General features: G+C 45.8%; 1 protein-coding gene and 1 long non-coding RNA gene across 24 annotated transcripts; one reads left to right on the top strand and one right to left on the bottom strand.

The window, feature by feature from the left end:
* Positions 1 to 64,765: 64,765 nt before the first annotated feature.
* LOC146771979 (uncharacterized) lies at positions 64,766 to 214,686 on the bottom strand. Of its 23 annotated transcripts, XR_014975132.1 has the most exons (9): positions 214,475 to 214,618; positions 214,279 to 214,355; positions 214,116 to 214,189; positions 207,013 to 207,050; positions 200,774 to 200,859; positions 110,471 to 110,543; positions 110,224 to 110,291; positions 94,199 to 94,469; positions 64,766 to 65,255 (listed from the first exon to the last, which is right to left on the bottom strand). XR_014975132.1 is itself a non-coding variant. In XM_085640269.1 (8 exons), the coding sequence occupies exons 6-8, from the start codon at positions 104,154 to 104,156 to the stop codon at positions 65,248 to 65,250; spliced, it is 330 nt and encodes a 109-aa protein (XP_085496395.1). In that variant the 5' UTR covers positions 104,157 to 104,231; positions 200,774 to 200,859; positions 207,013 to 207,050; positions 214,116 to 214,189; positions 214,279 to 214,355; positions 214,475 to 214,618; the 3' UTR covers positions 64,766 to 65,247. The 23 variants fall into 23 exon arrangements, 6 of the variants coding, with proteins under 6 accessions (XP_085496395.1, XP_085496397.1, XP_085496396.1 ...); XM_085640269.1 differs by lacking the exons at positions 110,224 to 110,291; positions 110,471 to 110,543 and adding an exon at positions 104,106 to 104,231; XR_014975131.1 differs by lacking the exons at positions 64,766 to 65,255; positions 94,199 to 94,469 and adding an exon at positions 103,190 to 103,397 and having other exon boundaries at positions 214,475 to 214,617.
* Positions 214,687 to 216,711: 2,025 nt separating this feature from the next.
* On the top strand, positions 216,712 to 217,926 carry LOC146771978 (uncharacterized). Its single transcript, XR_014975144.1, has 4 exons — positions 216,712 to 216,769; positions 216,889 to 216,965; positions 217,055 to 217,128; positions 217,553 to 217,926. It is a non-coding gene; the product is annotated as an uncharacterized LOC146771978 (long non-coding RNA).
* Positions 217,927 to 243,087: the final 25,161 nt, after the last annotated feature.

The raw sequence follows: 243,087 nt of genomic DNA, 5'->3' as shown, positions 1-243,087 counted from the left end.
GTTTGGTGGTGGCGTTCCGGATGTTGTGGAGTTTGCGGGTCAGGTTCTTGTTGATCCCGGTGTAGAGTGCATTGCTGTAGTCTAGTCTGCTGCTGATGAGGGCACGGGTGATGGTTTTCCTGTGTTCGAGGGGAATCCAGTTGATGGGCTTGCGGAGGGTGTGGTATCAGGTAGAGGTGACAGCTTTGATCTGGCGGTCCACTTTGAGTTCGGAGTCCAGGATGATTCTGAGGTTGTGTGCGTGGTCTTTGGGGGATGGAAGCCTCCCGAGGGCAGGGGGCCACTAGGTGTAGTTCAAGGCGTTCGGGTGTGGGCCCATGAGTACTTCGTTTTTTCTGTGTTGAGTTGAGTGTCCTTCATCCACCTGGCGACTGCTTCCATTCCTTCCTGAAATTTGTGTTTGGAGATGTTGGGTCGTTGGATAGGGAGAGGATGAGTTGGGTGTTGTCTGCGTATCATACAATTTAGAGTCTGTGATCTGACGATGGATGCGAGCGGGGTCATGTAGACGTTGAACAGGGTGGGGCTGATGGAGGATCCTTAGGGGACTCTGCAGGTGGTTAGTGTGGGTTCCGAGAGGAAAGGTGGGAGTCTGACCCGCTGCATTCTGCCAGACAGGAAAGAGCAGATCCAGTCGAGGGCTTTGTTCTGGATTCCTGCGTCGTGGAGTCTGCGGACTAGGGTGCGGTGTGAGACTGTGTCAAAGACTGTGGAGAGATCCAGGAGGATGAGGGCCACGGTCTCTCCTCTGTCGAGGGCAGAGAGGATGTCGTCTTTCGTGGCGAGGAGGGCAGTTTCGGTGCTGTGATTTCTCCCGAAGCCTGATTGGGAGGAGTAGAGGATGTTGTTTTTTTCTATGAAGGAGGCAAGTTGACTGTTGACTGCTATTTCAATGACTTTCGCTGGAGATCGGTCTGAAATTCTTGAGGTGGGTGGGGTCCGCCGAGCGTTTCTTCAGGAGGGGGTTGATTTTGGTGTGTTTCCAGTCATCTGGGAAGGAGCGGTTAATGATTCGTCGAAGCTCGGGGGTGATGATGTCTGTGGCTCTGTGGTAGATGTGGTGGGGGCGGGGGTCCATGAGGGCCCCAGAGTGGGTTGACTTCATAGTCTTCATGGTGTCTTCAATGCTGAGGGTGGTCTAGCTGTCAAGTGTGGGCTGCGTGGTGTGGGGAAAGGTGGGTGAGGGTTCCATGTGTAGGGTGTTGTCGTAGATGGTTTTGATTTTCCTTGATGCTTGCTCAGCAACAAAGCCCTCGAGGGCATCAATAATCATTTGTAGGTCAAGCCTGGGCAGTGCATGCACTGCTCTGCAAGGCATGCTGTATTTGAGAATGGACTTGAAGCCCCGCCCACACTCTGCCCATTTTTGTCATTGGCTTATGTCATTGTCATTCATTATGTTTCGGACTGTAGGCACCTAGTATCTGATTGTGAGTGGGTATTGTTGCACCCTGCTATCACACTTGGAATCATGTACGAGCAATATGATTGAGAGTATTCAAATCCTGACATCATGGTAGGGATGAATGTGCAAAATCAATGAGTTTTAAATGATTGTCCACCTATAGGGTCCTGCTGTGCTTTGGCCTTGAAATACTTATTATAAACGACACATTTTCTCATTCTGACCGTCAGGATAATAAGGATATGTATTACCTAGAGCTTTTCATGTATGGGCATTGTCAATTTATATAAACATTCCCGAAATACCAATTGCGTATTGCCACTACTCTAAGATGGCACCCATGACTAGCCATCCTTATTCTAGTAGTCACTTCAAGATGGCCCCCCCAGACTAGACCGGCCTCGTTTATGCAGTGTACGTGCTGTCGAAAAACTCTTCGTGGATTGAAGGTCATGCCCGCAGACTCCTTCCGGGTCGGGAGACGCTGGCATGTGTCTTAATGAACCCGATTCCTGTGCGATCATTGACTGCGTCCTAAACGCGAGTGCCTGGCAGGGCGTTGATCCTACAACAGAAAATGTTAGCAGACCAGAGATAGGGTCTTCAAACTTGTTTTTTAATTATTAGATTATAACAAGCGAGGCTTATTGATTTCACCCTTAACGCTAGTACCGAGCCAGGCGGTGAATTGAGTTTACAATTACAGATGTATGAAGGTTGAAAACTTGATCACATTGATTTTGGGGGATTATAACGGGCATGGGTCTTTTCTTTCTACAGTACCTTGGGATTTGGAAAAAGGGAAGATTTATTCTTTTGATGGTAACGTGCACATATTTACTTTCAGGTGTGCTTTTTTGGTTGCGTTGGTATGTGGGGGGCCATCACCCTCCAGGTCCACTTCAGGTGAGTTGCTGATAGGAGTCCACCTGGCAACCACCTTGTAGCCCGTGCCCTGATAAAATTGCCACAAATGTTTCGGGCAATGAAACATGTCGGCCGTTCAGGTTAAAATGGTCCAACCATGCCATTATTTTTTAACTGAGTGCGAACACCATTTAAAATGAAAGGATATGGGTGATAGGTGTCTGCAACTCAATTTCAACTCAAGGGGAGTGTAGTTTACCTCCTTTACACTACGGGGCTTAGATGGTAGATAGATATCACTTGCATTGATAGTCCTCGCTCTTTTATTGTTCTTCACATATTAATTGGAGTTAGCTCACATTCTTGTCAGGAAAGTGCAGATGATAAACTGAGCCAACTGGTGGTTACCAACCAGTAGCTACATGGATCTTGCTTATGTGAGGCACTTTCAAACCCACCTCACTTTTTTTATAAAACATTTCTTTATATCTTGTAATCCCGTCCTGAGACTATAGGCTGGTGGCCTCTCGACTTGACGCGGGGGGTTGATGATTTTTTATTAATCTGAGTAACACACATTGGTGGGCATGACTAGTTTGTCAGCGTTGCCTTGCCAAAGCAGTACGATGTGATGCTGATTCAAACATTCTTTCAAATGTATATGTTTGCTTATAACGAGGCCTTTTTAAAAAAAAAATATGAGTGGAGGGCGTCCTGGTTGTATTTCCCTCTTTTGCTCCGAATTTGAGTGTTCATGTGTTGTTACACGATATGTCTTATTTAGTTTGTAAGCACTATTGTCTTTGAGTTTCTCCTACTGCAGGCATGACATGCTTTCCTGCACCATTCAGCGCTCCACGCCTGCTCTCACTTTCCAAGCTGCCCGTGACGATGGCAGCTGCTTCTTTGTAGTGAAACAGGTCTCGCATTCACAAGAGTTTGAGCTATTGGCATTGTAAATGACAATGCCTTTTATTTATGTGTTTATTATCAAAAGAGATAATGCATTTTATTTGTCATTTACAATGCCAATAGCTTAAACTCCCACAAATGTGAGACCTATTGCATTGCAAATGCTTGTTTGGGATTTGGAAGAATCATGAAAGGGTCTCCTCTTTCTGTAAGCGATGAACATCTTAGAAGAACAAATACATGAAGACCTGACTAAGTACATAGAATTGATTATCATAACCAGCTTGGAGAAAAGACTTCCATACATGAATAGGATGCCACTTGATGGAGGAAAGGATGGACACTGGTGGTTAGAGATACGACTAGGCAATCTTGGTAAGGAAACCATTGGTCGAAAAAACAATATAAAAAGCCGAGCCTGGAATAAGGTGGAGGAAGATTCTCTTAATAAGATGCTATCCTCCTCAGCAGCCTGTATGTCAGATGAAGTGGAGAGCGCTTGTCAAAATTATACGGGCTGGCTGCAGCAGGCCTGTGACAGACTGGCTCCGATTAAAGTACTAAGGCCAAAGAGAGCACAGCCCTCCGCCCCATGGTACTCGCAGGAGCTCAGGACCCAAAAGCTCAACTGTAAGCAGCTTGAACGCGCTTGGAGGAGCAATTATAAAGAAGCCGAGAAAAAAACGTATAAAATTGGCCTGCAGACCTATAAACAAGAAATCGCGTCAGCCAAACAAAGATACTTTGCCGCTCAAATTTTAGAGTCTAAAAACGCAGCAAAAGAACTGTTCAAGATGGTGGCGATGTTGGCATCGCCAAAGCATAGGCCGGTTCAACCGAGCCAACAACTATGTGAAGACCTGGCCGAATTTTTTCTGGCCAAGGCGGAAGTTATTTTCGGGGTTTTTTAGTGAGGGAAGTACTGGCTCTATGGACGTGAGCAGGGAAGGCCCGAGGTCAGAGCATGTTTCCGGCCCAACCTTTGACAAATTCCGGACAATCTCTACACTGGATATACAAAAAGGCCTGATGGAAATTAACTCAGGCTCCCCTTTTGACCCCTGCCACAGCAGGGTGGCTAAACTGGCTTCGGGTCTGATTGCAAAGAGGCTTACAAGCATATTTAATCTTATGTTTGAAACTGGTCTCTTTCCAAGGCAGTGGAAACTAGCATCGATTTTACCATTACTAAAAAAATCCAACCTTCCAACCAATGATCCTAATAGCTTTCGCCCGATCGCCAGACTTCCCCTACCGGCCAAGCTGGTCGAAAAATTCTTGAACAGACAACTCAGTCTCTTCTTGGTAGATACACAGGCGCTTGACCCTACTCAATATGGCTTCAGGCCAGGTCACAGTACGGAGTCCGCTTTGGTTGAAGCCACGGAAGAGATTAGGGCGGCAGTGGATCAGGGAGGTAAGGCGGCACTGATCCTGCTCGATCTGTCCGCAGCGTTTGATACGGTCCACCACTCTATACTTCTTAATCCCTTAAAAACGTGTGGTATTGGTGGTAAAGCTTGGGACCTTATCAGATCCTTTCTTACAGATAGAAAACAAGTGGTAACTCTGGGGGAGTTCCAGTCTAAACCTTTTTCCACACCTTGTGGTGTCCCTCAGGGGTCATCACTTAGCCCCACCCTTTTTAACATTTATGTGAGCGAACTGGCACCTGTTATTGGCGCATATGGATTTGGTATCACCTCCTACGCAGATGATACTCAAATTGTCGTATCTCTAACTCCAGGGGGGGAGGTTGATACGGAAGGACGTCTCCGGGAGTGCATGCTGGCAGTAGGGAGCTGGATGGCTAAGAACTGCCTCAAATTGAATTCAGAGAAAACTGAGGTTATTCTGTTCGGAAACACCTCCAATTTCTGGACCCCGGCCTGCTGGCCCGATTCTATGGGTACGCTCCCAGTTCCGGTTGCAAAAGCCAAAAACCTCGGCATAATACTCGATGATAGACTGACGCTAGAGCATCATATTAAGGAGGTGACATCCAAAACTATGTACACCATCAGGATGCTGAGGAAAGTGCTACCCCTGTTGCCACAGGATAGCAGACACATGGTGGTCAGGGGGCTGGTTTTGGCAAGACTGGATTACTGCAATGGACTTTATTTAAACGCGCAACACAGAGCATTGAGTAAACTACAGATTCTGCAGAATGCTGCAGTCCGTCTACTTACGGGCTCCTCAAGATTTGCTTCGGCTTCCTTGGGAAGAAAAACCTTGCACTGGCTCCCTGTCAAAAGCCGAATTCGGTTCAAGGCACTGACCATGACCTTCAAGGCATTGCATGGCCTAGGCCCAGAATTCCTAAAGGACCGACTACACTGGTATGTGCCGGGTAGAAGCCTGCGGTCAAAAGAAGCTAATCTGGCCCATGTTCCGCGCATTAGGAAAGCTCGCTGGGGTGGTAGGAGTTTCATCTATGGGGCCGCGAAGGCTTGGAACGACCTTCCTCTCTATCTCAGGACCATGACAGATCTTCTGCCATTTAGAAAGCAACTCAAGACCTGGCTGTTCCTTAATGAATAACCCCGGTCATCCATCTATTAGCTCCCCCGGTTTCAGGACTCTCAGGGTATTCTAGACAGCGCCAGGACACCTCCGGGTAATTGCCGCGCTCTACAAATTTCAATAACATAACATAACATAACTTTACTTGTAAAGTTACACAAAACATGAGAATAATTGAGTGAGTTTAAAACGGTTTTCACAACCAATTCTTTATCTGTTACACCTCTTTAAAAATGTTCTCTCTCCACCCACCTCTTTGTTGTAAACACATCCCACATACAAAACCCAGCTTTCCATCATAGGCAATGACGTGCAGATGAATGACTCAGTGATTGCTGGTGAAATGCTGATGTATGCCAGATGTTCAGGATAACCACTGACATTGTAAAGGGTTTCTATTTAGATTGATTTCAGATAAATGTATCTAGTGGATATCGATAAAATCTAACATGGCCACATGAGATCCATCCTGTATTGTATGTAATGATGGTGTGTAAACTGTCAATGGAATCTGTACCAACTATCAGCAGTAAGTGGTTCGTTTCTATGTCTATTGATATTTCCATTGTGGACTATTCCAAATATGATGGAAAGTGAAATAGCTGAGAACCATCAGTTATTTGGAGACTATTGGCTACTTTATACCGGACAGTCGCTCCTATTCTGAAGTTTCTCATACAGATAATATATTTGCCCTGAAGAAGTCCTAGCAGAGTAGGAGAAAACACGTTGGCTGAAGGATTGTTTTGAAAATAAAAGAAATTATAAATCATAGTTTGGATCAAGTGACCTCTCTTGCATTAATTTAACCAAATGGGACTGATATGGACATTTAAGAATTTTTGCATATTTGCCTAGAAGGGTGGTGCGGTTCTGATCTAGTTTTGTAACAATGAAAATGTTGTAAAAATGGTTTTGAACGATTTTGCAAAGGTGAGCATGAGGCAGTGTACATACAAGTTAGTTGCATCAAGAGCATGCTGATCCCAGGGGTGGCGATGCTATGTGCTGCAACACCATTGCAGCAGTAGTTGGCCATGAGAGGTGGCTGCTTGTGTGCCTTGAGATATGCCCTCTCCATTGACTTAGTATTTAAAAGTATCAGGATACCACTTATGGTCCGCTATTGATGAGGAAGAATAGCAAAACCCCTGCAAGTAATTGATTTTTGTTCTTGCAGGGAACCCAGAATGCTCCCCTCAAAAATACTAAAAAGGAAAGAATTGACAAAGGTGATTCCCTGGTATGAAACATGGTACAGATAAATAGGGTTTGCTACAAATAGACCCCCAGAGTGTTCAGTCTCTGGCTCCTTGTTCATTTAGTGAACAGAAGGACCAAGGGCCTGTCCCAGAACTTGCTCTTCTGTAAATCCTTTTGGATACCCTCCTGACTCAAGCCCCTCAACAAGCTGCTCTGATCCAGTTGAAGCAGAAGGAGTTATTGGCATCAACAAGGAAGACCTGGAAAGAGAATCATTAATATTGAGATCCTGGATCACAACAAAGTTGATCCGTAAAGTCGAATACACTGGAGAGATCGATCACAACCAAGTAGAGTAGCGGATTGTTTTGTTTTTTTTTAATCCATTTTTGTCTGGTTATTCTGCATTGGAGTGCGCGTAGGCCCTACAAGGATCTGTGTGAAAAGAAGGATAATATTTGCATCCGTAACCATTTTTATACTGACGAACAATACCCGCCAAACATGCAGGTGAAACAATAATACAACCATTATGCAGACAGTTGTTAATCTCAATAATGCAGCACAAGATTCGTCCAATTCTAATAATACAACATGACAGTGCAATAATACGACCAAATGACATAATATTGTGTGATACATGTCAGGGATATGAGGAAGACACTCATGGATCCTCTTCAGGCAGGGGGGGCAGGTCAATACCTCGATAGGTCGCCCATCATGTCCAGATCTTGCGATGTTTCCTAGGGCAGCCCCGGGCCTCAAACACAGCAATCTCGGCCCACATGCAAATATCCAATTCAGTTTTCCATTAGCCTATATTCGGGGGAGACTACGCCTTCCACCCCTGTGCAATATCCCTTTTGGCAATAGTAAAGGCAAGGAATAGTAGATGCTGTTTATAGCGGTTCCCCCCCCTATGTCATCGGTGGAATGCAATAAAAACAGTTGGGGTTGAGTGGGAGCACCCACGCCAACACCTCACCAAGGCATGATCTAACCCTGTTCCAGAAGGGCTGCAGAGCTGTGCAGCTCCATACCGTGTGTATGAAGGACCCATCCTCTATGCCACTCCGTAGACACGTTGGGGACTGAATAACCCCCATTCGCCACAGTCGTACCCTAGTGTAATATATCCTATGTAAATATTTGAACTGGATGAGCCGGTATCGTGTGGAGACCGCCACGCCCCTCGGGCTGGCAATCGCCTCAGCCCAGTCGTCATCTGTGAGTTCCGGAATATCTGCCTGGCAGGCCAGTCTGGTGTTGTTGAGGGTAGTGGGTGTGTGCGTCGTCAGCGTTTGGTATATTTGCCTAATTTTGTGTAAACCAAGGTCACCCATCAGCAGGCGACCCTCCAAGGGCTGGAACTCGGGGAGAGCCTCTAAATTTCGGATCTGGGGGGTGAGTGCATGACGGAGTTGCAAGAATTTATAAAACTGTGACTTATGGAGCCCGAAGTCCATCTGTTCTGTAATTGTTGAAATGATTTAAGGGTAGTACCCCGTATTATATCCCCTAGGGTCGAGATCCCCACTAGGTCCCATCCCCGGAACCCGCCCAAGGAGGTCGCCGATCGAAGGTGTGTGCCATGCCACAAGGGGAATTGTTGAGTGAGTTTTGCCCTCCACCCCATTTGTCTAGTCTTGGCCCTCTATAGCTGTATGACTACTCTGCCAGCCGGCGGTAGGTGGTCTAAGCGTGTGTGCCTGTACAGTAAGTGGAGAAGAGGGACTTGTTCCATTGCGGCATGTTCGATAGTGTATGCCGGGTCAGTAGGGGAATTGTACCACCATTCGTTGATTACGAGGAGGTGAGACGCAACGTAATAGGAATAAATATCTGCTGGCGCTATCCCCCCCTGTGGACTGTATACACGTACGGAGTGCCACGCGAACAGTCCCACCACCCCAGAGGAAATTATTTTGTAAAGCATTTACCTGCGCAAACCAAGTGCGTGGAAGAGGATAAGGAAAATTTTGGAGGCGGTACAGGATCTGAGGTAAGGAAACCATCTCAAAGATGGCTGAGCGCCCATAGAGGGAGAGGGGGAGAGCGGAGCATATTGTTGTTTCATTCCTAAGGCTAGTTAACAATGGGGTAATATTATGCACCCAGGAGATCTTGGGGCAAGGGGAGACATAAATCCCTAAATATTTGAATCCATCTGTAGCCCGAGCGAACTGTGCGGCCCATGACTCGCGACCCTGGTGTCCGCATACTGGAAACAAGACGGACTTGGCATGATTGGCGTGAAGGCCCGAAGTGCTCCCAAATACCCTCAGAATTTCCAATATGCGGGGTCCAGAATACCAAGCGTCCGTCATGAAAAAGAGAACGCCATCCGCATATAAAGCTATACGGTCTGACCGCGATCGGGACCAGTCAAACCCCCTGAGCACTGGGTCACTTCTGACCCAGGTCGCCAGAGGCTCGACTGCAAGGGCGAACAACAATGGAGAGAGTGGACAGCCTTGACGGGTGCCCCTCTGGATTGGGAAAGAACGTGAGCGGTGTCCCGCAATCCGGATTTATGCCGTTAAGTCCGTGTATAACAGGCGTATATACGTCGGGAAGCGGGGTGCGAAATTGATCGCCTCGAGCTGTTGAAAGATAGATCCAGCTCAGTGAATCAAAGGCTTTATCAATATCTGCTAATTACAGAGCAGCGGGCCTACCCAAAGTAGGGGCGGCAGCTATGGCGTTATGGACTCGTCTGATATTGTGCCTGGTGGCCCTCTGGGGCATAAAGCCAGACTGGTAAGGATGAATCAGATCTGTGATACACCCTCGAAGGCGATCTGCTAGGACCTTCCCTAGCAGTTTGGGTTCAAAATTAAAAAGGGAGATGGGGCGATAAGAGGCGGGATCTTCTGGAGGTCGACCCGGCTTGAGAAAGAGTACAATCTCCGCGTGTCGCTAGTCCCTCGGCATACAGGCCAGATCTGCGGCTTTAGTGATAGTCGCCAAGAGATGAGGCCCTAGAAGATGCAAATGGGAACACAGGAATTCCATGGGGAACCCATTGGGACCCGGGGCACGACCAGGGTGTAGTGCATTGAGGGCGGCAGTCAGTTTGTCCAACGTGATCGGGGCCTCCAGATGTTCCCGGGCCGAGTCGGGGAGACGACGAGGCGGAATGTCCACTACAAATTCCGCAATAAGTTCGGGAGAAATCTGTTCCTTCCGGGCGTATAGGGATGTGAAGTATCTTGCAAACTCCCTGGCAACACCTTTAGGTGTCGTGTAGACGGACCCATCCGAACCCCGGATAGTGGGCATCACAGTCAGGGCCCTCTCTGCCTGGCACAGTCTGTGAAGCATTTTATTATAAGGATGAAGTACACATAATCTGTAGTTTCTTTATATGTGTTTAATCATCACACCCACCAAGTACAAGCGATGACAGCAGACTTCAGCTTCAACTGTCCCTTCAGTCCCTTGTACCATTCTAGCCCATGTCATTACATTCCAGGTCAGAACTGCAACTTAAAGGGCACGTTACAACACATCTTCCCTTTATAAACAATATAAAAACACAACAGAAAGCATGAAAACAAAAAGAAAGATAAAATACAACAGCTGGAGCAAATATAAGAAAACACATAGTTCGAGAACATAACAATTCCAATTAGCTTGCAGAGCTAAACATAAAACTCTCTAATACTATCTGTGCTTTACACAGTAATCAAGAAGATACACAGGTGGTTTCCTAATTCTGGAACCACGAGAAAATGGAACAGATCAAGTACCATTCTCATTGCATACCGGCAATTTGGGCTGAACTAGAGCATCTCTGAAACCATCCCCAGAATGAGCACATCTCGACAACCGAGACATGCTCCACACATCACCCCCATCAAGCATTACAACATATCTCATGACTTTAATAATGCGCCTCGGACCAAAGTATTTTGTTTCACCCTTGGGAGACCAAACTGCTTTCTTTACAAAAACCACATCACCAATTTTCCAAATAGGTTGATATACCCCATTTCTCATATCAAACCTACGCTTGTAATTCTCTTGATATCTATTGAGTCTCCAATTTCTCACAACACACCCTCTATCCTTCACACTCAACCAAAGAGGATTCAACTTAGAACCAGCTGTTCTCCCCTTAAGCTTTTCAAATGGAGAACAACCAGTCACACTATTGGGTGTGTTCCTATGCGCCCACAATTTCTCTCTAAGGATGGGTTTAAGTGGAACCCTTCTCTCCAAGGCACTTTGGGCAGAAGCTTTTATTAGTCTATTCATACTCTCAACTAACCCATTTGCCTGTGGAGCATAAAGAGCAGTTCTATGATGAGTGATGGAAAGTTCTTTCAAGAAATCTGCCATTTCTTGAGAGGTAAACTGTACCCCATTATCCGAAACAATAACATCCGGTATGCCTTCACAAGTAAAAGCATCCCTCAGAAATTCAATAATATTCTTGGTTACAACTGAACCCATACAAGAAGCAGACACCCACTTGGATGTGTAATCAACTAGTACCACCACAAATCTTTCTGAAGGGGACAAATTGTCAAAAGGACCTACAATGTCAACAGCAAGCTTTGACCAAGGACGTTCAGGTATCGCAACAGGAGAAAGGGGAGCAGTCCTAACTTTCCTTGACTTGTCATTACCTGCACACATGACACAATCCTTGACCACCTCTTCCACTTTACGATCCACCTCAGGCCACCAATAAGCCTCTCTAACTCTCGCTTTGGTCAAACTACGGCCTAAATGACCCTCATGAGCCAGATTGACAATTTTCTCCCTCATACTAATGGGAGGTATCAGTCTGTCCCCCCGCAAAAGCTCTCCTTGTAAAATATTCAGTTCTTCATGTACATTCCAGAAACCTCTCACACAATTTGGAACCATATCCAAAGAAGGCCAACCATTTACAATGAACTTCATAATGATACTTCTAGCCTCATCGTCCTCACAACCAGCTTCCCATTCCTTCTTATCAATGGCTGACTCTCTCACCCAACAAACAGTATTGTCAGGAATACTGACCAAGCCTTTTTCTAAAAGCATCCTGGATAGGAAATCTGCTGGGACATTTCTCAACCCAGGTAAATATTCCACAGTAAAATTGTATTCCCAAAGTCCCTCAACCCACCTTTTAATTCTTGGTGTGGTGCTTTCAACATTTCTACAAGAAAACATATGTACAAGCGGTTTGTGGTCTGTTCTGACCAGGAAAGGTATGCCCCACAAGTAAAACCTGAAATGATTGATAGCCCAGTAACAAGCTAATGCTTCACGTTCTATCACCGAATAGCGCTCTTCTGCACCCTTCAATGAATGAGAAGCAAAACCAATCACCCTTTCACTGCCATCCACCACCTGCGATAACACCGCACCCAAACCACGCACACTGGCATCCGTAGTTGAAATGGTCTTTTTCTGTACATCAAAATGTCCTAAGGTTGGCATACTTTCAATCTCCTTTTTTACTTTTTTAAAAGCATCTTCACACTCATTTGTCCAAACAAATTCCACTCCTTTTTTGAGCAAACCCCTTAATGGTTGCATAACACTAGCAAAATTATACACAAACTTTGAATAATATTCAGATAATCCTAAAAAAGATTTGACCTGATCTTTGTTCAGAGGCGATGGTGCTTGAGAAATTGCCTCTGCTAAATCAACCTTAAGACTAATGCCCTCTCCAGAAATTGAATGTCCTAAATAAGAAACAGAGGTAACTCTAAATTTGCATTTTTCACTCTTCAACGTGAGTCCCCGCTCCCTCAACCTTGACAGGACACGGAATAAAACTTCATCATGTTTATCCCTATCTTGCCCATGAACAAGAATATCATCCTGGAAAAATAGAACAGAATCAATGCCATTCAAAACATTCTTCATCACCCTTTGGAAACAAGCTGCCGCACTTGCCAGCCAAAAAGGCATACGAATAAACCTGTATACACCTAAAGGGGTTACAAATGAAGTGAGGTGTCTAGAATCTTCATTTAACAAAATTTGGTGGTAAGCTTCAGATAAATCCATTACACTAAATAAACTAGAACCACCCAACTTTGATAATGCCTCATTAATGTTGGGCAAAGGTTGTCTGTCCACCCAGATGCAATTGTTTAGACTCCTCAAGTCCACACACATCCTGATTTTCTTCCCATTATCCTTCGGGACCAAAACTATGGGAGCCAACCATTCAGACGACTCTATTTCTTCGATCACCTGCAGATCGAGAAGCCTGTTGATTTCTTCTTTCAAAGGTTCCAACATAAGGTTGGGAACCTTCCTTACTTTGTGTACAATCGGTGTGGAATTTAAAAAAAAATATATTTTATGGTTAAAACCATTAAGACACCCAAGCTTTTCACTGAACACTTCCGGGAACCTCCCCAAAATATCTTGAACATCACTCTGTTGTGAAACTAGCATGACTTGATTAGGTGCATTGGGGTTCAGGATAATACCAAGATCCCTTTGGTGGCGCCAACCCAACAAATTATCTCCTCGTTTTGCAACATAGATTTTCCCTACTGTTTCTCTTCCTTCAAATACAATAGGATGAATCGAAAAACCAATTAAATCAATTTTCTGCCCACCATAACCCACAGGATTGATGTCAGGTGTCATGAGTTTTATATCACAAGAGCCAAAAATGGAGAACCAAAACTTATCACTCAAAAGAGTATAAAGAGAGCCAGAATCAGCTAATACGGGAACACATTTACCTCCAATGTACACATCACACAAAAGCATATCAACATTTCCAGTGTCTATTGCCTTCTCATTATTCACTGACTCAACTTTACTATCTGTAATACAATGTATTGCTCGCTGAGAAAACTCATCAGCATCACTTAACATATTCACTTTGATGTTCCTACACATGCGAGCATAATGACCTTTTTTCCCACAACCTCTACAAATAGTACTTCTGGCAAAACAATTTGGATAATTCTGGCCGTGGTTCTGACTGCCACATCTAGGACATTTAAACTTATTTTCTTTATTGAAACTAAAATTTGACTTTTGTTTATCCACTTTAACAGCAGGCTTGTCTTGATTGGGATTTGCTCTGCTAACTAAAGCAACAGATGTTTCACCTGACTCACTTCCCTGGTCCACATTGTTGACACTAGACATGGGAACAGAGGAAGGTATCCCACTTCGCATCTCCTTGACCCAAAAAGATGTGTGTTCAATGCTTTCCACAATCATAATGGCTTCTTTAAGATTTGGATTTTTTGACAGTAGTTTTTCCTGAACTTTTGGATCATTGGTGCATCGTACTAGTTGATCACGGATGAGGGAGTCAGACAATTGATCAAACTCACAAGTCTGTGCCAAGGACTTTAATGCTGCCACATAGTTCCCAACTCTCTCTCCTTTGGCTTGTACTCGCATAAAAAATTTGTGCCTCTCCATAACCACGTTTATGCGAGGTCCAAGATGACTCTGCAACTGCAATAGCGTCATCTCAAACACATCATTAGGTTCACCTGCACCTCTGTCAATTGGTATAGGATCCAGGCTGTCGTAAATATTCCTTCCTTCTGTGCCCAGGTTGTGAAGTAGTATAGCTTGTTTCCTTACTGCAGAAAACTTTTCACCACCAATTGCCAACAAATATAAGTCAAAAAGCGGTTTCCATTTTTTCCAGGGAAGCACAGGTTCCCCTCGTTCACTTAAAAACTGTGGTGGTTGACTCATGCCACTTGCCGACGCCATGTCTGAATACTTTCTCACTGATGTTCAAAATGTAAGGAATTGACTTATTCCTGTATGAACTTATCTATGCGCAGAATTAATATTCAGCAAATGTTAACACAAAAAAAAATGTTCACTCCATGCACTGTGTAACTCTTGTTGAAAGCTCTAAACCACAATCCAGCGCATAACCCATTTGTGGAGAGAAAAGGAAAAAAAACTAAATAAATAAATAAATAACTTCACCACTTTTTCCACTCAACTATGTTAACATTGCCATTAAGCGTCAAAAACAAACTATGTTCATCAGCAGCAATCTTAGTGCAGCTGCTCTTCTTACAATGACTCCCCGCGCTGACTTCCTCCGCCTTTGTTTACTCAGCTAATTCACATCATTAGCATTCCATGGCTCAGAGACAACACGCGCCGACGTCTTTCTCCATTGTTCAATAAATCTTCACAAGCAAGCAGCTGTCAACACGCGCTCAGCTGACGCGTCTGGCTCTCACCTCGCGCTTCTATTCCACACGAGCAAGCAGCTGTCAGCACGCGCTCAGCTAACACGTCTGGCTTACACCACGCGCTTCTTTTCAAACAATGCGCGTTTCTTAAAATGAAGCCATAAATCTCAACATAGCATGACTTGCCTCGCACAAAGTGTATATTCTCCAATCTTCAATCCGCTGTCATCACACGATTGCCTAACGCGTTGGGAACACACCTTGCGCTTTTATTTCTTCCTCGCACGTTTTCCTTTTCTTTTTTTAAAATGAGGCTGTAATTCCCAAATAAATCATCCTTGCCTCTCAACACGTACGATCGCCGATCCTTACTCTTCTCCCAAGTGTCACACAGGCAGCCCTTCGATTCAAATATTAATCAATTTCAGACCTTGGAGTTCGTTTCTTCTCTCGTTTTTTGATAGCACGCTGGGTTTCTCTTGGTTGGTGTTTCTTCTTAGTCGTCGCCAGTATTATAAGGATGAAGTACACATAATCTGTAGTTTCTTTATATGTGTTTAATCATCACACCCACCAAGTACAAGCGATGACAGCAGACTTCAGCTTCAACTGTCCCTCCAGTCCCTTGTACCATTCCAGCCCATGTCATTACATTCCAGGTCAGAACTGCAACTTAAAGGGCAAGTTACAACACATTTTACTGGATATTTCACCCCATTGATATATTCGATGCTCTGACGCCTCCCATATTTCCTTGGCCTCATTCAATAGATATTGTCTCAGCTCTTGCTGTGCGAGTAGCAGATTACGGCAGAGGATGCGGCCAGGGTTGGCATTGAGTTCGGAAGATAGGGTCACATGGCGCGCCTCTAGGGTGTCAAGGAGCTCTCGATGTGTATGTTTCTCTGTAGTGCGGTAACTAATTTCAGAGCCGCGAATTGTTGGTTTAAGGGCTTCCCACTACCAGAGGGGGCGGGTGGGCCATTATCTGCCAAAGAAGTAGTGATCGCCGTATTGAGCATATCTTGGTATGCGGGATTGCCGAGGTGCCAAGGGAACATTCTCCAGCAGAAAGGGGGCCTACGCGAGCACGTATGAAATTGCATAGTGACCGGGGAATGATAGGATGGTCCGCGGGGTTGATATCGCACCTGCGAAAATCTTTGGAGAAACACCCGAGGGACAACAATTTTTTTTGTATCATTGTATGCGGTGTCAGGTACTCTCTGGGTACAGGTGTACTGGAACAGTCAAATAAAAGTTAAAATTGTTTTCAAGGTGGTCTGTCAATCTATTGTTTGCTTTATTTTTCACCTTACACCTGGATTAAAACAGTGTGGCATGTTAGCCCTTTTTTTAATCTAGGCCCAAACATGTCCTATTGTTTTTTAAGTTTATGCCTATGAGGTGTCTGTGTGTATTAATGATTTTTGAGTGCCCGATCGAGTACCCTCATTGACTCTCTTATGTTTAAAAATTGCTTATGAGACCTGTATTGAAAATTCTTTGCTGCATTAGGGTGGGTTGGGGGAGATGTGGTCCTGCTTCACTGTAGAGGGAAGGTCTGGAAACATTGTGAGCCTTTTGTGTAAGTTTACAATTGTTTGGTGTTTACACAGAGATTTATAAGTAGTATCTTTACCAGTGCAGTCTCCACACATAAAAACACTCCTAACTTTTTATGTGTAGACACTCCGCATCTTTAACGATACTACTTGCTAATCCCTTTGTGAAAACCAAAAAATGGTAAACTTACACAAAACTGTAAGTTTACCTTTGTTGATTCAGGCCTTGTGTATGGCGTTCATGGACTAGTGAGGGGGAGAGAGGAGGACAGGTGAGAGCAGTAGGAGAAGCAGAAGAATATTGAGATCACAGAAACAACAATAGCATTTCATTTCATTTGTCACTATCTAGAGATGAGGAGCTACGTGGCCCAGATTTACAACGCCCTTGTATTGCCATTGAGTCACACAAGGATAGGTACGGCAACGCAAGGGCTTCAGTGATATTTACTAAGTCACGTAAAACCACCTGGATTGGGCCTGCGTGGCTCAGTAAATCCAGACTAATCAAGGCAGCGCAAATCCCTACCTTGCTTTACTCTGCATTGGGAAGGCGTCCATGTGTGGAGTGTGGGCGTTCCATGGGTGGAGTGTGGGCGTTCCATGGGTGGAGTGTGGGCGTTCCATGGGTGGAGTGTGGGCGTTCCATGTGTAGAGTGTGGGCATTCCATGGGTAGAGTGTGGGAGTTCCATGGGTAGAGTGTGGGAGTTAGAGTGTGGGCGTTCCATGGGTGGAGTGTGGGCGTTCCATGGGTGGAGTGTGGGCGTTCCATGGGTGAAGTGTGGGTGTTCCATCTGTGGAGTGTGGGCGGTCCATGGGTGAAGTGTGAGCATCCCATGGGTGAAGTGTGGGCACTTTCACACATTCACCCACAGATTTTGGCCCATTCCCAGATTCGCTATGGTTAGTAATCCTAAGAATGCATCACAATGCTACTCCATCCCTACAGAGGCATAATAAGGAGAACTGTGTTTGTTTCCTCTTTCTAGATGTGCTGCATTCTAAAGGTGTCCCTTCCTGCCCCAAAACAATCCAGCCTGTAATGCAGGGATCCTTGCACCATTGCATTTGCACCAGGCGGCACTCAGTATGCCAGCGCAGAGCGAGAGCAGGAATGCGCCGTATGCGCTCTGCAGTGGATGCAGCGCAGCAGGTTGTGTTACAGCGCTGCGTTGCATCAAATGTTAGTAAATCTGGGCCTATGTGTCTGTAGATCACTGGAACCATCGTGAAATCATCAAGGGGTGAAGGGGCAAATACTCTCACACATTTCAGTATAATAAATAAACACTAGCCAAATTGAGGCACAAGCTTCTGTGTGCCTCGACCAGTATCTAAAAACCACACAGTAAGAAATCCCTGTAGATACATGGCTGCCTAATGAATCCCATCGAATACTGTGCGGCTCGGCACCAGTATCATTGGGGAGATGGAGACAGCCTTGGAAGACTGAGCAATTCAAGGTATTGAATCTGTATTCAGGTATAAAATACATCAAACACTTTGAATAGACAAACTGCGCATCCGTTAAATTTAAAATTCAGATGTTACGCAGTACAATTTTGTAATCACTAAACACAAACCTTTGTATAGATAACACATTACACTGTTAGATGTTAATCATTCACTGTCGAGTGAGTGCATCAGCCACATATTCTGATAGCTGCTAACAATGTTTATTGCTTCAGCTCGATAAAGAAAGAACATTGCACTAGACGTATCCCCAGTGGACGTGTTCATCAACACGTCTATTAAAAGATGTTTTGCATCTCCATTGAATACCCACAGCACCTGCTTCAGTAACTTCTTGCAAGGATACCACAGCAGCTGCCCATCGAATCTCAGACAGGAAACTAGTTCATGCAAAAGGATGTGTAAATTCTTCTTTCTTATAGGCTCAAAACCTGGGGCCAAGTTTACTAACCTTTCATGCAACGCAGTTCAGCAAGGCAAATTGCAGCGCTGCGTTGCATGACAGGGAGAGAGCAATAATGTGCCATATCTACAAAGATATGGCACACTTCCACTCTCATAGCGCTGGCAGACTTCAGGCAGCCTAGTCCCAACCGCAGGCACCCATGCACCACATGCAAGAGTGCCTGCATAACAAGCAGAATTGTTTTTGTGCAGAAAGAGAAACTTTCCCTCTTTCTATGTCTGCATAGAAAGAGGAACTAATGAGAAGAGGAAGACACTTTACTCCTCATTACACCATCCTCTAAAAGGTGCAGTGATTTCACACAATCCTTGACTTACAAACCTTTGAAATCCATTGTTGAATGCACAGGAATGCCCATGCTCCAACCATGGAACGCCTCCCAGAATGAAATGCAATGATGTGCAGCAGAAGCCACTGCGTTGTATTTCATTTCTTTATAAAGCCATGCAAGGCAGCGCAGATTGTCCCCGGCATGGCTTTGTAAATATCTACCAGCAGTTTGCACTGTGGCTGCATCACAAAAGTGGTACAACCATGATGCAAAATGATGGTAAATCTGTCCCCTGTTGTATACCAAACAGTATGTTCATAAATGCATTTTAAATTTCTCTGTGGTCCAGCAAATATCCCCCACTAACAAACAACTACTTCTACGTGATAAAACTGATATCTCATGCATTTGGCTATCACCTGCACTAGTTATAGTTAAGATGTGCATACTCACACATTTGTACTTGGCTATCCTGCCAACGACAACTGATATCTCAGGCATTTCTTCTCAGTGTAGGAGATGGCTATCACCTGCACTAGTTATAGTTAAGTTGTGCATACTCAGACATTTGTACTTGGCTATCCTGCCAACGACAACTGATATCTCAGGCATTTCTTCTCACTGCAGGAGATGGCTATCACCTGCACTAGTTTTAGTTAAGATGTGCATACCCAGACATTTGTGCTTGGCTATCCTGCCACCGACAACTAATATCTCAGGCATATCTTCTCACTGTAGGAGACGTCTATCACCTGCATTAGAAATAGCTAAGAGGTGCATACTTAGAAATTGGTACTTGGCTATCCTGCCAATGACAAGTGATATCTCAGGCATTTCTTCTCACTGTAGGAAACAGCTATCACCTGCACTAGTTATAGCTAAGATGTGCATACTCGGACATTGTTACTTGGCTATCATGCCAACAACAACTGATATCTCAGGCATTTCTTCTCACTGTAGGAGATGGCTATCACCTACACTAGTTACAGCTAAGATGTGCATACTCGGACATTGGTTCTTGGCTATCTTGCCAACAACAAATGATATCTCAGGCGTTTCTTCACACTCTAGGAGACGGCTATTACCTACACTAGGTATAGCTAAGATGTGCATACTCGGACATTGCTACATGGCTATCCTGCCAATGACAACTGATATCTCCCACCAGCTCTGGCAGGAACTGAGTGTCAAGAATTCCTGTCATACGAGGGGAGGAAAACGGTAACCAGCGAAAACGGACTACATCTCCCAGGATGCTTAGCGGTTGAGAGGTTATGTAAACAGGAGAGCTGTTACATAACTCAAGGGAAACACGCCCTTATGTAAACAGGAGAGCTGTTACGTAACTCAAGGGAAACACGCCCTTATGTAAACAGGAGAGCTGTTACATAACCCAAGGGAAACACGCCCTTATGTAAACAGGGGAGCTGTTACATAACTCAAGGAAAACACGCCCTATAAAGGGAGGAACCGGGAGGTACAACGCTGTCGGATATTGTGTTTACACCGACGTACCTGCTTCGTGAAGAGCAGTGTTCCGGAGTGGTGCTCCAGTAAGGCAAGAACGGAGGTAGGTCGAGTCGTTACTCCCTGGGCCGTGTCTTGCCCCATCGTCACCTGTGAAGGACCCGGAAGCTCTACCGGTCAACCATTGAGCTTCGCTTTTTGACTCGGCTGAGTCCAAGCGCAGTGGCGCTTTTGCTGGTTGGAGTCGTAACTCCCAGCCCGACCAGAGACACAGGGACTGCCAGCTGTAACGCACACCAGGAGGTGTTTGCCGCGTTACAGACTCGGAAGTCCACAGGATCGATCGAGCGGCTGCTCTCGGTTCAGTCTTCTTGCTTGTGATTGGGGTATCGGTGACGCATCACCAGGAGGTGACTCCGCGTCCCGGTGCAGTCTGAGGAAGAGGTTGAGCGGCTGCTCCCTTCAGGTAGAGACCCCGGCTGGGTGTTTCCCTGACTCCTCGATTCTCCCCAACACTCTTCGTGCCCCTCACAGCCTACCGATTGGCTTTGTCGGCCATTTCATTTCTGCCCTCTGTTGGCATACGCCGGGATCGGCGTATATGCAGAGGACGGTTAGGACCATCCGTGCTGTGGGCTGGTAACGTACTTAACCTGGAGGATTCCAGTGACTATAACTTTTGTTTGTTCTTTGTATTTTATTTGCCTTCATTAAAAGAACTAACCCTTCACAAGTGGTTGCGTCCTCATTGTCGTGTCTGTTAAACGATCCTGAGACGTTCAGGGCGTTACAAAATATCCGACCTTAATAACATTAACTGTCTCCCGGTCGATAACAGACATGGCAACACTTGAGGATGTGCTGGCTGCTTTAGCGGCCATGCAAGTTGAAGTGGCTGCCTCTAGGCAAGAAACAGCCGATGTAAAAGCCAGACTGGATGCTATCCAATTGGACCCGCTCACGCCCAGCACCTCCCTCACGAACCAGACCCCTGCGGTAGTAGTGGAAATGCCGGTAGCCATCCCCTTGGCAACACCAGAGAGGTACAGTGGGGATCCTAACACAGTGCAGGTATTCCTCACACAAGTGGCGCTACATTTATCGTGCAAACCAAAGGCGTTCCCCACGAGTCAGGCTCGTGTGGCTTTCCTTATATCCTATTTGGCTGGAAACGCGGCACAATGGGCCGTACCTCTGGTGAGCAGAGACGACCCCCTCTTATGTGATTGGGGTGCGTTTCGCGAGGAATTCCTGAAGGTATTCGACAGAAGGGCTGACTCGTACACGGCGGACCGTGAAATGCTTGAGTTGAGACAGGGATCCAACGACCTGGTGCAGTATCTCAACGCGTTCCGAAGGCTGGTTGCGGAAACCAAGTGGCCTGTTGCTAAACAGACGGCGCTCTTCCATCAAGGGCTGTGCGATAAGCTCAAGGACGCCGTGGCTCATATTGACCCTCAACCCAAGACATGTGAGGGCCTTATCAACATGGTATTACGGCTGGAACATAGGCTAAGTGAAAGAAAGGGGGATCATGGGAGAAAAGGAAAATCCCTTCCATCCTATGTGACGGTGGGAAGTCCTGAAACTTCCACCGCATCCAAGGGAGAACCCATGGACATCGGCGCAATACGAGCGAGCCTCACAGCCACGGAGAAAGAGTCACGCCGTAAACAAGGATTGTGCCTATATTGTGGCAAAAAAGGCCACTACGTACGTGAATGCCCTGCCAAACCGAAGACGTCACGTTATCGGGCCAACCGGTCGGTAACAGCCGTGGTGGACATACCGGCGGAAAACTAGAGGACTCCAAGACCAGAGAAGGGGCATCTCGGAGTCACTCATCCATCCCTTCACTTTCCAACTCGGTCACTAAGGGACAACGACACCTGTTTATCACGGTGCACGTGGGAGTGCATGACCAGTGGATACCCGTTGTGGCCATGGTGGATTCAGGGGCCACTGGCATGTTTATGGACCACAACGAGGCATGCAGGCTAGGGCTAGTGCTTCTTCCCAAAGCAGTACCCGAAGACGTCTATGCGGTAGACGGAAGGCGATTGGTGACGGGGCCCATCGGGCAGCACACGGGGGTCCTTCCGATGAGATATGGGAGGAACCATTTGGAACAAATCGATTTTAACATCATCCGAGCGCCCCAATATGGCGTCATATTGGGATTGCCGTGGCTACAGAAACACAACCCCTTTGTGGATTGGCCAACACATCGCATCGAAATGACGTCACCGTATTGCATCCTGCATTGTGGAATAAGAACGGAATCCCTTGACGCAGATGAGAGCGGGAGTCAGACGGTGGCTACAGCGGCAGAAAAAGATGTGGCTCTCCCCCAGGCTTATCACAGTTTTGAGGATGTATTTGATGAGGTGAAGGCGGAAGTGCTACCACCACATAGACAGTTTGACTGCCAGATCGACCTGGTGCCAGGGGCCAGCGTTCCCAGCGGCAGGCTGTATGCCCTGACGGAGCCTGAAAACGTGCATCTCCGGGGTACCTGGATAAACTCCTCAAGCTAGGATTCATCCGCCCGTCCAAGTCTCCGGCCGCCTCGCCACTCTTCTTCATCCCGAAGGCTAATGGGGAGCTGAGAGCCTGTGTGGACTTTAGGGCATTGAATGCGATAACCATAAAAAATCGGTACCCCTTGCCTCTCATCAGTGTACTTCTGGAACAGGTCAAGAAAGCTCGTATCTACACCAAGTTGGATTTGAAAGGGGCATACCATCTGGTGCGCATGAGGGACGGAGACGAGTGGAAGACCGCCTTTAAGACCAGGTTCGGCCTTTTTGAGTACCTCGTCATGCCGTTCGGTCTGTGCAACGCCCCGGCAGCCTTTCAGTACTTTTTGAATGAGGTATTCAGAGAGGAGTTGGATATCTACGTGGTCGTATATATCGACGACATCCTCATCTATTCGTCCAGTGTGGAGGAGCACGTACACCACGTCAAAGCTGTGCTCCAAAAGCTGAGGGAAAACATGCTGTTTTGTAAACTCAGCAAGTGTGACTTCCACGTCACATCCGTGGAATTCCTCGGAGTGATGCTGAGTCCAGAGGGACAGGAGATGGCAGAACGAAAGATCAAGGCGGTGAAAGAATGGCCGGTGCCCCAAAGCGTGAAGGACGTCCAAAGTTTCATTGGCTTCGCCAACTTTTACAGGCGGTTTATAGATGGATTTTCAGGAGTGGTGGCCCCAATCACACAGCTACTGAGGAAGTCCAAGGAGTTTGTCTGGTCCCCTGAAGCGAACAAAGCCTTTGAGGCCCTGAAAAGCGCCTTTGGTAAGGCGCCGGTGTTGGCTCACCCCGATCCGGATCTCCCCTACGTGGTGGAAGCGGACGCGTCGGATGTGGCGCTGGGGGCTATCTTGTCCCAACGCAACCACGACACAGGGGTGCTTCATCCCGTTGCGTACATGTCCCGCAAACTCAACGACGCCGAACGCAACTACCATATTGCGGAGAAGGAGCTTCTCGCAATCAAGGACGCCTTCACCGAATGGAGGCATTGGTTGATGGGGGCAAGACATGTGGTATCGGTGTACACGGACCATCGGAACCTACAGTTCATGACGGCCACTAGACACCTTTCTCCCAGGCAGCTGCGGTGGATGATCTTCTTTGCGGGGTTCAACTTCCGCATCACATATCGGCCGGGGACGGAAAACCGGAAGGCGGACGCCCTGTCCCGTCAATCTGCAGTTAAGGAACCATTGCCTGCGACCGAGCGTTCCATCATTTCCCCGAGGATGGTATTGGGGGTTATCCAACCGGATACTTTCCTGAGGGGAATAAAGAGAGGGATCAGGTCATTCGCATGGCGGAGGTGGCTCCTCAGTCACAGAGAATGGCAGCTGAAGGACGGGATACCCCTGAAGGGCAGGTGCCTATTGATACCCACGCCTAGGCTAAGGAAACAAGCATTCATCTGGTGCCATGACTCTCCATGCGCAGGTCATTTGGGCTTTGAAAAAACGGTGGCTAGCATGGGACGGCATTTCTGGTGGCCAACCATGAGAGTGGATGTCAGGAGGTGGGGACAGGAGTGTCCTACGTGTGCTACCATGAAGGCCGACCATGGCCGAACCCAAGGGCTCTTACATCCACTTCCGACCCCGGATAGACCATGGGATAGCATATCACTGGACTTCGTGGTGGGCCTACCGGTAGACCAGGGGATGACGGCAATACTGGTGGTGGTGGATTACTTGACGAAAATGGAGCACTTCATCCCCTGCAAGAGAGTCCCTACGGCCGGGGAATTGGCGTCACTACTCCTAAAGAATGTGGTACGACTGCATGGATTACCTGGGGTGATCGTGTCGGACCGGGGGTCGCAGTTTACTGCGCAATTCTGGAAGACTTGGTGCACTGCGCTGCATGTTAAGACCGCCCTGTCCACCAGCTACCACCCTCAAACGGACGGCCAAACCGAGCGCCTGAACCAAACGCTCAAACAGTATCTGCGATGTTTTGTGGACCAGGGCAGGGAAGAATGGGTCGACTTGCTATGGGTTGCAGAGATAGCCTATAACAACGCCACTCACAGCTCCACACAGTCATCTCCGTTCTATAGCAACTATGGCCAACATCCCAGGTTCTTGCCATTTCTACATCCGTTCAGAGAGGACAGGATTCCCGCCACAGCGGACAGGGTGGCACACATAAAAGACACGTTGATGCGCTCAAGGGCTGTCCTAATAGAGGCCAAGAGAAGATACAAGGCTGCGGCAGATAGGAAGAGAAGGCCCGGGCCACTGTACCGCACTGGAGACTACGTCTGGATATCCACAAGAAACATGAGGTTTCGAAAGAACAGTGTGTTCCATCCCAAGTACATGGGCCCCTATCGAATTACCAAGTGTATGGGTCCCGTGAACGTGAAGGTGTGCTTGCCCCAGTCATTGCGGATACACCCTGTCTTTCATGTATCATTGCTCAAACCAGCACCCTCCAATCCATCTGGGACACCTAGGCCGGTATGCGTGGAGTCGGAGGTGGAGTATGAAGTGTCGGGCATACGGGCGTCCAAATGGCGCAGGGGGAAGCTGTGGTACCTGGTTGCGTGGAAAGGCTATGGCCCGGAGGAGCATTCATGGGAACCGGCTGAAGGGGTTCATGCTCCACGCTTGGTCTCCTTGTTCCATCGGCGTTTTCCTGCCAGCGCTGGACCCGTGGGGAGCCGCTGAGAGGGAGGATGTACTGTCAAGAATTCCGGTCATACGAGGGGAGGAAAACGGTAACCAGCGAAAACGGACTACATCTCCCAGGATGCTTAGCGGTTGAGAGGTTATGTAAACAGGAGAGCTGTTACATAACTCAAGGGAAACACGCCCTTATGTAAACAGGAGAGCTGTTACGTAACTCAAGGGAAACACGCCCTTATGTAAACAGGAGAGCTGTTACATAACCCAAGGGAAACACGCCCTTATGTAAACAGGAGAGCTGTTACATAACTCAAGGAAAACACGCCCTATAAAGGGAGGAACCGGGAGGTACAACGCTGTCGGATATTGTGTTTACACCGACGTACCTGCTTCGTGAAGAGCAGTGTTCCGGAGTGGTGCTCCAGTAAGGCAAGAACGGAGGTAGGTCGAGTCGTTACTCCCTGGGCCGTGTCTTGCCCCATCGTCACCTGTGAAGGACCCGGAAGCTCTACCGGTCAACCATTGAGCTTCGCTTTTTGACTCGGCTGAGTCCAAGCGCAGTGGCGCTTTTGCTGGTTGGAGTCGTAACTCCCAGCCCGACCAGAGACACAGGGACTGCCAGCTGTAACGCACACCAGGAGGTGTTTGCCGCGTTACAGACTCGGAAGTCCACAGGATCGATCGAGCGGCTGCTCTCGGTTCAGTCTTCTTGCTTGTGATTGGGGTATCGGTGACGCATCACCAGGAGGTGACTCCGCGTCCCGGTGCAGTCTGAGGAAGAGGTTGAGCGGCTGCTCCTTTCAGGTAGAGACCCCGGCTGGGTGTTTCCCTGACTCCTCGATTCTCCCCAACACTCTTCGTGCCCCTCACAGCCTACCGATTGGCTTTGTCGGCCATTTCATTTCTGCCCTCTGTTGGCATACGCCGGGATCGGCGTATATGCAGAGGACGGTTAGGACCATCCGTGCTGTGGGCTGGTAACGTACTTAACCTGGAGGATTCCAGTGACTATAACTTTTGTTTGTTCTTTGTATTTTATTTGCCTTCATTAAAAGAACTAACCCTTCACAAGTGGTTGCGTCCTCATTGTCGTGTCTGTTAAACGATCCTGAGACGTTCAGGGCGTTACACTGAGCAGCACATCTACCTCGCAGGCTAAAGCCTACTTGGAGGAATGGCTCGCCATAACTGAACTAGCCGACATATGGGAAACCCCAACAACTCACTTGCTCTTTAAACTCGTCACAAATAAGGTTATCAAGAAACTTTCTCTCATAGAAGACAAAGCCGCATTTGCACACAGGAGCCATGTATGGATGACTCTGTCCAGTTACACATCATTTGGATCACAGGCATACTTTGGACTGGGGTATTCTAGGAAGCCTAAAGAAGACTTTCTAAAACACAGGTTAGGAATCCTGCCTGCCATACCCCATCTTCCACCATGGCTGAGAAAGAACTACGGGAACTCATGCCGGCTATGCGGAGTTTGAAAGGAGGACATTGAACACATAATATGCTCCTGCATTAAGCTAAATGAGGAAAAGGTTGGCCTGCAAAAAACTCATTTTAATGAACGAGGCATACGCACCCGGAGACAAACAGTACTCGCATGCTCCAACCCAATGGATCCACAACTAAATGGGAAGCTTGTTAACTTCTTACTTCTAGTAGTATCAAAGCAAAAGATGCTTGGTACCACAACCAGTATATAATTCCCCACAGGCTCCCAGCAACAGTAACTGACGCACATGTGCATCGACACACAAATCTTTTAATAGAGCATTGATCGAAAAGTCAATTTATCAAAATGTTTTATTAGAATGTACTTTTGTAATGGTTTTAATTAATCAAAAACAATACACGTTTTACTAACTGATATCTCAGGCATTCCTTCTCACTGTAGGAGACAACTATCACCTGCGCTACTTATAGCTAAGATGTGCATACTCTGACATTTGTACTTGGCTAACCTGCCAATGACAACTGATATCTCAGGCATTCTTCTCACTGTAGGAAACAGCTATCACCTGCGCCAGTTATAGCTAAGATGTGCATACTCGGACATTGCTACGTGGCTATCATGCAAATGACAACTGACATCTCAGGCATTTCTTCTCACTGTAGGAAACAGCTATCACCTGCGCCAGTTATAGCTAAGATGCGCATACTCAGATATTGCTACGTGGCTATCCTGCCAATGACAACTGATATCTCAGGCATTTTTCCTCACAGTAGGAGACGGGTATCACCTCCACTAGTTATAGCTAAGGTGTGCATACTCCGACATTTGAACTTGGCTATCTAGCCACTGACAACTGATATCTCAGGCATTTCTTCTCACTGTAGGAAACGGCTATCACCTGTGCCAGTTATAGCTAAGATGTACATACTCGGATATTGCTATGTGACTATCCACAAACGACGAAGTACGATTCGTACGTGAAAAATCCATACGAATCGCCTTGGGAAAAGTCTACGAGACGTCCCTGGACAGTTTTACATACAAATGGTAAAACTGAAGTCCGCGCGTGCAAGTATGATCTATACCGCCCATCCGAAAACACAAGCGCATGGAGAAGGCCCCGTATGGAGCGAACTTTGTACGACCCCTACCCCGAGTACACTTGTGCCCGGGGTACAAGTCGTACGGCCACCCCAGCATCCCACCCCTCCCGTGTACGTCCGCACCGTACCCCCCACCCCGTACGTCTGCACCGTACCCCCCACCCCCGTTTGTATGGACCGTACCCCCACCCGCATATGCCCGCACCATACCCCAGGCGTACCCCAATCCTCGCGTATGTACGGTCTGTACATACACGAGGATTGGGGTACGCCTGGGGTACGGTGCAGACATACGCGGGTGGGGGGGGTACGCCTGGGGTACGGTGCGGACATACGTGGGTGGAGGGTACGGTCTGTACAAACGGGGTGGTGGGGGGTACGGTGCGGATGTACGGGGAGTGGGGGGTACGGTCCATACAAACGGGGGGTGGGGGGTAAGGACCACACATATGCAATGTTGGGATATGCACCGCACATGATGACACGTACGAGGTGGGTGATGGCATGTACGTCACGTAGCAGGCCCCCTTTTCCTCGTGCATCGCAGCGTACTTAGCTTTTCCGGCACTTTTTGGCTCCCGTAAAAATATAGCCGTGCGGAGTGCTGTAGGTACGAATCGTACTTGCTGGTCCGTAAAACGCTGCCTGACTCCATGCGGATGTCGCGTACGGGCTGTCCAGGATCAGAATTGTATGTATTTTTTAGCCGTATGGTGTTTTTTACGATTCGTACGGAAATGGTATTTCTGTACGAATCGTACTTGCTGGTTTGTTAGGTGGAATTGTTAGGTGGAATTCCGGGGTACGAGTCGTTAGCCGCTATCCAACACTTTTCCTATTGTTGCACTAACTGGAGTGGGGATAGTATTTTTACATCACTTATGACATGGTCAGTGACATCACTGATGACATCACTGAGTACATCTCAAATGACATCACTGATGACATCATCCACTTACTATCTGATGCACCTCTTCACACCCTAATATAACCTTTGATACACCCACCCGCTATACAACACTTTCCCTACTGTTGCACTAACTGGAGTGGGAATAGTAATTTTTACCTCTCCACTATCCAACACTTTCCCTACTGATGCACTCACTGGATTGTCTGCTGCCCAGGATACTGCCACCTCCTTGTAGCACAAAAGTTATAATTCAATAATGCGTGGGAAGCCCTATGGCCTCCTTGATATCCCAGACACCGTCTCCTCTCTAGGGGACAAAGGTTATCATTAAATAATGCGGTGGACTTCCACCTCCCCGTGGCAGTGATTTAATTATATGTGCAGGAGCTTGGTGGCTCCCCCACTGCCTCGGGGACTGACACCTCCTTGGGGCACAAATGTTTTCAATTCAATAATACTGGGGAGGCCCTATGGCCTCACCTCTACCCCAGACACCACTTCCTCTCTGGGGCACAAATGTTATAATTAAATAATGTGGGGGAGGCTGAATAGCCTCCCCCGCAGCCCCAGTCACCGCCACTTCCCCGGGGCAAAAATGTTATAATTAAATAATGTGGGGAGGCCCTACAGCCTCTCCCGCTGCCGCTGGGACTGCTACAGCCCGGGGCACTGTTCTATGCAAAAGTGCAGGGCCTGCTTGCCCCCCCTGCTGCCTCAGGGACCACCACCTCCCTGGGGCACATGCATTAATTAATTCCCCCCAAAAAAACAATGCAGGGTAAGACCTTTGGCTCCCCTGCACCTCCCCTGGGCTAAGATAAATAATAATGCATGAAGGACTTTGGTCCCCCATGCAACCTCGAGGACCGCCACCGCGGAGCACAATTAGAATAATGAAGGGGGTCCGCTACTGAACCCCGGCCACCCGGACCTCAACTTCTCTGGGGCTGGCTCTAGCAATGTCCTGGGGTGCACCCACCCAGGATATTGCAGTTTGTTATGGCTTGGTGGGAGCACCGCTCCTGCCAAGCAATACCAAACCAGCTCTGCTTTCAGCATACAAGAGCAAAAATGCTCTTGTTTGCTGAAGGCAGAACATGTCTGTTTCCCTGCCTGCTGTGAAGCAAGCAGGGAAACACTCACTTTGCTTTTGGATCCATGGAGCTGCCTGTGAGCAGCTCCCTGGGTCTCAAAGCAATGCAGGCTCCTGCAGGAGGCAGGGAGCCGGCAGGAACCGGGAGGCCTACCACTGATTTTGCCTGCACTTCAAAGGTCAAGACATTATCGATCCAGACACTTACATTTTTTGCCACCACCTTAGTCTGCGGGGGTAGCCCTAAAGAAAAGGTCCACCAATGGTCGCCCCAATAATGGATATCTCTTTTCCACAAATAAGTATTTCGGATTTACTTGAGTTCCGTTGTAGGAAAGTGGCCGCCATCCACTCCGCAACAGCCATCATACCACTTTGGAACTTAGCCAGATCCAGAGTAGGAATGTTGGAAAAGGAGATCACAAGCTGGGTATCATCAGCATATGCAACCATAGTAAGTTCCTGGGCTTTTACAACCATGGACAATGGTTCAATATAAATGCTAAATAGAGTAGGGCTCAGCAAGGAGCCCTGGGGAACACCATGTTGCAGAGGATGTGAATTTGAACTATGTGGGGGGAAACAACCTTAAAAGATCATTCAGAGAGAAAGGAGGAGAACCAGGTAATAGCAGCTCTGCAGATACCAATCTCCTGTAAACACCAAAGTAAAATATCATGAGACACGGTATCAAAAGCAGCGCTTAAGTCAAGCAGGATCATAACAGAGGATCTGCCTTTATCTAGAGAGCCTCGAAGATGCTTAGTAACAGCATCTGGAGCCGACTAGGTGTTGTGTTGTCAGTAAAACCATTCTGAGAAATGTCCAGGATTCGGATTGTGTTAAGATGGTGTTCATATGTGTCTAAGGGATTTTAGCAAGAAATGGCTGTAAGGAGATGGGGAGCACATTTTCCAGGTTTGGAAGCATCCAGAGCAGGTTCTATCAGAAGGGGAATAACTTTGGCATACTTCCAAGAAGCTGGTACAGTTACTGATGGCAAGGAAAGACTAATCAGCTCAAGACATAGTGGAAAAAGACAATGCTGAAATTTAAAAAACAGATCCAGCTAAAGGGGATCAGCTGGTGAGCCTGATTTGACTTTGTTGCAGAGAATCTGTAGCTCCTCAAAGGATAGTAGAGGAAGACAGTGGAGGCGTGGCAAGAAGAAACTGGTATGAACCTCTAACCTTAAATCCCTAGTATCAGAGATAAAGTTGAAATAAAGATGTTCTACCTTACTACTAAATTACTTTGCCAGTTCCTCGCATTGGGCATTAGAAGCTATAGAAGGCTCTACCGCAGATGCAGGTTTCATGCGATCAGTGTGATGAGAGAAGATGACTGTGCAGGGTTACTACTGTTTTTTATTGCATTTGCAAAGTATTTGGCCCTAGAATTCAGAATCAGTGTATGATGTGCTTTAATGGGTGCTCTGTAAAGTGTTTTTATAGAGGGATCGTGGGAGCATCTCCAGGTACGTTCAAGGACATTGCAGTTTTTGTCTGAAGTCAATGTCTCATTTAACCAAGGGCTGGCCTGCGTTCTCTTACTACAGGTCGATCTGACAGAGATGGACATGTCAAGAGCATGAGTAAGCCATTCATGGAAGAGACTGTTTGCTGCCTGAACATTAAAGGTCAATTGAGGGCACTGCGTTCAAAGAAGATCTAAAACTCTGTTGGAATTGAGCTTGTGCCATGGGCGTTTAGAAATAGGGTCTCATTACAAGGGCTGTTTAGGGCCTTCTAAGCAGATGGACATTGAAATTAAATAGTGATTTCTCTAAGTCATAAGGAGAGGGGTATGGACTTTTAACAGGTAAATGTTGGAAAAGATAGTGTCAAGGAGGTGCCCAGCTGATTGTGTGACACCAGAGACACGTTGCGTCATCTGTCACGCTGCATGGTCATCTAGTAAGGAAATAGAATTTTTTAAAAACTTAGAAATTCACAGAAAAAAACTAAGGTTACAAGGACATTATAGTTAGGCTGACATTTCACTTGTACATAACCAGTGAAATTCAGCCGTTACAGTTAGCTTAGCTAACTATAACTCACGCCCCAGCAATGTAGTGCTTGTGACCGCAGATATTACATCACTCATGACATGGTCAGTGATATCACTGATGACATCACTGTTGACATCTCAAATTACATAACTGATGACATCACACAGTGACTGTCAGCGTTTTTAAAATGTTTGTGAGTGTTAATATATTAACTAAGGTTTATTGATGAATCAGTGGGTGTATGAGTGTATTGGGAGTCGAAGCTGTTGTAGATCTACCTGATCTTGTGGTAGAAGATGGTGCCGAGTTTTTTGAAGAGGTCGTGTGAGGGTGGGACATCTGTGATCTTGCCTGGCAAACTCCTTGACAATGGCAAACAGTTCTTTGCTGCTGTGTGAGTTGTCATGGATTATGTCTTGGAGGGCCATTTTCTTTGTGGTTTTGAGGAGGAGGTGGTGTGCGTTGATTGCCATTTTGAAAGTTGCATGGGTTATTCGGGTTTTGTTGATCCTCCATTTCTTCTCGAGTCATCTACAGGTGCAGCTGTACTTGTGAGGTTAGGAGTGAACCAGCTGCCTTTCTTGAAGTGTTGCTTGCCTGGTGCCTTCTTGAAGTGTGCGTGAGTGTTGGCATAGTGGAAGATCCATCGGTGGTGGTAGTGTCTGCTAATGTCGGCAGTGTGTTAGTGCTGTGGAGGTTGGTGAGATGTTCTTTGGTGGTCTTGTTCCAGCTATGAAGGCGGGTGGTGAGGGTGGTGATGTACGGTGGATGTGGTGAAGGCAAAGTGTACGCAGTGGTGGTTGGTGGCATGGCTTTAGGTGATTTTTCGCTAGCAGAAAAGACGGGGTCGAGTGTGTGTCCTGCTGCGTGGGTCGGAGCGGTGACTAGCTGATTCAGTCTGATGTTGGCAACATTCTCCAGAAGGGATGCAGTGTTGTGTTCACTAGGGTGGTTCAGGTGGAAGCTGAGGTCGCTGGGTAGGGTGTAATCAGTGGATGTGAGAGTCTGGGGTGTGATGAGGTCTACACTGGCATTGGTGAAGGATGGGAGGGGGTCGGGAGACCTGTAGAGGAGGTTGCCATGGAGATTGGTGTTGAGGTTGGTCTGGATCTGGAAATGGTGGTGTTCCATGGTTGCTGGGTCGACCAAGTAAGTGGTCAGGCAGAGGGTGTTTTGTGGACAATTGAGATGCCTCCTCTTAGTCGGTCCTTGTGGGGGATTTTCTAGTAGGCCTGGGCATAGTTCGCGGAGTTTGGCTACGCGGAACTCTGCGATGTTACAAAAAACTCTGCAAAGTTCCCACGAGTGGCAGAGTGCAGTGCAAACTGCAGTTGTGCTGGTATTTCTGCAGCTCGGGTAGAAATTTATGAGATTTCATTGTGCCCCTTCTACCAGTTCACTGCATCAAATCCTTTTGCCTGCTTCACAGCAGGCATAAGGACTGACGCAGGCCCTTTTACATTGGACTATCCCATGTGCAATGACACATTGCTGGAGTTGCATCTGTTTTCCGATACACTCCAGCAATGCGTCATTATTGTGCCACCAAATACGTCAGGATTGCTGGCGGATCCAGTCAATGCTTGCGACAAAATGTACTGTAAATACATCGCATCCAAGGTGTCGAAGAGAGGGCACAATGAAATGTTTTCAACCAGCAATGCAACACTTTTCACAAATGAAGCACACAATGTTTAAGAGTAAAATTGGGTTTTTTTAAGCTTAATTCACATACTTTGCCATTCTTGCATTTGTGAAAAACATTTATGTTATTCCCCCATTCACTTTTCTTGTCTCTAAGGCTTTTAGGCCTTTCATATGTTATAGCGGGTGCATCCCCTACTATATTTGCCATTGTCTATAGAAATTGCAGATACGTTAGTTGATGCAACCTGTTATGAATGTTCAGTTCAATTATTCCCGGACCTATAAAAAATACACTTTGTAAAAGAGACAGAGGCAAAAAATGACTGGGGAACTGTTCCCAGGTCCAACGGATCTCCTCTTTGTAGCCTTTCTTCATAAGTTCTCCTACTTAGGGTAACAAAATAAATCTTTGAACTGGTTAAATACAAGGGTTTGCATTGGCAACGCACTCTTTGCCAACTTAAAAATGATCAGGAGAGTTAAATGGGTGGGCTCAGGTTGTAAAAACCTTGGAGGGAGACTGTGTGGGGCTCTCATTCACATCCCCTAACTTGGTAATGCTAATATTAGAGAGAGCTAGTATACCATCTCTCAAGACTAAGCAGATTGTTGTGTTGCCTCTTGGTTTTTTCTACCAGCCACCAGTCCTGTCCTCTTTAGAAGCCCTGCCACAACATCAGGTGCACTTTCCTGCATTACAAATTTCCTTGACCAAAATTTCTAATAGGTTCGGCTCACTCTCCACCCTATGTGGTGTGGATTGACTGAGGGAGTCTGACCGGCCCAGCGGCGACAAACTGTGCGGACCTGTCATACCTCTAGAACGTGCAGGGGTCCCTTGCTTGGACTCCGACGAGATTCAAAAGTTATGTAAGCCCTGCCCTGCTCGGGCACAACATCCTGGTACTGTGGATGCCCCTATGTCATTGACATCACCTCACAATGACACCGAGACTCCCCTGGAAGCTAACACGGCTTTATATTGGAATGTTGCTGGTCTACGCAATAAAAGTACCATGAGCGAGAGGTTTGATTTCATTACCAATTTTCACATTTTATGTTTACAGGAAATGTGGTCAGTGGACCGGATACCCTTAAGGTTTTAAAACATATCATTGTTCAGCGATCCAATCCAATAGCGGACGTCCTAAAGGGGGCCTGTGCATACACGTATCAAACTTGCTGGCTCCCTTGAATACAACTGTAATTGCTACCAGTGCATTTTATCAAATTGTCATTTTACAAATATCTGCACACTCCTTTATTGCTATTGAAAATTTCTATAACAATGCTTGCAGCCTGGAAATTATTGCTGTTCTCAATTGTTTAGACCATGACTTAGAGATAGCCTTCCTAGTCAATTGTAAGAATTCTCTGGGGCGACGATTTTAACATCCTCATTCAAGATCTGTGGCATGACGTCCCCAGATAACAGTAATATTTCCCATTTTTCCCACACAGCTTATGGGGACTATCTAAATGATATGCTTTTTAAACATAATTTGTCTTTCTGTAACGAGCTTAGTAGTACCCCGGTTCCAGTGTGTTGTACTTCCAACGGCAGAGGTGAGAATAATGTGATAGATTTTCTACTCTTCTCCTAGCGCCATTCTAGCTTAGTACAAGGATTATCTTTACATGGCATTGCTATTAGCGACCACTTTCCTAAAAGCGTTATACTGAATATTAATCTTTTGGCCCAGAGGGAGGACAGACATAAAGCCATTACTTTGAAGAACATTGATATCTCATGTCGTCATGGGTATGTTTTAAGATGGTCTTTGGTGGATTTGTCTAACTTTCTAGCGAAATTAATTCGAGAAAATATTGAGGCTTTCGAACAATGTCTTGATGAAAACACGGAGGCAGATGAGTTTATCCAAGCATTCATTCTTATAAAAAAGGGCATTGGCGAAGGGCTGTTCATCATGCAGATCACCTCAACCTGGTTGGTTTGACGCGACACGCTCTAAAACACACAAATTGCTAAAACTCGCCCTGCTAGAAAGCCGCGACAGGTCCTGGAGGTACGGGAATGCAGAGCTGCGTAAAACAAGGCCATCAAGCAATGGAAAAAACTCTTTAAAGGAGGACACTTGGAATAGTTTACTCGAAGCCAGTTTGTCTAAGACCAACACTATGTTCTGGCGTATTATCAATTCCCCTTCTTACGACCCTGGGGATCGCCCACGAGCCGAGATAGCCATTACCGAGGCTACTTGGTTAGCACACTTTACAGACCTATATTCCCTCACTAATGACACTGAGACCTTCCAGATCGCCTTACCCTCCCTTAGCACTTCCGCCTCAAACTTACCTCCTATTCAAAGGAATTATCCGGTCTTCACTTTGGATGAAGTAGCTGCAGCATTGAAGTTTAGTAAGGGCCCGGGCCCAGATGAGATCCCCATCGACTTGTTTGAGTCCAATACTGATCTATGGGGCCACATTATTACTTAATAAAATCATATATAAAAAGGGTGACCGTAACAGTCCAACACAATATAGACCAATTTCCCTTTTAGATTCCCTAGTGAAGGTGGCTGGGCTTATTCTTTTGGATCGATTGGAGGATTGGGCAGAATCTAACAACATCCTCTCAGACCTGCAGTACGGCTTTAGACCTGGGCTGGGGACTACCGAACAGGCCACTAATTTGGATTTTTTTAATTGGCAAATATATGTATATTAAGGAAGGGAATTTGTTTTTAGTTTTTGTGAACCTGTCTTCTGCTTTTGATTTTGTGGTCCTCGAGAAACTGTGGTCCATTATGACTAGCCTGGGAGTGGATTGTGCAATTGTAAACTTCCTTAGAGACCTGTACGCATTGGCCAGTGGCAGAGTGCGCTACGGTATTAATTGTAACTGTACCAAGCCTTTTAATATAAGAAGAGGGGTACGTCAAGGATGCATCCTTGCCCCCTTCCTGTTTAATCTTTACCTTAACAGTGTAGGGAACACTTTGACAAGCAAGTGCGCTAGCTAACCTACCCTAAATAATTCATCGTCCCAATTCCGGCACTTTTTTATGCCGATGATGCAGTTTTAATGGCTCGTACCCCCCTTGTTCTTCAGTGCTTAGTGGATGAATTTGCCATTTTTATGCAGGATCATGGACTGAAAATTAACATTGGTAAAACTTTTTGCATGAATATTGGAAGCATTTTGAAATGTTGTACTTGTGAGCTACGGAAAAACTCAATAAAGTTTGTTTGAAAAAATAAATGAATATTGGAAGCATGGGCTTTAGATGTCGAGACATCTTTAACCCCTTCGCTGCCAGGCCTTTTCCGCCTCCTGTGCCAAGTTTTTTTTGGGCTATTTGGGGTAGTGCGCGCTTAGACCCCTGTAACTTTTTGACCACATTAGGTATCCACGCCAAATTTGCGTCCTTTTCTTCCAACATCATGGGGATTCTAAAGGTACTCAGGGTTTGTGGATTCCCCTGGAGGGGTCACAGAAATGAGCCAAAATAAAGTAAAAAAAAAAAAAAACGGAAAAATTGGAAAAACGGTCTGCAAATGAAAGCATCTGGGTTTTTCCCTGCAAATGTTATCAAAAAAGGGTTTGTGGGGTTGAAATCACCATTTTCCCAGCTTTTCGGGGATACCAGACTTTTGTCAGAAACCCAACATTTTTTACACAGTTTTGGCATTTTTCTGGGACATAGCCTATTTTTGCTATTTTTTGTGCTTTTGACCTCCTTCCAGTTAATGGCAGAAATGGGTACAAAAGCAATAATGGATCCTGGAAAGCTATACATTTTCGAGAAGACAAAATTCTAAATTCAGCAAGGGGTCATTTGTGTAGATCCATCAAGGTTTTTTTATAGAAACAAACAGTTAAATATAGGATAAATTGAAAATCAGTTAAAAAAAACAGCCTTTTGTGTCAACGTTTTCACCTGTAACTTCTTCTAATTATGACAGCTCTTTGAAAGCAATATACCGTTGCATCCGCTGGACATTACTGGTTGTGGGGATATATAGGACTTGTAGGTTCACCAAGAACCCGACGAACCCAGAGCCAAAAACTGAGCAGCAACTTGCAATGGTTTTTTATTATGTACCGGGTATATAGTAATTATTCTGTAAAAATGTGTACATGGAAAAATCGGTATGAAAGACACCTATGTATTTCTGAAATGGGAACAAAATATAGAGTTTAGAAACAGTAGATATTTGCACATTTCTTAAATTGGGAATACTCATACTAGCATGAGAATTATCAGTCATTTTTTAGAATGACTTCTTTTTTACACAATATCTTTCATTTGGAAGGCAGAAATGCATCGAAAGTCAATAGATAATAACAGTTCCTTTACAAATCTGAATTACCCTAAGTCTCCCGATAAAAATGGTACCTCACTTGTGTGGGTAGGCATAGTGCCTGCGACAGGAAACGGCGCAAAACGCAACGTGGTCACAACTCAATATCGCAGGGAAAATTTACCCTTTTTTGGCAAAGTGCCTAGCTCTAGTTTTTGAACCCTAGCTCTGCGGGCACCTTGGGAAACTAGACACCCAGGGGAATCCAGGATGGGGTGACTTGACTGCCTCCCACCAGGGTCTGTTACCCAGAATCCCTTGCAAACCTAAAAAATTGTCCAAAAAAACAAATTTTCCCTACATTTCTGTCGTGGAAAGTTCCGGAATCTGCGTGGATCCACAAATTTCCATGCACCCCGCGTTCCCCAAAGTCTTACGAGAAAAACGGTCCATACCTCCCTGAAAGCCCCCGGGTGTCTAGTTTTCAGAAATGTATGGGTTTGGTATGTTTCCCTAGATGGCCGCCGAGCACCGGGCCAAAAACCCAGGTGACCCCCCTTGCAAAACCAGGTGGTTTTGAGATAGGCAATTTTGATGTCACCTCACTACGTTTTGGGCCCTTGCGTGTTGCGGGTACTTGGGCCTCCCACACAAGTGAGGCACCATTTTTACCGGGAGACCCAGGGGAACGCTGGGAGGTGGGAAATTTGAGTGAGCCCGGTGATGCCACAACTTTCCCACACAAAAATGTGTGAAAAAAGTGATTGTTTCGGCTAAAATTGAGGTTTGCAGGGGATTCTGGGTAAGGAAACGTTGGGGGATCCACGCAAGCCATACCTCCCTGGAAGCCCCCGGGTGTCTAGTTTTCAGAAATGTATGGGTTTGGTAGGTTTCCCTAGATGGCCGCCGAGCACCGGGCCAAAAACCCAAGTGACCCCCCTTGCAAAACCAGGTGGTTTTGAGATAGGCAATTTTGATGTCACCTCACTACGTTTTGGGCCCTTGCCTGTCGCGGGTACTTGGGCCTCCCACACAAGTGAGGCACCATTTTTACCGGGTGACCCAGGGGAACGCTGGGAGGTGGGAAAGTTGAGTGAGCCCGGTGATGCCACAACTTTCCCACACAAAAATGTGTGACAAAAAGTGACTTTTTTCAGCTAAAATTGAGGTTTGCAGGGGATTCTGGGTAAGGAAACGTTGGGGGATCCACGCAAGCCATACCTCCCTGGAAGCCCCCGGGTGTCTAGTTTTCAGAAATGTATGGGTTTGGTAGGTTTCCCTAGATGGCCGCCGAGCACCGAGCCAAAAACCCAGGTGACCCCCTTGCAAAACCAGGTGGTTTTGAGATAGCCAATTTTGATGTCACCTCACTACGATTTGGGCCCTTGCGTGTCGCGGGTACTTGGGCCTCCCACACAAGTGAGGCACCATTTTTACCGGGAGACCCAGGGGAACGCTGGGAGGTGGGAAATTTGAGTGAGCCCGGTGATGCCACAACTTTCCCACACAAAAATGTGTGAACAAAAAGTGATTTTTTCAGCTAAAATTGAGGTTTGCAGGGGATTCTGGGTAAGGAATCGTTGGGGGATCCACGCAAGCCATACCTCCCTGGAAGCCCCCGGGTGTCTAGTTTTCAGAAATGTATGGGTTTGGTAGGTTTCCCTAGATGGCCGCCGAGCACGGGCCAAAAAGACAGTTGACCCCCTTGCAAAACCAGATCGTTTTGACATTGTTTGTTTCTACAGCGTGAGAATTTTGGCACAATATTGCAAGGAAAATGTGACAGACATTTTGAGGTTTGCAGGACATTGTGGATAAAATAACTTTTTGGAATTCACAAGAGAGACATCACCATGAACTCCTGTGAGTTCACGACAATATCTACAGTTCGTGGGTTATTCTTACATGGAACATACACCTTGGCAGGGAAACTAAAAAGACAAAGATTCCTGCACAGCCATCTATTCCTCAAACACACACACATACTGGTTGGATTTGGCACGAGGGCGAGTGATGGTTCAGTATATTAAATTTTATTAACAAGAGATTTCACAAAAATGAAATGCACTGTCAATAATTAAATGGAGAAAAAACTGAACCAATGACTCGCAGCTCGTGAGCTGTAAAGCCACGGCAAGGCACCAACCGCTTTACAGGCCATTCACACACCTTTCATACGTGATACACACAAGACCATTGGCACCACCAGGCACAAAAACAACACGTTACAAAATTCACAAAAGTGACAAGGTACACCCTGCTTCAGAAAGGCAAATATTACTGCACCGCCATCTATTCCTCAAACGCACACACATACTGGTTGGATTTGGCACGAGGGTGAGTGATGGTTCAGTATATACAATTGTATTAGCAAGTGATTTCACAAAAATGAAATGCACTGTTAATAATTGAAAGGGCGAGAAACTGAACCATTGACTCACAGCTCGTGAGCTGTAAAGCCACGACAAGGCACAAACCTCTTTACAGGCCATTCATACACCTTTCATACGTGTGAGACATACAAAACCATTCACACCGCCAGCCGCGGGCCCATCACATAACAAAACTCACACCAGCACACAGCGCCATTCAAGGGCCCATCACTTTCACACGCCCACATTCCTGACACAGCAACTACACAAGCTGATGGATTGTGTGGAGTGGCACTCAGCTAGCAGTGTGTGTAGTGACCAGCAGCAAGTCACTACTCACACACCGCCAGCCAAGCACCATTCCACGCACACCGCCAACCAAGTGCCAGTCCACACACACCCCCAACACATTTAGGATTTTTTTTAGACAAAAATAAAAACACAAACAAATCGCAAATAGATACAAATCTACAAACACAAAATCAGAAACTAAATACATTGCACTAACGCCAACCTTGAAACAGAATAAAATTTTTCAAAGAATACAGACCAGACAGTTCACTTTACCACTCATGAATGCTCCCAAAAATTATTTTGTGTGTGGTACGCTCTAAAACAAGCAGGGACACACAGCCCAGGTTTAGAAGGACAGTCGGGGCAGTACATACGAATCTCCTTCCGCGTACCTCTTCGCCAACAGACTCTGCATCTCCTAGTGGGAAAATCTTTTGCCGGTGTGGGAGGGATGAAATCAGGAAAGTGGCGATCTTTCAATCGAACCACATCCTCCACCACTCCAAATCTAGGAACACTTGCATGTTCCACAACAACAAGGCTAGCTATCACAGAGTGCTGAAACTGAAGAAATGTCAAGTTTGATGCAGGAGAACACTCCTTGAACACAATAAAAGCATTGAAATTTGCTAATTCGAAGAAATGGATGGCCAACTTCTTATACCAAACATAAGCCTTCCGAATAGCAGAGTAAGGTCCCAACCTCTGATCTACTCTGTCAACACCACCCATGTGCTTATTGTAGTCTAGAATGCACACAGGTTTGCGCACTTCAGCAACCTGACCCCAAACAGCCACAGGTGAAGTACTCTCATCATGGATGGTAGTCAGCATGTACACATCCCTCCTGTCCACAAATTTTACAGCTAGTAGTTCATCACTACGCAAGGAAGTGCACTGCCCCCTCTGAAGTTTTTTGAAAACAATCTCTTTCGGATAACCTTTACGGTTAGAGCGGATTGTGCCACATGCAAAAGTGTCCACTTTATACAATTCCTTAAATAATTGCACAGCAGTATAGAAGTTATCAAGGTACAAATGGTGGCCTCTGTTAAACAGTCTTCTAGCAAGATCCCACACAATTTTCTCTGAAACTCCAAAAGTGGACGGACAACCTGGGGGGTCAATAGTAGAATCTCTACCAGTGTACACACGAAAATTAAAAACATATCCTGTCCTACTCTCAGACAACATATACAGCTTAATTCCATAGCGTGCCCTCTTGCTAGGGATGTACTGCCTAAAAACCAAACGGCCCTTGAACAAGACCAAAGACTCATCAATAGATATTTCTTTCCCTGGAGTATAGATCTCAGAAAATCGATCTACAAAGTGATCAAGAACAGGCCGAATCTTAAAAAGACGCTCACAGTCAGGGTGATCTCGTGGCAACGCCATAGAATTATCAACAAAATGCAGCATACGTAGCAAAAGCAAATACCGATTACGAGTCATAACTGCAGGAAATATGGCAGTTGCCAACAAGGGGCTAGTAGACCAATATGAAGCCAAGGTTGGCTTCCTTACCATACCCATCAATAAAGTCAAACCCAAAAACTTCTTAATCTCTTCCAAATATGTGGGAGTCCACCGGGTAGCTCTAGACTGGGGCCTAAGTTTGTCGCTGTTGTCCCTCAAAAACTGTTCAGCATACAAATTCGTCTGCTCAACAATCTTACCCAAAAATACATCATCCATAAACAAACTGAAAAAACTGTATAGGCAAAAAGTGTTCACAATCCACTGTACACCCTGCATCACCGCTAAAGGCAGGCAACACCGGGTGCACCATGTTTGGATCAACCCAAAGTCCAGCACTTCCAGTAGGAAGCCTAGCAGCCTCAGACTGCAATCCAGATGCCTCTTGCACCATCGGCACAGCAGTTTCCTCCTCTAAGACAGGCACTTCATCTGCACTGAGAGTTGCTTCATCCACACCAAGAGTACCTTCATCTGCACTGAGAGTACCTTCATCATCCGATGATTCCATGTGTAGAGAAAACTCACTGCCAGAATCTTCCCCTCCCTCCTCTTCCTCAGACGCACTGTTAGTCTCATAATCATGCTCAGAGGAAGATTCAAGAAGCATACCAACCACCTGTTGAGCAGTCATTCTACGGCTAGCCATATTGCTTACTAATAAAAGTAACTTGTCAAACAAGTCAACAACAACAAACACTTAGTAAAATAAGTAATACACCAAAAGCACCTTTATCAAAAACTCATATATACTCCAAAACAATACCACTCACTTGCCAGAGGCAGCTAAACTACTCACCACCACCTACTCTGTACAGACACAGTATGGATCAACAATATCCCACTAGGGGGAGGAGCCAAGATGGCGACCGGGACGGCAGCGTAGATTCCCGGCTCCGTGAACCTCCGCATCCCGCGCGGATATCCTGCACGAGATCCTCAGTCTGCGCTATGAGATCGTGTTTGTGAATGAGAGTGGCAACCGATCGTGTGACTCCGAGGTTTCTGGCTGCCGTACCGCCGGAGAAACCTGCAGTTGAACTTTGCGGCCCGTGCAGCCCCGGAGCCGGGACCTCGAGTGGACGCCTTGGCCGGGTGGTAGTTTAACAACAGCGGCCTGTGGTGACTGGATGGAGTCGGTCCACCGGAGCGGTGCCGCCCTCGGCCTGCATTTCGCCGTAGTCGCTCCCACTGCTGAGCGTAGCGGACCGAGGCCATGCCCGGGGGTGCAATTCTCAGATTCTTCGGTGCTTGCCCCTGCCTTTGACGGTGAGCTGCCCGGACGCCGCCCCTAGCTCGCCCTGATCCTTGCGGGCTGCTCCCGGATTTTCGCGGGAGCTGGTCCGTGGCGGGGACGACTGTTTCCCGTGACCACGCAACGGCTGAATTTGTGCCTGCCCCCGGGCCCCTGTCTTCAGCGACGTGGACCTCGAGGCGCTTGTCCCTGGGTCCCGGCCCCAATACGAGTCGGGCCTTCCCGGCGGCCATCTTGTTGCGATGCAGCCTACCATCCTGTCCACTGGGTCGCAGCAGGATTGGGAGTGTGTGACTTTTGGGAGTGTGGCGGAGCGATCGCAGAGAGCTGTGCTGGGGTACGGCGACCTCCTAGAGGCCCTTGGTGCCCTTCATTTCTCCTTGGCTCGTGGCGCCGGGGTCTTGGGGAGTAAGCTCGATGGTGTGGCATCAGCGTTGGGACAGTGGCGGCATGCTGGTCCACAGGTACACAGGGGCTTCCCACACTGCACACAGGAGGATAATGTCGCGGCCACCCCTGCGATTAGTGCACAGCCGGACACTCCGGACAGTATGCTACCGTGTGATCGGCTAACTGAGGGTTTGATCTGTTCCGGAGGTATTGGACCTGAGTGGAAGGTGGTGGCCTTGTCCCGTGCACGGCCTCCGGCGACCCAGGGACAATTCCAGCAACGTTTGTCTACTTTGGCTGATTCAGCCTTCCTGGACCTTGTGTGCAGTGCAGATCCTGGGGCAGCACTGGGAAAGACGTCCCTTCATGAAGCGGACTGTGTTGGTACTCAGAGACTTCCACCCCACCTGTGTGCGTCGCTTCCCGGTTGTTTTTGGACACTCCTTTACCTTGGAACATCGGACATGGTGCTGGGTCGAGGGGTAGGCATGGGCAGAATTGCAAAGAGTGGTCAAGGATGAGGCTGATCCTTCGGGGTGGTCATCTAGTAGACGGGCGGACTCATGGTTGCGTACTCTCATGGTTATTAGCATAGTTGGTGCATAATGCTCCCCATCCCCCCTTTTCTGATATGGTCGATTTGGTGCTGCTTATTGTTTGCTGTGGGGAGACTTCACCGTGCGGGAGGGAGAAGCCGGGGGTATGTTTTGAAGGCCCTCCTCCAGTTTATTATACTTTCTCCACCCCCCCGTCTGGTGGGGTTCTTTCTTACTCCTTTTTCCCTGTTTCTTCTATATTTCGGGTCTAGTTCCAGGGCGACAGGCACACTGCTGGGGGGGGGGGCCATACTCATTTGCAGAGGTGCAGGGTGTGGGGTTGGGGGAGGGGACTCTTTAGTCTTTATCTCTTTTTCCATGGCCTCCTTTTTCTTCTCCGCTTCTTCTTGTTTTTTCTTTTCTGGGATCAGCGCGGTACACCTCCTTTGTTGTGAATCGTCGCCTTTTCATGTGTGCCACAGTTTCCGGGGTGTTCTCTGGGCGTTAGGTACGGGGGTCTGCAGGCGCAACTGTTTTTGATATTCTTCCCCATCCGGAATTTCCCGTGTCTGCGCCATAGATCCAATAGATTGCTGCTTATTGCTTACGTCTATTATTCTTGCCCCTTATCGCTGTTGGGAAATTGTTTGGCACCTGATCCTACTGTCTTGTTTCATTATAAAATGAAAAACCCTTTTTCTCCTGGTGTCCTACCTGCGCGGCTCACTGGCCGGACTATATTGGAATGAAGATTCTGCTCTCCGAGGTGCCGCCTGTGTTTACATTTGCTCTTATTGCTCTGATTGCTTAGCGGCCGGCCCCGGGGGGTTGTAGGCCCATACTTGTTAATGATTGAAATGTCAATAAAGGTTTTTCAACAAAAAAAAAAAAAAAAAAAAACAATATCCCACTAAAAAAGAAAGAGAAAAGCAATTACACATAAGACTATGCAAAACACATTGCAAAGAATTTCATGCTCAAACCACTAACTAAATATGTCGCCATTATGACATCACTTACAAAAAAATTCATTCAGACATTACAATATTACTCATTTGGAGTAAATACAACAAAAAAAAAATTCTTACCAAAACAACGCATCTACACAAAACTGCAGAACAACCACTGTCGAAACTGGAATCAAAAGCTTTAGACTAGAATAAAAAGGAGAAAAAAACGTTATTGTCACATATGCATATAATGCTCTAGACCATCACGTACTGTGCAAAATTTTTTACTTTATCCTCCCACTTTCAAGAAGGAAAGATCAATTGCCCAATCCTGTACAAGCAACGCGGCGAGAATCTGAAACTCAGCCTCAGCTCCGGACCACCCCCTCCCTCTACCCAGTCCTTCAAAACAGACCTCAAAGTTCTCCTCCTGCAAAGACAATTCCAAACTTAATTCACACCCTCTCTATTGTCTGAAGGAAGTCTTTACATTATAGGAAATTCTGATCTCCATTCCCGTAGAAGTGCCTTCCCAGTGTGTTCCTGTGTTTTGAGTGTCTGCCACTTATTGCACTTTTATACCTCTACTTGTACTTTGTACTCTTTTGTAACTTGCACACAGTCACTTTTCCTCGTGTAACGTATTGTTTGCTACCTCTTGTATTTTGTTTGCTTTTGATACATGCACAATTACCACCATTGCCTCATGTAACGTAACGTTTGCTCTTGTTTTCAGAGTGTCTGCCATTTATTGCAATATTTTACTTCATGTGACATCCATCAGAGAGCTGCATGAATAATTACCTGGTAATCCCCTCAGCACAATGCATACATGCACATACATGACACTGTTCAGGGATCTATCATCTACAGCTGACATTAAAAGACCATTCATCATGGTCCCCCCATTAAAGCAGTGCACTTTGTGATCTGCATGGTACATGTTCTTTGCAGCAGGCACATTAACCCTCTGTGCTACCTTTCCAGGAGTCAACCCTTCCACTACACAAAACTCCATCTCTCTCTCTAGGAAGAACATTAATCACCAAAGTTATCATGACATTTTAATTGTTTCTAAAAATTGCTGGAGGCCAGGAAGGAGGCAGCAAGTTTTTTTCAAACCATAATATACTTGCAAACACTACGCACCCACCCGAAATAGGTACCCAGAGAGGTCACACCGTTCGCATCGCCCTAACCTGCTCAAGGTTCATGTGACCTCCGTGACAGAGTCACAGCAACTGGATCACTGTTGCTCAAGGGTGTGCTGCTTCGTAGGCCTGCCTGCAAGACTGGAGATGAACTTCAGTATGGATTGTGGTGGACAGGCCTTCAAGGTTAACTCACAATTGACACCACTAGGGTACACCTGCTTGTGCTAAGACATCAAGCCTTCTACGGTCTAGTGGGGCCTTCTACGGTCTAGCATGGGAATGTGCTCCCTCAGTACAGTGGTGTGGTGGACTGGTCATGAATGCGGAACCCGGTTCTCCAGTTCCAAATTCCACAGCTCTGGCCATAGTGCCACATCCCCACTGAACACCATACTTGCCCACTGAGAGAAACTCGCACTGCCTTCAGCTATAACCTAATTGTGCCCGCTATAAACACTTGGATGTGGCTCAATTCAAATTATGCATTTGATAAGAGTAATATGCTGCCTAAAAAATAAAAAATAAAACAACCACTCATAGGGAATGCAAAGCATGTGAAATGTAAGCAGAAACAACATGGTTACCTAACCGATCTCTCACTAACTATTCAGAAATCAGCGAGTGGTTTCACCTGAAAAGTTATGACCATGACTAGAGGGCCCTGAAGGGAACCGTTTCACTGTCCATTGCTTACATCCTTACAAAACGTAAGCAGTATGGTATAAAAAGACCACATCCATAAACACAGAGCCATGGTACACATTGTGTTTTCCAATCCACCCATCAACCAGGTATTGCAGTACCGCCAGTAATGGTACACTCTCCCAACCTGGAAACAACAATGCTTTTCAAAGAAAGACGAGAAAATGAAAGTAGCACTTCACTGGCAAACTCTGTAAAGTGATGCTGGTGTATTTGGATGTAAAAAAAACCAATCTGGCCACTTTGCAACCCCTCTGTCTTGCTATTAGTTAGGTATTTAATTCTCATATAAGAAATTCTATTTCTCTACATGCTGCTGCACTTTGGATTTGAAAAAATAAAAAGAAGGGCATTTCTCAGCATTTTTGGATCCATTTCACAGGGAAGCAACTAGAAAGACAAGCGTTTTTCAAATTTGGATCCATTTCACAGGGAAGCAACAACAGGCACACACGAACGAAGCCGAGCCTCGTGGCATGCCAAAGTGCCCCCACCCTAACCCAAACCCACCGATGTAAAATTCATGCTGCTGCACTTTGGATTTGAAAAATTAGAAAAGACGGGCATTTCTCGGCATTTTTGAATCCATTTCACAGGGAAGCAACTAGAAAGACGTGCGTTTTTCGAATTTGGATCCATTTCACAGGGAAGCAACAACAGGCACACACGAACGATGCCGAGCCTCGTGGCATGCCAAAGTGCCCCCACCCTAACCCAAACCCACCGATGCAAAAATCATGCTGCTGCACTTTGGATTTGAAAAATTACAAAGAAGGGCATTTCTCTGCATTTTTAGATCCATTTCACAGGGAAGCAACTAGAAAGACGAGCGTTTTTCAACTTTGGAAACAATTTACAGGGAAGCAACAACAGGCACACACGAACGAAGCCGAGCCTCGTGGCATGCCTGGGCATACCAAAGTGCCCCCACCCTAACCCAAACCCACCGATGCAAAAATCCCCCCTCCCCAGCCCCAAAACTCACCTTTACTCTCCGACGCGCAGGAAGCAAATGGCTTCCTGCGCCTCGGAGAGCAACGGGGAAACCTCCAATGACGTCAGCGCGGCTCGCGCGCAGATGTCATTGATGACGCGGGGGGGCAGGGGGAGGCAGGGTAAGGTCTTCCCCTGCCTTCCCAGTAAAAAAAAAAAAAGATCGACCACGCACGGGGGGGAGGGGGGGGGGGGGGGGCACCAGCGCTTCCCCCGTGGGTGGGTGCCATGACGAGCTGGACTCGTCATGGGCACAGCGTGATTGTGCTCCATGACGAGTCCAGCTCGTCATGGGCACAGAAGGGGTTAATGAGGGTGAAAACATTGAGTACACAACAACTTTCTTTTACATGGGGATACTGTTTAGTCATACTGGGAAGTGGCAATGGGCTATAAAATCTAGATTACTTCACTTTGTTAAAACTACAATAGCCCTGCTGCAGTTTGCTAGTACCCAAGGAATCAAACATCTGAGGGGAATGTTGACTATCTACAAGGCTAAATGCAGACCTACTGCTATGTATTGCCAAACTATGGGGATATGGACAGTCTCCAACTTGAAGAAAACGCTTTTTGGAGAAACCTTTTAGCAGTTCCAAAAAACAGTGCAACGTATGTCTGTCACACAGAATTAGGAGTCACCTATATTGTTGTCCTTATTAGGATACAGCCAGGGTTATTATGGCACAAAGTTTGGTCATCTGAACTCACCACCCTCAACCGATCAATTATTTTCAATTGTCTTAGATCCACATCAGCTCTTAAAATTCCTTGGCTCAAATATGTACATATTTTTTGGCAGAGTTTAGCCACCCTGAATATTTCAATCACCGCGAGAACGTGGCTCTTGTTCCAAGAAATTACTCAAAATGAAATGTTTAACTTTACTAGAGGAAACGAGACTAGCATCAGAAATACTGAAAAAGTCTGTCAGAGGAATCAGATGATCTTGACCAGTTTCAACACACAGTTTTTCTAGTTAATGTGTTTAATGCACGTCACAGGTTCGTGCTGACCTGATTCCGTTTGGATATCTTCCATCATTTAATTAGCTTTCCCATTATTAATAACTGGTCCACCAACTTGGGGAAGTGCACCTGCGATGAAATTTCTCTGGGAAGTACCATGCATGCTGTCTTGTTTTCGCTTTCGCTTTGATAGCTTTATTTCGGTCAGATGACCATAAAAGCACAGATAAAATATATACAAGCATAAAATACATAAATAATTCAGAATTTAAGATAAAAAGTTATTAAACAGCAATTATCAAAGTGAAAACAATCAAAGTACAATATACATATACAATCTCTGGTAAGAGGTAAAAACATTTATAGGGGTCCTAACGCCTTTATAATCCGGTTACGCGTGTGCCAAACATTAGTCAAAAATTTTGCTAGTGCGAAAACAATTGGGCCAGAGAGATCAGTTTTTAAGATTCTGTACATTGGTGCGTATTCTCTACAACCCATGTTCCTTATCAAGGGGAGGAGCCAGTATTTACGTGCTATTTTGTAGGCAGGGCAGAAGAAAACCACGTGCAAATCAGTTTCTTCCATGGCGTCACAAGCCGGGCACTGCTTTAGGGTGGGACCCGATGACCAGGTACTTGTGAAAAATCTGAACGGCAATGTGCCGTATCTCCATTGGAGGAACAGCTTCCTGGTAAGTACGGGGGAGATGGAATCCAACACCCTCTCCAGTCTATAGACATCCTTGCTCTGCATGAACACAGAAGCTAGGGACTCTTCTGCCTGAGTAGCTTGAGCCCTGTCTAGTTTATATTCATGGTAAACCTTAGCCAGGGACCTTTTGGATATTTTCGGTGCGGCTCTCGCCGGGTCATTCCATAGGTCGGGGAGTCCTATTCCCACACAAATGGCTTGGATATTTTTGACCCAGGGAATACTGAGCGCCATTGGTTCTTTCAGAAGTTCAGCCAATTCCGCCCTATATTCTACGAGATCAATACTGCTCCACAGCCTACGCCAAAATGCTAGAGGTCTCAGGCTTATTTCGTCAGCTAATGGTCGTAGGCCCAGATCTAGCCTCAAGGGGAGGAGCGGAGTACTGGGAGGGAGTGCGGCTATCTGTCTAATAAACTTGTTTTCCACTAAAGACAGACTCTTACAGGATGTGTGGCCCCATATTTCCGCCCCATACATTGTTGCTCCCCGAGCCTGGGCTTTATATATCTGGATCAATGCCCCCAATGGACGATATGATGAACCATTCATCATACGAGCAATACCCCCAGTGATCTGCGTGAGTTTGAGGCTTGCCCTACTCTGGTGGGATCCCCAAGTCATGGTCTCGTTGATAGTCACACCAAGGTATTCAAAGGTAGTCACTCTCTCCAGCCGTCCAACACCCAATTGCGGATTTGGGCGAAGTTTTTGCCTCGGGTTCAGAACCATATATTTGGTTTTTGCCGCGTTAATTTCAAGCCCCCTATCATTACAGAAGGCCACGAAGGAGTCAAGAATCCTCTGAATACCCATAGGGGTTTTGGATAGCAGCAGTGTGTCATCCGCGATCATAATTGCGGGCACCCAGCTGCCATTCAATTTCGGGGCGTCAGTATATTCAGTGGCATTCAAATGGGCGATTACCCCGTTGACAAAGAGGCAGAACAGGGTCGGTGCCAATACACAGCCCTGCCTTACCCCCCGGTCAACGGGGAATCTGTCGGTCAGTTCCCCCGCCCTCCCACACCTCACTCGGGCATAGTTGTTGTAATGCAATCTCTGTAAGATCAAAAGGATGTCCGGGGGGACGCCCATCTCTGCCAAGATGCTCCAGAGTTTCCCCCGGGGCACCAAATCAAAAGCGGCCCGTAAGTCCACAAAAATTGTGTACAAACTACCGCCCTCGATTTTTGCTACCCGCCAGTAGACCAGATTCAATCTAAAAACCTGGTCCACTGTGGATACCCCCCTCCTGAATCCCGCCTGGTAAGGGCTAAGGGCTCCCACCTCCTCAATCCAGTCCTGTAGCCTATTCAGCATCACCCTACCAAACAGCTTCTGCGTCACGTCTATCAAGCTGATTGGTCTATAGTTGGCTGGGAGGAGAGGTGAGCCCTTTTTAAAGATGGGGACCACCTCAGCCCCCAGCCAAGTACTAGGGATCTCCATACCACCAATAACTCCATTGAAGAGGGCGGTAAGATAAGGGGCCCATACCACAGGTTCCTGCTTAAACATATCCCCTGGTAGTCCGTCCAGTCCCGGCGCCTTTCCAGGGGCAAGTCCTGAAATGGCAGCAATCACTTCACCGAGCGTTATCAGCTCCCCTTCGTAGTCCGGGAGGGCTACCGCATCAGCAACAGGGGATTCTTCCAAATCAGGGCTATATAGAGACTGGAAGTGAGCCTGCCATACCCCAGGAGCAATGTTCGGCTCTAATGCCGATTTTAAGTTCCCCGACCCCCCATTCACAATCCTCCAGAACAACCGATGGTCTTGGGTTGCTAATGCCTTAGTGAGTTTTTCCCACTGTTCTTCCTCCCATTCTGCCTTAGCGTGGGCAGTGAGTTTCTTATAAGCTCGCCTGCTTTGTTTTAGGGTATCCCCACCGAGACCCTCCTTAATTAGTTTTAGGAGCTCTGTTTTTGCCCTTCTGCAGGCCAGGTTATACCATAGTGTTTTTCCTGGACACCCTCCTTTTGCCTTTTGCGGGCTACAAGTAAGATGGGGTCCCGCAGCTTTTATAAGTTCCTCATGGGCTTTGAATAATTTACCCTGGGAGTCTTTGTTGAATGGTTCGGCGTCCAAGCAACCCACAGTTTCCAAAATGGGAATTATCCCATCGTAGAGCCTAGGGAGTTTATTCTTGCTCGTAGCCAAGTGCTCCCACCTGATCCTTCTGCGGTTGTTATCAAGAAGAAGTACAGGGGTGTTTTCTACCACATTATTCAGAGGAGCTTGGGGGCCAGGATGGACAAGGTCGAGCTCAAGTGCGTTATGGTCACTATCAGACCTTTCCATCACCCTGAAGTCCTGGATTGTCGGCCACTTCGCTATTTGAGCCAAGACATAATCCAGGCGGGACTCTCTACCCAGCCTATTGTAGGTGGTTTTACTGGGTATGTCAGATTTTATTCGCCCATTACAAGCTCTGAGTCCAAACTTCAGGGTGAGGGCTGTGATTTGCACCGCTAAAGGGGTCCACGCCTTTGGGGGTGGGGCTTGCACCATAGGGACTGCCCATTTAACTTCTTCATCAGATGATAACCCATCCAATAGACCAGGGAGTGGCTCAAAGTGAGAATTAAAATCCCCTCCCACGACATAATATGAGTCACCCGATAGGTCAGTTAGAAAATTGGAGAGTTCATCTATGGTCGGCGATTCCTTTGCATTCCCCATTGGCCTAGAATAAATGTTAATAAACACCAGTTTAACTCGGTTGGGCCATAATAGAGAGATTGCAAGGATGTCCTCAGAGTTGGTCGGCATCCGAGTTGCCACACAGCCCAGATGGGATGCAACCCAAGTCGTAAGTCCTCCTGACGGCCGGCCTTTGCCCTCCCATCTTGCTGGAATGTAGAATGACATGTAGCCTTGATGGCCATGTTCCTCTCTGGCCCAGGTCTCCTGGAACATACATATGTCCCCCGACTCGATGTAATTTGCCCAGTCCGAATCCTCCAGTTTGTTAGCGAGGCCAGCGATATTCCAACAGATTAGCCTCAAAAATCCAGGGATGTTAGGTGCCGGACCAGGAGAATTAAAAGGTGTAATTCCGGGCTCCACTGAAATCGGGGGTTCTAACTTACTACTAGCAGTAGGGGCCGATAAATCAAAAGGTCTACTGCGGACATTCTCCACCAGTGATGGGTCAATCGAAGTTCCAAAGGCATTGGGAACAATATGGGCCAATAAATTATCCCAGACCGTCAAATTGTTCAGTGGCCCATCCAATTTAATAGCAGTCGAGGTAGGTAGCTTGGGAGAACTGCAAACACCACAGTCCAAAGCCATTGGCTTGTGACTAGAGAGTCAATCAACCCCATCCAAACTGTTCAGGCAATTAAAGCGATTAAGATGGAAGTAGGGCCTGTCCTGCACTTGAAAGCTTGGACGTTGTGCATGATCCTTGTATCTATGTCTCTGTTCCACCCTCACCCACTCATCTTGTGTCGGAATGTGATGCATGTGGGTAGGGGGGAAAAAAAAGGATACTGGCATGGTCTGGATAGTAGAGTCCGGTGACCTATTTATTCCTTTGCAAATGTGCCGCACAGTGCCCGGGTCCTTAAAGCTTGTCAGGATACAGTCCCCTATTATTGATTTCCTAGTTTTACCTAGCCAGGGGACCCTTCTTACCATAATAATCTCATTGTTAAAATGGGACGGTAAGGGTCGATTCCAATTTAGCCATTTAATGACCTTGTATTTTAGTGATAGGTAATCCTCGTTCTCCCCTAGTCTTAAACGGGGGACGCCTGCTAGGACCACCGTTAGACTATTAGCCTCCGGCGGCAAGTCTGGTCTCCGTGGACTTGGAGCCGGCCGACCCGGGGAGGGTAGAGGGATACCACCAACTTCTAAATTGCCATCAGTAGTCCCCGGATTGGAACTTTGAGGGGCAGAGTGCATTGTCTCTCTGGGCCTATTAGATACATTGCAGCGCGGTGCCTGATCTAAGACAGCCATTAATGATTGCAAAGGAGGGGCAGTGGTCGCACTCTGGGGGGAGACTTTGTTATTGCCCTTCGTAATTCCTTTTTTAGTAAGGTTTCCTGCGGAGGGATAAGGTCCCGTGTTATTGGATTGCTTACTAACTAGGGTGTTCAGATTAGTAAGAGATGTTTCCAATAAAGTAAGCCTGCTCTCTACTTTTATCAAACTGTCGCTAATGGGCTGTAGAAGAGAACGCAGTAGCGATTCTAGGCTCCCTATAGCTGTAGAAGGGTTAAGTGTGTCAGCCACTGGGACGTTTAGAATAGTAGCTCTAGTTGGACTAGGGGCCTTTGAGGGAAGAGCAGTGGGGGCAATCTTATTATCCCTCCCAGGTTGGGGTACAAGTGTGTGTTTTTTACCGAAATCTAGATGTGACGGTTTGGCTTTCCCCCTTCCCCCCATTGACTTTTTACTGCGTTTACTCGGTGGGGGCCTGTGCAACTCTACCTCAACTCTTTGTTTAGGCTTGCTTTTCTTGGCTGCATGCGGAGGTGGGGTTTGAGTAACCAGATTAACAGGAGTAGGACAAGTCCCAGAAGGGGCTATATCTAGGAGTTTTCCAGGGACCAACTCAGGGGAAGTGGGGATGTCCCGCAATAAGAGAGGAAAATCCTCAGGGGTCAGAGGTTTTAGACTAAGTGGGGGCGTGCCATCCTCTTGGGTAATGGGATAGGGGATGATCTCTAGCAGGGGCGTATTTTTCATGGAATCAATGGAGCGCCGCCGCTCGGCCCTGCGTTTCTCCAAGGAGTTTTCCTTACCTACATCTTCTTTGGCAGGTTTGAAGTACTTGTCCAACGTCCCTGCATTGCAGCCCCCTTCCCTGACAGTAGATTTGCAAGGTCCTGGAGAGGGCATCCTCCTGGACTGGTTGAGTTTAGAAGGAAAGGGGTATGGCCCGGCCCGGCCTCCTTTGGCCCCTGACGGCCACAGACGGCCCGCCCTTTGCCCGGGCTTAGCCCGGCGCGTCCCGCACGCGTCCCGCGAAGCGGGTCCCTCTGTGCTTTTATGCGCCTCCTGGCGCTTGGTCCGCGTCAGCACGTCGCGCCGCCGCTGAGGCTGCCGGGAATTGCAGTCCCGGGGCGGCGACGCGGAAGAAGCTGGTGACCGTTTGACCCTTGGCGGTGGCGGCAATGGTGACAATGGCGTAGCGTGGCTCCTCAGGTAAGTTATTGATTAGGCTGCTCCCCCCACTTCTCTCTTTACCTGTGACTTAGAAGCTGCCTTCAGAAGACTGTCTTGTTTTGCAAAAATGTCCTTGCCGCTAGAAAAACAATATGTTAAGACAATTGGGCTTTGTGCAATGCCGACCAGCTTTTTTGTATTTGCAATTGTTACCTTCCATTTATATATGTAATGGCTCGCTTCTTATGGGTCATTGTCAATCATAGGCAGCAGCTATAGTGAAACCTGGAAATGCACTGAATGTGCCTTTGATGATGAAGTTCTAATGCAGCTTTTATGATTCATTTGTGAATTCAAATGAAGCTCATCTTGATTAATTGATTGATTAGTGGGGATGGTGGAGATTCTATGAGGGGAGGAAGTCATAAAGTGTTTGTTCTATGTCAGTCTTAAATGGCTCCTGTGCATGGATGTGTGGCAAGGTTTAGCAGCTCCACCAGAGAGCACATCAGCTGCTCATGTGATGTAGAGCGGAAAACAGCCAACTACTGCAAGTCCACCAGTCTCTTTCTACTGTGTCTTCAATAAAAGCCCCTGTTAAAACCAAGGGGTTGCTTGGATTTGTTTGCTTAGGTTCAGTTGACATATGTCTCTGAACTTGCTTGCCTTGCATTGTTTGATGATGAAGTGGTACAGAGACAAGTTGCTGAACTAAGGAACCTGCTACCTGGTGCTAACCTGCTCTAGTAAAAGATATATTTTGGCCTCATTTATGTCAGTGAGTAGGGCATGGTTTCTTCTACTGTGACCTGGAAGACATCTGTCAGACGTCTTCCTGATCAAGGGTATCTGACTCTGGACCCCTGCGACTACGATGAGGATAGCCTGCTGCAACAAGGGCTTCAGGCTCAAGCGCCAGCTGAGACATCCGCAAATTGATGATACCATTGAACTAATTAAGGCAGGAGAACTACTGGCCAGGAGGGCCGGGAGCTTGTCGATGTCTTTGGTCCACTTCCTCAGTCTAACCCTAAATGTGGACATAGATTGCCTGTGCATGTAGTTTTCACTCAGTAAAAAAATGCATCCTGTTCTATTAGCTTGTTTGTTCAGGGCAGAGGTTTATCTACGAGGCAATGAAAAGCCATGTAGGGTGGCTGTGCATGGCCTCATAGATATGATTTAGAGACCTGCACCTTCGGAGCATCATTAGAAGTGGTGCTTCAGCAACGCAGGGTACGAGTGGATGTGGAAGCACCTGCAGGCTCGGCATCCGAGGCATGTGCTGAGAGAGAGAGAGAACACAAGTCGCAGTAGGAGATACAACTGCACGTGCTGCATCAAGAGCAATACAACAATCACGATATGTAGCATTTTCTACAAATTGCAAATACTGTTTGAAAGTTATAACTTCTTGGGAGACCAACAAATGTATTTTTGAGACTAATGAAAGACCATTTAAATTTTTTTTTTTTTTTTAAAGATAAAATACATAAACAAAAATACAATAGTTCAGCACTATTACCAAAGGTTTGAAAAGGTGTTAAAAAAGTTTCAAACCCAAAATATCCCCCCCAAAAAACAAATTGTCCTGACAAAAAGCACTGCATCCAATATTCTTTGCGCTAGACCTGGGCGGTGAACTCCGTTCCGTTTGCAGAGTTTGCGGAGTTTTTTGCACTCCACGCTCGGCGAAGTAGACATCACTGAAATGATAAACAGGTCCAAACCCTCCTCCCACATTGCTGACCCTATTCTGGCTCAACTGGCAAAAAAGCTCAACCTCGCCCTGGCCCCTCTCTGGGCCAAGACTATAAATAGCTCTCTGAGAACCAGAGTCATGACAGACTGTCTTAAAATTGGCCAAGTCACACCATCACAAAAAAAAAAAGCCGGCACTGACCCAAATAACCCCAATAACCTCAGACCCGTCTCCAATCCCCCCCTCTTAGCCAAAATCCTGAAAAGATGTGTTTTTCTCCAACTTAACCAACACATTGACAGCAACAACCTTCTGGATACTCACCAATCGGGCTTCAGAAAAAGATGCATTATCGAAACCGTGATCCTGAATATCACAGATGTCTACAAATCACTCGATGCAGATCAATGCTGCCTACTCATACTCCTTGACCTATCGGCAGCGGCCGATACAGTTGACCACAAACTGCTCATAAATGCACGCCGAGAAAGGATTGGAGCAGACAAGGTGGTCCTACAATGGTTTACCTCCTTCCTACAGAACCGCTCTCAACTAATAAAAATTAACAACTTCATGTCTGACCTACTCCCCATACCCAGGGGTGTCCCATCGGGGTCAGTTCTCTCCCCATCACTGTTCAACATCTACATGGAGCCCCTCACTGCCATACTCAGAAAAGCCAACATCCCCTTCCACCTCTATGTGGATGATACCCAGATCTACCTAGGAAAATCCTCAGTAGGAGGCATACAGAGACTAAATGACATTCTAACTGGCACATGCATCAAAGCTTTTTGCGATCGCAAACGGCGCGATTCGCAAAAATCGTCCGTTTGCAATTGCAAAATTAGCTTTTGCGATGCATCAAGGGTCAAGGCCATCGCAATTTGAGAAGTAGCGATTTCGCTACTAGGGGGCGCAAATTACCATGAAGTTGAACTTCATGGTAATTTACAAAAACTTTGAAAAATGCACTAAAGTGCATTTTTCAAAGTTGTAGGTTACACACACACATGTCCTTGGAACATGTGTGTGTGCAACATTTGTGCACAGATCAAGTTCAGGGGTGGAACAGGGTGTCCTTTTGACACCCTTGCACCCTTGAAATTGCATGAGCAATTTGCGAGTACCAATTGGTACTCGCAAATTGCGCTTGCAATTTCCCATTCATTCCTATGGGCCTACAGGCCTATAGGAAAGAATAGGAAGCTATTCCTTATTTGCGAGTTGCTATTTGCGAGTCGCAAATAAGGAATGTGTTGGAATCACTATTATTATAGCGATTCCTACATGCAAGTCCTTAATTTTGAATCCTTAATATTTGCAATTAAGGACTCGCAAAATCCTAGCATGATGCGTAAGAGTAGTCCAGCACTGGCTATCTCACAACCACCTAAAACTCAACCAAGATAAGACGGAAATCCTTCTCATATCCAACAATGAGCAGACCCCCCCAAGTCACAGAATGGCTAAAATCCACTGATACTCTTAACTGCAATCTTACCCTGGCCGACTCTGTAAATTCCTGGGAATCCCTCTGGACCCACGTCTAAACATGAGCAAACATATTAAGAGCACTGCGAAGAACGCATTGTACAACCTAAAACTACTCAACAAAATCAAAGCCTTCATCCCACCCAATGACCTCAAACAGGCCACACAATCTTTGGTTCTGTCCATATTGGACTACAGGAATGCAACCCTCACAGGCATGGCTAAACACTTAGACCCCTCGGAAGAAAGCTAAATGCAGCGGCTAGGATGGTCACTGGGAGTAAAGAAATACAACCACATCTCTCCCTCTCTAAGAGAACTAAAGTGGCTCCCGACAGAAGCATGTTACAACTTCAGAACTGCATGTCTAATTCCCAAAACTCTTCACACTGGTAAACCTGCCTACCTGGCATCCAAACTCAAAAAGGCAGGCCAGACGAGAAGTCTCAAGAGCACTAACACACTACTTCTCAGTCCTTCAAACAAAACGCAAACAAAAAACTTTATCACTCTCCTTCTCTGGAAATGCTCCTAAAATTTGGAACTCCATGCCAGTTCATATCAGGACCAACCCTTCCTTCATAAACTTCAAAAGACAGCTCAGGGACCTCTTCCTCAACCAAACTCCTCCAACAGGATAGCATCCACCCAAAGAGACAGAATACCTCTGACAGGAATCTCGTCCAGCGGATAATCTAGACACCTCAATAAGAAGGCATTTACATCGCCTGCCTTTTGATTCGCTTCTATAATCCCCTTCAGGCCTGAACAGGATCCGACACAAGACAATGCTCTTTATTTAAACAATGTGTGTCCGATTGCATCATGATTAATGTTGTAAAGCACTCTGATAGCTTCGGGTCTGGCCTGCGCTATATAAGACTCTTAAATAAATAAATAAAATGTCGCTAGCCTACTGCACCAGGCATAATATTCCATATGCAACACGTTTCCATGTAAATGTGATTGCTTTAGCTGTCTGCGCTCTCCAGGCGTGTGACTGTTCTCCTATGCGAAGTATTCGTTCTCAGTCTTGCCCACCACTTAGTGTATCTGCAGTGGGCACCCACATTCATTTCAGGACACCAAAGCAAGATCTAAAGGCAAGAAAGGAGAAAGGAGATAAGAAACCAATAATGAAGGCAGAAAAGCAGATAAAAAAGAGCCTGCAAGAATAAGCCACTCTAGTGTAGTGAAAGAAAAAAGTTATGGCAACCTTGGCATTCAGCAATAGGAAAAGATAGGACCCTAAGAAAAGGTTTAGGGCTCTGCATTTATGTTTTTTACAAATTACACACTCCTCCTCCCAAAATGTCAGCCCTACATTTAGCAGCAGACATCTCTCATGTTCTTATTGATGGCATAACCATATCTAAACCACCCTCAACCCCCCTCATATCCACCAGTGTAACCTGACAGCTCACCCTGGAACTCTTGCCACCAGAATGCCCACACAAAGAATGGACCATAAATTTCAAACTTAGAGGTATCAGCTCTACATCAAAATAAGTGAAAGCCGCACAGTATCCAAGGATGAGAAGGAAATGGTGGCAAAGGTAACTCACAAGAAAAAGGCACATGCAATTCCAATACCAAATAGCACTTTCAAGAAAATATTGACCTTCAGAAGGAAATTTTACTAGTTTTCATAGAAAAACTAACTAAGTGGGTACATGTAGGAACAGAGAGAGACACCACAAACTATGGGCAGTAATCAAAATCTACACTACACTATGCTCGCTAGTAAGACCGTTAAATATCCTAGACATGTTACACTGCCAACAGGGTGCACCGGAGACGGCCTACTTGACCCACTTGTTTACAATAACACTTACCCGTGGCCTCGTTCATTCACTGTAACCTCATTCTGAAGGAGCCGGCCGTAGGTAAGTACACATGTTATGTTATGTTAGGACCATTTAGTATAGCGCAGCGACTCACTCATGAAGAAGTATCTAGGCGCTTAGCAAAGTCAGGATGGAGCAGCAAATCAGAATAGCCAGGTCTTCAAATATTTGTTTTAAGGTTTGAAGTCAGAACAGGATCGAATGGGAAGAAGAAGCGAGATCCAGAGATGAGAGGCAAGAGAAGAAAAGGATTGGCTGCTGTAAGTAGAAGTACGATAACTGCAATATCAGTTTGTCTCTGGATCTCAGAGTTCTACGAGGGCAGTAGTACGTGTGCTTCTCTGTAGGCAAACCAGACCCGTGATGGGCAAAGGTTTGTGAGCAAGACAGAGAATTTTAAACTGGGATCTTTTCCTGACTGGGAGCCAGTGAAGAGCTACGAGCAAAGGAACAGATGGAGAGCCTGGGGGAAGCATACTGACCAGGTGGGTGGTCATATTATGAACACCCTGAAGTTTGGAGAGGAGAAACTCATTGGCCGCTAACAGTAAGGCATTCCTGTAGAAAAGATGACCTATTATAATGCCTTGGGTAAGAGTTCTCCTAGACCCTAAAGGGAGCCACTGAAATACTCTCCTGAGCAGGTGAATGGTGCAAAATACGCACCGCAGATAGACCTAACCTAATCTCTCATCTAATCTGGACAGGTTCTCGTCAAGAAGAACACCCAGGTTTGTAGCTGTCCTCCTGGGACAAGGCACTGATCCTATCTCGGAAGGCCACCAATCATCTGACCAATATGCCTGAGCTTTTCCAAACTGCAGAATCTCGGTCTTATCTCCTTTTAGCTGTCGGCAGTCCCAAGCCATCCATGTGGCTGTTTTACTCATGCAGTCGATAAACCTACTTTTAACATTGTCAGGAAATAATATTTCAAAAGCAAATGACTTGACTATCTGGGCATGTGGCGTCACATAGATATTAAAAACAGTGAGGATCAATGAATATTCATTGGGGACCCCCTTGTCCAGTGGCCTGATCCTAGAATGGAAGGTCTCAAAGGAGACCATTTGGGTCCTGTTGTTCAAAAAGTCTTCGAGTCAGTTTAAGGCCTTCCCCCGTATGCCTATCTCATAGATTCTTTGAGCCAAGTATGAGAGATGGTGACAACGGTGTTAAAAAGGACAAGTTTATCTGGCATTCTTGCATCTACAGATAGTATGATAGAGGCGACTCCTGCCACCGAAGCTGTTTTCATGCTGTGAAAAGCTCTAAAGCCTGACTGTGAAGGGTCCAGAAGACGGTGATCCTCCAAATAGGGGGAGAGTTGTTTATTCACAAAAGATTCCAGAAACTTGCCCAAAAAAGGAAGGAGTGAAATGGGCCGATAGTTGGCAGTCCCCTTTGGGTCAGCGTTAGGATTCTTTAGAATAAGTGACACGTGTTTGGATTTCCACTCCAGTGGCACAACACCTGAGGTTAGCAATAAGTTAACTAGAGATGCGCTGGTGGGTGTGAGTATGGTATGGACTGAGAAGGCATTATATAAGGAGGACAAGGATCGGAAGGTCATCTCGATTCGACTTTGATCAACAACTCTTGCGCGTGAGTAAGAGCTCAAACTTTTCAAGTATTGCTAACGAACTTCCAGCTGGAAAATTATTAGTTGGCAAGTCAGTGAAAGATGAAGCAGTGATACAAACATTCTCACCTCGAAATGGTCTGCAAGAGTATCTCACAGAGCTTGAGTAGCTGGAATAACTAAGGCACAGACGGGGGGCCGGTGAATTCATTTAGCCCCTTTAACAGTTCTTTAGAAGAATTTCCTACTCAGTCACATCCTGCTAATCATATGTTATGTACGCACTTCTTTAATTTTCATAAGGTAAGCCACTAAGGCAAGCTTATGTGTCTTTTTGTCTGAGGCGGATTTCAAGACATGCCATCTCCTTTCTAGTTTTCAAGCCTCAATTTAGCTGACTACCATGGGGCATTGTGTCTACTGGTCTTGAGAGAACCCTGTTTAAAAGGGGTAACTATGTATAAAGGCTGAGAGAAGTAGTCTTGGAGCTTGGCTAGGGCAGAGTTTATGGCCTGAGGGGCTTATTTAAGAACTGAAGGACTGGGTTATTCTTAAGACCCAGCGGTGCCAGGGAACAACACCTGAAACCTTCGTGGGTTACCTGTTCTGGCGTACCAAACACAGAGACACGGGACACTTCCAGCGACGTCAGAGATCAGCGTTTATTACTGCAGGGATACAGAGGTCACAAGAAGTACACAGCGTGTAGGTTCTCGGAGACTGCTTCAAATTCGTAGAAGTGGATCGCTCCTTTTATACAAGTTTTGGCCATACGACAGTATGGCGGACAAAGGTTACAACTCAGTTCCCACAATAAACTTCAAAAGGGTCGCGTTCATGTTTCAGGAGGCCGGAACATAATTACAACAGTCTTGCCGGTTCTCAACTGTAAAAACATATCCCCTCCGCCATAAACACATTAAGAGGAAGGACGGAAAACAGATGTAAGGAAAGGACAAGGATGCACAACAGGTTAGAAAAGAGTGTGAGGGCAATAAAGGAAACTTGATAGAGGGATCAAAAGACCTCGTGTCTAATGTATGCGTGGCTGAAACAATAGACCGGAGCGGCAAGATGGGCCTTGAGCGGGGCCATCTGTGTCATTCCCCTCATCGTAAAAGTCGCCTCAAAGAAACACGTGTCCTTCATACTAGCCTGAGAGTCCCAGGGTCACGAAACGGACAAGAAAGCCCGTTCGCTGGCTACCTGAGGGCAAGAAACAAAATGGACGCTGTATCTAAAATGGAACCCGAGGGTTCGGATGAATGAACCCAAAAATGAGGCGAACCATACGTGGCTGCATTGCGAAACTTCGTACACCCACTATACTCGCCATTTGCGGTTCATAGATACCCAACTCATCCATATTCGTCACCACTCAAAAAGTGGCGTCCCGTCTCATACGGAACCTCAGACGCTCCTTTTGCCCTCATGTAGGCAAGCACTAGTCAAGATCGGAATCTATGTCAATATTCATCAGATCGTTCAGCTGCTGCTGGAACATCATTCTATTCATCAACGTCTCCTTGGTAACAGATGGCCGCCTTATACACGTCGCAGCACATAGGCCACATAAGGCAGGACCACACTGTACACAAAGACAACACGTGAACAGAAACGCTACAACAGCCCCTACGATCATTAGAATCTTCCAACCCCAGGTTGACATCAGGCCCCAAAACCATCCTAGGAGCGTCCAATTACCTTCGTCCACGTGTATGGACTCGGAAATCTTGTGCAACTTCGAGATGGCTTGATAAACAGTTGGAGCATTGTCAGGAATAAAAATGCAACAACTCGAATGGATAATTTTGCATACACCCCCTCTATCTGCAAGCACAACGTCTAGAACCATACGGTTCTGCAACGTCATGAGTCTATCCGCCTGTAGTTCAGCTGTTAGATTACCAAGGGCATTTGCAGTAATATTAGCAGTCGACTCTACCACGCGGGTCAACTGTCTTAGGTTCCTACTATTAACCATAGGTCCCCAAAACGGCAAGAAACCCTTAAAGAAGTCTCCTGCTTCTTGACCAGCAGTATCCTCTTTGCTAATGACGCCTCTCACGACTCTAGTTTTGTGGTAGTCTGAAGCAACTGTGAAAGTCGGGGGTAAGAGATTCGCAATATAACAGGTACCCGAAAAGTCGCGGGGTAACCATGTATATGCGCGTTCATAACATACAAAATAGGTGCCCTTAGCAGTCAGAAAAACAGGGGAAGAGAGCATCGGTAGGACATATGTTTCAGTGCAAGCACTGTTCCCAAGTTGTGCTCTCGGATTTCGACCCAAACCCTGCAAGCAGAAATTTCCGAGGTGCGGTACAATCCATATTGGGGACGAGCTCCTCAGTTGTCTATCTCCCACTGACGTACTATATTCAGTCTCGCTCAGGTCTTTATAGGCCTGTACTTCTTCATCTGGAATGAGTGAGGCATCAAAAACATCTCTATCCAGATCTGCTATAGCTATCGCCAAAGGCTTGTGGTACGGCCCAGGACCAAAGTTGACAGACCGTGGCTCTCGACTGGGGTAGGAATCTAGTGCACTGCGGAACATAGTTTGGAATGCTCGAGCGGAACCCTGGGAGCTGTATGGAAGGACCAAATACGGAATACCCCTATCCATGGTGTGTGGCATTAACCCACATACCCAACAATTGGTAGTGTTCACCACCAACTGATGCTGATGTAGGAGTTGAACAAAGGAATTATTCATGAATTCCGCACGTCTAACCTGCTCATGTTGAGGCAAAGGATGAAAGGAATGTGGGGAGACAGTGGTGAGGGGACTTAGGTTAGGAGAAGAGGTAGGCGAAACAGAAGGCAAGAATTGCGATACTCCGAAATACACTCCACCCACCAATAACATAGATACAGTTAGAAACAATAGAAACACCTGAAACAGAAAACATTTTGTTTGTACAACCCTCCATAACTCTGATCTCTGTGCCAACACCCTTTCTTCTTCCACCAGCTTAGAGAATGCCATCCTCTACAAACCGTCCGTGACGTACTTGACGCACTTCGTTCTGAGTAGCGATTATCAATCCCCAGGAGTTCCCAGAGATCGACAAAAGTAACCAACCTAGCGTCAGAAACCTGCTAGACAGAAAGAAGTACCCGCACGGCCCTACGGTGACCCGGATGGCGAGGTTTCCTTGAAACGTTCAAATTTCTTACAAGTCTCTTAGCAGTGGAAAGCACAAAAACTCAGAAAGAAAAGGATGTAATTGTTCATGATATTCGTAACGTCAAAAACCAGTGTACTGTCAATTTTTATTAGTCCTTGAACGAAGAAAGTATCGACTTCTTCCAGGTCGAGTTTGCTCTACGAACAATTGTTCAGCTGGCGCAACAGTGTTCAATGAAACAGATGATGAGTCGGACCTTGGGTTCTGCAATGACGAATCCTCCTCCACAAGTTGAGCGTCGCTAAATGGCACAAAGCGCAAAGGAGTCTCAATTTCTTCAGCCGAAATCCCAGTTCTCACCCAACCGTCGGTTGGTAAGGGGATCGGTACCTTCTTTGTGTGGCTGGCATGCACCCAATTTTTCCGGCCCTCCAGTCGAACCGCTGTCCTCGTCGTCAACAGGACTTGGTGGGGTCCGACGAATCTTGGCTCCAAATTACGCTTTCGACCAAAGTTTCGGGTAACAACCCAGTCTCCTGGCCGGAGCTGGTGTCCAGGACCCTCTGTCTGCGCTGGTAGAGCTTCAAAGACCTGTTGATGAATTAACCGTAGTTTAGTGGTCAAATCATGCAAGTAATCGATCAACATTGGATATTCAAGACTATCAAAAGCCCTAGGCCTCGGGACTCCCCATATATTCGCAGGGCGACCGAACACAATCTCATATGGGCTGAGCCCTACTCGAGAGTGTACGGTTGCTCTGGTCGACAGGAGAGCCAGAGGCAAGGCATCAGGCCATGACAGACCAGTGGTGGCTTGAATCTTAGCGAGTTTCAGCTTCAGGGTACCATTGTACCCTTCAACCAAACCCGCTGCCTGAGGATGGTTAGCACTGTGGAATTTCTGACGAATTCCAAGGCCCTTACACACACTCTGCATTACACTTCCCACAAACTCACTTCCATTATCCGACCACACAATCCGCGGCATTCCATACCTAGGAAAGTACTCCTTCAGCAGGATTTTTGCTGTGGACAGGGCAGTATTGTCCTTAAGAGGATAGGCCTCAATCCATCTGGAGAACGCACAAACCACAACCAAAACGTACTTCAAATTATTGCATCTCTCCATATGGATGAAGTCCAGCTGGATAACCTCAAAGGGACAGGCAGGAGGAGCGAAATGACCAGGTGGAGTGGGAGTGCCTTTTCCTGGATTGTGCATCAAACACACCATACAATTCTTAACCACTCTTTCAGCACACTTAGCGATACCATCATTCCTCCAAACAGGAGACAAGAACTTACATATTCCTTTCGCACTAATATGTGACAACCCATGAGCCATCGTCACAACAGCTAATACATACGCGTCTGGTAACATCCACCTCTGACATTCCGTCAAGTCAACCCAACATCCATGCATATCCAATTTCCCTGTACTTTCTTTCCACTTGGTCTTTTCAGCTTCAGTAGCTTCGTTCTGAATTGCTTTCACACTTTCAACAGTATTTTCACACATACCGGTCTCAGCCGGCCACCTCACTGAACTCGTGACATACATTCGAGTCGCAAGATTCTTAGCCGTTTCCTTAGCAATCTCATACGCAAATGCATTACCACGACCAACATCATCCGTCACTTTTCGATGTGCACTACATTTGACGATCGCCACTTGTTTAGGCAACGTAAGTGCATCCAAAAGATCATTCACGAGATGCCCATGTTGAATCTTCGTACCATGCGATGTCATAAATCCTCTTTCTCTCCACAATCTTCCGAAGTTGTGCGCAACACCAAATGCATACTGACTGTCGGTAAACACATTCACTCGCTTTCCTTTCGACAGAACACACGCTCTTGTTAATGCAATTAATTCTGCAGCTTGTGCTGAATTCTGGTTCAATCTCGCAGTTTCCACAACCGTGCTCAACGTCACCACAGCATACGCAGTCGTCACATCGCCATTCGGCAATTTGAAGCAAGAGCCATCCACATACAAAGTACCATCGGGGTCTGACAAGGGAGTGTTTTTCAGGTCCACACGACCTTTTGTTTCTTCCTCAGTCCGTAAATAACAATCATGGGGCAGCACATCATCTGATTCCATATTAATCGGCAACAATGTCGCCGGATTCAGTACATTACAATGCTTGATCTGTATATGACTTGCCAAAAGGGTCAGCTTGTACCCAGACAACCTTGCACTCGTCAGATGTTGAGTCTTTGTCCGATTCAAGAGCGTATCGACTGCATGCGGAACCATTACTATGAGCATATTATCCATGACCAAACCTGCGGACTGCCGAATAGACGCCGCAGCTGCCGCTGTCGCCCTCAAGCAACTTGGCAACGCTCTAGCTACCGGGTCTAAGGTCGAGGAAAAATATGCACACGGACGCTGCTTATCACCAAATTGTTGCGTTAAAACACTCAACGCACAACCGTCCCTCTCATGGACGTATAATGTGAAAGGCTTGCTGTAATCAGGAGTACCTAACACAGGAGCCGAACACAGCGCATCACGTAGGTCAGAAAAACTTTTCTGACATTCCTCCGTCCAAGGCAAAGGAGTCGAAACGTCCTTGCACGTGAGAGCTACCAATGGCTTCGCTAACAGTGAAAAGTTCGGGATCCACTGTCTGCAGTACGATGTGATACCTAAAAAGGCACGCACATCTCTCTGAGTTGCTGGCACAGTCATTCGAGCAATTGCTGTAATTCGTTCAGGGGTCAACCTTCTTCCCGCCTTTGACAATAAGTGACCGAGATAGGTAACTTCTTGACAACAATATTGTAGTTTGGAAGGTGACACTTTATGATGTAGAGCGCAGAGATGCTGTAACAAGGACACTGTAGCGGCTCTACAGAGCTGTTCAGTGTCAGCGGCTACCAACAGATCATCAACGTACTGAATCAAGGCTGCACCAGCCGGTAACACAAACGCATCGAGTTGACTCTTAAGAGCTTGGCTATAGATAGATGGACTCTCACAGTAGCCCTGTGGAGCGCGTTTGAATCTGAAGCTGCGACCACCTAATGAGAAACCGAACAAGTCTCTGCTCTCCTCAGCAATCGGAATGCTAAAGAACGCATTCTTCAAATCGATGACCGAGAACCACGATGCAGTGGCTGGAATCAGAGTCAGCAAAGCTGTAATGTCTGGCACCACAGGAAACTGCGGAACAACGACTTTATTTACCTCCCGTAAGTCGATAACTAGACGATACACGGGAGGCTTGGAGGGATCCGTTCGTTTCAGAATAGGCAACACGGGACTATTGCACACATTGCCTCGTGTCTCCTCAATAACATCTTTGCCGATCAAATCATAAATGATCGCTAACAATGCCCTTTCACCATCAAGGGAAATACGATACTGAGGTATACGTGGCAAACGCGCACCCACTTTTAGTTGGACAACATAAGGTGGGATATCCAGCAGGCCCACGTCATTAGGACCTGTCGCCCACAAGGAGTCTGGAAGAGATCTCAATTCCGATGGGAGCTTGTCGATCGATAAATACATAGGGGAAATCACGCTCTTACCCAACGTAAGCTCCACACCCGTAGGAGAACAGTACAAAGTCGCATGTAACCTTTTCAACAAATCTAGGCCCAAAAGATTCTCACCACAACCAGTAGTCAAAATCAAAGGAGCCTCTAGTTCATGAGACCCAATTGTAAGGGGCAAAGGGCTAGAAACTGGATTGCTAACGGGGGCGCCAGAGAATCCAACGGAAACATTCGTTAAGCCAGACAAAGGCGCGCCAGGGAGTTTTGAATGCATGATGGAACTTTTTGCTGCACCAGTGTCCAACAGAAAAGGCTCAACAACGCCCAAAGTGGCTACTGCAACATAAGGCCCTCTCTGATCAACCGGAACTGATACTTCTCCCTTCCTTTGTCTATGGCTATCCTAGTAGATACCATCCGCATCAACATCACACTCAACATAACAATCATCCACATGATACTGTGCAGACCGACCGGACGATGGTTCGCGCCGATCGAAACAATTTTGCGAATCCGAAGACGTCGCAAAGCGTTCGGCCTGATTCTGGGTGACTCCGCGACCTCTACCACGAGAAACCTGTTGAGGACCGCTACGTCCTCCTCGAGCCGACACACCATTGGACCTATCACGAAGAACCGGACAATCGAACTTCAAGTGGCCCTCCCCATGACAATATGCGCACTGATTATACCCCAGCACAAAACGAGGTGCAGGCGAAGCATTCCGCGTCTGCGATCTGGAAAACTGTGATTGAGATCTGTTTGGCTGCTGCGTATCACTGAAATTCGAACGCGGTGGATAGGCTTGCTGCAACAAGACCTTAGTTTTGAGATCCTTCGTTTTCTTTTCTGCACGCTCACTTTCCTCTTTTTCTCTATTCTCGTAATATTGGGCCGTAGCCAATATTTGGGCAGTGGTAGAAACAGCCCACGCACTCTCAGAATTTTTCAACTTGTTGCTCAGGTCGGGCAACAAATTTGACACAAATTTATCAACGAACAACCGCTGTCCACCCTCGGAACCCATGTCCTGACCACTATGATCAATGAACGCTTCCTCAAATCTCGTAAAGAAATCAGAAACACTTTCATCCCTCTTTTGCCTGCACGCCGATAATTTGTCCCAATTGACGCGCATCGCTGGCATGAGCGTTTTCATGAGGGTAATTATTCTCTGGGGCAAAGCCACAATAATCTGTTCAGGTTTAGCCCCACCGACCTGCCGGGCATCTGCCGCTGTAAGGGCAGCCCAGTCACCGCCTAACTCGGCTACGTGATTCTCGTGACGAATTTTCGCCCAAATCGGCTGAGGCACCACATTGCCGAACAACATATCAATATCGGCTAGGTTCATAACAGTAGCATCCACCAATTGGGACAGCTCCTTATAATAACCCGCAGGATTCTTACGAGGATCAGGTAAGGATTGCTTTACCTGCAACACTTCCGATCGCTTCCAAGGGAGGTGTATCCACACTCTCTGGAAATGGGCTGGGACAGGAGGGTTAGCAGCAGCATCACCTGGCATCCATACCGGGGGAACTTCCCGCATAGGATATTGACCAGGTTGTGCCATCCACTCTGCGGTCGCGTCCTTAAACAGTGCACGCGGTTGCACTGAACATCGAAAGGATAACAAGCGTTCCAGAGCCTCTCGAACTTTATCACCTACAATGACACCCGTGGCAAACCGAAACTGTAGCTCGGAAACCTCAGGTGGTATATCATCAGCTATATCATCGTCCCACTCCTCTTTCAATGACTTACACAATTCTTCGAACACAAATCGTTGCGTGGGCACATTAAACTGAGAAAACGTTTCAAACACTACACGTGGGGGGTATTTAACAGGGTTACGAATCCATCTACGTGCCGTTTTCACCAACGATTCACGTTCCCTACCATCAGGAAGCTGACTGCGTCTTTGAGCGACATCCGAAAGAGTCGAGCCAAGTATCGGCCCAAAGAGCGGAGAATAAAGAGAAGCAACAGCAGTCAAGAGACGACTACGAACAGAAGGAGAAGAGGAAGAAGGTGCAGGTGTAGCAGCCATAGGGGCGGAAATAGTAGAAGTAGACGCAGCAGTAGGAGTAGCGGGAACAACAGACTGAGGAGGGACTTGGAAAGGCGCAAGAGGGAGAGAAGCCGGACCAGGAGGATGTACGATCTGTGGCCCAAGGGGATTCGGGAGTACGGGAGGAACGGCGGGCTGACCAGCAGCCGCCAAAACAGCGGGTTGAGGAAGAGGTGGATGAACGGGACCCATAACATCGGGAGCGTAGGGAGGTGGCGATTTCATCAGATAAGACAAAAGCGAATCTTCCACCGATTCTTCTCCTGTGTTATCGATCGTAGGAGGTAGCGCCGGATAACATTTGTCCACTGCCATGTGGTGAAGCCGAGCACTAACTTCCTGCTCTTTCTCATCTTTGTCTAACTGATATTGTTCTGCATTGCGCATCACTGTAATAACACCTTCTCGCTTATTTTTCTTATTCTGTTTGATTTCTTTCTGCTTGGCCTCTTTCCGCCACAACCGGAAGGAATCAAACATGGCCGGCCTAGCTTTCTTTTTAAATAATTTAGCTTCCAGGTTATCTAAAATGGCAGTCTCGAAACTACCATGAGGTGGCCAACTAAGGACGCCATCCTTTTTAGTGTAACGAACCCAATATTCATTATATACGATAGGACCCACGCCATGGCGACTATAGAGCTCGTAAAGCGGAGTTCCAGCCGGAGGTATCGGACATGAATCCTCCAGCCGGGAATCCATGCTGCAACATTTGAGAAACCCAAACAAAGTACTACGGCCAGGCATCGTGCACACTAACCGAGTATACAAACTTCAAGGGCTATCGAATTACAATGTCCTCGCAAAAATGCAAAACCCTCGGTTTTTGGCAATTGCAATCGTCAAATAAAACCCAACAACTAAGAACCACGAATGCTATGGAACCATGCAAACAACAAAGCAACACTGGGAGCGACCCACAAATACTTAACTGAGAGAACAATGGCGTCACCAGGAAGGCCCGTTAGTCGTCTCGCCGTACAAAGGACTACGCCAGGCGCCAAAACAGGTCGACAGTCAGGGCATCGGTCCGTCGCAGCCGTCAGGAGGCGGGGATCTTCGCGGGAAAAGACGTCGGGCCACTTATTTCGACAACTGGATCGATGAAGCGGGGTGCACCTTCCCTCGGAGATTTCACACGAAGTTCCTCACGATCGTCAGGCTTTGGACCGGTACCGTTGATGTCGCCCCACCTTGGGCGCCAACTGAAGGACTGGGTTATTCTTAAGACCCAGCGGTGCCAGGGAACAACACCTGAAACCTTCGTGGGTTACCTGTTCTGGCGTACCAAACACAGAGACACGGGACACTTCCAGCGACGTCAGAGATCAGCGTTTATTACTGCAGGGATACAGAGGTCACAAGAAGTACACAGCGTGTAGGTTCTCGGAGACTGCTTCAAATTCGTAGAAGTGGATCGCTCCTTTTATACAAGTTTTGGCCATACGACAGTATGGCGGACAAAGGTTACAACTCAGTTCCCACAATAAACTTCAAAAGGGTCGCGTTCATGTTTCAGGAGGCCGGAACATAATTACAACAGTCTTGCCGGTTCTCAACTGTAAAAACATATCCCCTCCGCCATAAACACATTAAGAGGAAGGACGGAAAACAGATGTAAGGAAAGGACAAGGATGCACAACAGGTTAGAAAAGAGTGTGAGGGCAATAAAGGAAACTTGATAGAGGGATCAAAAGACCTCGTGTCTAATGTATGCGTGGCTGAAACAATAGACCGGAGCGGCAAGATGGGCCTTGAGCGGGGCCATCTGTGTCATTCCCCTCATCGTAAAAGTCGCCTCAAAGAAACACGTGTCCTTCGTACTAGCCTGAGAGTCCCAGGGTCACGAAACGGACAAGAAAGCCCGTTCGCTGGCTACCTGAGGGCAAGAAACAAAATGGACGCTGTATCTAAAATGGAACCCGAGGGTTCGGATGAATGAACCCAAAAATGAGGCGAACCATACGTGGCTGCATTGCGAAACTTCGTACACCCACTATACTCGCCATTTGCGGTTCATAGATACCCAACTCATCCATATTCGTCACCACTCAAAAAGTGGCGTCCCGTCTCATACGGAACCTCAGAACCATGCGCCGCCAGAGCGTCACTTATTTTGATGTTCCGGTGGCGTACATTGCGGACCCATATCTAAAAGGCCGCATAAACCCACCCTGCGTGGCGTTCTATGGCCTCGTAGATATGGCGTGAGGAACCACAGCGCAAGTCATTGCGTTGCCTCACTGCATCTGGGAGGCATTCCATGGGGCGGTGGCAGTGGCTGTTCTGATGCAACGGGTGTTGGTTTTGACACATTCCCAGAATTAAAACATGGTGTTGAAATCATACACCTCCCTTGTGGTGGCATAACGAGGAGGAATATCTGAAAGGACAGGTATCTTTTTAATACAGTGCATACCCGCCTTTTGGATTTGGTGTAGGGTAGCACAGCAAAATTACGTGTGCGGTGCCCTATGCCAATTCATTGTAAATAAGCCCCTTAGGGCCTCATTTATGAGGTTGTGCTGTAGGGCAGCGCCACAGGCCTTCCTTCTGCACTGCCCTACGGCAAAAGCAAAGGGCAGGAATGCACCCTATCTATTGGCACATTCCGGTCCTTTACCCCCATGCCAGCGCACCAAGGGCTGCCTTATTTGAAGTGAAAAGTGCACAGTAGCGGCATCAGCCACCCACGCTTCAATCTCATGGGCCAAGAATAAAAGACAAAGCATTCACCTTGACAGGATCAGTGACTACTATCGGGAACACACATTTTGTATGGACAGAATATCATATCAAAAATATCGAAGACAAGAATATCGGATAGGTAAGTACAAGTTTAAATTTAATATTCTTAACTCCTTGAAGATGTATAAATTACCTACACAATATTCTTCTCCTCAATATTTTGTGGTTCTGATATTTTGTCTGAATCCCCCTTTGATGTAAAACAGGAGAAATAGGAGAAAAAAGGAGATGTCCATCTAATGGCTAAAATGAACAATGTGAAGGCAGACAACCCAGGATCAATCCTGGCTTCCCAACTTGACTAAATTCTGTGATCCTAGGCAAATCTCTCTATTGTCCTTGATTAAATATGCTGTAATGTTGCACCAAGTATAATAAGCACCCAGGATGCAGGGGAAGGAGGAACCAAATAGGGTCACGGCCGATAAGAGACCTTTGATGAAAGTTTGACTTCAAGGTCCACCTGCTTCCTTACCCACATGGAGCTCTAAATAGGACAATACTAAAGAAATGCGAACTTAGGGGTCTATCAGGATGCGCCCCATAACGGTGCCGGGACCGGCCACCAGTGGTGCGGCGGTCCCACATCGCCAATTAGGATGTGACCGTTACCATGGCGGTCGCATCCTGTACATTTAACATTGTGGAGGGCGGTGCTGTATTCAGCACCTGCCACAATGTTAAAAGGGTATGTTGTGCATTTGCATGCACAACGTGAAAGGCACCGCGTGGTGCCTGCCACCTTGTGCATGCAAATGTTGGGGGTTCCATGGGTACACCCCAAGTGCAGCCACCCACCCCCCCCAACCCCCTGGGCGCCGGCAAAGGTCATTTTGTCTGGCAGGCTCCTGTCATGCCAGCACAAGACTTGCCCAGTGATCCAACTATTACAACTCAAGAAAACCAATGGTCACAGAAGCTTTTGTACATGTGTCATCCCTCAGTTATCTGCACATATGCAATACACATGTAGACCAAGTTGGACTGATGACACAGATGACTTGTGTAACATGGATGCACAAACATGCCTGTACAGTGGAGATTGTCCAAGTCAGGGAATCTTTCCATGAGCCCAAATGTAAGCACAACCTATGTGCAACAGTGTATGCCAAAGATGTCAAGTAGCAAACCCAAAGATAAAATCCTGGTCACAACATTTTGCTATCAATACACCCTGAAATCGCAGCTTAGGATGTCATGGATACATAGCAGACAAGTACACATATCCCATAGATCACATGGAATACATCACATCAACAACTCATTCTGTTATACCTTTAAAACACCTGTACAACAGCAAGTCCATGACACTCATCATCAACATCATGTATATTTGATGCAACACCACTGGATAACAACAATTGGCTTTATTAAGCACATAACTCATTGAAACTGTTAAGTACACAATGACTCAAGGCCAATGGCCAGTCCATGTCAGGAGTCCTCCCAGGGTGAAATGTGACAAGTTGTCATCCATTGCTTGCCTGCACTGCTACAGGCAGGAGACATCTCCCCTTGGAGGGGCATACACAGGGGCAGGCCAGGCACTGCAGGGACAGGATCAGGGGACAGCAGAATGGGGCAGGGGAGGGCTGGTGGGTGTAGGAGTGTCACTGGCAACTGCAGCGGAGGTGTCTGACACACGGCAGGGCCCAAGTCCAATGGGGTGTGTGCTGACATCAATGCCGGCCCCAAGTCAGACGGGGTTCTTACCCGCACGCCTGGTCAGGTCAGATGGTTGGGACGGGACCTCCACTGCAGTGCAAAACTCCAAGGGAGTTTCATGGGGCTCAGGTGAGGTTGGCAGGACGGGGGGGGGGGGTACACAGTCCCCACTGAAAGCAGTCGCTAACACAGCTATTGCCTATTAGCAACGCAGGCTGTGCGATAAAAAATTTCACGCTAAGCGCGATTATCGCCAGAATCTAACACCTGCTGAAAACATTACTTACCTGTGTAATCAATGGGAGGTGGATTGTCAGGTTAGGTCCCCATTGGCGTTAATGCGTGAATATCGCTGGATTTCCAGCGATATTCACGCATTTAGCCGCTATCGCTGGATATTTTATCGCATTAGAGATAAACGTTGCTAATAGCGTGTTATCTCAGCGATAATATCTGGCGATAAAATTAAATGCGCTAAGCGCGCTTTGTGGAAAATACTGCATGTCCTTGCTAATATGCTCCGTGGAGAGCACACTCACCTGCTCCCCTGGTGTCCCATAAAGCTTGCTGTACTGTGGAAGTAGGCTGTCCAGCAGGGCCTTGTTCTCCTCCTCTGTGAAGGCAGGGGCCCTCTCCACAGTACGTGCCATTCTTGGAGCCAGAGGATGCAGAGACAGCAGCAGTGGTAGCAGAGATGTCAAACTTGATCATGTAGTAGAGGCAAGTAAGTTCCCAGGTGAACAGACAGACTTATATCTGTGCTGCAGAGGCAGATTCAGTCCCATATGTCAAAAGCAATAGGTCCAACACGTTTGCATCCTATGAATCTGGACAATCCATCGCATTGCACATCTCGTACACGCCTTCCGCATCATTTGAAATATTCAAAAGCATTGCAATGACGAGTCTGAAACATTGTTGCAGGCAGCCAACGGATTTTCAAGAAACCGATTCGCACCAGGCTCAAATCCGCGTCTGTTCCCATTGGAGACATTGTGCAGTGCGTGCGTGCAAGGCATGCGTGTGGATCGGTCCACCCCCGTCAGTCCACATTGGTGACATTGTGCAAGGCGTGAGTGTGTGCAAGGCGTGCCTGCGGCTCGGTCCACCCGCGTCAGTCCACATTGGTGACATTGTGCAAGGCGTGCGTGCGGATCGGTCCACCCGTGTCAGTCCACATTGGTGACATTGTGCAAGGCGTGCGAGCGGATCGGTCCACCTGTGTCAGTCCATATTGGTGACATTGTGCAAGGCGTGTGTGCAAGTGTGCGTGCGGCTCGGTCCACCCGCGTCAGTCCACATTGGTGACATTGTGCAAGGCGTGCGTGCGGATCGGTCCACCAGTGTAAGTCCACATTGGTGACATTGTGCAAGGCGTGCGTGCGGATCAGTCCACCCACGTCAGTCCACATTGGTGACATTGTGCAAGGCGTGCGTGCGGATCGGTCCACCTGTGTCAGTCCATATTGGTGACATTGTGCAAGGCGTGTGTGCAAGTGTGCATGCGGCTCGGTCCACCCGCCTCAGTCCATATTGGTGACATTGTGCAAGGCGTGCGTGCGGATCGGTCCACCCGCGTCAGACCACATTGGTGACATTGTCCAAGGCGTGCGTGCAGCTCGGTCCACCCGCGTCAGTCCACGTTGGTGACATTGTGCAAGGCGTGCATGCGGATCGGTCCACCCACGTCAGTCCACATTGGTGACATTGTGCAAGGCGTACATGCAAGGCATGCGTGCGGATCGGTCCACCCGCGTCAGTCCACATTGGTGACATTGTGCAAGGCATGCGTGCGGATCAGTCCACCAGCGTCAGTCCACATTGGTAACAATGTGCAAAGCGTGCATGCGGATCGGCCCACCCGCGTCAGTCCACATTGGTGACATTGTGCAAGTTGTACGTGCGGATCGGTCCACCCGCGTCAGTCCACATTGGTGACATTGTGCATGGCGTGCGTGGAAGGCGTGCGTGCGGATCAGTCCACCCGCGTCAGTCCACATTGGTGACATTGTGCAAGGTGTGCATGCGGATCGGTCCACCCTCGTCAGTCCACATTGGTGACATTGTGCAAGGCATGCATGCAAGGCGTGCATGCAGATTGGTCCACCCGCATCAGTCCACATTAGTGACATTGTGCAAGGCGTGTCTGCAAGGCGTGCGTGCGGCGGCTCCTTCCCTAGGTGTTTAACACGTCTTTCGCATTGGTCACCTGTGTCAGTCACCATAGAAGTAACTGTTTAAGGCATGCAACACACCATAGCTTGCCATTGACCCATGGGCACAACAACAATACACTCTGTGACACAGTAACTCAAAGTGCATGTCTGGCTGCATTACCTGTGTGTGTATGTGGGTAAACATGTGAATTTGTATGTTTCACTTAGTGGCACCCACTCCTACGTCTCTAAACTCTAAAAATTATACTCTGTATCTTGCAATTAAGTATGAGATTTGAAACCTATTGTGACTTTATATATTGTCATTTTTGCTTACACTGTAAAGTCACTTTTTAAGTCACTTGCCTGTGGTAAGGAAATCGGCTGATTTCTTTTTTACCTACTCACGGTTTGCTCACCTATCCTCGTGTATATTAATTGTTGTCTTTTTCTCCTTATTACCATTAAATTGTATTTATCCCTCTACCTGAGTTTTTAGATAAAATCCAGTTTTTGATTGTGAAAATTGCGATAGCATATCTATCCCTCTTTTATGGGACCGTTGTTGTTATAAAATATATCTACCCTTGGTCCCATCTGACCCCTAGGGTTTCCTTGTTCCTTTCAACACCCACTCCCAGGCAGGGCAGGTTGTCATGGGGACAGATCCAATTGTTGGCTGGACACATAACCACTGTGTTTGATGACAGTACATTTCAGTGCATGAGGCATGTGCACAGTGCCCGGTGTACATTGTGTATTTCATGTGACATACACCCTGACTCTTCAGTGGAATGGTAGGTGCCTCACAGGGTGTCACAGTGCCACATATGTGATGTTCATCCACAGTATGTGTGCATTTCCATAAAGAGATGACTCAGATTTCATGTGCTCAATGTCAAATGTTCACAACATCCCAGTCTATTGTCAATGTGAGTTGATGTTGCGTCTGTGTGTCACAGACATCCACGAGGTCCCTGTGTGTGTCTGTCAGGAACCTGTGATGTGGGGTAGACATCTGTCCTCACTAGTCACTGTGGTGTGTGTCTGGTATGTGACACTCATACCGATGTACTGTGATGGAGCCCATTGATTGCTCACAGCACAACAGGGACCTTGTTGTGTGGCCCTGTAGAGCTGGGATGTCAGATGATGGGCATGTATCTGATATGTGTGTCTATACCCAACAGCACACACATCATGTTCTTGTGTCCTGTAATGTGGTATCATGTGCTATTTGTCATGTACACTGGCATATAGATGAATGGCAAACTGTCTTTGCTCTCCTATGTACTGCAGGAGACCAAATGTCCACAGACCGTTCCCAGACCTGGAGACCATGGTTGAACGTGACTGCATGCGATGGTACCATTTCACCAGGCCACTGATCGAAGAATTGGCGGAGCAGTTGGCTCCACATCTGCAACCTTGCCGGATATACCCCACAGCACTGACCCCCAAGGTGAAGGTGATGGCAGCCCTACACTTTTTTGCCACAGGTACTTTTCAGCACACTATTTCTACTGCTGGTGGGGTGTCATAGACTATGTTCAGCCGTGTACTTCGGGATGTATTGGAGGCAATGTTGCATTTCCTCGACCATTACATCCATTTCCCCAAAGCACAACAACTAGATGACATCAAGGGGGACTTCGATGCCCTGGGCAGGATGCCACGTGTCATTGGCTCCATCGATGGGACACATGTGGCTTTGGTACCACCGCAGGCACATGAGCAGACGTACCGGAACAGGAAGCATTTCCACTCTATAAATGCTCTTGTGGTTTGTTTGGTGGACATGACCATTTCTCATGTGTGTGCAAGGTTCCCGGGCTCAGCTCACGATGCCTACATAATGAGGAGTAGTGGCATCCCAACGATGATGCCACAGATGCAGTACCAGCGTTCCTTGCTTGTCGGTGTGTACTGACTTCTTAGCATTATGTGTGTTTGCTAAAGTTGATTTGCACCCTATTTTCACGCTCAACTAATGTGCAATTGTCTCCCTGTAGGTGACTCCGGATACCCCAACATGCCATGGTTGCTGACACCCCTCAGGAACCCTGTGACACCAGCAGAGATGCGCTACAATGAGGCACATGGTCGTACCAGGAGAGTGATTGAGCAGACATTTGGCCTCCTGAAAAGCAGATTCCGCTGCCTGGACAAGACAGGAGGGGCCCTCCCATATGCACCTGCGAAGGTGTGCAGGGTAATCATTGTGTGATGCACGCTACACAACCTGGTAGTGTGGAAGCGGTTGCCTCTCATCCTGGATGACGATGACCAACCTCCGCCAGCCGTGGAGCATCCTGGTCTGGGGCATGATGCCAGTGATGATGAGGGTGATGGTGATGTTCAGAGCCAGCAGATCCAGAACTTCTTCCCATGAATGTCAGTATACAGGTATGTGTTGTCAAAGTATTGTTTCGGCATGACCTATGTTGGTGGTGCACTGGTGCTGATTGAGTGTGGCTGTATGCTACATGTCAGTATGCTTGCTGTGATGTGTCCTTTCAGGTAGTCTGTACTCCCAGTGTTTACCTGATTGTTAGGTTGTGTCTGGGTAGTTAGAGTTTTGTTTTGAGCATGTATTGTCTGCTGTAAATCTGTGTTTTTGATTGTGTTTTCTGTCTGTCCTTCATAGGGTACTTTGGATGCTGTGTGGAGCGGTCTGAACCCCAAGATACAGATCCTGGCACACACCCCTGGACTTTCATCGTTCACCACATGTTTAATTTTAGGATAACTGTCGCGTGAGGTTAACGTGCATCAGTTGTAGAATTCTCACAATGTGAATATTTAATAAAACAGCCCTTCACTTTGAGATGTGCTCTGTGTGTCCACACATCCAACAGTAATTCGCATCCTGTACCTGTGGGCAGCTTGCCAATGACCCAATATGGGTGTTGTGTGTGCATTCCACTGTATCTCCAGTTGACATCAGTGTTGACGATCAGTTAGGGGCCATGGTGAGTATGTGTTGTGTTGTCCTAGTGTGCCTCCCTCATATTTGTCACATTCACATGACTCACATAACGGTGTTTGCATTGCTGTAATAGTTTGCATACACAGTGTTCCTTAGCAGCTCATCATCGCCATGGCACAAAGCAAGTAGGAATCAAGACAGAGGCAAGGATTGTGTGATTGTGAATTTATTTACATACATATGTAAGGATGGTGAACGGATTTTGCAGTGCTGTATAATGTGATGGTAATCCAAAGTTCACAGGTAAGTTGGTGAAATGTCCAGAGTAGAATCCACAGTCATTTGTTGCATTGTCACAACTTTAACCCTCCATGTCCAGTGGGTGATTTGGATGTAGGTCGACAAGGTCAACTGGTTTGCACACAAAGGACGTTAACAGGAGCAGGTGTTGGGTGCCTTGGCCATCAGCGTTTCAATTGCCCTTTTTCGGATGACCCCTCTTCTTTCTCGGGGGACCCTCATGTGCAGGCTGCTGTGGTGCCGAAGACTCTCCGCCAGAGTCCTCCTTTCTCCCTGTGGCTGTTACAGATGTTGTGGCAACATATGTTGTGGGCTCACAGGGAGGTGTGGTCAGGTTGGTGCTGATCTGCGGAGGCATGTCAATATGTCCCTATGCACCGCTGTTAGTTCATCCAATTTTTCCATCTTCAATCAATCATCATATTTGTAAAGCGCGCTACATACCCGTGAGGGTCTCAAGGCGCTGGGGGGGGGGGGGGGGGGGGTGGGGGGGGCTGCTACTGATCGAAGAGCCAGGTCTTGAGAAGTCTTCTGAAGGCAAGCAGGTCCTGGGTCTGTCGTAGGTCGGTGGGGAGAGTGTTCCAGGTCTTGGCGGCGAGGTGGGAGAAGGAGCTGCCGCCGGCGGTGGATTTCCGGATGCGCTGGACTGTGGCGAGGGCGAGGTTGACAGAGCGGAGGTTGCGGGTGGGGGTGTAGAAGCTGAGTCGGTCGTTGAGGTATGCTGGTCCGGCGTTGTGTAGGGCTTTGTGTGCATGGATGAGGAGTTTGAAGGTGATCCTCTTGTTGATGGGGAGCCAGTGCAGGCCTCTCAGGTGGGGTGTGATGTGACTGCGTCGAGGGACGTCAAGGATCAGTCGTGCTGAGGCATTCTGGATGCGTTGCAGCCGTCTCATGAGCTTGGTTGTTGTTCCTGCGTAGAGGGCGTTCCCGTAGTCCAGTCTGCTGGTGACGAGGGCCTGGGTGACAGTTTTTCTTGTGTCGGAGGGGATCCATTTGAAGATCCTGCGGAGCATTCGGAGGGTGTTGAAGCAGGACGCGGAGACGGCGTTGACTTGCTTGGCCATGGAGAGGGCAGAGTCGAAGATGACCCCCAGGTTGCGTGCGTGGTCGCTGGGTTCTGGGGCTGTTGTTCTCCATCTTGGACTTGGACTCCATCCGGGCCATGTGGGAGTCCAAACGGGCATGATGAGCAGCCTGCTGTTCTTTGAGAATCCCCACTACCTGTCCAAACCCTCTGGTGCGTACCTGGTACGCATCTATGATGCGTTCCAGGTGTGGCTCATCATGCAGTCCAGCCGATTCTGCAGGCCGTGACTTCTGCCTGTCCAGCCTCCCACCGGTCCGACCCACACGGGCAGGCCCAGCCGATACTGGGCCCCCATGAGTGTTAGCGCCGGTGGTGTTGTCCCTTGCTTCCGTTGGGCCCTGTGGACCTGTTCTGTTTTTCTTCTGGGGCCTGGGCCTGGGCCTGTCCTTGTTGGCATGGGGACTCTGTCTGGTGTCCAATGTGGCAGGAGTGGTTGAGGGTGTTGCTGATGTTACTGCTGATGGGGCTGCACGATGGCTCACGCCGGAGGGGCCAGGTCGATCCAGGTCGGCGTCCGAAGAGGACGTAGAGTGATCCACACCGGGGAGCTCAGGGTCTGCCAGAGTCTGGGACTGAGACTGTTCCTCAGGACCTGCTGTGTCCCAAGCATCACCTGTGTTTGGAGGAGACACACAATGTATGTTCTGTTTCTACAGACCTCAATGTTTCACACACATGACATTTGACACTGAACATCATTATGAGGGTCTGTACATTGCATTGTCCTAAGTTGTGACAGACAGAGGTTGATATTGTTGGAGCACTTTGTAATGGCAACCTGGAGCATTTCGATGTGCACGTCAAGCTGTGTGCATGACCAGCTCATGTATTGATCAATTGTCTGTAGATGCCCATTGCCACTCAGGCTCCGTCACATGCCTGACGCTGCTGTATTATCCCTGTCCACATTTGTGCTTTATCCAAAAAAGGAGGGAGGGGGGGGACCAGGAGCAGGTTAGTGGTCCAGTGCCTGTGCTCCGAAAAGTCAATTGGGTAATTACTGTAAGGCACTGTTCCAGGGTCGGTCTGATTGAAAATCAACCCAGACCGTACCTCAACAGAGAGAAAGTAAAGAGAAGGATCTATATGATAGAGGTCTAGGGTGGGGTACTTAGGAAGGGGGGAGACAGCATGAGTGTCTCATGTTGCCCTCACACATCCCGAGGGATGTCATGCTTCATCATCGGGCGGTGCTCCTCGTCGGGCCGGCGGTGCAATGCCCTACGGGTCCCCCGAAGGGTCTCTATAGCGGAGATCTTTTAAGAGCGCTGCCGTTTGGTGCATGCGGGTATGTGGAGGGGAAGTACCAAGGTCAGTGGTGCTAGTGGTGTGTGCAGGAATAAAAATACCTAAGGGTTACCAGGGAAGCTAGTTTAATAAGAAGGTACCCTTGGTACATTAAAATACGTGGCAAAAGTGTTACTAATTAAAACGTGATGTGTTTAGTAGTAACTAAAGGTACAGGTCAAATGGTCGACATGTTTCGCGCCTAGTGGTGGTCAAAATGATCCGGGGCGCTTCATCAGGACCAGTAGAGGTGAATAGTGTGGGGAGAGGTGCCCAGACTATGTGTAGTGGCGGGGGGTAAAATATCGCCCTCCCACTCGGCAATAAAAGGGGGGGGGGTTTAGTGTCTCCTAAACAGGTGGTGTCTGCAGGGAGAGGTATGTTATGCCCCCTTTGAATTAGACCTAAAGTAGGAGCTGGAGTTGCTCCTTGAGTTTAAAAAGCGGCGTAGGAGGCCCACACCATCTAGGGGGGTTGCTCAGGTGACGGCACTGGAAACCTGCCCGGTCCTGACGCCTGCTCGAAGGTGAATGTTGTTTGCCTTCCCCATTGTATTTAAAGACTGAGCCCCGTGATTGAAGGAGGTACCTGTTTCCGGTTCTGACGGCACGGAAGGTCATGAGAGGCCGGAGCTGCGCATGCGCGGTGAACTAAGATGTTTCCAGTGTTCTCTTGAGCATGCGTGAGGAGGTGCTTTTGGCGCATGCGTGGTGTGTGTTAGTTACTAGCGCATGCGGGCCTTGTTTACAAAATGTAGAGCCAGGAGCCAAAGACCAGATCACAAAAAAGTGGTAAAACATGGGTGTGACATTGTCTGCCCATCCTGTAAGATTGCCCGGGTCGAGGAGGTGATGGTATGTGGGCGGGGGCATATGTGAACTTGCTCACGGGTGTAAAAGGTGTGAAAGTTCACATCCGTTGCAGGCTAATGTTTTCAATTGAGCAGTGCACCTAAACGCTAATGTGACACACTAATTATTCAGTTATGTTGCTTCAGGCTGGTGTAGAGCGGTTTACACATAGTACATGCACACAACAGTGTCAATGTCAGAGCTCAGTCCATGGGATATCGTCATTAAGCCCCTGGGTGTCTGTGTGCAGACGGTGCACCCAGCGTTGTTCACGCCTACACACAAGTTCACATATGCCCCCGCCCACATACCATCACCTCCTCGACCCGGGCAATCTTACAGGATGGGCAGACAATGTCACACCCATGTTTTACCACTTTTTTGTGATCTGGTCTTTGGCTCCTGGCTCTACATTTTGTAAACAAGGCCCGCATGCGCTAGTAACTAACACACACCACGCATGCGCCAAAAGCACCTCCTCACGCATGCTCAAGAGAACACTGGAAACATCTTAGTTCACCGCGCATGCGCAGCTCCGGCCTCTCATGACCTTCCGTGCCGTCAGAACCGGAAACAGGTACCTCCTTCAATCACGGGGCTCAGTCTTTAAATACAATGGGGAAGGCAAACAACATTCACCTTCGAGCAGGCGTCAGGACCGGGCAGGTTTCCAGTGCCATCACCTGAGCAACCCCCCTAGATGGTGTGGGCCTCCTACGCCGCTTTTTAAACTCAAGGAGCAACTCCAGCTCCTACTTTAGGTCTAATTCAAAGGGGGCATAACATACCTCTCCCTGCAGACACCACCTGTTTAGGAGACACTAAACCCCCCCCCCTTTTATTGCCGAGTGGGAGGGCGATATTTTACCCCCCGCCACTACACATAGTCTGGGCACCTCTCCCCACACTATTCACCTCTACTGGTCCTGATGAAGCGCCCCGGATCATTTTGACCACCACTAGGCGCGAAACATGTCGACCATTTGACCTGTACCTTTAGTTACTACTAAACACATCACGTTTTAATTAGTAACACTTTTGCCACGTATTTTAATGTACCAAGGGTACCTTCTTATTAAACTAGCTTCCCTGGTAACCCTTAGGTATTTTTATTCCTGCACACACCACTAGCACCACTGACCTTGGTACTTCCCCTCCACATACCCGCATGCACCAAACGGCAGCGCTCTTAAAAGATCTCCGCTATAGAGACCCTTTGGGGGACCCGTAGGGCATTGCACCGCCGGCCCGACGAGGAGCACCGCCCGATGATGAAGCATGACATCCCTCGGGATGTGTGAGGGCAACATGAGACACTCATGCTGTCTCCCCCCTTCCTAAGTACCCCACCCTAGACCTCTATCATATAGATCCTTCTCTTTACTTTCTCTCTGTTGAGGTACGGTCTGGGTTGATTTTCAATCAGACCGACCCTGGAACAGTGCCTTACAGTAATTACCCACATTTGTGCTTTAACAATGACATACGTACTATTACACTTGGGGTGTGTTGCGAGTTTGGGGCAAGTGTTGTGTGATTCTTTTCTTTCCTCTGTGCGTCACATTTGTGTGTCTGTGCAACATGGTTGCAGTATGGTATGCCAGAGATCCATTGTGAGATACTAATTAGTTGTCTGTGTTCCTAGTTAACATCTATTTTCATACAAGTCATGGGGTTAGCATAGCTAATGAAGTTGGTGCTGAGTTTTGTATGTGCTAACACCTTCTATCTTGCCAAATTCATCAACAGTGAGAGGGATTGGGCACAGGTGCTCTCTTGCTTTTCAATGCTCATTAAAGTGATGGGCAGAGGAGTGTGTATTACAGTTCAGCTGCAGTGAGTTGCATGCCTCCTCAGATGCAGTCCAGGTTAGTCATTGTGTTTGGGGTCTCCAAGACAGTGAATGATGTGTTGTATGAATGATGCGTACAACGCAGACCGATGTGGGATTGAACTGCAGCTCACATCTGCACATTTTTGGGATGACACCATGCTACAGTGTCAGCTATGTGTGTGTCCATTCTAGTCACCGTCAGGTGTCCACTGTCAATGATGTATAGGTGACATTGTGTGTGCTTGTTGCTATGTACTGTCTACATCTCCCCGATTGTCATCTACAAGACACACCTTCACTGCCAGGTCAGGGGACACCACAGGGACACTGCATCTCCAGGAAGTGGGAGGAGACCTAGAGTTCCAATGGGTGAGAGTGTAGATGTGTTTGAGTTGGTCAGTACATAGGTGTGACTTGCAGACAATTCATACATTATGACCATGTGTCATCCATCTTGCTAAGGCATTTACTTTTGGAGTGACTGGTCCCAAGGGTGCACTTTGTTCTTGCTGAGAAGGTGTGCTTTGAGGCGGCATTGTTGGCATTTGGAGTCATTGCAGGACCTCCTTCACCCACAGAGGCCAGCGAATCCCCCATGTGTCATGCTTCCAATGCAGGGGGTCACGATTTACGTTCAGGCTGTCTGGCATTGGTGTCCTGTTGTCAGGTGGAGGCCAGGGCCCAGCAGGGCCCTGTGCTCCCCATAGCAGGGCCTAGTGTCAGCCATTTTGGACCAATGTGCCAAACAACTGTGGCTCTACCCTGAGTATTTCGTCAATCATGACTTCCAACTCACTATCTGTGAACTTTGGATTCTTCTTGGGGGGCATGGTGCTGGGTGGTTGTGGGGATTGATGGGAGGGGTGTATGTGAGTGTGGTGGGTGTGAGTTTGTCAGTGAATATGTCATGTAGTTTTTAAGTGGTGCAAATGGTGTAGTTGTTGTGTGTTGTGTGAGTTGTGGTGTGTCTCTGCAATGTGGTGGTGGTGTCTGCTGTCCTATGCCAGTAGTTTGCAAAGGATCATGGTAGGGCTTTCTTGCCATTATATAGGGGGAGTTGTGGGTGTGTCTTTGTTCTTCTTTTGTATTTTTTATTTATTGGTTTTGTCATTTGTTTTTTGGGCTTTTTTTGTGACTTTTCCTTTGCTTTTGTTGTGTATGATGGAAACGTTTGTTTGACCGTGTCGGACGCTGCATGTGGCTCGCGCGGGCTAAACCGAGTCTGTCACACTGACATTCTGCTGTTTTCGACATTGTCGTACGCGTCAGACGCAGAGGGGTCTGTTATTTGCTAGTCACTATTTGCTGTGCGTCTTTGTTTTCATGATCGTGCTCTGTGCGAGTCGGTCTCAATTCACACGTTTGGCATCGTACTGCGCGGCTCGTACATCGCGGGTACGTTTCAGTCACGTCAGTTCCTGGTGCGTGTCGGTCGGTAGGATTCACGGTCATTTTACGGGCGACTCACTGATTTTTGTACGGGTCGGTCGTTCGGCTCATGTTCCGTGTGAGTGGGTTGTAATTCACATGCGTTGCGTTGTACTTCTTGGGTCATATGGCACTGGTCCGTGTCGGTCGGTCTCCGTCCCCGGTCCGTGTCAGTCAGTACGTTTTATGTCCGGAATCGGAATCGGCCTCTATGTGTGCTGCACAATGCAGCACACATAGAAAGAGGAAAAAATTAGGAGAAATGAAGATATGTCTCCTCATAACGCCTCACTTAGGGAGGTGTACGATTTTGACACATTCACAGGTTTACATGTCCTGGTAAATCTGGGAATACATCAAAATTATGGGAGTTGCATGGGAACACCCACTGCAGTGCCCATGGAAAACGACCCTTGAGCAGAGTAAGGCAAGTCCACATTTGTAAAGCCATTCAATGCCATGCAATGTGCCTTTGCGTGACTTCATAAAATGACTTGGAGCTTTACGTGGTGCAAGCATGATGCAAGGCCCTTGAAAATATGCCCCCAGTTATATGGATGAGGAATCTGTAAGGAAGCATACTACTTACAATTCCACGAGCGTATTTGCAAGCCCATTGCACCGCCGGTGCATCACTTTTTTTGATGCGCCAGTGACGCAGTGTGCCTGCCCATATTTACAAGGCCACATAGAGTCACCCTGCATGACTTTTCATGGTCGTGTAAATATGGGCCTCTTTCACGTATTACTCTGTGAGAAAGGGGAGTTCCATGGGTGTTGCTATGAGGGTTATCATGTAACATCCATGGAACCTGACACATTCCCAAATTTACAAAGTATCGTAAAACTGGGAATGTTTCAGAATTCTACGCCTTGCCTGAGGAGGCGTAGGAGTGGTGCAAATACTCCTATTTCTCCTCATTATTTGTTCTTTCAATGTACTGCAGCTCACATAGAAGGAGCAAAACATAATCAATGATTGTTTTTGTGCAGGAAGGTGTCCCACCCTGAACAACAAAAATCATCCCTGCAGCGCTGGCACCCTTGCACCATGGAGCAAGGGTGTCTGCGTTGGAGCATGGCTGATGTTTGTGCACCAGTACAGTTCACTGACAGAATATGGACCCTGCAAATACCAAGATACAAAGATATTGGGACCGAAACATTGATGACAAAAATATCGTCATCAGATCTTTATAATGGTGAGTACCAAAATATCAGGGGAGAAACATTTATGTCATTAAAATAGATATATTAAATATCGGTTCTTAAATATATATACAATAAGATAATAAATATTAAATATATTCAATAGTAATCATATTTAATATATATCTAACAAATATAACAAATAAACTTAATTTTTAAAAGTTAAACACATATATAATAATAATTCATATCTATATTTACATATATCTACTTACAAAAAAGTTATTAAACTAATATTTTTTATTTATATTATAATTTAAAAATAATATAAAAACAGATATATATACATATATACATATACTATTGACATTGGTGCCAATTCTGATCCTGTAAAACCCGGGTACGAATGGTCGTACGGAGCGTATTCTCCGTCCGACTCGTACCCGGGCAAAACAGCTTACAAACCCGCAAGTACGATTCGGACAGAAATACAATTTCTGTACGACTCGTAAAAAACTACGTGCGGCGAAAACTTACCCACAATTCCGATCTGGGACATCGCGTACGTGACGTCCAGACGGAGTCAGGCAGCGTTTTACGGACCAGCAAGTACGATCCTACGTAGCGGTGACCCCTACGTCACCGCTACAATGGTGGTACGGCCCGTACCCACGCTCTGGGGGGCGTGGGTATGGGCCGTACCACCATTGTAGAGGTGCCATAGGGGTGCGCGTGGTACGGCCCATACCCATGCTCTGGGGGGCGTGGGTACGGGCCGTACCACCATTGTAGTGGTGACGTAGGGGTACGCGTGGTACGGCCCGTACCCACGCCCCCCAGAGCGTGGGTACGGGCCGTACCACCATTGTAGCGGTGACGTAGGGGTACGCGTGGTACGGCCTGTACCCACGCCCCCCAGAGCGTGGGTACGGGCTGTACCACCATTGTAGAGGTGACGTAGGGGTACGCGTGGTATGGCCCGTACCCACGCCCCCCAGAGCGTGGGTACGGGCCGTACCACCATTGTAGAGGTGACGTAGGGGTACGCGTGGTACGGCTCGTACACACCCTATGAATGCAGGGGTACGGGCCGTACCACCCGTACCCCTACGGCCCCATTACATGATGGATACAAGGCATACACACGCCACGAATGTTGGTTTACAGCTTGGTGCAGCAAATCAGCTGTAAATTGGGGGTGGTGTATGCCCAGGACAGCAGTGTACCACAGCAAGGGGGCAAGTGGGTGGGTGGGTGGGTGCAGAGGAATACCAGCAGTGGACTCAGACATCGGGGTGGGTGCAGAGGAATACCAGCAGTGGACAGGTACATGGTGGTGGGTTCAGAGGATTACCAGCAGTGGACACAGACATGTGAGGGGTGTGTGCCTATTACTCCCAGCAGTGGACACAGACATGTGAGGGGTGGGTGCCTATCACTCCCAGCAGTGGACACAGACATGGGGGTGGGTGCAGAGGAATACCAGCAGTGGACAGGGACATGGGGGTGGGTGCAGAGGAATACCAGCAGTGGACACAGACATGTGAGGGGTGTGTGCCTATCACTCCCAGCAGTGGACACAGACATGGGGGTGGGTACCTATCACTCCCAGCTGTGGACACAGACATGTGAGGGGTGGGTGCCTATCACTCCCAGCAGTGGACAGAGACATGGGGGTGGGTGCAGAGGAATACCAGCAGTGGATAGGGACATGGGGGTGGGTGCAGAGGAATAACAGCAGTGGATACAGACATGTGAGGGGTGTGTGCCTATCACTTCCAGCAGTGGACACAGACATGGGGGTGGGTGCAGAGGAATACCAGCAGTGGACACAGACATGTGAGGGGTGGGTGCCTATCACTCCCAGCAGTGGACACAGACATGGGGGTGGGTGCAGAGGAGTACCAGCAGTGGACAGGGACATGGGGGTGGGTGCAGAGGAATACCAGCAGTGGACAGGGACATGGGGGTGGGTGCCTATCACTCCCAGCAGTGGACACAGACATGTGAGGGGTGGGTGCCCATCACTCCCAGCAGTGGACACAGACATGGGGGTGTGTACATCATTATCAGATGATCCCAACTCCATGGGTGTATGTACGCATCCCGAAATTTGGAATATGTTGATAGTGCCATAACAACACATCACTGACAGCAGTGTCCCACTCCCATGAGGATGGATGTCTTTCCCGCACTGCATGACACACCACATGTGGGTGTGAGGACAAATCACACATGCATACCCACCCCTGGCGGATGCAGCACAATACACACACAGAGATCATGCCACAAGACTGTATGGTCATGTCAATGCCCACTAAACTAAGAGAGCCAAAGGGAACACACACTGTCACGCACATCCCAGGACTGATAGGAATGTACAGGTGCTGGGACAGCCACCAAGATGTTGTCTCTCATGGAAGGAATAGAGTGGAGTTCCCACAGATACAATGCCCACAATTGTGAGTCTGGTGCCCAAACACCCTGCAGAACAAGTACCATATGTTTGCTAGGCTGGGATTACACACATGCATTGTGCGGAAAAGGGACAATTTCTCCATGAAGGCATGGCAACATACTCTATACACAAGTACAGTGAGTACCAAGGATGGCACAGACGATGCAGCCGGAGACATTGCTGAGCAGGCATGGCCAGAGTTGAAGGGATCCATCACCAACAAAGGAAATGTAGACACAGGTCAACACAACAATTGTGCAATCCCCTGCAGGGGAGATGTCAGGTGCCACAGAGGAAGGAACACTCCTAGGGACAATGTCTCCAAACACAAAGAGCAGACACGACCAAAGATTCTTTGCAGAGACCTTGTGAGGGCGCGCAGATCCCAGGTTCCACCCCATGAGATGCAGACTACAACATTTCCATGAAACATAACATATTCCCACAACCCCAACTCCTGGAGCCTCAGCATCAACATCAATACATGAAATGCAAGACTTTTCAAAATGAAAAAGAAAATGCTTTATTCAGCGTGAACAAATAAGATGTAGCAAAGAACACTATGTACAAAGGCCAATGGCCAGTCCAGATATGAAGTCCTTGTGGGGGACACATGGCCACGCGTCTCCCCTAGCTTGCCTGCACATTAGAACCCTCTGGTTCGTCTACTGGGGGGGGGGGCATCATGTGGGGAAGGACCAGGCACCGCAGGGACAGGAGGAGGAAGGGCAGGTGTGGTGGGTGCAGGGACGGACGACTCCACCACAGGGGGTGGGGCAGCGCCAAAGGTGGAGGTGAGCACGGCGCTGCACACTGCTGCCAGATCTTCGAGAGTCTCCCCTGCACCCGGAGAAACAACAGGCCCCAAGGAGGGGGGGGTCGGAGGGATGGATTGCAGCGCTACTGGGGGAGGTGGTGGACAGGCTGGGGGACTTAACTCCCCTACCCGTGGAGTGCCTTGACCGTTTGCGGCCAGGTGAACTAGTGGGGCTGAGGCCCAACCCAGCCAAGTAGGCCTCCTTCTCCGATTCTGGGGCAGGGGAGCCGAGGGGAGTGACATCGGAGGGACTGGGGAGTGAGTCATGTGGACGAGGACTTTGGCTGCGTGCCTGCCTGTGTGCCCCAGACCCAGTGGGTGTGCCTGCTTCCCCCTGAGTGTGCGTGTCAGGAGGTGTGCGCTTGCCCTTACGTGGTGGTGTGCTGCTTGTGTCTGGTGGGGTGCGTGTGTGTGGATGTCTTGGTGTGCTTGGGACAGGCATGGGTGTGGGACTTGTGGACGGTGCAGGGGTAGGGGGGTCGCAGCGCTGCAGGTGACTCACTGCTGCCTTCAGTGACGAGTTCAGGGACCTCAGCAACATGCGTTGGTCAGACATCGCTGATGAGATGCCCTCCATGTACGACACCATCTGGGTCAGCAGTCTGGTGTGTCCATGGAGGACAGTCAGGATCGATGCCTGCCCAACCTGCAACTGCCGCTGAATGTCCACAGACTCGGCAGTGAGGGCAGCAGGGGGGACAGGGGCAGGGGGTGCGGTGCCTGGAACGAAGGAGACACGGTGTTGCCAAGCACGGACAGAAGGGACCTGAGCAAGTGGGAGGGTGGTGATGGGAATGGAGGGGGCGGTGACGGATGGAGTGCTGCTCCCAGCTGTTGGAGCAGCCTCCGCCCCCTCAGGTAGTTCAGCCTCGGACCCGTCAGCCTCGTAGTCAGTGTTGGTACTGGGCAGGTCCTCCGCCTCACTCCCCTCGCCCTCCGTGCCACTAGATTCCGCTGACTCCTCAGCAGTGGTGGCACCAGTGCTCGATCCCTCCTCCACGTCCGTGCCGGTGTCTCCCTCGGTGTCCTCCGATGTTGCTGTGTGCAAGGTGAAGGGACAGGAAAAAATCAGTCACCTGTATACATCTGACACATGAGTCCAAACAAAATAGGCAACAGTGCATATCAGGAAAGGCATCATGAGTAACATCTAGAATACTCCCCACATATGTAAGCCCTGCACTCCCCAGTTAGTTGACCCACCATGCCACTTGGAAACGATGAAAATTAGGACACAACAGCAAATAACTTGAAATTCCAAGATCCTGAGAAGCTAGTGTCTGGGATCAGTTGAGCACAGCAAGACTATGAAGGCATGCCACCTCTTGTTCACTGTGAACCAAACAGTAATGTCGCACCCAAGGCCAAATACCACATGCCAATGCAGAAGGTGTCCCCACACTCAGAGACCTGTGAGTACTTTGGAAACCCCAAAGAAATACATTGTGATTCCTGGAGAATCACAACCCTTTACACAATGGACATGTCTAGAATGTGTGAATGTGCCACTTTGTGAACAGAACACACATGTGTTGGTATAACAGAAGTCACACAAGGAGGTGCACACCAAACTACATGTACACAGTCATTGTCTGAGCTGCCAGACTCATTCAAATAAGCCACTGTTAGGCAGAAATGGGGTATCAGTAAGTACATATACATGGCACCACGGTGGTCTGGATGACTTGACACTCGTAAGTTGGTATCAGCAACAACCAAGGACTAACCCAAATGCAACCACACTGTGGGAACATGTATATGTATGAACTCTAAACAAGTGTTGTTCAAACTGTGCCTTACTTTAAAATGTGCCAGCTTGTCCCTGGAATGTGTAAAGGTGGTGTCTTGTGCACTTCCTTGGGAGACATCTGTCATGCAGGCACATTATTGTCCTTCACAACAAAACAACAAGGTCAAGCATATGAAACATTGAGACATGTTGACAGGTGTAGTGAGTGCCAAGGGACAATTTCTCTGAGTAACAACTTGAATAATGTCATTTGTCACATGGCTATCCGTCACCTGATTACACAGTTGGCTACACATCTGGAGTGGCACACATGTCCACACCCAGGACAATGCATAAGCTAATGGGCTTGCAATTGTTTTGAAAAAAAGCTGTACTGTGGGGACACCCTCATGGCAAGCCAGAATGTACCCACAGATGTCAGCACACAAAGTCACAACTGTGTAGCATCTGAACACACACAGGTGCAAAAAATGTACAAGCAGGATACATGACTGACACAGGCTACGAAGCACAAACATTAAGCACTGGCCAATATCACGGGGGCACTGCACTGTGACTTTCTGTACTGCGAATTATCACACACAAGTTAGAACTGGCAATGAAAAGACAGGATTGAACATGTATGCCCCTCCCGCACAACACACCCACCCATACCTGAGTCAATGTGACTGATACCGATCAAGAAGTGACACCTCTTATTCATGGTTACAATAACTGTGCTTGAAAACTAGCTTCATTAACACATCATCACCTTGTAGGGCTGGCAAAACATATTTGTCACAAACAACCATCAACAGATTGTTGTGAATAGCCACACAGGCACTGCCCAGTGTGAGTATGCACAAGCAAACTGGTGTATCCCTGTCCAGTAGACACATGTAGCACACATGTGAAAAATACAACCTAGGCCAGGGAACAATGCCACAGAGGCAGAGCCATGCTGAACCCACAGTGAATGTGCACAGTGTTGGATGACACACATGATTAGGAGGGCAGGCTGTGTCAGGGGACTGTAGTGGGCACACTGCTCCATGGTCCTGGAATGAGGTGAATGTAACAGGAGCAACCGTCCCGGCACTATGCATATCTCCCACTCATGCACATCATGTCTGAGGCCACAACATTGGTAATGCATGCTGCAAGTCTGTTCTTTTGAAACTTCACACTCCTATGTTGAGACTCAGCATCAGTGCCAACAATTATGCACCCCCAAATGACTGAACAGGAAAGGGCACAGGCAGACCACCCCCACACATGATGCTGAAAGCAGTGTGCACTTTGATTAACTGGCAGCCTAGATGACCATGTGCAATAGTGATAACACACAGACCAGGTAACACATGTCAAGGAGGGGAAGGGAGGACGAACAGCACAGGTTGACTTGGGGGAACAGGATATGCACTGCACATATATACCCTGGCAGTGTATCCAGGCGACTGAGCAGCTACAAAAGCTGGCGACACACAACAAACACACATGTACCTACCCCCTTCCTGCTGCTGTAACTCCTGTATCCGCCTATCCAGGTCAGGGAAGACCACCGCCAGGACACGCTTCATTTGGTGGGTCAGGCGCCGGCGCCCGCCATGCTTGCGGGGAGCCTCCTCCTTCAGCATGACCCGGGCGATCCTACGGGTCCAGCACCGGATGTCCTGCCATCTCTTCCTCACTTGTGGCAGGCACCGACTGCGACCCTCCACCGATTGCACGGCCTTGACGGCCTCCTTCCAGATCTTCCCCTTCTGGTAGCCGGTTACCTGTGAGGATGACAAAGTGGGACAACATCACTACACCTGCACCATGTCACAGAGACACACATTTGAACATCTTTTATTTGTTGAACAGGGCATAGTATGCTGGCTGGCAAGTAATAGCACCTTAGTCATAGGGACATTTGCCACTGTGGACGCACCAATGCACTACATGGCATAGTAAGTACACAGGTGGCATGAGAGGTGCGAACCAATCCCTGATCATGGCACACACTGTGCATCCCAAGCAACACAAGGCTGATGGACAGCACTGCAAAGCAGTCACATGCCCCAGGTACTGACGAAACCTCAGCAGAGTACACAGACAGGCACAGATCAATCACCTGCCATTGTCAACAGCGGATACAAACCTCACTCTGCACATGTGCCACTTGCCAGGGGGGTGTCACAGGTGTGGGGCTAGCTCAGCAAGTCAGACACACAGCACGGCTTACTTCACACATCAGATGGGTCGAGCAGTTGCCTCCTCCATGCAGCATAGACACTCACCCACATGACAAGGAACATTCACACACATCAATGTCCAGGGGGCGTACACATCATTTGGACACTCTCACCACTCTCACCACAGCTCCACTCAACTCACACACATCTGTGGGTGCAGTCACCTGTCACACCGGGGTGACCACTGAATCACCGCAGGACAATAGAACAAGAATGCCCAAGAGGATGAGCCAGGCTGAATGTGCCATGCACTATGCAGTGAATGTCACAGTAAGCACAATGCAAGTGAGGAGTGCACACATGAACTACATCAAGCCCTGCATGAGAGACATAAGCCATCCACCCCCCCCGGGACCCACTCTAAACAACATTGCATGTCTGTCACACCTGGACACAATGCCAGAAGTGACAGACACAAAAAAGGTGCACAGGCAAAGGTAGTGGAGTCAGCACTCACCTGCTCCCCTGGTCGACCATACAGCATGGGGTACTGTGGGAGGATCACATCCAGCAGGGCCTCATTCTCCTCCTGGGTGAAAGGCTGGGCCCTCTCCACAGTCCTTGACAATATGGCCAACTGCCATAGTGATACGGCCCGTATCACTATAGTTGTGTTACCGTAGGCCATAGTGATACGGGCCGTACTCACGCGTGTACGGGCCGTACACGCGTGAATACGGCCCGTACACGCGTGAGTACGGCCCGTATCACTATGGCCTACGGTAACACAACTATAGTGATACGGGCCGTACTCACGCATGTACGGGCCGTACACGCGTGAGTACGGCCCGTATCACTATGGCCTACGGTAACACAACTATAGTGATACTGGCCGTACTCACACGTGTACGGGCCGTACACGCGTGAGTACGGCCCGTACACGCGTGAGTACGGCCCGTATCACTATGGCCTACGGTAACACAACTATAGTGATACGGGCCGTACTCACGCGTGTACGGCCCGTACTCACGCGTGTACGGCCCGTACATGCGTGAGTACGGGCCGTATCACTATGGCCTACGGTAACACAACTATAGTGATACGGGCCGTACTCACGCGTGTACAGCCCGTACACGTGTGAGTATGGCCCGTATCACTATAGTTGTGTTACCGTAGGCCATAGTGATACGGCCCGTACTCACGTGTGTACGGACCGTACTCACACATATACGGCCCGTACACGCGTGAGTACGGCCCGTATCACTATGGCCTACGGTAACACAACTATAGTAGTACGGGCCGTACTCACACATGTACGGGCCGTACACGCGTGAGTACGGCCCGTACACGCGTGAGTACGGCCCGTATCACTATGGCCTACGGTAACACAACTATAGTGATATGGGCCGTACTCACGCGTGTACGGGCCGTACTCACGCGTGTACGGCCTGTACACGCGTGAGTACGGCCCGTACACACGGCCTCAGAGCATGTGTACTGCGTTTCACTGCTTACACTGATGATAGGAGGCGCACACGAAAGGAATGGAGGAGTTAGACTCGCACAAGGCTGTACATCAAGTCATTGTCAGTGCAGTCCTTCATGTGCAGGGCCTAGGTGTGTTAGGCAGTGATGTGGCACATGTCTCCTCATGTTGTGGCACAATAAACATGTGATGAGCTGTTTACACATGTCATGTATGATGGGGCACTACGTGGCACACTTCCCCTTCACACTTTGCACATGTGTGCATGTAGTACAAACGTGTCAAGCACTGCATCACTGGGATGGCACAGTCACCAACACCCGCATCTGTCCCCTGATGCCAGGTACACGGATAATTACACCTGACATGCAACTACCAGTGTGCCACGATGTGACCATGTCATGTGTGTGTAATGTGTTCCCATGAGGCTGCAGTTGGTGTTGCGTCAACTGCATCTGCTGTTGCTGCATCCAACATGTGTCTGTGTGTAGGTGTGCATGCACACAATTACGCACACCATGCCACATGTGGAATCCCACGTAACATGTGTCTGTATGCCTCGAACATGGTCTTTCGAAATGAGTACATAGCTGCGTTGTCTCAATGTCTGTGTTATCATGTTTTGACATGTACCCCTTCATAGAAATGTGTGTGAGCTGTCCTTTTTGAATAACATGTGACCTGTGCATCTAGCTTGCCGCCAGCTGTCTGTATGAGCTCACATCCTTCAAATGCAGATATGTGGATGTCTGTCACTCCTGTGATGTGTCTGGCTGTTCACTTACACTGGCCCACAGCTCGTTTCATGGCATGTCACGTCGACCTTGCCAATCCACTATTGTAGCTGGCTCTTCGTAGGAGTATCACCTGGCTGGCATACGTGTCCTGGATGTATTGCAGAGACCTGACTCTGTATTTAGCAGATGTGTATTAGCTGTTGAACATGTGCTCAGTTCATTGACATTGGTGTTGTAATGTACTCACTCTTCCTCATTCCTTCCAAATCTCTGCAGGGCACCGCCTCTCCCCCGACCAATGCCAGACCTGGGTGCCATGCGTGAACATGACTGCATCAGAAGATACCGGTTCTCGCAAGAGTTGATAGAGAATTTGACCGCCCGCCTGGAACCACACCTCCAACCGGGACACAGGTATCCTACTGCTCTGACCCCAAAGATGAAGGTGATGGCAGCCCTACATTTTTTTGCCACCGGTACGTTTCAGGCCACCATAGCTGATGTAGGTGGCATGTCCTAGACCATGTTCAGCCTTCTCCTGCATGATGTTTTAGAAGCCATGTTGGAGCACCTGGATGAATTCATCCATTTTCCCACTCGTGAGCAGTTGACAGGTGTCAAGGGTGAGTTCTTTGCCCTGGGAGGGATGCCTCATGTAATTGGGGCCATTGATGGGACACATGTGGCGTTGGTACCACCACAGGCACAGGAGGTAGCCTTTCGTAACCGCAAATACTATCACTCAATTAATGCCCTTGTGGTGTGTCTACCGAACATGTTTACTTCGCATGTCTGTGCCCGTTTTCCAGGGTCAGCACACGATGCCTACATCATGAGGCGTAGCAGGGTGCCAGAAATGATGCTGCGGCTGCACGACGAAAGAGCATGTCTTGTTGGTGGGTATACTCTGTTTGTCCTGTGTTTAGCGCTATCTTTATATCTTACGGCATCTCCTGACCCACTTCTTCACATGATGTTTCCATGTAGGGGACTCTGGTTATCCCAACATGCCATGGCTCATGACACCTCTTCGCAACCCCAGGACAGCCGCAGAACACCGTTACAACGAAGCCCATGGGCAGACCAGGCGCGTGATTGAGAGGACGTTTGGACTCCTTAAAAGCAGATTCCGGTGCCTCCACAAGACCGGCGGCTCCCTCCCATATGCCCCGGTGAAGGTGTGCAAAATCTTCCTTGTGTGCTGCATGCTGCACAACATGGCAGTGGAGAAGGCCGTGCCACTCATCCTTGATCCGGATGATCAGGATCATCCACCCGTGGAGGATGAAGGGCTTGGGAACGAGGCAAGTGAGGATGAGGATGAGGAGGAGGACATCCGGAGTCAGCTTATCCGCAACTTGTCATCACAATGGTGAGTCCGTGTGTCTGAGTGTGCACGCTTTGAGCCTTGTGTGGCATGTGTTGCAATGTGTGTGTCCAGCTGACTGTGTGCTAAGTGACTTGGAGGTGTGTTCTGATGTGTCATTCAAGTGATGATGTCATTCCACACATTTTAGCTGGGACACTAAATTTTGTAAGAGCATGGTGAAAACATCATTCCTGTAGAGTACATGTCCATGTCTGCGGATAACCAGCTCTTCGATGACTTGTTGTGTGTCTGTCCTCCCCAGGTTCTTGTGCCTGTCGTCTGCTCGTGTCATCGTTGCCCTCCTGCTATTCCTCATGAGTATTGCAACGTGTGCTGGATCAGAGTTACATGCACGGACATGGTGAAAAGTCATTTTGGGTAAGGAGTGCAGCAAGGCATTTTGTGGGTGGTACGTGTTTGGGATATGTGGGGACTGCTCCTGTGTATGTGGTGTTACCATGCATACATGTCGACTCACCATGGGGCACATGACGTGTAGCATGGCTCCCATGAATTGATAGTCACCCTTCCTGACAGTCATCTGAAATTGTTTGTGGATTCTGATGAAGGCATCAATGTGTGTATGACGTCCCTAGGAACATACGGGAGGCTAATCGTGGACATAGTGTGGGACATCCCCATATGAGGCTCAATGGGGAATTGCAGACTCTCCCCGTGTGCAGCAAGGGATGTTAGGCTCACCCCCTTCACTTGTGTGCCAGCTCAGTAGGATTTACCACATCTGTGTGTTGAAGGGGGTGTCCAGTGTACGTCACACATGGTCAGCCAAATGACCTGTGAGTCTGTTCCAATTGATGCATTTCCCTTAGTGTGAGCCTGAGTAATAAAGGTGTTCCTCACACTCCAAGGTGCCTCATCTCTGTCAATGCAGGTCTCTTGCCACTTTGCAAGCGGCATATCTGGCATAGTTGTGGAAGATTATGCATAGGAGTCCATGTGTAGTTTAGCAACATGCATGCAGTTGCTCATGGATTATGATCCATATTGTGCATGAAGTACATGGTCGTATATGTTTTTTGGTATGTTGGTCCACACAATGGGTCCCTAGGAACAAGTAAGATAGAAAAGGGAATGAATAAGGACCCAATCAGTGCTTATTTTCAGAGACTTATCCAGCCGGACAGTGGTCATAGATTTTACTGATATAGTAATTAAACAGCAATTTACAAAGAAAATTCTCAAAGTTGGACACAAGCCTGTGTCCCGTGCAGTTAAATAGGAAGAGAACATACACAACAAACAAGGTTCAGGCAAAAAAATGTTTGTTACAATTTTGGCAGAGAATGGAGAGTGGACTTAACAAACATTGCATAGGACACCCTTATGTATAGAACATAGTATCGTTAGGAACATATAGGGTGTGTACAAGTGTCGACGGCGTTTCGATCCTACACACGCAATATTAGGATCATCATCAGGACAACATTAATAAGGCCTGTACAATTAAACCTGAGTATCTAATTTGAAGAAGGGAGAGAAGGAAAAAGGGAAAAGGGAAACGTGATAAATATACATGATAAAATGCAGAAAGCAATTCATATACAGAAAAGTCTGACTAAACATACTGTAATTCTACTTGTGTCAAGGAACCGAATTAACTATTTCCGCTGTCGTGGAGCAAGAGTGAAAGTGAGTAAGGATAAAATTAGAAAATATAGTGAGTGAGACTAAAACGTAATGCGGGAATAATGACATAGGAAGGATGGTGCCAAAGGAGCATTGGCAGTTCTGTCATTGTGAAAATCATGCGAGTTAACATAGGTGGGTCAAGGTACCTAGAAAACATAGTGAGGTGACATCAAAATTGACTACCTCAAAACCACCTGGTTTTGCAAGGGGGGTCACCTGGGTTTTTGGCCCGTACTCGGCGGCCATCTAAGGAAACCTACCAAACCCACACATTTCTGAAAACTAGACACCCGGGGGCTTCCAGGGAGGTATGGCTTGCGTGGATCCCCCAACGTTTCCTTATCCAGAATCCCCTGCAAACCTCAATTTTAGCTGAAAAAAATAACTTTTTTCACACATTTTTGTGTGGGAAAGTTTTGGCATCACCGGGCTCACACAAATTTCCCACCACCCAGCATTCCCCCAGGTCTCCGCGGGTACTTGGGCCTCCCACACAAGTGAGGCACCATTTTTATCGGGAGACCTTGGGGAACGCTGTGTGGTGGGAAATTTGTGTGAGCCCGGTGATACCACAACTTTCCCACAGAAAAATGTGTGGAAAAAGGGGTTTTTTCAGCTAAAATTGAGGTTTGCAGGGTATTCTGGGTAAGGAAACGTTGGGGGATCCACGCAAACCATACCTCCCTGGAAGCCCCTGGGTGTCTAGTTTTCAGAAATGTGTGGGTTTGGTAGGTTTCCCTAGATGGCCGCTGAGCCCCTGACCAAAAACTCATGGGACCCTCCTTGCAAAACCAGGTTGGTTTGTGATAGGTAATTTTGATGTCACATCAATAGGTTTTGGGCCCTTCCCTGCCGCGGGTACTTGGCCCACCCATACAAGTGAGGTAGCATTTCTATTGGGATACTTGGAGAAATGCAGGGGGGTTGGAAGTTTGTTGTTACTTTCCACCGTGTGAAAATTTGGGCAAAATAATGCAAGGAAAATGTCACCGTCACATTTTGAGGTTTGCAGGACATTGTGGGTAAGATAACTTGTTGGGATCCACAAGAGAGACATTACCATGCACTCCCATGGGTGTTTAGTTTACGACAAAAACTACAGTTGTTAGGTTAATTTTAAATGAAATGTACAGCTTGGCAGAGACAAAACATACAAAGAATACTGCACAGCCATCTATTCCTCAAGCACACACATACTGGTTGGATTTGGCACGATGGCGAGTGATGGTTCAGTATATAAAATGTTATTAACAAGAGATTTCACAAAAATGAAATGCACGGTCAATAATTGAAAGGACAAAAAACTGAACCAATGACTCGCTGCTCGTGAGCTGTAAAGCCACGTCAAGGCACCAACCGCTTTCTAGGCCATTCACACACCTTTCATACATGATACACACAACACCGTTCACACCACCAAGCACAAAACCAACACATTACAACATTCACAAAAAGGGACAAGGTACACCCTGCTTGACAAAAACAGAATAGTTTTTTTTCTACACAACCATCTATTCCTGAAGCACACATACATACTGGTTGGATTTGGCACGAGGGTGAGCGATGGTTCAGTATATATACTTGTATTAACCAGAGATTTCACAAAAAAGAATTGCACTGTTAATAATTGAAAGTACGAGAAACTGAACCATTAACTCACAGCTCGTGAGCTTTAAAGCAACGACAAGGCACCAACCTCTTTACAGGCCATTCATACACCTTTCATACGTGTGACACATACAAAACCATTCACACCGCCAGCCGCGGGCCCAGCACATTACAAGACTCACACCAGCAGACAGCGCCATTCAAGGGCCCATCACTTTCACACGCTCACATTCCTGACACACCAACCACACCAGCTCACGGATTGCATGGAGTGGAGTTTGGCTAGCAGTGTGCGTAGTGACCAGCAGCTAGTCACTACTCACACACCACCAGCCAAGCACCAGCCCACTCACCGCCAGTCAAGCACCAGTCCACGCACACTGACAGCCAAGCGACAGTCCAAACACACCACCAGCCAAGCTCCAATCCACGCACACTGCCAGCCAAGCGCCAGCCCACTCACCGCCAGCCAAGCACCAGCCCACTCACAGCCAGCCAAGCACCAGTCCACGCACACTACCAGCCAAGCGCCAGTCCATGTACACCGCCAGCCAAGCGCCCATCCATGCACACTGCAAGCGAAGCGCCAGTCCACTCACTGCAAGCCAAGCGCCAGTCCACTCACGGCAAGCCAAGCACCAGTCCAAACACACCACCAGCCAAGCGCCAATCCACGCACACTGCCAGCCAAGCGCCAGCCCATTTACCGCTAGCCAAGCACCAATCCACGCAAACTGCCAGCCAAGCACCAGTCCACGCACACTGCCAGCCAAGCGCCAGTCCACTCACCGCCAGCCAAGCGCCAGTCCACACACACCGCCCGCCAAGCACCAGTCCACGTACACCGCCAGCCTACCGCCAGTCCACGCACACCGTCATGGATTTTTTTTTATACAAGAAAGAAAACACAAACCAATTGGAACTAGATACCAAACTATAACTACAAAAACAACAGCAGAAACGAAATACATCATTCTATTGCCAAACGTGAAACTGAACAACTATATCAAACCATACAGACAAGGCAGTACACTATTAGACTCACGGTTGCTCCCAAAAACTCTTTTTAGTGTGATACAATCTGAAACATGATGGAACACACAGCCCAGGATTAGAAGGACAATCGGCACAGTGCGTACGACTCTCCTTCCGCACACCTCTTCGCAAGCAGACTCTATATCTCTTACAGGGATTGGTTTTTTTGGGCATGGGAGGAATTAAATCAGGAAAATGGCGATCTTTCAATCTAATCAAAAATAACAGGGGAGTTACCCCAATGTGACACGCACAAAGGGACGGGGTATCGATATTCAGAAAAACACAAGTGTCCCTGTCAAAAAAGGCCTACGGGGTTGTCCTCAGCCAAGTGTCGAATGTTCCCTGACTCAATTAATTATCTCAGAAAAAGGGTTTGCCCTCCAACCTATACACTGTATCTTGTATATGCACTGAAAACAGCCTTTTGAAAAGCTTATTCTTTAAAATCAAAATTATTTATTACATTTAAAAAGACAGAATGAATCATGTAAAATATCTCTCCCTCCCAAAATGGGTTACAATCTTTAATGGACACAATTAATCACAATTAAAATGAGTTATCATGAATAAAAAGTCGACGCAGCGTTTCGGTGATTTCTTAATTTTTCACCTTCTTCAGGACTAAAACAGTTTCATCAAATCTAAAAAAAGGAAAGATTTTTCTTAAAACAATTTTGTGACTCAAAAGTGCAATGTACAGTGCTGTAAATCATGGCTACAGTATTAGTCTGCATTAATGACATGCTTCTTCAGTTCTCACAGTGACCTCTTGTTTATGCACACTACCTTCAATCACTACTAGATGGAACAGAAACTTGGCAGTACAATGGTATTGTTATTGAAAACACATATTTTGTGCAAAATATAATATCCATTTTTATATTATACATATATTTATTTTCTTTCCTTTAGGATAATAATTCTTTCAGCATAATAGTTAAAACCACATACCTGATTTTAAAAAAAGAAATACAAAAAAAAGGAATAGACGTTTGAATAGACTATCCAAGGGGGATGACCCTCCAAATTAGTATTTTCTGCCTGCTGGTTATTCAGTCTATAATGCAAGGAGGTATCATTATTTAGTATATCCTCTGCTGTCATTATTATTTCTTAAACATTACAGGGACAATGTTGGCGTACCTTCTTATTAGTTGAGATCATATATTTTATCCACAAGAGCCACCGTAAATGTATTAGTTTGTCGAGAAGAGACCACTTTAAATCTTTTTAAGGACTGTTTTCTCTAAAGAAGCAATTTAAGGAAAAACATCATTCAATCACTGAGGTTTTTTTGCATGAAGTAGTAAATATAATCCATTTTCTAGCATTTGGTAACCACCGCTCACCGCAATGCTCAGGGACGTGTAAATCCTTTTCTTTTCTTCAATTCTTGTCATATAGTAAGGAAGTTACATCAGATAGGTCTAATTATTCTCAATTTTTCTTCACTTTCCACTTGGTTGTAATAGATCCTATATATAAAGGAACATGATACATTATCGCTTATGTATTCCTATATATTAACCGTTTATTATTACTTGATATAATCACAGTCGCTTACAGACATATTTTAGTATAGTCATGTTTCTCCAACTGGTTTACTTTTATATATTTAGATAATTTCTTTATCTATTATCAATATACGTAGGCACAAAAAAAAAAAGGGGCTATATTGTACTCAATGCTACTTGTTTTTCATTATTATTTATGTATTAGTACATCTTCCTCTCGAAAAAAGACTCGACTTTACATGTCGGTCGATCAAATAATTATTCGCACATCACTCTTTGATGTTAATGCTTATGAGTGTTCATGTGCTTGTTCTCTTCTATAATGGTATCCTAGCTGGAATGGCGACCAGTAAGTCGGCAGTAACACAGCCTAATTTTGACAAATTACTAAATTTAAATAATCATAGAGAACTCAGCTGTTGGGATACCAGCATCCTTAGAACAAGCAGGTTCTGTCTCAATGTTACGTCTTTCTAAGTAATCTACTGCTGAAGATAATGTCAAACTCAACAGTAAAAGCTTAAGCGAATCATTTAAAGTGCTCATTAGCGCTTACCTTTTAAAACAAAATCGGCCTCCCTGCTCTTGCGGACCCTTCGAAAATGGCATATCGAGGGTCTTTCATTTCCCATCTCTTTTATATCTGATTTTGCCGGATTTCCAATTACGTAATTACGTCAGTTCCTGTTTCGTCAAAATCGTCTACGTACCTAGTATCGCACCTTGTAACGATGGCGGCCATCTTGAAAGGTCGCATAGAGTAGGGGCTGCATGTTAATATTATCCTACAGATAAAGATTATCCTATTTCTATTTGAAATTAACATATTAGGAATTTTTATTTTGTTTTTCAAACCGTTCACATCAATAGAACTATAAACTGATGGAATCGTGATAATTATTTCTCATATGTCTCGTAATAGCGGCCATATTAGTGGTATACACTAGATATTGTACGCTTAAAAGGTTTCTGGAAATAAACGGGAATTTCACTACCAAAAACACTGTAATTCCATATTAATCAAGCAATCAAAGCGCTATATATTCTTTATAAAAATCGTAGTATTGCTTTCCAATATATTGTTGTATAGAGCTTTATAAAAATAGTGGCTGCCATCAATATAGTAGTTAAGAATTACATAAAGCTTCATATTACAAAATAGAAGGCTGTGAGAGTATCATACGGCCAATACATAATGAAACATGTACCTCATTGTGTCTCAACTAGATGAAAAAGTGTTGCGCACGTGTAGATGAAAATTCCATATTCAGAATTAAGGAAGACAATAACAAAAACATGCACAATCTGACACAATCATATATGTTAAACAAATATACTACAGTAGTTTTTCCCAATCCTCTTTGTTATTCAATCCATTTTTGTATGTATTGAACCGTGACATAAAAAATTGCTCACGTTTTTTTCTTTTGGTCGTGATGTCGCAGCCACGTGTATTATATTGGATGATTTCTATACCGCGCCATCTCAGATCCTCTATTGAGTGATTCGCCTCTAACCAGTGATCTACTAATGGGGCTGTTTTTTTCTTGGTTCTAATCGCGGATTTATGTTCAGTAATCCTAGTACGTATTTCGCGTGAGGTCTCACCAATGTACGCTTTATTGCATGGACACACTATCATGTAAATTAAATTGCTGGTCCTGCAATTTATCAAATTTTTTATGTAGTGTTTGTTCCCATTGTGCATTACTGTGCTGCCTTTAATGATGTTACTGCAATTTTTACAGGAATTGCAAGGGTAAGTGCCAACAGGGAAAGGGACATTATTGATAGTGTTCTGTTTAGATGTCTTCTCTTCTCTATATGTATGTACTAACTTATTGCGGATCGTGCTATTTCTCCTAAATGAAAACATCGGTTTGGGTGGTTTGGTCTCATTTTTATCTTTTAGTAATGACCAGTTTCTATTAACAATATTTTTCACCTTATTTCTAATACTACTGAAATTTGTTACAAAAATTAGTGGTAGATCCTGTGGTTTTTCGCCTTGGTTCTCATCTGTGAACAATGAGTCTCTGTCAAAATATTTTGCTCTTTTGTAAGCTTTTCGGGTAAGTTTTTTTGGGTACCCTCTGTCTATCAATTTTTGTGTTAGAACATCCGCATGTCTGTTAAAATCATTAATATCAGTACAGTTACGGCGTATTCTTAGATATTGCCCGTAAGGGATATTGTCCTTCTGGCATATCGGATGATTGCTATGATAATGTAACATTGTATTACGATCGGTAGGTTTCGTAAACAACTCTACTTTTAATTTGCCATCAGTATGTTTTATTCTAATATCTAGGAAATCGCAATATGCTTTATTACTATTGGACGTGAATTTAAGATTAATATCTCCTAGGTTTATCCAAATTAGGAAGTCATTGAGGGATTCAATTGTACCGCTCCAAATAAAAAAGACATCATTGATGTAGCGGGACCAACAAGAAATATTTTCGTAAAATGGTGCCACTAAATTAAAAATATGCCTCTCTTTGAAATCAGCTACATACAAACAGGCCAGACTCGGAGCACAGGTGGCTCCCATGCTGGTACCTTTGACCTGTTTGTATAGCTCAGTTCCAAAAAGAAAAATATTATTTTTAAGAATAACTTCCACGCATTCCACTATAAATGCTGAGTGGGTCGAAAGATCATCATGTTCATTCTTTAAGAGGCCCTTCAGCATTTTAATAGTATCATTTTGTGGTATATTAGTATAAAGGGCCTCTATATCAAGAGTAACTAACCATTGGCTTTCTATATGGTATGGCAAACCTTCAATTTTTTTAATCATAGAGGTTGTATCCTTTATGTAAGCCTTCTGATTGACCACTAATGGTTGTAAAAATTTATCAACATATTTGCTAAGTGGTTCGGTAAGGGAATCGATGCTGGAAACTATGGGTCTCATCGGATCTTTCAATCTAGCCACATCCTCCACCACTCCAACTCTAGGAACACTTGCCTGTTCCACAACAACAAGGCTCCCTATCACAGACTGCTGAAACTGAACCAATGTCAACTTTGACTTAGGAGTAGGGGTGGGCGGAATTTGCGAAATTGCCTTTCACAAAAGTTCGCGAAACGGCAAAAAATCTCTGCGGAGATTTCGGGCTGATTAGTGCTTCTTGTTGAGGTTTAATTTTTGTGACAGGAGCATTGTGCCAGAATGAATCCTTCCCTGCATGTTTATCCAAGAAGATTCCACCGTTTTGTCCAATACCTCTACTCGAGTCAACTGGAGTACTTTCTACTGGCTAATCATCAGTAAGTGCTACCTCGTTGGGTAAATGCACAGTCCGTTTCCTACACTACTGCTGCGTAAAGGGCCAGAAGAGTTGTCTTCAATGACCATGTGTGTCTGTAACTTTGACACCGCGCCAGTGGGCGCCGGGGTCCCTTGAGTAAGCTGTCCATCATTGTGGGGAAAGGGCGGGAAGACGTTGCACACCGCTAGTGTATGTGGGGCCAAACGGGCGGGGCTTCTAGGCCAGTTCACATGCCTCTTGTTTATGAAGGATCAGAGCAGGGACTCTGAGGCAGACAAGGAGAAGGAACCGGTTTGTCACAGGAAGTACATGAGGATTGCGCTCGAGATAATCAAGGATGCAAAGACCACCGGCAAGGATTACAGCTAACATTTGAGGGTGGAAATGGGGAGAACTGACATCTGCTTAACCACGCTCATGAATTCTACACAAGGATTGCGCGCGAGAAAATGAAGGATGCAAACACCACCGGCAACGATTACAGCTAACATTTCAGGGTGGAAATGGGGAGAACTGACATCTGCTTAACCACGCTCACGAATTCTACATGAGGATTGCGCTCGAGAAAATGAAGGATGAAAACACCACCGGCAAGGATTACAGCTAACATTTCAGGGTGGAAATGGGGAGAACTGACATCTGCTTAACCACGCTCACGAATTCTACACGAGGATTGCGCTCGAGAAAATGAAGGATGCAAACACCACCGGCAAGGATTACAGCTAACATTTCAGGGTGGAAATGGGGAGAACTGAAATCTGCTTAGCCACCACCACGCTCACAAATATTTTGGCAGATTAATGCGTTCCAGAATTTGAGCTTCAACTCGGGCACCTGCTTTATTTATATCTGTAAGTGCTTCCTGGTGAGGTCTAGTGACAGGAGCATCGTGCCAGAATGAATCCTGCCCTGCATATTTCCGTTCTGCCGCGGATCGCGGAAGTTTCGAAATTTTCGCGTTCCGCGCGGAACGCGAAAATTTCAACATTTCGCAATTTCTGCGAGCGGAACGGAAATTGTCGCCCACCGCTACTCGGGAGAACACTCCTTGTACACAACAAAAGCATTGAAAGTTGCTAAATTGAAGAGATGGATGGGCAACTTTTTGTACCAAATGTACGCCTTACGAATAGCAGTGTAAAGTTCCAACCTCTAATCTACTCTATCAACACCACACATGTGCTTATTGTAGTCTAAAATGCACACCGGTTTGCGTACCTCAGCAAACTGACCCCAAACAGCCACAGGTGAAGTACTCTGATCATGGATGGTAGTCAGCATGTACACATCCCTCCTGTCCACAAATTTCACAGCAAGTAGTTCATCACTACGCAAGGAACTGCACTGCCCCCTCTGAAGTTTTTTGGAAACAAGCTCTTTTGGATAACCTTTACGGTTAGAGCGGATTGTGCCACAAGCAAAAGTGTCCACTTTGAACAATTCCTTAAACAATTGCACAGCAGTGTAGAAGTTATCAAGGTACAAATGGTGACCTCTGTTAAACAGTCCTCTAGCAAGATCCTACACAATTTTCTCTGAAACTCCAAAAGTAGACAGACAACCAGGGGGGTCAATAGTGAAATCCCTACCAGTGTACACACGGAAATTAAAAACATATCCTGTCCTACTCTCAGACAACATATACAGCTTGATTCCATACCGTGCCCACTTGCTAGGGATGTACTGTCTAAAAACCAAACGGCCCTTGAACAGGACCAAAGACTCATCAATAGATATTTCTTTCCCAGGAGTATAGATCTCTGAAAATCGATCTACAAAGTGATCAAGTACAGGCCGAATCTTAAAAATACGGTCACAGTCAGGGTGATCTCGTGGCAATGCCAAAGTATTATCAACAAAATGCAGCATCCGAAGCAAAAGTAAATACCGATCACGGGTCATAATCGCAGGAAATATGGCCATTGCCATCAAGGCACTGGTAGACCAATATGAAGCCATGGACGGCTTCCTTATCAAGCCCATCAAAAAAGTCAAACCCAAAAACTTCTTCATCTCATCCAGATTTGTGGGAGTCCACCGGGTAGCTCTAGAGTGGGGCTTAAGTGTGGCACTGTGGTCCCTCAAAAACTGTTCAGCATACAAATTAGACTGCTCAACAATCTCAGCCAAAAATACATCATCCATAAACAAATGAAAGAACTGTATAGGCAAAAAATGTTCACAATCCACTCTACACCCTGCATCCACACTAAAGGCAGGCAACATCGGCTGCACCATGTTTGGATCAACCCAGAGTCCAGCACTTCCAGTAGGAAGCCTTGCAGCCTCAGCCTGCAATACCGATGTCTATTGCTGCACCATCGGCTCATCAGTGTCCCCCTCTAAAACAGGCACTTCATCCACACTGGGGTACCTTCATCCGCACTGAGAGTATATTCATCATCCGATGATTCCATGTGGAGAGAAAACTCACTGCCTGAATCTTCCCCTCCCTCCTCTCCCTCAGACGCACTGTCAGTCTCATAATCCTGCTCAGAGGAAGATTCAAGCAGCATACCAACAACCTGCTGAGCAGTAATTCTGCGGCTAGCCATAATCCTTACTAATAAAGGTAACTTGTCAAACAAGTCAACAACAAACACTTTAAAAATAAGCAATAAACAAAATGCCTCTTTATCACAAAGACCTATATACTCCAAAACGATACCACTCACTTGCCAGAAGCAGCGAGACTCACCACCACCTACTCTGCACAGACACAGTAAGGATCAACAATATCCCACTAAAAAAGAAAAAGAAAAGAAAATTACACATAAGACAATGCAAAACACATCGCAAAGAATTACATGCTCAAAACACTAACAAAATATGCTGCCATTACGAACCACTTACAAAAAAAATCATTCATGCATGACAATAACACTCATTTGGAGCAAATACAACAAAAAATGTATTTCTTACCAAAAAAAGTCAACTACGCAAAACTGCAGAACAACCACTGCCGAAAACGCAAACAGGAATCAAAAGCTTTACACTAGAATAAAAAGGAGAAATAAAACATTACAATCACATATACAAATAATGCACTAGTCCACAAACTAACCACCAGCCAAGCAAAGGGGGTAGGTGGGCCTAAAAGCATAAGGCCTATCTGCCCCCACAGGTAGCAGAAACAGCCCAAAAATTCACCCTCAAAGGGGGAGCAACCCTTGCCCAAGGGGTCACTCCCCAACACCAACATTTAAACAGCCCTGGTGTCTACTGGCTTCTGCCCCCCTAGGGCACAGATGGGCCTGAAAACATATGGCCGATTGGCCCCCAAAGGGGCAGAAACAACCACAATAAATACCCCATAAAGGGGAGCGACCCTTGCCCAAGGGGCCGCTCCCAACGACAAAAAAACAATCCCTGGTGGCCTAGTGGGCATACACTAAAATAAATTGTTTAATCTGCCCTTCCAAGGGGTCAGAAACAGCCAAAATAAATGCACCCCAGAGGGACGCGGCCCTTGCCGAAGGGGCCAAACCCCAAAAACATATTGCTCCCCCAAGGAGAGCGACCCTTGCCCAAGGGGCCACTTCCTAAAACAGATAGGACACACCATTTTTTTTTTAATTACACGGATCTGCCTCCCCAAGGGGGACAAACCCAGCTACACATTTTTCTCCCCAAAGGGGAGCGACCCTTGCCCAACGGGTCGCTCCCCAAAACAGATTGGGCATATAAAAAAATAAAATATAAACATACAGGCCCAGAGGGGCCACACACACCTTTTTTTAAAAAATTACACGGATCTGCCCCGCCCCAAGGGGGGCAGACCCAACTTCAAAATGTTCCCCCCATGGGGAGCGACCCTTGCCCAAGGGGCCGCTCCCCAAAACAGATTGGGCATTTTTTTTTTTTTAAACAAGCAGGCCCAATGGGGCCACACACACCTTTTTTTTAAACAAAATTACACGGATCTGCCCGTAGACCCAACTTCTAAATATTCCCCCCAAGGGGAGCGACCCTTGCCCAAGGGGCCGCTCCCCGACACAAATTGGGCCACCAAACATCAAAACAAATGCATTCCTGCTGCACGATCGCGCCCCAGGCGCGATCGTGCAGCATGAATGCATTTTTCAAAAGACATCAGAGGAAAGGAAAACCCTTTCCTTTCCTCCGATGACTTTGTAAATACACTCCCCACGAGGCTGACTGACTGAATTATTTATTAAGCGCACTTATGCCGAGGCGTCTTGGCGCTGTGATGGAAGGGAAGAGGTGAGGCTAGATTAAGAATTGATGAACAGCCAGGTCTTCAAGGCCTTTCTGAACGGGATCATGTTAGTTCCCAATCGGAGTGCTGTTGTTAGGGTGTGCCAAAGTCTTGCTGCTTGAAACGAGAAGGCCCTGCCTCCCCATCGTGACCTCTTAAATTTTGATGGGCAGACTAGGCCCATGGTAGAGGATCTGAGTGTGCGAGAGGGGGCATAGGTAGGAAATAGGGATTTCATATCGTCAGCCCCTCCTCCATGTACAGCCTTATGCACTAGACATAAAGTCTTAAACTGGATCCTGTTACGAACAGGAAGCCAATGGAGTCTCCTCATGTAGGAAGATGTGGGATGATGCTTCGGGAGATCAAGCAGGACTCTGACAGCCGCATTTTGCAGGGATTGAAGCTTAGAGAGCTGACGCTCCCCAATCCCGGCATACAATGCATTGCAGTAGTCTATACGGGAGAGGACTAAGGCCCCCACTACTGTTTTCCGCAAGGTATACGGGATAAAAGGTAGGATCTTCCTGAGTATTTTAATCATGAGGAAACAGGCCGAGGTCACCTGATTGACTTGGAACGTCAGTGAGAGGTCTTTGTCCATCAGGAAACCTAGGTTCTTTACTTTGGGTGCGGGGACTGGACAAGTGCCCGCTTCAGATGGCCACCAAAGATGGTTCCAGATGGACGGCTTATGGCCAAATTCTATCACCTCCGTCTTCTCAGTGTTAAGTTTTAGGAAGTTCAGACTCATCCAACTCATCACTCTGGAGAGGCAGGTTCTAAATTTCTCCGCTGTAGCTTCAACACTTTGTGACAGGGACACTACTAATTGTGTGTCGTCGGCGTAAGAGACCAGATTTAACCCATGATCCTTTATTAATTTAGCTAGTGGGGTGACATAAAGATTAAACAATGTGGGGGATAATGCTGATCCCTGAGGAACACCACAAGGAAGAAAAAGTTCTTCGGATTGGAGACCATCCCAGTGGATCTGCTGATATCTGGACTCGAGAAAGGATTGGAGGAGCGCCAGAGCAGAATCCTTTATGCCTAGCTGGATCAATCTATCATGTAAAACTGCATGATTAACGGTGTCAAACGCCGCCGTAAGGTCGAGTAAGACAAGAGTGGCCCTGCCCCCACTGTCCATGGCTCTACGAATTTCCTCTGTAGCCATTATTAAGGCAGATTCAGTGGAGTGGCGTGGTCTGAAACCGTGTTGTGTGGTGTCCAAGGCGCTGTTAGTATCGATGAATTGCATTAGCTCCTGATTGATCACTTTTTCTAAGACTTTGGCGGGCAGAGGAAGACAGGATATAGGGCGATAATGTTTGGTGACCTGGGGGTCAAGCGCAGGCTTCTTAAGAATCGGCCTTATACAAGCCTTTTTCCAGGTTGAAGGAAAGACACCTGAGCTAATGATCTCGTTTAGCAGGGGAGTCAGAGCTGCACTTATCACCGTAGGAGCCAGGTGGTAAATGCGAGGAGGGCAGGGATCTAGGGGAGAGCCAGATTTAATTTGGAGTAATATGTCACTGACCTGTTCCTCACTGAGAGGGGAGAATTGGGACAGGCTGTTGGGCGGTGTGGGAAGCTCCAAGGGCTGACCTATGTTATTCCCAGGAGCAGATTGTATCTCCTGGAGTTCCTTATAGACATCTTGGATCTTGCGTTGAAAGAAAAGGGCGAGATTATCAATGAATTTTTGATCAGGACAGAAAATAGAATCGTTGGGACTCCTAGAAAGCAATGTCACTATTTTGAAGAGTTCCTTCGAGGAACTATTAGCCTCTTGAATTTTGTTAGTAAAGTATGTAACTTTGGCTTGTTTTATTAAGGACTTGTACATATCCAGAGTATGATTATATTCCTTCTTTAATGCAGGACTGTAATCTGATCTCCAAAGACGTTCCTGCCGTCTACGTTTGATTTTGGCAAGTTTCAACTCTGGTGTGTACCAGGGTGAAGTGACTAGTCGTTTTTTTGGCTGAGTGAGTTTCACTGGGGCTAGTTTGTCAATTGCCTTACTAATCCAGGAGTCAAATTTAGTAGCCCCGCCATTGCTGTCCTTAGGGTGAGGAGTACCCTCTAGCAAGGCTTCAGCTAGTTCGATGCCTTGGATGTCCTTCCAAGGGCGGGTGTTGACCAGCCGAGGGCGGGATTTTCGTCCCGTTATAGATAGATGGAGGTTCACCTTAAAAAGGATTACTGCGGGGTCTGTCCAAGGGACCCGTTGAATATTTTTTACAGCAATCCTATCGTTATTGGTGAAAATTCCGTCTAAAGTGTGGCCTGCCAAGTGGGTGGGTTGTGTTATGATTTGGCAAAGTCCATATCCTGCCATGATGTCAATAAGATTGGAGGAGTCTGAATTGGTAAGGTCTTCTAGGTGAAAATTAAAGTCACCTAGGACTGTGAGTGTTGTGGTATCATAACACGACTCAAGAAAGGTCTGTAGGGATTTTGTAAAAGGGGCTCTTGCTCCAGGGGGTCGATAGACCAGTAGACCGGATAAAAGTTCCGCATTATTGAGTTTTATAATAAACGACATGGCTTCGGCCTCTAATGAGGATTCTTGTTTAAAAGAAACTTTGAGGTGGGAGCGATGGATAAGCGCAATACCCCCCCCGACCGATCCTGTCCGGTCTACTTGCGCCAGTGAGTATCCCGGGGGGACAGCATTGTTCCAATCTGGGGCAGAGGTGACCGATGACCAGGTTTCTGTAAGAAAAACCAAGTCGGAACTGGTGGCTGAGATGAGATCCTCCAGTTCATACTTATGTTTTGCCATTGACCTAGTGTTAAGGAGAATACAGTGCAACTCATTGGACGATTTTGCGATATTAACAGAGCTGACGTTCCTATCATAGGGAGCTTTTTGTTCAGAACATTGGGTGAGAGGGCTGAAGCCGGAGTGGTACAAAGGGGCGGAGATACCATAAGGCGCAGTAAAAGCCGTCTTTAGGCCGCACATTGAGCAGCAGTTGGGGCCTATTGTATCATGGTCGAGCAGCGGAGTCGGCCGCTGACACTTACCAGTGTTTAAGGCTAGTAGTTCATCCGGCTGATACCCAAGTCTGATACCGACCGTACGGCATTTGGCGCTGGCCGCGATCTTGGCGCGGACGGGCGCAGACGGGCTTGCCTTTGGCGCGCCTTCGGCGCGCCCGCTGCGCGGTCGCGTCATTGCGTGTTTTATAGTGTGCGACCCGGGAACTAGAGCGCTGACTCAATTCGGAAGGGCTTGCTCCGAAATGGGCTACGCGCTAAGCAGTGACGACACACAGATTCCCCTCGCTAAACACGTTAAAACACAATGCAAATTCGGTAAGAAACAATCAATAATTTTAAGATTTTAAAAAGGTAGTCTGAGCATCAAGATAAAACAGTCTCTCTCCCCCCTTCAATCAGGTGCGCGGTCGCGTCATTGCGTGTTTTATAGTGTGCGACCCGGGAACTAGAGCGCTGACTCAATTCGGAAGGGCTTGCTCCGAAATGGGCTACGCGCTAAGCAGTGACGACACACAGATTCCCCTCGCTAAACACGTTAAAACACAGTGCAAATTCGGTAAGAAACAATCAATAATTTTAAGATTTTAAAAAGGTAGTCTGAGCATCAAGATAAAACAGTCTCTCTCCCCCCTTCAATCAGGTGCGCGGTCGCGTCATTGCGTGTTTTATAGTGTGCGACCCGGGAACTAGAGCGCTGACTCAATTCAGAAGGGCTTGCTCCGAAATGGGCTACGCGCTAAGCAGTGACGACACACAGATTCCCCTCGCAAAACTCACCTCTTACTTTCCCAACGCGCTGGAAGCAAATGGCTTCCAGTGCGTTGGGAAACTAAGGGAAACCTCCAATGACATCAGCGTGCGTCGCACGCTGACTTCATTGATGACGTGGAGTGGAGGGCGGGGGGAGGCAGGGAAAGGGCTTCCCCTGCCTTCCCCGGTGCAGGAACAAAGATCGGTGTCCCACGGGGGGAGCGCCAGCGCTTCCTCCGTGGGTGGGTGTCACGACGGTTGGGAGCCGTCATGAGCAAACGCCCACTGTGTGCCATGACGGCTCCCAGCCGTCGTGAGCACCGAAGGGGTTAAACTTTTGGCCCCTGTTGGGGTGAAGCGGGGGAAGGGGACTACTGCCCTCTCCCTCTATATATATTTCTTTTAAATTCAGGACATGGGGACTGTGTCTGTGAGTCCTGGAATGACTGCAGCAACATTTCCTTCCAAGTTACGGATGGCTAATCCAAACCTTTCACTGTACACAGCAGTATATACAGGGGCAAATTTATCCAAGGGTTGTGTTGCTTTTGCGCCACGCAACAAGTCACAAAAGTGACGCAATCTTTACGTGCGATTTATCAAGGTACGAAAGGCCACCTTGCGTAGTCCTGAGTGGGTTGATAAATCTGGAGTAACACAACGTAAATAGCTGTGTTGCATGACTCTGCCCCAAGGTTGCGTTCCATGGATTGTGTGTGGTATTCCCATGCAACATACATGGATTTTGGTGATTTCCCAGACTTCCAAAGAATCACAAAGAGAGAGAGAGTACAGTGGAACTACTCCTAGTCCCCTTGAAATAGATGTTTTAAACAATGAAGGAGTTGTTCTCAACTAAAGAAAATAGCCAATACTACAAATGAAGTGAGAAGTAGAAATATTTTATCAAAGATCCCTCACTTACCAACCTAGTTGGTGACATGCTTCATCATAGGGTTCAGGACCAAGGGTGGCACGAGGGGTATGCACACACTAAGGTGCACCCATCTCTGTGTCACTATAGCACCACAAACTTACGGTTATCCTTTTAGCATTGTGTAAAAGGCAAGGGAAAATGGTTATCCTTTTAGCATTCTGTAGAAGGCAGGGGAAAATTTATGGCGCTATACTATTGAGCACCATGGATCCCGAACAGGGCAGACCATAGGGGTGTGAGGCGGGCGTACTGGCTTCATGAAGGTATGACTTTAGCCCCCAGATTGTTTGGGGCATTCCCAAATTTACCATCGGTTCTTTTCCGCCCACCTTGTGGGACACTACAGTGGGGTAATTTTTGCGGTGCTGTGCAAACACCGCCATGGTCATTACGATGCCTGTCTTTTGAGGCAGAGATCCCTCCACAAAAAGACAGGAGGAGATTTGGGCGGAGGGGTGGGGGGCTGCATGTGGGGGGTACCTATGGTACACACCTACATTGCCATGCACAAAGTGGCAGGTACTGCGCGGTGCCTGCCACATTGTGCATGGCAATGCACAACATGGCATTTTACCATTGCGGTGGGTGCTGCAGCCAGCTACACCTGCTGCAATGGTAAAATGCCCGATGCGACCGCCGCTGTGGCAGTCGCATAGTAATTGGGGTGGCGGGACCGTCGCATGGCAGGTGGGCGGTCCTGTTACCGCTAGGGTGGTGGCGGACATCCTAATTGGCCCCTATGTGTCTGAAAACTCCACCTTCCTCCTGGTTTACTTGAACTATCCGCTACCTTACACTCCTTTGCTTGGACACTGCCCGCACCTGGGACAATTCTTATCTCTGTGTCATTAGAACTGAAAACTTACTTCATGGCCACATAAAGTTCTTCTGAGTTATTTGACCATGTTCACCTCTGAGTATGGACTGATCTGGTTTTAAAATCACACATAAGATGCTAACAATGTTCACATTTCTCAGTTCCTTCAAAGGTATCACTACTTACAACATAAAAATTATGCCAACTGTCCTGCATTCCTGCAAGTTCATGATTCAGTTTTCATTGAAGTTGTTCAGAACGTACAGTGCAATTTACAACTCTTTTGTAACAGCTCAGATCTGATGGTATTTTCGTGTCATCAAACTCCATATATTTAATACATAAGATGGATTCCTATTATAAAGCAGTTTTACTGAACACAGAAAAGGAACATCTGGTCCAAGATGCAGCCTGGCAACTAAACACTTATTTCTATCAAATAAGTTGAATCTTCCCTTGATGGAAACCAGCTGCTGGATTTCCATTTCAGGCTCTGTCTGGGGAAGGGACCTTAGTTTTTTTCACTAAAATAAAGAAATTAAAACACACGGCAAGACCAGGTGGCAGTCCAGCAAAACAAGTTAAATTTACTTTGTTTGTGTATGAGAAATGTGTTGCTAAACTCTCCAAAGCTTGTCTTTTCCTGCAAATTCTGGAGGGAAAAGCAGCCCTTGGTGGCAGGACTGTGCTGTGCGGCTGCAGGAATAAACATGTCTGTGGTGTGTTTCTTTTCTGAGTGGTTGTTTCTACATTTTTAATAATACTGTTTTTGTTATTCCTGCAAGAAACGTTGGGGTTACAGCTGAGGCCACTGAGCCCACATGTCTTGAGGCTGCTTTTAGCAAAGTGCAGCCTGTCATCCCTTCCCACTGCCTTTCCCTATAAGAGCAGCTCATGGTCCTGCATTAGAGGGTCTTCCCTGAGGCATTCACTGTGGGTCACTGACAGCAGCAAAGCCTCTGACCAGTGTGCAGTCCAGAGGAGCCTAAATCTTCAAAGTTTGAGAGCAGAATGCACAATCCTGGAGGAAACAAAATCTTCAAAGTTTGAGGGCAGAATTCACAATACTGGAGGAAACTAAAGCGTCAAAGTTTGAGAGCAGAATTCACAATACTGGAGGAAACTAAATCTTCAAAGTTTGAGAGCAGAATCTACAATACTGGAGGAAACTAACACTTAAAGGTTTGAGAGCAGAATCTACAATACTGGAGGAAACTAAATCTTCAAAGTTTGAGAGCAGAATCTACAATACTGGAGGAAACTAAATCTTCAAAGTTTGATAGCAGAATCTACAATACTGGAGGAAACTAAATCTTAAATGTTTGAGAGCAGAATCTACAATACTGAAGGAAACTAAATCTTTAATGTTTGAGAGCAGAATGCACAATACTGGAGGAAACTAAATCTGCAAAGTTTGAGAGCAGAATCTACAATATTGGAGGAAACTAAATCTTCAAAGTTTGAGAGCAGAATCTACAATACTGGAGGAAACTAAATCTTAAAAGTTTGATAATTGAGTACAAACTTCTGGATGAATCGTTGATGTCTAAGAGCAAAATGCACTGCACTGGACTAGAATCGATGCCTGAAAACAGAATACTCAGTAACACTGATGTGTATTTTAAATCTCAGTTTCCTCAAGGTAAGTCTGATTTTGCTAATCAGAGTTTCTTAAATTTTTTGTTGGCATGATCCCTAATCCCTTTAATATCACCAGCTTGCCAGTATTTTATCCCCCTCCGTCTATTCTCATCATCAAACTCTCATGACTTTTAAATCCTGGCTACAGACCCATAGGGTGGTCCCCTCAGAGTCCCAGATGGTCCAAGGGGTCCTTCGATATGTCCCACTTTTAATTAATTTATAACATAAGTAGCTAGAAACTACCTCAGCATCACTTTGTTACAAAGACTGAAGCATTCACATGGAAGATGCCTGCAGGGAGCTCGGTGGGGGGCAGCCTCTGGAAAAGTGCTGGCTCCAGGTTTCCTTTCCATGGGCAGCTTTGATCCTAGCTGGTGCCCGAAGCACCTTTGTTCCAGACTCCAGCAGAGAGGAGCCTTCACCCAAGCCCATGACAGGGCCTTCCCTGAGCATCAGTCAGAAGATACTGGTAACATGGATGTGAGTAGAAGAGTTGCATGGCTGCAAGGTACCAGGCCACCAGCTTACACACAGATCAGTGTCTTACAGCAGCAGAGCACCAAGACATGAGGGTACAAAGAGGACTAAAACTCTCAGGGGCTCATTACAAGCCCCTGTGCTGCTGGAGCATCACTTCTTTTGACGGAGCAGGTCATATCTATGAGGCGATGTAAATCCACCCGTTATGGCTTTACATGGTCTTATAGATATGGCGTAAGACAAAGCAGCACAAGTCACTGAGTTGAGTTACCCTGCCCTAGGTAGGTGTTTCATGGGCATTGAGGTGGGTGTTCCCACGCATCACCCATGGATTTTGAGGCTGCCTGAGATGCACGTAATCAAGTGGGGCAGCACCAATACCTTACGCCTCCCCTGAGCAGGCATAATGTTTTTGCCGTTTCCATTTGTGCTGCACTCTGCAGCACACATGGAAAGAGGAAAACACCTCCCAGGATTGTTTTTGTGCATGAAGGTGCCCCTTCCTGCACAAAAGCAATCTTGCCTGCAACAGGGGCAACCTTGCACCCTGGTGCAAGGGTGCCTACATTGGTGCAAGGCAGCAAATTGTGCGCCAGCGCAGGGAAGAAAAGAAAGGAATGCACCGTATTTCATAAATATGGTGCATTCCTGCACTTTCACAAGACCTCTGGCGCTGCCCTATACCACTTCTTCATAAACGAGGCCCATGATTGTTAAGCTACCCATCTACCAGCGCCCCAGGACAAATAGAGTACCAGACAACCCTATCATCAGAGCTCCAGAGCACGGGGAATCCAGAGTTCCCGGGTCATCGTAGCATCAGTGTATCACCAGGGCACTATGACACCAATATGGCAGAGCAGCAGGTGCCAGGGAACAAGGGCTGCATGGTAATATACCATTAGAGTACCAGGGCAACATGGCCCCAGAGAACCGACACAAGGGCACAACTGCATCAATGTGCTGTAGGAGCAGGGTACCAGGGCACAAGGGCAGCAGGGAACTATAACATAGAATCAGTTTACCAGAGTATCAGGGCATCAAAGTATCTGACCACCAGAGTATCAATGCTTGAGATACCAGAGCACTATTGCAACAGAGAAGTAGCAGACAACCAGGGCACACAGGCGCTAGAACACCAAGGTACCAGCACACAAGGACGTCAGACAGCAGCAGTACCAGGTCACCAGAAGTCAAGAGTATTGGAATGTGACAGAGTATCAGACACCAGAGGATCAATGCTTGAGAAGGACACCAGAGATCCACAGTACTGGGTCACCACAAGATCAGAGTACCAGAATGTCAGAGTATCAGAGCACCAGAATACCAGGGCACAAGGGTGCCAGAAAACCACAGTGCCAGGTCACCAGAAAACAAGAGTATCAGAATGTCAGAGTATGAGAGCACCAGAGTACCGGGGCAGAAGGGCAGCAGAAACCCACAGTGCCAGGTCACCAGAAAACAAGAGTAACAGAATGTCAGAGTATGAGAGCACCAGAGTACCAGGGCACAAGGCGGCCAGAAAACCACAGTGCCATGTCACCAGAAAACAAGAGTATCAGAATGTCAGAGTATGAGAGCAACAGAGTACCGGGCCACAAGGGTGCCAGAAAACCACAGTGCCAGGTCACCACAAAGCAAGAGTATCAGAATGTCAGAGTATGAGAGCACCAGAGTACTGGGGCAGAAGGGCAGCAGAAAACCACAGTGCCAGGTCACCACAAAACTAGAGTAACAGAATGTCAGAGTGTCCGAGCACCGGAGTACCAGGACACAAAGGCATGAAGAGGTTTGGAAGTCCTTAGCCAAGAGGGTGGACCACAATTGAGCGCCTCCATTTCAATAGGGTACGTTATAGAGATGCATGTGCACTATGCTGTGGTGGCTGATGAAATTTTAAAGTGGTTGGGCGTAAATGTGCCGGATGAGTGCCCTGTCGCAAGCGAGTATAGCGAGAGAGCCTGACTATCATAAGGGGTGTTCTCTCCTGGGAACATTTTGAAAAATAGAGTGGGCAAATGATGCGTTTTAAAGCAAATTTGAGAAAGCAAAAAGGTTAATAAAGCAGTTGTGGAAGTATACTTCTGAAAACAATAAAGAGATTTCATATGATAACGTAGGAAGCTGCTTATACAGTATAACCTGAGAACTTCACTCCACAAGCGCCAAACACACTGACTCACCTGCAAGCACTGAATGTTGATTTACTTTTGCCTTCTCAATATTTTGACAACTATGTACCACCTTCACACCATTTGCACAGCATCATAATTGCAACTGGAAAAAGTGACCATTGCTCTGTTTGTTCAGTAGAGAGGACAAGGAATGGATTGTCCCAGTATTCTGAACACCTTTTTGAGCCACTGACAGGCACTGTGAAAAATGTGCACTGCCTTCAGTCTTTGCTCCAGAGATCTCAATGGGTGTCCATCAAAAATGCCTGAAGGCGACTCAGTTCAAAGTATGCGCCATGCTGAAGAAATATGCTGCACAATAAAATACAGAAATTCAACATCCTGGAAATAGTGAGCAATCCTAAGGAATGCAGGATTAAGTAAAGCATGTGAAATATAAACAGGAACTGAATTGCTGAAATGGAATATGTAACATTTTATATATTCATTGTTCAGAAATCGATCAGTATTATTTTCTAGTTGTGGATGAGTGGATGCATGCAAGCAGGTAGGTATGTATGTACATATGGAAGAGTGAACATGTGGATGGATGGGTGGGTGGCTGCATTCAGTTATGTATGTATGGACAAGTGATGATGTGGATGGATGGATGGGTGGGTGGGTGGATGCATGCATGCAGGTATGTATGTATGTATGTATGATGATGTGAATGGGTGGGTGGGTGGATGCATGTATGCAGGTATGTATGTATGTATGTATGTATGGACGAGTGATGATGTGGATGGATTGGATGCATGGATCCAGCTATATATGAATGTATGGACAAGTGATGATGTGGATTGTTGGGTGGATGCATGGATGCATGCATGGAGGTATGTCTGTATGGATGGATGGGTGGGTGGATGGATGGGTGGATGCATGCATGCAGGTATGTACGTATGTATGGACGAATGATGATGTGTATGGATGAGTGGGTGGGTGGATGCATGCATGTAGGTATGTATGTATGTATCTATGGACAAGTGATGATGTGGCTGGATGGGTGGGTGGGTTTTCTGTATGCTTGCAGGTATATATGTATGTATGGACGTGTGATGATGTGGATGGGTGGGTGGATACATGGATGCAGGTAGGTATGTATGGATCAGGGATGATGTGGATAAATGGGTGGGTGGGTGTGTGGGTGGATGCATGTATGCAGGTATGTATGTATGTGTGGACGAGTGATGATGTGGATGGGTGGGTGGGTGGATGCATGAATGCAGGTATGTATGTATGTATGGATGGATGCGTGATGATGTGGATGGGTGGGTGGGTGGATGCATGTATGCAGGTATGTATGTATATATGGACGAGTGATGATTTGGATGGATGGGTGGGTGGGTGGATGCATTCATGCAGGTATGTATGTATGTATGGACCAGTGATGATGCGGCTGGATGGGTGGGTGGGTGGGTGGGTGGGTGGATGCATGGATGTAGGTATGTAGGTATGTATGTATGTATGTATGGACCAGTGTTAATGTGGATGGGTGGATGCATGAATACAGGTATGTATGTTTGTATGGACAAGTGATGATGTGGCTGGATGGGTGGGTGGCTGGCTGGATGCATGCATACAGGTAAGTATGTATGTATGGACAAGTGATGATGTGGATGGGTTTTGCATGCATGCAGGTATGTATGTATGGATGAGTGATGATGTGTATGGGTGAGTGGGTGGGTGGATGCATGTATGCAGGTATGTATGTATGTATCTATGGACGAGTGATGATGTGGATGGATGGGTGGGTAGATGGATGCATGTGGAGAAGTGTGGCTCAATGATTAGAGCGGCAGACCCTGATGCAGAGGTCTAGCCCGGGACCAGGGTTCAATTCCCCGCCTCGGCGGGTCTTGGGCTCAAAATTCCACGGACCTGATAATTCTCACCTCGTGCCTATTCCAATCATGGAGTCCCACTCTGCAACTCTGGGCAATAGCTTGCTTAATCTCCACAACGGCCCCCACAACGCTAAGGATGCCTGGCCTCCACCTTGGGGGCGCCCAGGAGTGGACGCCTCACAGGAAAAGCCAGGATAGCTTCCACAGCGGTATTCGTACAAGCGCCTTGAGACCCTTGCGGGTGAGTAGTGCGCTATACAAGTATCAAATTTACATTTAAATTTATGCATGCAGGTATGTATGTATGTATGTGAAAAATGTACACTGCCTTCATTCTTTGCTCCAGAGCTCTCAATGGGTGTCCATCAAAAGTGCCTGAAGGCGACTCAGTTCAAAGTATGCGCTGTGCTGAAGAAATATGCTGCACAATAAAATACAGAAATACAACATCCTGGAAATAGTGAGCATGAATGCAGGTATGTATGTATGTATGTATGGACATGTGATGATGTGGATGGGTGGGTGGGTAGGTCATTAGGTGGGTGGATGCGTGTATGCAGGTATGTATGTATGTCTGGATGAGTGATGATGTGGATGTATGTGTGGGTGGATGCATGTATGCAGGTATGTATGTATGTATGTATGGACACCTTGATGATGTGGATGGGATGGATGCATGGATGCAGGTATGTATGTATGGACACGTGATGATGTGGATGGGTGGGTGGGTGGATGCATGCATGCAGATATGTATGTATATATGGACCAGTGTTGATGTGGATGGGTGGATGCATGCATACAGGTATGTATAAATGTATGGACAAGAGATGATGTGGATGGGTGGGTGGATGCATGCATGCAGGTATGTATGTATGGATGAGTGATGATGTGTATGGATGAGTTGGTGGGTGGATGCATGTATGCAGGTTTGTGTGTATGTATGGATGAGTGATGATGTGGATGGATGGGTGGGTGGATGCATGCATGCTGGTATGTATGTATGTATGGATGAGTGATGATGTGGATGTATGTGTGGGTGGATGCATGTATGTAGGTATGTATGTATGTATGGACGAGTGATGATGTGGATGGGTGGGTGGGTGGATGCATGAATGCAGATATGTATGTATGTATGGACCAGTGTTGATGTGGATGGGTGGATGCATGCATACAGGTATGTATAAATGTATGGACAAGTGATGATGTGGATGGGTGGGTGGATGCATGCATGCAGGTATGTATGTATGGATGAGTGATGATGTGTATGGATGAGTTGGTGGGTGGATGCATGTATGCAGGTTTGTGTGTATGTATGGATGAGTGATGATGTGGATGGATGGGTGGGTGGATGCATGCATGCTGGTATGTATGTATGTATGGATGAGTGATGATGTGGATGTATGTGTGGGTGGATGCATGTATGCATGTATGTATGGACGAGTGATGATGTGGATGGGTGGGTGGGTGGATGCATGAATGCAGGTATGGATGGATGGATGGATGGATGCGTGATGATGTGGATGGGTGGGTGGGTGGATGCATGTATGCAGGTATGTGTGTATGTATGTATGGACGAGTGATGATTTGGATGGATGGGTGGGTGGGTGGGTGGATGCATGCAAGCAGGTAGGTATGTATGTATGGACCAGTGATGATGTGGCTGGATGGGTGGGTGGGTGGGTGGATGCATGGATGTAGGTATGTATGTATGTATGGACCAGTGTTGATGTGGATGGGTGGATGCATGCATACAGGTATGTATGTATGTATGGACAAGTGATGATGTGGCTGGATGGGTGGGTGGGTGGATGCATGTATGCATGTATCTATGGACGAGTGATGATGTGGATGGATGGGTGGGTAGATGGATGCATGCATGCAGGTATGTATGTGAAAAATGTACACTGCCTTCAGTCTTTGCTCCAGAGCTCTCAATGGGTGTCCATTAAAAGTGCCTGAAGGCGACTCAGTTCAAAGTATGCGCTATGCTGAAGAAAAATGCTGCACAATAAAATACAGAAATACAACATCCGGGAAATAGTGAGCATGAATGCAGGTATGTATGTATGTATGTATGGACACATGATGATGTGGATGGGTGGGTGGGTAGGTCATTAGGTGCGTGGATACATGTATGCAGGTATGTATGAATGTATGGACGCCTTGATGATGTGGATGGGATGGATGCATGAATGCAGGTATGTATGTATGGGCGTGTGATGATGTGGATGGGTGGGTGGGTGGATGCATGCATGCATGCAGATATGTATGTATGTATGGACCAGTATTGATGTGGATGGGTGGATGCATGCATACAGGTATGTATGTATGTATGGAAAAGTGATGATGTGGATGGGTGGGTGGATGCATGCATGCAGGTATGTATGTATGGACGAGTGATGATGTGTATGGATTAGTTGGTGGGTGGATGCATGTATGCAGGTTTGTGTGTATGTATGGATGAGTGATAATGTGGATGGATGGGTGGGTGGGTGGATGCATGCATGCTCGTATGTATGTATGTATGGACAAGTGATGACCTGGATAGATGGGTGGTTTTGTGGCTGCATGCATGCTGGTATGTTTGTGTGCATGGACGAGCGATTATGTGGATGGATGAGTGGATGTGTGCATGCAGGTATGTATGTATGTATCTATGGACGAGTGAACATGTGGATGGATGAGTGGGTGGGTGGATGCATGCATGCAGGTATGTATGTATGGACGATTGATGATGTGGATGGATGGGTGGGTAGATGGATGCATGCATGCAGGTATGTATGTATGTATGGACGAGTGATGATGTGTATGGATGAGTGGGTGGGGCGATGCAGGTATGTATGTATGTATGTATGTATGTATGGACGAGTGATTATGTGTATGGATGAGTGGTTGGGTGGATACATGGATGCAGGTATGTATGTATGTATGTATGTATGCATGTATGGATGAGTGAACATGTGGATGGATGGGTGGGTAGATGATGCATTCATGCCGGTATGTATGTATGTATGGACGACTAATGACGTGTATGGATGAGTGGGTGGGTGGATGCATGGATGCAGGTATGTATGTAGGTATCTATGGACGAGTGAACATGTGGCTGTATGGGTGGGTAGATGGATGCAGGTATGTATGTATGTATATATGTATGGATGAGTGATGATGTGGATGGATGGGTGGGTAGATGGATGCACGCATGCAGGTATGTATGTATATATTTATGTATGCATGGACGAGTGATTATGTGGATAGATGGGTGGATGCATGCACGCAGGTAGGTATCTATGTATCTATGGACGAGTGAAAATGTGGATGGATGGGTGGGTATATGGATGCATGCATGCAGGTATGTATGTATGTATGGACGAGTGATGATGTGGATGGGTCGTTGGGTGGATACATGCATGCAGGTATGCATGTATGTATGGACGAGTGATGATGTGGATGGATGAGTGGGTAGGTGGATGCATGTATGCAGGTATGCATGTATGTATGGACGTGTGAGGATGTGGATGGGTTGGATAAACACATACAGGTATGTATGTATGTATGGATGGATGCATGATGATGTAGGTGGGTGGATGTATGTATGTATGCAGGTATGTGTGCATGTGTGGACAAGTGATGATTTGGGTGGATGGGTAGGTGGGTGGATGCATGCATGCAGGTATGTATGCATGTATGGACCAGTGATGATGTGGCTGGATGGGTGGGTGGGTGGATGCATGGATGTAGGTATGTATGTATGTATGGACCAGTGTTGATGTGGATGGTTGGATGCATGCATACAGGTATGTATGTATGTATGGACACGTGATGATGTGGCTGGGTCAGTGGGTGGATGCATGCATACAGGTATGTATGTATGTATGTATGGATAAGTGATGATGTGGATGGGTTTTGCATACATGCAGGTATGTATGTATGTATTGATAAGTGATGATGTGTATGGATGAGTGGGTGAGTGAATGCGTGTATGCAGCTATGTATGTATGTATCTATGGATGAGTGAACATGTGAATGGATGGGTGGGTAGATGGATGCATGCATGCCGGTATGTATGTATGTATGGACGAGTGATGATGTGGATGGATAGGTGGGTAAATGGATGCATGCATGCAGGTATGTATGTATGTATGTATGTGAAAAATGTGCACTGCCTTCAGTCTTTGCTCCAGAGCTCTCAATGGGTGTTTATCAATAATGCCTGAATGCAACTCAGTTCAAAGTATGCGCTACTGAAGAAATATGCTGCACAATAAAATACAGAACTACAACATTCTGGAAATAGTGAGCAATCCTAAGGAATACAGGATTATGTAAAACATGTGAAATATAAACAGGAACTGAATTGCTGACATGGAATATGTAACGTTTTATACATTCATTTTTCAGAAATCGATCAGTGTTATTTTCTAGTTGTGGGTGGGTGGATGCATGCACGCAGGTATGTATGTATGGAAGAGTGAACATGTGGATGGATGGGTGGGTGGATGCATTCAGGTATGTATGTATGGACGTGTGATGATGTGGATGGATGAATGGGTGGGTGGATGCATGCATGCAGGTATGTATGCATGTATGGAGGAGTGAACATGTGGATGTATGTGTGGGTGGGTGGATGCTTGCAGGTATGTACATTTATTTGAAAAGTTTTATATAGCGCTGGATAGACCCAGAGGTATCAGAGCGCTTTACATGAGAACAAGTTGCACAAAGTTACATTCGTTACCATAGCATAAAATAAAAACATATACGAGTTATCTGGAGCATGAGTGAGGGTGGAGGGTGAGGGTTCGCGACAGAGGTGTAGGAGAAAAACAAATAAGGTTATGTTGGGCTGGAAAGGGGAGTCATCCGCAGGATCATGGAGGGAGATGGCGGGGGAGGGAAAGGAGACAGTGGAGAGACGAGGAAAAACAATGTCCAATGTCTGGCTGGGTAGGTGACGGCTAAGGGGGTGAAACCAGTGTCAATCTCCTCTATAGCTGCCAATACAGCTCCACCGGGCATCGGCCATGTTGCTCGCGCACCGTGGTCAGTATAACATATAAGGTTTCTGCCAGAGGGCATCATCAAAGTTCCATCAGCCACACCAGGCTCAGGTGGTATTGGGGAACGCCGCCTGCCTCAACTTCCAGCTATCCGGTACTCATCTCTCCCCAGCTGGACGCAGATCACTCAGTGTGAGGAACATGCAGACTCCGGCCCCCATTTCAGGGGTATGGCAAAAACTCTGCAGGCTAGTCTACCAAGAAACTGGCAGTGTAGATGAGTCTCCCAGCCTGGAGCACCACCAGATGGCCACAGCCCTGATTGAAAGCGCCAAGAACAGAGTCACAGGAGCCAGGCATCCCTCCCACAAAGATCGCCGTGGAGGAGAAATCAGTCATTCCAACGAAGCGCACCTCCCCATCAGCAGTCAAAGCATCCGCAATGGCCAGTGACAGCCGTGAAACAGTTATGATCATATCACTCGGTAAACACTCCAAGTTATTAAAGCACAGGCGCCATCTTTGGACAGGCTCAGCACCCATGAGAAAAAGGGGTGTTAGCGATAATGGCCATACATATGTATGGACGCGTGATGATGTGGATGGATGGGTGGGTAGGTGGATGGGTGGATGCATGCTTGCAGGTATGTATGTATGTATGGATGTGTGATGTGGATGGGTGGGTGGGTGGATGCATGTATGCAGATATGTATGTATGTATGGACGAGTGATGATGTGGATGGATTGGATGCATGGATCCAGGTTTGTATGTATATATGGATGAGTGAACATGTGGATGTACTGGATGCAGACATGCAGGTATGTATGGAAAAGTGATGATGTGGATTGATGGGTGGATTGGTGGATGCATGCATGCAGGTATGTACGTATGTATGGACGAGTGATGATGTGTATGGATGAGTGGGTGGGTGGATGCATAAATGCAGGTATGTATGTATGGACAAGTGATGATGTGGCTGGATGTGTGGGTGGGTGGATGCATGATTGCAGGTATATATGTATGTATGTATCTGTGATGATGTGGATGGGTGGGTGGGTGGGTGGGTGGATGCAGGTATGCAGGTACGTATGTATGTATGGATGAGTGATGATGTGGATGGGGGTGGGTGGATGCATGAATGCAGGTATGTATGAATGTATGTAGGGACACGTGATGATGTGGATGGGTGGGTGGATGCATTTATGCAGGTATGTATGTATGTATGGGCGAGTGATGATGTGGATGGGTGGGTAGATGCATGTATGCAGGTATGTATGTATGTATGGACGCCTTGTTGATGTGGATGGGATGGTTGCATGAATGCAGGTATGTATGTATGTATGTATGGACGCGTGATGATGTGGATGGGTGGGTGGATCCATGTATGCAGGTATGTATGTATGTATGGGCGAGTGATGATGTGGATGGATGGGTGGATGCATGATTGCAGGTATGTATGTATGTATGTCATAAACACACAGAACCCGGTCTCTAAGGCAAATTATTTATAAATGAAGTGTATATGTCGCTTCTATTTTATACTCTGCGAAAAACTCCTCATATATGGTAGTGTGCAACACTTATTGCCTTATTTTAAAAAAAACTTTTTCCAACAGACAGTCCCCAAGAAAGTGAATGGTGACTGAAAACTAGTTACAAAATTCTCAATCCATTCAATACACCAGAAATAATGTGAAAACAAATGTGAGAGGGACAAAATGACCCCTCACGGGCGCACCACCAACGGGGTAACTGGTCGGTACTCACCCGATAGGCCACCTATTCTCATCATAGGCGGTCATTTTTGTCCCAAAGAAAAAGTGTCCAAACAGAAGAATAAACCGTGTTAGTGCAGTAGAGTGATAAATAGTCGCACTCCACGTTGTGACAAAAAGTCATTAAAATTGACAGACACACCTTTTTCACAATTACTTTATTATTCACAGAGTGTGATCTGTCAAATTAAGAGATAGGCTGGTTGCTAACCTTGCAGACCAAAACCAAATGCCGACATGTTTCTTTGCCATGACATGTTGGCAAGTTCTTCAGGGCCAGACAGTTCGTCACTGCACCAGTGTTGGACGCACCATTCTTGTGGACTGTCAATTGAAAAAGTACAGAAAACCACTGTTAAAAACTGTTCGCCCCCTGAAAATCCATATTCTAGAGTTAAAAGCATGATAGTTACCCTCAAACAGCTTATGTCTCTCATACCAGCTTGCGAGGTAAACTTGTAGTGTAGCGAACTCCTCATGTGAGTCCTCCTTTATGATTGACCCTTCAGTCGTTTTGTCAATCTAAACCCATACCCCAAAAAGAGGGTGAGAGTTTTTCAAAAAACATGTTGGAACTCGCACATGCTGCATATTGTTGCACCAACAGTCTCAGTGTAACTATGTAACTATGAACATAAGTCTAGGCTTAAAATCTTGCGATCCCTTAATGTATTTTAATGTCATGGAATACTAGCATTCAACCAATTGCCACTAAAAAAAGCATCGTTCAGCGGTCACCACACGCCCAACAGAAGGAAGTAAAAGCAGGAAGGCAAAACCCTCATATGAACTCCTTCTACATCTATTTTCAATGCAAATACCGGGCTCTCAATCTCGGGGAATTATGCACAACTGTGCGACCCCCATGTTTGATCGTATCTCTTTAAACATTACCCCAAACCAATGCCACAACATCTAGGAGCATCGGCTCTTCAAACATTCCCGGCCACCCCACTCCTCACCGGCTGAGGCCTCACGGAGCACAGCGTCTCCTCCTACATCTTGCTGCCGCCTCTACAAGTGTTTAAAACTCTTCGAAAGGCGATCACGTGATAACGTCACCGGCGTTTTGTGCGCAGCCGCCATCTTAGAATGGGGAAGTTCTATTTGTTCAGAAAATAAACAATTATCGTCATCTATGGGTGCTACTATGGCACCCAGTCTGGCATGCATCTATGTCGGGCAGTTTGAAGAGCACGTCAACTATCATTCCACCAATCCCTTCCAGAGGAATTTACGCCTCTGGAAAAGGTATATAGGCGAAGTGCTCTGCATTTGGTCAGGAATGGAAGAGGTCCTTTTGGAATTTCTCAACTGGCTTAATTTACAAGATTCAAGCTTGAGATTCACATGGTCCTACAGCCACAACACCGCTATATATCTGGACCTAGTTATAGAAGCCAAGGAAGAGGCAATTACTACACGTGTCCATCAAAAGCCAACGGACAGAAACTCATTATTACTCTATGACTCATACCACCCTAGAGCATTGAGGGATAACATTCCGGTAGGGCAGTTCTTGCATTACAGGAGGAACTGTTCATCAACTGAAGCCTATATGGAACAATCTCAGGGATTAACTGCAAAGTTACAACAGAGGAATTATCCGTCAAGAATAATAAAACAAGCCAAGAAAAGAGCACTCAACACCCCACGTAGTGCCCTCTTAGAGAAGAATGTGAAAGAAAAGGATGACTGTGTCCCGGTAGTCATGACTTTTGATCCGGTAGCTATCAGGATCAGACAGTCTATTCGCAAGCGCTGGTCTCTTCTATCAAATAAGGATTTTAAGATGCCACCCCCCCAGGTTTGCCTTTAAGAGATCTGGCAATTTAAAGGACAAACTGGTCCATACTCGTGTTCCATCTGTAGTGAAAACCACTGAGACTACAATTCCAAAGGGGCACTTCCCCTGTGGATCCTGTTCAGTTTGTCCTTTAACTAAAAAAACGACGAGTGTAATTTTAAAATCAGGGAGAGAGTGGTTTCCTAACCATTTCAGTAACTGTAATACCACTAATGCCGTATACAGATTACTTTGTGAATGTGGTCTTCAATATATGGGGCTCAAATCTCGAAAGATCAACACCAGGATGCAAGAACATCTGAGCACTATAAAGACGGAAAAACTGACAACCAAATTAGTAAAACACTGCCATACAGCGAAACACAGCTTTACCTGGGTAGTCCTCGAGAAAGTATTGGGCAACCCACAAAATGTTGAAAAGGCTCTCCTTTCAAAGGAAGCACGATGGATTTATCAAGAAAGAAGTGATCAACAGGGGCTTAACGAAGTTATTGAGTGGAATAGGGTCTGCTGATTTACCATGCATACTACCACCTTCCTGTTTTGAATTCAAAGCCTTTGGTATCAGTGATGGTGCTTCTGCCAGTGTCTCTTTACTCTGTCTTTCAAGATGGTTATGTTTTTAGTGGGAACAGACGGAAAATGAATTCTATTGGGAGATCTTATTGATAATGTCTCAATGAAGTTATATAACAAACAGCCATAATACAATGCTATGGTGCTCCTTATTCAGTTCCTAAAGTTGAGCCAGATTTATACATATTTTTTATGCGCATGTATTTATGTTAGAAGCTTCATGAGCATTGTTTGTCAGCCACATCGCTCTGTTTGACTAATAAAGTTGCTTTTATTTGAATATACATTCTCATAAGCAACTTTGCTCCTGACTATGTATTCACTGTAACAACTGAATAATTGTAAGCATTCCTGTCTTTAGGTTTGAAGATTGCCCATAGATATGATGCATGCTCCGTAGTTTTTGGTCCCCAACTATTTGAAACGGGACGATAATTGTTTATTTTCTGAAAAAATAGAACTTCCCCATTCTAAGATGGCGGCCGCACACTAAACGCCGGTGACGTCATCACGTGATCGCCTTTCGAAGAGTTTTAAACACTCATAGAGGCAGCAGCAAGACGTAGGAGGAGACGATGTGCTCCGTGAGCTCTCAGCCGGTGAGGAGTGGGGTGGCCGGGAATGTTTGAAGAGCCGATGCTCCTAGATGTTGTGGCATTGGTTTGGGGTAATGTTTAAAGAGATACGATCAAACATGGGGGTCGCACAGTTGTGCATAATGGCCCGAGATTGAGAGCCCGGTATTTGCATTGAAAATAGATGTAGAAGGAGTTCATACGAGGGTTTTGCCTTCTTGCTTTTACTTCCTTCTGTTGGGCGTGTGGTGACCGCTGAACGATGCATTTTTCTAGTGGCAATTGGTTGAATGCTAGTATTCCATGACATTATATAATACATTAAGGGATCGCAAGATATTAAGCCTAGACTTATGTTCATAGTTACATAGTTACACTGAGACTGTTGGTGCAACAATATGCAGCATGTGCGAGTTCCAACATGTTTTTTGAAAAACTCTCACCCTCTTTTTGGGGTATGGGTTTAGATTGACAAAACGACTGAAGGGTCAATCATAAAGGAGGACTCGCATGAGGAGTTCGCTACACTACAAGTTTACCTCGCAAGCTGGTATGAGAGACATAAGCTGTTTGAGGGTAACGATCATGCTTTTAACTCTAGAATATGGATTTTTCAGGGGGCGAACAGTTTTTAACATAGTGGTTTTCTGTACTTTTTCAATTGACAGTCCACAAGAATGGTGTGTCCAACACTGGTGCTGTGACGAAGTGTCTGGCCCTGAAGAACTTGCCAAAATTTCATGGCAAAGAAACATGTTGGCATTTGGTTTTGGTCTGCAAGGTTAGCAACCAGCCTATTTCTTAATTTGACAGATCACACTCTGTGAATAATAAAGTAATTGTGAAAAAGGTGTATCTGTCAATTTTAATCACTTTTTGTCACAACGTGGAGTGAGAGTATTTATCACTCTACTGCACTAACACGGTTTATTCTTTTGTTTGGACACTTTTTCTTTGGGACAAAAATGACCGCCTATGATGAGAATAGGGGGCCTATCTGGTGAGTACTGACCAGTTATCCCGTTGGTGGTGCGCCCTTGAGGGGTCATTTTGTCCCTCTCATATTTTTTTCACATTATTTCTGGTGTATTGAATGGATTGAGAATTTTGTAACTAGTTTTCAGTCACCATTCACTTTCTTGGGGACTGTTGGAAAACGTTTTTTTAAAGATAAGGCAATAAGTGTTGCACACTACCATATATGAGGAGTTTTTCGCAGAATATAAAATAGAACCGACATATACACTTCATTTATAAATAATTTGCCTTAGAGACCGGGTTTTGTGTGTTTATGACTTTTGAGTGGAGGGCGACCCGTAGTCTCGTTTTCCCTCTGTGCTCCTATTGCAATAGATGTATTAGATGTATGTATGTATGGACAAGTGATGATGTGGCTGGATGGGTGGATGTATGGATGCAGGTATGTATGTATGTATGGACCAGTGTTGATGTGGATGGGTGGATGCATGCATACAGGTGTGTAAAAATGTATGGACAAGTGAAGATGTGGCTGGATGGGTGGATGCATGTATGCAGGTATGTATGAATGTATGGAAAAGTGATGATGTGGATGGGTGAGTGGGAGGGTGGATGCATGCATGCATGAAGGTATGTAAGTATGGACGAGTGATGATGTGTATGGATGAGTGGGTGGGTGGATGCATGTATTCAAATATGTTTGTATGTATGGATGAGTGATGATGTGGATGGATGGGTGGGTGGGTGGATGCATGCATGCATGCATGCAGGTATGTAATTATGGATGAGTGATAATGTGGATGGATGGGTGGGTGGATGCATGCATGCTGGTATGTATGTATGTATAGACGAGTGATGACGTGGATGCCCTCCTGACATGGACTGAGGTATCTTATCTTACAGAATAAGGTACATGGCCAGGTGCCCTCCTCACACTGACTGAGGTATCTTATCTCACAGACTAAGGTACATGGCCAGGTGCCCTCCTGACACTCCATTACAAACAAGAGCTAAGAGGGAAAAGACGCCGGTTGCCCTCCACTCACAATTATTCATAACAAAGAAACCTCCTCTAGATCTAATAGATAGAATGGGCCTGAACATCACCTGCCTCCCTTCCTGGTGAGGATACTTATAGTACACGCGATACTTCCGCTGTACTTACAGGGTGGTCCTATCTCCTTTCTAAAAAACAATCCTGCCTGTGTCTGTGACTCCACCACTGGTTCCTAACACCCATTCATCGTTAAAAGTGTGTGAAAAAATGCGTGAAAAGTAGTAAGGTACCTCACGGAAACAACCGCTAGGGAACTACTGATAGGTACTCATCAGTGTGTTCCACTTATCATCATTGGTACCTTTCCACTGACAAATAAATGTGCAACTAATGTGTCCAACTCAATTAGTGCAAAATTTGGAAAAAACCTGACCCCTGAGTTAGAACTCCCAACATGAATTGAATGGTTCTGACTCACTAAAAACGAGCTAGACAACCCCTGGCATTACGGTCAATTTTATTCACTGCTGGATGTCTGCTCACATTAAAAACAAAGAGCTACTGTCGTACTTCATTTTAATTTAAATGAAGCCAACATGTTTCATTGCCTAACACTAATTATCGGCAACTTCTTCAGGGCTAGGGGTCAGTCCACGCCACACTGTGACTTCACAGCTTAATACCTGGTGGTTGCCAACTTCTGGCATACCTACAGCCACCAGTTCAGAAAACGTGTGCGCATCCACGTCTCCCAATATTCAGGTCTCAATTGCGCCGTGTCAACTTGGCCTCTCACGTAGCGTTCGGTATGCTCGCTCCTCGCTGCCCTCCTGACACTGACTGAGGTGTCTCATCTGAGGTGCTCAGGTACATGGTGAGGTACGCTCCTGACACTGACTGAGGTATCTGATCTGAGTGGCTGAGGTACATGGCAAGGAGCCCTCCTGACACGGACTGAGGTATCTTATCTCATCCACTGAGGTACATGGAGAGACACCCTCCTGACACTGACTGAGGTATCTTATCTCAGACGCCTTTGTACATGGCGAGGCACCCTCCGGACACTGACTGACGTATTCCATCCGAGGGGCTGTGGTACATGGCAAGCAGCTCTCTTGACACTGACTGAGGTATCTTATCTCAGGGACTAAGGTACATGGTGAGGAGCCCTCCTGACACCAACTGAGGTATCTTATCTCACAGACTAAGGTGCAGGGTGAGACATCCTCCTGACACTGACAGAGGTATCTTATCTGAGGGGCTGAGGTATATGGCGAGGAGCCCACCTGACACTGACTGAGGGATCTCGTCTGAGGTACATGGTGAGGAGCCCTGCTGACACTGACTGAGGTATGTCACTGCAGGGGCTGAGGTATGTAAGTAGACATCCTCCTGACACCAACTGAGGTATTTTAATTCAGGGGCTGAGATACTTATGTAGACACCCTCCTGACCCCCACTGCGGTATGTAAATGTAGGATCTGAGGTATGTGAGTAGATACCCTCCTGACTCTCACTGAGGTTTGTCACAGAGGAGACTGAGGTACATAAGTGGATACCCTCCTGACACTGAGATATGTCACTGCAAGGTCTGAGGTACGTGAGTAGACACTCTGCTGACACTCACTGATGTATGTTACTGCAGGGGATGAGGTACATGAGTAGACATCCTCCTGACACTTACGGAGGTATATAACTGAAAGGGCTGAGGTATGGGGTGAGCCACCCTCCTGAGATCAACTAAGGTCCCTTACATGAGGGACTCGGGTACAAATGTTTCACTGGAAAAACATCTTCCTGAGATCTTTCATCTTTGGAACTGAGGTACGCCGGCCTCACTGAAGAGACTCCTTTCCAGCTCTGAATGAGATCTCTGCTCTTATCTCAAGGTTTAGGTACATGGGTTCCACTGGGGAGTCGCCCTCCTGAGATCTTTCATCTTTGGAACTGAGGTTCACAGGCCTCATTGAGGAGACTCCTTTCAGGCCGTGAATGAGATCTCTGCTCTTATCTCAGGGTTTAGGTACATGGGTTCCACTGGGGAGTCGCCCTCCTGAGATCTTTCATCTTTGGAACTGAGGTTCACAGGCCTCATTGAGGAGACTCCTTTCAGGCCGTGAATGAGATCTCTGCTCTTATCTCAGGGTTTAGGTACATGGGTTCCACTGGGGAGTCGCCCTCCTGAGATCTTTCATCTTTGGAACTGAGGTTCACAGGCCTCATTGAGGAGACTCCTTTCAGGCTGTGAATGAGATCTATGCTCTTATCTCAGGGTACAGGTACATGGGTTCCACTGGGGAGTCGCCCTCCTGAGATCTTTCATCTTTGGAACTGAGGTTCACAGGCCTCATTGAGGAGACTCCTTTACGGCCGTGAATGAGATCTCTGCTCTTATCTCAGGGTACAGGTACATGGGTTCATTGGGGAGTTGCCCTCCTGACATGTTTCATGCTGGGTCATTGTTCTCGATTGTTATTGTGAGTGCCCATTTATGTATTGCAGAAGCCTGGATTAATCCCACTTCTCCTACTGTCACAGAATGGTGGGCAATATGGTGACAAGCTTATGAGACCGAAGCGGCCCTAGCAAAGGCTAGTGGTTCAAGATCACTAATGAAGTTCAAAATGATCTGGACTAGCTTGAATTGGGAGAAGTCCTGGGACAGATAAATTATAGAAATGGGGCAAAACTTGGATTTATCTATTCTATTGTTATGTATTGTGTAATATCTTTTCCCCCTTTGTTCTCTCCTCCTCTGTTTTCATAAAAATGTATGCTGTTTAAGTTAGTAATGATGTATATGTTATGTTTTGAATAATGTCATACTGTCAAAATCTATGCTGGCTCCATTGAAAATAATAAATAAAAAATAAACAAAATAAATGGAATGGAGGTGCACAGCCCTCATTGAGAAGACTCTTTCGGCTATGAATGAGATCTCTGCTCTTACCTCGGGGTTCAGGTACATGGATTCCTACAGACTCGTATATCCTATTTCTTCGGGTCCAAGTTACACAGTAGGCCCGGGTGAAATTTCTGTTACTTCAATGTAATTTGGCAATGTTGCATTATGATTGATTAGCAAGTGAAATTTCCTGAAATTACCCTATCTCACCATGTCATGCAATATATGCTGTTTGCAGCAGTTTAGAGCGAGCTTAGAGGAACAAGGTGAAGAAGAAGAATGCCAGAGGCCGCGCTTTGGATGCATGATCGCATTTAGGCAAAAATATGGGCCCAAATTTCTGTTATATTTCACAGAATTACATGTAATTTTGTATAATTTTTCCAAAATTGTTTCTAATTCTTCAAATACAAATTGTGGCATCTTTGCCCATCCCAGGAAACAGGTGTAGGAAAGTGGGTTTCTGTTGCAGTAACCCCTCTCCTTTTCGGCAGATTTCTGATGCACTTTGACTGAGTGTGCCCTGGGACACAGCCAATCAGCTTCGCATGGCCTGTGTTCTTTTTTTAACCTGTACCATTGTTTCCACAATTGGCACAACTCTGGCCTACCTGTAAGTCCCTTCTAAGGGTTACCTATGGTGTCAAGGGCCTGGCAGTGAGGGAAAGGCCTCTGAGGAATGCAGCATGTATTATGCCACCCACAGAGAACTCTCACCACAAACACGCACCACTGCCATTTCAGCTTGCATGTTTTGGTGCAGCTAAAAGTGAAGAGTCGACATGGCACTCCTATGTGCCATGCCTGCCAAAGACTGCATGAGGCATAGGTAAGTCACCCTTACGGCGAGGTGCCCTATACCTCATGTGAGGACCTATCTGCATGAGCAGACAGACCCCTATCATATCTAAGGCCAGTCTTATATATTGGGCGACAGCCATTACATAGCGTCTGTTACCCCGCATGCAATTACACCGCAAGCGTTATCACGCATTTATTTGTTAATTTATTTATAAAGTTTTATATAGCGCAAGCATGACCACCGAGGGTATCAGAGCGCTTTACAGATTATGCAGCAGGAAGGGTAAAGGCAAACAAACAGATTCAACAAAGCAAAAAGTACAAAGTCTTAAAATGTCCGACAATCTCGCGAGCAAAGCTTCTGGGCTACAGAACAGCGTCTATAGTCCCAGAGTCAAGTGGAGAAGGTGGACCGAGGCCGATATTTCTTCATCAAGAGCCCTTTAACTTCCATTTTGAAGCGGACAGTGGAAGGGAGCACCCTGACTTCAGGGGGAAGAGAGTTCCAGATCCTCGGCGCCATCCCTCAGAAGGCTCGATTGTAGGTCTTTTTTTTCTTTAATTTTTCTGGTTTGAGTAAAAGGGTGCTGGCACTTCTGGAGGCTCTTGTACCACATGAGAGCTCCGTTTTCTGAGCGAGGTACAACGGGGTCTTGAAGTGGATGGCTTTGTGTTGCAACATGTAGTCTTTTAGAATTTGTGTGCTCTTACCACTCATGCCTTTACAACGAATTTTGTTGTAAAGTTAAGTTATGTATGGTAAAAGCACATACGTTGTAAAAAAATATAGGCGATCCACATCATTGTGAGGGAACAGAGGCTTTTCACTTTCCTCACAACAACGTGCACCGCCCATCATATGACCAGAGGGAAGCAGGAACCACGAGGAGAGAGAGGAACCACGAGGAGAGAGAGGTACCACAAGGAGAGAGAGGAACCACGAGGAGAAAGAGGAACCACGAGGAGAGAGAGGAACCACGAGGAGAAACATGAACCACAAGGAGAAACAGGTAAGGGGGATTGGGCCTGGGCTGGGGGTTACTATTTAAGGGTAAAAGGGGATGTGGTCGTGTTTTAGGGTAGAGACAAGACTGGGGGTCAGGGCATGCAGGAGTAGTGTTTGAAGGTAGGGAGAGGACGGGGGTGGGGTCGTGCAGGGGAAATGTTTTAGGGTTTACGGTAGGGGAAGGATTGGGGTCAGGGAGGGTAATGCAAGGGTACTGTTTTAGGGTTTCTGGTAGGGTCAGGGGTCGTGCAGGGTAGTGTTTTAATGTAGGGAGAGGACTGTGAGTCATGAAAGGGTAGTGCAGGCATAATTTTAAGGGTTTAGGGTAGGGAGAGGACTTGGGGTCGTGCAGGGGTAGTGATTTAGGGTTTAAGGTAGGGAAAAGATTTGGGGGTTGTACAGGGGTAGAGATTTAGGGTTTAGGGTAGGGGAGGGATTGGGGGTCAGGGAGGGTCATGCAAGGGTAGTATTTAAGGGTTTAGGGTAGGGTCAGGGGGTCATTCAGGGTAGTGTTTTAAGGTAGGGAGAGGACTGTGAGTTGGGGAGGGTAGTGCAGGGGTAGTGATTTAGGGTTTATGGTTGGGAAAGGATTGGGGCTCGGGGGGTCATGCAGGGGTACCAATTTTAGGGTAGGGAGAGGAATGGGGGTTAGGGAGGGTCATGCAGGGGCATTGTTTTAGGGTTTAGGGTAGGGTCGGGTCATGCAAGGTAGTGTTTTAGGGTAGGGAGAGGACTGGGGGTCAGGGGAGAGTTGTGCAGGGGTAGGGTTTTAGAGAAGGGAGAGGACTGGGGTTTGGGCATGTCGTGCAGGGGTACTGTTTTAGGATTTAGGGTAGGGAGAGGACTGGGGGTCAGGGGAGGGTTGTGAAGGGTTAATATTTTAGGGTTTAGGGTAGGGTGAGGATTGGGTCTCAGGTTGGTGCAGGGGTAGTGAAGTTAGGGTTTACGGTAGGGAAAGGATTGGGGGTCATGCGTGGGTAGTGATTTAGGGTTTAGGGTAGGGAATGGATTGGGTGTCATGCAGGGGTAGTGATTTAGGTTTTAGGGTAGGGAAAGGATTGGGGTCGGGGAGGGTCGTGCAGGGGTACTGGTTCATGCAGGGTAGTGTTTTAAGGTAGGGAGAGGACTGCAAGTTGGGGTAGAGTCGTGCAGGTGTTGTGATCTAGGGTTTAGGGATGGGAAAGGATTGGGGCTTGGGGGGTCATGCAAGAGTACTGATTTAGCATTTAGGATAGGGCAGGGTAGTGTACTTTACCTTAGATAATTTTACCAAGTGTATGCCTTTACCACACTTGCCTTTGCAATGTACAGGCATGTGTGGTAAAGGCATATGCGTGGTAAAGGCATATGCTTAGTAAAAGAATGTGTTGTAATGGTAGGTCACTAGCATAGTAATTCCCGCGTGGTTTTGGCACTCATGGTATTAGTATGCATAGCACCATCAAACATTCTAATATATTATAAGTGCACATTAAAGCCATACTGAATTTAAGGACTGGAAACTGGTCACTGTGAGTTTCCTAGTATTATAGTGGATATACTGAATGCTGGGATGTTTGTACTCTGGGGTCTCTGCTAGAGGGGACCCCTTTACCAAACCAACCACTGGTGGGTTCCCTGACTGGTAAACTGCATCCTGTTACCACAAGACAGGTTTCTGGACCCCTGGGTTGGGAGTCTTCACTCCCAGGTCCCAGAAACAAAGCCTTTCCTGGTTGGAGGTGTTCACACCTCCGTAGAGTAGGGGGGGATTCAGCACACCTTTTTTTTCTTTCCTAACTTTCTGTATGAGTCTTATTACTCAACCTAAAACATTAGCGTGCTATGCTTGTTTTATGCCTGCCATGCACGTGTTACATGTTAAATAGAGGCCCAGTATTCAGTAACCTGGACACAAGCATGCACAGCCTAAATGATATACTTCAATTACATCGAAAATGAACCAGATTTAACTTGACTGTTCAGATAGTATTTAATCGCATACTATTTTTACTTTTCAGACAATCATCAAAGAACATTAATCATATCATTAATCATTTGATTTTCAAAATCTCAAAATGCATTAAACAATTCAATTGCAAAAGTATAAATGCTTGAGAGTCTTTGCCCAATGCATTTCGGGACGAAAAAGTCCCTTCATCAGGGGCAAGCTGTCGGAAAAACATATATATACATAATGTCAACTTCAAATGCTTATTTGTGGTCAATTGCACAGCAATACTCGTGTTAAATCAGTAAGTCATTCTATTACCCTCTAAGTGAGTCCAGTTCCATATCTAAATAAAAGCCAAACCTCCATAGTCACAATTAAAAGTTCCAAAACTATATTCCTTAGGTATGCCATCACCATACCCCAAGTGCCAAACAACTATTTCAACTGAATGCACACTCACGTGAACGTGTTGCTAAAGCAGCAAAAACATTAAAAAACCACCAAGCCGGTCACATTCTGCCTGTGTGCATGAAATAAGGCGCTGTAGTCATGCTCCAGAACTAAGCAACTAAATGTATATTCGCCTATCATTACCATGTAAAAGAAATCATACCTTTAAGATTCCAAGGCTGTTTTACAAATCTCCTGTCGTATCTGTAACAATGAAAGGACACCAGTTACCAAACTGAAACCCCAATAAGGCGGATCAAATTGCAAAACGTTCTCTCCCGCTATACCTTACCTAATTGACACGATAACAGTCTGCCACAACTCCGCAAGGACAGCTTAACCTTGCACCTTATTTCGGTAGGCAAAATATACGGTTAGAAACGTAATATCGCGAGACTACTCTGGCATACTGAAAAACGAGCACCATCTTAGACGGTAATAGAATGACTTACTGATTTAACACGAGTATTGCTGTGCAATTGACCACAAATAAGCATTTAAAGTTGATATTATGTATATATATGTTTTTCCGACGATGGGACTTTTTCGTCCCGAAATGCATTGGGCGAAGTCTCTCAAGCATTTATACTTTGAAAATTGAATTGTTTAATTAATTTTGAGATTTTGAAAATCAAATGTATAATGATATGAATAATGTTCTTTGATCATTGTCTGAAGAGAAAAAATAGTATGCGATTAAATACTATCTGAACAGTCAAGTTAAATCTGGTTAATTTTCTATGTAATTGAAGTATATCATTTCGGCTGCGCATGCTTGTTTCCAGGTTACTGAATACTGGGCCTCTATTTCATGTGTTCACACCTCCCTCAGGTCAGAAAGAGCCATATGTTGCAGAGAAGCTTCAAAGGCCTTGTCGCCTTTGCAATGCAACCCCCAGCGTCTCCTGCTATCAGGAGGAAGCCCCCTTCCTTTCTTACCCCCTTTATGGTGGGAAGACAGGTGGAAAAAATTCAAACAGCCCAGAAGGTGTTCCCACCTCTGCCAATCGCACCCCTCAGGTGGGGAAGGCAAGTTAAAGCCCACTCTTCAGTGCCCGCCATCTTACAGATGGCAGGCACCCTCCAATCAGTGTTATGGATTGTGCCCCCACGTAGGGTGAGTTCACCTAGGGTAAAGTCACCCTAAGGTCATTAGCCTATTGGCTACTGACCTCAAGACCCCCGAAAAAACACCCCCTGAATGCAGTATTTAGGGGGTAGCCCTGAACCCAGAAAGCGTTTCCTGAAATTCTCATAGGTGTGGTTGAGAAGATGACGCAGAAGAAGAAGAAGATCCACGCAACCCCTGCTTTCGCCTCAGCCCTACCGGCCTGCCTGCACCTTCAAGAAATCCAAGCAGCATTTGGGAGCCAACAGACCTTACCTCTTATGCGAAGCAATGGGCAACTCTGGCTGTAATGGCAAAATTGGGGGGCTCATAAACTCCCAGGTCTTGTGAAATGGAAGGAGGATTTGGATTGGTGCATGTTCTGGGAAAAATCTGTCTATGTTGCCAGGGGGTGTCCCGGGAAATGGAGCAAAGTATGGCGGCCCTGGAACACTTATAAAGGAAATATCTGTACCCCGCCAGTTTCCCCAAATGATGACGAGACTCTTGTAACCCCCTAATGATCATGTATTGCTTACTGTGATTGGATCCTCTGTAACCCAGGTCCGAAAACTGAAAGATGTAGGGTCTCCTGCTCATGTTGAAAAGTGATCTGTAATGTCGATTTGTTTAATAATAAAAAAAAATTATTAAAAAAAAAATCCCAGCAGCATGATGACTCCCAGCCTGATGACCAGTGACCTCCAAAAACATTGCATCTATCTCCAAAAAGAACTCCAAGACCCTGCTATATGAAAGTGCCCCTTTTTGCATGGTTAGCCCCCATGTTATACATGACACATGATGCACTTTGACGTGGTGTGCCCTGGGTCCCTGCCAATCAGGTTCCCAGAGCCTGTGTTCTTTCTCAAAGCTGTACCTTTGTACCCCCATTCGGCATCTCTGCCCACAGGTAGGTCCTTTTAAAAAGGTGCCAAGGATACCAAGGGCACTGTGAGCAGAGGAGGCCTCTAAGGGCTGCAGTACCTATTGTGCCACCCTTAGAGGCCTTGTACCTTAACACACACACACTGCCATTACAGGCTGTTTTTTTTGGATGAAGAGAAAAGTGAAGAATCAACATGGCGCAAATCCCTGTGTGCCATGCCTGCAGTCCACTGCCTAGGGCCTAGGTAAGTCACCCCTCTAGCAGGGTGCCCTCTAGTAGGGTACCCTAGCCCCCAGTTGAGGATATAGTGGCATGAGCCCTGTGTCCCCAATGTGTTTAAGTCCATTCTTAGACATTGTAAGTGCAGTAAAGCCATAAAGAATAAATGGTCAGGGAGTTGGTCACTACAAATCCCACAGCTCCATAATGGTCTTAGTAAAAACTGGGACGTTTGGTAGCAGACTTCGCAGCACATTAAACACACACTGATGCAAGGTCAGGATTTAAGGTACAATGCACTCAGACGACATCTTAGAAATGGCCTCTGTTAAACAACCAGACCTGGTGCAGTTGCCACCACCAGACAGGTTTCTGGACCCCTGGGTAAAAAGTCTCCGCTCTCTGGGTCCAGAAACAAAGATGATCTTGGGAAGATGTGTCATGCCTCCTCCCCCAGGATAGGCTGGGTCCAGGAAAAGGGAAGCTTCAAAGGCCTGCTGCTTTTGGATGCTATCCCTGCCTTTTGGTGCCCCCTGCAACTGTCTCCCACCGGTTCTGACCCCCACTTCAGGCGGGAAAACCAGCAAGAAAATCAGGTGAACTCACCTCAAGGAAATACCCAATCAGGCACAACCTACAAACCCCTTTATCACCCTTAAATGTAGTTTGTAGAGGCCTCCCTGAACATTGCCTTCTCAGATTGGAGGAAGACAGAAGAAAAAGGACCAAGAGCCATGCTGACACTGGAAGAAAAGGACACCTGATGCTTTCTTCAGCAGCCAACTGCCCCCCAGAGCCTGGAGGACCTGCCCTGCACTCACCTTACAGACTCTGTCTCCCGTGAGCACCGCATTTGCTCAACAAAGACACCAAAATCAGAATCCGGACACAGGCGGCTATGCAATTGTGCATCACTTTACACCTGATGCCCCCAGACCAAGTTAGAGTGGCCCAACAACGCAAGAAGGTCTCCCCAGCTATCCTGACCTGGGATCTGGTGATCCCGACCTCCTTCAAGCTTCACGACAATGCCTGCAGCCTCAACTTGAAGGGTGCCCCCGACTGTGACCAGAGTTGGCGAGAAGGTACAACGCCAAAAGACACCTCTTCACCCGCTGCCCCATGGCCTTCCTTGGGTGGCCCAACTGATGGTGTCCAGGCATCCTCCGAGACTGAAACTTACCTCTCCAACCAGTGGCTACCTCCAGGAAGTCTCCCTGCCCGAGCCTACATCATCTTTTCCAAACCGAGGATTTCTATTGGAATCCACCGGGCTTCTGATGTCTACTTGACACACTGCACCCGACTGCCCCAGTGCTGGTTGTGGTGCAATTTGAGTGCCTATATGAACCTTGGGGATCTTGGTTCTATCCCCCAAAAGTTAATCTTGCAAGTCGTTTACTTACCTGCAAACCGATAACCTTCCTTTTCCCATTAGTAACCAATGTTATGAGTTTTTGCTCCTACAAATGTTTTAAGTGTTGAACTGAGGTTTTGTATGGTGAACATCAATTGTGTCGTGCACTAAGAAAAGTATTACTTACCTTGTATTGCGCGACCTATGGTGTGGTATCTAGATACACCACCCAAGCAGTACTGTAACTAAAAATTAATCTGTAAGCAATCAAAAATGTTTACAAAGTACTTTGAACCATTTATAAAGCTATTACAAACCTGTAAGAACTCCAATTTTCACTGCATTTGCATTCTTGTGTACAGCCTTGCGCTTCAAAGTATATTTTACCTACCTGTGCCATGTCCTGCTTGGTTCTAGAGAATAAAACTGAAGTATACCTTTTTATCCTTACCTAATTGGTCTGGATTCACTCTCTGAGTGTGTGGCATCAGTCTTGAGTGAGTGGATATAAAAAAGGCTTAACACCCCCTCTGGATAAGTCTAACTGCTCGCCCACACTACCACAAAAAGAGATGTTGGTACTTACCTAATTTAGCCTCTGCTAAACCTCAGGGGATCCACTGGACTCTGTGCACACTATGCCATAATTTGGTATAATATATACAAAGCCATCTTGCTACACCTGCCGAACTGCAAATACTCACCTGTCCAGAAGAGGTTCTCCAGCGGTCCTGAGCCTGAATCCATTGAAGGGGACACACCTTCCAGTCTTTGTGATGACACCTGATGCCCCTGCACCAACACCCCCCTTGACCGCGACCTGCCCGGTGAGGAGAAACCAGATTTCCAAAGACACCCCTACATCCTCCGGTCCTGCTTCTTGGTGACTAGAACCAATGAAGTTGCAACCTGGCCTGGCATCCCAACTTACCTGCCCAGCTGTTGGTTCCTCCCAGGAGACTTCCTGGGCCAAGCCTGCAGCCGAATTGCAAAGACGACAACCTCTATAGGAAAGCATTAGGCTGCCGACACCTCCTGAGTACCCTGCATCCAGCCGTCCATGCACCGCCGGTGGTGTGAACTTGGTGCTAACCTGGGACCCCCTTTGCCCTGACTTTAAACCTAGGAGCTTGGCTCCCTAGACCGATTGCCTGCCCGTGCCCCATTAGCTACCATTGGCGTCCTGCACTCTGCACCCGGCTGCCCAGGTGCTGCTGGTGGTTCACCTTGAATGCCAACTTGTACCTTGGGATACCTTGGGTTTTATCCCACAAAACTCTATCCCTAAAACCGTTTACTTACCTGTAAACTTAACACTTTGGGGCATATTTACAAGCCCCTAACACCACAGGAACGTCACTTTTTGTGATGTTCCTGTGGCGATATGAGCTTTGCCTTATTTACAAGGCAGTGTTAAGCCACTTAATGTGGCTTTACGCTGCTTTGCAAATAAGGCACCCTTTCACGCTATAGTTAGCGTGAAAGAGGTGGGCAATGAGTTTTGCAGTGGGCGTTCCGTCGCAGCACCCATTAGTTTTGACTCTGCCCCCTATTTACAAGGGTGGCATAAATATGGGGCAGTGCCAAAATAAGACCAGGGAAAACTTAGTCAAACAGGCGCAACGAGGAGAAATTCTTTATTTCCCCTCATTTTTGCTGATTATATGTGTACTGCATTGTGCAGCACAAGCAGAAACAGCAAAAACGACAGGAATGATTGTTTATGTGCAGGAAGGTGTCCCTTCCTGCACATAAACAATCATTAAAAAAATTACAATTTGAAACTTCTATATGTGCTGCACAAAGCAGCACACATAGAAGTTACAAATCACCATGTTTATTTGCAAGAAGGGGCACCTTCCTGCACATAAACAATCATTCCTCCCAACACAGGCACCCTCGCACTGTAGTATGGTGCAGCACAGGGGGAAACGCAGGGCTGCACCAAATTGTTGTAAATACAGTGCAGCCCTGAGTTTCAGAAATGGCGAAGCATGGCGTTAAGGCATGAATGCTAATGCTGCTCTCCGTCACTTCCTTGTAAATATGTCCTATCATGTGTTGCTCAGTCTGTCACATGCTAAACTAGAAAGGTAATTACAAAGTCATTTCATGTGTTTTACAATGGGCTACAAACCCCTTTCTCAATTACAAAACAAATCTAAATGTTCCTACAAAACCAGTGCTCACTGTCTTTTGAAAAGTAACTCTGTATGGAAAGTATCACTTACCTGCTACTAAGCATATCTGGTTCTAGAAATAAGACATCACAATAAATAACAGCTTGTAATACAAACAACAAAAAGATTCAGTCTTTCAGTGTGTGACATCATTTTTTTGCTGAGTGTGTGCAATAAATGCTTAACACTACTCTCGGATAAGCCTGACTGCTCAACCACACTACCGCAAAAGAGAGTAAGGTATTATCTACCTTAGCCTCTGCTATACCTTTGGGGATCCACTGGACTCTGTGCACACTATACCTTACTTTGGTTTAGTATATAGAGAGCCAGCTTCCTATAGCAGTTGTCTCTTGAACTAGCAGACCCTGCAACAGGCTCACAGCTCTGCCCTTTGACCCCAGACCTCATATTCTGTAGTTGAAATGTCAGTTATTTCTAGCACAAGGTGGCTTCTGCAGGAAATTCTAAAAATCGTATATATTTCCCTTTTACTCCACCAGTGACAACAGGTGCTAATAGCTGATTTCAACATCCAGGCACATATCTTCATTTTTGCAGATTAGAGGCAGTTTGAGGACTCCAGGGTGGTAGAAAAGCTGCATTAACCCTCTGTGACCCAAGGCTAAGGACATCCTGAACACTGCACCTCCGGATGAAGCATATTCTGCTTTTCGCTGTGGTCTCAATGCTTCTTCAATGCACCGATGGAGCTGCTTCTGAGCACACAAACATGTGTATCCTGAGAGCCAGCAAACATTCAATGATGTACAAGGCTGGAGACCTCATGATTGGAGGGGTCATACAGCGTCATTTGCACAATCACATCTTTGAAAAAGATTTCAGTGAGCTGAGAAGTCCGTGGAGATGTTACTGGTGAGTGCTTTCTAATCAACCCCCTTATTAAAACTGCTCTGTTTATGATATTTGTTACTGAATAATCATATTTTTATCCTCGCACTGTCATGTCACATGGAATAGCAGCAAAGATGGAGGCACATTGATGAGCCCCCGGAGTCGCATGAGCGTCACTCTTTGTGACAATCCATCGGAGCAGACCTTGAACTCATATCCATGAGGCCACGCGAAGCCACTCTGCATGGCTTTGAAATACCTCATAGATAAGGTGTAAGGCAAGGCAGCGCAAATCACTGCATTGCCTTACTCTGCGCATGCATGGGAGGCGTTCCATGGGTGTTGTGGTGGGTGTTCCCTCGCAACACCCATCGGGTCTCATTTACAAGAACTGGTGCATTGGCAGCGATGTGTCTGATTTCTTGCGTCTGCCACAAATGCCCTTATAATGCCATGGATGCGTTATTTAAAATACAGAGCTGCATGGCACAATAATTCACGGATGCTTCAGAAATCCTGAAGCATTTGTAGGCGCATAAGTGGTGCATCGCTGGAGTTGGTCATAAGACGGACGCAACGCCAGCAATGCCTCTGAAAACAGAGGCGAGTCCCATGTTAAAGCCCCTGAGTCAATCCCTATGCCTGGTTTGAGAAGGTGCATGGAGTTTGATGCAGTCAAGTCTTTGAGTGACGCAGTGAAGTTTTACATTTAACTGTGTAACTTGTAACTAGATGTTTTCGGTGCAGGTACGATGTGATGTGGGGCTCTACAAAATGACACACTAGGCCCCATGCATCAGGTTGTAAATATGGGGCAGTGTGGAGCACTGATTGCGCTTTTGCTGCATCGGTGGCGCAAGGGGTTTGTAAATGAGCCCCATGGTTTTTAACACTTCCACAGATTCACCAGAAACCTGGGGAAGCATCAAAACCTTACGACTCCTGAGTTGAGGCGTAGCGAGGAGAAATAACTTTATTTCTTCTCATTTATTCCTCTTTCCTTGAATGCTGCATTCTGCAGCACACATCAACAGAGGATTGTTTTTGTGTGGGAATGTGACCCTTCCTGCACAAAACAAATCCTACTCACAATGCAGGCACCACGGCATCAGAGCAGGGAGAAAGGACTGGAATGCACTTTATTAGTTAAATACAGTGCATTCTTGCCCTTTCCCTCTGGTGACTTGCTGCACTGCCCTACATCAAATCCTCATAATTGAGGCCCATGGTTTATTGTGGGCAGCCCTGCCATGGATTCTAGAATTCCAGTATTTGTAATGAAGTGTTTTGTGGCCCTCCTTGGTGTTGGGCAGTGGTGCTGGTGCTCAGGAAAGGACTGCAACAGAAAATCAAATAAAAGTGGCTGCCATTATCGAATGGAGTTGAAAACTTATGTGTGAATCAGGACAGTTTTTTACTTATAAAGACACACTACCTTGGTGTTTTGCAGAGAAAGAGAAACTGCATGTATTTGTGCTCACCGCAGACAATGTTTGTGGTGATAGCAGAGGAAATAACAGTGAAAACCGGTCCACCAGAGCACAAAACAGGCCCACAACCACCCAAATCCAGCCACACACTGACCTGTCAGACCGCCCCTTCTTGCACTGCCAGGTTGCCCTACTGGGCAGTAAGGTCCTCCTGGTGCCAGTCTATGTGTTTGTGCTGGTGCCAGTCCAGGTGTTGGTGCAGGTTGAGGTATTGGTGCTGGTGGAGGTGTTAGTGATGGTGCCGGTCCAGGTGTTGGTGCACGTGTTGGTGCAGATGTTAGTGCTGTGTTGGTGCTTGTGCCGGCTGGGCAAGGTGTTAGTGTTGGTGCTGATGCATGTGTTGGTGCTGGTTGTAGTGTGGATGCTGGGCTGGTGCTGGTCCTGGTGCAGGTCCTGGTTTTGGTGCGTTTGTTTGTGCTGGTACTAGTTTTAGTGTGGATGCTGAATTGGTGCTTGTGTTGGTGCTGGTGCTGGTCCAGGTGTTGGTGCCAGTCCAGGTGTTGGTGCCAGTGCAGGGGTTGATGCAGGTGCTGGTGCCAGCCCAGGTATTGATGTAGATGTTGGTGTGGGTGCCGGTCCATGTGTTGGTGCTGACGCCGGTCCAGGTGCTGGTGTTGGTGCAGGTGTTAGCGCTAGTGCTGGTCTGGATGTTGCTGCAGGTACCAGTTTTAGTGTGGATGCTGTGGTTGGCACCGCTGCCAGACATGGGCCACACCAGTACTATACACAGAGGCAGTGTTAAGGGTCCATTGTCACTGAGTCTACATAAGTGAGGGAGTGGTAGAGGGACACATTCTTACTGTGTGTCCAGGGGACTGGCATATCTCCTTGTCTGTGATGGAGGTGGTGATTTGCACTTATTGATCTCAAGCCTGGTGTTCTTGTAGATCTGTGGAGCTGTTCTCCTGGGATGCTTCATGCTTCTGCCAGGCCGGGAAGTATACTGGCTGTTGCAGTCTTGTAGATGATGCAGGGGCCCTTGAAGGTGGTGCAGGCTAGAAGCAGACAGTGCAGGTCCAGCAGGAAGACCTTGCCCTGCTAGGTCGCTCCCCAGCCACTGCGCTGCCCCCTGGTTCGCCCGCTACCTGCTCCTGACTCCCACTCCCTGCTCGCCCGATCGCCGATTCCCGCCGATTCCCGACGTTTTTTTCCCCGCCCCCCTCCCCTCGCTGCCTGGTTCCTGCCGCTGCTCCCCTGCGGCCCCACCCCCAGAGCATCCCATTCGCCACCCCGCTCCCGCCTCCCAGCTGCCCCTCCCTCCCTCAGCCCCTCTTATGGAGGCCGCACAGCGGTGAGGAGCGCGTACCTTGCCCTGCTAGGTCGCTCCCCAGCCACTGCGCTGCCCCCCTGAGTGCCGCTCTGGTTCGCCCGCTACCTACTCCTGACTCCCACTCCCTGCTCGCCCGATCGCCGATTCCCGCCGATTCCTGCTGTTTTTTTCCCCGCCCCCCTCCCCTCGCTGCCTGGTTCCCGCTGCTGCTCCCCTGCGGCCCCGCCACCAGAGCATCCCATTTGCCACCCCGCTCCCGCCTCCCGCCTCCCAGCTGCCCCTCTCTCCCTCAGCCCCTCTTATGGAGCCCGCGCAGCGGCCGCGCGCACCGGACGCGCCACCGGTGTGCCGAAGGCGCGCCAAAGGCAAGCCCGTCTGCGCCTGTCCGCGCCTGGACCACGCCCAGCGCTAGAACCCCTGGACCCCACGCTCGCCACGACGCCAGACTCAGATACGACGCCGACTCCCTCCACGCACTCAACACCGGCCGACACAACACCTGCTTCCAGGCCACCCCGAAATGGACCCACGGACCCTTCTCCTGCCGCACCTGCAGCTTCACCTGCGACAGACCCACCAAACCTCCAAGAACTGGACCCAACCACCTCCGCTGCATCCTACTCAACACCCGCTCCGCAAGCAAACACGCCGTCGAGCTCTGGGACCTGCTCGACACCTTCGCCCCAGACGTGGCCTTCCTCACCGAGACCTGGTGGAACGACTCCTCGGCACCCGACATCGCCATAGCCATCCCAGACGGCTACAAGATCACCCACAGGGACCGCGCCAATGGAATCGGAGGAGGAATAGCCATCGTCTACAAGTCCACCATCAAGGTCACCACCCACGCAGATGACACCCTCAACACCGCCGAACACCTGCACTTCCCGATCCACACCGACCCCAACACCACCCTCAGAGGAACCCTCATCTACAGACTCCCCGGACCACGAGCACAGTTCAGTGACTCCATCGCCGACCTCACCAGCACCCACGCACTCGCCTCCACGGACTACATCCTCCTCGGGGACCTGAATTTCCACCTCAAGAACAACAACAACGCCAACTCCGCCACTCTGAACGAAAACCTCGCCAACCTCGGCCTCAGACAACTCGTCACCGCACCCATCCACGCCGCAGGCCACACGCTGGACGCCGTCTTCTCCACAAGCACCCACGTCGCCTTCGACTACACCTCCGAACCCCACTGGGCCGACCACCGCTGCATCCACTTCACCTTCAAAAAACCAACCACGCACCATTGCACCCAACAGCTGCCCTGCCGCTGCTGGAACAAAGTCACCGAAGACCAACTGACCACCACCCTCGCCCAGAACCCACCTATCAACCCCACCTGCCCTGACGCCGCAGCCCGCAACCTCAGACAGTGGATCGACGACTGCGCCGACACCCTTGCCCCACTCAAGAGACCATCCAACAGTCACGCCAGCAGGAGAGTCACCTGGTTCACCGACGAGCTCCTGACCTCCAAACGCGCCTGCCGGAAGCTGGAGAAGAAATGGTTCCACAAACGAACGCCAGAAAATCACGCAGCCCACAAGGACGCCACCCGCAGACATCACCACCTCATCAGACTTGCCAAGAGATCCTCCTTCAAAGACCGCCTGGATAACAACGCACACGACAGCAAAGAGCTCTTCCGCATCGTGAAAGAACTCTCCAATCCCGACGCCAGCACCAACGACATCCCGCCCTCACAAGAACTGTGCGACTCACTGGCCATCTTCTTCCACCGCAAGATCGCTGACATTCACGACAGCTTCAACTCCACGACCGCACCAACGATGCACGACTCCTCCCGCCCCGCGATCACAGCGCCAACCGCCTGACCTCCTGGGCCAACACCAACGACGACGAGACACGCAAGATCATGAACTCCATCCACTCAGGATCTCCGTCAGACCCATGCCCACACCACGTATTCAACAAAGCAGACACGGCCATCGCACCCCAACTACGGAAGGTCATCAACATCTCCTTCGAAAAAGCGACAGTTCTGGAAAGCTGGAAGCACGCTGAAATCAACGCCCTCCTCAAAAAGCCCAAGGCGGACCCCACGGACCTCAAGAACTTCCAACCCATCTCCCTGCTCCCGTTCCCGGCAAAGGTCATTGAGTCAACATTCAACTGACCCGCCACCTCGAAGACAACAACATCCTGGACCCATCCCAATCCGGATTCAGACGTAACCGCAGCACCGAGACAGCCCTCATCGCCGCCACAGACGACATCAGACGCCAACTGGACAACGGCGAAACATCAGCCCTCATCCTCCTGGACCTGTCAGCCGCATTCGACACAGTCTGCCACCGCACCCTACAGACACGCCTCCAAGAAGCCGGAATCCAAGAGAAGGCCCTTGACTGGACCACGTCCTTCCTCTCTGGCAGAACACAGAGCTTCCGCCTCCCACCTTTCCGGTCAGAAGCCACCGACATCATCTGCGGCGTCCCCCAGGGCTCATCCCTCAGCCCGGCGCTGTTCAACATCTACATGGCCCCCCTCGCACAAGTGGCCCGCCACCTCAACCTCAACATCATCTCCTACGCCGACGACACCCAGCTCATCCTCTCCCTCACCAAGGACCCTCACACCGCCAAAACCAACATTCACGAGGGCATGAAGGCCATCGCCGACTGGATGAGGAGCAGCCGTCTAAGACTGAACTCGGACAAGACGGAGGTCCTCATCCTCGGACCCACCCCCTCAGCCTGGGACGACTCCTGGTGGCCGACCGCCCTGGGGACAGCACCGATACCAGCCGACCACGCACTCAACCTAGGATTCATCCTCGACTCCTCCCTCTCCATGTCCAAGCAAGTCAATGCCGTCTCCTCCTCCTGCTACAACACTCTACGCATGCTACGCCGGATCTCCAAATGGATCCCGACCGAAACAAGAAGAACAGTGACACAGGCCCTCATCAGCAGCAGACTGGACTACGGCAATGCACTCTACGCAGGAATCCCAGCCAAACACAAATGGCGGCTACAACGCATCCAAAACGCCTCCGCCCGACTGACCGTCAACACCCCCCGCCGCAGCCACATCACCCCCGTCCTGAGAGACCTGCACTGGCTCCCCATCGACAAGAGGATCACCTTCAAGCTCCTCACCCACGCACACAAAGCACTCCACAACGCCGGACCAGCCTACCTGAACAGCAGACTCAGCTTCTACACCCCCACCCGCCAGCTCCGCTCCGCCAACCTCGCCCTCGCAGATGTCCCCCTCATCCAACGCACGACCGCCGGCAGCAGATTCTTCTCTTACCTCACCGCCAAAACCTGGAACACCCTCACAACCCACCTACGACAGACCCAAGACCTACTCGCCTTCAGAAGACTCCTCAAGACCTGGCTCTTCGAGCAGTAGCGGCACCCCCCCCCCCCCACCCCTCAGCACCTTGGGACCCTCACGGGTAAGTCCCGCGCTTTACAAGTACATTGATTGATTGATTGATTGATTGATTGATTGATTGATTGATTGATTGAAGGCAGCAATGGCGGGGCCTTGCTACCATTGGTGCAGCAGGTGCAGTGACACTGGAGCCCAGATGCCTGAGGGGCCCACTGAACCATGGTTACTGCTGTATTCAACACTTCAAAGAGCAGCTGGATTTCCTTCCTTGCACAAGGGCACTTAACACAACCACTACACCACTGCAGTAATGACATGTTATTGTATAAATCATTTTATACTGAAGGTGGCAGCTTGGAGAACGCTTTCCAGGGAGAAGTGGTTGAGTCAGAGGAACCTGCTGAGCAGGAAGTCACCACCTCCTAACAAGGAAATGAGCAGAGTTTGGGAAGTTGTTGTAAAGTCCAGAGCAGCAAGGGTGGCCTTTATTTTTTATAGAAGGTGAAGCTGGGACCATGATGTGTGAGATTTCATGGTCAGGTGTGCTTTTTCTCAGGGTCCTTCATATATTGTAAGTCTTTAGTTATTAAATGCTACCAATCAGTGCTGGCCCACAACATTTTGAGCAGGTGCAGCGCCAGGGTCGAACTGGCACGCAAATGTGGGAAACCTTTATAGGTTGTAGCGCTACAAGTAGCATGTTCAATGGAAATGGGAAAAAAACAACTCAAATGTCAGCAATTTAACAGTTAATCATTTACTATACTTTCCACAATTAGATATCCATATAACATTCAAGTCTCATCCAAAAAACATCAATGCATTGATTCTTCTTCACAGACCTGCACAAGGTTTGTTCCACAAACACCATAACTAGGACCTCTCATCACTCCTGCTGCATCGATTCATCTTCACAGACCTGCACTTCTCCACGGACACCATAACTAGGACCTCTCATCACTCCTGCTGCATCGATTCATCTTCACAGACCTGCACTTCTCCACGGACACCATAACTAGGACCTCTCATCACTCCTGCTGCATCGATTCATCTTCACAGACCTGCACTTCTCCACGGACACCATAACCAGGGCCTCTCATCACTCCTGCTGCATCGATTCATCTTCACAGACCTGCACTTCTCCACGGACACCATAACTAGGACCTCTCATCACTCCTGCTGTATCGATTCATCTTCACAGACCTGCACTTCTCCACGGACACCATAACTAGGACCTCTCATCACTCCTGCTGCATCGATTCATCTTCACAGACCTGCACTTCTCCACGGACACCATAACTAGGACCTCTCATAACTCCTGCTGCATCGATTCATCTTCACAGACCTGCACTTCTCCACGGACACCATAACTAGGACCTCTCATCACTCCTGCTGCATCGATTCATCTTCACAGACCTGCACTTCTCCACGGACACCATAACTAGGACCTCTCATCACTCCTGCTGTATCGATTCATCTTCACAGACCTGCACTTCTCCACGGACACCATAACCAGGGCCTCTCATCACTCCTGCTGCATCGATTTATGTTCACAGACCTGCACTTCTCCACGGACACCATAACCAGGGCCTCTCATCACTCCTGCTGCATCGATTCATGTTCACAGACCTACACTTCTCCACGGACACCATAACTAGGACCTCTCATCACTCCTGCTGTATCGATTCATCTTCACAGACCTGCACTTCTCCACGGACACCATAACTAGGACCTCTCATAACTCCTGCTGTATCGATTCATCTTCACAGACCTACACTTCTCCACGGACACCATAACTAGGACCTCTCATCACTCCTGCTGTATCGATTCATCTTCACAGACCTGCACTTCTCCACGGACACCATAACTAGGACCTCTCATCACTCCTGCTGTATCGATTCATCTTCACAGACCTGCACTTCTCCACGGACACCATAACTAGGACCGCTCATCACTCCTGCTGCATCGATTCATCTTCACATACCTGCACTTCTCCACGGACACCATAACCAGGGCCTCTCATCACTCCTGCTGCATCGATTCATCTTCACAGACCTGCACTTCTCCACGGACACCATAACTAGGACCTCTCATCACTCCTGCTGCATCGATTCATGTTCACAGACCCGCGCAACTGACAGAGGACTGACAGAGGACTACAGGTATTGGCGCGGCCCTGATGCCGAGAAGCTGAAACTGAAGCTCTATCCCACCGCTTTTCACCGGTAAAGAAGGCAGTGGCGGGGGGCGGGCACAGGCCCACAGGCGAGTGAACAAGCATTGTCAAAGGGCAGCGGGAGAGCGGGACAGTGGTCTGCGGCGAGTTACGGGAGAGAAGCGGGAGAGAAGCGGAGGCAATCAGCAAACGGCACTCAGCAATGAGAGAGGAGTCCAGAGGAAAGCAGAGGGTAAGCGTCCTCAGTTGCTTCAGTTGCTTCAGCAGCGAGATTCCTTCCCTCGGTATTAACTCTGGCCTATCCTCCAGCCTCCAGCCTCTTGCTACCATTACCTAGCCTACCACCCTGCCTGTCACCTTAACCTGCCTTGCTGCCTGCCCTGCCCTGCGTGCTCTGTGCCCCGTGCTCCGAGCCTGAAACTAACCCTGCCCTGCCCCCTGACCCTCAGCACAGAGAGCCGCTTCAGGGGTCCAGTTTCTGCTTCTATTTCTGTATTCAGCATCAGCATCTGAAAACTTGCACCCAAACCTGCTCCCGAACCCCTGGCCTCCGGAGCATTGGAGGCTCGGAATTGGTGTGGGGGTGGCTCAGTGGTCAGGTCAAGTCAGAAAATAATCCGGTCTGCTGGTCCTGAGTCAGTTCTATGAGGACCCTGGCACAGAAACAGCTTCACAATAGAGTCTGAAGAGTGAGGGCTCGGAGCGGCGAAGATCAAATCAATCAGTCAGTTAAGCAATCATTTGGTAGCAAGGAAAATTCAAGAAAAATCAACGATAGGACAAAAGGAACCAAAAGGAATGCAAGGGAAAAGCCAACTAATATAAATACAACTGATTAGACATTGATCGTTAACAACATAAAAAAAAGCCAACCAACCAAATCATACAACTAAACAAGCAACAAGCAATCAACAACAAACGATAATAAGCAAGCAAAGCAAATCAAAAAAATCAACAAACAACCACCAAACAACTAATAAAACAAACAACCCAAGCAATAACCAACTGCCAAACCAAAAGACAAACAAAAAAGGGGGGAAACTTAACACCAAACTCCAATCTCCAAAAAGGTCAGAAAGGACATAAAAGGTCAGGAAAGTTCAGGAAAAAATCAAAATTCCCCCCCCCCCCAAAAAAAGTTAAAAAACAGTTCAAAACGCAAAAAGCAAAAACTCGAGATTTGGACGAGTTATCAAAAAAGAGCTTCAAGGATCCAAGGAAAAACAGAATAACAGAAACCACAAAAATTACTTGGCCAACACGGGCACAAGGGTTTCGGACGGGATGAGACCAGGAAGGGAGCGAACTGCCACATCCACACAGAATAAACCAAAAAAAAAGAATAAAGGAACAACTGACACATCCAGCAACAAGAATTAATTGGTGGAGGAAACCTCTAGCCAGAACCTGGTAGACATTGCAGATTCCGAATTAAATACAAAATCAACAACAACAAAATCATCAGCCAAAGATCGACACAAAATTTGCATTTTTGAGAGATCCGGGGGCCGCCCTCTGCATGAATAACGAAAGCTCGTACAGCCTCCCCTCTCCCCTGTACCTGGAGAAAATGGAACATCAATGTCCTAAGGCAACCACTCCTGACCAAGGCAGCAAAGGTACAGAAGAGAATAGGGGGAACTCCACTGCTACAAGCACCCCATATAGGAATAAACAGCAAGGGGAGCTAGCGTCCACCCAAATAACCAGCTTCCCCACAAAGAGGAAACGCATAGGATCTCGCCAATCACAAATAATGGAAAAGTCATTTGAGGCAAATCAGGCAACAACAACATCACTTTTTGCTGGAATCAAGCCCGGCTCAGGCATGCCACTAGAACTAATTATTCAAATCTTCTCGGGGAGAACAAATTTTGAGGACAGTACTCAACAAAATACTGAAATCGTGCCAATATGCGCCCCAAAGACACCCCTTTTAGCCTCATCCAACAACGAGGCACTTAAAGAGTTCATATAAAGCACGACCTGTGGTTCCATGCCGACACAAATCGACCCCAAGAACATCGAGGCAGACATCAACACCAACTCTCCAGTACCACAGCGGCAGAAATCCCTAGGGCCCAAGGAATCGAATCAAATCATCCCATAGATAGGCAGGGAAGCAAGGTACACCAAAGCCAGCCCTAGTGGAGCAACAAGTTCAGGGAGAAAAGGCAAAGGAACATCGACAAGGGACAACTCATTTGACATCAACTGCAGTAGTACTGACAGCAACTCCTAGCTCAACCCCCAGTTTAACTTACAACTCAACAATCCCATAAGTAACTCGGACGAACAATTTAGAGACAGGGAACCTAAGATCACAGAGGACAGAACAAGCACAACAGATGGCAATACAGTCCAAACAACCTACAACCAAGATGAGCAAGAGATTTACCAACACTCCCCAGGCGGGCAGGCACACGGCACCACTCTCCAACAAATAAATAACAAAGGACCCAACCAACTGGACCCAAACAAGCTCTGGGAATCCTTACTAGACACTATGCAGCTTTCAGTAAAGTCAATGCAATATCACTCGGACAAGATGGACGTCCAATTAACGATCCTCAATTCAGTAGCCATCCACATCTCAAACATCGACAGCAGATTAGCCAACATGAACAACTTGATAAAAAAGGGCCCAGGCAAACACGCAGTTACTTCCAACACACTGCACCTGCTTTTCCATAGTCGCCAAATTATCCACTCTCCCAGAGGCAATGGGGGATATTCTGGCAGAAATCAGGACAATGCCAAATAAAAACAGAACACCAACGGAAAAGACCCCAACAGTATGGCCCTCAATAGGCCCATCCTGCAGACAGGACGCTACATCAAAAAGCGAAGGGGCAAAAGGCCCCCCAAAGGACACTAGCAAGGAGACAAGATCAGTTCAGGGTCCAACCGTCAAATCACTCAGCACCTCTGTAGAGCCAGCTAAGGAAAGAAACGAGGAGCTCGACAGTTCCAAAAGACCAGCACACTTATGGGTCCCAGAACATAGCCATGACTCTCATCCAGCAGACTCAACACAAACAAAGCGCGAATTAGAAGCTTTAGGAAAGCCCCCCGCCGGGGGGAAAGGGGCCCCAAGTACACAGCCACAAACAAAAAAGGAAGGGTAGAAAGAAGAAAAAGAACATAGCAGATTATTTCCAATCAGGTAGGACCCGATCTGGGACAAAAGGACAAGACACTAGCAAATTATTGGAACTATTGCCCCAAGAAAGAGATAACAAATCGAGCAACAGGAATACTTCAGAATTAGAGGACTCAGAAACAAAGCAGGATACGACAGAGGATAACCATCAAGGCCATTGAACAAAGCAAAAGACGGAAGCAAAAAAAAAGTAGGCATCAGAACTCCCGTATCTTTCAAGAAAAAAAGATCTGAAGAGGCAGATACCTTTGGGAGAACAGAAGGAGATAAAAAACCAAGCCCTTCAATTACTTCATCACTAGAGGATTTAAATATTTAACTGGTCAAGATTGAGGATGATCCAATAGAGCCATCCACATCCAGATCGGATCAAATTAGCAAACAAGAAAATACGAGCGCTCCAGAAGGATCCATCAAGCAAAATCCTGGAGAGCCAACTACTTCAAGGAATGAAATTACCACCACTAGTGAAAATTGCAGACTTCAAATGGAGCTCTCGAACCCTCCACTCAAAGACGAACTACTAAAACTGGCAAAACCTCTGACTGCCAGCCAATCACAAACTAAATACATCTCAAGGAAAGTAATCACCACCACTACCAGTGAAAATTGCAGACTTCGAATGGATTTCTTGAACCCTCCATTCAAAGAGGAACTGCCGAAACTGGCAAAACTTCCAACTGCCAGTCAATCATAACTTAAAAACAACTCAATTCTATTCATTCCTGAAAATAAATCCGGAGGTTGTGGTGACATCCTCAATAGAGGGAATATACTACATCTCATTCAAGCAATTAGAAGCTTGGAGGACATAAGAACAGTAACTGCGACTGAAGATGTTGATACCTTCACTTCTTCCACCAATGCAACTAAAGCAATAAGAGTGAGCATACGGGATGGGAACACCATACAACAAATACTGCTCTTAAACTCTTATATACATCCCCGGGACAAAACAAAAGGTGCAAAAATGGTGGAGACAGAAATTATCAGGCTCCTCTCAGAAGAATCAACTTCAAATCTATTGATGACAGGGGATTTCAACATGCACCTAATGGGGCCCCAGTCCAGGGATGACCTACTTGAGGAACAACACATAGCCAGAAGCTGAGCGCTAAGAGGCAACAATCAGCTCTCGCCAGGAACTTCGTAAAATATCTGGAACATCTAGGCTTTGTGGCCCTAAATGAGCGTTTTCCAGGAGATCAGCCCCCGGCGGTAACATTCCACACCCCAACCTCAAGCACGCTGATAGATTACACCTTTGCATCCCTATCACTTTTTAGTTGGATCACAGGCTTCCAGGTAGGGATCCAAGATCAAAGTGACCACCTACCGCAAGAAATTTTCACAAGGATAACTGGAGCACCACCTGACCAACCAGCTGAGAACCCCAAGTTTATTTATATGGACAATCTTAAAAGAATCAAATTCAAAACTAACCAACTGGAGGATCTATTGGCTTCAGCAAAGCTAATATGGGAACAAAGGGAGGAGGCCGCCAGAGGTGAGGTAACGCACTGGGCAGAATTACCAAAACACTTGGAGCAACGCACGTGACTCATGCTCCTCCAGCTCCAACGTCAAACAGGACCTCAAAACTTCAAGACAAACATCTACACACCATAAAAACTCCACATCTGCGGAACCTTAAAAAAGCAATAAACAAAACATTGCGGGAGATTAAGCGCACCGGTCACGACCTAAGTTTAAAGAGGGAGTTATCGAAACTCAAAACGGAAAATAAAAAAATAATCTGGCAGGCAAAAAGGGTTTCAGACAAAAATCTGTGGGTTAGACTGTTACATGACTTAAAATCAAACAACAGCGCGAGATTCTGGCGCACAATAAACAGTCTAGCTAACCCGAACGCCTTAAGAATCAACTCACATGTAACAGTGGAAGCTTGGGTCACCTATTTGCTTCAATACTTTAACTCGGACCAGAATCAGGGCACACGCCAATCTTCAATCTCACAGTTATCCCAGGAAACAAGCGTTATTCATTTACAATCGACCAGGTAAAGGCCAGGATAGCCAAGGGCAAACGGGAGGGCGCAGCGGGTCCCAACGGGATTCCGCCAAGTCTTTTTAAAAAAGAAACTGTCACTGCAGTTTTCACAAATCGCAGGAGGAAACATCATCCCGGACTCCTGGAGGGGGTCAATCATATCCCCAATATATAAGAAAGGGGATAAGAACTTAGCAAACAGCTACAGGCTGGTGGACCTAATAGATATTGAAGCGAAATATTACGCTGAACTAATTCTGGAAGACCTTCCCGCCTGGACAGAGGATAAATCCATCATCCCTATCAATCAAACAGGCTTTTGTAAGGGCATGGGCACAACCACTAACATTCTAGCCCTGTCCCTATTGATAGATAGGATGAAATTAGCAAAACAACCTCTATTCATATGTTTCATCGACTACTCGTCAGCATTCGACAAAATTGACAGGAGTAAACTCTGGCATAAGCTAATGGGGAAAAAAATACCAGCTGCTCTCCTAAACCAGCTAATACTCCTTCACACAAAAACATGGGTTCAAGTCAAACTAGGAGACGGCAGGTTTGCATCCCGGAAAATACCAATGACTATGGGGCTCAAACAGGGGAGCGTACTGGCGCTAACACATTTTAACCTGTACATGTCCGATTTAACGTCGGAATCAGACACATGTAATTCGCATGCGCCAAAAATAGGCGGGTTGCCACTTTCCAATCTCCTGTATGCAGACTAGGCCTGGGCGGTAAATTCCGTTCCGCTCACGGAATTTGCGGAATTTGGGTAATTTTGCGTTCCGCGGAGAACGCAAAATTGCCCAAAAATCTGCTTTCCGCGACTTCGCGAAATTTTTTGCTTGTTCGCGTTCTCAATATGCGTGTTCGCGAGATATTTCACCCCGAGCACGCAATCAGCGATCGCGAACAGGAAAAAAGTATCGCGAACAAGCAATTCCGCGTGTTCGCGGAATTTCTGCGTGTTCGCGGAGATTTTTTACCGTTTCGCGGAGATTTGCGTAACGCGATTACGCAAATTCCGCCCACCCCTAATCGTGGGCCCCAAGCGGCTCAGTTTCCCGGGGGATTGGCGCGCGTGCCCTACTGCAGCGGGCCGATGGCTCTTTTTTTGGGGGTGTTCTATACTATCTGGGTCTCCGTAGAGGGCTCTTGAGCAGCAGAGTGAAGCCGGGGATTCTTGTGTTTTTTCAGATTGTCAGAGCTCTTGGAAAAGTAGGGTGTCTGTATTGGGGTGACCCGTATTCAGATGGAAAGGGTTGTACACCTAGGCTTCACCTAATGTGTGATCTGGATAAGTGTTGGACAGTTTACGTTTGGGTGTAGGAGGGGGTGCCTGGATGCGAGGGTTCTCGTACAAGTATGTGTGTATGGGGGGGGTTCTGTACAGAGGGGTTGCCTATCGACTGGTGGGGTGCCCTCTATAGCTGGGTCCTCTATCGCTGCTTGTCTTGCGTGTTGCCAGCCACGGCTTTGTTTTGCTTGCAATTGACATGGAAGCTTTTATATATAAAAAAAACGCGGCGCCAGCCCTACACGTGCACATCCCCTCTCCTGCACGTTACTCGTTAAAATACGAACTAATGTGAAAGTACAACAAGACAAGCCCGGAGCGTGGCGCGCGCGCGCTTGAGGTCGGGGGAGCGCATTCCAGGCGGGGGAGCGGACCCTTTGAAGTGCTCCCAAAAAGCAGATTGCATGGCGGCACGATGCGCGTGATTGTGCGCGTGCTAGCCATGCAATCCGCTTTTTGGGAGCACTTTTAAAACCCGCTTTCAATAGTCTCGCTTTGCGATCGCTTACGCGATAGCAAGGCGAGACCTAAAAATCATCTCTGGCTGAAATGTTGTCATTTTGTGGTTGAGTTGGGCATGGCATGCGCACTAAACTTCTGAATTCATCTGTTATCTGCGCATGCCCAGCTCAATCACACGTGCCATTTTTTGTTTCATTACGAAAAGTAAATGCAGGGATAAAAATATTTCTTTGCTGCGTATTTCCTTGTGAGGCCCCGTGCACCAGAACTCTTCAAGTGACATCGTCACCCAAGAGGAGGTGGCTGCTGCTGCAGGCAGAGTGAGTGCACTGTGCACAATAAGAAGTAATTATTCTCTGCTTAGTCAGGCCGAAGCCCCCCCAAAGCAAAGGTGAGTGCAGGGGCAGGGTGGTGCTGTCTGTTTTATTTTGCTGTTCCCCCTCAGACCGAGTTGAGAGGTGGCTAAACTCCGTGATGGGGGAGATACGAGAATAATTACATTGGCACCTCATCTGGACAATAAAAGGGGCACCCTTCGCCTCTTTAATTATCGCACTGAAGACACTCTCCAAACCTCATTAGGCCAGGGGCGTAACAAAGGCCCCCGCAGCCCCGACGTTGTGGGGGGAGGCCCAAGCTCGTGGGGCCCCCTCCGCACACAGTAGTCGCTGCATTGGTTTGCCAGCAGCACTCAAACAGCAATTGTTAAATAAAACAGCAACGTTTAGATTACCACCAGTAATCATTGGATGTAGACCTAGTTTAAACATTATGCCGCCCGATCAGTTTAATCAAATAAATTAAATGCTGCGCAGCGTGCAGCTTCCTAGTATTCAGTCTCAGGGTAGGGCAGAGCACTCTGGAATGATCATGCGCAGTGTAACTGCAGGTCCGGCGGGCCGGGGGCACTGAGTGAGTCTGATGCCGGGGGTGACGCACCATGCATATTTGCAGAGGGAGAGACTAGTGTTACAGCAGCCAAGAGTTTTTGGAGAAAGGCGGGCGGCTGGCCCACAAACTAAACTGCAGTGCAAGCCTCACAAGTAAGTGAAAGTGTTACTCGGAGTCAGGCGAGTCCAAATCCACAAATTCGTTTTTTAGTGGCAGCGCGATCAGCTGTATGCAGGTCGGTGTCTGGACTGGGGTCTCTTTTCATGTTTTACATACTTCATGTAATTAGGAAATGCGACTCCAGTCCAGAAAGGATCTTGTGACCTTCCATATGTCTTTTTTTCTGAATGTTTTCCCGTTAATGCTTTACAGCTACACACAGGCATTTATGCTTAACCCCATTAAAAAGATAACTCCTTATTTCACTTTCTCTGTTCCCAACTTTCCTGTAAACAACAAAACTATTATAATTTCTAACTGAATCAGAATAAAAAGAAAATGACGTTTCCAGGATAAACAAAGTAAATGCAACCGACCATTCGACAAAACATATATTTAGAATATACGTTGATTTGAACTATTTGTTTAAAAAAAGTGATATTTTCGGTAAAAATAAATATTTAAAGGCATTTCTTTCAAAGCTATAGCTTTCGGTCCTAATGTTTTCGAAACATAATTTTCAATAGCTGTATTTTACTTTGGCTCCTTACGACTGCACTCTGTTTTTTTGTAGGGGTAACTCTGCAGAGGTACAGAAAAGGCCAGACTGTCCCTTCTGTACTAACATATACACAGTACGCAAAACCCGCCTAATGAGGTGACATTTGTGCTAGAAGTTGGTGTTTGAGTGTAACATGGTACGTGTGGGGGGTGAACTGTTTGTGACAGTTCGCTCTGGGCTTCTCAGTACAGCTTGATCCGTTCCTGCAGAGAGAGGATGAGGCACGTGGTTCTGCTTAAGTCCACCCCTGGGAGATCTACCCTGTTTTTTGTGGGGGCTGGGGCATTATAGAAGATGAGGTCATTTGCAGACAGTATGGCCTCCCACCTACTGTTTGGTACAGTCGGGTCCCACAGTGCCTCTGCATTTCTGGTGCTTTGCTGCAGTTTAAAAAGGTTCTTGGAGTTTCTCGTTGCTCAGATGGGTGTAATTTCTCTCTCAAGGGTAGCACACAGAAACTAGGCATCTCAGTGCACTGCAGCGCGTGATTATCTACTGGCTCAGCCTCAGTCTTCCCTGTCAGTCATTTCTGGTTGGCACAGGTGAGTCAAGCAGCAATGGGGGCAGTGTCGGCGCGTGGGGCAAAGACCTGGGTAAAATAGACATTATTCTGTATGTATGTTCGTTGGTCTTTCACCTTTAAATCTAAAGCACGCTCCTTAAATGAACGATGAATGCAAGTTCAAGTAATCAGTGAGAAATAACTCTTACATTGTGAAACCTCACTTGGTTAGTCTTCCTGCAGATGTCTGTGTGTGTTTGAGGAGAGAGAAACAATTGAACCCTGGTCGGCGCAGCAGGGCATAGTGACTTGTGTATTTATAGTGCTATGACATCCCCTGCTTCTGTGACTGAGAAAGAACTTAAATTATGCAAGTCATTGATTGTAATGTGCACAGTAGTAGATAAGGGTCACTTAAAGTGTTAATGATTTGGCTGTAGAATGTAACTCCTAAGTATACTGAAATCATGAAAATGCCTCGCATAAGCAAACTAAAAACTTGGCAGCTATGGAGAAAGTCATTATAGGGCAGACGGAGTGCCCAGAACCCATGGATGGCTGAAGGTCCTATGGGGCAGTGTGATCCGAGGTGCTTAGAAGCAGAGCACCTCGCACATTCACACTTAAGTGCAATTCCATTTATGGCACTTTGCACCAGTTTTAAGATCTTCTTCGAGTTTCTTGTCGCTCATAGGGGTGTAATTTGTGATATTGATGAGTTTCCCTAGTAGACATTGCTTGATTTTGATTACAAGAAAGTGTCACTCATGGTCATTGAAACGTCACTCATAATTGCACTGATATTATGAAAATGTCACACATAGCAATCTGAAACCTTGGCAGCTATGGAGACGGCGGGTGAGGCAATAAGTAAAATTGCATTCCTAGTTACAAGGCTCTTCCAGACTAACTTCTGCATGGGGGGGCATTGGGGTGGGGGGGGCGGGAGCAGCTGTAGACACAAAGTTCAGAGGTCCCTTGGACTCTTTGGTGCGAAAATGGGTGAATGCTCGTAACTGTCTGTCCTCGCTCCAGTACCTCTCTAGATAACATGGGAAACACTTGGCATGGCTTCACATAGGGACAGACACCTCTTAGAAATATAATGTCATGACTGCCAAGCGGCCCGCTCCATCTGAGACACCGTCAATCAGTGCAAGACAACACTTTGCATGTAGGGAGAGGAATGCCCAGGTGTGTGACAGGAAACACAAAACTACCCGCGCTGTTTGCTAATTGGATTGAACTACCTGCAGCGTCACAGATCTTTTCAAAATACTCCTGTCGAAAATCAGGCAATAGTGAGAGACGAGAGGGGACTTTGGATCCAACTACTCAAAAACATACCTTCCTGTAACTATCAAGAGAGGTGCCCATATCCCCAAGAGGGCATCACCTTCACCCTTCGTTGTAGACAATCCAGGCTCAGGGGCCCTTCAGACCTTTGGGCCCCGGTGTCACTGCACCTGCTGTGCCCAATGAAAGCTATGCCCCTGCACTCCCAGCGAATATTTGTGAATTCTGTTTGGGGGAAGATACTGGGAGACACCTATACTAGGATTCATGGATAGACACTAACATGAGGAAACACTGGGAGACACAAACACTGGGAGACAGACAAGGGATGACCCTGAGAGACACAAACATTGAGAGACATGAATAAGGGAAGACTCTGGGAGACACAAACAGACACTGGGAGACACAGAGAAGGGAAGACCCTGGAAGTCACAAACAGACACTGTGAAACACCTGCACTAGGATTCCTGGATAGACACAAACACAGGGAAATACTGGGAGACACACACAAGGGAAGACCTAGGGAGACACAACCACTGGAAGACAGAGGTAGACAGACACTGGAATACACAGCCACTGGGAGACACAAACAGACACTGGGAGCCACAGAGAAAGGAAGACCCTGGGAGACACAAACAGACACTGTGAGACACCTGCACTAGGATTCATGGATAGACACAAACATGGGAAAACACTGGAGACACAGACAGGGGAAGACCTAGGGCGACACAATCACTGGAAGACCCATACACTGGGAGACACTGGGAGACACGAGCACTGAGAGACACCTGCACTAGGATTCATGGATAGACAAAAACATGAGAAAACACTGGAAGACACCTACCCTAGGATTCATGGATAGACACAAACATGGGAAAACACTGGGAGACACAGACAAGGGAAGACCCTGGTAGACATGAACTCTGAGAGACACAGATAAGGGAAGACACTGGGAGACATGAACACTGAGAGACACAGATAAGGGAAGACATTGGGGGACACAAACACTAGGAAACACAGAGAAGGGGAGACCCTGGGAGACACGAACACTGAGAGACACAGACACTGGTAAACACATGAAGACACTGGGAAACACAAATACTAAAAGACACAAACACAGAAAAACACTGGGAGTCACGGACACTGAGAGACACAAACACTGGAAAACACAGACAAAGGAAGACACTGGGATACACGAACACTGAGAGACACAAACATGGGAAAACACTGGGAGATACAGACAAGGGAAGACCTTGGGCGACACGCAAACTGAGAGACACAGACACTGGGAGACATTGGGAGACACAAACACTGGAAGACATAGACACTGTGACACACAAACAGACACTGGAAGACACCTTCATTAGGATTCATGGATTGACACAAACATGGGAAAACACTGGGCGACACAGACAAGTGACCCTCGGAGACAAGAACACTAAGAGACACAGAGACTGAGAGTCACAAACAGACACTGGGAGACATGAACACTGAGAGACACAGACAAAGGAAGACATTTGGAGACATGAACACTGAGGGACTGGGAGATACAGGCACTAGGAAACACAGACAAGGTAAGACACTGAGAAAGAGACATGAATACTGAAAGACACAGGGAGATACCTATACTAGGATCATGAATAGATACAAACATGGGAAAACACTGGGAGACACAGAGAAGGGAAGACCCTGAGAGACACAAACACTGGAAGACACATATACTGAGAGACACTGGGAGACACAAAGACTGGAATTTACAGAGAGAGGCAGACACTGGGAGACACGAACACTGAGAGACACTGACAAAGGAAGACACTGAAAGACACACACATTGGAAGACATAGAAAGAGGAAGACCCTTAGAGACATGATTACTGCAATACACAGCCACTGGGAGACACCTACACTGGGATTCCTGGATAGACACAAACGTGGGAAAACACTGGGAGACACAAGCACTGGAAGACACAGACACTGGGAGGCTCGAAGAGACACTGGGAGACACGAAGACTAGGAGATGCAAACAAGGGAAGACACTGGAAGACATAAACGGACACTGGGAGACACCTGCACTAGGATTCCTGGATAGACACAAACACAGGGAAATACTGGGAGACACACACAAGGGAAGACCTAGGGAGACACAACCACTGGAAGACAGAGGTAGACAGACACTGGAATACACAGCCACTGGGAGACACAAACAGACACTGGGAGCCACAGAGAAAGGAAGACCCTGGGAGACACAAACAGACACTGTGAGAGACCTGCACTAGGATTCATGGATAGACACAAACATGGGAAAACACTGGAGACACAGACAGGGGAAGACCTAGGGCGACACAATCACTGGAAGACCCATACACTGGGAGACACTGGGAGACACGAACACTGAGAGACACCTGCACTAGGATTCATGGATAGACAAAAACATGAGAAAACACTGGGAGACACCTACCCTAGGATTCATGGATAGACACAAACATGGGAAAACACTGGGAGACACAGACAAGGGAAGATCCTGGTAGACATGAACACTGAGAGACACAGATAAGAGAAGACACTGGGAGACATGAACACTGAGAGACACAGATAAGGGAAGACATTGGGGGACACAAACACTGGGAAACACAGAGAAGGGGAGACCCTGGGAGACACGAACACTGAGAGACACAGACACTGGTAAACACATACAGACACTGGGAAACACAAATACTAAAAGACACAAACACAGAAAAACACTGGGAGTCACGGACACTGAGAGACACAAACACTGGAAAACACAGACAAAGGAAGACACTGGGATACACGAACACTGAGAGACACAAACATGGGAAAACACTGGGAGATACAGACAAGGGAAGACCTTGGGCGACACGCAAACTGAGAGACACAGACACTGGGAGACATTGGGAGACACAAACACTGGAAGACATAGACACTGTGACACACAAACAGACACTGGAAGACACCTACATTAGGATTCATGGATTGACACAAACATGGGAAAACACTGGGCGACACAGACAAGTGACCCTGGGAGACAAGAACACTAAGAGACACAGAGACTGAGAGCCACAAACAGACACTGGGAGACATGAACACTGAGAGACACAGACAAAGGAAGACATTTGGAGACATGAACACTGAGGGACTGTGGAAATATGGATTTTCATGATCAGTTATGTCCCCTATCTTGGACCCCAACGGTTCTATGTGCATGTTACAAGTACATGTATGTTCCCTCCAGTTCCAGTTTTGATGACGCAAACACATGTGCGTCCACCGTCAACATGTCCTCTGTCAGATCCGCCATGAACGGGCTGGATATTCGTTTCCTAAGTATGAAAGGCCACCGACTTTATATGGCTCAGTTGCTCCATTTTTACAGTTCAGGCGAGTAGGCCCGATTCTGCCATCAAGCTCTTCCCTGCTCTCTGCCTCTGACAGCTTCAGTTTGAGCTCGCATCTGTATCCATGAACTTTGTCCTACTCCCTGTGCAGCTAACGGTGCCTGCCTCGGCCAGTTTTGCCTGCCTGCCAAGAAACTGTATTTCACCTTCGAATTATCTACTTTGCTCCTCAGCCGATGCATTCCTGTCTAGTAGTTTAGGTAAACATTTCCTTCAGCTACCGAGCAAAGGGCCCGGCCTCTCTGTCCTCCTGCAAGTAATTCATAGCCCTGTTACCATGGAAAGTTTTCTGCCCCTCGCCTCTCACATAGACACTTAGACGCTTGTGCACGCACACACAGTCAGTATAGAATAGATTCTGTTCGAGAGTCCTTCCTTGTGGATAACATAGTTCTTTAAACATAGGATGTTAGATATGATTTGGGATTAGGTTGACTTGACCCCCCAGACTTCTTGTCTCCACATGTAGAGCTAAATGTCAAGTCCCCTTCACCCCCTAGTTGCACGTCAATCACACGTCATGCTGCTGCGCGCGCATCTCTGCCAAGTATTATCTTATAGATCCACCTATATATGACATCATAACCAATCATGTTTCTTTTTACTCCTTATTACGCCCATTTTCGGTTACGTATATGTTTTATCTTTTTTCTTATCAATTATTACGCCTTCTACATTTGTTTCATTGTAATGTATGTTCTATAAAAGCAATTTCTTGTCAATAAAGTATCGTACTTCACTTCCTGAACCCCCGTGGTGACGGAACCTGAAGGCCGCGACTCGAGTCGGCCATTTTTGAAATAAAGCCCATTTAGAAACCTCTTATACCACGGATTCTGCCTCTTATTTTCCTGAGCTATTTTATTAAGAATTCCGAATTAAATTCAGTCCCGGTAATGAAAATATTTACCACATAATTGGCGCCCGAATAGGGACACTTTCTCATCTCACGCGCCGGCGGTGCGTTGCAGGCCCGGTCTCCTGCCACAGCTGGACGGACCATAACGCGTACCAGCAGGATTTCCTGTAGCTCCCTCCGGTCAAGCGGGGGCGACTGAGGCTGCGATCAACCCAGACGAGGCGGTGAGAAGTGCGAAGTATCCCGACCAGAGCCTAGCTGAGAGAGCAAGATCCGAGGTATACAGAGGCCCACCAGGTTTTCGAAGTCCCGATGTCCAGAGGGTCCGATGTCCGCAGTCGTTGAGTCCAGTCCATTCTCCGAGGCCTTCCGTTTCGAGCTACCCGGTGAGTACCATTGCTGGGGGGGCGTTCTGACGTGCACATAGGTTGTGCCGGTCAAGACGGATTTGGGTACACAAATCCGGTCTGCACTGTTATAGCAGTGTATCTGTACTGTTTAGCAGTATATCAAGTATTCCGAAGTATTCAGTTATGGTCAAGAATTATGCTTGGTGATTTAGTCATGCAGACGATCATCATTGTTGGTCATTTTAGGACACAAAATGTTTAATGTTTAATGTCTAATGTGTTAAAAACGTCCTGCATATTGTGGTATGAATGACTGTTCATTATTGTGCTTTTTGTACTAAGTGTGTTCAAGACAAAGTGTTCAAGATTAAGTATCAGATCAGTTGTCAATATGCCGCTTTTTTCGAAGTTAAGACAGATCACTACTAGAAAAGGGGTACTCGAAGAAGCCGTTCCTATTCCTCCTAGGGACACTCCAGGGCACTTCATGTATCACAAACATGGCTTGGACGCCATACTATTTCTTGATTTATGGGTGGACTACACCAAAGAGTTACCAGAAAATCAGAGATGGCCCGTAGCTGGGACCTGGGATGCAGAATGCATTATGAAAGTAGAAGAAGAGTTGTGGAAGAGGAAAGCCAGACAGTCACAGAAAGACGCTATTGAATTATGGCGTAAAGAATCGCATAGACGTACCGAGAAAGCATTAAGACAGGAAGAGAGAAGTAAAGAGAGTGCAAATAAAGTCCGAGAAAATCTGTTGATTGAAGAAGGGATACGAGTAGAAGCAGAACAAACTGATAGACAAAGAAATGCCCTTATAAAAGGAATGTACCCCCTCCTGGCCGAAGGATTGCCTAAAGCTAATACGGCCATACCAAAAGACTTGCCACCTCCATTGTTTCCTATAAAGGTACATCCTAAAGGACATCCCAGAACCGCAGAAGATGTTTTTCTTTCCTCATATTTAGATGACGCAGCTCCCGAGTATGCTAACCCCGCACCACATAGACCGTCTGCTGGGGGGGTTCAACATCAAGATCAGGTGTCTGCATCTGTACACCAGCTAGCCCCGACACAAGCTTCGGCAAGCACATCTGTTTCCGCATCTGTCCCCGCAACCGATTCTACAGTTGTGTCCACACCTGTAGTTGCTTTAGCACGTTCAACGAATCCTTTCACGTCCAGTACCTCAGAGGGGGCCACTGGAGGGGCTACTAGCATTTATTCCACGCCACCCCGAACGAGTAAACTTACTTTTCAAGAATCAGTGCATGCACGTACGCCCAAACTTGTAAATCCCCGCATGCTTAAAGACCTTATGATAGATTGTAGATATGATCCGGTGCCCGGCAAAGAGGACGAAATGGTCCTAGCATCGTTACGTGTTAGACGAGCTGCATCGTTTTTAGGAAAACTACCAGGAATGACTATGCATCTAGATAGCATATATCATTTTGTCCAAACAGGGAAAGACCCTGAATGCATTAACAGAGCTATGGAATATCAGAAAGTGGAAATACAGGGGGAATTGTTACGTTTCCTTGTAAATTGTGTGATCAGAAATCAAGACCGACCGGGGGTGGACCCGGGAATAATGCAAACTCTTACGAAATGGAGTCAGAACATATCAGACGGAAGACACGATAAACAAGGAAGTATAGTAGCTATGTGCCGAAAAATTAGGAAAGAAATAGAACGTATACATGAAGAGAGATTGGAGACAGACGAGTTCGAGCAAGACGAAGTGTCCGAATCAGGGGATTCCGTAAGACAGTCAGACACCATAGCCTATGTAGGTAGAGGAAGGTCCTGTAATAATACTAGATGTTTTACTGATCCGATACATTCCATATGTCCAGATAATAGCAGAACTTATCCGACGCCTATAATAAATCTGAAGTCTCCCGAACATTCGTTTCAAGCCGCTGACAAAATACTCCGAGAACGAAGGGGTTACCACCTCCTCGATTCTATGGATGAGCAAGAGCTAGCTAGGTCAGCCGTTCACTGGATTGACAGTCCTGGAAAATACGGTGATGAGACCGTAGCACACACGTTTTTAAACCTCAGCCCAGATGAACAGCGTCTAGCCGGAATCTATATGATTCAGCAACTTCTTATATTATATAAGAATCAACATTCCGATCCTGGTCCTTTACCTGATATATTAACTGAACTACTCACGAATAGATGGAGAGGTTCTAGTAATAAGTTAATTAAAGAAATACTAGTATCAAGAAAGCAGTACATTCTTTTTGTAAGCCCAGATCCTTTCTCGCTGCCCAACAAGGAAAGAACGCCGTATTACATGGATAGACAGAATCCCTTACGAGAAGTGCACCCAATAAAAGGCGAAGACAATCTATTTCACCGTGTATTTGTATATACACCCATATCTAAACTGGAATTGTTAGAAATGAAGAAAGTGGTACCCAGTCATGATAAAGACCCAGCGGGTTTTCACCGAGAAATTAAAGACATGTTACTGATGGGAGAGTATACCTATCCTGACATTATGACGATATTAAAGGTGCTCTTGCCTGCTGGCATTTACGAAAAACTTAAGGAAAAGGAGTGGGAAGTGGGAGACCAAAAGATAGACTGGACAGCATTAGAGACCGAAGAAAGAGGCCGAACTGCAGGTTCAGGGCTCGGGGATAAAGTTAAAGCATTACCAGGTTTACTAGTACAGGTACTGCCACGTTTATTAACTACGAAAAAGGAAGATTGGGGTGCAATCTCAGCCTGTAAACAGAAACAAGATGAAGACACTAGTGATTTCTATGCCCGATTTGAAAAATGTTTTAATATAAATAGCGGTATAAAAGCAAATAGTGAGTCATATCCACATTTATTTGTGACAAAATTAGTGGAAAATTCCTTGCCTCAAGTGAAGAATAGAGTGTTGAAGTTCGAGAGTACATGGCAGGGTAACACCCCGTCACAGATGTTGCAAATGTTACAGTATCATCACAATAGAATTAGAGATGAACAAGAACACGAACAAAGACGTATGAAGGACACTAAAATGAAAATGCTAGTTTCCCAGACAGTTCCAGCGGATGGTCACAAAAAGGGTGTGACACATTCCGGAGATTCAGCAGTTCCTGTAAAAGGGACATGCAATTATTGTAAACAGCCAGGTCATTATGTACACGATTGTCCAGTTCTAAAACGTAATATAGCTGTAGGTATTGCAAAAGAGAGACCACGACTAGTCAGACAGGATCAGAATGAACAAGGAGCTCCGCAGCATGGACAGTCCATGCCAGCTCAGCAACAGTCCATGCCAGTCTCACAACAGCCCATACAGTTTGTGCCAGCTGCACCACCGTTGCCTGTTGCTGCCACACAAACAACAACCCGACAAATGTATCAGACCGCACAGTATGAATACCCTGAGTATCAACGTTACGCATGAACAAGCCTAGAGAGGGAAGTTGACTTACCCCTTATTGAGATCCCAGTGGATCAAGAAGGACCTTATGTGCATAGTGAATTATTAGGTCAAGACAGAAAATTTTTACTTGATACAGGGGCAAGTCGAACAACAATAAAACGTAGTGAAGTTCCAGGGGCACCCCTCTCAGGCTCTCAAAATGTTTCCCTTGGTTTTTCAGGAAAGCCTATTGTTAATGAAGTATCACAGCCACTTCCACTTACGATTGGTCCCTTGACACGAACTACAGATTTATTGCTTACCAAATCATGCCCAGAAAACTTGTTAGGTATAAAGACATTGAAAGCTCTAGGGGCTATAATATGTTGTTCTCCGGAAGGAGTAAGATTGTTTTTACGTGATTTTAAAGGTCACTATGTATCCAGAGACATGGATCCCCGATTACAGACTTTACCGGCACATCTATGGGCACAAGGCCCTACTGATGTTGGTTGCATGAACATTACACCATACCGAGTCACATTAAAGGCAGGAGTGGTGCTACCACGAATGCGACAATACAAGTTACCACCAGATGCTGTAGTGGCTTTACTGAAAATCATTGACGAGCTTATTGCCCAAGGAGTGGTAGTGGAAACCGACTCCAATGTATGTAATTCACCGATAATTCCGATTCTTAAACGAACTGATCCAATGGCCCCGCCAGTGTATCGACTGGTTATTGATCTGCGCGAACTAAACAAGTGCATTGTGCCGCAATTTCCTGTGGTCCCCGATATCTCATCATTATTGACAGCCATTGATTCACAAGCAACGTTCTTTACAGTAATTGATCTCAAGAATGCCTTTTTCAGCGTCCCCATAGATCCAGAAAGCCAATATCTGTTCGGATTTAGTTTGAATGGACGAAGCTTTAAATTCACACGCGCTCCTCAAGGATTTACAGAAAGTCCCAGCATCTATAGCCAAGCACTGAAACGAGAACTTGACAGTATACACATGCCAGTCTGCACTGCACTGCTTCAATACGTCGATGATCTGCTGATCACCGCCCGAAGCGAGTCCGAATGTGAAAAAGCATCACTGACAGTTTTACGATTTCTAGCTGACAAGGGGCACAAGGTGTCTCCTTCTAAGCTGCAATTCTGTGTCCAGCGAGTTGTTTATCTTGGTCACTCGCTGTCCAAGGAGGGAAGGCAGCTTACACCGGACCGCATTCAGTTAATTGCTAACATGCCAATGCCCAAGACACAAAAGGAGGTGCGGGCTTTTATAGGCCTCACTTCATACTGTAGGCAGTGGATCCCTCAATATGCATTTCTGGCAAAACCACTCATTCAGTTGACAACACAGGAGGCAGCCACATCGACTGTCCTCCCTTGGACTCAGGAACATACACTAGCTTTTGAAAGCTTAAAGAAAGCTCTATGTCAAGCACCTGTTTTGGCGACACCATGTTACTATAAGCATTTTACACTCTTTGTTACAGAACGTGAAGGTACTGCTTTGTCAGTGCTCACTCAGGAACAAGCAGGATCACGCAAGCCATGTGCTTATTTCTCCAGTACATTAGATCCCGTAGCTCAGGCTTTGCCTGCGTGTCTGAAATCAGTGGCAGCAACAGCTTTAGCAATCAGACAAAGCGATGCCATAGTGTTAGGACATCCATTGACAGTACAAGTACCACATGCAGTAGAGGTTCTTGTGAACCGAACGCAAACACAACACTTGACCATAGCAAGACTGACCGGTTATGAATTGACATTGTTTCAGCCACATATAGAGATCCGACGCTGTAATACACTGAATCCTGCTACACTTTTACCTGTAATTGGAACAGACCCACTAGCTCATGATTGTGTTGAAGTTATTACAATAACAACGAAACCCAGACAAGACTTGACAGACGTTCCATTGTTAGATCCAGACCTGACGTTGTATGTAGACGGTTCATGTATGAGAACAAGTACAGGAGATTTAGTGGCTGCGTATGCAGTCACAACAGATACTGAAGTCATTGAAACAAACTGTATAGATACCTTGTCAGCCCAAGCAGCAGAGCTTATTGCTCTGACACAAGCCTGTATTCAAGCCACAAATAAGAAAGTTAATATATACACTGATTCACGTTATGCATTCGGAGTCGTACATGACTTCGGGGTGCTGTGGCGAGAGAGAGGTTATTTAACTTCTCACAGTACCCACATTCAGCACGGGTCCCTCATTCATGCTCTGCTAGACGCAATTCATCTGCCCACTGCTATATCAATTATGAAATGCAAAGCACATACGAAAGTTACTGATATCATTTCTCAAGGCAATGATTTAGCTGACAGAACAGCTAAACAGACTGCTCAGACTCACACATCCGACATGACAAAGCCAATAGTTCCGACACCAACACAGTGTATGACGGTTAAGGATCCCGCACTTGACATAATTGACATACAGACACATGCTACTGCAGAGGAAATAAAGAAATGGACTGAACTAGGAGGGATTCAGACAGATCAGGGATGGATGACAAAGGAGAAATCTGTATGATTCCTTCCTGATTCTATGGTCCAAGCAATCATAACTACTATTCACAGTCCGGCGCATTTAGGAGAGAAAGCTATGCTAGACAGCATTCAACACATTTGGTTCAACAAACATTTACGAGCAGCAGCTAAACAAAAAGTCCGTACCTGTATGATATGTTGTCAGTTTAACCCAGGAAAAAGCATTCCCGTAGAGCAGGGTGGATTTCAGCCTCCTGATCACCCTTTCGAAGTCCTCCAGATGGATTACATCCAGATGGAACGATGTCGAGGATTCAAATATGTTCTCGTAGTTGTCTGTGCTCTTTCCCGTTGGACTGAAGCGTACCCAGTATCAGATTACACTGCCCCGACTACTGCCAAACAGTTGGTTCGAGAATTCTTCCCACGGTATGGTTTACCACGTGTTGTCTATTCAGATAACGGCCAGCCTTTCTCATCCGAATTGATGAAACATGTTTCACTTCTGCTAGGATATCAGTGGAAGTTTCATTGTGTCCGACACCCCGAGGCAGCAGGTCTCGTGGAACGACATAATCAAACTTTGAAAATCAGATTGTCAAAAATATGTAGGGAGAAAGGTGTCGACTGGATAGTAGCCTTACCAGTTGCACTCTTTTACATGAGAATGGTAGCACATTCTCGAACAGGGCTATCCCCTTATGAGGTGATCTTTGGCAGACCGCCGAATATGTGGGGGACGCCTATACCCCGTAAAATAACTGATGTTGATTGTAATATGCTGACAGATTACCTGGCTTCCTTGATGTCTGCACTACAATCTTGTCGTTCACAGGTAGCTGCAGCCTTTCCTGACAACACTGAGGTGAAACCCCATGACGTAATTCCGGGGGATTTCGTGCTTGTGAGGAACTTTGACCGAAAGACTCAGCTGGAGCCCAGGTGGAAGACGCCCAAACTGGTCCTGCTCACCACAAGGACAGCCGTGAAGATCGAGGGCAGGAAGGGGTGGGTGCATTCAAGTCACATCAAGAAATTTCATGGACTTCCTTCTGATATAAATAGCCCTCCTCGTGTGTCTTCACCCATTGACTCAAAGCTACCTTTGGCTGAGGCCAGTAGCACAGACCTTTATAAATTAAAACTCAGACCCAGGCCGTCGGACGATTTGATTGTTTAAGTCCTCTCCAAGGTGAAGCGGTTGAATCTGTCTACGACATGTATCCCTTAGGTCTGAATCATGAACAATCGAGAACAATGTTGAAACGACATGCATATTGTAAAGCACTGCGTAGCCACTGTATAGTAACATTATTAATTTTGTTTTTCTTGAGTTTTATAATAATAACTGCAAGTATATTGTTGCATATGTACTATCCTATTTCTAAACACGTATTCAATATAACTGATGAACATTCTTTTAGTGACCTACCCCCACATGAACTGTCTTATAGACTTGCGCTGCGTAATAACACTTTCATTAGTATGTTACATCATTCCCATCAGACTAGTAATGCTACTAATTGTTGGGTATGTGGCCGACTCCCTCCCTATCAGGAGTTGAAGGGAGTTCTGCCTTTCTTCCCACATCCGTTCACACATAATGGCTCCTGTGGAGCATGGTTTAGTTTAATAAATTCCATAGACTCAGACACAGCAGTTTATCAAGACCATTGGATATGGGGAAATCTGAACATAGTGTTATACAAAGTCTGTCACCCTGATAAGGAGGGTCACCCCAGTAGAACAGGAACTGATCTAGAAAATGAAGTGTATAGATTAGGTAATTTTACACCTAACCTTATGATTCTGAATGTCGAATCCGAAGTTGAGCTAATTCTGCCCACCATGTCAGTATTTCCAGTTAAGGGTGAATTATGTGTAAGAAAAGTTGGTTCCATACATATGGGCCATAGCAAATGCACTACTACAGTAGAATTTAGTGATCAAGGCAAATCTTCATTTAGAGCTTCTCGCCATTCCTACTTTATATGTGGTCAGACCGCATATATGCGTCTGCCTCTAGATTGGGATGGTACCTGTTACGTTGCATTCCTTCTGCCACCTGTTTTCCTAGCTCCTCCTGATTATTACCGAAATGTTCATTTAGTACACAATAGAGAGCGGAGAGATCTCCCAGTTGTCGATTATACTGAGACGGCATGGGACAAGTATGTAGATTTCAATAAAGGCATCTTCCCTTATATAGGTACGATTTCCAATAGTAAGCTAATACGTAGATTAACTAAGACACTTGAAGCTGTAGTGAATGAAACTATTGCCGCCCTAGGTAATCTGACAGAGGAACAATCTGCGATGAGAATTGTTGTTCTTCAAAATCGTCTTGTCCTTGACGTCATCCTGGCCGATAGAGGCGGAGCTTGTAGGGTCATCGGATCAAGCTGCTGCGTATTCATACCAGAAAATTCGCCATCTGTATATAAAGCTATAACTCGCCTTCATAAGATTGTGAGCCAGATACACGAGAATCCAGGCACTTGGACTTGGTCTGGGTGGTTTTGGAGTGTGATATCAGCCTGGGGATGGAGAGTTCTATCCTTCCTAGGTATTGGCCTTCTTATACTATTCAGTTGCTGCTTATGCCTGCAATGTGGACCAGCGATTTGTGGCCTGTGTGCCACATCGTGTATTCCACATCAAGGTTTCCACCCAAGATCCCGGAAGAAGAAAGAAGAAGAAATGATGCTCCATGAACTAATCGATGGATTAATGAAGATTGATGTTTCTTGATGGGCAAGTAGGGGACAAGGAGGGAATGTGGAAATATGGATTTTCATGATCAGTTATGTCCCCTATCTTGGACCCCAACGGTTCTATGTGCATGTTACAAGTACATGTATGTTCCCTCCAGTTCCAGTTTTGATGACGCAAACACATGTGCGTCCACCGTCAACATGTCCTCTGTCAGATCCGCCATGAACGGGCTGGATATTCGTTTCCTAAGTATGAAAGGCCACCGACTTTATATGGCTCAGTTGCTCCATTTTTACAGTTCAGGCGAGTAGGCCCGATTCTGCCATCAAGCTCTTCCCTGCTCTCTGCCTCTGACAGCTTCAGTTTGAGCTCGCATCTGTATCCATGAACTTTGTCCTACTCCCTGTGCAGCTAACGGTGCCTGCCTCGGCCAGTTTTGCCTGCCTGCCAAGAAACTGTATTTCACCTTCGAATTATCTACTTTGCTCCTCAGCCGATGCATTCCTGTCTAGTAGTTTAGGTAAACATTTCCTTCAGCTACCGAGCAAAGGGCCCGGCCTCTCTGTCCTCCTGCAAGTAATTCATAGCCCTGTTACCATGGAAAGTTTTCTGCCCCTCGCCTCTCACATAGACACTTAGACGCTTGTGCACGCACACACAGTCAGTATAGAATAGATTCTGTTCGAGAGTCCTTCCTTGTGGATAACATAGTTCTTTAAACATAGGATGTTAGATATGATTTGGGATTAGGTTGACTTGACCCCCCAGACTTCTTGTCTCCACATGTAGAGCTAAATGTCAAGTCCCCTTCACCCCCTAGTTGCACGTCAATCACACGTCATGCTGCTGCGCGCGCATCTCTGCCAAGTATTATCTTATAGATCCACCTATATATGACATCATAACCAATCATGTTTCTTTTTACTCCTTATTACGCCCATTTTCGGTTACGTATATGTTTTATCTCTTTTCTTATCAATTATTACGCCTTCTACATTTGTTTCATTGTAATGTATGTTCTATAAAAGCAATTTCTTGTCAATAAAGTATCGTACTTCACTTCCTGAACCCCCGTGGTGACGGAACCTGAAGGCCGCGACTCGAGTCGGCCATTTTTGAAATAAAGCCCATTTAGAAACCTCTTATACCACGGATTCTGCCTCTTATTTTCCTGAGCTATTTTATTAAGAATTCCGAATTAAATTCAGTCCCGGTAATGAAAATATTTACCACAGGACTGGGAGATACAGGCACTAGGAAACACAGACAAGGTAAGACACTGAGAAAGAGACATGAATACTGAAAGACACAGGGAGATACCTATACTAGGATCATGAATAGATACAAACATGGGAAAACACTGGGAGACACAGAGAAGGGAAGACCCTGAGAGACACAAACACTGGAAGACACATATACTGAGAGACACTGGGAGAGACAAAGACTGGAATTTACAGAGAGAGGCAGACACTGGGAGACACGAACACTGAGAGACACAGACAAAGGAAGACACTGAAAGATACACACATTGGAAGACATAGAAAGAGGAAGACCCTTAGAGACATGATTACTGCAATACACAGCCACTGGGAGACACCTACACTGGGATTCCTGGATAGACACAAACGTGGAAAAACACTGGGAGACACAAGCACTGGAAGACGCAGACACTGGGAGGCTCGAAGAGACACTGGGAGACACGAAGACTAGGAGATGCAAACAAGGGAAGACACTGGAAGACATAAACGGACACTGGGAGACACCTGCACTAGGATTCATGGATTGACACAAACATGGGAAAACGCTGGAGATACAGACAAGGGAAGACCCAGGGTCACCTTGATGCAAGAAGAAAGGGGGATTGTTTTACAAAACATGCTTGATTTTTTTGTATATTGCTGGAATGTGATTGCTTTATTATGCACTTTGTAAGTAATTGCACTTTTTCCTTTGCTTTACCAACTACAGTTTGTATAGATTCTGTAATTAGGTACTTGCTGATATGGTTTGTTTTTATTCTACATTCTGTGCTATTTATTGATTGCACTTGCTTGTAATACGTTGGCCTTAAATCTTGTAATTAGCATTGCTTACAATAGAAATAATAACTTCAAACTGAGAAACAATTGCACCAATGTTCAGAAACATCCAAGCAGTTTTTATCCTCAGCCTCTTGCTTGCCTGTTCTTGTCCTGCTTACTCATAAAGACATGATGGTAGAGATTGAAATTGCTTCCTCAGTTGACGTTATTATCATGCACAACGTTTGACAGTCACAAGTGTGTGGCATGCAGATAATTTGCATTTATTTCTCTTGGAGTTGGCAAGATAATGTTTTATAGCTTGTGTACTCATGTATATTGTCAGTCGAGTCTGTGAAATTGCAGGTTTAGGTTAGACTTTCAAAGTTTCAAGTTTTGTCCATCAATATAAATTCTAACTCAGACCCTTCATGGTTGTTCTTTGTTCTTTAGCAATAGGCAGTTCCTGAGATAATAGGATTGCTCCTCGGCATTGCTCTGATTGCTGTCTTAGTTAAATAATCTACTGTTGCAATGTTACAAATGGGGTATTATATATGTTAAGAGTGTTTCCCACTTTCTTATTAGAACTTTGATCAAGACAATATAGAAGCATTTCATTAAATGTTGGAGCTTTCAAATCAAAATAGATCAGATTTTTGGGCTGTGGTGCTAAGAGGTCGGTGGTGGGCCGGGCCGTAGGGGGAGCCCCCTCTATGTACTTCGCAGGGGGGCCCTCAAGTTTTGTTACGCCACTGCTTTAGGCAGTGGTGTTGGCCTTGACATCATCGGTCTAAATAGCCCAGGGCACTGGGCCGGAATTCTAAAGCCAGCAAAACTGCCAAGGTAGGCATAACGGCACAGTTGAAGGTGTAAACGTTAAACAAACCCACTATTTGTTAATTGAAACATATCTTTTGTTGCTCAAAGTATTTTCACCTGTGGATGTCTGATGCATATAAAACGAAGTTGTGGGTCCGTGAAGTAGGAAACTAATCTGTTAATCTATCCTTCTGTGGGCCTCTCTCTGACTATTAATGTGAATAACTATCTGTCTCTGTGTTATCTCATATTATAATATAATAGTGACACTTTATTTGCTTGTTTGTAGAGCTGGCCGTGTTATTTCTTTACCAGTATATATTTTTCTCACTTTCTACCAAGCCAAGTTGTGTCCGTATTCCCTTGTATGTTTCTGTCTATAAGGATTTGTGTGTCAATCTGCCTGATATATATTTTTTTCTATTTGACTCTACATGTGTGTCGCTGACTCTCTGTATTTTACCATAGGTTTGCATATGAAGTTCTGTCATCGATCTTTTTATTTTTTTTGTTGGACACGCATTCACCAATACAGTGTGCAGTCATACAGGAAAAAAAGTTTCCTTATATCCACAACCATAGCGTCCTTTGTAGGGTAGCAACCTGGCAGTTTCTTTTATCAGCACCACCCATATTTTATTTTAAAAAAATAAGCAAAAAATCACCTAGGGCCCGATTCACAGAACTAACTTAAGACAAAATCCTAAACTTACTACCATTTTGGTATTCACAGAAGGCACTTACTCATTTTTGTATTCACAGAAGGCACTTACTCATCAATGAGTAAGTGCGTTCTGTGAATACCAAAATGAGTAAGTTACTCAAGATGAGTAAGTTACTCAGAATCAGAAAAACTTTATTCGATTGTAAGCAAAAACAATCATAAAAGTGTACATAAATAAAATACAACAAATACATGAAAGTCATAAAAACTTGGGTTAAGAAGAGCATAATGCCCAAGGGTATTTAAAAATACATTATAAGATCATCCTTTTTCTAATAAAAAACACTTTTTTCAAATAAGAAATGACTGTTGCAACACAAAGGTGATTATCCAAACATTGGATCTCATACAGTGCACGGCGACATTGACGATGTCCAATCATCTTTAGGAAGGGCAATAATATAGTTCGCCTATCATGGATATAATAACGACAAAACAATACAACATGCATGGTACTTTGAGGAGAGGTTTCATCACAGGGGCATGGGGACAAATCATGAGACCAGTCGTTGATTGTGGGAAAACTGACCAATCTGTGAAAGATATTAAATCTAAAACGACAGAGTAAAAAACGGTCAAAATTATTTAGTACATAAGTCAAATAGGGTTGAATATTAAAAGTAGTTAAAACTAATTCATGTTGAAGGACAGTTGGTTTTAAAACCTCCACAGCACATCTTAAGGATTCTAGGTGTGTCAGGCATTCTTTTTTAAGATCCTTTCTGGAAATAGCTGAGGTAGTAAGTGGATTTAAAAAGTACTCTAATTTGCCCATATCAGATAAAAAATTACGTACATATCTGAGCCACGGTATCCTCATGCATCCATCTAACTTAATAACATCTGACAAAATATCTCTATTAAGCTTAGGTTCATCTTTTGACCATACCCTGTGCCATAACAGTACGGGTTCTAGCTTAATAAGGTCAGATATAAAAGAGAGACCCAGTTCAGTGTGGCAGTTAAAACTAGAGGAACTATTAGGAACCGCGAGGATAAACTTCAAAAAGGTATTCTCAACAACCTGGAGCGGAATCGGGTCCACTATCCCCCATATTCCGCTACCATACATGGCGCCAGTAAGTTACTCAAAACCAGTAAATTACTCATTTTGGTATTCACAGAAGGCACTTGCTCATTGAATACCAAAATGAGTAAGTGCCTTTTGTGAATACCAAAATGGTAGTAAGTTTAGGATTTTGTCTTAAGTTAGTTCTGTGAATCGGGCCCCTAAACCCAATATTATTAGCACTCATCTGTACGTACTTCAAACAGTAAATATACGCAGAAAATACCCTTTTAAACGTGCTCTAGAGCTTCTTTGATCTCTGGCTAATAATTAAAGTAAACAAAGGCAGAAAAGTACTGTTACAAATAAATACATGCGCTTTTGGTTAAAGCCCTATTTAGTATCATGTCTGGGCGTTTGCAGACTCTTAGAACAACAACAAATGAGGGTTATGTGTCTCTTGCTAAGGTGGCAACCCTAGTCCTGTCTGACTTAGATCCAGTAGCAGCTTGTATAGGGTGTGCTGCGGTGCGGGGGAGGGGCGTAGCAAACACGACAGAACGGAGGAACGTAATAATTACTTTCCTCCGTTCCGTCCAAAGTCCTTGTTTGCTACCTCCCACCCTGCCCCTCCCCCGCCCTGCCCGACTGCCCCGCAGCACCTCCTATACGAGCCGCTACTGCTTAGAACTGTAAATCAATTAGCCTAGAATACCAGGGAGTAACATCACAATGCTCTTGATAAAGCTACATATCAGATATTTGTTCCAGCATCATGACATTGTTTTTAATGTTTTTTATGTCTAGGAGGGTAGATATATTTAAAACATTTTATCAAAGCTAACATTAGACTTTATCTTAAGAATCTAGGGCTAGAGGTAGAAAGTTATTTTGTGGTCGCAAACGGCCCGATTTGCAGAATCAGGCCGTTTGCAAACACAAAAAGGCATTTTCACATGTACAAAGCCCCAACTGCACTTCAATAACCTGTTAGCGAATTGCAATTTGGGCTTGCAAATCTGTATTTGGAAGAGGCGGGTTTAAGGCATTTGCATTTTTATGTATGAATGTTTTGGTACCAAAATGTGGTTGCAAAATATTTGCGCTTTACCACCAACTCAAAGTTGGTGGTAATCTATTTGCCCTTCCCCGTTGCGAATGGCTGAAAACATATTTTTTAAGAGCAGGCAGTGGTCCCACTGCCTATTCTTAAAAAATGAAACTTAAACGTTTCCTTTTTTTCTTTTTTAACGCATCCCGTTTTCCTTTAAGGAAAATGGGCTGTGTTTACAAAAAAATGCTTTATATAAAAGCGATCACAGACATGGTGGCCTGCTGACGTCCGCAGGCCACTATTCCTCTGATGGCAGCGAATCATAGTGGGTCGCAATATGGGACTTACCTCCTTAATATTCATAGGGTAGGTCTATTTGCGACCCACTCGGTACAAAAGGGGGTGGTGATTGACGGAGCATCAGAACCAATCAAACACTCACACCCAGTCAACAGATCTGGGTTTGATCCATCACCGTTCTTTAGCCCACTCTGCCACCCCAGTTCAGACATGGCCATATGCAAATCAGTCTGACCCTGTGCCTCATGGGAACAGTCCAGCCCGAACTGCCAAGATATGCCTTCCCTGGACCGGAAACAAGCTTCCTAGGACCGGTTTCTGGCATTTCAGCCGTCTTCAGCCAGGCTTGCTTGAACCCAGTGGCAAAGACCCACTACTAATCACTATTTTAGAAATAGGGCTGGCTTGGCAAAGCTTCAAACACTAAATGCCTGTTGCCAACTAGTATGTTATCACGATTGGTTAAAGTGCCTATTCCTGAAATGGCAATACATCCTCTGAAGGGGCAATGCAGCAAGCATAAGTACAATTCACGCAGAAAATGGAAAGTCATTGCTTCTTATCCTTCCAGTGTGAATCAGCCCTTCACCCTTTCAGAGTTGATAAAAAATGAATCCTGACAAGTTGTGTGCCAGTAATGCCAAATATTTCATATGCGTCTGTGAAGTTGCCTAGTATTTCTCAAATATTAAAAGATAAGCAAAGCAACATTATCACTGTGCCCCAGCCTTCATCATCGGACTGTGAACTGAAGATTGAAAGAGATCAACGAATTTGCTGTTTATGTGCCATGTGCTGGCCATTCTTTGAACCTGGTGGGTATAAAAGCGGCTGAGTGCAGCTTGCAGGTTGTTTCTTTTTTTGACTTTGTTTAAAATTTGTACACTTTTTTTGCTGCTTCTACTCATCGTTGGGATGTGCTACTTCATTCTGTAGGCCCAGATCACAAGGTTGTAAAACGCTTGTCTGATACTCGATGGTCAGATCATGCAGATGCCCTCAATGCATTGTGTGGTGGCTATGAAAGACTTAAAGCTGCTCTTGATTCACTGACAAATGATCACATTCAGTCAAAAGATACAATGCATGATGCACTTAGTCTCCTTAAAAAAATGGACAAGCTGGAAACCATTTTCTTGACCATTCTCTGGAATGACATACTGATGCGTTTCAACGAAGCAAGCAAGACTGTAAAAAAAGAAGATGTTAACCTATCTGTTGCAGTCAACATTATCCAATCTTTGAAGTCTTATGTCCAAGAGTTGAGAGACCAATTTGATGACTATGAATACAAGGCAAAGGCAAAAGCTCCTGATACTCATTACAGAGATTTTGGAAAGCGTACAAAACAACGAAGCAGTAGACAAACTCGGTTTGAAGAACCCTCTAGTGACACCGTACTTGAAGGGCGGAACAAATTTAAAGTAGAAGCATACTTACAGATCATGAATGCTCTGATTGATGGTTTAACACGGCGAAGCGAAGCATATAGAGACCTAAATAATTGGTTTGGCTGCTTTATAGAATTAAAAAACATGAACACCAAAGAAATCGAAGGGTGGTGTGAAAAACTTGCCTCTTTGTACTATAAAGACCTGAACAAATCTGATCTCATCAAGGAATGCCAGCAGTTCAAACATTATCCTGTACACAAAAATGAAACAATTTCAATGACTTGTCTTTACAGGAAAATAAAAACTGATAAACTAGAGAACACTTTCCCTAACATTGAAATTGCACTGCGAATATTCTTGTCGATAATGGTCACAAACTGTAGTGGTGAAAGGTCCTTTTCAAAGTCGAAGCTCATAAAAAATGAGCTCTGTAATCGAATGCTACAAGCCAGACTCAATTCTCTGGCTCTGCTGAGTATTGAGTCAGAAATGCTCCAAGAAATAGAATTTGCTGATCTGGTTAATGAGTTTGCTGCTAGCAAATCCAGAAAGAGATGCATACTTTAAGTAGTGTCTTACAGGTGCCTAATATTGTACAGAGATGCTCCAAGGTTTGACTTAGAAGCTTTATTTTGCAGAAACACATAGTGACATTTTTGGTATTCATTGAATCTAAGTAAATATTCATAGAAACACATTTACTTTCCTTTTTCTAAAAATCATCTGCATTAAGATGTTTGACTTCTACAACCTAAACTGCACCTAAAATACCCCTAGATGCTCTAGAATCACAGCACATTGTGAACTTATAGCATTTGACATTATATGACAAGAAAAACTGACAAATGGGGAGAAGACCCAAGAACAAAATCACTTTGAATAATGTTCGCAAGAAAATACCAAAACCGTATTCTATGTGACAAACAGCATTGTCAAAATTCAAGCCAACAGCATAGAGTTCTTGTACTCAATCTTGCTTATTTCATCCTTCTCCAACTATACAACAACCAAAGAGGGCCTGACCATTCAGGAAAACAGCATGGATGCCTTGCAGGCATCTCCAAGACTGAGTAGACAAGGAAAATGGTAAATCATAAATAGGGTCCATCTGAGCATCATAAAAGTATTGTCAGCAGTTCACAAAAGCCTATAACGTTCTATGGTCTATAACTTTCTACTTATCATTGAAACTTAATTCAAGCCTTTGACACAGGCAGCAAACATTGCCTTCAACAAGACTTCCAAACCCAGCAGCATTTATGTTCAGTCCCTCAAAATTAAAATAGAACTCCTTAACACAATTACTGCACAGGTCAGGTGTAGGTAACAAGATTTGCAGAGATACAAGATGACGTCCAACAAGGATAATTGCTCAATCATGTTCCGTTTAACCTATGCACCATGATGTATATGATATCATCCAAACAACCACCTATTGCACAGAACACGCAGAAGAAGGTTGAACGCCAATGCTTTTCTGTATTTATTACTGTTTGCTGTCAGCCCATGCAATAAAGTTCGTCCCAGAATCAACATTGTTAAGGCCTGAAACAATTTGAATTTCACCAGTAAAATGTTAAAGGTGATGTTCTGAGCATGTCTGAGGAAAGAAAGAACCAATGTTAACAATAGAAAGAAGGTAAGAAGAACAGCACTGAAAATAGTAAATGCATAGAAAGTTCTATACCTCAGGCTGAAATGAATGAACAATAATATCATGGAATAATACATTGATTGAATCTAGACAGGTGGATACAGAATTTTGCTAGAAAATGGGACAACATCACTCTGGCCTACTTCAATAATGTTATATGTGATACTTAGAGTGACTGAGAGAGTGGTCTAGCACAACCAGAGGGCCCCACTGATCTTCATTTGTCTTCAGGTGTGGATTCAAGTAACATAATCACTATAAAATGTAATGTAAGTAATTACAGCTCATTTTTCTTCTTTCTTTTACTGTTTCATACATTTTGAAAGTATCATTAAATATTGCGTGACATAGCAAGGGTGTGAATGAACGTAAAATGGACAGTGAATTCAAAGCTATTGTGAACAGGGGCCCCCAAAATATGTTTGGCCCAGGGCCCCCAAAATCCTTAAAATGTCCCTGGTGTGACTGACTGATAAGCATGCACCAATACATAACATAGCTAACAGGACAAACAAACTAGGTATATAAAAACAATATACATGTGGACACTGACAAATAAAATACCCTTGGGAAAACAATATATCCAACTCTTAACCATGAGTTGTGTCACATGTCAAAAAGACGATAAAGTCAATGCCAACATCAGTCGATGTGCACATGGAGCTCCTCATCCTCAATGAGTCCCCAGGGAGACTTGCTGGGAAAAAGAATATTATACTCTAACTCCACCAATCAAAGCTTCTTTTCTCTGTATCCACCTCATATACTCCTGGTGATCTTGTCAATTTCAAACAAATGACAAAAAATGAAGGTTTATCGCCCTGTACTGCTTCAGTACTCTCTTCTTCAACAGACAAATGGCTGTACACACATATCAGAAAACTACATGGACATAGTAAAACATATATGCAATAGTCACTGCTTCATGTATAAACTTATTGAAGGTATGTATTATGCCTCTTGGTAAACTATATGTCTTATAGTTGCCCCTCCCCTTTCGTGCTTTACATATTCCTTGCCTGTAAAAGTCACATTGCTCTTTCAGCCAACCCTCCTTTCAACCTTGTGTACCAGTGTAACTGTACACTTGGATGTCTCTAATGGATCTTGACTTACGGTATGTTATCAAAGGATCGATTGGCACTTTGCCCCTGGGTACCCCCATTTTCATGATGACCGGTACTGGTGGTAACTAACTCTGACTGTCCCAGGGCTCTGCCTAATCAGGCCCGGGGCCAGTGCTATGCTGAGAAAACACTTAGAATCCAGTGAAAACACCTGCATTCTCTAGGGTACACTATGTGTTACAGTGCCCCTATGATTGGCATGAGCTCCCTATAAGGCCCTAGTACATAATAGGGCAGGGGGATTAAACTGCCTTTTAAGTCCCTAGTATATATTACGGCATGGAAGTTTAGAGGGCAGTAGCCTTTCTGCACTTGCATGTGTGCCCTGCTGAAGCCTGAGGTCAGTTTAAAAGCAGCTCAGTTTAAAAGCAGCCCTGTGTTGCATGACTGCTTTTGATGGAGTGCTATCTAATCAACCCTACTAATGTATGAATTACACGTGGGATTTGCATGGTTAAAATAATTTGTAAACTAATATACGTATGCATGCTAACACTAGAAAAATAGAATATTACATGGTATATGTTGCCTTTGTGATGTAATTGCACCAGATGACATCATTGGGTGAGTATAAACGCATTAAATGTCGCCAATATGCTAGATAATTACACACACATAGTGAGGGTTAAACATTTTATTCGTTATTTCCATGTTTTAATTACTTTTTGTGTTTGTTTTGCTTAAGTTGACCAATTTGGCCTATGACAAAATGGCCGACCCATGGACATGACGAAACAGCTACCATTCCACGAGGTTTCCGACTAAGTGCGCATGATCCAGGCTCCTGAACAAGTGGCCTCAAGATGACCCACACAGCCTGTACCACTGACAAGGTCGTGACTGGACTACTGCCAAGAGCTTTAACAATGGACAATCTTAGCAAAACCGGATGGATCATGTCTGACAGTGTGACATCATAGACTTTGGGAAACCGAAACGGACGATCTTAACCAACCAATCAGAAGAGCCTAAAACTGACTTTTGCTACATTTTATCATTAATTTCATTATAAAAAGACGGTAGAATAGTGAGTTGTGTCGCTCTTTTTCCTGTTTCCTGACGCTATGCTGATGGAGAGGACGATGACACTGCAGGACAGCTGTTTCCCTGAATCTTTGACAGACTAAATTGCTGCCCATTTTCCTGATGAACTGAGGACTCTTAGACTGATGGGCATTGATTGATGCGGACACGTTTATGGTCCAGACCAATCTTTGGGACTGTAGCGTGCTGCATGACGAATTGATTGACTTAAGAGGATGACTAATAGCCAGATTAGGTAACTATGATGTTCTGTGGATTGATTAAAAATTCTTTAAAACATTTGCATTTATTAGATAAAAATATTATTGATTATCAAGCAAATGTGTTGGGTTATTTATTATCATCTGAATATAAATGAAAAGGATTAGAATCACTTTTCCAAATTCAAGTAAATTGATCCATCGACTAAGTGGAAGGATATCTTGAGATTCAGGATTAAGTTGTGTTGGATTAAGGATATTTAGTGTATGTTTATGTAAATAGAATTTCATTAGATTATAAGATATTCTTTTCACGCCAGCGTTTGGAACATCTATCTCTCCTGTAAGAACAGAACAAACGAGTGTGTGAGTGTTGGTGTTATGGGCCCCACCAATGAATATATTGAGTGAAAGCGTTAGTATGGTATCTGGTTTGTGACGAAGGAAGGATAGGAAATTCCACGCTGAAGCAGTTTTTCTTGGTAGCAGGATGATGGTTTATATTGTTTTGATTTGGTGATTATTGCTTGTAAATAGCTTATTGATTATTGATTGTGGATAGGTATTGGAATATGTATTAACACTATGTTGAGTCGCGTCGAGTTCTATGTTGTTTGCACGACTTCTGGGATGTAGGAAGTCGGAAGTTTGTAACGGTTCTGTAGAAGTGCAGAGGTAAGTGCTGCTCTCGGGAAAGACGAAATTGTTGTTGCCCTGGAGGCACACGGGGAAAACGTGTGACGATTGAAGTTGCACGATGCATTATCTGGGTTCGATTCGGTAACATCGTCGTGTGTTGCCATTAGAGATATCTCCTGTATGAAAGAAGTATATGGTAGCAAAGGTCACCTGTGAAATTTTGGTCTTAGGTACCAGGGGTCCAGATGACACTCCGATAACGCTTATCACTAGAAAGATAATAGGTGCTCCCTAAGCATGATAGAAGGATATAGTAGAGGGAAGTGCTACTTTATTAATGAGTGTCATAATTCTGTAGTAGGACAGACTGTTCGCTGTTCTCGGGAAAGACAGAATTCTGTGTGAATGAACTACATTTTCTGTATGAAAGTGCGTGAATGAAATAGCATTCGGGTTAATCGTGAAACTCTGGTTTTATTTCTCAGGAGCATTGGGTCTCCAAATAGGTGTCTTAATTCTGGAGAAACGGTTAGCTAATGCTTGTTAGAAGGGTAAGGTAGAGGGATGTGCTACTTTAGCAACGGAAGTAGCGATTCCGTAGTAGGGCAGAGGTAAGCGCTGCTCCCAGGAAAGACAGAATTCTTGTGAGAAAGGTCATTAACTATCCTTGGTTAGCAAAGCGGACAATGGTGGCGTTTTTATGTCGTTACTAACAGATTTGTAAGTTAGAAAAAGCGAAAAGAGCTTATCGAGAAAATTTTGTAAAGGAGGGGTCAATAGAAGCCGGAGTAAGAGCAGTGGCTGCTGACATCAGAAAGACCGCGCTGGGATTGGCCAGTCAGCTAGAAACGTAAATGCTCCTGATTGGTGAGTTAGTGTGAGTCGCGCTAGGAGTGGAGAATTACAGAGTGACGTAGACGCTCCGGATTGGTGCGTTAGTGTGAGTCGCGCTAGGAGTGGAGGATTACAGAGTGACGTAAACACTCCGGATTGCTGCGTTAGTGTGAGTCGCGCTACGATTGGCTAAACTAACAGAATAGTTGTAAAGGAGAGACTAGTGATACACGAAAAGACAAAATGATGTATTACGATCCACCTCAAAAAGAGAAAAGGTCCTGGTTTGGAAAAATCAAGAAGTGGTTGAAAAAGGACAAACCGATTGTGACTAGGGAAGGACAGTTGCTTCCCCCAACGAAAACCCCTGCATCCTTTATGGTTGCGAAATACGGATATCACACTTGTATTTGGTTAGACAATTGGGTAAAATATACCAGGAGTGACGGAGTTTTAGCATTTCCAGAGCATGGTTAGTTTAATTTAGCGGTTTTGAGAAATTTGAGAGAAAGAATGATGAATCTAGAACCGAGACCTAGACCAACACAGTTTGAAGCACTGACAGAATGGGAAAATGAGATGCATGGCAGAGGAGTGGTGGAAGGTATAAATACATGTTTGGCAGATACGGGCATGATACTCATGATGAGCAAATGAGAAGGTGGCGGAATGCGAGTATGACCGATGGGTTGTTTCCTGTAAGAATGGTTGAAGGAGTTGGAGGGAAAAAATGTACAGAAAAAAGACATAATTTAGAACCAAAGGGGTATGGAGTGAACGAACTAGAGGATGATGTTCTTGATGATATGTTTTATAAAAATCCACCTCCGTATCAACCAGAATCTGAAATGTTGACACCAAGTGCCCCAATGAGAGAAACTTTGCGAGTCATTAAGACAGAACAAGTACCTCAAGAATTAGGGGAAAGTAAAACAATGGGAGAAATAGAGAGAAAATCAGATGATAAAATGAGTAGTGAAAATTCAGCAGAGTTAGCAAAAACAACCTTGGAATTAACTGAAAAGATAAGAGAATTAACCAAAAATTTAGAAGCTGTAACTGTTCCAGTGACTATAGGCCCTGTAATGCCTATTTTTGACAAACAGAAGGATAGTGAACATTGTTTAATGGTTCCTTATAACAGTAATAAACAAATTGAAAAATCAAGGCAGAGCTCAAATGAGAATCAATGGAGACAGACAATGGGTACGATGGAGCCAAATGCCTCAAATAACCCCAAGTAGCAGAAAGCCCTACTGTGAAGATGGAATCAGTATTTGAAACCCAAAGGGACTTAGAACCAACTAATGTAGAGAAACCAGTAGGCCCATCTTCAGAAGAACTGAGCGAATGGTTGAGAAGTCTGCAGAGAAAAGACAAAGAATCACAATCAATAGATGTAGCCAAACTATGAATGGTATTGGAAGAGTTGGGAGAGCAACTATTCCCACAGAGAAGTTAAAAACTTACCAGGATGAGGAGTTGCTGTTTCTGTGTAAAAGCATAACTTGGAGAGCAAAAAGTCTCCATGAAAGATTAGAAGAAGTAGCAAATGAAATGGGTATAGACATTGAAAAGGTAAAGGCCCTACAGAAACCATATCAAATAGATTTCACTGAAAAGGATATTGAAATTTGAATACCACAGGACGAATGAGTCAGATTTAGGAAATAATTATCCTGCTGAGGAAATGGGGAGATGTGGACAAATGGAGAAGCAGATGGTATCGAAAACGAGATGATGCTTTAGACAAAACTTTTGCAGCTTTCCCTGTTAGAGAAAAGGAGAAGGTAGTAACAGAATGCCCTATGAGAGAAATTCCAGGAGGAGGATATGTACATGTCACATGGACTAGACAAGATATTTTGTCAATCACAAATGATTTCCCTCGACTACGTGAAAAACCCGTTGAGTGGTATAGGCAGGTGGACAGATTTGTAAAATTGTCCAAAGTATTTTGGATTGATCTAAACAGCCTGTTTGACATAATAGTACCAGCAGATTTATGGACGGAATGTGAACTTATGATAAATTGGACCACACAAGAATATCCTAGGGATCCAAAGACAGGAGCCCCAGACCCCGAGGTAATGAAGAAATACGAGCAGGTCATTGTCTTTTTGAAAAACAAAGTACCTCCTAAAGAAACAGATTGGGTAAAGATTGACAGAACTCATCAGGAAAGTAAGGAGTCGGTACATGCCTACTATGAGAGGTTGATTTTGGCCTTTAAACAATTTAGTGGTGATGAAAATTTGAGCGAAAAGGACTTGAGTCATTTTTTATATAGATTTGTATATGGTCTACGTCCAGAAATTATTGAGATGATCAAACAACATACTGTAGATTGGCAAATCAAGAAAATAGATGAAGTATTGACACATGCAAAATATTTCAATGATGATATTGAGGCCAAACAACGAAAGTTAAAAGAAAAAGCAATGTGGGCACAAGTAAAAGTGGCAGAGAGACAGGAAGCCCAGTTAGTGGAACAAGCGAATCACATAGGTCTCAAAAAGTTCATTCCTGGGAAAGGTAAGGGAAATTTTAACATAGAAGAAGCCAAAAAGAAATTCCCATGTCACAATTGCGGTAGGATAGGGCATTGGAAATCTGAGTGTAAATTTCCTCCTTGTACTAACAATGAAAATACGTCATTGAATCCACAGGTGCAGAATGAGGTGAGTGGTCAACCGCAGCGACAGCAGCAGGTTGTAACCCAACAGAATCAGGTGCCAAAACCACCTTTTCCACAGAGCAAAAGCTCCCAGAAATATAGTAATGAAACAGGATTCTACAATGAAGAACAGGTAACTAAGCTGCTGCGCGCTAACGCTGTTTCGCAGTATTGGCTACAACGCGATGCAAGCGATTCTGAAGAAGGTTATTGACGGTGCCGAAGGGAGGGAGAAGAGTGCGTACTTGGCGCAACTCTAGAAGTAGACCAGACAGGCCCATTTGTGGATGGAAAGATAAATAATGAAAATGTTACTTTCCTGGTAGATACTGGTGCTACTAGAGCAACTGTTAGGATGAAACGATTCAAGTAGTTGGTGTATCCAACAGACAGATTAAAACGTATCTGACAGAACCTGTAAAGGTTAGCATAGGGAAATTTTCTGAAATGCACCGCTTTGTTGTGTGCGATACCAGTCCTGTGAATTTGTTAGGAAGGTATTTATTGTACAAAATGAATTGCAGTATATTCTGTACTTCTGATGGTATAGCATTTGAGACCCCTTATGAAGATGTGTTGTATAAGATGACCATGGCAAACAGAGAAACAGAGGTTACTGAAGCCTATGCTGTAGTTAATCCTGATGACCTACCCAAAGAATTGAAACAAACTGTAAAGGCAGAAGTCTGGGACTTCACGGGAGAAGATGTGGGACTAATGAGAAATGTAGACCCAGTAAAAATAACAGTAAAAGAGGGAATAAATTATCCGAATATTCCACAATATAAATTGACACCTGAGATAATTGAAGGAGTTACCCCTATACTTTAGAAAATGATAAAACAAGGTATTTTAAGGGAAATAATGAGTAGTCCTTGTAATTCCCCAATTATGGGACTGAAAAAACCAAATGGCAAGTTCAGGAAAGTACAGGATTTGAGAAAAATAAATAAAATTGTTGTGCCATGTTGTCCCATTGTACCGAATCCATCTGTGATTCTGTATCAGATTCCCCATGACGCAGAATGGTATACAGTAATTGATTTATGCCATGCTTTCTTTTCCATTCCATTGCACCATGACAGCCAGCAGATTTTTGCATTTCGTTTTGGCGAGCGTATTTTGGCTTGGAGTTAAATTCCACAGGGGTATACAGAAAGCCCCTCAATCTTTAATCAGATACTGAAGAAATCTTTAGAAAGTTTAGAGATGCCTGAGAATTCAGTGTTAGTACAATATATCGACGACCTACTTGTGGCGCCGAAGACTCGCGAGGCCTGTGTAACGGACACTATAACATTGTTGAATCATCTGGCTGATGAAGGACTTAAGGTGTCACCATCAAAATTACAATTTTGTAAGAAAGAAGTACATTACTTAGGCCATAACCTCGAAAAAGGCCTGAGGAAAAAAACAATGGACAGAATCAGGATAATAAAAGGAATGAGAGCCCCTATGACACAAAGAGAGGTAAGGATGTTTCTTGGAATGGTTGGATATTGTCGTCAATGGATATGTAATTTTTCCCTAATCGCCAGCATTGGGAATGACGGACTATGAGAAGGAGTTTGAGTTGTATTGCAGTGAGAGGAATGGATGTGCACTTTCTGTATTAATTCAGAAACATGGAAAACTAAGAAGGCCAATTGCATACTTTTCAGCAATATTAGACCCAGTAGCTGTAGCTTTACCTGGGTGCTTGAAAGCAGTACCTGCTACCTGTCGAAGCCTGGAACAAAGTGAAGGGATTGTGATGGGATATCCTGTGAAAGTGTTTGTACCTCATGATGTGGCAATCCTTTTAACAAGGAGTCGCACTCAATACATGACACATAGTCGGCTGACTAAATATGAGAAAGTCATATTAGGTGCAACAAATGTGAGCCTTGAGAGGTGCTTGAATGTGAATCCTTCAACATTATTGCCTGATGCTAAGAAAGTGGAAGTCGGAGATGAAGCAGATCATGATTGTCTGGATGTACTAGATTTCTGTACCAAGCCACGTCCAGATATAAAAGATGTACCATTGTCAGAAAGTGATTTTGTGATGTTTGTAGATGGTTCTTGCTTGAGAACAGATGATGGAATGTTGAGTGCAGCATATGCAGAATGCACGGTTGCAGCAGTAATGGAAGCATCCTATCTGAAAGGAGTGAAATCAGCCCAAGTAGCTGAACTTGTTGCTTTGACTAGAGCATGTAAGATGGAAAGGTGTGAGAGTGACTGTGATCACTGACAGCCAGTATGGTTTTGGTGTTGTGCACGACTTTGGCCAAATATGGTTACAGAGAGGATTTCTGACATCAAGTGGAATGCCCATTAAGAATGCTGAAGTGGTTGGAAAATTGCTCGAGGCGATACAGCTGCCTAAGCAATTGGCTGTTGTGAAGTGTGCTGCACATAATCAGTCTGGCGATTACATACGCTAACGATATGGCTCAATACTGTGCACGAAATCAGAATTCAATCAATAGGGTAAAGGAAAAGGAAGTGACTTCTTGCTCCATACTGTTTACTAACATTGTGGGTACCTGGGAGGAAGTGAGACAAGTACAGGAAGAAGCAGGAGATGAGGAAATGAAACAGTGGGTAAAAGCAGGATGTGCACCATGAGAGAAGGATCATGTATGGGTCTATCGGGATGGAAGACCAGTTATGCCTGATAGCATGATGTCTGCCATGGCACGGATGTATCATGGACAGGGACATATAGGGAGAGATGCCATGATAAGGTCGTTTAAACAGACCTGGTACAATGCAAAATTTAGACTTGTAGCAGAAAGTCTATGTCAGAGATGTCTCATATGTCAGCAATATAACCAAGGAAGAAAGACAGTGGTGAGTCTAGGAACAATAGGTCAAGAAGGAGGACCTTTTACCAGAATGCAAGTAGACTTCATTGAAATGCCTCCTTGTAACAGGTTGAGGTATGTTCTAGTTATGGTCTGTTTGTTTTCAAGATGGGTAGAAGCTTACCCAATGGGAAGAAATGATGGAATCACAGTGGCAAAATAGCTTTTGAGGGAATTTATTCCCAGATTCGGGTTCCCAGTAAAAATTGAATCAGATCGAGGAGGACATTTTCAGAACGAGATCATAAAACTGATTTGTGAAGCATCAGGTGTACAGCAAAAACTACATTGTGCCTATCGCCCAGAAGCTTCTGGTGTGGTGGAACAAATGAATGCTACTATCAAAAACAGGATAGGGAAAATGTGTTTAGCCACGGGTATGAAATGGCCTGATGTCATCGCCTCTATTATTCATGACAATTAGATCAATTCCAGACAGAACCACAGGGCTGTGCCCCCATGAAATTATCATGGGAAGAGCCATGCCCCACGTGTTCATACCAGTCAACAAGCTGTTGCCTATAATTGATGACATGGTGTTGGATTACTGTAAAAGTCTGGCTGACGCAGTTCATTCTGTGTTTCATCAGGTTGGAGCGGATGCCACCACCCTTGAAAAGAAGCAAGCTCATGACCTGAGCCCAGGAGACTAGGTAAGTATCAAAGTACACAGAAGAAGAAACTGTTTGGTTCCAAGGTGGGGAAAACCACGACAAGTGATTTTGACTACAACTACAGCTGTAAAGTGTGCTGGAATCAAAAACTGGATTCATGCAAGTAACACGTTGAGAATCCGAAATCCAGTGGATAGCACAGAAAAGGAATATTTTGACGAGACAGAATCAAGTACTGAATCAGACGAAGAAGAGACAAGAACAAAAGAAAACCCTGAAAGGGGGTAATTGGAGATAGATCAAACAGTCGTCCCGAGAAGTGTTTCCTTGAAAAGAAGATTGCAAATTTCTGATACCAGCTCAGACTCAGAGACTGAACAAGCAACTTTACATTCGAGAAAAGAAAAAGACAGATAAAAGACAATTAAAGAAGCTGTGGATAGAGAAATTCCAGATGAAAAATTGAGAGAAATTCCACCTGAAGTAACGAAATTAGATGGGCAGGTACTAGATACAGAGAGAGAGGAGAAGATTCTTGCGGAAGACCCCCGAGGAGGTGTAGGGAATTCCAACATCCAGTTAGAGAAAGGGCCAAGTAGCCAGCAGGAAGATTGTGCGCAAGAAACCCGAGGAGGGACAGAAGTAGGGAGAACGAAAGAAGTAAAAGAGAGAAAAGAGGTTGGAAGGAAAAAGCAAGTTGAAACAGAGTCGGAAGAAAGTGAAGACGAAATACCAGAAGGTAGAGTCTTAAGAAAGAGAGCTTGGAAGACTGAAAAGAATGATAAAGGAAATAAACTGAAAAGATCAGCAAAAGATGAAGTTTGGCAGAATAAGATAAAGAAGTTGAGATACCGACTAACAAAAGTAAAATCACCAAGAGCTGAACAGGTGAATGAAATAACGAGTCAAGAAAAATCAAAAGACGAAGAAACAGTTGTAACTGAGGAAAGCAAAAGAACGAGGAAGCTTAACCAGAAGTATAAGTCGCCAGAATGGACATATGTAGCCCTGCCTGAAATTAAAGAAGAGGCAGATAGCCAAGAAAATCCAGAGGTGACTATACCTGAAGTGGTTGAGGAAGACGAAGAATCGGAAATCCTGAGAGTTATCTTATCCGATATTGGAGAAGAGACGGATGTTCAGGAAATCCTATATATAGAAAAAGTAGATGTATATTTTTGAAACGATGGTGTAAAATGTGTTGTTGTTGTACAGGATTACTAATGCTTCTATGGAGTATATTAACATTGATGATTACATTTAAGGTTAGCTTTGACACAATAGGAGAACATAGTGAAAACAAGACTAATATAGAGCAGATTCAAAAGATAGCTCACACTAGAATAGATAAAATTTATATGCATAAAGACAGATCAATAACTGATTTTTCTAACAATGTATTTTCGAAATTACTGTATGAATATGTAAAGAAAATGGACATGAGGGACTGCTACGTCTGTATGCAGTTAACTGCATCTGTTTCGGAGGGAGTGACTTATCACCACCTTCCTGTAACTTATGCAATAACATTTAGTGTAATAGCTAGTTTATTTTATCGAACAGGGAAGTTAGAATATTATTTTTCAGATATAGATAACATATTTTCACAAGTACCGTCAATTAACAAACTAAATAGGGTAAGACCTGCAAAGGTATTAGGTGAATTTTTCTTAGAAACTAAAGAATTAACATTACAATATATATATAGAAATAATTTGACTTGCAGTTTAAAGAAAGGACTTTTTTAGATATGGTTGAAGAAAGAAGACTGAAAATGCAAAGGAAGGTCTCTGAAGGAAAGACAGAAAAGACAATTTGGGATGTAGATATGGAAAAACACTTGAAGGAAGAAGCTAGTCCAACTATGGCTTTAGATTGGCCTCAGAAAGGAAATTTGTGTATTAGGAGGAATAAGACTGCATATGACAATTACTTTGTAGGTAACAGTGAGTGCCATGATACATACCGAATCATGGGTGGATGGGGATTTAAAGGAGGAAATGATCCAGTTTTTCCAGGATTATATTTTATCGGTGGGAACAGGGCGTATTATCGTTTGCCAGACCATTGGTATGGCACATGTTATGTAGGCCTGGTTTTCCCAAAGATCTTTCACATGGAAAGAGGAGAAGATGGTGTACATACTTTAGGTAGTTATTTAGCACGTAGAAAGAGAGAATCTTGGTCAGAAATTGTAGGTGATATCTTTGGAGCATTGATACCAGCAGTGGGAATATCTCTGAATGCAAATAAAATTAGAAAACTGTCAACAGTAGTGGATCGCTTGTCAACAAGCACCGCTGGAGGATTTTTATTGGTAAATACTGAAATGGTTGCCATGCGTGCCATGGTAATGCAAAATCGACTTGCCCTTGATGTTTTATTGGCAAAAGAGGGTGGAGTCTGTGGAATGTTGAAAGTCCAACATTGTTGTGCTTACATACCAGGCGAAAGTAAAGATTTGAAACTTTATATTAAAAATAACACTGATTTGCATGACGAAATTGCACCACTGGAGGTTGAAGGTGTTTGGGAAAAGATTATTAAGAAAATATTTTCTATTAAAGATTTCTTAGTAAATTTAGGTAGTACCTTGCTAGGTAAAATCTTATTTCCATTAACATGTGTGATTTTCTTAGTATTAATATTAAAATTAGGACTTTTTGTGTTTGTTTTGCTTAATTTGACCAATTTGGCCTATGACAAAATGGCCGACCCATGGACATGACGAAACAGCTACCATTCCACGAGGTTTCCAACTAAGTGCGCATGCTCCAGGCTCCTGAACAAGTGGCCTCAAGATGACCCACACAGCATGTACCACTGACAAGGTCGTGACTGGACTTCTGCCAAGAGCTTTAACAATGGACAATCTTAGCAAAACCGGATGGATCATGTCTGACAGTGTGACATCATAGACTTTAGGAAACCGAAACGGACGATCTTAACCAACCAATCAGAAGTGCCTAAAACTGACTTTGGCTACATTTTATCATTAATTTCATTATAAAAAGACGGTAGAATAGTGAGTTGTGTAGCTCTTTTTCCTGTTTCCTGACGTTATGCTGACGGAGAGGACGGTGACACTGCAGGACAGCTGTTTCCCTGAATCTTTGACAGACTAAATTGCTGCCCATTTTCCTGATGAAATGAGGACTCTTAGACTGATGGGTATTGATTGATGCGGACACGTTTATGGTCCAGACCAATCTTTGGGACTGTAGCGTGCTGCATGACGAATTGATTGACTTAAGAGGGCGACTAATAGCCAGATTAGGTAACTATGATGTTCTGTGGATTGATTAAAAATTCTTACTAAAAGTTTGCATTTATTAGATAAAAATATTATTGATTAACAAGCAAATGTGTTGGGTTATTTATTATCATCTGAATATAAATGAAAAGGATTAGAATCACTTTTCCAAATTCAACTAAATTGATCCATCGACTAAGTGGAAGGAATATCTTGAGATTCAGGATTAAAATGTGTTGGATTAAGGATATTTAGTGTATGTTTATGTAAATAGAATTTCATTAGATTATAAGATATTCTTTTAATGCCAGCGTTTGGAACATCTATCTCTCCTGTAAGAACAGAACAAATGAGAGTGTGTGAGTGTTGGTGTTATGGGCCCCACCAATGAATGTATTGAGTGAAAGCGTTAGTATGGTATCTGGTTTGTGACGAAGGGAGGATAGGAAATTCCACGCTGGAGCACTTTTACCCTGTCACCACCTCAATTACTCACCTGGCCAACTACTGTGGCCCCAGTAGAGTGTAGCCCACTGATGCCTTCACCCGTAACATTACCCTTTGAGGTTGCCCCCGCAGCTGAAATTGTAGCGCCAAGTTTACAGGGACATGGCAGACCCTACTACTCTCTATGAATAATACTGAGGTAACTAGGGTGAACATGGTATCATGGAATGTGGCAACTTTAGCCTCCAAAATGGTTAACCCACATTGGCTAAATGAGTGGCAATCCATGCAGATAGTATTATTCCAGGAAACTTGGGCAAAAGACCCTCCCTTTTTTATGGGGTTTTTCACCTTCCACTCTCCAGCCATTCCCTCAGACAAATGCTTTAGTGTTTGGAGATCGAGAAATTGTACAAAGAGAAAAAAGGGGGCAATGTGAATCTTATAAGGGCAGGGGATTTTAATATTCACCTTTGTAAGATTAATGGGACCAGGGCATGTGGAGATAGTAGGCCCACCTCCATCATGGAAACAGAGCGTAATTGTGCCAATTTATAAAAAAAGGGGATAGGGGATCTGCTAAGAATTACCGCCCTATACCTCTCCTAGATACCACTGCCAAACTAATGGGGAGGGCCCTCCTGGCCAGATTGGAGGATTGGGCAGAAACGCATAACATAATTATGAAGGTACAATATGGGTTCCGCAGAGGTATGGGGACAGTCGACCAGTGCCTAAACCTCTCCCTAACGATAGGGAAGTACACTAAGGCTAAAAACGGGAAGCTATACATGGCCTTCTTGGACTTAACATCAGCCTTTGGTTGTGTTTCACATTCTAGGCTGTGGTCCTTGATGAAGGGTATGGGCATTGACCCGGCGATTATTGGATTCAGCTGTATGCCAACACCACTGCTTGTGTAAGGTATGGCAGGAAGGGGGAGTGCACTCGTCATTTAAAATAGAAAAGGGAGTCAGACAGGGGTGTGTGCTCACCCCGTTTCTCTTTTAAATCAATACAAACAGAGTCAAGTCCTCCCTGTCTGCTCTCTCATTGGACATGCCCCAATTCGATCAAACTCCCCTCCTGATCTTGGCGTACACCAATGACACGTTACTGATGGCTACATCGGGGTTGGCCTTACAAAAATTAATCAAAACTTATGCCAGCTTCATGGCCTCCCTTGATCTAAAAGTCAATGAATCCAAATTATTTATATTTGTGGCCGGAGAGACTAGAGCTGAGAAACATCCCCACTTTCAGCTGGCAGGTAAGGAAATTGAGGTGGTTGACTCCTTTTCATATCTTGGAGTGCTCTTTGATAAGGATCACATGTGGTCTAAATTAGTGAAAACAAGAGGCCAGGGTATACAAAGGAGCCTTAAGGCTGTTAAGAGATTTGCAAAAAAATTGGGAGGATTCCCACTAGATGCAATTACAAATATTTATTTAGCAAAAACAAAGTCAGCCATAACATATGGAGCAGGTGTTTGGGGGATGGTTTCATGCTGCTTGGTTACAGCAAATGGAAGATTCCTTCTTTAAAAATCATGCGTCTTTACCCCAAACAGCCCCACATTACATTTTACATCTTGAATTGGGGCATCCCTATTTGAATGATACCATAAGATTGGCCCCAGTCCTCTTGTGGCTCTCAATATGGCAGAGAATTAGGGTGGACTTGACCCAAACTATCATTAGGGAATGCTGTCACCTAGATCACTACAAAAGGATCGGGTGGCTAAATTAAGTCGAAACTGAACTGAAAGCTCTAGGGCTGGGAAATGTTTTTCAGGACCCTGATTCCTGTAAAGAGGTCATGAAGAAATGGCTAACGGATTTATATTCCCAAAGATTAAAATATGCCCCAAGGGAGAAAAAAAAACGTATCCATCATTCCTCCATTGCATATGATCTGGTCCCACCAATATCAGGAGAAGGTTTTCATTATTTAGCTCGTATAAATAACACGCAGCACAGATTTATTTTCTTGCGCTTCCGACTGAATATGATTCAGTTACTCCTGGGATACCCACAAAATAAATACAGATTAGCAGATCTTGCTCCCTGCGCTTGTAATAACCATGCTGTGCAGTCAGACTTACATATTGTATTATTCTGAGGAAAGGAAAACATTTATACTCCCAATCTTGAGGCACTATCATGTTAGGCAATGTCGGGTCGCCATGTATTTTCTGAAGGCCTTATTGGACCCATTTGTATGTTTCTGTGTCGCTTCATTTTTATGGGCCTGTTTTAGGAAGAGGAAAAAGGCGGCTCACATCTTAGTTGTATGGTGCAATTTTAATCATTAACTGTTTTTTATAAATGATTTTAAAGGTCTTATTTGAATCACAGCAAATCTGTTTAATACCTATTTTTACTATGTATATATGTATATTTTTGGTATCTGAAATTTTGTATGTATTTATGAGCTTTTATGGTCTGTTTACAAAAGATCGAATAAATCTGTGTGATTGACTGATAAGCATGCAACAGTACACAACATAGCTAACAGGACAAACAAACTAAGTATATAAAAACAATATACATGTGCACACTGACAAATAAAATGCCCTTGGGAAAACAATGTATCCAACTCTTAACCGTGAGTTGTGTCACATGTCAAAAAGACAATAAAGTGACAATGAAGAACCCATGGACCGGCAGCTACTGGAAAAACAACCAAACCGAAAAAACCAAATGCTTCACAACTCCAGACATTATCTGCAAGAATGTATCGAGACATTTTCTCTCACAGAAATGAGAGACCGTCCAAGTGATGCCATCAAGAAAGGGGAAGAGTCATCACAGTCAAAGCCCACATCAGTAGATGTGCACATGGAGCTCCTCATCCTCATTGAGTCCCCAGGGTGACTTGCTGGGAAAAAGAATATTATAATGTAACTCCACCAATCAAAGCTTGCTGTCAGGACTGAGCAAGTTTATCTGCCTGCGATCCGTTTCCCTTTTCTTTCTAAGTTTGGGCGGAATGTATATTGCAGGAAATCACCCCTTAGCTGGTCAAAACTGGTGGCTAAGCGTTTCCAATGCCAGCATTAAATATTCATTTCCAGCCGTTGTGTCGTAATTCCAAGATGGCGGCCGCAAGTAGGGAAGGTTTTTATTCTAGTGTTTTTTGGCAGTCTTCAACAGCGTAACGGTTTCGCGCGCTCCCACCTGAGGTGGGGCGCACTTCAACCGTCGTCTTTGATGAGGAAGCAGCTTAATTGGGTCTTTGCTGGAGAAATCAGGTGTTACCTTTCCAAGAATTTAAGGTCTGGCTTTTCCAGTCACTTCATTTCCATTTTTTTTTTTTTATCGTTGAGACTGTAATTCTGGAAATATATTTTTGTGTTCTTTTCCTGGGTGACAATTTGCCTGAGAGTTTAGAGTCATTTTGCAGAGCTGGCGCATGAGCAGAGTGCCCTTAAGAGACTGTTTTCATTTTGACTTTGTACAGAGACAAGAAAATTATTACTAATAGCGCACAGCATGTTTACTCACCCACAGCTGCGTAATAATTCTAAAATCTTCAACTAACAGAGCTTGAATGCCAATTCTTCAAGTAGCTATAAATATATATATATATTTGTATTTACCATCTCTATCATCTGTCAGTTTGCAAAGACTGCAGCACCTGTGAGAGAAAAAGTATAAGAATATTAAGAGACTGTAATTGCCTGCGAAAATTTCTTATAAGAAAACTGAACTACAATACTGATTTTCAAACAAATAAGAGAGAGGCAAATTCCACTGAGTTTACAGGTAAAGAATTCAGTTGTAAAGTCAATTAGTTGTATGAGAGCCTAGTGTATGAGTTGGGGAACGAAGTAATATTTTGCTTTGTAGTTTCAGGTGCAGGAAGTCCAGAGCAGGGATATTCTGTAGAAGACGCACCACAGTGGCAGTCTCTCTTTCATCCCATTCCCCTTTCCCCCTCATTACTGTGGGCAGACTACGTCTAGTCCCCAGTGGTGTTTGGGATTGGAGAAAATACATCTGAGATTAGGTATTCGGCGGTTCTCCACCAGTGTAAGCTTATCTTGGTACGTGCTATTTTGACACTTCTTTTCTCTGTCTCCACCTCATATACTCCTGGTGATCTTGTCTATTCCAAAAAAATGACAAAATGTCAGGGTTTATCACCCTGTAATGCTTCAGTACTCTCTTCTTCAACAGACCAATGGTTGTACCCACATATCGGAAAACCACATGGACATAGTAAAACATATATGCAATAGTCACTGCTTAAGGTATAAACTTATTGATGGTATGTATTATGCCTGTTGGTAAACTTTATGTCCCATGGTTGCCACTCCCCTTTCGTGCTTTACATATTCCTTGCTTGTAAAAGTCACATTGCTCTTTCAGCCAACCCTCCTTTCAACCTTGTGTACCAGTGGAACTGTACACTTGGATGTCTCTAATGGATCTTGATTTACTGTATGTTATCAAAGGATGGATTGGCACTTTGCCCCTGGGTACCCCCATTTTCTTGCTGACAGGTACTGGTGGTAACTTACTCTGACTGTCCCAGGGCTCTGTGCTATGCTGAGAAAACACTTAGAATCCAGTGAAAAAACCTGCATACTCTAGGTAACACTATGGGTTACAGTACCCCTATGATTGGCATGAGCTCCACTATAAGACTCTAGTACATAATAGGACAGGGGGATTAAACTATCTTTTAAGTCCCGGGTATATATTAGAAGTCCCTAGTATATATTAGGCCATGGATGTTTAGAGGGCAGTAGCCTTTCTGCACTTGCATGTGTGCCCTGCTGAAGCCTGAGGTCAGTTTAAAAGCAGCCCTGTCTTGCATGACTGCTTTTAAAATGCAAAGTGTGCCCAAACATGACTTTGGTGTGTAGGGCAATTAATAAACTACAATATTATGGCAAATATTAGGAAACCCCATGGTCTCCCCTAGGTGTCCCAGGGGTAGGGGCCAGGCACTTATAAGGAGGACCCTTATAAAATAGGTTTCGATGGCCTGGGGTTTGTGATATTGCACATTTCACCTCCCACATTACAGTAAAGTGCTTTCCAAAATCGAGTCTGTGCTAGGAGCCCTGTTGAGTGAGAATCTGCAATATGTTTACATTTTCAGAACCCCTGAAGTCTATTCCATGTGTTCCAGAGGTGTGGGGGTCCTATAAATATAGGAATGGTCCTTATAAAAGATGTTTTCATTAGCCGTGGTATTGGATAATTTGCCCCAATGAAGATCTCCACCCACATAGGTTAGCATGGCAAGGAAGGATTAATTAATAACTAACAATAGGAATATCCCAAAAATATAATTCAAGGATTCAGTAGAATGATATTGATAAATCCAACAATATGATATTGTTGGATTTATCCTAAAATGTATAGAAAAGAAGTTAAGACTTTCTAGTTTAGCCTTCTAGTGTTCTGCCCTGCTTGGCCAGAGTTAAATGGATTAGCCAGGCTGCCTTGAATAGGTGATAAGTAGCCACTGGGGTGAAAGAGCCATTCTGGGAGGAGAGGGTTCTGCTGCATCGGAATGCCAGAGCCAGGGGGAGGGGTCATAAGTAATGATCTTCAAAAGAAGAAGGGAACAGGCAGAAGAAGCCAGGTGCTTCACCTCATTGGACAGGTGTGCCCTCCTGCTTGACCAAGAAAGCACTGAATAAGTATCTCAGAGGGGCAGATCTTCTCAGATCTGCTGCTTAAAACCAAGGAAAGAAGAATGGTCCATGCTGGATGTTTGATTTGCCCCAACTAGATACTGCACTCTGAGAGACTGCGCCTGCTGCACAATCTGGAACTACAGCCCTGTGGACCTACCTTGCTTTAAAAGGTCTAAGGAGTGGACTCCCTACAAGCTACAGGTTAACAGAGCTCACTTGGAACATCACCACCAAGACTCCCTAGCCTGGAGTACTACCAGTGAATTTCTAAGAGTTTTGTCCAAGTTTTGTCCAAGTGGACTGAAGTCCCAAACTTTCTAGTCTCATCTTGAAGCTTCCAGGCCCTTGGAGTATGTTCTGGCCCTTTAGGACCCGCTGAGGAACTTTAGGCAGAAGTTCCAGAAGTTTGAAGAACTTTAGAGCAACTGTGAAAAAATATTCTGTAAGTGGACTGACAGCTGGCAACCCTCAACCGCGACCCGGCAAGCCAACAAGGTTCCACTGCTGAAAAGCTATGGAGGTATGACTTCCAGAGTTTGATCTTGAGCTCATCTAAACCCAAGTTAGCGAAACCTCATTGAACCAGCCTGTTAAAGAGGTTTGAGGGGCCCCTTTAGAAAAAGCTCTGAATGTAGGAAAGGTGACCAGGACCCATTGCAAGAGTTAAGCTGCCCACCATTAACGGTGTGCCGGCCTGGATCTCTGGCTCGTCTGGCTGAAAAGCTCCAGAGTTCTGACTTCCATAGGTTTGACCGAGAGCTTGTTGTGAGGCAAGCTAGTGAACCCTCACCGAATCTAGACTGGCTGACAGCTTTGAGGGACAGATAGAAGAAAAACTCCTGAAACTTTTCTTTCAGAAGGTAAAAACTTTGACCGAGGCCTACTTCGAGGGGTAGCCATACAGGGCTCTATCACAGGCAGCCCAAAACTTTGAATTTGTTCCGGTCTAGTGCAACCACATGTCCCAATTGGCGCTATAGGTTTCTATGTGCCATATAGTGCTAAATCTTTAAAAAATCATATCTCCGGTCCCCTACATTGACTTTTTTTTGTTTTGGTGTCATTCTAAAGATAAATATATTTCCCAGTTTTATAAATTGATATTGGATTTTTATTGTGATTTGTGTCTTAATTATTTACTGAATTAGAGTTAGGCATGGGAATAATTTTCGGAGAAAACTCTGAGCCCTATACTGTGTTAGTGACCTTATTGCCAGTGGTAGCTGTTCATTTACAACTACTAATAATCCACTTTCCAACAGCCTCCATCATGAGGTCTGGCTTAACCAGATGACCATATGCATGATGGTATCGGACTTACTATTGAAAGAGGTGATAGGACTGACTTTGGTAGGGCCCTCCTTGCTCTTTCCCTTCTCTGCGAACAGCTGTCGCTAGTCATACTGCTGGCTTTCTCACTGGCTGCTTTGGGAACCTTTCGGGGGTAACCTCTGGCTCTAAATCTGTTGTGTCATTCTTCTCGGTATGACAGTACCGTGCTGCTGTTCTGTTTGGCCCGAAGGTTCTTGGGGTGATGGCTATGTGTGTGAAGCATACTGTTACCTGCTGTGCTCTTGAGGAAAAGGCTGCTGTGTGCCATCACATCAACTATCTTACGTCAAGGAAATCCATCTCACTGTCATGTATCTTGTGTACAAATGACAGGTTGAGGTTATTGTGTGGAATTTGTGCCAAAAACTGGTGTAACTGATCTTTAGGACCATCCCAGATAATTAAAAGATAATCGATGTAACAAGTCCAACACGTTATATGCCTGGTCCATCTCTCATTTTTCTTACCCCACACATTTTGTTCCTCCCACCAACCCAAGAAAAATCCCTGCACAACTTGGAGCAAAGCAACTGTTCATCTCAGTCCCAAGCAGCTGGTGGTGCACACATCAGTAAACAGAAAAAAAATATTTTTTAAACAGAATCTTACCATTTCGAGTAACATCATAGAGTGATCATACATATACATGGCTTTGTCATGGAAAAAATGCCTAAACGCCTGGATCCCCAGATCATGGTCAATGCATCTATAAAGCTACACCACATCCATGGTTACTAATTTGAAGCCTAATTGCCAGGGTATCCCACCCTCCTTGGTGATGAAATTGGTGCTGTTCCTGCAGTGAGAGGGTAGATTGAGCACATAGGGCAACAGGAGAAATCCTGATAGATAGAAGGGTGATCAAAATGACAGTTATTTGCAGAGATAATTGGTCTCCCTGGTGGCTATTCTCAGTTGCGACTAGGTAGAGGTAGTTATACCTGCTTTTCCATAGGGAAACACACATTTCCCATAAAAAGGCCCAACAAGGGATCAACCTGCTTGTCAGTAGGGCCGATCCCATAACAGTTTCACTTTTTATGAAAAATGTTTTTCAATTTGTTCTTTTTTTACCTTCCCTGGGGGCACAATGACCCCCCATGGGAAGGTAAAAACATTCCCAAAACACAATCAGGTCCCAACAGGGGTCTGCCCTTTTGTCAAGAAGGATGCCCCTCTGACAATTTCATAACCCTTTTAAAAAGAAATCATTTTTAAACACTCTTGGGGTGGGACTACAGCCCCAGGGGAAAAACACATATTTAAAAAAAGAACGTGCCCCCCCGGTGTGAGGGGAGGTAGGAATGTACACGACACAGACTGACCCCCCAACCACTGGATCCTGGTGGCCTGTGGGGTTTCCTGACTCTGGAAAACGGCACAATCATGATCCACAGTCAGGAAACAGTTTCAGAGAGGCCTCGTTGGAAAAGGGAGACCTCCAGACCTACCTCTGCACCCGACGCCTCTGGCCCTCTGGCCTGAGTCAAAGTGGTCCACCAGCCCCACGGAGGTTCCCCAGCAGTCCTGAGTTCGAGTTCACTCCGGAGTGTCCGCTGCTGGACCCCACGACAAACTCAATACCAAGGGTCCCCCAACAGCTACCTGCTCTTGTAAGACTTTTCTGACGTCCAAAGACACCCCTGCACTCACAGCGCCCAGGCCTTGTGGAGCTCAATAGACAGTGCCCCTTAGTTCCTCAGCACCCCAGCTTACCTCCAGAGGCACTGGTTTCCTTCATCCAGCTCCTGGTCCGAGCCTACAGCCTTTGTTCAAAATCTTAATGGCCCTCTTTACCTGTCCGCCTCTGTGCCGCTGAGGGTGTGTGTTTAGTGCTGCCTCGTCCCCAACTAGTGCTGGTCAAATCCCACAGAGATTGACCCCCAACTCTGATTTTACTTACCCTCAACTGGCACCTCTTTGAGGGGCCCCAGTCTCTTTTGATTAACATTGGGCTCCAGTGACTGAATTTGACCTCTGCGCCCGGCTGTTCCAGTGCTGCTGGTGGTGCTGTCTCTACACTTACCTGTCCCTTGCCCAGTGTTAATCCTACGACCCGAAGACTGGAATTGTAAGTTGTGTACTTACCTGTGAAATTGCTTGATTGCTTTACTTGGTGAGAGGATGTAGCCTTACGTCTAGAGGGGTCGACCTCGAAGCTGGGGAACCGGGTTCGAGTCTCAGCAACGACGCTTAACATCCTGTGATTGTGGACAAATCACTTAATCTCCCGGTGCTTAACAAAAATGAATATGTCCTTCTGTAACGAAACTGGTGCTCATGTAAAGTACTCTGATACCTGATGTCTCGGGTGTAGTTTGCGCTATATAAAACAAAAACAAAAAAAGAAAAATCTTCCATAGGTTGACATTGAACTGTTTGAAAAATGCACTGTGTCAACTTTTTATACTGAAAAGCTGTGATATTGCATTTTTGTTTTGTTTTATATAGCGCAAACTACACCCGAGAAATCAGGTATCAGAGTGCTTAACATGAGCACCAGTTTCATTACAGAAGGACATATTCATTTTTGGTAATCCTGTGAAGCATTTGTTGTACACACTCACGCAACACATGATGATTACACACACTCACTCACTAATCCCTTCGCCGCGGGGGTAATTCCCCCGCGGCGCAGGGGGCGGGGGCGGCGGCGGCGCTGTGCTTGTGATGAGCCCAGCTAGTCATGAGGCACAGTGGAGCAGTGCTCATGACGAGCTGAGCTCGTCACGAATCCGCCCACTAATTGATTCTCCCGCACAGGCAGGGAATCAATCGCACGTGGGCGGAGCGCGACCGTTATAACGAGCCCAAAAAGTTAGGGGGTGTACCCATCAATAACCCTCCTATACCTGGGTAAAGCAAACACAATGTAAACAAATCAGTATGGAGGAACAAATAGACCAAAGTTATTTAGACAAGGATACTTTTAATTATCCTTTCGTGTGTATTAAATTCACATCTCATTCTTCATTTCTTTTGCTGAGCATGTATAACAAACATATATTTACACAACACAACCTATATACATAAAACGTAAATACGCTACTATCCAGAAATAAATATTCAATTAAGGGATCCACCTTTCAATAGTGTGGACTTCCACGAGAGCATATACATTGCATCGGAAAAACATTATCTCCAAAAAGTTTTAAAGGCAATGTAAAAGTCATAAGTCCCAACACAATCCAAATTTTTTACAAGCCCTCTTTGACACCAAAATGTCGACGCGGTCGCGTTTCAGCCAATTAATCCCTTTTGGCCTCTTCAGGACAAGGAAAGCAGCAACAATCTACATAAAAAAGGAAGCACATTGGGATAACATATACATTCTGTGAACCCTTCTAAGCTCGCCTTATACTATACAGGTCCATCACCTTTAACGTGAAGCGTAGACATGAAAGTCCCACCACAAATGAGAAAAGGAAATGAAGTGAGAAAAGGAAAAATAGGCCGATTCCTGGTGGCACGAATAGTCTATAGTACTACCTTACTTACAAAGAATTATTAGGTGAAACGATGAACTAGAGGGCGACAGTGAACCTCGTTCTACCAATAAAGGAAGGTGAATCTTGACAGAAGGATATTATAAATCTCCATCCCCAACAGAACTACATGTCTTTATAGCAAAACCAAATGGTCTAAGAAGAAATTATAATTGGACAAAAGTATCTAAACACGCCTTTTTGCGGGAAATACCGGTGGCCCGGACTAACCTCGAGTCGACATAACCGCTCATCGAAACAATTATACTGGCAGGAGCGTGAGTCCAGCCCGTCCGGTTACGTTTCTATGGGGGGCAATGAGAAATTGTTGAGGCAATATTCTAATAACTACCGTAGTTCTGTCTCTAAACAGAATAAATATCAATATAAATACCTGGGTCTAGTGGCAATGATACCTCCTTGTCTGTATGCACAATTCTTCAACGGGGGGCAGTCCGGTTTGGTAGCGAACTAAATAAAACAATACACGAGATTAACTGAACGAATACCCATCACGAACAGCCGTTCACTTAAATGCGTTTCTACACAAACCGGTGGAGGGGACAAGCCTCAGAAACATGTGTGCTTACCTAAGTATTCTGCCAATTTCAAAGACTAATTCTCTCTCTTTACATCCTCTCACGTATCCCGCAGTTCGAGTGGAGTTGTTTGGGGCGGAGAATCAGAGCCTTATGACCTCGTTTGAAACAGAGACAAAGGACTGCAATATTTCCACGAAACGTCAGGCAACGAATCGGCCATATTGGAAAAGAGCTATGCTTAAATAAAATCATAAACTAAACGATCCTCCTAGACTCCGGGAGAGTGGCCGCTATGTGTGTGGTGTAATCGGGGCTTATCAGACTGTGCTATAAACCCAAGTATTGGCTACCCGCTTCTCTTATATAAACGGCACGGAACCCACTATTTATCTATATTCTAAAAGCTTTACAAAGCTCGGGATCGTGTGCCAGTCCTTCCGAAAAATATGGAGGGGAAATAACCTCTCAGGGTTTAGTAAGAAAAAATAAATGAGAAAAAACAAATTATGAGCAAAAGTGCGGAAAATTTAGAGTAAAACACCCGAAGTCTTTTCCATGTGCAAACACAAAAACAAAGTAGCAAGGAGACCTGTAAATATCAAGGCTCACATTCTAAAAATACATGTTATTAAACATATATGCATATAAGCACTGACATACAAACATCGTAACTGTACATGCGGAGAAGATCAAAAATAAAGATGGGTTACTAGAGGTTAGTTTATTCACAAAACCTACGGATAGAAACACCCTCCTAGCATACAGTTCAGGGCATCCACGACACCTTAAAGACAATTTGCCCTATGGGCAATTCCTTAGAATACGTCGGAATTGTTCAAATAAAAATGACTACTTTGCTAATGCAGCCACTTTACAGACAAAGCTTTGTAACAGAGGATACCCAAAAAAACTGGTCAGGAATGCACTCAAACGAGCTTGGTTTACCCCGCGGGAAACCTTGTTAACACCCAGGAATAGAGAAAAGAAGGATCAACTCACGTGTGTGTTGACTTATAATGCCAAGGCCAACAAAGTAAGGCAGATTATCCAAAGAAATTGGCGACTGATTGACCAATTAGGGTTGGCTAAACCGCTCTTTTCCTTCCAAAAAGGAAAAAACCTGAGAGAATACCTGGTTAAGGCCTCTAGACCATCAGCACCGAAAAGTGATGTAAGAACTATGATGGGACTACCACCAGTACAGGGCCACTTTAGATGTCAGAATTGTGTAGTATGTCTCCAAACAAGTGACTCTAAATTTACTACAATTGGGGTTCAAAAACATATACAATTGAGCTTTTCGAATTGTAATTCGAAAAATGTAATCTATTCAATTGAATGTCCGTGTAAAAAAAAATACATCGGTCAAACTACCCAAGCTGTGAAACTCCGGATTCAGCAACACAAATCACGAATTCGGTGTAGAACCTTAGGTGCTCCGTTGGTTCAACATTTTGTTGAAAACGGACATAATGAGGATGAATTGAGGTGGACTGTTCTGCTGGTCATGCGACCTATGAACAAAACCACCTTGCAAAGTACCCTGAATCGTCAGAATGCGAGACTTATTGAAAAATATCGGACAGCTATAGATGGCCTAAATGATAGAGATGAAATCTGGGCACTGATACAATAATAGCTTTATTCATCACTCTAGGTCTAGGATGCAGGATTGACGAACGTATTCTATCAGGTCAGATGAGTACTCCGCATGTACAGTTACGATGTTTGTATGTCAATGCTTATATGCATATATGTTTAATAACATGTATTTTTAGAATGTGAGCCTTGATATTTACAGGTCTCCTTGCTACTTTGTTTTTGTGTTTGCACATGGAAAAGACTTCGGGTGTTTTACTCTAAATTTTCCGCACTTTTGCTCATAATTTGTTTTTTCTCATTTATTTTTTCTTACTAAACCCTGAGAGGTTATTTCCCCTCCATATTTTTCGGAAGGACTGGCACACGATCCCGAGCTTTGTAAAGCTTTTAGAATATAGATAAATCGTGGGTTCCGTGCCGTTTATATAAGAGAAGCGGCTAGCCAATACTTGGGTTTATAGCACAGTCTGATAAGCCCCGATTACACCACACACATAGCGGCCACTCTCCCGGAAGTCTAGGAGGATCGTTTAGTTTATGATTTTATTTAAGCATAGCTCTTTTCCAATATGGCCGATTCGTTGCCTGACGTTTCGTGGAAATATTGCAGTCCTTTGTCTCTGTTTCAAACGAGGTCATAAGGCTCTGATTCTCCGCCCCAAACAACTCCACTCGAACTGCGGGATACGTGAGAGGATGTAAAGAGAGAGAATTAGTCTTTGAAATTGGCAGAATACTTAGGTAAGCACACATGTTTCTGAGGCTTGTCCCCTCCACCGGTTTGTGTAGAAACGCATTTAAGTGAACGGCTGTTCGTGATGGGTATTCGTTCAGTTAATCTCGTGTATTGTTTTATTTAGTTCGCTACCAAACCGGACTGCCCCCCGTTGAAGAATTCTGCATACAGACAAGGGGGTATCATTGCCACTAGACCCAGGTATTTATATTGATATTTATTCTGTTTAGAGACAGAACTACGGTAGTTATTAGAATATTGCCTCAACAATTTCTCATTGCCCCCCATAGAAACGTAACCGGACGGGCTGGACTCACGCTCCTGCCAGTATAATTGTTTCGATGAGCGGTTATGTCGACTCGAGGTTAGTCCGGGCCACAGGTATTTCCCGCAAAAAGGCGTGTTTAGATACTTTTGTCCAGTTATAATTTCTTCTTAGACCATTTGGTTTTGCTATAAAGACATGTAGTTCTGTTGGGGATGGAGATTTATAATCACCTTCTGTCAAGATTCACCTTCCTTTATTGGTAGAACGAGGTTCACTGTCGCCCTCTAGTTCATCGTTTCACCTAATAATTCTTTGTAAGTAAGATAGTACTATAGACTATTCGTGTCACCAGGAATCGGCCTATTTTTCCTTTTCTCACTTCATTTCCTTTTCTCATTTGTGGTGGGACTTTCATGTCTACGCTTCACGTTAAAGGTGATGGACCTGTATAGTATAAGGCGAGCTTAGAAGGGTTCACAGAATGTATATGTTATCCCAATGTGCTTCCTTTTTTATGTAGATTGTTGCTGCTTTCCTTGTCCTGAAGAGGCCAAAAGGGATTAATTGGCTGAAACGCGACCGCGTCGACATTTTGGTGTCAAAGAGGGCTTGTAAAAAATTTGGATTGTGTTGGGACTTATGACTTTTACATTGCCTTTAAAACTTTTTGGAGATAATGTTTTTCCGATGCAATGTATATGCTCTCGTGGAAGTCCACACTATTGAAAGGTGGATCCCTTAATTGAATATTTATTTCTGGATAGTAGCGTATTTACGTTTTATGTATATAGGTTGTGTTGTGTAAATATATGTTTGTTATACATGCTCAGCAAAAGAAATGAAGAATGAGATGTGAATTTAATACACACGAAAGGATAATTAAAAGTATCCTTGTCTAAATAACTTTGGTCTATTTGTTCCTCCATACTGATTTGTTTACATTGCGTTATAACGAGCCCAGCTCGTCATGAGCACAGCTCCACTGTGCCTCATGACGAGCTGGGCTCGTCATAAGCACACAAGGGGCTAAATCCAAGACCAATTGTTTATAAAAATATTACTTTTTGAATGTTTATTACTTAGAACCAACGATACTTAGTCTTCCGTACAAGTGCAAGTCGCGGTTGGAATTGTAGAGATTAGGGACCCTTCCTAGTGGACCCTGAAGAAACCCCATGGAAGACAGAAGGTTGGAGAGCCCCCCCACCCCTGGATACTGTGGTACCCAAGTTACCTATCCCAGGGAAGCCGGTTGCATTGGTGTGAAGTAATGTCGGAAAACGCCATAAAACCCAATGGAGGACTTCAGAAAAAGTGCAGCTGCTGGAAGAGGAGAAAGTGTCCAGAGGAATCCAAATGTGGATTCTTGATGAGGACTATTTGAAAGCAGAGGTGGCAGAGTCTATGTCAGTCAGGGGTGACCAGCAGACTTGGAAGACGAATGCCCTCCGATGTTGGGTGCTTTAGGAAGGATGGTGATGAACTTGACTCTGCAGCTGCTAAGGACCAGGCGATGCTGAGGATGACGAGGACCCAGATACGAGCTGTCCCACAAAGGATGTCAAGTGTTGAGGGGTCGGTGTCCGGCAGGACCACCAACAAACCTTGGCAAATGTGACCCATGTCGGAAGTCAAGAAGGTGCACGGTTGGGACCAGCAAGATCCAGGAGACTCACCACAAGAAGGGGAGTCAGGGTAGACCCGAGCAATCAGGGGAGCCCAAAAGAAACAAGTGTGACCCTCAAGTGGACCCACAGCGGCACTGGAGTTGCGAGAGGACCTCAAGCAGCTCACCAAAAGATGCAGGCCACGATGCACACAATGTGGTGTGGCTGAAGATTCTGGTCACTGGAGGTGCTCAAGTTTGGGGCTACTTGGAGCCCAAAGATCTTCTTGCAAAAATATCAACAAGCTTTTGCAACTGCAAAGGGATGGTGGTACCCAGGGGTTCGGTTATTGCAACCCCACCAAGACTATTGGCCTCATACTTGGTGAGAGTGTAGAGCAGGCCTCGGGAGCTGAGAAAAAAACACCACCTGTGTTGCTGGGCCTGCGGAGTCTGGAGGAGCTTAGGATCTGCCGACCGGTATTCTTTGTTGCAGTGCCTGCGAATACAGGGGATTAACTTGTTCACTCCAAGGGAGATTACTTCAGTTGTCCTTGATTCTTCACAGACCTGGTAGGTTCCTGTATGATGCACAGGCACAGACAATGCAGCAGACTGGAAGAGAGACGAAATCAGGCACAAACAAATTCCAGCGAAGTCCGAGTGCCCAGATGGTGAAGTGCTATGGTTTCAGTTCTGAATCTTATCCCACAACAAATCTAGGGACCTACACCCAAGTCAGCCCTTATGTACCCTGAGGAAAGGATTGGGAAGATTCAGGGGAGGGTCTGGACAGGGGGAAGGTTACTCCCATGTCATTTTTACAGTTTTGTGCCAGAGAGGGAGCCAAGGGCTCCCTGGACTGGTTTGAGCTGGACTATGCACAGGTACACCAAATGTGCCCCTCATGCATACTTTCAGGCACTTGCAAGCACACCCACCCAGCTGAAATACACTAAATCCTGTCTGGGAGGTGGTCACACCTCCCTGTGACATAATGCATATTGTTCTGCCTTCCCCTGCTCAAGCTTGGCTGAGCAGCAGGAGGGCAGAAATGTGTCTCTGGTTGGCAGCAACCATTTTGTGCTGTCCAGGACTAGAAGGCTGGTATTGGGAACACTAGGAGCCTAACAGAGGGCTCTCCCGGAGCTTGGAATCATACCTCCCACACCATTTACGATGTGGGGGAATGATTCCAACATGTTTGCTTGGAATCATACCTGCCACACCGTTTACTGTGTGTGGGAATGATTCCAACATGTTTGCTTGGAATCATACCTCCCACACTGTTTACTGTGTGCGGGTATGATTCCAACATGTATGCTTGGAACCATACCTCCCACACTGTTTACTGTGTGGGGCTATAATTCTAACATGTTTGATATGAAACTTGATAGGATACATTGCAGCCGTTTTCGAGATGGTCATCACACGATTACGCAATGCCCCTCTATGTAGTATATGGCTGCTTCACTGGCAACCTGGGAGAATGGACTCCGTAGGCCTGCTATGGGGTGCCTTATATGTTTTAAGTGCAGTGGCCTTAGATATAGTAAACCTATATCTTTAGTTAGTGGTGCATGCACCCACTTACACAGGCTGCAATGGTAGGCCTGTAGTTCCATGTTAAATGATCTCTCATGGGTGGCATAATACATGCTTAAGCCCATGGATGGCCTCTAGGGTACCTATGCCCTGGGTACATGGGTTCCATATGCTAGGGACTGACAAGGGTACACCAGTATCTAATCTGGGGTGCACCTAGGTACTGAACACAACAGTTGAGTTAGAAAGCAGATAGACTGGGGTCTATAGACTAGTCAAAAACAGCATCACATCAAGCAGATTGTAGGGGTAACCATAAGAAGCAGATCCTACTTTCCTACATTGCCTCATACAATAATTTCCAATTTTAGGGAATGAGTACATTTTACACCTTTGGCGAACATCATGTAAAGCAGACAAGATCATTTTTCTGGTTGCCATCGTCAATCCAATGAGCGAATGTAGGAAACAACTGAAAGTCTTCAGCAATATCTGTGACACCACTGTAATGCTATCCAGGTTATATTGGCCTACTGCTTGTCAGCTGCAGAAGCTTTTCGAACAGTGCAACACATAATGCTGTTACGGTGTCGCATTTGTTCCCTATGCAAGGACTCGATACATAAGGTTTTCCTTCCTTTGTGTTGATCCTCTGGTTCCTGCAACTATAGATAATTTGAATCAGTTACAGAAGCATGGGCAGCTTGCACGATTCGAAGATCATCATTAAGGAATATCTTGACAAATCGAGTTCAAGTTCTGCCTATTTTTCTCCTGGAAAGAAGGTATTGTTGTCTTCTCACGTTAAGCCTGTGTACTTTGACAGTTAAATTTCAACTACAATTTTATGGTTCTTTTGCAATAATTTACCAGATGCCTCCTGTGGCCTTTGTTAGTGAAATGAAGCCATACTTGGAAGATTCACCCTGTGTTTCATTCATCTCAAATGAAGCAACATGTTCCTGACCCAGATCATTGGCCTCTCTCTGACCCTCTTCCAGAATATGAGGTTCAATTCATTTGTGATTCTTGGCAATTTCAAGTTTCACTCTGTCGGAGTGAAATGGGTGAACAACGAGGACTTAACTGATGAATTGCCCTGGTCTATGGCCGACCCTGAAATAAACCAAAAACACTTTTTGCTTTTTCAGGCTTTCGGGAAAAAGTCACAACAAAACAAGGACAAGGTCAGGGATGGCATGAGGGAGGAACCAGAAGCCCTGCCTGATTGGGAAAACAAATCAGAAGGAGTAGGAGTCTCTATCTAATACGGGGCATCAATGGCCCTTTAATTCCAGCGCAGGAGACCAAAGGGGTGTGGCTACTGAGGATTATACAGTGACAAGAGAAAGTACTGTACTGGATGACCTTTACAGAGCCAAGGAGAGCTAAGGCACTGACGAGAGGAACTCTGCACGGCAGGAGGGTCACCGGCAGGACCCTTCACCAACCCGCGCTTTGTCACGTGGTCGCTAGAGTCATTGTCAACATCTTAAAGTTAGAAGTCAAGACTGCCAAGCCAGGTCTTCCTTGTGCTTGCTTTGTTTTCCCTAAGTTGGCGGGGTATGCCCAGACGTGGGTCCCTTGCTCACTTTGGCACTGAATTCAAGCTAGCCTGGCTGATGAAGGGTGTTACCCAGAAACCGGTCCTAGGATGCTTGGCAGTTCGGGCTGGACTGTTCGCATGAGGCACAGGGTAAAGACTGATTTGCATATAGCTGTGTCTGAACTGGGGTGGCAAAGTGAGCTAAAGAACGATGATGGATTCAACCCAGATCTGTGACTAGGGGTGAGTGTCTGAAAAGTTTCAGCGCTCCGTCTATCATCTCCTTGTGTTTGCATGTGTGTGTGCAAAAAGTGTTGAAATTGCAATTTCAGGGGTGCATCAGGGTGTCCTTTTGGCACCCTTGCACCCTAGAAATTGCATGTACAATTTGCGAGTACCTGTTTGGTACTTGCAAATTGCGCATGCAATTCCCATTGATTCCTACGGGCCTTTAGGTCCATAGGAATGAATGGGAAGCAATTCGTTATTTGCAAATCACAATTTGTGAGTCGCAAATAAGGAATGTGAAGGAATCAAAAATTTTTGGGTGATTCCTACATGCATAAGCATTTGCGATTCCTAAATTGTGATTTCTTAAAAATGGCAATTTAGGAATCGTAAATACACAGATTGATTCATGTGGCCCTATAGGTTTTTCAAGCTTGGATTTTAAAAGTTTGTTTGTCTTCTTTAATACCCAGTGTTGCACTACTATTTTCCTTCTTTTCCTCTCTGTGTAGATAATGGCTATTGCTGTTGCTGCTCATAATCGCGCAGCACTGACTGCTAATTTGACTCAACATGGAGTCCCGGCTACGGGAGCAGACATTATCTATGTGGTTGAAGCGAACCCTGCTTTTCGCTTCGAGGTTTTTTATTCTTGGGTTAAGTTTCTGGCAATGGATGGGAATGATAATTTCTTTCATGAATATGAACATGCCGCTGTTCCCTGGGATTATAGACCTAATGGCAACCTACCTCACTCTGTTACAATGGTCCGTTTAGGCCCTTTATCAGTCGACGGAGCCACATGGCCCATGCTTGCGGCTTTTATACCACACCCAAATTATCGTGGTCTTACACACGCAGAGCTGCGAGAATTACATGAATCTTTAGTCAATATATGTCCCGCATGACCCAGGTGGCTCCGGCTGGAGCCCCTCCTCATCAGCCAGGACATGGAGGCAATTAGCCCCATCATGATTAATTCAATGATGGGAAAGCGTCCTCAAAATAGAGATGATTTGCTGTTCTGGTTAGCCGAGCGATTTGAGCGACTTGAAGCTGTATTTCCCAATACTACTCTTTTGGACAAACACAAGATCCTTACTATGAGTTTACCAAAAGGTCTTATTCCCAATTTATCAGATTGCACCACCTGGGGGAAGGTGTTTGCAGCTCTGTATTCTCTATGCTTTGCACCCCCTCCATGACAGTGCTTCCACCAGTTCTTAAGAAGGTTCAGGAGGAACACGGGATGGAGGCGGCCCTGGAGTTGGGGATGAGACTGATTGGGGTATTCCCTATAGTCTCTGATATTGTATTAGCCAATATAAAAGGAGTAGTGGTTAGTTTGCAAGTGAGTCAGCGCCTTGAGGCAGTAGCTGACGTTGATAAGCAACTCGAATTGCCTAAGATTATCGCTAAGGTGTATAAATCATTAGGGCGTAATATTTTGGGGAGTAAACCTTATACTCAGCCGCAGAATAAACCCCCTCCTGAAAAGGAGGGGAATCCCTTATTTCCTAAAAAGAATTGGAACAAGAATAAACAACAACAACAGAAGCAAGGTTCGCGTGCTGGTTTACCGACACCTGATGCTTCCAAGCGTAGGTATGATTTGCGTGACCGCCCTAAGATTAAGACATCAGAGAAGTTTCAGGTTCCTGATCTTCATTCTCCTCGTTCTTTGCAGGACTCGTCGGATCAACAGTCCAGTGGAGGAGAGCGTCAAGATCGTAGACAAGGCTATCCGCCACGCCAGTTTGACTTAAAGGCCAAACACGGAAGGGACAATTGCCATTTCGTGCCCCGTTTCAAAAGAAAAAAAGTTGCTGCTTTAACAGAGAAGTATGCCTCAAACGGTGAGAACACTGCTCCTCGATTGGAGGTGGGCTGTGACACTCCTCGACAGCGAGGCGAAAGTTACCATAGTACGTGAAGTTCTCCATCCTTGTCTGGAGGCAAGAGCAACTAACACATTCATTACTGTGGAAACAGCTGATACAAGAGTTGCACCCGCTGATAGACTTTATGAGATAGTCCTCCAAATTGAAGGTGATATACAACGTACAATTAAGGTTATCTTTTGGGATAACCTTACCTCGTCATATGACATTTTGTTGGCAGAGTCGGATTGGCTTCTCCATTTGTTTTAGCTTCTTCCCGGGGTTAAGACGTGATACTTCCCAGTTTTTCGGGTTACGTCTATGAAGAGACTAAACAGGCATATGCATCGGAATGGTCTATAGCATTAGCACCGACTGTGTTTCGCAACCAGGTGGGCTGGGATAGAGAGTGACCGACACATGAGATCCCTTAACGATCAATGCCACAACCTCAGGCAAAATATCTGATCAATAACGGGAGGCAAAAGCGTCCGTTAGTGACATTTTGGCCCAGTTGGAATATGAACCCTGTGTTTCATCAATGAATAATCCTCTTTTTCCGATATCGAAACCAGATGGTTCATATCACATTGTTTTGGATTATAGAAAGTTGAACAGTTATGTTTGTATGTTTGCTGTACAGAACACCCACAGCTCTGCGTTAATAAATTACATTGTCCGAAAAATGTATAAAACCACTTTGGACATTTCCAATGGATTCTACAGTCATGATTTGGCTCCTGAGAGCCATGACTAGACTGCATTTACTGCAGTTGCCAATCAGAAAAGGTTTACAAGATTGCCCATGGGCTATAGGAATAGCCCAGGTGTGTGTGCGCAGCACGTTTTATCACTTTTACACGACAAAGATCCTGATGGTTTCTCCTATGTCGAGGACATTTATTTGACTGATGACGATTTCAAACTGCATCTGATGTGTGTTGACTGCATCATTTTGTCTTTTGCAGACTTAGGATGCAAATTTAATTTTGCTAAGTCTCATATCGCCTATTTGGCGGTTCTCTTTTTTGGTTACGAACTAAACAATGAAGGGAGGGGGTTGGCCCCCCACTTTCTGGAGAAATGTGCTCAGTTACATCCTCCATCTTCTCCTAAGAAGTTACAATCTTTGTTGTTTTTTTTTAATATCGGGAGGACCTACATTCCTGATTATGCTTAGCATATCAAACCAGTTTACGTGTTTATACACCCTTTTTTATCGTCTTCCAGCTGGCTTGCAGAACATACAGAAATTCTTCAGTCTTTGCAGTCTGATCTGCTTGCGACCAACTTCTTGTTAACTCGTGACAACACAACTAACTTAGTCATACAGATTGTACCGGGTACAGTGGGTTTCACTTACCTGACATTCAATGAGAGAGATACGGTCCCCATTGCCTACAAATTGCATTTGTACACAACAGCAGAGATGCGTTTTTCTCCCATTGAGAAAGTTCTTACAGCAGTACAGATGGCTATCCTGAAGGAGTGCTCTTTGAGTCAGGGGAAATGCATTCTTATGGTATCTCCTGTGCCTACTCTAGATGCAGTCACAAAGGCGTGTGTACCGCATTCAAAAGCCTCACACCCGTGTTGGATTCAGTGGGCAAGTTCTTTGACATCGGCTGATGTCACTTTTATCTTTGACCCATCCTTGCAGACGCAGGAGTTTTAACAGTATGAACAGGTTCAAGCTGCACCACAGTTTTTGCTTCCTTCTGACCAATACAAATGTATAGTTTATACCAACAGATCTGCACAGCTGGCCGTTGGTTCCAAACATGCTTACTCGGCCACTTGTGCTATTGTGCCAGGCTCTATGGTTGACGGTGAGTGCACGGCTCAGTAGGCTGAGCTGGGGGCTCTAGTATTGGCTCTCGAATTTGTTGATCCTAATATAGCTACAGTTATAGTGTGCAATTATATTTATTGTGTACAGTCCTTTAATGACCATCTATTGTTTTGGTCTCAAAACGATTACCGGGACTCTAAAGGTAGCGCAATCAAGCATAAGACGCTTTAGGTTTGAGTGGCAGCTCTTAAAGAAAGCTTGCCACTCACACATGTTATATATACTATTGTCCATCAGTGTGTGGGAGCACATGCTGTGGGTAATTCTTTGGCTGACGAGGCAGCCAAAACTGCAGTTGCCACGCGATTAGTAGCAGCAGTTACAAGGTCAATGACTAAAATTCATAATGAAATTCTGGTGGCTATAGCTGATACGAGGGATGGGAAGGCATTCCCGCAAGATAACCCTTCTAAGTATTCTTATCATTTATCACCGGAACAAGTTTCCTTTGCTTCCATTCCGTCCGTTGGGGATTGGCTAATTCCCAATGAGGACTGCAGGCTTCTTTTGATCGTTGTCGCGCACAAAGGCATGGCATCTGCACATGCTGGAGTTTCAGCAATAATGTCTCTTTTGCAACAGTGTTATTGGTGGCATGGTCTATATAGACAGAAATGTAATTATGTACTTTCTTGTGACATTTGTCAGCAGATTAAAACATCCACCTCACACGCAGCTATTTATCTCAAATCAACCCTTTGGATGTATTTATCTTGATCACTGTGGTCCTTTGACGTCCAACACTGCCTATAAACATTTTCTGGTTGCAGTGGATTCGTGCACTAGATTCCTTTGGGTTTGGCCACAACGTAGTGCTGATGCTCGAAATGTCATTAGAGATTTCCGTGTGTTTATTGGAACATTTACTTGTGGTACCTCCCATTCTGACCAGGGTCCTGCATTCAACTTTAAGGCTTACAAGGATGCGATGAGGCCGCTGGGGGTGCTATTGCGATTTTTGGCTCCATACAGGCGTAAGGGCAATTCTATAGTGGAGCGAATGATCCATAACTTAAAGCAATCTTTGACAGCTAGAGTCTTAGGTACTGGCAGGGGTTGGCTGACTCATTTATATGGGGTTCAACGTGCACAAAATAATCTCCCGAGAAGATCTCTGGGTGGGCTGGGTGGGCTGACCCCATACGAAATGCTCTTTGGCATCAAAATATTTGTGCCAGACCTTGATGGTAAAGACATTGTGGCGGCTGCTGCAACATTTGACATAGAAAACCATTGTGGTATGTTACAGGATCTACAAAAGACTCAAGATGCTCTTGCTAAAGCTGAGTTGCAATCTCCCAAAGACACAGCGGTGCTGATCCCAGTCACAGGGTAGCTTCCTAAAGTTGGAGATCTGGTCCGGGAGAAGATAGAGAACAAAAACGAATTTAGTCCCTCCTACCGTACACCAGTCCCAGTTCTTGGTCTGAAGGACACACGAACTGTGATTTTGCCTCCGCTACCTGGTCGCAAGGAAAATCACTACATTTCCATTGAAGATGTCAAGTTGCACCATTTGGTCGATACCTAATAGTATGCCCAAAACTGTTCTGCGGAGAGATGTTTCACTTCCTGTGAGGTCTTTGACGGCAACTACTGTACATCAGGAGCGTGAAGTGGAAACCTCAATTGATATGCTGCCTTTTTTGTCCTCATCTTCAACAGCTACACCTCGAATGTATGTGTTGCAGCGCGGAACCGGGGTAACGGGGATCAAGACAAAACCCCGTATCAAATATCCTCCCTTCGTCACAGACCAAATATCACATTAGCATATTCACTCTTTCATTCACTGGTGGGGCCCATAACACCAACATGCACACTTCACATCTCACTGGTCTGCACTTACAGGAGAGATGAATGTTCCAAGCGCTGACATGAGAGGAATCCCTTATAACCTATAGTGAGGAAAATGTATTTCCACATTTATAAACTAATATCCTTATCTCCTACAGATCTCAATTCCTAAATATCCAGACCCTCCTCCCATGTGATCGATGGACCAATTAGTTGAGTTGATGAGGTGATTCTAGACAAGCTAAAAAACACATCAATATCTTCTATGTATCTCTCAATAAAGTCCAAAACACATTTTCTTGTTAATCAATATATTGTTTATCTAAATAATGCAAGAATTTAGTTCCATTTAGTAAATTTATTAATCATTACGCAAATCACAGAACACCATATTTACCTATTCTGGCTATCGGTTGTCCTCTAAGTCATCTAATTTGTTCGTCAGCACGCTACAGTCCCAAAGATTGGGTCAAGGACCAGAGACGTGCAAGTATCGATCAGCGCCCATAGATTTTGGAAGTCCTTAGTTCATCAGAAATTGGGCAGCAATTCAGTCAGTCAAAGATTCAGGAACACAGCCGTCACAGTTGTCACAGTCGTCTCCGTCAGCATCAGCATAGCATCGCATAACGTCATTGATAGCGAAAGAAAAAGAGATCGTGCCTCTCTATTCTAACGCTACTTTTATAATGAAAATAATGTTAAAATGAAACCTTTGTGTTGATTTGGGCTAATCTCATTGGTTGGTTGGGATCGTCCGGTGAGGTTTCACGCAGTTTTGGATGTTAGGTCATCCTACATGTTCCATCCGGTTTTTATAAAAGTCTTTTGTCGTAGCACTTGGCAAGCATCCTGTCGTGACCTTGCTCGGGTACAGTCAGTCTAGGGTCATGTTGAGGCCACTGGTACTTGATGTTGACGCATGCGCACTTAATCTGAAACCTCGTGGAATGGTGGCCATCTCGTCGAGGGAATCAGGTGGCCTTTTTGATTTTAGGCCAAATGGTCAACTTATGCGAAACAAACACAAAAGAGCAATCAATACATAGAAATAATGAATAAAATGTCAAACCCTCACTAATTCCCCTATGTGCTTGTAAATATCTATTGTATAGCAACATTTAAAGCATTCATCTGGTGCAACATTACAAAAACGTCACAAAGCAACATATATCATGCAATATTCTATTTTTCTAGTGTTAGTATGCATACCTATGTTAATTACTAATTATTTAGCCATGGAAAATGCAAATCCCACATGTATTTCATACATTAGTAATGTTGATTAGATGTCAAACAAACACATTAATACTTATTATAATTGATAGATTATTTTAAGCAGTATAAACATGCAGAATGGGGGGGTATACAACATTTTGTACTACCCGTTCCATCAATCCCCCCTTTGGTGATTTTCATCACCACACCATTAAAATTTTGTATCCCTTTTCATGGAGCCAAAGTAAATTCTTGCTTCAATTATTACATCTCAGTCTCCCCAATTGTTTTCAATTTTGGCTGTCTTATACATATCTTCTTTTATCTCTTCTAATTCTATTTCCTCAGATTCCCTCTTCTGTCTCTTATTCTGTCTCCTTAAATTTTCTCTTTTTCAACTTTTTCTGAATTTTCTTCCTTTTATAACAGAGACATCCTAATCTAAATATTAATACTAAGAAAATCACACATGTTAATGGAAATAAAATTTTACCTATAAAGGTACTACCTAGGTTTATTAAAAAGTTTTTAATAGCAGATATTTTCTTTACAATCTTTTCCCAAACACTTTCAAGCTCCAGTGGTGTGATTTCATCATGAAATTCAGTTATATTTTTAATATAAATGTTCAAATCTTTACTTTCGTCTGGAATGTAAGTACAACAATGTCAGCATTCCACAGACTCCACCCTCTTTTGCCAATAATATATCAAGGGCAAGTCGATTTTGCATTACCATGGCACGCATGGCAACCATTTCAGTGTTTACCAATAAAAATCCTCCAGCAGTAATTGTTGACAAGCAATCCACTACTGTTGACAGTTGTCTAATTTTATTTGCATTCAGAGATATTCCCACTGCTGGTATCAATGCTCCAAAGATGTCACCTACAATTTCTGACCAAGATTCTCTCTTTCTACGTGCTAAATAACTACCTAACATATATACACCATCTTCTCCACTTTCCATGTGAAAAATCTTTGGGAAAACCAGGCCTACATAGCATGTGCCATACCAATGGTCTGGCAAACGAAAATATGCCCTGCTCCCGCAGATAAAGTATAACCCAGGAAAAACTGGATCATTTCCTCCTTTAAATCCCCATCCACCCATGATTCGATATGTATCATGGCACTCACTGTTACCTACAAAGTCATTATCATATGCAGTCTGATTCCTTCTAATACACACATTTCCTTTCTGGGGCCAATCTAAAGCCATAGTTGGACTAGCTTCTCCCTTCAAGTGTTTTTCCATATCTACATCCCATACTGTCTTTTCCACCTTTCCATCAGAGGCCTTCGTTTGCATTTTCAGTCTCCTTTCTTCAACCATATCTAAAAATGCCTTTTCTTCTTTCTTTAAACTGTAAGTCAAATTATTTCTAAATATATATTCTAATGTTAGTTCTTTAGTCTCCAAGAAAAATTCACCTAACACTTTTGCTGGTATTACCTTATTTAACTTATTAATTGATGGTACTTGTGAAAATATGCTATCTAAATCTGAAAAATAATATTCTAGCTTCCCTGTTTGATAAAATAAACTAGCTATTACACTACATGTTATTCCAGAAGTTACTGGAAGGTGATGATAGGTCACTCCCCCCAAAACAGATGCAGGAAACTGCATACAGACATAGCAGTCCCTTACGTCCATTGTCTTTACATATTCATACAATAATTTCGAAAACACATTGTTTGAAAAATCAGTTATAGATCTGTCTTTATGTAAATAATTTCTATCTATTTTAGTCGGAACTATCCTTTGAATCTTTTCTAAATTAATCTCGTTTTCATTATGTCCTTCTATTGTATCTATGGTAACCTTGAATGAGCTCATCAGAGCTAATATACTCCACAAAAGCATTAGTAATCCTGTACAACAACACATCCTACACCATCGCTTCAAAAATATACATCTATCTTTTCTATTATCTGTGTTTGCCACTTTTGTAAAAATGAACAGTGTCTTTTGACTTAGCCTCTTCTACTTCACAACTAGTTTGTCTAACCCAAGGCCCTAAGCACCTTCTTGGTTCTACCAGTTTGTATTTTTCCGTATTTTATTATCTTTCCATTAGCAGCATTCTTGTTTTATTCAGTTTGGCATTTCATCATCCTTCACTTTTCCTTCGTGATCTGAGTGCAGAATTTCCGGAACATCCGTCTCTTCTCCAATATCGGACAAGATAACTCTCAGGATTGCCGATTCCTCGTCTTCCTCAACCACTTCTGGTTCAGTCACCTCTGGGTTTCCTTGGCTATCCGCCTCTTCTTTTATTTCAGGCAGGGCCACATACGTCCATTCCGGCGACTTATACTTCTGGTTAGGTTTCCTCGTTCTTTTGTTTTCTCCAATTATAATTATTTCTTCGCCTTTTGACTTCTCTTGACTAGTTACTTCATTCAACTGTTCAGCTCTTGGTGAATTTACTCGTGTCAGTCGATATCTCAGCCTTTTTATTTTGTTTGGCCAAACCTCATCTTTTGCTGATCTTTTCAGTTTATTTCCTTTATTATTCTTTTCAGTTCTCCATGCTCTCTTTCTCAGGACTCGAACTTCTGGTACTTCGTCTTCGCTTTCCTCCGATTCCGTTTCAACTTGCTTTTTACTTTCAACAGCTTTTCTTTCCACCACTTCCTTTGTTTTCCCTACTTCTGTCCCTCCTCGGGTTTCTTGACCACAATCTTCCTGCTGACTACTTGTCCCTTCCTCTAACTGGATGTTGGAATTCCCTACACCTCCTCGGGGGTCTTCCGCAAGAATCTTTTCCTTTCTCTCTGTATCTGGCACCTGTCCATCTAATTTTGTTGTTTCAGGTGGAATTTCCCGTAATTTTTCATCTGGAACTTCCTTTTCAGCAATTTCTTTAATTGTCTTTTCGCTTTCCTTTTCTTTTCTCGAACGTAGAGTTCCTTGTTCAGTCTCTGAGTCTGAGCTGGTATCAGAAATCTGTAACCTTCTCCTCAGGGAAATACTTCTTGGGACAAAAGTTAGATCTGATTCTGTTTCCCCCTTTCAGGGTTTTCTTTCATTGCTGTTTCTTCATCATCTGATTCTGTACTAGTCTCTGTTTCATCAAAATATTATTTTTCTGCGCTATCCACTGGATTTGGAATTCTTAATGTGTGACTCGCATGAATCCAGTTCTTTGCTCCAGCACACTTCACAGCTGTAGTTGTCGTCAAAATCACTTGTCATGGTTTTCCCCACCTTGGAACCAAACAGTTTCTTCTTCTGTGTACTTTGATTCTTACCCAATCTCCTGGGCTTAGATCATGAGCTTGCTTCATTTCAAGGGTGGTGGCATCCGCTGCAACCTGATGAAACACAGAATGAACTGCGTCAGCCAGGCTTTTACAGTAATCCAACACCATGTCATCTGTTATAGGCAACAGCTTGTTGACTGGTATGAACACATGTCGCATTGCTCTACCCATGATAATTTCATGGGGGCTCAACCCTGTAGTTCTGTCTGGAATTGATCTAATAGTCATGAGTACTAGAGGCAAGACATTAGGCTATTTCATACCCGTGGCTAAACACATTTTCCCTATTCTATTTTTGATAGTACCATTCATTTGTTTCACCGCACCAGAAGCCTCTGGGCGATAGGCACAATGTAATTTTTGCTGTAAATTCAATGCTTCACAAATCAGTTTTATGATCTCATTATGGAAATGTCTTCCTCGGTCTGATTCAATTGTTACTGGGAACCCGAATCTAGGAATAAATTCCCTCAATAGCAATTTTGCCACTGTGATTCCATCATTTCTTCTCGTTGGGAATGCTTCTACCCATCTAGAAAACAAACAAACCATAACCAGAACATACCTCAACCTGTTACAAGGAGGCATTTCAATGAAATCCACTTGCATTCTGGTAAAAGGCCCTCCTTCTCGGCCTATTGTTCCTAGACTTACCACTGTCTTTCTTCCAGGGTTGTATTGCTGACATATAAGGCATCTTTGACAAAGACTTTCTGCTACAAGTCTAAATTTTGCACTGTACCAGGTCTGTTTAAATGACCTGATCATGGCGTCTCTCCCTATGTGTCCCTGACCATGATACATCCGTGCCATGGCTGACATCATGCTATCAGGCATAACTGGTCTTCCATCCCGATAAACCCAAACATGGTCCTTCTCTCTTGGTGCACAACCTGCTTTTACCCACTGCTTCATTTCCTCATCTCTTGCTTCTTCCTGTAATTGTCTTACTTCCTCCCAGGTACCCATAATGTTAGTAAACATTAAGGTGCAAGAAGTCACTTCTTTCTCCTTTGCCCTATTGATTGAATTCTGATTTCGTGCACAGTATTGGGCCATGTCATTGGCGTACTTGTTACCAGTAGCGATATAATCGCCACTCTGACTATGTGCAGCACACTTCACAACAGCTAACTGCTTAGGCAGCTGTATCGTCTCAAGCAATTTTCCAACCACTTCAGCATTCTTAATGGGGGTTCCACTTGATGTAAAAAATCCTCTCTGCAGCCATATTTGGCCAAAATCATGCACCACACCAAATCCATACTGGCTGTCAGTTATCACAGTCACTCTCACACTTTTCCCAATCTTGCATGCTTTAGTCAAAGCAACAAGTTCAGCTACTTGAGCTGACCTTACTCCTTTCAGGTAAGATGCTTCCATCACTGCAGCAACCGTGCATACTGCGTATGCTGCACTCAGCATTCCATCATCTGTTCTCAGGCAGGAACCATCTACAAACATCACAAAATCACTTCCTGGCAATGGTACATCTTTTATGTCCGGGCGTGGTTTGGTACAGAAATCAAGTACATCCAGACAATCATGAACTGCTTCATCCCTGACTTCCACATTCTTAGCATCAGGCAATAATGTTGAAGGATTCACATTCAGGCATCTCACAAGACTCACATTCGTTGCACCTAATATGACTTTCTCATACTGAGTCAGCCGACTATGTGTCATGTACTGAGTGTGACTCCTTGTTAAAAGGATTGCTACATCATGAGGTACAAACACTTTCACAGGATATCCCATCACAATTCCCTCACTCTGTTCCAAACTCCGACAGGTAGCAGCTATTGCTTTTAAGCACCCAGGTAAGGCTACAGCTACTGGGTCTAGCATTGATGAAAAATATGCAATTGGTCTCCTCAGTTTTCCGTGCTTCTGTATTAATACAGAAAGTGCACATCCATTCCTCTCACTGCAATACAACTCGAACTCCTTCTCATAATCAAGCATTCCCAATGCTGGGGCTTCACACAAACCATCTCTCAATCATTTAAATGCTGCTAATTCCTCTTTGTTCAAATCAATGGCATCTCACACATCACTTCTTGTCAAGCGTACCAACGGCTTTGCAATCAGAGAGAAATTGCTTATCCACTGTCGACAATATCCAACCATCCCGAGAAACATTCTCACTTCTCTTTGTGTCATAGGGGGTCTCATTCCTTTTATGATCCTGATTCTGTCTATCGTTATTTTTCTCAGTCCTTTTTCAATATTATGGCCTAAATAATGTACTTCTTTTTTACAAAATTGCAATTTTGATGGTGACACTTTAAGTCCTCCATCTGCCAGATGATTCAGCAAGGCTATAGTGTCCATTACACAGGCTTCACGAGTTTTCGACGCCACAAGAAGGTTGTCGATATACTGTACTAACATTGAATTTTTGGGCATCTCTAGGCTTTCTAAAGATTTCTTCAACATCTGATTAAAGATTTAGGGGCTCTCTGTATACCCCTGTGGAATTCGGCACCAAGCCAAAATACGCTCGCCAAAACGAAACGCAAAAATGTGTTGGCTGTCATGGTGCAATGGAATGGAAAAGAAGGCATGGCATAAATCAATGACTGTATACCATTTTGCATCATGGGGAATCTGATACAAAATCACAGATGGATTTGGTACAATGGGACAACATGATACAACAATTTTATTTATCTTTCTCAAATCTTGCACTATTCTGAACTTTCCATTAGGCTTTTTCAGTCCCATAATCGGTGAATTACATGGACTACTCATTATTTCTCTCAAAATGCCTTGTTTTATCATTTTCTCAATTATTGGAGTAACTCCTTCGATTATTTCAGGTGTCAGTTTGTATTGAGGGACAATGGGATAACTTACTCCTTCCTTCACTGTTATTTTTACTTGGTCCACATTTCTCATTAGTCCCACATCTTCTCCCGTGAAATCCCAGACTTCTGCCTTCCTAGTCTGTTTCAATTCTTTGGGTAATTCATCAGGGTTAAATACTGCATAGGCTTCAGTAATCTCAGTTTCCCTATTTGCCATAGTCATCTTATATAGCACATCTTCATCAGTGGTTTCAAATGCTATACCATCCTGTGTACAGAAAATAGTGCAATTCATTTTGCACAGTAGATCCCTACCTAACAAATTTACATGACTCGTGTCGCACACGACAAAGCGGTGCATTCCAGAGAATTTCCCTATGTTAACTTTCACTGGTTCTGTAAGATAAGTTTGAATCTGTCTGTTGGATACCCCAACTACTTGGATTGTTTCATCAGTGTAACATCAGCTGACCTAACAGTTGATCGAGTAGCACCTGTATCTACTAGGAAAGTAATATTTTCAATATTTATCTTCCCATCCACAAATGGGCCTGTCTGGTCTACTTCTAGAGTTGCGCCAAGTACGCACTCTTCTTCCTCCCTTCGGCACCGTCAATAACCTTCTTCTGAATCGCTCTCCTGGCGTTGTAGCCAGTACTGCGGCAGCTTAGTTACCTGTTCTTCGTTGTAGAATCCTGTCTCATTACTGTATTTCTGTGAATTTTTGTTTTGTGGAAAAGGTGGTTTCGGCACCTGATTCTGTTGGGTAACAACCTGCTGCTGTCGCTGCGGTTGACCACTCACCTCATTCTGCACCTGTGGATTCAATGATGTATTTTCATTAGTAGTACTTGGGGGAAATTTAAACTCGGATTTCCAATGCCCTACTCTACCGCAATTATGACATGGGAATTTCTTCTTGGCTTCTTCTATATTAAAATTTCCTTTACCTTTCCCAGAAGTGAATTTTCTGGGCCCTGTATTATTCTCTTGTTCCACTAACTGAGCTTCTTGTCTTTCTGCCACTTTTACTTGTGCCCACATAGCTTTCTCTCTTAATTTGCGCTGTTTGGCTTCAATCTCATCACTGAAATATTTTGCATGTCTTAATACTTCATCTATTTTCTTATTTTGCCAATCTACAGTATGTTGCTTAATCATTTCACTAATTTCTGGACGTAAACCATATACAAATCTGTATACAAAATGACTCAAATCCTTTTCACTCAAATTTTCATCACCGCTGAACCGTTTAAAGGCCAAAATTAATCTTTCATAATAGGCATATACTGACTCCTTACTTTCCTGATGAGTTCTGTCAATCTTTACCCAAACAGTTTCTTTGGGAGGTACTTATTTTTCAGAAAGGCAATGACCTGCTCGTATTTCTTCATTACCTCGGACCTGGGGCTCCTGTCTTTGGATCCCTAGGGTATTCTTGTGTGGGCCAATTTATCATTAGTTTGCACTCTGTCCATAAATGTGCTGGCACTATTATGTCAAACAGGCTATTTAGATCAATCCATAATACTTAAAATAATTTCACAAATCTGTCCACTTGTCTATACCAATCGACGGGTTTTTTGTGCAGTCGAGGGAAATCATTTGTAAATGACAAAATATCTTGTCTAGTCCATGGAACATGTACATATCCTCCTCCTGGGATTTCTCTCATGGGGCATTCTGTTACTACCCTTTCTTTTTCTCTCCCAGGAAAGGCTGCAAAAGTTTTATCTGAGGCATCATCTCGTTTTTGATACCATCTGCTCCTCCATTTATCCACATCTCCCCATTTTCTCAGCAAGATAATTATCTCCTTAATCTGATTTATTCGTCCTGTGGTATTCAAATTTTCAATATCCTTTTCAGTAAAATCTATTCGATATGGTTTCTGTAAGGCCTTTACCTTTTCAATATCCATACCCATTTCATTTGCTACTTCTTCTAATCTTTCATGCAGATTTTTTGCTCTCCAAAGTTATACTTTTAAACAAAAACAGTAACTCCTCATCCTGGTAGGTTTTTAACTTTTCTGTGGGAATAGTTCCTACTATTAGTTTTTCCAGTACCATTCGTAGTTTAACCACATCTATTGATTGGGATTCTTTGTCTTTTCTCTGTAAACTTCTCAACCATTCGCTCAATTCTTCTGAAGATGGGCCTATTGGTTTTTCTACATTATTTTGTTCTAGGTCCCTTTGAGTCCCTAATCCTGACTCTACTGACATTGTTCGTCTTTCTGCTATATCCGAACCTAAAAATTGATTATTTGAAACATTTGGTTCAATTGTACTCGTTAATTTTCTCCCTAGATTTTCATTTAGGCACTGCTTTGGCTTCTCAATTTGTTTATTACTGTTATAAGCAACCATTAAACAATGTTCACTATCTTTCTGTTAGTCAAAAATAGGCCTCACAGGGCCTATTGTCACCGGAACAGTTACAGCTTCTAAATTTTTGGTCAATTCTCTTATCTTTTCAGTTAATTCTAAGGTTGTTTTTGCTAATTCTGCCGATTTTTAGCTACTCATTTTATCATCTGGTTTCCTCTCTATTTCTCTCATGGGTTTATTTTGCCCTAATTCTTGAGGTAATGGTTCTGTCTTAATGATTCGCAAAGTTTCTCTCATTGGGGCACTTGGTGTCAACATTTCAAATTCTGGTTGATACGGAGGTGGATTTTTATAAAACATGTCATCAAGAACATCGTCCCCCGAAGTGTGGCTCAATGATTAGAGCGGCAAACCCTGATGCAGAGGTCTAGCCCGGGTCCAGGGTTCAATTCCCCGCCTCGGCGGTTCTTGGGCTCAAAAATTCCACGGACCTGATAATTCTCGCCTCGGTGCCATTCCAATCATGGAGTCCCACTCTGCAACTCTGGGCAATAGCTTGCTTAATCTCCACAACGGCCCCCACAACACTAAGGATGCCTGGCCTCCACCTTGGAGGTGCCCAGGAGTGGACGCCTCACAGGGAAAGCCAGGATGGGTTCCACAGCGGTATTCGTACAAGCGCCTTGAGACCCTTGCGGGTGAGTAGTGCGCTATACAAGTATCAATTTACAATTTACAATTCACTCACTCCATACCCCTTTGGTTCTAGATTATGTCTCTTTTTCGTAGATTTTTTACCTCCAACTTCTTCAACCATTCTCACAGGAAATAAACCTTCAGTCATACTTGCATTCCACCACCTTCTCATTCTCTCATCATGAGTATCATGCCCGTATCTGCCAAACATGTACTTATACCTTCCGCCACTCCTCTGTCTTTCTCTGTCATGCATCTCATCTTCCCATTCTGTTAGTGCTTCAAATTGTGTTAATCTAGGCCTTGGTTCTAGATTCATCATTTTTTCTCTCAAATTTCTCAAAACCGCTAAATTAAACAAACCATGCTCTGGAAATGCTAAAACTCCGTCATTTTTGGTATATTTCACCCAATTATCTAACCAAATACAAGTGTGATATCCGTATTTCGCAACCATAAAGGACGCAGGGGTTTTCGGTGGGGGAAGCAACTGTCCTTCCCTAGTCACAATCGGTTTGTCTTTTTTAAACCATTTCTTAATTTTCCCAAACCAGGACTTTTTCTCCTTTTCAGATGAATCGTAATACATCATTTTGTCTTTTCATGTATCGCTAGTCTCTTCTTTACGACTGTTCTGTTATTTTAGCCAATCGTAGCGCAACTCACACTAGCGCACCAATTCGGAGCGTCAACGTCACCCTTCAATTCTCCAATCTCAGCGCGTCTCACACCAACGCACCAATCAGCAACACCTACGTCACCCTGTAATTCTCCACTCCTAGCACGGAGTACACTAACGCACCAATCAGGAGCGTCTACGTCTCTAGCTGACTGGCCAATCCCAGCGCGGTCTTTCTGACGTCAGCAGCCGCTGCTCTTGCTCCAGCTTCTACTGACCCCTCCTTTACAAAATGTTCTCGGTAAGCTCTTTTTCGCCTTTTCTAACTTACAAATCTGTTAGTAACAACATAAAACACCACCATTGTCCGCTTCGCTAACCAAGAATAGTTAATGACCTTTCTCACAAGAATTCCGTCTTTCCCGAGAGCAGCGCTTACCTCTACCCTACTACGGAATCGTTACTTCCGTTGATAAAGTAGCACATCCCTCTACCTTACCCTTCTAGCAAGCATTGCTAACTGTTTCTCCAGAATTAAGACACCTAGGTGCCAATTCCGATCCTGTAAAAATTTTCCCCGAACGAATCGTATCCGGATTTTTTTCCGTACGAATCGTACAAGTACCGTACAACCTGCCAAGTACGATTTGTATGGGAAAAAATACATACGAATCGCATTGGGAAAATTCCCCCACACGTCCTCGGGTCGGAAAATGTGTCCGACACGTCCCCGGACGATTTTATGTACGAATCGGAAAACTGAAGTCCGAGCGCGCAAGTACGATCCGTCCCGTGCGTCCGAATGTACAACCGTATGGAAAAAACACCGTACGGAGCGAACTTCAATAGCAACCATGGAGACATGTGCCCGCATACGCGCCAAACACTCCCCCAGCCCCCGTATGTACGCGCCGAACACCCCCCAGCCCCCGTATGTAGGCGCCGAACACCCCCCAGCCCCCGTATGTATGCGCCGAACACCCCCCCAGCCCCCGTATGTACGCGCCTAACACCCCCCCAGCCCTCGTATGTATGCGCTGAACACCCCCCCAGCATCCGTATGTACGCGCCGAACACCCCCCCCAGCCCCCGTATGTACGCGCCGAACACCCCCCCAGCCCTCGTATGTACGCGCCGAACACCCCCCCAGCCCTCGTATGTACGGAGCGTACCCCCACCCCACCCGTGTATGTACGGAGCCTACCCCCGCCCGTGTATGTATGGAGCGTACCTCCACCCGTGTATGTACGGAGCGTACCTCCACCCATGTATGAATGGAGCGTACCTACACCCGTGTATGTATGGAGCGTACCCCCACCCGTGTATGTATGGAGCGTACCCCCACCCGTGTATGTATGGAGCGTACCCCACCCGTGTATGTACGTGGTGAAACCCCACCACCCATGGACGGTGCGGACCAACACCCTGCCCGTGTCTGTACGCACCCTACCCCAGGCCCCTACACCAGCACCCTCACCCAACATCGCGCATGTACGAGTCGTACTAAGCCATAGCAAATGTCAGCACTGTACAACAACATGGCCGATGTACGCACTTTACAGACGCCAAAAACACTCGTACTGAACCATGACAATGCAAAACAACACAAGGAGAGTCAATTCGAATCGCACAACACCACAAAACAAGTCCAACAAGCCCAAATACATCCAATACACTGACCTGCAACTGCCAAACAGCTAAACAGAGGCCCAAACCACAACCACTCCTTATAACACACCCACCCAAAGTTAAAACACAGCCACACCCACAAATGGACCAATAAAAAGGCCCAACACACACAAACCATGAGCCTTTGCAACAGATCCACTGCTGCCAGACCCCAGAGACAACGCACTGCACCATACTTCAACCATCAATACACCTTACACTTGCACTCCTTCACACAACCACCATCACAAACACCCCCTCATCATATTCACACACCTTCACAACCACACTCATACACCCACAACCATCCACACCCACACCCCACACCATGCCCACTAACAAGAATCCAAAGTTCACAAGGGAGGAGCTGGACATCCTTGTCGACGAAATCTTCAGAGTCGAGCCACGGCTCTTTGGAACATTGCTCAGACAGACCAGCATAGCCGAGAAATCTGCCATGTGGCAGAGGATCGTCAATCAGGTGAATACCGTTGGGGCCACCAGAAGGACCAGGCATGAATGCCAAGCCAGGTGGTACGATCTGCGGAGGATGGTCCGCCGCAAAATGACGGACGAATATAACCAGGGGAACATCACTGGAGGAGGGCCGCCCCGCAGACCGGTACACTACCTTCCCTGGGAGGAGAAGGTGATGGCCACGCTGCCGCCAGTGGGAGTACATGGAGTAGAAGGAGTCCGAGAGCCTGGTGAGTACACAAACAACTCACCTCACATGGGGGGAACGCCATACACAACCCAAATTCCAATAATTGACGCAACCACCCCAAAGCCATCACTGGACACAACCACACTAAAAAAACACGCACATGCCACTAGCGGCTCCATGCCCCATGCCCCAAGCAAGGCCATGCCAAGTCACAGGCCACACAAAACACCAACACAAGACAGGATGTCCCGGATGCCGGGAGGGTGGGCCTCAGAATTAACATTGTGCAACTCAGAAGCAGACAACAATGCCCTCAGCCCATATGGCCTAGGGCCGAGCCATACAAACAGTGTGTCCCCACACAGTACTGTGTCGCCTGCAAATGGTGCCCGCGTTGCAGGATGACATGGGTATGAAGGCACAATTTGCACATAACAGCAGCTAATGAAGAGGCATCACTCTGAAAGAGTGTCAGCACACACCGCCACAGCAGCAGCGCAGACTCAGACACTCCGCCCAATGGGTGCCTGGAGATTAGAAACAAAGCCACATGAACAAGCCAATGGCCTTTGAAAGACCTGCAAACTGTGTGTGCACAGGAAGCTGGGCTGAGGTGACAGAGGGTGACAGACAGAGGGAGAGAGAGGGGGAGAGAGAGGGAGGGAGACAGAGGGTGACAGAGGGAGACAGACAGAGGGAGGGAGGAGGGTGACAGAGGGAGGGAGAAAGGGAGACAGAGGGAGACGGACAGAGGGAGGAGGGTGACAGAGGGAGGGAGAAAGGGAGACAGAGGGAGACCAAATCACCCTTGGGTGGTGTGGGCATGTCCGCTCGTCAGCAGATGGACTGTGTGCATGTAGACAAGGTTTGGCAGTGCGTGAACCCCCCCTTTTTCCTTTGCAAAACACTGGGCCATGTGTCAATCTGTGCACGAGTAGATCCGTGCTGCAGGCACAAACCTAACCTTACACCCAGTATACCCACTCACTGTGTTTGTTAGAACCCAGTCACAAATGCATAAGTTACCTACCTGCATTCTCAAATTGTTTGGAAAAAACACCATTTGCCCACGTACAGTGCAACACGTAAGGCGGCTCTGCATGGCTCGCTACGCCCGCTCACTACACTGCTGACTGCGTTCAAAAATGATGCATCAACTAAGAGTGTGTCACACATAGGTAAAGTGTTGAAAGCTGTGGCCAAGGGACATACCCATGCACAAGTGCACTGTGAGAGGAATGCTAGACATATCCAACTACCCAGAGGAACTGTGCCAACTTTAATATGTATGAAACATGGATGTCGCATGTAACACAATTAACATTGTCTCTCTCTCACACACAGGTCAACGTCGTCGATCTCCCCCCCAACACTGGGGGGGAAGAATCACAGGACCAGGCTCCGCATGAAGAGGATCCCACCGGCAGCGACGACTCTCACCACTCCGTGGATGACCCCGACCAACCTGGCCCCTCTGGTGCCCAACCATCTGCAGCACCTGCGTCAGGTACAACTGGGCCAACCACCACCCCCATTCCTGCCACATCCCAGGATACACCCAGGAGCCCTGCTCGCACACAACAACGCAGCCAGTCTGACCAGGCGGGACAAGGTACTCCGGGCACCCAGGAGGAGGCAGGCGACACCCCAAATGCCATCCCTCAGGGGTCCCGGAGACCCGATGTGCCCACAACGGCAGGCCAGGCGCAAGTGGGCAGGGGTGGTGGGAGTGGAGGACGGCGGAGGCGCGAACCTGACCAGTTAGCTCAGGAACCGGTAATGTCACACGTCAGCAACATCTTGGACACATACCGGCGTGACACCAGGGGCATCAGCCAGGTAGTGGAGGCCCTCAACGAGATGAAGAACATGCAGGCCGAGCAATATGCCAGTCAACAGCGACACCAAGGACGGATGGAGGCAAGACTGGCTGAGCTCCTGGCGGTGCACACGGACATGAACCGTTCACTCCGTCGGATTGCCGAAAACATGGGCAACCCTCCCTGTGCCACCAGGCGAAGATCTCCACCAGCCACAGGGAGGGATCAGGAGGAGGAGGATTCATCCGACGGAGCATCACAAGCATCGTCACGGCGTGCTTCTGAGGGTCCCCGGAGGAAGGTGGGTCGTCCACGCAAAAGACCGTGAGAGTCAGCAGAACATCACCATCTCCCAGGTCACCTGGCCTGGCACCTGGCCCTCTGGCCCAACAGCAGCACATCATCAAATGACATTGTCTGCCATTCTTGCTGGTCACTGTCTGACCAATGTTGACAAAGACTGTGGCATGGACTCTGATGACTTCCAATGGCAAGGAT

Source organism: Triturus cristatus, unplaced genomic scaffold, assembly GCF_964204655.1.
Source record: "Triturus cristatus unplaced genomic scaffold, aTriCri1.1 SCAFFOLD_168, whole genome shotgun sequence".
Lineage (NCBI taxonomy): Eukaryota > Metazoa > Chordata > Amphibia > Caudata > Salamandridae > Triturus > Triturus cristatus.
The sequence above is the reverse complement of the archived record's forward strand: the minus strand, read 5'-3'. Positions and strand labels throughout refer to the sequence as shown.

What these genes read in the sequence shown, in the direction of transcription:
- LOC146771979 (XM_085640271.1), bottom strand. Translation starts at nt 104,156, where the DNA reads ATGACAAGAATTGAAGAAAAGAAAAGGATTTACACGTCCCTGAGCATT. An exon ending in ACACGTCCCTGAGCATTGCG is followed by an intron (nt 94,470 to 104,105) that starts GTGAGCGGTGGT and finishes TCATCCTCACAG; the next exon opens with GTAACCGGCTACCAGAAGGG.